General features: G+C 58.6%; 4 protein-coding genes across 12 annotated transcripts; 3 read left to right on the top strand and 1 right to left on the bottom strand.

Annotated features, from left to right (window-relative positions):
* The first annotated feature begins 23,318 nt into the window (after positions 1–23,318).
* Positions 23,319–122,452, top strand: RYR1 (ryanodine receptor 1). Of its 4 annotated transcripts, XM_054010207.1 has the most exons (106): positions 23,319–23,400; positions 30,850–30,969; positions 31,302–31,406; positions 32,110–32,130; positions 35,156–35,230; positions 36,736–36,814; positions 37,914–38,026; positions 38,504–38,597; positions 38,983–39,079; positions 39,590–39,664; positions 40,385–40,541; positions 41,177–41,341; positions 41,746–41,867; positions 42,890–43,076; positions 43,498–43,633; positions 43,897–43,992; positions 45,201–45,319; positions 46,291–46,424; positions 46,874–47,115; positions 48,516–48,708; positions 49,112–49,328; positions 49,847–49,951; positions 50,776–50,879; positions 51,284–51,367; positions 52,191–52,350; positions 53,057–53,204; positions 53,928–54,133; positions 54,507–54,681; positions 56,450–56,658; positions 57,688–58,055; positions 58,506–58,635; positions 59,116–59,276; positions 59,592–59,757; positions 59,904–59,990; positions 60,689–60,915; positions 61,448–62,240; positions 62,521–62,721; positions 63,451–63,562; positions 64,796–64,945; positions 65,660–65,933; positions 67,030–67,144; positions 68,303–68,435; positions 68,715–68,809; positions 69,069–69,204; positions 69,698–69,884; positions 70,601–70,712; positions 70,792–70,912; positions 71,443–71,612; positions 72,599–72,819; positions 73,457–73,547; positions 74,236–74,376; positions 74,616–74,779; positions 75,196–75,274; positions 75,719–75,808; positions 76,092–76,232; positions 76,918–76,995; positions 77,174–77,249; positions 77,346–77,469; positions 77,786–77,901; positions 78,288–78,355; positions 80,633–80,754; positions 81,212–81,261; positions 81,630–81,690; positions 82,189–82,427; positions 82,777–82,858; positions 83,881–84,011; positions 84,376–84,690; positions 84,917–85,157; positions 85,497–85,584; positions 86,267–86,359; positions 87,029–87,043; positions 88,376–88,546; positions 88,946–89,005; positions 89,628–89,765; positions 90,092–90,204; positions 90,905–91,001; positions 91,487–91,593; positions 91,892–91,943; positions 93,254–93,325; positions 93,402–93,501; positions 93,618–93,697; positions 94,270–94,346; positions 94,790–94,863; positions 96,176–96,193; positions 102,088–102,168; positions 102,709–102,797; positions 103,021–103,149; positions 105,925–106,029; positions 108,801–108,830; positions 112,604–112,685; positions 113,065–114,377; positions 114,814–114,890; positions 115,204–115,381; positions 115,475–115,561; positions 115,801–116,040; positions 116,448–116,578; positions 116,957–116,999; positions 117,939–118,069; positions 118,466–118,526; positions 118,847–118,993; positions 119,779–119,913; positions 120,120–120,276; positions 120,741–120,805; positions 121,105–121,205; positions 121,491–121,542; positions 121,879–122,452. In XM_054010207.1, exons 1-106 carry the CDS (start codon positions 23,353–23,355, stop codon positions 121,972–121,974), a joined length of 15,039 nt encoding a protein of 5,012 aa, XP_053866182.1. In that variant the 5' UTR covers positions 23,319–23,352; the 3' UTR covers positions 121,975–122,452. The 4 variants fall into 4 exon arrangements, with proteins under 4 accessions (XP_053866182.1, XP_053866183.1, XP_053866185.1 ...); XM_054010208.1 differs by lacking the exon at positions 32,110–32,130; XM_054010210.1 differs by lacking the exons at positions 32,110–32,130; positions 108,801–108,830.
* Positions 122,453–122,941: 489 nt separating this feature from the next.
* On the bottom strand, positions 122,942–156,418 carry MAP4K1 (mitogen-activated protein kinase kinase kinase kinase 1). Of its 4 annotated transcripts, XM_054010224.1 has the most exons (32): positions 156,248–156,418; positions 146,323–146,380; positions 144,744–144,834; positions 143,912–143,976; positions 141,843–141,898; positions 141,572–141,619; positions 140,198–140,240; positions 139,841–139,913; positions 138,589–138,720; positions 137,690–137,752; positions 137,141–137,222; positions 136,897–137,013; positions 136,715–136,793; positions 135,313–135,368; positions 134,917–134,981; positions 134,306–134,350; positions 133,210–133,233; positions 132,715–132,763; positions 130,619–130,808; positions 130,132–130,208; positions 128,879–128,963; positions 128,321–128,397; positions 127,914–127,974; positions 126,901–127,006; positions 126,597–126,655; positions 126,132–126,235; positions 125,496–125,673; positions 124,988–125,056; positions 124,739–124,828; positions 124,173–124,243; positions 123,749–123,804; positions 123,129–123,277 (listed from the first exon to the last, which is right to left on the bottom strand). In XM_054010224.1, exons 1-32 carry the CDS (start codon positions 156,353–156,355, stop codon positions 123,214–123,216), a joined length of 2,541 nt encoding a protein of 846 aa, XP_053866199.1. In that variant the 5' UTR covers positions 156,356–156,418; the 3' UTR covers positions 123,129–123,213. The 4 variants fall into 4 exon arrangements, with proteins under 4 accessions (XP_053866198.1, XP_053866199.1, XP_053866201.1 ...); XM_054010223.1 differs by lacking the exon at positions 125,496–125,673 and having other exon boundaries at positions 122,942–123,277; positions 125,031–125,056; XM_054010225.1 differs by lacking the exons at positions 123,129–123,277; positions 123,749–123,804; positions 124,173–124,243 and having other exon boundaries at positions 124,758–124,828; positions 125,031–125,056.
* Positions 156,419–158,263: 1,845 nt separating this feature from the next.
* Positions 158,264–163,124, top strand: EIF3K (eukaryotic translation initiation factor 3 subunit K). Its single transcript, XM_054010277.1, has 8 exons — positions 158,264–158,350; positions 159,431–159,529; positions 160,169–160,289; positions 160,995–161,069; positions 161,564–161,630; positions 161,963–162,040; positions 162,663–162,788; positions 162,977–163,124. The coding sequence occupies exons 1-8, from the start codon at positions 158,292–158,294 to the stop codon at positions 163,006–163,008; spliced, it is 657 nt and encodes a 218-aa protein (XP_053866252.1). The 5' UTR covers positions 158,264–158,291; the 3' UTR covers positions 163,009–163,124.
* Positions 163,125–173,433: 10,309 nt separating this feature from the next.
* On the top strand, positions 173,434–252,132 carry ACTN4 (actinin alpha 4). Of its 3 annotated transcripts, none has more exons than XM_054010221.1 (21): positions 173,438–173,643; positions 216,366–216,480; positions 217,519–217,638; positions 222,720–222,806; positions 223,664–223,751; positions 224,283–224,361; positions 224,810–224,891; positions 226,467–226,552; positions 232,362–232,454; positions 232,690–232,920; positions 234,499–234,646; positions 238,858–239,008; positions 241,211–241,319; positions 241,464–241,604; positions 242,053–242,235; positions 243,083–243,217; positions 244,342–244,521; positions 245,030–245,176; positions 246,401–246,481; positions 248,174–248,332; positions 249,400–252,132. In XM_054010221.1, the coding sequence occupies exons 1-21, from the start codon at positions 173,494–173,496 to the stop codon at positions 249,556–249,558; spliced, it is 2,724 nt and encodes a 907-aa protein (XP_053866196.1). In that variant the 5' UTR covers positions 173,438–173,493; the 3' UTR covers positions 249,559–252,132. The 3 variants fall into 3 exon arrangements, with proteins under 3 accessions (XP_053866197.1, XP_053866196.1, XP_053866195.1); XM_054010220.1 differs by lacking the exon at positions 226,467–226,552 and adding an exon at positions 225,832–225,917 and having other exon boundaries at positions 173,439–173,643; XM_054010222.1 differs by lacking the exons at positions 246,401–246,481; positions 248,174–248,332; positions 249,400–252,132 and adding an exon at positions 246,815–248,156 and having other exon boundaries at positions 173,434–173,643.
* Positions 252,133–264,674: the final 12,542 nt, after the last annotated feature.

Raw genomic sequence — 264,674 nt, 5'->3', positions numbered from 1 at the left:
ATGGACAGGGTGTATTGGGAAGGAGGGATGGATGGACAGGGTGTATGGGGATGGAGGGATGGATGGACAGGGTGTATGGGGATGGAGGGATGGATGGACAGAGTGTATTGGGAAGGAGGGATGGATGGACAGGGTGTATTGGGATGGAGGGATGGATGGACAGGGTGTATTGGGAAGGAGGGATGGATGGACAGGGTGTATTGGGAAAGAGGGATGGATAGATGGCCCAAGGGTCATAGACAGGCAGAGGGTTCCTGGTGGAGAATCAGCTCCCGGTGCGACGCTGCAGCCAGAAGCGCGACCCCCATCCTGGGCGGCATAAACGGGCATCTCCCGTCGGAGCAGAGAGGTTTATTTTCCCCCTGTGTCAGGCCCTGGTGCGACCGCTGCTGGGACCCTGTGTCCAGTTCTGGTGCCCACCACTCAAGACGGAGTTTGATCAGTGGGAGAGGGGTCGAAGAAGAGCTGTGAGAATGATCGAAGGGTTAGAAAACCTGCCTTGGAGTGACAGACTCTCGGAGCTCGGCCTGTTGAGTTTAGCAGAGGGACGGCTCGGGGGTGGCTTGGGCAGTGTCAGTAAGGAGCTGCCCAGGGAACAAATATTTAATAACGGGTTCGTCATTCTAGCGGCGGCAGGTGGAACCCGAGCCAGTGCTGGGAGTTGAGGCCAGACACACTCGGACCGGAAAGGAGACGAGCAGATCTGCTCTGGGCATCGTTTCAGTGCGGTTCTGCGGCCTGGGCCGCCCGGGGGTCAGCCCCGAGCATCACAGTGGGCCCGTCTTTGCTTGGAATCTAGGAATTTGACACCTAGATTTCTGCTGTCGCGTTGGTTCCTTCCCCATCCCCGATCGGCGGTGCAGGGGGCCCACGCAGCTCTGCCATCTCTGCCCCAGCGGTGCCCTCTGCCAGCGGGTCTGGCCCAGCTGGGCCGCAGCTCTGGGAGAGGTGCCCCCGCCCCAGGCCCAGTGGAGTCAGGGTGGGGACGATGGGGATTTTCTAGGTTTCAGGGCAGGGCAGGAGTCCGGGGCCAGCCCTGCTTCTCTCTCCATGTGCCGGGGGCAGGACCACGGTGGTTGCAACCACGTCTGGAGCCGCGCACATGCCATGGGGGGTGGGGGGCGAACACCCGCCAGCCACATTCACATAGGTGGCCAGGCCAGGTGACCGCCCCGGAGCAGCGGAGAGCGCGCAGTAACCAGACAGGCCCATCTGCTTGTGAAGCAATGCACCATGGGATACCAGTGGGAGGCTAACAGTATTACAAATTATGACGGTGAATGCCATAATTCATTCTTTGTATTGTGGTCGCCTCAGGCCCCCATTGCGCCAGGCGCTGCACATTTTAATTGTACATTTCAATTGTGATTAGGTGTATTATGATAGCCCTGGAGCCATGGACCAGGCCACACTGCGCCAGGTGCTGTACATTTTAATTTTACATTTCAGTTGCTATTAGGTGTATTATGGTACCACCCAAGCCATGGACCAGGCCCACATTGTGCCAGGCGCTGTATATTTTAATTGCTATTAGGGTATTACAGTAGCTCCTAGGTTGCGCCAGGCGCTGTACAAACACAGACCAGAAAGCCAGCTCCTGCCCCCCAGGGCTAAGCCCAGATCCTCGAAGATATTGAGATGCCTATGGGAGTTAAGTGCTCGCTACCGTAGGATCTAACCGCAGCGCTGGCAGCTCGTGTGCGATCCGGGGCTTTTCTTAAAGCCCCAGCTCCCGGATTCAGGTGATGATGGGATTTCAGCTGACTGTCCAGGAAGAATTTTCTGAATCTCCTAGAGGCAAAGAGATGTTTGAAACCATGAGCCCCCCTCCTGCGGGAAATCAGAAGGCCGATAGAAAGGCCCACGATTGTATTGCTTTCAAACAAATCCCATGGTTGTAAGCCGCTCTGCTGATTTTTGGTGGGGCCTGACTCGGGCGTTCGGAACGGCACTCGGTCCAGTTAGGTCGGTGTGGGGACGTCCCCACCTGGCCCTTTGGCCGATACAAACCCCATCGAAGCGCCGAGTGTCCCGAGGCAGGAGATAAACCAACACGCCCAAAACCGAGCAGCTTTGGCTGGGAAAAAAGCAACGTGCTTCCTGGGCGCCTTCCCCGGGGGGCCCAAAGCCCCTGCCCCAGTCACTAGCACGGCCCAGATCCTCACAGCTACGCCCGTGCCAAGCCCCTTGGAGGCTGCGCCCAGGCCCGAGCCAGAGAGACCGCAGAGAAGGGGCCAGTCGGGGCTGGGACGGGCAATTTAACCCCAGTTTGCGGGATCCACCCCCCCAATTACCCAGCACCATCGCCGGACGGCTGCAGGGGAGGGGGGTGTAATTGTCTTTTGGAAAAAAAACCCTAGAGGTGGGACAATAGAGGGGTCTTGAAGTGCGTTACGGATCCCCTCAGAGCTGGGGCCGATAATTGGTTAATTCCAATCCTCTGCTCTTAATTAGCACTGACCGGTGGGGGTTCAGCTTTAACGACCGAAGTGCCTGGAAAGGGTTAATTGCAGGCCGGGGAGTGGGGGGGGGAATTGATCTGTCTGTCTGGGGAGGGAGTATTTTGACGCGCTGCTGCAAATTCAAAGGGGGAAGGGTCCCCAGACAAATTGGCTCGTTAGGGAATCAGCCAGTGCCTGGAAAAGGGCGGCTAATGAGCACCACCTCGCCCCCACCAATGGGGGAATTTATAAATAGATCAAAGGGTGGCTCCTTTCCTCTCTTCAGTGGGTCCCCCATGGGCTGCAGGTGGGGGGAGCACCTGGGACTAGCTGATGTTTTCCCTGCTTCTTTGGGAAGGGGGAGGTACAGATTAGAGGGGGTGACAGGGTAGGATTGGGGGCACCCAAACCTGGAGGGGTCTAGGAGGAAATGAATGGCCAGGATTCGGGGTGGGGACTGGCTGGTGAGGGGACAGGCTGAGATTGAGGGGCAGAGTAAAGGGGATTGTGCCTGCTAGCCAGGCATCTTGCAAAGCTGTAGTTGGGTGAACACAAAGGCGGGTGTCTCCATTTAAAAATGAAACAGGGAGGCTGCGTTGGGTGCTGGGGAGGTGCTGGGACAGAGCCGCCCCTCCCCAGGCTAAGTTGTTCCCTCTCCTCCTTGCCCAGTTGCGGCGTGTCCCTTGGGCCCGTGCTGGGGGCCGCTGGGGCCGCGTGATGTGATGCCTCGGCCGTGAGCCCGGAGCCATGCCGAGCCCGGAGAGAAGGGAGTTGGCAGAGGCTGTTGTCCGCCACCTGCGCCGCGCCGGCGTGAGGCTCAAGCGCTGGAAGCCTACCCTGAGCGACTCGCCCGTAAGTGGGGGAGGAGTGGGCCCCCTCTGGGCTCCAGGCCGCTGCGGCTGGGGTAGACCCCGTTGTAGACCCGGCCAGCCCTGCGATGGAGCCGGGCGGTTTCATTAACAGGGGAGGCGTGTGTATGATCTGATTGTCGGGACTCTTGGGTTTCCCCTCCTAGCTTGGGAAGAGGGAGTGGGGCCTAGTAGTTGGAACCGGAGGGGCGGGGGAGCCAGGACTCCTGGGTTTCATTCCCAGCTCTGGTTGGGCAAAGTGGGTGCACCTTCATGCCTCAGTTTCCCCACCTGCCATAGAAATGGGGGGCCCCCCTTTTGCGAAGTGCTTTGCCAAGCTGCCCCCCCCACCCCTGAACCAGCCGGGCTCTGCTGCCGTGCGCCCCCCCTCCCCCCCCGGTAACCAGGTCACGCTGGCAGTGGTTCCCTTATTGTGGGCGCCGAGTGCGCGAAACAGGATGTCGCTCTGCACTTCAAACAGCAGCGTCTCTGACCCTATTTCTCCCCTTGTAAGCCCTGCCCCGCTGCCTAGCCCCACAGGCATGGAGCCCCACCCCCCGCCGGGCGCTCTGCCCCGGCTTTTCCCAGAGAGGGCAGATATTGGTGGGAGGACCGGGAGTGAGGGACCCCCTTTTATCTTCAGCTCTGCGTGAGGTTTCGCTGTGGGGCGTTGGGATGAACCGAGCTGCCTTCTGCTGACTCCAATCAGACCGGCTCCTCTGTGTGTCATACGCCCTCTACTGCCTGCAGCTTGGGGGGGGGGAACTCTTCTTGAGGCCAGGGTAATGGGGCAGCTGGCAGGGAGCCTGCTGCTCTTGGCCACAGCTCTTCCACGCTGGCCGCGTGGGCACCAACCCCATCCTCTGCCCTGCAGTCTGATGCCCAGAGGCTGTGGTGATGGTGTGACGAACTGGGCCTGTTCTCACGGTGGTCTGTGAATGCTGACAGGGGAGTGTGCTGGGATAGTCTGCATTGCAGGATGGGATCTGCCCGAGGGCGCATACCTGAGTGTGTAACATGAGAACCCAGGAAGGGGTTGAAGGTGAGGTGACTCCTTAGCCCGGGAAACTGAACAAAGGCTGTGGGAGGGGTCGCAAAAGGAGAGTGTGGGAAGCAGGCTAGAAGGAGGCTGGAGAGATGGCTGGGGGGCAGAGATGGCTCTGACCCCCCAAAGGGGGGTGGGCTGGCATGCCCTGGGACCCCAAGCTGGACCTAACTGAGGGGGGCCCTGTTGTCTGTGCCTGCAAGACCTGTCTTGGACTGTATTCCTGTCATCCAAATAAACCTTCTGCTTTACTGGCTGGCTGAGAGTCATGGTGAATCGCAGGAAGCCGGGGGTGCAGGGCCCTGAGTCCCCCAATACTCCGCAACAGATGGGCACCGGGGGGGCAAGCCAGACAGCTCAGAGCTGCGGCCCAGTGCCAAGTCCTGTCTCTTCTCTCTCTCCTCTCAGTGCCAGGAGAAATCTCCCCTGGCATCACCCGCCGGCCTGTTCGGGACCCCGCTGCACGCGCTGCCCCTCTCGGAGAGTGTGGAGGGAGTACCGCGGTGAGTGGGGGGGCTGGATCTGCGGGGGGGCCAAGGGAGAGCTCAGCACTGGTATTTGATCCAGATCTCAGGAAACGCACCTCCAATAACTTCATGGCTGGGCTGGAGGGAAGGGGGGGTACAGACCCCCCCGCCCTGCTCGCAATGGCCCTGCCCCTGTGTTTGGTAGCCCTGGCCCCACCTCGTTTGAAGCATCAGGGACAGCTACACAGGGTGTGGTTGATTGGGCGGGGGGGCTCCTCCTCAGACCACCCCCACCTCTTGGGGGGCGACATCCCTCCCTGGAGCAGAGCTGTGGTGGGGTCCAGCCCCTTGCTCACATCGACCCCCGCTGTGGGGGTGTCGGTAGAGAGCCCCCGCGGAGCAGTGGGTTTCAGAGAGGGGTAATGGGGCAGTCCCCTCCCCCCAGGGCAATTGTCTCAGGCTCTCGGCAGACTCAGGCCGACGTGCTGGGGGACGCTGGCCAGGAGAGGTTCGGCCACAAGACCCCCAAAGGGTTAAGGGGGGGAGGGGCTGATGCAGACTGAGAACCACCCCCCCCACACACTGCTGCCTCCTTAGTGCCCCCCCCCCGGGTCTGCCCCCAGGTTCCTGGTGCAGATCTGCGAGGCCCTGCGGCGACATCTGCACACGGAGGGGCTGTTCCGGAAATCCGGCTCCGTGACCCGCATCAAGGCCTTAAAGGTACGTGGCCCCCTCCCCCACTCAGGGTCAGGGCCTTGGGGGCAGGGTCCCCCCCCGCCCCGCTCATCCGTGGTAACGAGCCCCCTCCCCCACCCCGTCGCAGGCTGACTCTGCACGTACATCTCAGCTGCGAGAAGGCCCCGGCGCGCGGCTGATGGTGGTTAGTGATTGTGCTCCAGGCAGGGCAAGATCCGGCGCCTGCGCGGGGGGATGGGAGCCCTCCCCATGAACCCTCCACCCCTGGGGCGTGAGGAGACGCTCTGGGCTGGTAGCAGTAGTAGGCTGTTCAGCTCGGTCTGGGCCAGACGCAGGAGGATGCGCTTGGAAAGCATGTTGAACTCGCAGTGGCTGGGATTATCATCCCCCGTGTCCCCCCGATACAGACATGCATCCTGCTCTAACCACCAGACCCCACTTCCCTCCCAGAGCCGGGGAGAGAACCCAGGAGTCCTGACTCCCAGCCCCCCTGCTCTAACCACTAGCCCCCGCTCCCCTCTGAGAACTGCGGAGAGACCCCTGGAGTCTTGGCTTCGCGCCCCCCCCCCCACATGCACACAGGTCAACCTCTCCCTTCCTCAGTTTCACTTCCAAAGCTCTCTTCTCTCCCAGCGTCTGCTCTGTGCAGGGGGCACGGGGGGGTCTGTATGGTGGGGGGCGGCGACATGGCTGTACACTGGGGGTTGGGGGGACTCTTTGCGGGGGCTGGGGGACAGCAGCATCCCTGTGCTCCGGGTTTCCTGCTGCCATAGGCTGATGAAATCCAAGGGATGTTGCCACAGACCGAGGCTGGAGTCTTAGGCTTGGAGCAGGGATGTTGCCCATCCCCGTCCCCGAGCCTGGGGTCTTCACTCAGCCCCTCCCCCAGGCTCCATCCCCCCAGGGGGCAGGCAGGAGAGAGCATGGAGAGCCAAAGGGGAACCCACCCTCATGCTCCAGGGCTGGAGGGGTCAGGCAGGGGGATTTGGTCATGCCCGGTGAGGCCTGGCTGGCTGATCCACGGGCTTCCTATGGGCAGCTCAGCGGGGAGCAGGTGAGAGAGCCGGCTGGGCTGGTCCGGGCTCTGCACTTGAACCTTCTGCCTGTCCCTAGCGCCCGGAATGACACCACTGGGTGGGTGGGGAAACTGAGGCACGGGGCGGGGCGTGATCTGCCCCCTCCCCCGCCACGCTCCTCGGGGCCCTGTCGTTGCAGGCCCAGCTGGAGGCCGGGGAGAGCTGCCTGGACTCGGCTGCCCCCTGCGACCTGGCGGCGCTGCTCAAACAATTCCTGCGGCACTTGCCCGAGCCCCTGATCCCGGCCGAGCTGCAGGAGCCCTTGTGCCGCGCCCAGCAGCACCCAGCCGAGGGCGAGCGGGGCCCCCTCACCCTGCTGCTGAGCTGTCTGCTGCCCCGCCACAGCGCCCGCGCCCTCCGCTACTTCTGCACCTTCCTGCGCGACGTGGCGGCCAGGTGGGTGTAGCCGGTGCCCCTCACTCCCGACCCGCAGCCCTTGTTAACCCAGCCCTGCCCCCCCAGCTCTGCCGGTGCCCCTCACTCCCGACCCGCAGCCCCTGCAAGCCCAGCCCTGCCCCCCCAGCTCTGCCGGTGCCCCTCACTCCTGACCCGCAGCCCCTGCCAGCCCGGCCCTGGGCTCCCCCCAGCTCTGCCGGTGCCCCTCACTCCTGACCCGCAGCCCCTGCTAGCCTGGCCCTGGGCTCCCCCCAGCTCTGCCGGTGCCCCTCACTCCCGACCCGCAGCCCCTGGTACCCCGGCCCTGCCCCCCCCCAGCTCTGCCGGTGCCCCTCACTCCCAACCCACAGCCCCTGCCAGCCCGGCCCTGGGTCCCCCCAGCTCTGCCAGTGCCCCTCACTCCCGACCCACAGCCCCTGCCAGCCCAGCCCCAGGCCTCTCCAGAGACTGCTATCCCTGCTGGGCTGTGCAGTGATATTCAGATGGGGCTGAGACTGGAGGAACTCGGGTCCTGGCTGGGTTTGAACGCCCAGCGGGATGGGTCTGCTCCTGGCCATGCCCTCGCGTCTGGCTCAGCTCACCTTCCCCTGCCCACAGGTGCCAGGAGAACAAGATGGACGAGGCCAACCTGGCCGTGATCTTCGCCCCCAACCTCTTCCCCAGCTGTGCGCTGAGTGACGCGCCGGGCGCCGAGCGGCGGCTGCTGCTCCAGGCGGGTGCTGTGCAAGCCCTGATCAGCCACGCGCCCCACATTGGTGAGCGGCGGGGAGGAGCTGGAACTGCTCTGCCAGTGGGTGCACGGACGACCCTTCCGAGAGTGAGACGGAGCAGCATGTCTGTGTCCTATGCCCTGTACTGCTAATGGGGATTCCCCCAGAGCCCTGGGCTGGTTGTCAGTGTCCTGGGGGAAGCTGTGAAATAGCTGCAATCCCTGCTGACATGTCTCTAGCGCTTTGCATCCAGAAGTATGTTGCAAGCGGTTTACACGGGTCAATGCAGCCACCTCTGGGGTGGGGCACAGGGCTGTTTATGGAGGGACCCCCTCGCCCGGTGCTGGGATGCAGCCACCTCTGGGGTGGGGCGTGGGGCTGTTTATGGAGGGACCCCTCGCCCGGTGCTGGGATGCAGCCACCTCTGGGGTGGGGCACAGGGCTGTTTATGGAGGGACCCCCTCGCCCGGTGCTGGGATGCAGCCACCTCTGGGGTGGGGCACGGGGCTGTTTATGTAGGGACCCCCTCGCCCGGTGCTGGGATGCAGCCACCTCTGGGGTGGGGCGTGGGGCTGTTTATGGAGGGACCCCTCGCCCGGTGCTGGGATGCAGCCACCTCTGGGGTGGGGCGCGGGGCTGTTTATGGAGGGACCCCTCGCCCGGTGCTGGGATGCAGCCGCCTCTGGGGTGGGGCGCGGGGCTGTTTATGGAGGGACCCCTCGCCCGGTGCTGGGATGCAGCCGCCTCTGGGGTGGGGCGCGGGGCTGTTTATGGAGGGACCCCTCGCCCGGTGCTGGGATGCAGCCGCCTCTGGGGTGGGGCGCAGGGCTGTTTATGGAGGGACCCCTCGCCCGGTGCTGGGATGCAGCCACCTCTGGGGTGGGGCACGGGGGCTGCTCTCTGGCAGCAGGGCGCTGCTCTAGGACAGGAAGTGAAGGAGGCTGCGTCCCAGTGTCAGTGCAAAGGGCGTCCAGAGGAGGCGGTAGCCCAGGGCACTGGGGTCAGGGCCTCCCAGCTGTGTCCTATCCCATAATCCCCTGCTCTGCTGAATGCCCCATGTCCAGTGGACAGGTCAGACCCTCCCCCCCAGCTCTTCAGTGCATGGCAGGGCACTGGGGCTGCTGGGGGCTCTGCCCCCTTGCTATGCTGGTCCTTCCCCCCCACCCCCGCTTTAGGGGCTGGGTAGCAGCAAAGAGGCACCTGACAGATGGGGGTGTCCGGGGGCTGCAGGCAGGTGGCTCTGGGGTGACGGGAAGGGGATTCTCAGTCCTGGGGTGTCTTGGCTCCAACCCCCCCCGTGTCTCCCCTCTAGGCAGAGTCCCCCAGTTCCTCCTGGACAAACTCCCAGCTCCTGCCCCTGAGCCAGACAGCAGCTGCCAGAGCCAGGCGGGGCCCGGGGAGGCCGGAGACGGGCTGGCGGAGCGGAACCAGAGACTTCGCCGGAGGAGCGTTGGCGGTGAGCGTTGGTTCTGTCCCCCGCTCGCTGCCGAGCACAGGCAGAGAACCCAGGAGTCCTGGTTCCCAGTCCCCTGTTCTGACCACTAGTCCCCACTCCCCTCCCGGAGTGGGGGATAGAACCCAGGAGTCCTGACCCCCTACCCACAGAACAAGCCCCCTACCCTGCCAGTATGCCCCATGCCCCATCCCCAAGGGGTGTTCAGGAAGTTCAGCCCTGGGGAGGGGGGTGTTGGCCCCAGGGGGTGGGGATGTGCTGGGGGGGCACTATGGGGTTAAATCTGCCCTGTTTTCTGTCTTGCAGACATTGTGAACGGGGCCCTGACCAAACTGAGAGTGGGGCGTGGCGCTGTGGGGCTGGGAGTGGGTGAGTGCAGGGCTGCTGGGCGGGAGCATGGGGGTGGGGGCTGGCTCAAGGGGGGCAGCTGGGTACCGTGGGGCTTGGATGAGTATAAGGCCACTTGCAGCCCCCCCACCACATATATTGGGTGTCCCCAGATCCTCATCTGAGCAGCTGTGGAAAGGGCTTTACGCTGCATGCGTAGAGACCCTTCGCCTGGCGCTGGGATGCGGCCACCTCTGGGGTGGGGCACAGGGGCTGGTTCACAGCCATGCAGCAGTTTAGGACTGAAAGCCAAGAGCAACCCTGGGCCTGAGGGGGGTAGCTACGAAAAGCCATGCTGGGCTCGCACCTTGTCTGAGTGTGGCACCTCCTGCAACACCGTCCCCGGGGCCATCCGGGCCAGCCCTGCTGGCCAGGGGAGAGCGCCCCCTGCTGCCCCCCACGGGGTCTCTTCCATGCAGCGATGGGGTGCAGGAGTCGGGGGGGGGGGGGAATGCCCTGCTGGGTCGGGGAGAGGCTGGGGCAAACCTGGGGGACCTCCCCAAGCCTGTGTGGACCCCAGCGCCCCCTCCTCTCCCTAGACTCCCCGAGCGGCTCCAGCCTGGTGCCCCAGACGACCCCCTTCAGCGCCAAGCGCAAGGCCTTGGAGGAGCTGGTCCAGGAGGCCCTGCTGGGCACCAAGAAGCGGTAGGCAGTTCCGTGCCGTTCCCCTGGGGGGGCACCGGGGAGCTCGGGGGGTGGGGGAGGGACTGGGGAATTTGGGGTGGGACTGGGGAGCGTGGTGTGGGTGGAGCAGGGGGATGCCAGATGAGGGGAGGACTCAATCATTGGGGGGCACCCAGTTTCCCAGGCATGTCCTATAAGGCGTGCTGGGAACTCTGGGCGGGTGCACCAGTTCTGGCCCCCGCTAACGCTGCCCACACGTGCCCCTTGCAGGAGACCCGCCGTGGGGCCGGCTGGCTCGGATCTGTCCACGGACGAGGCCGGGGACCCCTTGGATCAGCCCCCGGATGATGGTACGGCTGGGGGGTGCCGTGCCCTCACGGCAGCACCGGGTGTTAAGATATAGATATTCAGGCAGGTCTGTAAAGGCCTAGACTTTAAGAATTGAGGTATTTGTATCATTTCGCTGGTTACAGGGGTATCAAAACCCGAGTCCGCCTGCGTCTGTCACTGGGATAGTCTGAGGCCTGGTCTTCTGGCCAAGCAGCAGGGGCAGCCGTAAGCCAGGAAGCGAACGGCCACATCCCACCCCTGTCTCACTGCAATAAGGTGGCGTTGGGCTGTTAGGAAGACGATCGTGTCCTGATAGTGCCCAGCCCCACCCGATAAAGAACCCGATCGTCGGATGGTTAAAGAGAACTTGGTTTGATAGCATCCGGTCTGGCAAGAAATCCCAAATCAATGGGGGTGGTTGGGAACCCCTCGTTTCTGTCTGTTTTAATCTTTATGGCCCCCACTCGTCTATTGCTAATCTGCCTGGGTCTCTGTCTGTCTGCCGCTTCCCCTGACCCCACATTCCCCAAAAGTGGAGCTCCGGCCGGCGGGCGGAACAGGGCCGCGGGCTGGCTGGCTCCCGGCGCTCCCGCCGGGACTCGGGCCCTGAGAGCATTGCCGGGGGTCTCGGTGCCCCGGACAGCGCTCTGGATGGGGAAGCGGGGCGGCCACAGGGCCGGCTCCAGGCACCAGCTTAACAAGCAGGTGCTTGGGGCGGCCAAGGGAGAGGGGCGGCACCTGCAGCAATTCGGGGGTGGCAGGTCCCTCGCTCCCTCTAGGAGCGAAGGACCTGCCGCCGATCGCACATGCGCCGTTCCATCTTTCGGCAGCATTTCGGCGCATGCGCAGGGCCGCCGAAATGCCACCAAAGGACCGGCGCCTTTTTTCGCTGCCGCTCCACCTCGGCTGCAACCCTGGCTACGCCACTGGGAGTGGGATGTAATTGGTTAGAGAGTGATGTTACAGTAGGTTAGGATTGGTTAGATTTCAGTAGAAGGATTGGTTAAGGTGTAGCTGAGAATATTACTATAGAAATTAGGGGCAAACAGGAAGTAAGTTGGGATTTGAAAAGGGAACTTGGATTAAAGGTTGCTGGACGTTCACCCCAATGAACATCCAATGGTTTGCACCTTTGGGCTTTGGGTATTGTTGCTCTGTTCATGCGAGAAGGACCAGGGAAGTGGGAGGGTGAAGGAAGAAGCCCCTTAACAAGGGGCCCCAGCCAGGATTGGGGCCCCCGTCCCTGCACGGCCCCAGTGAGCTCTGACCCCAACAGGATTTCAAACCCCGTGTTAGAGGGGGAAGGGTCTTACTCAAGCCATGCCAGGAGTCTGTGGCAGAGCTGGGGAGAGAACCCAGGAGTCCTGGCTCCCAGCCCAGCCCCTGCTCTAACCACTAGACCCCCCTCCCCTTCCAGAGCTGGGAAGAGAACCCAGGAGTCCTGGCTCCCAGCCCACCCCCTGCTGTAATCACACCCCTCTCACTTATCTCTTCCCCCCCATAATAGACAAGCATCTATTCTCCCCCCCCAAATACCAGCCCCCTCCCCTGCTCCTTGGCTGACCCCTCTGCCTCCCCTCCCCCAGCTCCTGCCAGCCCCCCCGAGGTCTTCACCGACAGCCCCCCAGAGCTGCCCCCCGCTGCGGGGACTCTGCCCCCCAGTGCCGGCCTGCACCGAAGGAAGAGCAGCTGCAAGAGGCATCCTCAGAGGTAAGGGGGGGGGCATCGCCCCACTGGTAACTGCACCATGGGGCGTCTGCTTCTGGCCCACAGGCGTGTCCCGGGGCAATGGCTGGAAATGCGGGTTCCTGAGTTGGGGGGCCTCTGAGGAGCCAGATGCAGTTCAGACCCCCCCAGACTGAGATCGGGGTGCCTCTGTGGGGCCGGGTGGTGTGCAACCCCCCCACTGAGATTGGGGCTGCCCATTGTGCCTGGCACTGCAGACCCCCCACACACACACAACAGCTGGGGAAACTGAGGCCCAGGTGATGCAGGGATTTGCCCAGGGAGGTGGTGGCAGAGTCTGGAATTGAACCTTGATCCCCTGGGTCCCAGCCCGATGCCTGACGCACACCCCCCCCCCCCCTGGCCATCAGTGTATGGCTCCCAACTCCAGCGCCCCCTAGTGTTGGGGGGTGTGTGGCATCGGCTCATCCCTGCTCTGTTCCACGGGCAGCATTTGAGGCCCGGTGGCCGTCTCTGGCGGTGCCTTGGGCAGAGCCTGGCTCTGGGGGTTCCCCTGGTGCCCAACCCGCCCCGTCCTGGGCAGCTCTCCTGATGCTGTATTGCTTCCCGTCCAGGAAGCTCTCTGCCCGATCCGCCCGCAGCTCCCCAGACCCCTTCGAGCGGCAGGATGCGGGGCGCAAATCCTTGCGTGTTTGCGCCCGTAGCGGGAAGGAGCTGGTAAGTAACTCCGGACGCGCGGGCCCCTTTTGGGCCTAGAGGTGAATCCCCGTTAGCAGTATAGGGCCTAAGATGAGTGACGCTGCAGCGCAGGGTCCATCCAGCAGGGGGCAGCAGTTACACATACCGAGGCCAGCTCAGTGCAAGTTCATTGCTTGGGTTGTGGAAGAGAACTCAGGCATTGGGGGGGGGGGGAGTTTAAAGGGACACACGTGGGGACACCTGGGTTCTCCCTCTACTTTAAAGGGGCCGGCCTCCTTGTGCCACATGCCAGCTCGGAGGCCTCCCCTGGCACCCGGTCCCGGGCCCCTCCAGGCGCTTTCTAGCTGTGGCTCCGGCCCCGGGCTAGCAAAGCCCCAGCCCTTCTCCCTTTCTGCCCCCTGCAGCCTCCCCCGGACCTCGCCAAGCAGGACACCAAGGCCCCCGAGCCCAGCAGCTGGCACCTGATGAAGAGGGTGGTGGCAGACGCCCTGGAGGGGCACCGAGCCCCACAGAGCTGGGTCCCGCTGCCCTTGTCCAGGCCCACGGAGCCGGATGATGGTACAGCCCATGCCCTGGGAGCCGTGGGATGCAAAGGGCCCCCATCTTCTAGGACTGCGTGGGGGGGCTAGATAAAGGGAGTGGGGTTTGGATCAGAGATGGTGATGGGCTTGAGGGGGGTGCAGCAGGGGGTTCCTCTGTTCTCCTCAGCGGGGCCCCCATCAGCATCCTCGGCTGGTCCCCGCCCTGCCTGCTCCGCCCTCGACCCGGCTTCTCCTTTCCAGTCTGCAGCACTGACGGGCGGGTGGGTTGAACCCCGTAACCTCAGACAGCCCCTCCCCCCCGCAGCAGCCGTGCTGCATCTCAGCCCAATGGCGAAATAGCTTCCCGGCCCCATCGCCCGTGTTGTAATCGGCTGGTTTCAACAGAGACGGGCGGGGGTTTAGTGGCTTGGCTCATCTTCGCCCCGCCCCCTTCCCGGGGCCTGAGAGCCTCGGCGCTGTGGGTCTGTTCACAAGGTGCCGCCGCAGCCAATGGGTCGAAGATCCCAACCGCTTAGGGGGCAGGGTTTGCCCATATCCATCTGTCAGCGCATTAACTGCTGTGCCTCACCCCAGAGGGGGCTGCATCACAGTGCCGGGTGAGGGGTCCCTGTATAACCAGCCCCCCCACCCCACCCCAGAGGTGGCTGCATCTCCGTGCTGGGTGAGGGGTCCCTCACAAACAGTCCTCGTGCCCTGCCCCAGAGTGAGGGAACCCTGTACAAACAGCTGCCACACTGCCCCCCCGAAGTGGCTGCATTTCATTGCTGCGTCTGATTCTGCCTCTCATGATGCGGGTGGGCGCTGGACCCCATGTTGGCTGGGGCCGTGACGGGGCCATGTCTGTGTTCTAGGGACACCTGCTGTGGAAGACCCCGCTGCCGGGCACAGCAAGCGAGACCCTGTGTCCTGGGTGGGATCTGCGGACGCCGGCAAGAAGCCGTGCACCAAGGAGCTGGACCTGGAGGCCTGGTTCGGAAGCTGCCCTGGGGTTCCCCGCAGGCAGCAGCGGGCCCTGCGCAGGTCCCTGAGCTGGCCGGAGGGCCTGTCGGGGGCAGAGGGCAGCGTCAACGACCCCCCAGGAGCAGCCGGGTCGGGCAGCTCCCCATCCCGCCCTGGAGGAGGTGAGATGGAGCCATTGGATGACACCCCGGGGAGCCGACCTGGCCTGGAGCCGCTGGGCACGCCCATGCTGTGCATCACACTGGCCCCTGGCGGTACTGTGCCCGGCTGCCTGGGGGCTGGGGAGGGTGGCCCAGAGGAGGAGGAGGAGCGTCCGGTTCCTGGCTCTCTTGCCCAGCGTCTTCCCAGCCCTGACGGTGCCCCCAGGCGCCATGTGAAGCGACTGACCCTGGCCTTCCCGCGCTCCCCCGCCCAGCCCGCCGGAGCCGGCACCCCCAAGCGGGTGGCCCGGGGCCGGCGCTTCGGGCGCTCGCTCAGCCATGAGAGTGCCCTGCCCAGCGGGGTCCAGGCCCAGGCCTCGGGGCGCGGCGACTCCGGCCTGCAGCCCCCCAAGAGTCCACTGAGCTACTTCCGGGCCTGCGGGCGGCAGATCTTGGTCAGCCACAAGCACCTCACCCTGGCCTTCGCGGGGCTGCGGGGCCGGAGGGAGACAGGCAGGGCCGTGCCCACCGCCAGCCCCCAGGACGTGGCCCCCGCCGGCCCCTCCTGCGACCCCCAGCTCCAGCAGCTGCTGGGGGCCGATCGGCACCACTCCCCAAAATCCCCCCTGCCAGCTACTAAACTCACTGCCAGCCAGGGCTCCCTGGATCTGTGAAGGGGGCGGGGGGCCCAGTCTGTCTGGTTGGGCTGGTGCGCCTCCCCCCCCCCCCCCCGATTGTGCAGCATTCCCCTGCCTTCGGGGGAGCAAACTGGGCCCGGAAGTTTGGAATCCCCTGGGCTGCGACCGAGAGATCCCCTCGCCCTCCGGACCTGCGTGTGACCCAAACCAGATGGGGCTGACGGCCGTGCACCCCTGGGCACCACAGCTGCCTCCCCTTAGCAGCCACGTCCTCACCTGGTCCCTTGGGCAGAATTCTCTTTGTGCATTTCAGCCCCCGGGCGGCAATTCCCGAGCCGCTCTGCGCCCTCGCCCGCTGGCCTCTGGGAAGCTGGCTCGTCCTGGGGTCGAATTCCCGGCAGAGAAATCGGCCTCGGGGTTTTTACCCTGTTATCGCCTGGTACCAGCTCCTCGCGCCTGCCAGCTCTTTCACGCCTCGGGCTGCAGGTTCTGCATTTCGCTGTGGGGTGGAGGGGGGGTGAGAGCACATCGCTTGTTTCTGGAGACGGACCGTGATACGGATACAAGGTGTAGGGACTGGGGTGTCTTTTTCCCAAGCCGGGGGCGTGCGGGGTCTCCCCTCGGGGCAGCACTCAATACTTCTGAAAGCCAGAAGGCCCCTGGGGTCGATGTTTCTTTCCTTTCAAATGTTTAAATTTCTTCCAGAATAAACGTGTTTTAAAACTTTCTTTCCCCTCCTTTTTCCACCCCAAGAAGCAGCGAACAGTTGGCACAGACTGGAGCCGCCAGGGTGTTTGCTGCGTTTCCTGCACAGGGTAGGATCCGCGCTGCTGCTGGATCGAGGGGGCTGGGGGGGATCCCCAGCTCTGGGAGGGGTGGGGGGTGAGCTGGGAATAGATTCCAGGAGTCCTGGCTCCCTACCCACCCCCATTAGACCCCCTCTCCCCTCCCCAAGCTGGGGGAGAACCCAGGGGTCTTTGGTGTCTCGCCCCTTGAATGTGGGGAGGTGTGTGGGGCTGTAGGGCGGGGCTGGGGCCCCCCATCTCATCCAGACCCGGGGTTGGCCCCAGGGCCAGGCCGGTGGGGTCTATCCTGGGCTGTCCCGCTGGGGCTGGAGCCCGGCGGCTCTGGGGTCGGGCTGTGCACTGAGATCTCTGCAGCAGACGGATGCCTGGGCGCGTTCCCCAGCTGCCCCTGCTCCTAGCATGCTGGGGCTGGCGATGTCTCTCCCCCCCCACACACACCCCGAGGGGAGAGGGGGTGTTTCTCCCTTGTGACGAACTGGGCCTGTTCTTACTGTAGTGTGTGAATGCTGACAGGGGAGTGTGGCTGGATAGTCTGCATTGGGGGATGAGAGTCTGAGTCTGCCCGAGGGCGAATACCTGGGCGTGTAGCATGGGAGCCCAGGAAGGGGTTGGAGGCCAGGTGACTCCTTGGCCGGGGAAACTGAACAAAGGCTGTGGGAGGGGTCGCTGAAGGCAGAGTGCTGGAAGCGGGCTGGAGAGATGGCTGGGAGGCAGGGATTGCTCTGACCTCCCAAGGGGGGCTGGGATGCCTGGGACCCCCAGATGGACCTAACTGAGGGGGGCCCTGTTGTCTGTGCCTGCAAGACCTGTCTTGGACTGTATTCCTGTCATCCAAATAAACCTTCTGCTTTACTGGCTGGCTGAGAGTCATGGTGAATCGCAGGAAGCCGGGGATGCAGGGCCCAGAGTCCCCCGATACTCCGCGACAACTGGTGGCAGCGGTGGGATCTACTGCACCCCGTGGACGGCGCTTCCTGCAGTAAGTGACTGGGGAGCAGTAAAACGAAGGGGGATTGACGGGGACCAGGCGTGCTGAAGAGTGAGAGAGAGACGGTTATTACCCCTGGGAGTGTGTGACCAGCGAGAAGGCCTTTTGCAGTAACAGGGTCCCCCGGGGGATCGCAGCGGGTGGTCCCAGGGGCGGAGGAGTCTGCAGCTCGACCCTGGCAGAGAGGTGGTGACCTCGAGAAGGGCTGGCACACTAGGGGTCCCCCTGGGAACTGTGGGGAGCTGTGAGCACACAGGCCGGTGAGTGGCCAGCAGGAAGATGTATGCCAAGCGGCTTAAGAGCGACCTGGTGGAGCTGTGCAAGCAGAGGGGGCTGTGCATTGGGAGGCTCACCAAAGAACAGCTCATTGCCCGGCTGGAGGCGGAAAATCGCGCGAATGAACTGATCCCTGTGTCTCAGGGAAGCAGCCTGGCAAATGCAGCGCAGGCACCAGTGTCTGTCCCAGCTGGGAGTGGTCAGCCGGCTGCTGAGGGCGTCCCGAGACCCCTCCTTCCTATGCCTAGGGGAAGGGTGGGGAGGAGCCCAGCAAATACCGAAGGCGCCGTGGCCCCCCCGGCCAGCAGGGGACCCTCCCGGCGAAGCTCGCCGGCCAGCAGAGGATCCTCCCGGCGACGTTCGGCATCCGTGGAGCGGAATTGGCTGGAATGGGAGAAAGAGCTAAAACTGAGAGAGCTGGAGGATCGTGAACAACAGCGTCAGCATGAACGGGAGGAGAATGAGAGACAGCGTCAGCATGAAGAGAGACAGACAGGAGAATGAGAGACAGCGTCAGCATGACCTGGAACTGGCGAGATTGAAGGGCAGCGAACCCCCGGCTGCGGTGAGTGAGGGGGGACCCAGGACTGCATGGAGCTTTGATAAGTGCATCCTGGCCCCATACAAGGAGGGGGAGGACATGGATGACTTCCTGGAGGCCTTTGAGACGGCCTGCGAGCTGCACCGGGTTGATCCCGCGGACAGACTCCGGGTCCTTACCCCCTTACTGGACCCCAAAGCCATGGCATTGTACCGCCAACTGGAAGAGGCAGAGAAAGGGGACTACGAACTATTCAAAAAGGCCCTGCTACGTGAGTTTGGGCTGACTCCTGAGATGTACCGGGAAAGGTTCCGGAGTCAAGATAAAACCCCTGAGATCTCATATCTGCAACTAGCCGCCCGCATGGAAGGATACGCCAGCAAGTGGGCTGATGGGGCCCAGACGAAGGAGGACCTGGTCAAACTGCTGGTACTGGAGCAACTGTATGAGCGGTGCCCATCCGACCTGAGGCTGTGGTTGGTGGACAGAAAGCCAGAGAACCCGCGACAGGCAGGCCGGCTGGCCGATGAGTTTGTAAAGAGCCGGTCAGGAGATAAAAGGGAGGAGTCCCAAAGGAACAGTCCCACCACAACGCAGAGAGGGAGTCACCATGGGACCTCCCCGTGGGAAAATACAGAAAAAACCCATCAGAGGGGAGCTGCTGGCATCAGGACCATCCGACCTACTCAAGGGGACCCATGGGACATGGGCTGCTACCACTGTGGCCAAAAGGGCCACATACGGGCCCAGTGCCCTAGGCTCAGGGACAGACTGAGCAGACCGAACCCACAGAGGGTTGACTGGGTAGAGACCCAGCCCGGCGAAAGGCAGCATTCCCAGGGAAGGGGGGCTGGCAGAGTACCACCTGCTAAGGAGGGAGGAGAGCTCCAGGCCAGCTCCTTTAGGGGGCTGGATGCTCCAGACTCAGGGTTTTTGGTTTATACGGTAGGCGCGGGGCTGTCCCTCTGGAGAGAGTACCTTGTTCCCCTGGAGGTGGATGGGAGGAAGGTCAATGCATACTGGGATACGGGCGCAGAGGTGACACTGGCCCGGCCCGAGGTGGTGGCCCCAGATCAGGTGGTGCCCAACACCTACCTGACCCTGACGGGGGTGGGCGGAACACCAGTCAAAGTGCCCGTGGCAAGGGTACACCTGAAGTGGGGGGCCAAGGAGGGCCCCAAGGATGTGGGGGTACACCCGTATTTGCCCACTGAGGTATTGATGGGGGGGGACCTGGAGAACTGGCCAAGCAACCCCCAAAAGGCACTGGTTGTGACCCGCAGTCAGAGCCGGCGAGGGGCCCTGCCCCCTGGCCTTGGGGGGGGTGCCTTGCCTGAGGCGCAGGACCCTAACCAGGTGGGGAGGGAACGCCCAGGGACACGGCTCAGGGAGGCTGCAGCTTCGGACCCAGCGGGCGAGAAAGAGCAGGTGGCCATCCCTGTCCCAGCTGCTGAGTTCCAGGCCGAGTTACAGAGAGATCCCTCCTTGCGGAAGATAAGGGACCTAGCCGACCTCAATGCGGTACAAACCATGGGACAAGGTGGCTGGAAAAGGTTCCTGTGGGAGAAGGGGTTCCTGTACCAAGAATGGGCTCCCCCAGGGGAAATGGAGTCAGGGGGGATCAGGAGGCAGCTGGTGGTACCCCAGAAGTATCGCCACCAGCTGCTGGGCCGGGCCCATGACGTTCCTCTCTCAGGACACCAGGGAACCTGGCGTACCCAGCAGAGGCTGCTACGGAGCTTTTACTGGCCTGGGGTCTTTGTTACTGTCCGACAGTACTGCGGATCCTGTGACCCCTGTCAGAGGGGGAGGAAGGCCTGGGACAAGGGGAAAACAGCTTTAGGACCCTTGCCCAGCATAGAGGAGCCTTTTCGGAGGGTGGCCAAGGTAAAAAGGGCGGCTCTGAACCAAGAGAGCCCAAAGCACAGACCTCCAGACTGGAGCGCTGGGAGAAGACCACAGCCCAGTTGGAGCCCCAGAGGTATGGGGGTGGGAAAAGGGCACAGGCCGCATAAACCTTCCCACATGCGAACTGCGAGTGCCATCAAGCACCCCCGACCTAAGGGGGGGGCGTGAAACTGAAGGGGCCTGGTGTAATTCTCACCAAGGAATGGGAGGGATGCGGGGGCATCCATGGGAACGGGGGTAGGTTCGAACTTCCCCGGGTCACTGGCTAAAGTGACCCTGCTCAGTTCAGTCTCGAAGGGGGGAGATGTGACGAACTGGGCCTGTTCTTACTGTGGTCTGTGAATGCTGACAGGGGAGTGTGGCTGGATAGTCTGCATTGGGGGATGGGAGTCTGAGTCTGCCCGAGGGCGAATACCTGGGGTGTAGCATGGGAGCCCAGGAAGGGGTTGGAGGCCAGGGGACTCCTTGGCCGGGGAAACTGAACAAAGGCTGTGGGAGGGGTTGCTGAAGGCAGAGTGCGGGAAGCGGGCTGGAGAGATGGCTGGGAGGCAGGGATTGCTCTGACCTCCCAAGGGGGGCTGGGATGCCTGGGACCCCAAGCTGGACCTAACTGAGGGGGGCCCTGTTGTCTGTGCCTGCAAGACCTGTCTTGGACTGTATTCCTGTCATCCAAATAAACCTTCTGCTTTACTGGCTGGCTGAGAGTCATGGTGAATCGCAGGAAGCTGGGGATGCAGGGCCCAGAGTCCCCCGATACTCCGCAACACTCTCCCCCCCACACACCCCGAGGGGAGAGGGGGTGTTTCTCCCTGCCCCATGGCCAGGGCCCAGGGCAGCTTTGCAGCAAGCCACGAAAAAGCCCCACGAGCTGGGTTGTACTAAAGGGCTGATGAGGGGGACACCATAAATCCCGCTTTCCAATACCCCGTCTTCCTGCCCCGGCGCTGGGAGAGGAATGGGCCTAGGGACGATGGGGAGGCCTCGATCCCAGCTGAGGGGCGGGTGTTTCTGGGCAGCGCCTGGCATGCTGGGGGCCCTGATCCCGGCCGCTGGGCGTTAGCCCCAGGTCTTCCTGCCAGGCAAGCTGATGGGCAGCCCGGAGCTGGGGGCCAGGCCGGATTTATTTGATTTCGGCTGCTGATTTGCAGCGTCACCCACTTAGCGCCTGGTGCCCCACGACTGTCCTTGGCTCCCTTTTCCTAGGCCACTAATTAATGACACAGCCTGATTAATTTCCACCCCGGCGCCCTCTAGTGGCCTCCCCAAAGAGCGACCTGCCCTGCAAAGCAGCATGAATCGAGGGGCAGGACCTGAAGCCCGGCTCTGCATTCGGGCCGGAGTTTCGTAGGTGGTTGGGGCACTGGCCAGCCCCACGGGAACCGGTTTAATGTTGAGTGGGGCACAAGCGTATTTTTTCCCCCTGTGACTTTTCTCTGATGTTGCCAGGTTAAGACAATATTTTTGTATTTCTGGCTCCCTCTCGGTCTTACTGGAGCCCCGTGGCGCCAAGCGCTGGACACACACAGAACAAAACCACGCTCCCGTTCCCTGAGCCCTTCCTGTTGAAGTCTCCACCAAGGGCCAATAGCTGGGTGCAGGCGGCCAGCTGGGAAACTGAGGCAATGATGAATTTCAGGTCTGCCTCTCCAGCGTGCGGCAAAAAGCAAAGCAGCCTTGGGGGCTGACCAGGGGTGGGATCTGGGTTCAAACCCCAGCCCGCTCTCAGCCGCCCTTCTCTGCTGCATCGTTGTATTGTGCCTCAGTTTCCACATCCCCACAAGGGGGATCATAGAACAGTGTTGTGAGGGAGCAGGGAGCAGGGCAGATTTGACCTGGGAATGTTGCAGGGGGGTTGCAGTGGGGATGTGGGACTTCCCTTGAAGGAAGCTACCTGAGCTGTAACCTGAGCCAGGAACGGGGGTGGGGAGAATTAACACCTTCTGCCCGGGAGACTGGACAAAGGAGAGGAGCAGCGGGAGGGGCTGGGAGTTTAGTTTCGGTTGGGGCTGGGTGGTGCAACGCAGGGAACCCCAAGCTGGGGTCTAAGCTCCCTGAACCTCCCAGAGGGACCTAATTGAGGGGGTCTGGTCGTACCTACACGCTCTGCTTGAGACTGTGTTCCTGTCCTTAAATAAACCTTCTACTTTACTGGCTGGTTGAGAGTCGCAGTGAATCTCAGGAAGAGGGGTGCAGGGCCCTGACTCCCCCACACTCCGCGACAAGTGTCAGTTGGAGACTGATTTTTAACAGAGTTTCTCTCTACCCCCTACCCCCCCCCCCCCACACACACACACTACAGCCGCAGCTGGACGGGCATAAAGGGACATGTGTTTATTTCCCCTTCCCAGGTGGGAAGAAGCCCTTATCATAGCTCCCCAGGTCCAGTGTGCTGGGACAGCCCCTGGGGGGACCCCTTCTATCTGTCAACCCCCCTCTGGGTCACTGGGGTCAGCCCCTTGGTTTCAGCGCCTCCTAGTACTGAAGCTTGGAGCCTCCAGCCCCCCTGCGCCACACCGTGAGCTCCCTTCAGAGCTGCACCCCGAGCTGGGCCGGGAGCACCTCTTGGCCAGGGGTGTGAAAACGGATGAGGAGCCGGGACGTGATGTGGGGAGCTCTGAGCTTGGCAGAGGGAAGGGGGTGCTACAGCCACTCCAGCAGAGCGCGGGGTTGCCTCTGCCCCCTGCCCAGCAGTGCCCCTAATTCCAGATGCCTAACCCTCCCTCCCCGTCCTCAGTCCTTCGTTCCTCTTCCTAGAGACAGAACGATCCCCTGGCCCAGCTCTTTGTTCTGCCAGGGGTTGGCCTGGTGACGGGGGGGGGAGGGGCCGTGGTCCGAGCTGGCTGGGGGCCCCAGCAGCCAGCCCTCAATCCCACCTAGTCCTCTGGGTCCCTGCAGCGATTAAATCACCTCTTCCCCTTACCTAGTTAAACATTCAGTATAGTGGGGAAACTGAGGCACCCACGAAGGGCCCGGTGGGGTCCGTGCAGCATGGAGACACCTGCGACGGGAGCCAGGGAGCTGCTGGCCAGGTGAGGCCTAAACCAGTGGGAGAGCTGAGAATAGAACCCAGGAGTCCTGGCTCCTACACCGCGCCACCCCCTCCCAGCTTTCTTTCCCAGAGCGGGGGAGAGAACCCAGGAGTCCTGGCTCCCAGCCTTGCCCTGGGCTCTCAGAGGGGATTTCCTGGAGTCCCACTAGATTAGGGCAGCCTGGAGGGGGGGGGGCAGAGGAGCCGCGCACACACACATCTCACCCCCTTCCCTCTCCCCACACTGGGGGCCAGGGGCCCCTCTCCCCTCCCCTCCCCTCCAGTCACTGGTTTTCTCCTTCCCTCCTTCTGCACCCGCTTTCTGGCCGCCTGTCCCCCCTTGCTTGGGCTTGTTTCCCCCTCCTGCCCCACCCCTTCCCCCTGCCCCCCATCTCTTCCCCACCCTTTCCATCTCCCCTTCCCCACTCCCCCCCTTCCCCAGCCCCCCTTCCTCCTCCCCCACTCCCTCCTTCCCCAGCCCCCCCCCCTCATCCCGTCTCTCAGCCTTGCCCCCCCCGCCGGCTCCCCCCCTCCAATCGGCGGCGGCCGGGGGCGGATCCAGGGCCGCCCCCCCGCCCGCTGCGGGCAGCCCAGCCCGGCCCGCCCGGCCCCTCACTCCCGGCTCTCCCCGCTGGACGGCCGGCCCGAGCCCGCAGCCCCCGCAGCCATGGCCGAGGGCGGGGAGGGGGAGGATGATGTGCAGTTCCTGCGCACCGTGAGTGGGGCCGGGGTGCGGGGGGGGGGGAGCAGGGGGGAAAGGGTGAGGGGGGGCAAAGGGGAGAAGGGGGAGGTAGGGGAAGGGGTGAGGGAGGGGGAGCGGTGGGGAAGGGGCAAGGGGGGAAGGGGCGAGGGAAGGGGAGTGGGGGGGAAGGGGGAGGGAGGGGGAGCGGGGGAAAGGGGCGAGGGAGGGGGAGCGGTGGGGAAGGGGCAAAGAAGGGAAGGGGTGAGGGAGGAGGAGCGTCGGGGAAGGGGCAAAGGGGGGAAGGAGGAGGGAGGGAGAGCGATGGGGAAGGGGCAAAGAGGGGAAGGGGCGAGGGAGGGGGAGCGGTGGGGAAGGGGCAAAGGGGGGGAGGGACGGGGAGTGGCAGGGAAGGGGCGAGGGAGGGGGAGCGGTGGGGAAGGGGCAAAGGAGGGAAGGGGCGAGGGAGGAGGAGCGGCGGGGAAGGGGCAAAGGGGGGAAGGAGGAGGGAGGGAGAGCGGTGGGGAAGGGGCAAAGAGGGGAAGGGGCGAGGGAGGGGGAGCCGTGGGGAAGGGGCAAGGAGGGAAGGGTGAGAGAGGAGGAGCAGTGGGGAAGGGGCAAAGGGGGGGAGGGAGGGGGAGCGGTGGGGAAGGGGCAAAGGGGGGAAGGGGCAAGCAAGGGGGAGGGGCAGAGAGGGAGCGGGGTGAAGGGGCAGAGAGGGCAGTGGGGGAGGGGCAGAGGGGGAGCAGAGGGGAGGGGAGCACTTGGGACAGGGCGCAAGCGGGAGAATGGCCAGAGGAGATGAGGGCAGGGCGAGCCCCGCGTATCCTTGGGGTCCCTCTCTGCCTAGTGGTGGGGGGGGGGGTGAGGCACATGGGGCGGGGAGAAGAGACAGGGTAGCGGGGTGGGGGGTATAGGGAGTGTATGGGGGTGAGGGGAAGGAGCCTGGGGGGCAGAGATGGGGGAAGGGACAGACGGGGGAGTTGCCTGGAGCTCTGTGCTAACCCCTGTTTCTAACCAGCCCCCCCCCATGGTGACATGGGATAATTAGCTGACTTTAGCGGGGGGGGGGGGGGGGGGGGCAGAGGCAGCGTAAATACCATGGGAGTGTGGAGAAAGCAGCCCCCGGGGGGGCCAGGGTTGGGCTCAGCCTCTCCCCTCCGTTCTCGCTGCCCCGTTCTGCCCCCCACCCCAGGTCCTCTCCCTCTGGGCCTGGGAAGCCAACGAGCCAGTGGCTGCCAACAGGTGTCACTGGGGGCGAGGGGGGGGAGGCAGCTGGTTCCCACCCATCCCCCTGTTTGGCTCCCACCCACCCAGGGGCCTTCCAGAGCCGAGCTGTGTTCCTGGGAGAGCTGTGGGGTGTCTTGCACCCTGGCTGTGCAGCGCCTGGCACAACGGGGCCTGATCTCTGTCCGGGCCTCTGGGTGCTACCGTAAAACACCTAATAATAGGCTGTCCAATCCCTTGAGCCGCTCTGGGTGGATACTTTAGGCACCTGGTGTCACTTCTCCTCATGTTGTGCTATTTGGTGTGTGCAAGGAAGGAGGAGTGGGCGAAGCAGGGTGCGTGTGCAAGGAAGGAGGGGTGCGCGAAGCGGGGTGCGTGTGCAAGGAAGGAGGGGTGGGCGAAGCGTGTGCGTGTGCAAGGAAGGAGGGGTGCGTGAAGCGGGGTGCGTGTGCAAGGAAGGAGGGGTGGGCGAAGCGGGGTGCGTGTGCAAGGAAGGAGGGGTGGGCGAAGCGGGGTGCGTGTGCAAGGAAGGAGGAGTGCGCGAAGCGGGGTGCGTGTGCAAGGACCCTCGGCCGCCCGGGGTTAACGCTGACTCCAGCTCCCCGAGCGCTCAGGTTTCTGGAACTTTATATAACGGGGCTGACAGCTGGCTCCGTTCATCAGGATGGCTGGAATCCGGGGGGGAGGGTCACTCGTTCACCCAGCCGGGGGGAAGGGAGCTCTGGGGGGCAGCCCCATGGAAGCGTTAAAGGGCCTGCGGGTGTTGGATCCCTGAGGAGCCCCGCTCTGGGTCGTGGCCCGTCGGGGGGGCGCCTGGACTGGTGCTGGAACTGTCTGGCCCCCGGGCCCCGGCTCGGGCAATGTCTGTCCCTGGTTGCGCCCTGGGGCAGGGACGGGGGCTGTACCGATGAATAACAAATCTAAAGTGAAATGAAGCCGATGGGGGGTGTGTGTGTGTGGAGCATATGGAGGGGTGGAGCTTGAGTCATGGGGGCGGAACTTGGGACAGGGTGCGGCATGTGGGGGTGGAGCTTGGGACTTGGGGGTGAGATGTGGTGTGGGAGGCGCACAGGGCTTGGGGTGGCAGGGAATGGGGGCATGTTGGGAGTGGAATAAGGGGCGTGTGGGTGGGGCTTGCCCCATGGAGGCAGGAGGTGGGGAAGGGGTGAAGAAAGGAGCGGGGTGGGGGGGGCATTGACCAGTTGGAGGGGAGGGGAGAGGGGTGAGGCCCCCTGCGCTGGCAGGGGAGGGGAATCCCCAGTGGCTGCCCTCTGGTTTTGGTAGCCGGCCTTTGTTTGTTTTGGGAATGGTTTTCCTAGGACGCAGTGCGGTGGGGAGGGGATGCAGTGGAGAGAGCAGGGCTAGCTGGGATGCAGTGTAGTGGGGAGTGGGGCTGGAATGCATTGCGGTAGAGGGGGTGCAGTGGAGGAGTGGGGTTGGTTGGGATGCAGTGTGGTGGGGGAGGGGATGCAGTGGAGGAGTGGGGCTGGGATGCTGTGAGGTGGGGATGAGATGCAGTGGAGGAGCCGGGCTGGTTGGGATGCAGTGTGGTGGGGGAGGGGATGCAGTGTGGTGGAGGAGGGATGCAGTGGAGGAGTGGGGCTGGGATTCAGTGTGGTGGGGGAGGGGATGCAGTGGAGGGAGTGGGGCTAGGGTGCATTGCAGTAGAGGGGATGCAGTGGGGAGTAGGGCTGGCTGGGCTGCAGTGTGATTGGGGATGCAGTGGAGGAGCAGGGCTGGGATGCAGTGTGGTGGGGAGGGGATGCAGTGGAGGAGCGGGGTTGGTTGGGATGCAGTGTGGTGGGGGAGGGGATGCAGTGTTGTAGAGGAGGGATGCAGTGGAGGCGTGGGGCTGGGATGCTGTGAGGTGGGGAGGGGATGCGGGGTGGGGGGGGAGGGGGTTCAGCATGGGGTGTGGTCCCATACCCAGCCCCCAAGCAGACACACTGCCTCCTCCAGCGCCCGATGGTACCAAGCAGCCCCGATCCCCCGGCCATTCCCCATGGCCTAGTGCGCTCTGCCCCCACGATAACGCTGATGCCCCTTTGGCCTGGCACCCTGTCTGCCCCTGCCCCATGGCACGCCCCCGGTGCCAGCCCTCAGCTCCACCCCAGCCCCTGGGTCACTCCCTGCTCCGGCCAGTTCCCCAGCCCTGCGCTACGACCACTAGGCCAGGCTGCCGGGGAGCGGGTGGGACGCAGGGCCACGGCAGGGGTTGGGCCCCCCCTGACCCTGGGGTCACTGCGAGCGGCTCCTGGGCCCAGAGAAATTCCCATGGGGGGACAAGGCTGCGGCTAAACTCACAGAGCCCAGGAAATAACCCGGACGGAGCTGGGAGCCAAGATTCCTGGGTTCTCTCCCCGGCTCTGGGAGGGGAGTGGGGTCTAGTGGTTAGAGCAGGGGGGGCTGGGAGCCAGGACTCCTGGGTTCTGTCCCAGCTCTGGGAGGGGACGGGAGGGGGGTCTAGTGGTTAGAGCAGGGGGGCTGGGACGGAAGTGGTGTCCACACCATATTCTCACAGCTCGCATTCAGTCGGTGCAGGTCTCCGGCTGGACGCCTGCTGCCCTGGCGCTGGGTGCCCCCAGCAGGAGATACGAGTACTTTGATTCATGCTCTGAAAAAAGACAGGGCCGGCGTGTGTGTGTGTGTGTGTGGGGGGGGGGGGGGGCTGTGTCCTAAATTCAGCTCAGCTGTTCGGGGGGGGGGGCAGCAGGGAGAGGAGGAATCTGCTGCTGCCTAGATTTTCCTACCAGTTTGTGCATGAAACCAAATATCCCGCCTGCCGCCCGCCCATGTGACACTGCCACACAACCCGGGGGGCAGCCACAGCTGGGGGGAGGGGAGTGGGGACCAGTGGTCAGAGCAGGGGGGCTGGGAGCCAGGACTCCTGGGTTCTCTCTCCAGCTCTGGGAGGGGAGTGGGGTCTAGTGGTTAGAGCAAGGGGCTGGGAGCCAGGACTCCTGGGTTCTCTCCCCGGCTCTGGGAGGGGAGTGGGGTCTAGCAGGAGCCAGGACTGCGTGAGTGTCAGTGGGGAGGGCTGGGGGGGGCTCTGTGGGGGTCCCCCCCCATAGGCACAGACCGCACCAGCAGCAATGCGCGTAGCTGTGTTTGCAGGAATGTGTCTGACAGGTGCAGACTCCAAAAATAAGCTCCCGGCCTGAGCTGGGGGGATGGGAGCGATCGGGGGGGGGTCCCATTTCCTCCCAGAAACCCCCCCAAACGCCTCTGCCCTTAAAAGCCCGGCACGCCCCTTATTTCTCAAGGGCGTGGGGAGGGCGCAGCCACTTCTCCATTTCCTTCCATCTTGTCCTCAAAACCCGTTCCCTGGCGGTGCCGCCCCTGGGGGCCTGCGGGGGGGCCAGGCTGGGGCTCGGTAATTGCTTTGCGGCGCTGATCATCGCTGCTCCCCCTCCCCGGAGGGGAGCCGTCTATTTTGAGCCGCCTGCGTCTCTTTCAAAGCCGCCGTGGGTGGGAACCGGGCAGCCTTTCCCAGGCCGGGGATCTGCCCTCGCTTGGGCATTTTCCGGGCGGTGCAGGGGCAGGAACGGCCCCACCTTGGCCCCCTACTTCCGTGCCACCTGCTTGGTCCTTCTGGCCCGGAGCCGGGTTCTCCCCCGGCTCCCGCATCATGGCTGGAGTCTAGCTGCCGAGGGACCTGGGGGGCAGGGCAGTCTGGAGCCCTGGCGCTAGGCAGATCTGTCTGCTGGGGCTCAGGCCAGGGTGGGGGGCACCCGCTGTTCCTGGGGGGCTGAGGAGGGCTCGGTCCCCCATTCCCCCATGCCAGGGGCTCTGTGTGCCCCTCCTGCCCGGGGTTCTGTGCTGAGAGGGGAGGTGGCCTGGGGGTTACAGCATCAGACTGGGGCCAAGGGATCTCAGTTCAATCCCGGCTCTGCCACTAACTCCCTGGCTGACCTTGGCTAAGTCACTTGGCCGTCACGGGCCTCAGTTTCTCCATCTATAAAATGGGGATGATCATCTTTCCTCCGGCTGCCAGAGCTCTGTAGATGTGGGGCAGGGTCTGTCTCTTGGTTGGGGTCTGGGCAGCGCCCGGCGCAACAGGGCCCTGATCTCGGTGGGGGTCTGGGCAGCACCCGGCGCTACGGGGCCCTGATCTTGGTAGAGGTCTGGGCAGCGCCCAGCGCGATGGGGCCCTGATCTTGGTTGGGGTCTGGGCAGCACCCGGCGCGACAGGGCCCTGATCTCAGTGGGGGTCTGGGCAGCACCTGGCGCTACGGGGCCCTGATCTTGATGGGGGACTCGGGGTGTTACCGTCATACACACAACATCCACCCCCGGAGTATGTGCCATTGGCCTGGCATATTGAGGACCCGGAGGCCTGGTTCCTGGGGGCAGGGGCGGTGGGTGCAGACGCCGGGTGACACAGCCTGCGTGGCGTGGGTAGGGCTCTGGAAACGCAGGAGCCAGCAGTGCCACCCCTTTCCCTAGGCCAGGGGGCAGGGGACGGGCCCCCCATTGCTGTGCCCTGGCTCGGTGGGTCCGGGTGGGGCTGAGCTCCCCCCAGGGGGAGGAATGGTAGCACAGCGGGTGCTGACCCAGCACATTCCCCTGTGGAAATAGCACCTGTCTTGTAACCCGAGTTGGCCTGGGCAGAGCAGTGGAGTTGGGGGGGGCAGTTGGGGGGTGGGGATACGCCTCGATGGGTCCCTGGAGGGAGGTGGGGAGGGGAGCAGAGCAGTGGGGATGGGCTGTCAGGGGCCGGGGGGCAGTCACGTCTGGGGGTGGCCGTGGGGCCTGGCTGGGACATGTGGAGGGAGCTGCATCTACCTGGCCGTCATGAGAGCCCCAGGGCGCTGGCGGGGCCCTGAGTTCTGCCCCCCAATGCCGGGGATGGCAGGGGGCTCCCCACCCCCAATGCAACACCCCCCACCCCCATCCTCAGCGTTGTGTCTTCAGCTGCTCTGCCTGCCTTGCAGTTTTAAGAGGATGCTGTATCCCGTCACTTCCTGTCTTAAAATGCAGGGCAGCTGCTCACCAGCCCCTGCGCCCCACCCCAGAGGTGGCTGCATCCCAGTGCCAGATGAGGGTTCCCGGTATAAACAGGCCCCGCACTTCATCCCAGGGGTGAAGTTGGGGTGGGGAATGGGAAGAACCCAGGAGTCCCCTGCACTAACCACTACACCTCACTCCCCTCCCAGAGCTGGGAAGAGAACCCAGGAGTCCTGGCTCCCAGCCCCCGCCCCTGCTCTAATCACTAGACCCCACTCCCCTCCCCGAGCCTGTGAGAGAACCCAGGAGTCCTGGCTCCCAGCTCCCCCACCACCTCTAACTCCCAGCGTGTGCGGCTAATGAGCGCCTGTAGGCAGGAGGTGGGCGGGTGCCCCGGGCAATGAATTCTGCTCCCTGAGTCGTTCTCCGACACCTGGGCTGGCACCGCTCACACCTGGGCTGGCACCGCTCGGCCTGATGCTGCATCTCAGTTGAATGTGCCCCCCCCTCGCCCCTCCACAGGGTCTCTCTTGTGTCTGAGCCTTCGCCGGCCCCCACAGCCCCAGGGGGCTAATTAGCTGAACGCAGCGGGGCCTGCCCCTGCCAGCGCTAGGGTAGATCCAGAGTGACTCCGGTTTGACTCTGCTGGAGCGGCCGGCTGGCTCTCTGAGTGCAGTGTGTAGGGGAAAGCCAGCGTGCGGGGGGGGGATCCCCCCACTGATGGGCAGGGCCAGGTGCCCGCGGGCCCTGGAGCCTGGGCACCGGTGGCTGCTCTCAGAGACTTGTTTACCCCTGGCCTGAGGGGCGGAGGGGAGGGGGCATTTTGGGGGGACTTGCAGGGGCTGTTCACTTTGTTGTATGGTGTGTGGGGGGGGCTGTGTCTCTGCAGCCCCTTGCTCAACCCCCTTCCCCGCCAGCACCGAAGGGGAGCGGGGTCTAGGGGGTTGAGCAAGGGGCTGCAAGTCAGGACTCCTGGGGTCGATTCCTGACGATAGCACAGTCAAGAGTGGGGGGAGATCCATACTCCACCCCCAGCTGTCAGCCCCCCCCCCCCCCCCCCCCCGCGGCCCTGTAACCCACCCCCAGCCCCTGTCATACACACCCCCGTCGAGGCCCTTCCCATGTTACAGGGTGGGGGACAGGGGCACGGAGGGGTTCGTCCCAGTGGCAGAATCTGGGATAGAACCCAGGCGTCCTGGCTCCCAACCTCTCCCCTGCTCTAATCACTAGTCCCCTCCTCCCCTCCTTGAGCCTGGAATAGAACCCAGGAGTCCTGAGCCGCCCCCCCCCCCCCTTGTCTCCCTGCCCCAGGAGGACGAAGTCGTCCTGCAGTGCTCTGCCACCATCCTCAAGGAGCAACTCAAGCTGTGCCTGGCGGCCGAGGGCTTCGGCAACCGCCTCTGCTTCCTGGAGTCGACCTCCAACGCCCAGGTGAGCCCCCGGTGCCTCGTCCCCCCCGTCCTCATTGGGCCCCAGGCCAGGGGGGGGAGCGAACCTGCAGCCTGAACCCCTCCCCATCTCCCACCCCCCTTTACAGCCAGAATCCCAGCTCCCTCAGCCCCTTCCTCTGCCCCAAGCGTCAGCCCCTGTGGGTAGAATCCCCCTGGGCTGTTGCAGTGCGGGGGCTATGACACACACATCACCTCCAGTCCTCCCTGGCTTCCCCCACAGCTCCCCGTGGGGCCGTGGCTCCAGGGCCGCGTGTCTGGTCCCCCATGGGGGATGGCAGAACCCTCTCGGACCCTGTTCCCCTCTCCCCGCAGAATGTCCCCCCGGACCTGGCTATCTGCTGCTTCATCCTGGAGCAGTCGCTCTCCGTCCGCGCCCTGCAGGAGATGCTGGCGAACACCATGGAGGTGGGCAGCGAGGTGAGCACAGGGAGACGTCGGGGGGGCATTGCCGGGGGTGAAAGAGGAGGCCCTCGCCCCATCCCATGGCCGTGCCCGTCGGCCCCGCAGGTGTCTGGGTCTCCCTGGGGTATACGGTGGATGCTGGAGGGCAGTGGGGGAGATGGGGGGGTAGTGGGGGGCTGGGGAAGGGGAACGAAGCGATCAGGGAAGGGAAATGCAGGGCGAGGCTCGGGGCTGGGTAGAACGAGCTGGAGCAGAACCAGGGGCCCATCCAGCCCAGGGTCCCGTCATCGGCTGCTTCTGAGGAATGGCCCAGAACCCCTGCCCTGTGGGACGTTCCCTCCTGACCCCCATGACGAGCAGCCCTCCGAGGCCCCCTGGCTCCTCTGGGCCCCCTCTCCATTCTCTCTGTCTGGCTGGGCCCCGCCTTTCCGGTAACCCTGCCGAGCATGGGAATGTCTAGTGGTGGGGAGTTCCCCAGGCCGCCGGCGAGTTGGGAGGAAAAGGCCTGGCCCAAGCAGCTCTGTTGACTGTCCTCCCTTGTCCCCTCACCCTCGGCCCGGTGGTTATCCTGTGCCCTTTGCTCATGCAGAGGTGGAACTGGGAGGGGGGTCTGCAGTGCCCTGGATGGGGGTCCCAGCCAGCCCCCCCCAGGCAGGCGGTCGGTTCATCTCTTCTCTTCTCCCTTTCTCTCTCCTTTGCTTCTCTGCCGACGCTCTAGGGTGTCGACTTGGACAAGTGGGTATGTGCTGATTTCACTGCAGTGACCCCCCCCCTTCCTAAACACCCCCCCACCCGTCTCCCACGTGCATCTGCTGGGGTTCCCACCTGCCCCCCCCCCCGGCAGCCGCTCTGGAGAACAGAGTGCCCCCTTGGGAGCTAGGGTGGCCAAACGGGACCCCCGCTGTCTCGGCTAGAGCCCCCCAGGGGAGTTCCTATGGGGGCAGGGCAGACACTGTCTCCTGAAGCTCCCACAAGCCCCCTTGATTTGCATCCCGGAGGACGATGCTGATCATGCCCCTTTGCCCAGCTGCCGGAGGGTGCCCGAGTGCTTTGCCAATTGGATGCTGCCCCACGGCCTCTGTGTGTCCGCACACTGCGTACGTGGCAAAGCTAGAAAGGGGACCCAGGAGTCCTGACTCTCAGTCCTCCTGCTCTAAGCACTAACTCCCAGTCCCTGTATAACTAGCCCCTGCGCCCCACCCCAGAGCTGGGTGCATCTCAGCAGTGGGTGAGGGGTCCCTGTATAACTAGCCCCTGCACCCCACCCCAGAGCTGGGGTGCATCTCAGCAGTGGGCGAGGGGTTACTTTATAACCAACCCTTATGCCCCACCCCAGAGCTGGGTGCATCTCAGCAGTGGGCGAGGGGTCCCTGTATAACCAACCCCTCTGCCCCACCACAGAGGCAGCTGCATCTCAGAGCCGGGCACAGGGTCCCTGTATAAACAGCCCCCATTCCCCACCCCAAAGGCTGTTGTATCTCCGCACTGGGTGAAGGGTCCCTGTATAAATGGCCCCCACGCCTCACCCCAGAGGCAGCTGCATCCCAGTGCCAGGCGAGGGGTCCCTCACATACCATGCAGCGCAGTGGACGGGTTTGGGCCGGGCTTCGGGATTCCTGGGTGGACTTAGGTGGTGGGAACAAAGGAGCCTCCATGATTCCCCTTTGACCCCAATTCAGACAAGGTGGAAACCCCAGCACCTCCCCTGAGTAACCCTTTCCTTCCTGGCAGCCCCCCGACACCCCTTCCATCCTTCGCTCCGTCGCCTCCCTCACTAGCCCCTTCCATTCCCAGTTGCGGTGCTGTTTTGATCCCATCCTCCACCATCCCTCCCTTCACCGCATGGTCCCTAAATGCCAACAGGCCGAGCCTCCCGGCGTGGGGCACTGTGCAGCGCTGGGGGGTGGGCTGAGGCATCTTGTCTGCCCCATGGCCTCGCTCGGCATGCTGGGAGTGGAGGTTTCTGACGCAGGGTCTCTCTGAGCCTCTTTACCCCACTAGCCGTGGGTGGAGACGGCGCATGGCAGAGGGGGCAGGAGCGCTCACAGAACAGAGCGGTACCATGCCCATATACAACAATATGGCCCTTGCGACCAGCAACTTATTATAGTGCCTGTGAAATAAGGAGCGTGCCAGGCCCACGTAATACTGATCATATTACTTCAATACGGCCCGGGCAATATTGACTGTATGAGATGGTTCACGTAACACTGACCATATACAGCAATATGGCCCAGGCAATATTGACTATATGAGATGGCCTGTGTAACACTGACCATATACAGCAATACGGCCCGGGCAATATTGACTATATGAGATGGCCTGTGTAACACTGACCATATACAGCGATACGGCCCGGGCAATATTGATTATATGAGATGGCCTGTGTAACACTGACCATATACAGCAATACGGCCCGGGCAATATTGACTATATGAGATGGCCTGTGTAACACTGACCATATACAGCAATACGGCCCGGGCAATATTGACTATATGAGATGGCCTGTGTAACACTGACCATATACAGCAATACGGCCCGGGCAATATTGACTGTATGAGATGGCCTGTGTAACACTGACCATATACAGCAATACGGCCCGGGCAATAACGTGGGCATAACACAGTCCTCGTATATGGTAATATTCCTGTTTAATAATCATATAATAATTATATGATTATACATGGTAATAGGGCCCATGTAGTGACCATGTGACATGGCCCATGTTATCATGATCATACATAGTGGGATGGCCCTATAACTGGTGCTTGCAATAATCACCATCTATACACTAGTAATAAGGCCTGTACAATAATGACCATGGACAGTCGAGTAATATGGCCCATGCAATAGGGACCACATATGCGCTAACAATATGGCCTGCCCAGTAGTGACCTTATATATTCTAGTAATATGATCCGTAAAATAATGACTGTATGTACTCTGGTAATCTGGCCTTTGGACTGTAGAACCGGAGCCGTTATTATTCATGGTGCTGATAGATACTGTTGGGTTGGCAGGTGCCATGTAATAACAGTAATCGCATGCGGCCCAGGTGGGCCCGTGGGCGTAGGGGGGTGTCACCTGGTATCCAGCATTTCCCATGCCAGACTAGATCCGTACCTGGACTCCAGCCTGCAGGGCGTGGCACTGGCTCTCATGGGGGGGCGGGGGGAGGGATGCCCCCCCGTTCCCAGAGCAGGGTGGGGGGTTCCCAGTTGCCGGGCTGTGCCGCCATGGGGTGAGTCCCAGCCATGGGACCTTTGCCGCAGTAGGGCCAGGTTCCTGCCCTGGTGCCCTGGGCTGGCGGGAGGGTCCAGGGCAGGGTGGTCCCCACGTTCCAGCCTTCGCGGTGCCCAAGGGGTGCAGCAGGTGAGGGGGGACTGCGAATCGGGAGGAGGCCAGGGCTGCCGGCTGCACTCCTCGGTGCCTGGGGAGAGAGACAAGTGCTCGATGCCACGGCAGGTCAGCCGGGTCGCGCACTGTCCTGGCCTGTTAAACCGGGGCTGGGTTCGAGGGTGGGTGGGTGCTATGGGCAGGGGGGCGGCGGCGCTCATGGGCTGTGGCACCCGGGAGCCCTGAGTCGCTGGTCTGAATCCAGCTCAGGTCAGCGGTAAGTTGGTCCCCAGTGAGATGAGTTGAGCAGGTCTCAATGCTGGAATTAGCCCCTCTGGCAGCTCCCCGGGTCGTTGGTCTCACCCGTCCTTTGGCGGGCGCCGAGTTCCCTCGCTGACGGCCACCACCTTTTGTCTGCTTCCCCCCAGTCTTCACAGGGCGGTGGGCACAGGACCCTGCTCTACGGCCACGCCATCCTGCTCCGCCATTCTCACAGCGCCATGGTGAGTGAGGGGGGGTGGGGGCAGAGCGGGAGCAGTGCAAAGCAGGGCGGGACGCCGGGGTGATGGGCCCAGCGGCTGGGGTGCAGTGCAGGGTGGGTATGCGTGTTGGGTGGGACGCTGGGGTGATGGGCCCAGCGGCTGGGGTGCCGTGCTGGGCGGGACGCCGGGGTGGTGGGCCCAGCGGCTGGGGTCACTCCTTTCCCTGGGCCAGCACGGCAGACCCCGCTCCTTTCTGCAGCTCCCCCGGGCGCCCAAGGCACTGGGCACTCGCCCGGCGCAGGGGGTGGTGCCGTTGGGCCGTTTTCCGGTGCTGCTCCTCCAGCAGCTCCGGCCTTTCGCCGCCTCATTTTCCTCCACTGGCTTCTTTCTGTGCCCAAAGGCTCTGTTGGCACCGCCCCAAATGCCCTTCTGCCCTTTCGCCCTCCAGAATCCTGCCGACAGCTGGGGCTGTTTTGCTTCACAGGCTTCCAGGCCGGGCGGCTCTATTTTAAACACCCGCGTCATGCGCTCCATGCCCGGGGAATGCCAAGGGGCGACGGGGCGCAGCACGGATCTGCCAGGAGCAAATGCCGGATGTGAGCCGTCCCGGGGCAGCTCTCCGGCCCCGTTCCGCAGCCCCGTGTCTCTCCGCAGCGTGTCCGGCTGAGCCTGGAGGCCTGTCGAGAGCCCCTTCCGCGCACGGACTCCCGAGCCCCGGGCGCTCTCGGCTCCGTACGGCCCCTGGGAGGAGCTCCCTTAGTGACGCTCTTCTCGGGGGTTCACTCTGTCTGGGACCGCACCTCTGAGTCTCCAGCTGGCCTCTCTTTCCCGTGGGCCCCCTCAGGGAGTCCCCTCGCTCTGGGCCCCTGGATCCCCACCCCCAGAGGGAGCAACACCCCACCCCCAATCTCCAGACTGCAGTGACTCTCCGCCAGGTTTATTGAACATCTGGACACAGCCCGGGCAGTTCTCAGGGCCCTCGGGCCTGGCCAGTCTCAGCCCCGACCAGCTGGGTCTGGCCCAGCTCAGGTGGGCTCCCGGCTGCTCCTTGTCCCCCCTATGTCCCCTCCTCCAACAGCTCCTCCTCCGTTCTTTGTCTTAGGTCCCAGGTAAACAGGCCAGGGGGCCTTTGTTCCCCTGCTGGCTAGACCCGGCTGCGCTGAGCAGGTCACGGGGTCCTCTCCCCTCAGCCTGTTTTCAGCCCACTGGCCAGACCCGGCTGGCTCCCAATCTGGGGGGGGGCGGGGCTCCCGGGCACTAGTTGCTGGGTACCCAATTTCCAGGCTGTTGTCAGGGTCCTGCTGCCAGGTGAGGTCACACCTGGTCCAGCGCAACAACAAACCCCCTCGTTACACGCGCAGCACACAGGGAAACTGAGGCGCGCACAGTGTTCGTGCAAGCCTGTACGAAAATCCCCCGAAAGACGGGGATGGAACCCGGGAGTCCTGGCGCCCACTCCAACGTCCTCACCGCCCGGCGGTGCCAGCTCCACTCCCTACTAACCCTACTGCCTCCTGCCCTGACAGTATCTGAGCTGCCTGACCACGTCCCGCTCCCTGACGGACAAACTGGCCTTTGATGTGGGCCTGCAGGAGGACGCCTCAGGTAGGGGAGGCACGGCCGACAATGCAGAGGTTGTTGTTTAGGTGTATTACGGTAGCACCTGGGAGCCCCAGCCATGGACCAGAACCCATTGCAATACTGGACATTTTCATTGCTCTTAATTAAATGTATTATGGTAGTACCTGGATGCCACGCCCATGGACTGGGATTTGATTGTGCATGGTGCTGCACAGACACTGCTGTTGGGGAAACTGAGGCATATACCGGGGCAGTGACTTGTCCAAGCTCACCCAGCAAGCCAGGGGGAATAGAACCCTGGAGTTCTGGCTCCCAGTCCCCCTGCTGTAACCCCTAGATCCCACCCCCCACAGCAGGGGATAGAACCCAGGACTCCTGGCTCCCAGTCCCTCCGCTCTAACCACTAGATCCCACTCCCCTCCCAGAGCTGGGAAAAGAACCCAGGAGTCCTGGCTCCCAGCCCCCCCACTCTAACCACTAGACCCCACTCCCGGCCCAGAGCTGGGGGTAGAACTCAGGAGTCCTTGCTCCCAGCAGTAGGCCCCACCCCTTCTCAGACCCAGATCACCATGTGACCTGGGGCAAGTCCCGGCTCCGCTTTGTGCCTCAGTTTCCCCACCTGCCCAGCATGCAGCGCTGTGTAGCCACTGTGCCAGCTGCGGACGCCTGCCACCTTCCTGCTGGGTTGGCAACGCCTCCCTGCTCCTGCTCGGATGCCCCTTAAGCCCTGACTCCCTGACCCCATGGTCAGCTGGCAAACCCTCAAGGGGGCTCGGCCGGCGCCTGGCTGTGATCAGACTAAAGAGAGGAGGAGGAGTGGGGCACCGCGTCCCCACAGTTCCCGGAGCGGGGTGGGGGGTTCCCAGCTGCCGGGCTGTGCCCCCATGGGGGGAATTCCAGCCCTGTCGCAGTAGGGCCAGGTTCCTGCCCTGGTGCCCTGGGCTGGCGGGAGGGTCCAGGGCAGGGTGGTCCCCACGTTCCAGCCTTCGCGGTGCCCAAGGGGGCGCAGCAAGTGAGGGGGGACTGCGAATCGGGAGGGGGGCCAGGGCTGTCCCTGGGCCTATCCCCTCCCTGCCCCCCGGCTGCCGGCTGCACCCATGCCCTGTCTGTGTCCTGACCCCAGGGGAAGCCTGCTGGTGGATCATCCACCCCGCCTCCAAGCAGCGGTCGGAGGGTGAAAAGGTTCGAGTCGGGGATGACCTGATCTTGGTCAGCGTCTCCTCTGAGCGCTACCTGGTGAGTAGGGCTGTGCACATGGGTGTCCATATGTGTGTGCGCGCCTGGGTGTACATGTGCATGTGTGTGTACATGTGTGTTGTGTGCGTGCACACATGTGGGGCATGGATGTGTTTGCACATGTGCAAGGGGTTGTGTGTGTGGATGTGTGCAAGGGAGCATGCATGTGTGTACCAGAGTGGGTGTGCAAGTCCTCTGTGCATGTGTGTGGCTACATCCGTGTGTGTGTGTGCGCGCATGGGTGTGCAAGCCCCCCATGCGTGTGTGTGGCTACATCCGTGTGTGTGCGCATGGGTGTGCAAGCCCCCCGTGCGTGTGTCTGCTGACCCAATGAGGAGACCCCAGCTACAAGTATGTGGGAGAGGCAGGTGGTTCTGGGCCCGGACTCCTGGGTTCGCGCTGGTGCGGGCAGCTGTCTCTCCTGGCCCTCCGCCGACCCCCCCCCCTCCGCCTTTCTGTCTCTCTCCCCCCTCCCAGCACCTCTCCACGGCCAGCGGGGACCTGCAGGCCGACGCCTCCTTCATGCAGACGCTCTGGAACATGAACCCCATCTGCTCGGGCTGCGAGGAAGGTCAGTTTCCCCCTGCCCTGCTCCCGGGATCCCCTGCCCCATGCCAGCCCTGTGGGCAGCCCCTGAGCCCGCGGCCATGACATTAGCAGCTGGGGGGGCTGCAAGTCCCTGGGTGGAGGCAACTCTCTGCCCCTCTGATAAGAGAGAGAAGGGAGAGGGGCCAGGACTCCTGGGTTCTATCCCAGCTCTGGGTGGGGAGTGGGGTCTGGTGGCTAGAGCAGGGGGGGCTGGGAGCCAGGACTCCTGGGTCTATCCCGGCTCTGGGAGGGGAGTGGGGTCTGGTGGTTACAGCGGGAGGGTGGGAGCCAGGACTCCTGGGTTCCCTGCGTCATTGGCCCTCCCCCGTCCCTGCACTGACATTCGCTGGTTTCTCCTCTCCTGCCAGGGTACGTGACGGGGGGTCATGTCATGCGTCTCTTCCACGGGCACATGGACGAATGCCTCACCATCTCCTCCAGCGAGCAGGGCGAGGAGGAGCGCAGGTACGGCCCGGAGAACGATTCGACACCCACTCCAGCGGGGCGCGAACCTGTGGCCTTGGGCGCTGGGAGCGCGAGCTAAGGGTGTGGCCTGGGTGTCCCTGCCTGGGCTGGGGGATGGAGAGTGACGTGGTCGTATGACCCAGGGGAGGGGCAGCACTGGACGGGGGTGGCCAGGCTCCTGGGTTCTGTTCCTGGCTCTGCTGGGCAGCCTCAGGCAAGTCACAGCCCTCTCTGTGCCTCAGTTTCCCCTCCCACCCTTTGCAAGCTTTTCGGGGCAGGGACCGTCTCTCATTATGTGTCTGTGCAGTGCCCGGCCCAATGGGGGAAACCCCAGTTTCCGTCGGCGCCTTTAGGGCCTGTCTCCGCTGGGGCCCGACTGGGTCTCTAGGGAGATCGGCCTGTTCCGTGGTGAGCCGGGGTGGCCGGATCTGGCCTGCGCTCCCACGGATGCGGGGGGGCCTGGCTCGGTTCCCCCCCACACCCCTAACGCTCCCCCTCTCTCGTTGGCAGGGTGGTGAACTACGAGGGTGGCGCCGTTTGCACCCACGCCCGCTCCCTCTGGAGGCTGGAGCCCTTGCGCATCAGGTAGGGGAATCGCAGGTTCTGCTCCCCCCTCCTGCCCCCCCCGGAGAAAGGGGGCGCCGGCCTGGGACGATGGCGTCACGCTCGGATGATGGTGCTGGATGATGTGGGGTGGGGGCAGGGACTGTATGGACAGGGAAGTCAGCGACTGCGGGGGGGACTGCATGGACTGTAGGATCGGGGACTGTATGGACCAAGGGGACTGTGTGGCAGGGAAGTGAGTGACTGTATACGCCGAGGGGGATTGTATTGACCAGGGGGTTGGGGAATGTATGGACTGGGGGGACTGTACGGACCAGAGGGTCGGGGACTCTATGGACCTGGGGGACTGTACGGACCAGAGGGTCAGGGACTCTATGGACCTGGGGGACTGTACGGACCAGAGGGTCGGGGACTCTATGGACCTGGGGGACTGTACGGACCAGAGGGTCGGGGACTCTATGGACCTGGGGGACTGTACGGACCAGAGGGTCGGGGACTCTATGGACGAGGGAGGAATTATGGACTGGGGGAGGTTGGGGACTGTACGGATTGGGAGGGGACTGTGCAGATGGGGAGGTTGGGGACTGGACGGATGGGGACGGGGGGCGGGTTCGAATCCAGCCACAATCCTTGCATCCAGTGGGCGGGAAGGGGGGGTCTGGGCTGACGCAGCGTCCCGTGGAGCTGGGGGCCCGGAGCCGATGTGCGGCGCTAGCGCTGGGTTTCTCTGCCCCCCGGCAGCTGGAGCGGGAGCTACATGCGATGGGGGCAGCAGTTCCGGGTGCGGCACGTCACCACCGGGCGCTACCTGGGCCTGACCGAGGAGAAGGGGCTGGTCGTGATGGACGCCGAGAAAGCCAACACCAAGGCCACGGCCTTCTGCTTCCGCGCCTCCAAGGTGAGAGCGGGGCTGGGGGGGGAGCCATGCTGTGGGGGGCGGGGCCAGGGTCAAACCCTAACATTTGTCTTGAAGTTGGGATTTTCCTTCACTTCCCCTCCCGTAGCGTTGAGTGTGGGAGTACAAACGACCCCCACGCCCCACCCCAGAGGCAGCCGCATCTCAGCGCCGGGTGGACTGTCTGTCTGGGGGGCTGACGGCTGGATGCCCCCTCGCCTGCCCCCAGGTGCCAGGACAAGCAGCGCTGACTCCCCAGGGGCAGTGTGTGGGGCGACCCCCAGAGACAGCTGAGCCGAGAGTTGGGGGCTGCGGCTCGTCCTTTTATAGCCGGGGGGGGGGCGGCACTGGGCCTGAGCCGAGGCCCTTCCCTCCTTCCCACCCCATTCCCCCAATGGCAGCATTCCCCCCATTCCCTGCGTTCCCAGCCCCATCCCCTCCCCCCTGTTCACCCCATATTCACAGCCTGCTTTGTGCCAGCCCTCCTGCCCCCACCATCCCCCATGTTTTCATTACCCCCCCACACACACACATTCATGGCCCCTCACATTCCCAGCATCCCCATCCCCCACCCCACATTCCTCATGCCCTCCATCTCCTCACGGCGCCCCCTCTCCCCATTCTCGCCCCCCCCGCAGGAGAAGCTGGACGTGGCGCCCAAGCGGGACGTGGAGGGCATGGGGGCCGCAGAGATCAAGTACGGCGAGACCATGTGCTTCGTGCAGCACGCGGCCAGCGGCCTGTGGCTGACGTACGCCGCGCCTGACGCCAAGGCCCTGCGCCTCGGGCTGCTCAAGAGGAAGGTGGGTGTGGGGTGGGACACAGCGGGACGGGGTTCCCTGGGGCTGCCCAGAGGGAGGTGGAGGGCAGGATGCACCAGGGGGTGTCCCTGGGGCTGCCCAGAGGAAGGTGGAGGGCAGGACGCGCCGGGGGGTGTCCCTGGGGCTGCCCAGAGGAAGGGGGCGGCCGGGTTGGGGGGTGTCCCTGGGGCTGCCCAGAGGAAGGGGGGTGGCCAGGATGGGGGGGTGTCCCTGGGGCTGCCCAGAGGGAGGGGGGTGGCCGGGTTGGGGAGTGTCCCTGGGGCTGCCCAGAGGGAGGGGGGTGGCCGGGTTGGGGAGTGTCCCTGGGGCTGCCCAGAGGAAGGGGGGTGGCCGGGTTGGGGGGGTTCCTGTTCCCCGCTCACCCCACGGCTCTGCCCGCCCCCCAGGCCATCCTGCACCAGGAGGGGCACATGGACGACGCCCTGTCCCTGACCCGCTGCCAGCACGAGGAATCGCAGGCCGCCCGCATCATCTACAGCACCAGCGGCCTCTACAGCCACTTCGTCCGGTGGGCCGGGGGGAGGGGGCCGAACCTGGGGGCACTGGGGGGCTGGGGGTTGAACCCTGGCGGCTCTGGGGGGAGGGGGCCGAACCTGGGGGCACCGGAGGGCCCAGGGGTTGAACCCTGGGGGCACTGAGGGGAGGGGGCAGAACCTGGGGGCATCAGGGGGGCCAGGGGTTGAACTCAGGGGAACTCGGGGGACTGGGGGTTGAACCCTAGGGCACCGGGGGGAGGGGGCCGAATCTGGGGACACCAGGGGGGGCTGGGGCCCGGGGATTGAACCCTGGGGTACTGGGGGACCGGACCCTGGGGGAAGGTCAAGGGGAGGAGGCTGTGTCCCATGGGGGGCCTGGGAAATGGGGGGATGAACCCTGGGGGGCATTGGAGATTGGGGGGTGCAGAACCTAGGGAGAGGTTGGAGATGGGGGGCTTGACCTGGCTGGGAGGGGGCTGATCTCTCCAGTGACCATGTACCCCCTAGTTGGCTGGGTGGATGCTCTGGTGTCCCCCCCCATCTTTGCCCCCCCAGCGTGCTGAGCAGCCTGGCTGGTGCCCCCAGTCCCCAGGGGGCGGGTGACGGGTCTGGGTGTCTGCAGGGAGGTGCAGGAGCAGGTCGTGGCTCTGGGGACCCCTGAGCTGGGGAGGGGGTGGGCGCGGTCTCTCCCCTGCCCCTGAGCAGGCCCCCTTCCTAGGCACCCTCTCGCCACTGCCCCTAGCGCCCTCCCCCTGCTCCCACAACTCCCTCTTGCCCCCCTCGTTGACTCCTCTCCTTCCCCAGCAAAGCCCCTGGGCCCCCTCAGCTCCCCTTCTCTCTGCCTCCCACCCTGGCCCCGTCCCACTGCTCTGCTGCCCTCCCCTGCTGGGCCCGCTCCCGATTGGTCTCCTGCCTCCCTCAGCTCCCCCAAATCTGTCCCCCGCCCTGCTGGGGGGCTCTGGCCCTCTGCCTGCTGGTGGCAGCGGTGGGATCCGCCCTGAGCAGGGTTGGGCAGCGGGGCTAGGCTGACCCCCTCCCTCCGCGGTGCTGGCAGGGGCCTGGACAGCCTGAGCGGGAAGGGCAAGGCGGGCGCCGGGGCCGCGCTGCCCATCGACGGGATGATTCTGAGCCTGCGGGACCTGATCATCTACTTCCAGCATCCGGAGGAGGAGCTGCGGCACGAGGAGAAGCAGGGCCGGCTGCGCTCACTCAAGAGCCGCCAGAACCTCTTCCAGGAGGAGGTCGGTGGGAAGGGGGGGGCACGGGGCCAGCGCAAAGGGTGAGGGAGGGGGTGGGGTCACTGCAGGCGCTCTCCCCTGGCAGTCTAGGGCTGTGCGGGGCTGTGCTATGGGGAGCTGGTGTGGGGCTCAGGAGGGGGTGCTCTCCCTTCGCAGTCAGTGCCAGCTCCAAGGCGGTGCCAGGGGGCGCTGTGCACCAGGAAGCAACCTTCCGCCATGGGCGAGGGATCCCTGTATAAACAGCTGCCCTGCCCCACCCCAGAGGTGGCTGCATCTCAGTGGCAGGGTAAGTGATCCCCTGCTTTGGGATGGGCAGGAAGGGACAGTTGCTGGCTGTGGGGGGCCTGGAGGGGGGGGTTACTGCTGGTGCGGGGAGGTCAGGCTGGTGCCCTGGGGTGTGACGGCTGCGCTCGGCTCCCCGCAGGGCATGATCACGCTGGTGCTGGACTGCATCGACCGCCTCAACCTGTACAGCACGGCCGCCCACTTCGCCGAGTTCGCGGGCGAGGAGGCGGCCGAGTCCTGGAAGGAGATCGTCAACCTCCTGTACGAGCTGCTGGGTGCGTGGGGCCCCAGGACAGGAGCGGGACCTAGTGCAGATTCTCGCCCCCTCCCCACCGTTTCGGGGCCGCGGAGCTGGGGGCGGCCGGGGACTGCGATGGGGCTTGTCCTGCAGAGAGCGGCTGGCTCGGGCAGGGCAGAAATTAGTCGCAGCTGCTGAGCTGTGGGCCCGCCCGCTGGACAGAGGGGTGGGAGGGAGGGTCCTGCTCTGGGGTGGGGGAGGTGGCACCCCCCGGCTGACGGCCCGTCTCTCGCCCCGCAGCCTCGCTGATCCGGGGCAACCGCTCCAACTGCGCCCTCTTCTCCAACAACCTGGACTGGCTGGTCAGCAAGCTCGACCGGCTGGAGGCCTCCTCCGGTGAGACTGGGCAGGAGGGGTGAGGGGCGCTGGGTGGGGTGACGGGTCTCATGGGCCGTGTCCAGGGGCGGCGAGGCGAGCGGCTGGGACCTCCCCAGGGCCTTGAGAATGTCCACAGCCTGGCCAAGGCGTGGGCGGAGGCAAGCAGAGGCACGCGTGCGCTCCCCACAGATCCGTGCTGTGCGCATGTGGACACGCCCTGCGGTACGTGTACATACATGAGCAGATACATGAATCCACACGTGTGCTCATGGCAGCTGCAGATCCAGGGGCATGTTCGTCCGTGCGGTGCACACGGCCCACCCCAGGTGTGTGTGTTACACCTTGTCACGGACTCATGGGTCGTGCCCACTCTTGGCCCCGTGCGGTCCCTGAGGGAACTCCTTTCAGTGAGAGCCCTTCTCGGGGGTCCACTCTCTCTCAGGGTCAGGCCCCTCCACCTCCTGGAGCCGCACCTCTCGGAGCCTTAGCACATCTATCTCTGCCGTGGGCCCCCCAGGGAGTCTACTTGCTCTGGACCCCCGGGGCCTCCACCCCCCGAAGAGGACGATGCAGCCCTGTTCTCTAGCCCGGAGCGACTCTCAGCCAGCATAACAGGAGTGTTTATTGAGTGACTGAACACAGCACAGGAAACTCTCCAGGCCTCAGGCCTGGCCTCCCTCAGCCCAGCACATCCCAGTCTCCCTGCATCCAGGTGGGCTCTGCCTGCTCCCCCTCTCCAGCCCCGAGCCCCCCTGCTTCCCAGCTGGATATCTGAGATCACCTCCCCCAAGCCCCGCCTCTGTCCATTGTCCTCTATCCAGGTAAACAGGGTCATGAGCCTCCTCTCCCCTCTTCTGTCCTCTGGCCCCTCTGGCTGGAACCGGCTGGTCAGGTCACCAGGGTCCCCTCCCCGCAGCCCATTGTCCCCCCCACTGGCCAGAACCGGCTGCGACTCCTGAGTTGGGCCTGCGGGTCCCCAGGTCACTGGGGTATCCGTCCTCCAGGCCATCGGCTGGGGTCCCAAGTTCCCTCTCCGGTCCTCTGTAACCACAAAGAACTCCCTCTCCCATCACCTCGTTAAACCAGCAACACCCAGGGACACTGAGTCCCACCCCCTCTGCATGCAACCCACTGGAAAACAAGGGAAAAACAAGAAACTCCCCCACTTCGTCACCCGCTTGCACGGTCACGCACGCACTCACTCATGGCCTGGTGCCCCCCGCCAGGGATCCTGGAGGTGCTGTACTGCGTCCTCATCGAGAGCCCCGAGGTGCTGAACATCATCGAGGAGAACCACATCAAATCCATCATCTCCCTGCTGGACAAGCACGGCCGCAACCACAAGGTGAGGGAGTCGTCCGCAGCCCCGGGGCTGAATCCTCGGCTCTCCCGGCCCTGCCTTGGGGGCAGGGACAGGCTGGGGATGGGTGGTAAGGCCCCATTGTGGTTCCACGCTGGGGGCCCTGTCTGCTCCCTGCTGTCAGAGCAACCCCCGGGCTGCTGTAACTCACGCTGCCCCCCCCTACGGGCCCTGGGGGGAAGGGACTAGCCACAGCGCAGTGCGCTCCGACCACACCCCGATCCGCCCCCTATGGGCCCTGGGGGGCAGGGACTAGCCACAGCGCAGTGCGCTCCGACCACACCCCGATCCGCCCCCTATGGGCCCTGGGGGGCAGGTACTAGCCACAGCGCAGTGCGCTCCGACCACACCCCGATCCGCCCCCTATGGGCCCTGGGGGGCAGGGACTAGCCACAGCGCAGTGCGCTCCGACCACACCCCGATCCGCCCCCTATGGGCCCTGGGGGGCAGGGACTAGCCACAGCGCAGTGCGCTCTGACCACACCCCGATCCGCCCCCTGTGGGCCCTGGGGGGCAGGGACTAGCCACAACGCAGTGCGCTCTGACCACACCCCGATCCGCCCCCTATGGGCCCTGGGGGGCAGGGACTAGCCACATTGCAGTGCGCTCTGACCACACCCCGATCCGCCCTCTATGGGCCCTGGGGGGCAGGGACTAGCCACAGGGCAGTGCGCTCCGACCACACCCCGATCTGCCCCCTATGGGCCCTGGGGGGCAGGGACTAGCCACAGGGCAGTGCGCTCCGACCACACCCCGATCCGCCCCCTATGGGCCCTGGGGGGCAGGGACAAGCCACAGCTCAGTGCGCTCTGACCACACCCCGAACTGCCCCCCTCTGTTCTGACATGGCACTCGATCCCTCCCCTGGGGCATCCAGCAGTTGGCTGGCAGGGCCGGGCTGGGGTCCCGTATCCCAGGGGAAACCCCAGCGTTGTCTCCTCTCCTCGTCCCGGTAGGTCCTCGACGTGCTCTGCTCTCTGTGCGTCTGCAACGGGGTGGCCGTGCGCTCCAACCAGAACCTCATCACCGAGAATCTGCTCCCGCGCCGCGACCTGCTCCTGCAGACCAGCCTCATTAACTACGTCACCAGGTGAGGGCGGGGCTCACTCACTCCCTGCCCTGTACAGCTGTTAAACCGTCCTCCTGCCCCACCCCAGAGGTGGCTGCATCCCAGCGCCGGGCGAGGGGTCCCTGTACAAACAGCCCCCACGCCCCACCCCAGAGGTGGCTGCATCCCAGCGCCAGGCGAGGGGTCCCTGTACAAACAGCCCCCGCGCCCCACCCCAGAGGTGGCTGCATCCCAGCGCCAGGCGAGGGGTCCCTGTACAAACAGCCCCTGTGCTCCACCCCAGAGGTGGCCGCATCCCAGCACTGGGCGAGGGGTCCCTGTACAAACAGCCCCCGCGCCCCACCCCGGAGGTGGTAGTACCTTGTAGTTTGCAAGGTGCGTAACGTGCGCTGGGGGAGTGGGGGGTTCCTTCCTGCCCCCCCAACCCCTCCCTCCCCAGTGCTGACCCCCCCCTTCTCTCTGCTCTGCAGCATGCGCCCCAACATCTTCCTGGGCACGCACGAGGGCTCGACGCAGTACAAGAAGTGGTACTACGAGCTGATTGTGGATTACGTGGAGCCCTTCGTCACGGCGCAGGCCACCCACCTGCGCGTGGGCTGGGCCATGACCGAGGGCTACAGCCCCTACCCCGGGGGCGGGGAGGGCTGGGGCGGCAACGGCGTGGGGGACGACCTGTACTCCTTTGGCTTCGACGGCCTGCACCTCTGGTCAGGTACGAGCCCCAGCTCTGCCCAGGGCCTGCCTGCTTGGCCGCTCTGGCGGGCGTGCAAAGGAGCAGGCATGCGGGTGCTGCAGAGGGAGGCCCCCTCTTGCACACTCATGTGCTCTCTTTGGCATGTGATTTTGCACCCCCTCCTGCATGCACCTATGCACGCCCTTGCACGCGTTGTCTTGTGCATGCTCTTTTCACACTCAGGTTCTTGCACACTCTTTGCACACGAACACACCCTTATGCATGCACATTATCTCGTGTGCACTGCCTTGCACGCTTATTGCATGCTCGCTCGTGCATGCTCTTATGCGCACCCTATTTCTCTTTTGCACACTTCTGTGCACATTGACATCCACTTGCTTGGTCTTGCACACATGTTCAGTGCACACTCACTCATCCACTCTTGTGCACACATTCTGTTGTGTGTTCTCTTTTGCACACTTGCTCACGCACACATTCTCTCATGTGCTGACACACTGTCTCGCACACTTGTTGCACACTGAGCCATGCACACTTATGCCCACACTATTTCTCTCACACGTTCTTTTGCACTCTGATGTGCACACGGATGCTCTTCCACGGCCTCCTGCACATTCATTACTCAGGTCCTCACACAAACGGACACTCTCTTGTGCATTCTCTCTGGCACTCTTCTGCCTACCCTTTGCACCCTGTGGGAAACTGCACCGTCTGTTGCTTGACCTCGCTTTGGCTCGGTATGAAATAGATTCAGGGGCCGAAATCGCCAGTGTCAGTCCGGGGGATTGCGAAAAGTCAGTGAGGAGCTAGCGGAGGAACAGAGGCTCGGTACGATCCCAGCAGCCGGGAAGCCGTGCCGTGCAGCGTCGTTACGTTCACCGTGCGCAGAAGGTTTGCTCCCTGGATGACGCCCCTAAAGTCACCTGTTTATACCTAACCTGTGGACGAGTCCAGGGGCTGCAACTACATTTACCCAGCCAGGTTCCCGGCTCGACTCTCTGGCGTCCCGGTGCACCCCTTCTCTCCGTCGCTGGTTCCAACGGGCGCGAAGGCAGCTCCTCACCTTGTGCCAGGCCAGAGCAGTCCTACGTCTTGTCTTTCTCCTTTGGGACATGCCAGGGCGAATGGGCGAACACCCGCGTGCCCCGAGCCGGCCCTGGGCTCAGCCCAGGCATGCCGGGATCCCTGGCGTCGGAGAAGAGCCAGGTTCGGCTCTGGAGCGGCTGCTTGTGCCGAATGCAGACGTGTGGCCGCGGGGCGCGGAGGTTACTAGCCAGCATGCCTCGGTCAGCACCCGCCGCCCCCTCCTTGCACCCGCGTTTCTCTCCCCCTCGGCCTTTCGCCCTTTCTTTTTGCACCCGCGCTCCGCCCCGCCCCTTGCGCCCGCCACTCAGCCCGGCCTCTCGTCTCCGCCCGCGCAGGTCGCGTGGCCCGCGCCGTGGCCTCGCCCGGCCAGCACACGCTGGCGGCCGACGACGTGGTGAGCTGCTGTCTGGACCTGAGCGTGCCCAGCATGTCCTTCCGCATCAACGGCTTCCCCGTGCAGGGCATGTTCGAGAACTTCAACGTGGACGGGCTCTTCTTCCCCGTGGTCAGCTTCTCCGCGGGCATCAAGTGAGCCGGGACCCCGGGCTGGGAGGGGGGGTAGGGAGCAGGGGTGAGAAGGGGGATTGGGGGTGGGGAGGAGGAATTGGGGAAGGCGAGGGCGAAGAGGGGCTGACCAGGATGGGGAAGGGGCTGGCGGGAGGGAGTTGATGGGGTTGCGGGAGGGGTGGAGGAATAGGGGGCTGCCGGGGAGGAGAGGGCGGTTGTGGGAGAATTGGTGGGGGGAGGAGCGGGGGGACAGAAGCGGGGGTGGGGGCCAGCAGGGAGGGGGAATCCAGGGAGGGGGGCTGTGGGGGAGGAGAAGGCTGTTGGGGGGCTGGGGGGAGAATTGGTGGGGGGAGGAGTGGGGAGGGGGAATCCAGAAAAGCGGGCTGTGGGGGAGGGGTCCAGCCTTCACCGTCCCCCCCCACAGGGTCCGTTTCCTCCTGGGGGGCCGCCACGGCGACTTCAAGTTCCTGCCCCCCCCGGGCTACACGCCCAGCTTCGAGGCCCTGCTGCCCCGCGAGCGGATGCGGGTGGAGCCCATCAAGGAGTACAGGCAGGATGTGGGCAACGTCCACAGTCTGCTGGGGCCCACCCAGGCCCTGTCCCACACGGCCTTCACCCCCTGCCCCGTCGACACCCAGCAGGTAGTGCCCCCGGGGCCCCGGCCTGAGCAGGAGGGGCCCCGCCTGGCTCTGGGGGTGGGCTTGGGGGAGGGGCCCCACCTGGCTCTGGGGGTGCGCTTGGGGAGGGGACCCTGCCTGGCTCCGGGGGCAGGGTTCAGGGAAGGGGCCCCACCTGGCTTTCGGGATTTGGGGGAGGGGACCCTGCCTGGCTCTGGGGAGTGGGGCCCTGCCTGGCTTTGGGGGGGGGATTCGGGGGAGGGGCCTCACCTGGCCTGGGGGGTTCAGTGGAGGGGACCCTGCCTGACTTGGGGGGGGGTTGGGGGAAGAGACCCCCACCTAGTCTGGGGGCGGGGGTTGGGAGGCTGTGGGGGGGCGGGGGATGGGTCCAGCCTGGCCTCAGGGCTGTGGGGAGCCGCCCAGTGCACATTGCCCCCAGGCGCTGACCCCCCGCTTGCCGGGGGGGCCGGGACCCGCTCGGGGGTGTCCCCCAAGGCAGGGCTGGCCAGGCTGGGGGGCCCGTCTAACCCCTGTCCCCACAGATCGTCCTCCCCCCACACCTGGAGAGGATCCGTGAGAAGCTGGCGGAGAATATCCACGAGCTGTGGGCGCTGACCCGGATCGAGCAGGGCTGGACCTATGGGCCTGTGAGTGCCCCACTGCACCCCCCGTGGGCCTGCGAGTGCCCCCCATAGCTCCCTACAGGGCCATGAGTGCCCCACTGCACCCCCGTGGGCCTGCAAGTGCCCCACATAGCTCCCTACAGGGCATGAGTGCCCCCCCACTCCCCTATGGGCCCATGAGTGCCCCCCCTGTGCCCCCGTGGGCCTGCGAGTGCCCCCGTACCCCCTACAGGCCCCTGCCTACCCCCCATCCGTCCCTACTGCTTCCCACCGGGGAACACCTCTGCTCCTGCTCCGACCTCTCCCCCCTGTGACTGGCAGCTGCCCCCCGGCGGGAAGGGGGGTGTCGCTGAGGGGTGGGCACCAGCTACCCCACCAGCTGCCAGCCCTTGGGTCCTGCTTCTCAGATGGATTACCTGGCAGCCAGCCCAGCCCCGGACCCCCCCAGACCCTGCCCCCCCAGAACCACCCAGCCCAGACTCTGCCCCCCAGAACCGTGTAGCCCAACCCCTGCCCCATAGAACAACCCAGCCTGGCCCACCCCCTGCCCCCCAGAGCTCCCCAGCCTGGCCCAGACCCTGCCCCCTATGCACCCCCCTGTCTGGCCTGTGCCCAGGACCCCCAGAACTGCCCAGCCTGGCCTAGCCCATGCCCCCCAGAACCACCAAGCCCAGCCTGTGCCCCAAAAACTTCCAGCCTGTACCCCCAGAATCGCCCAGCCCCGTGCCCCCCGAATACCCCAGCTCAGCCCCTTTCCCAGAACCCACTGCTGGTGCTGGCTGAGTGGGGGTTGGGAGGGACTCGGGTCGGGGTGTCAGTGGGTCACTGACCCCTCGTCCCCCCGTCAGATCCGGGACGACAACAAGCGGCTTCACCCCTGCCTGCTGGATTTCTACAGCCTGCCCGAGCCGGAGAGGAACTACAACTTGCAGATGTCGGGGGAGACCTTGAAGTGAGCGGGGGGACGGGGGGAGATGGGGGGTAACGTCAGCAGGGACTCGGAAACATGGGGGAGGAGAGGCTGAGCACGTGGGGGGCTGAGACCCCTCTCCATGCTAGGGGGTGGGTGAGGGAGGTCCAGCTGGGATGGGGGGAGGATTGGGATGGGGGAGAGGGGGTGGCAGCTGAGCAGGGGGACAGGATGGGGGTCTTATCTCTTGGGGGGGGCAGTGGAGGGAGGGGGGACTTGTCCATTGAGGGTGGGGGGGGTCTCATCTCTTGCGGGGGTGACAGTGGAGGGTAGGGGTGCCGGACTCGTCTCTTGGGGGCAGGGGGATGCGGTGGGGGCTCGTTTCTGGGGGCCGGAGGCTCTGTCGGGGAGCTGACACCCCCCTCATTGCTGTCTCCCCCCCGCAGGACGCTGCTGGCGCTGGGCTGTCACGTGGGCATGGCCGACGAGAAGGCCGAGGAGAACCTCAAGAAGACCAAGCTGCCCAAAACGTGGGTGTGCTGGGGGGAAGGGGGAGCCCCGGGGGGGAGGGGGAGCCTGGGGGGACGTGGACGTGACCCCCATGGAGCCGGCCAAGGCTCCACCGGCCCCAGGACGTCGCCCCCGGGCAGTGCTTGGCCTGGGCCTGTTGAACCTTTGAGCCCCGGGGTGACCAAATAAATCGGGGGGGGGGGCAGGCTGGAGATCTGGGGCATGGGTGTGACGGAGCCGCGGGGACCCCGTCAGTGTGCCAGACCTCCGCAGGGTCACGCGCTGTCCCTGGGGCGAGCCACATGGTCTCCCCGCCTCCTAGGACCGGCCCTCGGGGCCCCCAGCCCCCCCTGCTTCATGCCAGGAGCGCCCTGCAACCAGGCCCAGATTCATGCCCCCCCACTCCCCCGCCCCGTTCCCGGCTCCGGAGCAACTCGCAGCCGTCTGGGTCAGTCCGAGCCCCTGAGTCTCAGTCCAGGCGCCTCTCCCCTGTCTCCAGCCGTCCCCACTTAACAACCCCCCTGGCCCCCCTCAGGCCTTCGTCCCCCCTGGCTCTGTAAGGCAGGTGGGGCCGTCCAGGTGTTCTAGGTGCCAAAGGTCTGGGCAGTTGGAGTGGCCAGTGTCATCTGGGACTTTCCATGGGCCCCAGGCGTGGGTCTCTGCCCACTGCCTCCTTAACCAGGCACCACATAGGGGAAACCGAGGCACGCACAATGGAAATTTCCCGCTCCGTCACTGGGGGTGGGGATACTAGGCTCGATCAGCTGGGGAGGGGGAGATACTGGGCTAGATGGAGATGGAGGTTGATTGGCAGGTCCTAGCGCAAAGCCCCTCCCCCGGCAGGTACATGATGTCCAATGGCTACAAGCCGGCCCCGCTGGACCTGGCCCACGTCAAGCTGACCCCGGCCCAGAACACGCTGGTGGACAAGCTGGCCGAGAACGGCCACAACGTGTGGGCCCGGGACCGCGTCAGCCAGGGCTGGACCTACAGCATCGTGCAGGTAGGGGGCTGGGGCTGGGGCTGGGGGAGGGGACTGCTGGGGGGCCAGGGTATGGGGGGCTGGGGAGGTTCCTGGGGTGGGCTGGAGGATCGTTACCGCCTGCTCTGTGCCAGGGTGAGCGGGCGTTGGGTCGTCTTCTGTTTCATGATGGAACCAGGCATTGCATCCAGTGGTTAGATCGGATGGGGGGCTGGGAGCCAGGACTCCTGGGTTCTCTCCCTGGCTCTGGGAGGGGAGTGGGGTCTAGTGGTGAGAACAGGGAGCTGGGAGCCAGGACTCCTGGGTTCTCTCCCCGGCTCTGGGAGGGGAGTGGGGTCTAGTGGTTAGAACAGGGGAGGGCTGGGAGCCAGGACTCCTGGGTTCTCTCCCCGGCTCTGGGAGGGGAGTGGGGTCTAGTGGTGAGAACAGGGGCCTGGGAGCCAGGACTCCAGGGTTTTCCCCCTGCCTCATTCCCCATCAGTGACCCAGGACCGTGGTCCATCCCTGCTTGGCAAGTGGCTGTGTGGGGGCGGGGTGGGAGCGACATGAGGTTGGTGCTTTGAGATCCGCAGGGGGACGGGCAGCAGCCGGAGCAGCTCCTCCCAGCCGGGCCCGGGCCATCGGCTGGGTTTGGACTGGCTCGAGAGCAGCTCCTCTTGGTTTCCCCCCGTCCCGTGTGTGCCCGTGGCGTGTGCGTGGCGTGTGCGTGGCGTGTGCGTGTCACCAGGACATCAAGAACAAGCGGAACCCGCGCCTGGTGCCCTACAACCTGCTGGACGAACGGACCAAAAAAACGAACCGCAACAGCCTGTGCGAGGCCGTGCGAACGCTAATCGGCTACGGCTACAACATCGAACCCCCCGACCAGGAGACCTGTGAGTGCCCCCGGGGCCCCTCCCCCGGGGCCCCTCCCGCCCTCTCCTGGGGCCCCCCTTCTTTCCTCCTTCTGGGGCCCCTCCCACTCGGACCCCTTCTCTCCTCTTCCTGGGGCCCAGGGGAGGGTGGGAGGGGCCCCTCCTGCTCCTGGGGCCCCCCTTCTCTCCTCCCTCTGGGGCCCCTCCCCCAGACCGCTCCTGCCCTCACCTGGGCAGCCCCCCCTTCACCGCTCCCCCTGAAGCCCCCTCCTGCCCCCTCATCTCCCCTCCCCCTGGGGCCCCCTCTTGCCCTCTACCAGGCCCCCCTCCTGCCCTCCCCTGCGGCCCCTCCCTCTTCCCCCTCCCTCTGCCCTCCCCTGGGTCCCCTCCCCTGGACCCCTCTTGCCCTCCCCCAGGCCCTCCTTGTCTCCTCCACTCCCCTGACCCCCCGCCGTGGAGAGGGGGTAGTGGGGAGGGTGGTTGAGTGGTGGAGGGGCACAGGGCTGGTAGGGAAGGCAGGGAGGGGGTGTTGAGATGCGGGGGAGGGCAGTGATGCGTGAGGGTGGGGATGGGGTGGAGGGAGGGGGGGCAGGGAGGGGATGGGGAAGGGACAGGTGAGGGGTGGTGAGGTGTGGGGGCGGGGAGCGATGTGTGAGGGTGGGGATGGGGCGGGGGTGTGTGTGATGGAGGCCCAGGGGGCAGGCAGGCCTTGGGGCGCGGGCTGACCCTGCCCTCGCCCCGCAGCGGCCCAGGGAGTGCCCACGGTGCGCTCGGAGCGGGTACGGGTTTTCCGGGCAGAGCAGTGCTACGCCGTGCGGGCCGGGAGGTGGTACTTCGAGTTCGAGGCGGTGACCACGGGCGAGATGCGCGTGGGCTGGGCCCGGCCGGACGTGCGCCCCGACGTGGAGCTGGGGGCCGACGAGCTCGCCTACGTTTTCAACGGCCACCGGGTGAGTGGTGGAGGGACTGGACCCGCCCCCAATCGTTCCCCCCCAGCCTGGTATCCGCCCGCCCTCCGGGTCACCCAATGAGCTCCCCAGATCAGCCCAACAGGACCCCCCAGCCTGTTGTCCCCCTGGATCAAACTAATAACCTGCCCTAGCCCTGTATCCCCCCCGCCACTACAGGCCAGGCCCCCCCATGGGCCCATCTAGCCCAGCGTCCTGTCCCCTCCTGGGGTCCTGCTCTTTGGTGCATTACCCTCTGGCCGTGCTGGGCCAGCGCCTCCCGCCCGCCCTGGCCATCGCGCCCCATGTCACCAGCCTGGGCCCCGGCGCCTTTCCCGGCTGCTGACCCCCCCACTCCCACTCCCACCCCCACCAGGGCCAGCGCTGGCACGTCGGCAGTGAGCCCTTCGGCCGCTCCTGGCAGCCAGGCGATGTGGTCGGCTGCATGATCGACCTGACCGAGAACCACATCATGTTCACGCTCAACGGGGAGATGCTGATCAGCGACTCGGGCTCCGAGCTGGCCTTCAAGGACATCGAAATCGGAGAAGGTGAGGGGCTGGCTGCCCGGACGCCTGGGTTCTCCCTGCCTCTGAGAGGGGAGTCGGGGCTAGTGGTTAGAGTGGGGGGGGGCTGGGTGCCAGGACTCCTGGGTTCTGTCCCTGCCTCTGGGGGGGGGGGAGTGGGGGATAGTGGTTAGAGCAGGGGGCTGGGAGCCGGGATGCCTGGGTTCTCCCCAGCTCTGGGATGGGAGTGGTGGCTTTTGGCTGGAGTTGGGGGGACTGGGTTTTGTTCCTGGCGTGGGCACGGACATGTCTGATGTCCCCTCTCTGCACCCTCCTTCCCCCGTGTGGGGGGTGTGACGGTGCTGCCCGTGGGCACCAGCTGAGGTCACTCAATCAGGGTGAAATGCAGAAGGAACAGGGCAGACAAACCCCAGAAGCTGGTGGTTATTCCAATGGTTAGATTTACCAACCAGCTTCTGTAGGACCTCACTGGTTACTCAGAAACCCAAACAACGCAGTTCCCTTAAAGTGCCCAGCCTCAGGCCTCCATCCAGACACACACGTCAGATATGATGATGATTACTGAAAATCTTATCTCATCATATAAAAGACAAGGTTCTTCCAACCCCAAAGGATCAGCCACACACCCAGGTCCAATTATAACTTAGATCTTACCCAACATACACGCTATAGTCAATTCTTGTTAACTAAACTAAAAGTTATTATAAAAGAAAAGAGAGAGTGTGTTGGTTAAAAGATCAATCTACAGACAGACTTGAATTCAATTCTTGAGGTCCAGATACACTGCCGAGATGAGCTTGTTTGTGGTTGCCAAAAGTCCTTTTAGAAATAGTCCCATAGGCACCAACTTTCTCCGGTGTCGGTGGGTGCCCGCGCCCCCCTTCCCCTTTCCCCTCCCGTGGCCCCGCCCCCATTTCAACCCCATCCCAAAAGTCCCTGCCCTAACTCCGCCCCCTCCCTGCCCCTATTGGATCCCTTCCCCAAATCCCCGCCCCGGCCTCGCCTCTTCACCCAGCACGCCACGTTCCCCCTCCTCCCTCCCTGCCCTGCAAATCAGCTGTTTCGTGGCACAAGCGCTAGGAGGGAGGGGGGAGAAGCAGGACGCGGCGGCGCGCTCGTGGAGGAAGCAGAGTTAACTGGAGTGGGGGGGGGGAGCACCCACGGAGTCGGCACCTATGAATAGTCCATAGGTTATAGTCCAATGTGCATATTCAGGGTGGCTCCAGTCAGTGACTGGGGATCTCAATCCTTGTGGCTTAAGGTTTCCCCGTCTTGAACCCAAAGCAGATCTGAGATGAAGCAGGATCATGTCACAGGGTTTTTATACATTTCCAGTGGCCTTTCGGCCTGAGAAAACAATAGGCCTAACTCTCCTTCTTCCAAACATCCTGACAATGAGCCCAGGGGAATTTATCCAGTACACAGTTCAGATCCAGGTTACCACAACCTTCAAAGAGCCAGAGAGACCATGTGTCTTCCTACATCTTAATACTGTTCTCCTTTTTTCATCTCAATCGACAAGACTTGTTTGCTTACATCGCAAGCCCTGAGCAAACCGCTCCCCTTCCATCTCTGCCAGTGCGGCGGCATGTCCCAGCCCTGGTCCTTTACAGATCTTCCTAGCCAGTCTCTAAGGTCCAGGTCAGTCTGGGAGGGAATTAACTCTTTCTGGCCCTGTCACCTTTCAATGATAATTGTATTACACTCCTAACGTCACAGGGGGGCATGCCGATCTTGGAGGGGAGGGGTGCTAGGCCGTGCTGACCCTGCTGGGCCCTGCCCTGTCTTGCAGGCTTCCTCCCGGTGTGTAGCCTGGGCCTGGGCCAGGTGGGACGGCTGAACCTAGGCCAGGAGGTCAGCAGCCTGCGGTACTTCCCCATCTGCGGGCTGCAGGAGGGCTTCGAGCCCTTCGCCATCAACATGAAACGCGACATCAGCATGTGGTTCAGCAAGAGCCTGCCGCAGTTCTCCCCCATCCCCCCCGAGCACCCCCACTACGAGGTGAGCGGCCCGCCGCGGGGGGGGGGGGGGCGAGCCCCATGGGGGGGGGGAGCCACCAGGGGGCTCAGTCCAGTGCCCCGTGGGGAGGGGGGAGCCAAGGGGGGCTCAGCCCAGAGCCCAGTGGGGAGAGAGGAGCCATGGGGGGGGCTTGGCCCAGTGCCCCGTGGGGAGGGGGGAGCCACCAGGGAGCTCGGCCCAGTGCCCCGTGGGGAGGGGGGAGCCACCAGGGAGCTCGGCCCAGTGCCCCGTGGGGAGGGGGGAGTCACCGGGGGGCTCGGTCCAGTGCCCCATGAGGAGGGGGGAGCCAAGGGGGGCTTGGCCTGGGGCCCCGTGGGGAGGGGGGAGCCACCAGGGAGCTCGACCCACTGCCCCGTGGGGCGGGGGGAGCCACCGGGGACTTGGTCCAGTGCCCCGTGGGGAGGGGGGAGCCGTAGGGGGGCTCGGCCTGGAGCCCAGTGGGGAGAGCGGAGCCGTGGGGGGGCTCGGCCTGGAGCCCAGTGGGGAGAGCGGAACTGTGGGGGAGCTCCCTGCCCCAGGGCCGAGGGGGCAGCTGCCGGGAAGCCGGGCGCTTGCTGCCTCCGTCAGTAGTCCCCTTCGGTGTGCAGACCTCACGGGACGCCCGGGGGTGAACCGTAGAGCCGATATCTGCTGCAGGGGATCCCTGTGAACGCCAGTGCCCCCTGTTGTCCGTCCCCCCCCCATGCCAGCTGGCACCAACGGCTCCCTGGCTTACAGCCTGGGCTCCACTCCGGGGAGCCCCTCTCTCTTGAGACCCGACAGGGGCCAGGTTGTGGGCTGCTCCGGGACTCCTGCCCCCCCTGTTCCAAGCCAGCCCCCCACCCTGCACCGTCTCTCCCAGATTGCACCCAGCCCGGACGTGCAGCCGCGCCCAGGCGGGGTTTAGCGTCCCCCTGGCTCAGGACGTCCTTAGGGTGGCGCAGAGCCCGGCGGGTTCACGTTGATCTGGGCTCCGCCTCTGTGCATGCCCCCCGAGCCGGGCCGTCCCCTCCTGACTCCGCTCCCCCGCAGGTGTTGCGCATCGACGGCACGGTGGACAACCCGCCCTGCCTGAAGTTGACGCACCGGACCTTCGGCTCGCAGAACGCGGTGAGCGAGTTGCTCTTCCTCCGGCTCAGCATGCCCGTGGAGTTCCACGAGAAGTTCAAGTGCACAGCGGGGGCCACGCCCCTCACCCGCGCCCTCACCATCCCCGAGGAGGACGTCAAGGACGTGGACCTCGACTCCGAGTTCGAGGTGCTCCGGAAGTCGGCCGGGCGTAAGGAGGCCGAGGAGGCCGAGAAGGAGAAGCAGGGGGGGCCCCTGGCCTCCCCCAAGGAGCCCCCCAGGGCGGAGAACGAGAAGGACGCGGCATCGGAGAAGAGCAAAATCAAGAGGGGGTGAGAGCCTCTAGGAGACGGGAGGGGCGGGGAATGGGATATGGGGCCTTTCTCTCCGGGGGCACTGGCCCCGATCCAGCCCCAGGACAGGGATCAGGGGGGCAGGGAATGGGATATGGGGCCTTTCCCCTCCGGGGGCACTGGCCCGGATCCAGCCCCAGGACAGGGATCAGGGGGCAGGGAACGGGGCACGGGGCCTTTCCCCTGCGGGGGCACTGGCCCCGATCCAGCCCCAGGACGGGGATCGGGGGGGCAGGGAATGGGGCACGAGGCCTTTCCCCTCTGTCTCTAACGAGCGGAGCCCATCCCCCTAGTTCCCAGTGACCGGGCCTCCCGCGGCGCCCGCCTGCCCCCCACTGGCACAGGCTCTTTCCCTGGCTGGGCCAGGCTGAGCGGTGTCGGGGGGGTGGGCATTCACCCCTGGCTCCCCACATCTTTGCCCCCCCCCAGCTTCCTGTTCAAGGCGAAGAAGGCCGCGTTCATCACCCCGCCCCCGGCGGTGCCCTCTGTGCAGCGCCTGGAGGAAGACGTGGTGCCCGACGACCGCGACGACCCCGAGATCATCATGAACACCACCACGGTACTGGGCCGGGCGGGCTGGGGCGGCGCTAGGGGGCGCTGTGCGGCAGGGAGTGGGGGGCTCGGCAGGGGGCGCTGTGCTGCAGGGAGCGGGGGGCTCAGCAGGGGGCGCTCTGCCCCGTCCGTGCTGACCCTGATGCAATGCTAGGGGGCGCTGTGTTGCAGGGAGCGGGGGGCTCAGCAGGGGGCGCTGTGGGGTAGGGAGTGGGGGGCACAGCAGGGGGCGCTCTGCCCCGTCCGTGCTGACCCTGATGCAACGCTAGGGGGCGCTGTGATGCAGGGAGCGGGGGGCTCAGCAGGGGGCGCTGTGGGGTAGGGAGTGGGGGGCACAGCAGGGAGCGCTCTGCCCCTTCCGTGCTGACCCCAATGCGGCTCTGGGACGGCTGCTGCGAGGGGCGGGCATGGACTCTCCTCTCTCAGGCTGTGGGGTTGGTGCCAGCCGGGCTGACGGCCCCTTCTCCTGGCGCCCCCCCGCCCCCAGTACTACCACTCGGTGCGGATCTTCGCGGGCCAGGAGCCCACCTGCGTCTGGGTGGGCTGGGTCACCCCCGACTACCATCAGCACGACATGACCTTCGACCTGAGCAAGGTGCGCACCGTCACCGTCACCATGGGCGACGACCAGGGCCACATCCACGACAGGTGAGGGGGGCCGGCCGCGGCCAGCATCCACTGCTCAGCACCGTGGGGCTCGGGGGGGGGGCAGATTGGGGAGCAGGGGGTGATCCTCAGGGGGTGCTGGGTGGATGCCAAGGAGGGGGTGTGTCACGGGGATGTGGGGCAGAAGGCCCTGGCATGGGAGGCCATGGGGCAGAAGGGCAAGAGGTCACGGGGTGGAGTTCATGGGCCAGGGAGACAAAAGGCCACAGGGGTAGGAGGCCTTGGGGGCGTGGAGTAGGTGGCTGTGGGTGGGGGGGGGTGGATCAGTTACCCCTGGGCCAACCCCTCTCCCAACAGCATCAAGCGCAGCAATTGCTACCTGGTGTGGGGCGGGGAGTTCGTGAGCAGCGGGCAGCAGACCCGGGTCAGCACCGTCGACCTGGTGCTCGGCTGCCTGGTCGACCTGGCCACGGGGCTCATGACCTTCACGGCCAACGGCAAGGAGATCAACACCTTCTACCAGGTGAGCTGCACAGCTGGGGTCCCCCCACCCCCGCAGCCAGCGGGTCCACGCCCTGGCCCGGCCTGGGAGCCAGCGCCCCTTAGAGGGGACAGGCCCCGCAGACCCGCTGGCTCCGGGCCGTCTCTCACTCCCTGCGTTTGGGCCAGGTGGAGCCGAACACCAAACTCTTCCCGGCCGTCTTCGTCCTTCCCACGAGCCAGAATGTCATCCAGTTCGAGCTGGGCAAGATGAAGGTAGGGGCGGCCCTGGGGTGCCCCCTCACCACCCTCCCGCACAGCTGGGCTCCCTCCAACCTGCCCTGCCCCCGCCCCCTGGCATAGCTGGGCTCCCCCGCCCCATGGCACAGCTGGGCTCCCTCCAACCTGCCCCGCCCCCGCCCCCTGGCACAGCTGGGCTCCCTCCAACCTGCCCCGCCCCCGCCCCCTGGCACAGCTGGGCTCCCTCCAACCTGCCCCGCCCCCGCCCCCTGGCACAGCTGGGCTCCCCCGCCCCATGGCACAGCTGGGGTCCTTCACCCTGCCCCCTGGCACAGCTGGGCAGGTTGTGCCAATGAGTGCCTGGAAGGGATTTGCTTTGAGATTTAAGCGCAATCACTCTGCCTGTTCTGTGTGGGGACTAGTGGGTCGGAAAAAGGGACTGGGTCTCAGACTCCTGGGTTCTCTCCCGGCTTTGGGCGGGGAGTGGGGTCTAGTGGCTAGAGCATGGGGGGGCTGGGAGCCAGGACTCCTGGGTTCTATCCCGGCTTTGGGAGGGGAGTGGGGTCTAGTGGCTAGAGCAGGGGGGGGCTGGGAGCCAGGACTCCTGGGTTCTATCCCGGCTTTGGGAGGGGAGTGGGGTCTAGTGGCTAGAGCATGGGGGGGCTGGGAGCCAGGACTGCTGGGTTCTCTCCCAGCTCAGACAGTGATTCTTGGCCTCTCTCTGCCCCTGGCAGAACATCATGCCCCTCTCAGCCGCCATGTTCCACAGCGAGCGGAAGAACCCCGAGCCACAGTGCCCGCCGCGCCTCGTCATCCAGATGCTGACACCGGTGACATGGAGCCGTGTGCCGAATGAGTTCCTGGCCGTGGAGACAGCCCGCATCAGCGATCGGCACGGCTGGATGGTGGAGTGTGGTGACCCCCTGGTCATGATGGCCTTGCACATCCCCGAGGAGAGCCGGTGAGCGCCCCCTCCGGGCACAGGCCCCCGGGGAGAACCCTGTCACTTCCATCACTGTGCTTGTACTAAAGCCCTGGAGCTGAGGGACCGACTCCATGAGCTGGCAGCAGTAGTAGGCTATTAACCTCTTGTCTCACTTCCCAGTGGCCGGTCCACTTTGGGAGCTATCTCGGTGCAAGCTAGGGAATGGCCCAACCCCCCCTCCAGGGACTGTTCTGTCCCCCGCACCTGGCTCCCTGCCAGAAGTGTGCTGCCTGGCTGACAAACAGCTGCTGTGTCCCAGCTCAGAGGTGGATGCATCTCAGTGGTGGAGGAAGTGATAAACTGAAGCACGGAGAGGGGGGAAAATTACTTTCTCCAAGGATGATTCATTGTCTCACTGTCAGACCCTGGTTAGAACCCAGGAGTCCTGGCTCCCAGCCCCCCTGCTCTAACCATTAGACCCCACTCCTCTCCCAGAGCTGGGGATAGAACCCAGGAGTCCTGGCTCCCAGCCCCCCCTGCTCTAACCAGTGGGCCCCACTCCCGGCAGGTGCATCGACATCCTGGAGCTGTCGGAGCAGCTGGCCCTGCTGACGTTCCAGCACCACTCGCTGCAGCTGTACTGCGCCGTGTGCGCCCTGGGCAACAACCGAGTGGCGCACGCCCTGTGCAGCCACGTGGACGAGTCCCAGCTGCTGTATGCCATCGAGAGCCCCCACCTGCCCGGCCCGCTGCGCAGCGGCTACTACGACCTCCTCATGAGCATGCACCTGGAGTCGGCCAAGCGGGCCCGGCTCACCATGAACAGCGAGTTCATCGTGCCCATGACGGACGCCACCAAGAGCATCCGGCTCTTCCCCGAGAACAGCCGGAAGCCCGGCCTGCCCGGCGTGGGCATCAGCACCTGCCTGCGCCCGCCCCTGCACTTCGCCCCGCCTTGCTTCGTCAGCACCAGCCCCGAGCGCTACCAGCTGAGCCCCGAGCTGCCGCTGGAGGCGCTGAAGCTGAAGGCGCTGGCCATGCTGACGGAGGCGGTGCAGGACGGCGGGCAGCACAGCCGGGACCCGGTGGGCGGCAGCGTCCAGTTCCACTTCGTGCCCGTCCTCAAGCTGGTCTCCACCCTGCTGGTCATGGGCGTCTTCGGGGACGAGGACGTGCGGCACATCCTGCGCATGATCGAGCCGGCCGTCTTCGGGGAGCCCGCCGAGGAGGAGCGGGGCGAGGCGGAGAAGCCGGAGGAGGAGGAGGGGGAGAAGGCCGGGGTGAAGGCTGGCGAGGAGGAGGCCGAGGAGCTGGAGGAGGGGCTGCTGCAGATGAAGCTGCCCGAGTCGGTCAAGCTGCAGGTAAGAGACCCGCGGAGCGGGGGAGCCCTGATCCTGCCCCCCTTCTTCTCACGCGCAGAGCGGGGGGGTCCCTGCCCCTGTCCCCCATCTCCCCATAGCAGAGTGGGGGACCCTGCCCCCGTCCCCCGTCTCCCCATAGCAGAGTGGGGGGTCCCTGCCCCGTCTCCCTGTGACACGAAGTGGGGGGTCCCCATCTCTCCACAGCATAGATGGCCTGTCCTTCCCTGCCATATCCCTGCCCCCCACCTCCCCCGGCGCTGACAGCCCATCCTCCCCGCAGATGTGCAACCTGCTGCAGTACTTCTGTGACCGGGAGCTGCAGCACCGGGTGGAGGCGATCATCGCCTTCTCGGAGCGCTACATGGACCGGCTCCAGAGCAACCAGCGCCAGCGCTATGGACTTCTCATGCAGGCGTTCACCATGTCGGCCGCCGAGACCGCCCGGCGCACGCGCGAGTTCCGCTCACCCCCGCAGGAGCAGGTACGGCGCCCGGCCCCGGCACACTGCCTGGCACCTCACTGGCCCCTGTGCACCGCCTGGCCCTGGCACACTGCCTGGCACCTCACTGGCCCCTGTGCACCGCCCGGCCCCGGCACACTGCCTGGCACCTCACTGGCCCCTGTGCACCGCCTGGCCCCGGCACACTGCCTGGCACCTCACTGGCCCCTGTGCACCGCCCAGTCCTGGCACATCGCCCGGCACCTCACCGGCCCCGGCACACCGCCCGGCCCCAGCACACAACCCGGCACCTCACCGGCCCCGGCACACCGCCCGGCCATGGCTCACCGCCTGGCACCTCACCGGCCCCGGCACACCGCCCAGCCACGGCTCACCGCCTGGCACCTCACCGGCCCCGGCACACCGCCCGGCCACGGCACACCATCCGGCCCCGGCACAGCACCTGACACCTCACCGGCTCCGGCACACCACCCGGTCCCAGCACACTGCCCGGCACACCGCCCAGCCCCGGCACACCGCCTGGCACCTCACCGGCCCTGGCACACCGCCCAGCCCCTGGCCAGCCCTGGGACGTCCGTGCGGCAGGGACGTGGGGGGGAATTGGGAGGGGGGCAGGGACTGGACCAGCCCGTGGGGCAAAGGGCCCAGGTGCTGGAGCAGCAGCAGGTCGAGCCCCGGCCCCTGCCTGCTCGTCCTCCCCTTCCCCCCGTGGTCCCCGCGCCTCACCATCTCACCCCGCCCCCCCCCCAGATCAACATGCTGCTGCACTTCAAGCAAGGGGCGGACGAGGAGGAGTGCCCGGTGCCCGAGGACATCCGTGACGAGCTGCTGGATTTCCACACCGACCTGCTGAGCCACTGCGGTGAGGGGCCCCCGCCCCGTCCCGCTGGGTGTCTCCCCACCCCACCCCCAGTGCCCAGGGCCCCGTCCCGCTGGGTGTCCCGTCCCCCCCACCCCTGCTGCCCAGGGCCCCGTCCCGCTGGGTGTCTCCCCACCCCACCCCCACTGCCCACGGCCCCGTCCCGCTGGGTGTCCCGTCCTCCCCACCCCCAGTGCCCAGGGCCCCGTCCCGTCCCCTCCACCCCCACTGCCCAGGGCCCCGTCCCGCTGGGTGTCCCGTCCCCTCCACCCCCACTGCCCAGGGCCCCGTCCCGCCTGGTGTCCCGTCCCCCCCACCCCCACTGCCAGGGCCCCGTCCCACTGGGTGTCCCGTCCCCTCCACCCCCACTGCCCAGGGCCCCGTCCCGCTGGGTGTCCCCCCCACCCCACTGCCCAGGGCCCCGTCCCGCTGGATGTCCCGTCCCCCCCACCCCCAGTGCCCAGGGCCCCGTCCCGCCAGGTGTCCCCGTCACGGAGTCCCCGGGCGATGCTCTGGAACTGCTCCCCACAAAGCCAGTCAGGACTTTGGGGAGCCTCCTCTCCCTCGGAGCAGACTGTCTCCAGGGCAAGAAGCTTACACGGCTTCACCTCCTGGGTCTCTCCTGGGAGCATTCAGCATATGCCCCTCCGTGCGCTTCCCACAGCGAGTCCGCCCCGGCGGGGTCCTGGGGAAGCCAAAGGGTCCTGCACCCCCACTTCGCAGTCAGACGGGACTCTCAGCCAGCCAGTAAAACAGAGGTTTATTAGATGACAGGAACAGGGTCTAAAACAGAGCTTGTAGGTACAGCGAACGGGATCCCTCGGCCGGCTCCATTCTGGGGGGCAGCGAGCCAGACACCCCCATCTGCCCTCACTCCTAGTCCCCAGCCAGCTCCAAACTCAACCCCCTCCAGCCCCTCCCCCTCTGGGCATTGTCACCTGATCTCTTTGTTCTCCAACACCTTCAGCTGGCACCTTGCAGGGGGGAAGGCCCCGGCCATCAGTTGCCAGGAGACAGAGTGTCAGCCATTATGTGCACTGGCCCTTTGCTCTGCAGCAGTCACACCCCCTAGAGACTTAAGAAATGCATAGGGGAAACTGAGGCACCCACACAGTATTCAGAGGAAACATTAAGAACAGTCCCACTTCGTCACACACCCCCACCCCCAGTGCCCAGGGCCCCATCCCGCCTGGTGTCCCCCCACCCCCGGGGCCCACTCGTGCCGTGTCCCCCCAGGCATCGAGGCCGAAGGGGGGGAGGAGGAGGAGGAGGAAGACACGTCCCTGCGACACCGGCTCAGGACCCTGGTGCAGAAGGTGCTGAGCTTCCGGAAGAAGAAGAAGGAGCAGGAGGAGGAGCTGCCCCCCGAGGAGGAGCCGGCGCCCAGTAAGCCGGGCGGGAGCGGGGGGGTGGGGGGGGGGCTGGCTGGGGGAGGGGGGGGGCTGGGGGGGCTGGCTGGGATGGGGAACTGGGGGCTGGCTGGGGGAGGGGCGGTGGCCGGGGGGCTGGCTGGGATGGGGAACTGGGGGCTGGCTGGGGGAGGGGAGGTGGCCGGGGTTGGCTGGGATGGGGAACTGGGGGGCTGGCTGGGGGAAAGCCGGGGGGCTGGTTAGGGGAGGTGCGGTGGCCGGGGGGCTGGCTGGGATGGGGAACCGGGGGGCTGGTACCTATCCCTTCTGTGGGTGGTGCCAGGCATGCACTGCCCCCCATGCAGGGGTGTCACGCTGGGGGGAAGGGACCCCCAGTGACCTCCAAGCCTCCTGTTTTAGGCCCCCCATTGCAGAGGGCCCCTGAGCTCTGGGTCCCAGGGTGCCCCAGTCTTGGTGTGCAGGCGCCATGGTGCTGCTGCTGCCCCCGGCACTGCCCCATGTGCCCCAGCTACCCGGCACTGCCCCCCCTGTGACCTGGCGCTGCCCCCTGCCCCCCGTGGCCTGGCGCTGCCCCCTGCCCCCCTGTGACCTGGCGCTGCCCCCCTGGGCCCCCCATGACCTGGCGCTGCCCCCTGCCCCCCGTGGCCTGGCGCTGCCCCCTGCCCCCCTGTGACCTGGCGCTGCCCCCCTGCCCCCCCCATGACCTGGCGCTGACCCCTGCCCCCCCCAGGCACGCTGCAGGAGCTGATCTCCCACACCATGGTGCACTGGGCACAGGAGTCCTTCATCCAGAGCCCGGCGCTGGTGCGTGTCATGTTCAGCTTGCTGCACCGGCAGTACGACGCCATCGGGGAGCTGCTCCGCGCCCTGCCCCGGGCCTACACCATCAACGCCGTCTCCGTGGGCGACGCCATGAGCCTGCTCGAGAGCCTGGGCCAGATCCGCTCCCTGCTCATCGTGCAGATGGGCCCGGAGGAGGAGACCCTCATGATTCAGAGCATCGGGTATCCCCTCGCCGCCTCCCCCCCGGCCCTGGGGTCCCCTCGCTGCCTGTGTCCTGCCCCTCCGGCCCTGGGATCCCCTGGCCGCCTCCCCCCCCAGCCCTGGGGTCCCCTCGCTGCCTGTCCCCCCGGCCCTGGGGTCCCCTCGCCGCCTGTGTCCCGCCCCCCCGGCCCTGGGGTCCCCTCGCCGCCCACGCCCCACCCCCCTGGCCCTGGGGTCCCCTCGCTGCCTGTGTCCTGCCCCTCCGGCCCTGGGGTCCCCTCGCTGCCTGTGTCCTGCCCCCATGTCCCTGGGGTCCCCTCGCTGCCCACGCCTCCCCCCCCAGCCCTGGGGTCCCCTAGCTGCCTGCCCCTCTGGCCCTGGGGTCCCCTCGCTGCCCATGCCCCGCACCCCGATCCACAGCCCCCTGCTCTCCCAGCGCTGGAGTCCCCATCCCCATCTCTGCCATAGGGCCTGCCCCACTGTCACGGAGTGTGGGGGACGCAAGGCCCTGAACCCCCGGCTTCCTGCGATTCACCATGGCTCTCAGCCAGCCAGTAAAGCAGAAGGTTTATTTAGACGACAGGAATACAGTCCAACACAGGTCTTGCAGGCCCAGACAACAGGACCCCCTCAGTTAGGTCCATCTGGGGGTCCCAGGGCATCTCAGCCCCCTTGGGAGGTCAGAGTCCCGTCTGCCTCCCAGCCATTCCACCAGCCAGCTCCTCCAAACTCCCCTTCAGTGACCCCTCCCACTGCCTTTGTTCAGTTTCCCGGGCACAGGTGTCACCTGGCCTCTAACCCCTTCCTGGGTTCTCACGTTACACGCTCAGGTATTCTCCTCTGTCAGTCTCCCATCCCCCAATGCAGACTATCCTAGCCACACTCCCCTGTCAGCATTCACAGACCACAGCAAGAACAGTCCCAGTTCGTCACACCTACACTTCCCTGCTCCAGATTGTGAGAGGCCAGTGGAGGACCACCCCCCCCTCACACACACACACACACACACACACACTCCCTTCACCGGCAACTCAGCCCCCAGCGTGGCTAAAGCCCAGCCCGGTGCCGCCCGCTCCGCAGGGTCCATATCCCCCCCATCCCCTTCTCCCTCTGCAGAAACATCATGAACAACAAAGTCTTCTACCAGCACCCCAACCTGATGCGAGCGCTGGGCATGCACGAGACGGTCATGGAGGTGATGGTCAACGTGCTGGGAGGGGGCGAGTCCAAGGTGAGTGGAGGGTTCACGCAGCCTGACGTCAGGCCAGGTCCTCGTGGGACCCCCTGGATAACCCAGGCCAGAGTCCTGCCCCCAAACAATTCCTAGAGCAGATCCTTTCAGAGAACAGCCAGCCCTGGCCTTGGGGTCCCCCTGCTCTGCTGGTGCCCCACACCCCACTGGCCGAGCCCTGGGGTTCCCAGGCTCTGCCGGTGCCCCGCGCCCTGCACCCCCCAGCCCTGGGACCCCCTGCCTCACTGCTGGCGCCCCATGCCCCCTGGCCCTGGGGTCCCCATGCTCTGCCGGTGCCCCATGCCCTGCATCCCCTGACCCTGGGGTCCCCTCACCACTGGCATCCCCTGGTCCTGGGGTCCCCCTGCCTTGCTGCCAGCACCCCCACCCCCGATCCACAGCCCCCTGCTTTCCCAGCCCTGGGCTCCCCACCCCCAGCTCTGCCATAGGGCCTGCCCCACACCTCCCTGCTCCCTCTGAGCAGTGTCCGATTGTGGGGGGGGGGGAGGGAAGTGTGTGTCGGGGTTGGATGTCCCCTTGAATGCCCAGGCCGTGTGGGGCGTAGCTCAGAAACCGCTGAGCCGAGCATGGCAAAGAACTGAGACCCGGAGCAGAAAACCCCCAGCCTGAAAGAAATGCAACAAATGGGAGTTATTCGACCACCCCAGCTGCAGGACAGGGACTGCACACAATGCACCAAGTTGTATTCAGTAACCAAAGACAGCCCCCTCTGGGGCGGAGCGCGGGGGCTGTTTATACACGGCCCCCACACTTGGTGCTGAGATACAGCCGCCTCTGGGGCGGAGCGCGGGGGCTGTTTATACATGGCCCCCTCACTTGGTGCTGAGATGCAGCCACCTCTGGGGTGGGGCACGGGGGAGGAGGCTCATAGGGAGGAGGCTCTTGTGCCCCCATTGTGGGGTGTGGCAGGGCGGCTTGGAGATGGGGCTGCTGCTGCAGGGTCAGGGGGGCAGGGAGGAGAGAGACTCCCCCTCCCCCCGGCTGTGAGAGCTGCAGAGGGGCGGGTGGAAATAGGGGGAGGGTGGGGGAAGGGCCTGTTGCCCCAGAGCAGGGGGGGAGGTGGGGGCTGGCTGAGCAGGGATGGGGGGGAGGGATTTACTGGCATCTCCAACGCCCTGTTCCCCCTTCTCCCCCCAGGAGATTCGCTTCCCGAAGATGGTCACCAACTGCTGCCGCTTCCTCTGCTACTTCTGCCGCATCAGCCGCCAGAACCAGCGCTCCATGTTCGACCACCTCAGCTACCTGCTGGAGAACAGCGGCATCGGGCTGGGTGAGCTCCCCACAGCCCCTGGCAGTACGGGGCGCAGGACACAGAGCTGGTGGGGTGCGATCTCCGCCAGCAGGGGGCAGCAGGGACACACCCACCCAGAGCAGGGCTCAGCCCCTCCAGCAGGGGGCAGCGTGACACATACACACTCACACACACACGTACGGGTGCCAACGCCAGGCAGCTCTTCGCACGCTGCCCTGCTCACGCCCGGCCCCCTTCCTGAGCCCCCGGGCGCTAATCCCGCTGCCCTCCCCCGGGCGGGCCCCTCTTCTCCCCTAGGCATGCGGGGATCCACGCCCCTGGACGTGGCTGCTGCCTCCGTCATCGACAACAACGAGCTGGCGCTGGCGCTGCAGGAGCAGGACCTGGAGAAGGTGGGGGGCCTGTGGGGATGGGGGGCGAGAGGTTTGCAGGGTAGGGGACAGAGCGCAACTGACCAGGGTGGGAGGCTGAAACTGACCAGGGAGGGAGGCTGAAACTGACCAGGCTGGTGGGGATGAGGGGGATGGGGGCATCGTTTCAGCAAGCACCGTCAGCCCGCTGGCCCTTTCCCTGCGACCCCCGCTCCTTGGCTGCTTGGGGAGGACAAGTACCCCCCGCCCCACGGTCTGCATGCTCCTGCCCCCCCCCCAGGTGGTGATGTACCTGGCGAGTTGCGGCCTGCAGAGCTGCCCCATGCTGCTGGCCAAGGGCTACCCCGACATCGGCTGGAACCCCTGCGGGGGGGAGCGCTACCTGGACTTCCTGCGCTTCGCCGTCTTCGTCAACGGTGAGCCACTGGGCACGGCGGGGATGGGGGGCATCCCTGTATGCGGAGCCCCCTGGCTCGGGGCAGGGTGGGCCATGGGGCAAAGACCCCCCCCCGGCTCAGGGCAGAGCGGGTCATGGGGCAAAGACCCCCCCCCCCAGCTTGGGGCAGGGCGGGTCATGGTGCAAAGACACCCCCCAGCTCGGGGCAGGGCAGGTCGTGGTGCAAAGACAGCCCCCCCCCCACGGCTCGGGGCAGGGCGGGTCGTGGGGCAAAGACACCCCCCCCCACCCCGGCTCGGGACAGGCCAGGAACGTGTCTCTTGCTAGGTGAGCCTGGCTTGGATTGAAGAGCCCCGGGAGGTGCCAGCCCTCCTGCCCCCCGTTACCTGTCCCCCTCCCTTGGCACCAAGGGGTCCCAGCCAGGTCTCCCCCCCCTGCCAGGGCTCCCCTTTCCTGCACCCACCAGTGAGGCAGGCAGCCGGTCTGAGCGCGGTGCCCTCCCGCCCCTGCAGGCGAGAGCGTGGAGGAGAACGCCAATGTGGTGGTGCGGCTGCTGATCCGCCGGCCCGAGTGCTTCGGGCCTGCCCTGCGCGGCGAGGGCGGCAGCGGGCTGCTGGCCGCCATCGAAGAGGCCATCAAGATCTCGGAGGACCCGGCCCGGGACGGGCCCACCGTGAAGAAGGACCGTCGGCGGGAGCTGTGCGTGCAGGCGCGGATTTGCACGGGCAGTGTCGAGTGTGCGCGTGCGTGTGCACCCGGGCCGTGCCGTGGGCACAGAGCTGTGTGCTGTGCCGCGGGGGTGCACAGACCGTGGTGGACACTGTGTGTTCTGGGTGTGCAGCTGGTTGTGTGTGTTTGCACGGTTGATGCGCGGTGCACGTTTGCACCAACCCTGTGTGTGTGCGCATGCAGGTGCGTAGCTGTGAGCACATGGGCAGTGTGTGTGTGCGTGGCGTGGTGTGTACCTCGCACTCTGCGTGTGCACAGGGTGTCTGTGTGTGCCCTCCCCGTGTCCCCCACCAGCTACACACATCAGGGCAAACGCTGCCTTCCAGAGCGCCACTCCACGGGGGCTGCCCTGCGTGTCGTCCCGCTCAGCCCCCCATGGTGAGATCCAACCATCCCTTCCCCGGTCACACCGCCAGCCCTGCATGCTCCCCTCTCCTTGCGCCCCCCTCGGTCTTACCCCCCCTCCCTTCCCCGGGCCCCACACACACCGACCCACGTGTGTGTCCTCCAGCATTTGTGTCTTCTCTGCCCGCCCCCCGGATCCCCACCCACACCCTCAACCCTGCCCACGCCAACACCCCAAGCCCCCGTGTGCCCAGCCCAGAGACATGCCCTTCCTCCCTGGCCGGGGCTGGCGGGAAACAGGATCCCGCCGCCCCTCACTCTCGCTCTCTGCGCCCCGACAGGTTCGGGGGGGAGGAGACGCATGAGGAGAACCGGGTGCACCTGGGCAACGCCATCATGTCCTTCTACGCGGCGCTGATCGACCTGCTGGGGCGCTGCGCCCCCGAGATGCATGTAAGCACCCGGGCGGGGGCGGGGGAGGGCTGGGGGCGCAGGGTGCCAGCTGGGTGACACCTGCGCTCTCTGCCCACAGCTGATTCAGGCCGGGAAGGGCGAGGCGCTGCGGATCCGGGCCATCCTGCGCTCCCTGGTGCCCCTGGACGACCTTGTCGGCATCATCAGCCTTCCGCTTCAGATCCCTGCCTTTGGCAAGGGTACGGGCCTAGGGCCTTTCCCCTCTGGGGGGCGGCGTCCATCGGCCCTGGGCGGGGGGCTGGCTGGTCTGGGGAGACCCGGGGTCTTTCCCCTCTAGGGTACGGCTCCCATCGGCCCTGGGCGGTGGGCTGGCTGGTTCGGGGGGACCCAGGGCCTTTCCTCTCTAGGGTGCAGCTCCCATCGGCCCTGGACAGGGACTGGCTGGTTTGGGGGGCCCTGGGGCCTTTCCCCTCTGGGAGGCGGCTCCCATCGACCTGGGATGGGGGGCTGGCTGGCTTAGGGGGGTGGGGAATGGCCCTTGGGGGCTGGCTCTGGTCTGGCCCCGGGGCGAGGTTGGGACTGGCTGGCTCAGGGGGCGGGAATGGGGAACAGGGCACAGGGCAGGGAAGCCCAGGACCAGCTGTCTGGGGGTGAGGGGCTGATATTCGGGGACCCTGGAGACTCCCATTTTTGGGGGGCCAGGAGGGGCAGGGCAGCGGGACTGAGACGGTGTCCCCCCCCCCCCCCCCCCCCGTGTGTCTGCCCCCAGACGGGAACGTGGTGGAGCCCCGGATGTCGGCCAGCTTCGTGCCAGATCACAAGGCGCCCATGGTGCTGTTCCTGGACCGCGTCTACGGCATCGAGAGCCAGGACTTCCTGCTGCATGTGCTGGAGGTCGGCTTCCTGCCCGACATGCGGGCCGCCGCCTCGCTCGACACCGTGAGTGGGGCAGGGCCGTAGGGCAGCCAGCTGGGATCCCCCCACCACCACCTGGGGGCAGGGCCGTGGGGCAGCCGACCGGGATTCCCCTGTCACGGACTCACAGGTCGTGCCCACTCTTGGCCCCGTGAGGTCCATGGGGGGTGCCCCTTTCAGTGAGACCGCCATTCCCGGGGGTCCACTCTCTCTCTGGGGTCAGGCCCCTCCACCTCCTGGAGTCGCACCTCTCTGAGCCTTAGCACGTCTGTCTCTCGCCGTGGCCCCCTCAGGGAGTCCCCTCGCTCTGGACCCCGGGGCCTCCACCCCCCGAAGGGGACGATGCCCCCTGTTCTCTAGCCCAGAGCGACTCTCAGCCAGCGTAACACAGGAGGGTTTATTGAGCGTTGAACACAGCACAGGAAACTCTCAATGCTTTAGGCCTGGCCTCCCTCAGCCCAGCACATCCCAGTCTCCCCTGCATCTAGGTGGGCTCTGCCTGCTCCCCGTCTCCAGCCCCAAGCCCCTCTGCTCCCAGCTGGATATCTGAGATCACTTCCCCCAAACCCCGCCTCTGTCCATTGTCTTCTCTCCAGGGAAACAGGGTCGCCTGGGCCACCTCTCCCCTCTTCTGACCTCTGGCTGGAACTGGCTGGTCAGGTCACCGGGGTCCCCTCGCCGCAGCCCATTGTCCTCCCACTGGCCAGAACCGGCTGTGACTTCCGAGCTGGGCCTGCGGGTCACCCGGTCACCAGTCGCTGGGGTATCCGTCCTCCAGGCCATCGCTGGGGTCCCAAGTTCCCTCTCCGGTCCTCTGTAACCACGAACTCCCTCTCCCATCACCTCGTTAAACCAGTAGCACCCAGGGACACTGAGTCCCACCCCCTCTGCATGTAAACCCTAGGGAAAACAAGAAAATCCCCCATAGGAAACAAGGAAAAACAAGAAACTCCCCCACTTCGTCACATCCCCCCATGCCCCTCCTCTGCTGTAACCTGCCTCCCCCCCAGGCCGCCTTCAGCACGACGGAGATGGCGCTGGCCCTGAACCGGTACCTGTGCTGCGCCGTGCTGCCCCTCGTCACCAAGTGCGCGCCCCTCTTCGCGGGCACCGAGCACCGCGCCATCATGGTGGACTCCATGCTGCACACCATCTACCGGCTGTCCCGTGGACGCTCCCTCACCAAGGCCCAGCGCGACGTCATCGAGGAGTGTCTTATGGCCCTGTGCCGGTACGGCCCGGCGAGCTCTGGGGCTGGGGCCTGGCCCCTTGGGACATAGGGCCTGGCCGCTTGGACCTCTGGCCTGACCCCCATTGGGACACGGCGCCTGGCCCCTTGGACCCCCAGCCTGATCCCAATCGGGGCACTGGACACATGGTTTGGCCCCTCAGACCTCAGGGCTGAGCCCCCTTGGGACACAGGGCCTGGCCCCTCGGACTCCATCAGGGCATGAGACCTGGCCCCTCTAGGGTGCCCTGTCCTGGTTTTGCTGGACCCAGCTGGGGCAGTGGGACACGAGGCCTTTCCTCGCTAGGGGCCACTGGCTGTGAGTGGAACCAGCTAGGTCTGTGGCACTGCGGCCCCAGCTCCGACCGATGCCAGGTGTTGAGACCCCCATCCACGGCGGAGGCTGTACCGGGCTGCCAGCCCTACTCGGGGCGTCCCCAGCTGTCCCGGCAGGGAGGGCCTTCCTGACCCCCAGCCGCTAGTCAGCTCCCGCCCTGAAGCCTGAGGACTGAGACGTGCCAAGCAGGCACTGCCATTTGCCTTGGGGATACCCTGCAGCGGGAGGTTCCGCAGGTTCATTCACTCCCCTCCAGTGTCTCGGGCAGCATGTCCCGCTGTGAGAGTGGCTCTCTCCCCCCAGGTACATCCGGCCCTCCATGCTACAGCACCTGCTGCGCCGGCTGGTCTTCGACGTGCCCATCCTCAATGAGTTTGCCAAGATGCCCCTGAAGGTGAGGGGTTGGGGGGGGGACACACGCGGGGCTGCTGCGCAGGCCGTGCGCCGGCTTGCTGCTCGGTGGTAGAGAACACCGGGTGGGGGGCACGGCCACAGCTGGGGGGGTGGGACCGGGCACAGTGGAACAGCTGCTGTCTGGTGGGCAGGGCTGGGCTGTCCTGACACATGCCGGGCCGGAGGGGGCGGGGCTGAGATGCTGCCAGGAATGCAACGCAGGGGGGGGCTGCGCTAGCGTGTGCCATGCAATGCGCTGGGTGGGGACGGCTGTCCAGGCCGTGGGGCCCTGGAACGTGCCTTTGTGGGGCCGGCCGGGTCGTGGGGCCCTGGAATGCGCCTTTGCGGGGCCGCGGGGCCCTGGAACACGCCTTTGCGTGGCCGTGGGGCCCTGGAACGCGCCTTTGCGGGGCGGGCCGGGCCGTGGGGCCCTGGAACGTGCCTTTGTGGGGCCGGCCGGGCCATGGGGCCCTGGAACGCACCTGGGCGCGGCCGATGAGCTCGCAGTGCAGCAGAGAGCGGGGCGCTACCCAACGACGGCTGCTGTGGGGTCCCCCAGCTTGGGGGGCTGCCCCAGTGCCCAGCGCGCCAGGGAAGGGCGGTGCCCATGGCCGCGATGCCCCCCCCTGGGCTGTGTACGGTCTGCGACCCAGCGGGCGCCCCCAGGAACTGTATCCATCCGCCCCCAGCTCCTGAACAACCACTACGAGCGGTGCTGGAAGTATTACTGTCTGCCCACCGGCTGGGCCAGCTATGGGGTGAGCTCCGAGGAGGAGCTGCACCTCACCCGCAAGCTCTTCTGGGGCATCTTCGACTCCCTGGCCCACAAGGTGCGGGGGGAGGGGGGGAGTGGGGGGAGTGGGGTACTATTGTGTGATTAGGGGAGACAGGGGCTGGGGATTGGGGGGGCAAGATGGGGGAGGGGTGATAGGGGAGGGGGCTGGAAGGCAGAATGGGAGAGGGAGGATGGGGGAGGAGAGGGAGGTCTGGGGGGCAGAACGGGGGAGGGAATGGGGGGGCTGGGGGCAGGGTGCCGGCTGGGCCCCCCTGACCCCGCCCCCCCCTGCAGAAGTTCAAGGCGGAGCTGTACAAGCTGGCCATGCCCTGCCTGTGCGCCATCGCCGGCGCCCTGCCCCCCGACTACGTGGATGCCAGCTACTCCTCCAAGATGGAGAAGAAGGCCTCCGTGGACGCCGAGGGCAACTTCGACCCCAAGCCCGTTGAGACCCTCAAGTGAGGAGCTCCCGGACTGGGGTCATGGGGGGGCCTTGGGTGGCGTAGATCCTCCCGCCCCCTGGGAGTGCCCCTCACTCCCGACCCACAGCCCCCTGCCCCCCCGGCTCTGCCGGTGCCCCTCACTCCCGACCCACAGCCCCCTGCCCCCCCGGCTCTGCCGGTGCCTCTCACTCCCAACCCGCAGCCCCCTGCCCCCCTGGCTCTGCCGGTGCCTCTCACTCCCAACCCGCAGTCCCCTGCTGTTCCCGTCCCAGAGCTCTGTGGGGCAGGCACCCCCATTGGGAGTGCTGGGCTGTGGGGCAGCATTCCTTTGGGATGGAGTTTGCGCCCCCCCTACCCTGCCCCCCCAAAGCCACGTGTGCCCAGGCCCAGCTTGGAAGCTCCCCCCTGAGCACTGCTTCCCCCCCCCACAGCGTCATCATCCCCGAGAAGCTGGACACGTTTATCAACAAATACGCCGAGCACACGCACGAGAAGTGGGCCTTTGACAAGGTACAGGGCCCGCGGCCCACAATGCACTGCTTCCTCCACCGGCCCACAATGCACTGCTTCCCCTGCCAGCCCACAATGCACTGCTTCCTCCACTTGCCCACAATGCACTGCTTCCCCTGCCCCTGCCAGCCCACAATGCACTGCTTCCCCTGCCCCTGCCAACCCACAATGCACTGCTTCCCCTGCAAGCCCACAGTGCACTGCTTCTCCTGCCCCTGCTAGACCACAATGCACTGCTTCCCCAATGTGACCTCCCCATGACCCCCTGTGACTCTACCCTTGCTGTGAACCCTCAGGACCTCCTGACCTCAGTGTGACCTCCCCATGACCCCCAGGTCCACCCCGTGACCTTTGTCCTCTGTGTGACTTCCCTTGTTACCCCCCAACCCCACCCCCTCTGGGCATGACCCCTGGGGCCAACACCTGGGACCTTTCCTCCGACAGATACAGAACAACTGGACCTTCGGGGAGACGATCGATGAGGAGGCCAAGACCCACCCCATGCTGCGTCCCTACAAGACCTTCTCTGAAAAGGTACCCGCCCTTCCCCCTCCTGGCCCCAGCCCATTGGCCCCCCACCTGCACCCCCACACACACTCCAGCCGCCCCCCCGCCAGCCAGACTCCCACAATGCACCTGCCAGGCTGCACAGATTGGGGACGGAGACCCTGGTTTCCCCCCCCCCCATCCCCCTCCGTCTTCCCGGCGGTGCGGTTCTCAGCCCTCAGTCCAAGGGGGGTGTCCTCCCGTCCTGCTACCCGCCTCCACCCCCTGCCCCTGACCAAGCCCTGAGCCAGCACCCGGCTTGGCCCCGCAGGACAAGGAGATCTACCGCTGGCCCATCAAGGAGTCGCTCAAAGCCATGATTGCCTGGGAGTGGACGGTGGAGAAGCCCCACGAGGGCGAGGAGGAGAAGACAGAGAAGAAGAAGACACGGAAGATCTCGCAGTCGGCCCAGGTGAGGGCAGTGCGGCTCGTGGGGGGCTCAGGACTCCTGGATTCTGTCCCGGCTCTAGGAGAGGAGTGGGGTCTAGTGGTTAGAGCAGGGGAAGGGGTTTTTGGGGATCTGGACTCCCCAGCTCTGGGAGGGGAGTTGGGTCCAGTGGTCAGAGCAGGGGGCTGAGAGCCAGGACTCCTGGGTTCTCTCCCCAGCTCTGGGAGGGGAGTTGGGTCCAGTGGTCAGAGCAGGGGGCTGAGAGCCAGGACTCTTGGGTTCTCTCCCCAGTTGTGCCGTTGGGAACAGACTCCATGGGGGGAGGGGAGCACTGAGCTGCCCATCCAGTGAAGCGAGCCCCGCCTAGGGTGGGTTTGTAGGGGGGCGGCTTGGCCTCTATGGCCAACCTGACACTCTGAGGGCCACCCCCACCCCCTGGAATGAACCTGCAGCCCTCTAGCCCCGTGGGTGCCCGGATGCCACATAGTGGGCATGCGGAGCTGGGTGGGCGAGAGCACCAGCCTGTGAACCACAGAGGATCCCCACCAGCCGGGAGCAGTAGAGGGCCCATGACACACAGAGGGAGACGCTCCAGATCCAGCCAGCATGGAGGTGCGATTGGGGGAGGGGAAACGTGGGGCAGTGATGGTACGACCTGCGGGGGGGGGGAGGGAAACAGCCCCTCTGAACTCTAATCCCTCCCCCACAGGCGACCTACGACCCCAGTCATGGCTACAACCCCCAGCCCATCGACCTGTTGGGGGTGACGCTCTCCCGGGAGCTGCAGGTGAGACACGTCCGCCCCGGGCCAGTGGAGGTCAGGTGGGGGAGGGATGGGCCGTGGTGGGATTGGTACATCTGGGTGTGCTCCATGGAGTGAAATAGGTCACACTCCCTGGCTGGGTGGGCCCCATAGTGCCCCACGAGGGGGTGAATAGCTCACAACCCCCCCTGCCCCCCCACAGGCCATGGCGGAGCAGCTGGCTGAGAACTATCACAACACCTGGGGGCGTAAAAAGAAGCAGGAGCTGGAGGCCAAAGGTGAGTGTCTCCGTCCGTCCGTCCCCCCCGGGGAGCGTCTCTGTCTGCGCCTTCCCCAGCCCAGAGTCTGCCCCCGGCTGACGTCTCTCTCCGCAGGGGGCGGCTCCCACCCGCTGCTGGTGCCCTACGACACGCTGACGGCCAAGGAGAAGGCCCGGGACCGCGAGAAGGCCCAGGAGCTGCTCAAATTCCTACAGATGAACGGCTACGCCGTGACCAGGTAGGGGCGGGGCCCCGCTGGGGGGGAGAATGACCACGACACCTCTCCATGGCTCACCGTGCTTCTGGGATCCCTGGGCCCCCTTCCCCCCCGATCCCATGGGCTGCACGTCAGGCCTCATCCCCATCTGGGGGTGGGGGTCACCCCATCGAGTCCATTGCCCCTGGGGGGGCAGACTGCCCCCTCACCTGTTCCCCCCCTAAGGGCGGGATTGTCCCCGCCAGTCTGTTCCCTTCCCCAGGAGTGGGTCTGTCACTGTCTGTTCCCCCCGGGCTGTGGCTGGAGACGCCAGTGCCCTGACCCTGCTCTCCCACAGGGGGCTGAAGGACATGGAGCTCGACTCCTCTTCCATCGAGAAGCGATTTGCCTATGGCTTCCTGCAGCAGCTGCTCAAGTGGATGGACATCTCACAAGAGTTCATCGCCCACCTGGGTAGGGCGCACACCCCCCGCCATGCGCCCCTGGCTGCCCCCTCCCAGAACCATTAGGACCCACAGCGGCTCGGCTGCACCCTGTGTCTCTGGTGCGGGCAGTAAATCCGGGGATTGGAGGAGGGGCTGGGAGCCAGGACTCCGGGGTTCTGTGCCCAGCTCTGGGAGGGGAGTGGTGTCTAGGGGTTAGAGCGGGGGAATTGGGAGCCAGGACTCCTGGGTTCTCCTGGGTGCCAGCTGCTCCCCAGGGGCTTGGAGGCATCTGCAAAAATATGGAAAAGTTGCCTGAACGTATTAAAGCTTGAATCTACCCAGAGTCCCGGGGTCGGGAAGGAGGAAAAATCCCCACAGTCCCCCAGGTGCTCACAGCATCTTGTCTCCTTGCAGAGGCCGTAGTGAGCAGCGGGCGGGTGGAGAAATCGCCCCACGAGCAGGAGATCAAGTTCTTTGCCAAGGTAAGTTTGTCCAGACTGGTCCATCCCCCCTGCAGTCAAAGGGGGGCTCTTCCAGTGGGGAGTGGGTGCCTGAGCCATGGGAGTGTGGAGGAGGGGTTTTTGAGCCATGGGGGAGTATTAAGTGCTGGAGGCTGGGATATTGTTGCTTTGTAACGCAGTTCAGGTGGCCTGATGCTTGTGTCCTTGGAGCTCTGGTGTTATCGGCACTAGCAGGTAGCGCAGGCTGCCCGGTGGGTCTGTCCTCGGAGCTCCGGTGTTATCAGCACTAGCAGGTACCGCAGGTTGCCCGCTGTGTTTGTCCATAAATTGTTGGGCAAAAGTCAACATGGTTTCTGTAAAGGGAAATCATGTCTTACTAATCTATGGGCACGTCTTCACTACCCGTCGGATCGGCGGGTAGCAATCGATCTATTGGGGATCGACTTATCGCGTCTAGTGAAGACGCAATAAAATCGATCCCCGATGGCTCTGCCGTCGACTCTGGAAATCCACCACGGCAAGAGGCGGAAGCGGAGTCGACGGCGGCGCGGCAGCGGTCGACTCGCCGCCGTCCTCACAGCCAGGTAAGTCGACCTAAAATACGTATCTTAGGTCGACTCCCCCCCTCCCTCCCCCGTAGTGTAGACCTAGCCTATTAGAGTTCCTTGAAGGGGTCAACAAACATGTGGACAAGGGGAATCCAGTGGACATAGTGTACGTAGATTTCCAGAAAGCCTTTGACAAGGTCCCTCACCAAAGGCTCTTATGTAAATTAAATTGTCATGGATAAGAAGGAAGGTCCTTTCATGGATTGAGAACTGGTTAAAAAATAGGGAACAAAGGGTAGGAATAAATGGTAAATTTTCAGGATGGAGAGGGGTAACTAGTCGTGTTCCCCAAGGGTCAGTCCTAGGACCAATCCTATTCAACTTATTCATAAATGATCTGGAGAAAGGGGTAAACAGTGAGGTGGCAAAGTTTGCAGATGATACTAAACTGCTCAAGATAGTTAAGACCAAAGCTGACTGTGAAGAACTTCAAAAAGATCTCATAAAACTAAGTGATTGGGCAACAAAATGGCAAATGAAATTTAATGTGTATAAATGTAAATTAATGCACATTGGGGAAAAATAACCCCAACTATACATACAATATGGTGGGGGCTAATTTAGCAACAACTAATCAGGAAAGAGATCTTGGAGTCATTGTGGATAGTTCTCTAAAGACGTCCATGCAGTATGCAGCGGCAGTCAAAAAAGCAAACAGGATATTAGGAATCATTAAAAAAGGAATAGAGAATAAGACAGAGAATATCTTATTACCCTTATATAAATCCATGGTACGCCCACATCTTGAATACTGTGTACAGATGTGGTCTCCTCATCTCAAAAAAGATATGCTGGCATTTGAAAAGTTTCAGAGAAGGGCAACTAAAATGATTAGGGGTTTGGAACGGGTCCCATATGAGGAGATATTAAAGAGGCTAGGACTTTTCAGCTTGGAAAAGAGGAGACTAAGGGGGCATATGATAGAGATCTATAAAATCATGAGTGGTGTGGTGAAAGTGAATAAGGAAAAATTATGTACTTGTTCCCATAATATAAGAACTAGGGGCCATCAAATGAAATTAATGGGCAGCACGTTTAAATCAAATAAAAGGAAGTTCTTCTTCACACAGCGCACAGTCAACCTGTGGAACTCCTTGCCTGAGGAGGTTGTGAAGGCTAGGACTATAACAGTGTTTAAAAGAGAACTAGATAAATTCATGGTGGTTAAGTCCATTAATGGCTATTAGCCAGGACGGGTAAGGAATGGTGTCCGTAGCCTCTGTTTGTCCGAGGGTGGAGATGGATGGCAGGAGAGAGATCACTTGATCATTACCTGTTAGGTTCACTCTCTCTAGGGCACCTGTCTTTGGCCACTGTCGGCAGACAGAATACTGGGTTAGATGGACCTTTGGTCTGACCCAGTATGTCCGTTCTTACGTTCTTATGTCCTTGGAGCTCCGGTGTTATCGGCACTGGCAGGTAGTGGGGGAAAAGGAGCGAAACCAGGCTGAGCTAACACCACTGTTACTCTGACTCCCCATCGTCCCCACTCACCCTCCGTCTCCTGGGTGTGGTGCCCGGCTTGGGGTGTGTGTGGGGTGTCTGTGCCATGTGTGGGGAGGAGGTCACATTTTCTCCCTATGGGGGCCCTGACATTCACCCCAGCCCATAAGGGGGGTGGGCAGCGGTTAAGGGGTGCTGCCAGCCATGGTGATGTCTCCCCCCTCCACTGAACCACCTCCCCCCCCAGATCCTGCTGCCTCTCATCAACCAGTACTTCCACAACCACTGCCTCTACTTCCTGTCCACACCTGCCAAGGTGCTGGGCAGCGGGGGCCATGCCTCCAACAAGGAGAAGGAGATGATCACCAGGTAAGTGGGGGGGGGGCCCTGGACAGGGGAAGGGGGGCATACCCGGGTGTCACTCTCAGTGCTGCCTGGTCCCCAGTGTGCATTGGACCAGATGCCCCCATCCAGCCACGTGGTAGCCAGAGGCTTAACCCCCTCCCCCACTGCTCTCCCCCGCATGGTGACTCAGAGCTCCAGGTATGGGGCTTTGCTGGTGCCCCTCACTTCTGACCTGCAGCCCTGCTATCCCAGTCCTGGGCTCCCCGCACCCCAGCTCTGCCAGTGCCCCTCACTCCCAACCTGCAGCCCCTGCTATCCCACCCTGGGCTCCCTACCCCCAAGTGCTGTTAATGAGGGAGTGATGAGAGCCCCATTGACCCTTCACCCTTCTCTGCCTCCTATCTCTGCCCTGTGTGCACTCGTCCTCTGCAGTGTCTCTCTCTTTCACTCTCTCTTTTCCTCTCTCCCACTCTCCCTTCAGCCTTTTCTGCAAGCTTGCAGCCCTGGTCAGGCACCGGGTCTCTCTGTTCGGTAAGCGCCCCTCGCCGTGGGGCTGGGCTCTCTGGGGGAGGAGGGGGGGCACCTGGCCTTCCCATCGCCCAGCCCTGAGGGACGGGGGCTGGCCTGGGCTGAGCCAAACCCCAGAGGGAGCAGTTGTGACCCATCCCAGATTGCCCTGGGCTCGTCGGGGGCTGTCCTGCCCCCCAATCCCAACCCCTTTCTCCTCCCCCTTGTATCCCTGCCCCCCACGCTGCGGCCCTTCTTCTCTCCGAGTCTGTGCAGGGCCCAGGCTTGTAGCTAAACAGGTGTCTCTTGGCCCCTCTGCCTGGATCCCCCTGCCCCAGAGGCCTGGATGCCCCCTGCCCCAGTGAGTGCCTGAGCAGGGTCTCTCCCCCCAGGCACGGACGCTGCCGCCGTGGTGAATTGTCTGCACATCCTGGCTCGCTCCTTGGATGCCAGGTGAGTCCCTGGGGCTGGGTCCCCTCCCCGGAGCGTCTGGTGGGGGCAGGATTGGGGCCAGCCAGAGCCATGGGGTGGGGAGAAACTGAGACCGAGAGGCGGGAGCTAAAGAAATAGGAGAGATTTCACTACCCAGAGACAGTGCTCAGAACTAGGGACCCCTCGCCTGGCATGGAGATGCGTCCCCTCTGATGTGGGGCATGGGGCAGGTTATAGAGGGACCCCTCGCCTGGCACGGAGTTGCGTCCCCTTTGGGGTGGGGCGGGGGCTGGTTGCACAGTGACCCCTAGCCAACGTGGAGATGCGTCCCCTCTGGAGTGGGGCGTGGGGCTGGTTATACAGGGACCCCTCGCCAACGTGGAGATGCGTCCCCTCTGGGGTGGGGCGCGGGGCAGGTTACACAGGGACCCCTCGCCCGGTGCGGAGATGCGTCCCCTCTGGGGCGGGGCGCAGGGCAGGTTACACAGGGACCCCGTGGTTGAGCCACTCTTGCGGCAGGACGGTGATGAAGTCAGGGCCAGAGATCGTCAAGGCCGGGCTGCGCTCGTTCTTCGAGAGCGCCTCGGAGGACATCGAGAAGATGGTGGAGAACCTCAAGCTGGGCAAGGTGTCGCAGTCCCGCACCCAGGTGAAGGGCGTGGCGCAGAACATCAACTACACCACGGTGGTGCTGCTGCCCGTGCTCACCTCCCTCTTCGAACACATCGCCCAGCACCAGTTCGGGGACGACGTCATCCGTAAGGGGGAGCTGGGGCCTCAGGGAGGGGGGAGCCATAGGGGCGGGGGGGTGGGAGCACCAGGGAGTGGGGGGTGCTAGTGGGCACCAGGGGCAGAGGGAGGGACTGGGGATTGGGGACGGGGGGTGCGAGGGAGGGGTGCCAGGGGTGGGGCCGGACCCCCATGGCCCAGCAGGACCTGGCAGCCCAGGGCCCATAGAGTCCACGTAACCGGCACCAAGTGGCAGCGCTAGGTGCCTCGCCACCCCACACAGGGGCCCCCCCAGCCGCAGGGCCGCCGTTTCCATGGTGAATCACCGCCAAGAGCTAGGCAATGCCCCCCCCTCTGATCTGCCCCCTCTCCGCCCAGTGGACGACGTCCAAGTCTCCTGCTACCGGACCCTGTGTAGCATCTACTCCTTGGGCACCACCAGGAACCCCTACGTGGAGCGGTGAGTTGGGGGGCTGGGGCGTGGAGGATCGGAGGGGAGGGCGCAGGGGCGATGGAGCCAGGGAAGTCAGATGGGAGGGTGCAGGGGCGATGGAGCCGGGGAAGTCAGAGGGGAGGGCACAGGGGCCATGGAGCCGGGGGCGGGGTCGGAGGGGAGGGTGCCGGGGGGGGTCGGAGGGGAGGGGGCAGGTCCGATGGAGCCGGGGAGGGTCGGAGGGGAGCACGCAGGGGCCATGGAGCCGGGGGGGTCAGAGGGGAGGGCGCAGGGGCTGTGGAGCTGGGGGTGGGGTCGGAGGGGAGGGCGCCGGGGGGGGGTCGGAGGGGAGGGGGCAGGTCCGATGGAGCCGGGGTGGGTCGGAGGGGAGCACGCAGGGGCCATGGAGCCGGGGGGGTCAGAGGGGAGGGCGCAGGGGCTGTGGAGCTGGGGGTGGGGTCGGAGGGGAGGGCACAGGGGCAATGGAGCCGGGGGGGTTGGAGGGGAGCACGCAGGTCCGATGGAGCCGGGGAAGTCAGAGGGGAGGGCACAGGGGCCATGGAGCCGGGGGGGGGGGTCAGAGGGGAGGGCGCTGGGGGCGTGGAGCTGGGGGTGGGGTCGGAGGGGAGGGCACCGGGGGGGGGGTCGGAGGGCAGGGCGCAGGGGCGATGGAGCCAGGGGGCAGGGGGTCAGAGGGGAGCGCGCAGGTCCGATGGAGCCGGGGAAGTCAGAGGGGAGGGCACAGGGGCCATGGAGCCGGGGGCGGGGTCGGAGGGGAGGGCGCCGGGGGGGGGTCGGAGGGGAGGTCGCAGGTCCGATGGAGCCGGGGAGGGTCGGAGGGGAGGGCGCAGGGCCGATGGAGCCGGGGGGGGTCGGAGGGGAGGGCGCAGGTCCAATGGAGCCGGGGAGGGTCGGAGGGGAGGGCGCAGGTCCGATGGAGCCAGGGAGGGTCGGAGTGGAGGGCGCAGGGCCGATGGAGCCGGGGAGGGGGACGGAGCCAGGCCGGGGCTGAGTATCCAGCTGAAGGGTCTCTGATTCCCCCTCCCCAGGCAGCGCCCCGCCCTGGGCGAGTGCCTGGCCCGGTTGGCAGCCGCGATGCCCGTGGCCTTCCTGGAGCCGCATCTGAACATGCACAACCCATGCTCCGTCTACACCACCAAGTCGCCGCGGGAGCGTGCCAGTGAGTGCCCCCCCGCCCCGTCGGCCCCCCATGCCTGTCAGCCCCCAACGCCCCCGTGGGCTCCCCACACCCCGTCAGCTCCCACACACCCCATCGGCCCCCCACGCCCGTCGGCCCACCACAGACACAGGGGTAGCCCCACCTGTGTCTGCTGTTCTCCTTGGGACGGGCCCCAGAGCCCAAAGGGCCCCGCGCTCTGTGGCTCTATCCCCCCTTGGGGATGTCACTGGGTCCCAGGAATTCCCAGGGGACCCCCCCCCATAGGGTTTCCCCTGTAACTCCGCCCGCTCCGTGGGATCCCCGGGTAACGCTCCCTGCCCACGGGGCGTCCCTGGGGCTGCCCCCTCACGCCTGCCCCCTACAGTCCTCGGGCTGCCCAGCTGCGTGGAGGAGATGTGTCCCGACATCCCGGAGCTGGAGCGGCTCATGAAGGAGATCAGCGGGCTGGCGGAGTCGGGCGCCCGCTACACCGAGATGCCGCACGTCATCGAGGTCACGCTGCCCATGCTCTGCAACTACCTGCCCCGCTGGTGGGAGCGGGGCCCCGAGACCGTCCCTCAGGGGCCCTGGTGCACCCAGGTGACCTCCGAGCACCTCAACACCCTGCTGGGCAACATCCTCCGCATCATCGTCAACAACCTGGGCATTGACGAGGCCTCCTGGATGAAGAGGCTGGCAGGTACTGGGGGAGGGGCAGGGGCTCGGGGGGGGCACCAGATCAGACCCAGGGGACTGGCTGGCTCGGGGGTGAGGAATGGGACATGGGGCCTTTCCCCTCTAGGGGGCACCAGCTCCAATCCAGCCCTGCAGGGGGGCAGGGAATGGGGCGCAGGACCTTTCCCCTCTGATCCAGCCCCGGGGGGAAACCGGCTGACTGGCTCACCCCCACCCCGCTTCCCACCCAGTCTTCGCCCAGCCCATCGTGAGCAAGGCGCGGCCCGAGCTGCTGCGCTCGCATTTCATCCCCACCATGGACAAGCTGAAGAAGCGCTCGGGGAAGGTGGTGGCCGAGGAGGAGCAGCTGCGGCTGGAGGCCAAGACCGAGTCGGAGGACGCGGAGCTGCTGATCCGGGACGAGTTCTCGGTGCTGTGCCGGGACCTGTACGCCCTCTACCCGCTGCTCATCCGCTACGTGGACAACAACAGGTGGGCGGGGCCTGGGCGGGAAAGCCACGGCAGGGGGCGGGGCCTGGACGGGAAAGCCACGGCAGGGGGCGGGGCCTGCTGTGTCTGCCACAGGAAGGGGCGGGGCCTGGCCAGGCATGCCATGGAAGGGGGCAGGGCCTGCTTCAGGGGCCATGTGAGGAGGCGGGGCCCAGCCTGAGGGAGCCACGCCCCCTCAGAACTCCAGCAGCTCCAGCCTTGTATAGCAGGGTCCCTGGTTCAAATCCTGCCAGAGCTCGGAAAGCCCCCCCGGGCCCAGGGGGCCCTGTCAGTGCCAGGCGGAGGTCGGGCATCAGCTGATGGTGCCCTGTGTGTCCCCAGGGCCAAGTGGCTGATGGAGCCCAACTCGGACGCCGAGGAGCTGTTCCGCATGGTGGGCGAGGTGTTCATCTACTGGTCCAAGTCGCATGTAAGTGGGGGCAGGTGGGAGGTGCCAGGAGCCAGCAGCAGGGATGGGCGGGGAAGTGCCGAGGGCGCCGAGCTGCGGGGAGTGGGGCAGAGCTCAGCAGGGGACGCTGGGCTGGGGGGAGTGGGGTGGGGGTTTGGCGGGGGCCACCGGGGATTGGGGTGGGGGGCACCGGTCTGAGGGGAGCAGGGCGGGGGCTTGGCGGGGGACGCCGGGCTGGGGGAAGTGGGGCGGGGGCTCGGTGGGGGGCACTGTGCTGGGGAGCGGAGTGGGAGCTCGGTGCGGGGCGCCGGGCTACCAGGAGCGGGGCGGGGGCTCGGTAGGGGGCGCTGGGCTGCGGGGAGCCGGGTAGGGGGCGTCGGGCTGCAGGGAGTGGGGCGGGGGGCTCGGCGGGGGGCACTGGGCTCCGGGGAGCGGGGCGGGGGTTCGGCGGGGGGCGCTGGGTTGTGGGGGGTGGGGCGGGGGTTCGGCGGGGGGCGCTGGGCTGTGGGGGGCGGGGCGGGGGCCCGGCGGGGGGCGCTGGGCTGCGGGGAGCGGGGCGGAGGCTCGGTGGGGGGCGCTGGGCTGCGGGGAGCGGGGCGGAGGCTCGGTGGGGGGCGCTGGGCTGTGGGGAGCAGGGCAGGGGCTCAGCAGGGGGCGCTGGACTCCGGGAGGACAACTCTGTCCCCCTGTCCCGCTCCCCCAGAATTTCAAGCGGGAGGAGCAGAACTTCGTGGTGCAGAACGAAATTAACAACATGTCCTTCCTGACGGCCGACAGCAAAAGCAAAATGTCCAAGGTGAGGCCATGTGGGGCGCAAGGGAGCCCTGCCCCAGAGGCCTGTGGGGCAGGGCGATCACAGGGGATTCACGCTGGGAAGGCCACCTGGACGCTGCCCGACCCAGCTCCCCTGCAGCTCCTGCTCCAGACGTGCAAACGCTCGTGTGACTCCAGGCGCTGATGTTCGGTGCCAAATCTCGTCCCGAGGGCTCTCGGGTCCTCGGGTGGGCAGAGGGGGCGGCCCTGCTGTATGGTCATCTGCACACTGGGCCCGGGGAGCCCAGAGCTCACAGCGCCGGCGGAGAAGGGGGCCGAGGGGCCCGGATTGATCGAGCCATAGTTCCCGTGTGTGGGGCTGGCGGGGGGCTTCCTGGTGACTCCGTGATCCACTCTGATTCGGGCTATGGGTGCCTGAGGGTGGTCCCATGAGCCCCCCGAACCAGTCTACAGGGTGCTGTCCTGCCACCCCCGATCTAACCACTGGGGGCGCCATTCTGCCATCCTCCCCCCCGTGTAACCTCCAGGGCACTGTCTTATGAGTCCCCCCCGGATTGCACTGGGGGCACCGTGCCCCGGGTGGCCCCGCTCTCATCCCGGGCGTGCACTGCAGCCGCCGTGGGGGCTCGTGGCCCGACTAACATGTCTCTTCTGTCTTGTCTCCCCTTCTCTCCCGCCCGGGTGCCTTTAGTCTGGAGAAGGCCAGGTAGCGTCTCACGGAGACCGCATGGCGCCTTGTGTCTGTGTCTGATCTGCCAGCCCCCCGCCCACCCCCCCACAGTGCTGGGGTCCTCCCCAGCCCGCTCCCCGTGTGCCCACGGTACCCTGCGTCGCACGGCCCAGGAGCCAGAGGTTGGGTGAGCGACGGTGCCCGCTGCACCTGGCCCATGGGCTCTGTAGGCACCGGCCGGTCGGCTATCGGCTCACCCAGCCCTCCGGCCCCTGGTGTACTTGGCCCGCGGCCGTGCGGTAGGCCTGCTGGTGGGGCCCATTCCCTCTGCCAGGGCTTTTCCCCGGTGACGTGGGGCCCAGCACGGGGGATCTCTGCCCCCCCCCCCAGCGTTTGCTCCTTGCCCCCAGCTGTCTCTCAGCCCCGAAGCCGCATGTGCCAGGCCAGCTCTCTCCGGCTCCTGAACCGAACCGGTTTGGTTCTTCTGGGCTCTCGCTGTGCAAAGCTGGGGAGTGGGGGGCGGGGTGGGTTCTGCCCCCCCCCGGATCACGGAGTTCATAATCACCCCTCGTGACATCCCAGCCGGAGGGGGGGAGGTGGTGCACAGGGATGTCGCAGGCAGATTATGCTGACCTGCCTGCCTGCCAGATTGTGTGTGCCGTGGGGTGGGGTGCAGGGGAGCTGTCTGCGCTGGCCCCTCCCTGGTTTGTACCCCCTCCAGGGGTCCCGCTCTCCCCTTTCTAAACTTGGCAGGGGCCGCCCCGGTCTCTGCCCCCCGCCCCCCGCCCCCCGCCCGGGATACCCCTGAGCGGCCCATGACACGCGGCGGGAGCCCCTTCCCCACCATCCTCCGCCCGGTCAGTTCCCTCGGACCCTGTGTTTCCACCGCCCCCCGCTGAGGTGACCCTGGGTTCCCGTGGCCCGAGCTCACTGGCCGTTCCCAGCACTGTGCCTCCCGCTGTACCAGAGTGGGGGGTGACACGGCCCTCCCCTCACGCAGCGGAGCTGGGCCGGGCGGCCGGTTCAGAACTGGAGATTCCTGAATTGTCAGCGTCCGTGACTGAGCGATCGTGTCCGCCCGAGTCCCCCAGGGGTTACCCAGCCATCTTTGCCCTTTCACCCTTTTCAAGTGGCCCTGCTCCTCCCCTCCCCCCATGGAGGTGGGAAGCCCCGCCCCTCGTGGGAAGCCCCACCCCTCCAGTTTGGTGGGGGTGGGGCTAGCCAGGTACCCTTCTCAGGGCGGGAGGGGCGCTGCTGTGGCCGGACGCTTCTGCCTTGGCATGTTGGCTGGAGGCAGAGGATCGGGGGGTGGGGTGGGGGGGTCACTGCCGGGGGCCCGCCCTGACACACACACCCCGTACCCCCCAGGCGGGCAGCTCAGAGCAGGAGCGGACCAAGAAGAAGCGGCGGGGGGATCGCTACTCCGTGCAGACCTCACTCATCGTGGCCACGCTGAAGAAGATGCTGCCCATCGGCCTCAACATGTGTTCGCCCACCGACCAGGAGCTCATCACCCTGGCCAAGGGCCGCTACGCCCTGGTGAGCTGGGGGAGGAGCCAGGGAGAGCAGGGGCGGAGCCAGGGAGAGCAGGAGGCGAAGCCAGGGAGAACAGGGGCGGAGCCAGGGAGAGCAGGGGGAGGGGCCTGGGAAAGCCAAGGGGAGCAGGGGGAGGAGCAGGGGTGAGCAGGGGCGGAGCCAGGGAGAGCAGAGGAGGAGCTGGGTGAGCAGGAGGCGGAGCCAGGGAGAGTGGGGGAGGAGCCGGGGTGAGCAGCGGGAGGAGCCAGTGGTGGAACCAGGTGGGGCTGATGCCCTTGGGGGTGCAGTGAGTTGGGGGTGTTTTGGGGGGGGGGAGCTGGGCCGGAGGGGTGGCGATGAGCTGCTGGGGTGGGAGCGGCTTCTCACCCTGGGTGACGAACTCTGCACCCCCCACCCCCACAGAAAGACACCGATGAGGAGGTGCGGGATGTTCTCAACAACAATCTGCACCTGCAGGGCAAGGTGAGTGTCCCCCCCAGGCCGGCACCCCATTTCCCCTCCCCCGTGCAGCACGGGCCAGCCCCCATTTCCCCTCCCCTGGCTGCCATGGACCAGCCCCCCCTTTTCCTCTCTGGTGCCATGGGCTGGCCCCACCTTCTCCCCCCTCTGGGTGCCACAGGCCAGCCGCTCCTTCTCCCCTGGGTCCCATGGGCTGGTCCCCCTTTCTCAGCCCCCATGGGCGCCATGGGCCGGTCCCCCTTTCTCAGCCCCCATGGGCCGGTCCCCCTTTCTCAGCCTCCCCTGGGCACCATGGGCCGGTCCCCCTTTCTCAGCCCCCATGGGCGCCATGGGCCGGTCCCCCTTTCTCAGCCTCCCCTGGGCACCATGGGCCGGTCCCCCTTTCTCAGCCTCCCCTGGGCGCCATGGGCCGGTCCCCCTTTCTCAGCCCCCATGGGCGCCATGGGCCGGTCCCCCTTTTCTCAGCCCCCCGGGCGCCATGGGCCCGCTCTCATTTTGCTCCCCCAGCGCCACGCCCTAGCCCAGGACACCCAGGCTCTGGCCTGCCCCCCCTCGCCCTATGGACCGATTTACGTTCCCGCCCCCGCCCCAAGGCGCCGTGTCTGACAGTCCCTCCCCCCGGCAGTGCGAGAACCCCGCCTCCATGCGCTGGCAGATGGCTCTGTACCGCGAGATGTCGGGCAAGGCCGAGGACGCCAACCGGCCTGAGAAGATCGTGCGACGGGTGCAGGAGGTGTCGGCTGTGCTCTTCCACCTGGAGCAGGTGAGGGGCTGCAGGGTGGGGGGCATAGCGTGGGGGAGGGGCTATGGGGAGGGGGAGGGGCTGCAGGGCAGGGGGCATAGCGCGGGATAGGGGCTGTGGGGCAGGGGGCATAGTGCAGGGGAGGGGCTGTGGGGCGGGGCGGGATAGTGCAGGGGAGGGGCTGTGGGGCGGTGGAAGGGCTGTGGGGCAGGGGGCATAGTGCAGGGGAGGGGCTGTGGGGTGGGGGAGGAGCTGTGGGGCAGGGGAGGGGCTGTGCGGCAGGGGGCATAGCGCGGGGGAGGGGCTGTGCTATGGGCCCCCCGGCTCTAACCCCCCCGGCCCCGCAGACCGAGCACCCCTACAAGTCGAAGAAGGCCGTGTGGCACAAGCTGCTGTCCAAGCAGCGCCGTCGCGCCGTGGTCGCCTGCTTCCGCATGACGCCGCTCTACAACATGCCCAGGTCAGCGTCGGATCTGCCCCGGCCAGGGGATCCGGGCCCCCCAACTTCCTCCCGGCCAGGGGATCCGGGCCCCCCAACCTCCTCCCGGCCAGGGGATCCGGGCCCCCCAACCTCCTCCCGGCCAGGGGAACTGGGCCCCCCAACCTCCCCCCGGCCAGGGGAACTGGGCCTCCCAACCTCCCTCCGGCCAGGGGTTCTGGGCCCCCCAACCTGGGGATCTGGGCCCCCCAGCCTCCCCCCGGCCAGGGAATCTGGGCCCCCCCAACCTGGGGATCTGGGCCCCCCAACCTCCCCCCGTCCAGGGGATCTGGGCCCCGCAACCTACCCCCGACCAGGGGATCCACACACCCCAACTTCCCCCAGCGAGGGGATCCATGCCCCCCAACTTTCCCCTGCTGGGGGACCCATGCCCCCTGCCTTGTGACCCATGCCCCCCCACCCTTCCATTGTATGGGATCCAGCTCCCTGTACAACCCACCCCCCCGATCCATAGTGTCCCCCACCCCCACCCTGCAGGATCCGTGCCCTCCACGGAATGGGGGTGCAATCTCAGCTCTGCCAGGCCCTTTGCAGCCCCCCCCCCCCCGGCTCTGGGCTCCAGGCGGGACGCTGGCTGCTCAGTGGGTGCGGCTGGGGGGTGAGTCTGGGTCAATCCCTGCCCCCCACCCCTGCCAGGCCTCTGATCTGCCCCTTCCCCCAGGCACCGGGCCTGTAACATGTTCCTGGAGAGCTACAAGCTGGCCTGGATCGTCACGGAGGAGCACGCCTTCGAGGACAGGATGATCGACGACCTGGCCGTGAGCTGGGGGCATTGGGGGGGTCGGGGACTCGGGGGAGGTCTGAGCTTTCCATATCCCACAGCCAGGACGCCTGGGTCCCATCCCTGCCCGGGTCCCAGGATGCCTGGGTCCTCTCCCTGCCCGGGTCCCAAGATGCCTGGGTCCTCTCCCTGCACTGGTCCCAGGATGCCTGGGTCCTGTCCCTGCCTGGGTCCCATCCACACCCAGGCACCGGGCTCCATTCCCTCCTGCTCCCTGCTCTCTCGCCATCGTCCCGGAGGCTTGGGGGCAGCAGGACGTCAGCGGTGGGGGGCCGTGGGGGAAGGAGTGACGGAGGAAAGGCTGGAAGTGGGGCAGGGGCAGGCTCCTGGGCCCATGGGCTGGGCGTGGGAAAAGCTGGGCGCACCAGGCTCTCTCTGGCGGGGACGCGGGGGGGCCCCAGCGCTGCCGGGCCGGGCGGGTTCACAGCTGCTGACTCTCCGCTGTCCTGCTGGGGGGAGTAGAAACCGGGCGAGGAGGAGGAGGAGGAGGAAGAGCAGATGGAGAAGAATCCCGACCCCCTGCACCAGCTCATCCTGCACTTCAGCCGCACGGCGCTGACGGAGAAGAGGTGGGTGCCAGGGGCGGGGGCAGCATCCACATCTAGCCACTCAGCCTGGGGAGTGAATCGCCTGCTGGGCCCCAGAGTGGGGGGAGGGGCTGGGAGCCAGGACTCCTGGGTTCTCTCCCCGGCTCTGGGAGGGGAGTGGGGTCTAGTGGTTAGAGCAGGGGGGGCTGGGAGCCAGGACTCCTGGGTTCTCTCCCTGGCTCTGGGAGGGGGGGTCCAGGCTCTGTTGTAGAACTGTTCAGCTGGCCTCTCTGGCGCGTGTGGTCTTGGATCTGACTCTGGCCCATGCGCTGCCTTTCAGCAAACTGGACGAGGACTATCTGTACATGGCCTACGCCGACATCATGGCGAAGGTGAGTGACCCCAAGTCCACACCAGGTTCTCTCAGCACGTCTCATCCCCCAGCCCCTCCCAGCGCACGTCCCACCCAGCGCCCCCTTTCCTTCCCAGTGTGTCCTCCCATTTCCCCTCCCCATCATTTACTGAGGTTGGTTTGAGCATTAAATAAATAAGTAATTAATTAATTAATGGAGATTTCCCATCTCCTAGAGCTGGAAGGGACCTTGAAAGGTCATTGAGTCCAGCCCCCTGCCTTCACTAGCAGGACCAAGTACTGATTTTGCCCCAGATCCCCAAGTGGCCCCCTCAAGGATTGAACTCATAACCCTGGGTTTAGCAGGCCAATGCTCAAACCACTGAGCTATCCCTCCCCCCCATTCTCAGGAGAGCCCATCGCACTTGTGAGCAAAGTCGGATTCGAATCCGGCTCTCTGGGTATTCAAGCAGCAGAGGATTTGAATCCTTCCCTCCCTGGACTCTCCCCTCACACCAGCTTTGCAGTAAGGGGCAGTTTACCCTTCCCCCCACACCTTCACGAACTTCTGCTCCTGCTACTCTGGAGTGGCCGGAGGAAACCCCCAGGTCACAGCCCTGTGGGCAGCAGTAACAATATAGTAACTTGAGAATAATGGCAAAATATCTTTGGAGTAGCAATGGCGTAGCAGCTGTATAATATTTTTGGAATAACTGTGTGGTATCTTTGGAGCAGCGATGTAGCAACAGTGTAGTAGCTTTGGGGTAACTAGGTAGTGTCGCTTTGTAATATTGTAGTATCTCTGTAGCAATGATGGAGTAACAGCTTCGTATCTCTGGAGTAGTAGCATGTGTCTTTGGAGTACATAGTACTAATGTAGTGTTGCTGGAGTAACAAAATACTAACAAGTATAGTGTTTCTGGAGTAACGGTGTCATATCCCTGGAGTAACAACAGAGTAACAGCATAATGTCTTTGAAGTAACAATGTGCTAATGGCACAGTATCTCTGGAGTAACATTATAATGTCTCTGGAGTAATGATGTACTAACTTTGTAGTATCTCTGGAGTAGTGGGGTAGTATATCTGGAATAACAATGTACTGACAGTTTGGTATCTCCAGAGTAATGGTATAGTATCTTCAGAGTAATAATGTAGTATCTCCCAAATAATGGTGTTGTGTCTCTAGAGTAACAGTGTACTGACAGTGTGGTATCTCCAGAGTGACGATGTAGTATCTCCAGAGTACCGGTGTAGTATCACTGGAGTAATGGCATAGTATCTGGATTGGAGGGGGGAGGGTGGTATTTGGCTCCCACGCACCCCTCACTCTGGCTTCCTCTCACTTCCAGAGCTGTCACATTGAAGAAGGTGAAGAGGAAGGTGGTGAGAAAGACGAGGAGGAGACCGAAGGCTCATTTGAGGTAGGTGATCCCCTCCCTATCTCCGGTCCTGGCTCCAGCCCCTGCCTGCGCTGACCCTTGTGTGTCCACCCCGCAGGAGAAGGAGATGGAGAAGCAGAAGCTGCTCTACCAGCAGTCACGGCTGCACAATCGTGGGGCGGCCGAGATGGTGCTGCAGATGATCAGTGCCTGCAAAGGTGAGATCGGACCCTCGCAGGGGGAGGGACAGCGGGGCGGCTTGACGGGGGGCTGGCAGGTTGCGGGGTGAGCCATAGGCCAGGCTGGTAACCAGCGTTTCCTTGGTTGTCGGCAGGGGAGCCAGGCGCCATGGTGTCCTCCACCCTCAAGCTGGGCATCTCCATCCTGAACGGAGGCAACGTGGAAGTGCAGCAGGTACGGCCGGGCCGGCGTTGCTCCCAGGGCCAGGTCCCCAGCACTTCACTCAGTCCTTACACAGGCCAAGTTCCGGCTGAGCCTCGGAGTAACGGCTGAGTCACGGCCGAGGAGCTCGGCCACCTGCTGAGTAACCAGCCAGTCATGTCCAAGTAACACATCAGTAACCACTGAGTACCAGGTGAAGGAGTGTGGGGTAAAGAGGGCTTATGCCCTGAGTAACAAGGGGAGTATGCAGTGAGTAACGGCTCAGTAATGAGTGAATGTGCACTGAGTAATGATGGAGAACATGCTGTGTAATGGCTGAGTAACAATGGAGTAAGTGCTGAGTAACTAATGGGTACACACGGAGTAATGAGGGAGGATGTGCTGAGTAGCTAACAGGCATGCAGAGTAACAAGGGAGGATGGGCTGAGTAACGAGGGAGGACAGGCTGAGTAATGGGCTGAGTAACGGGCTGAGTAACGAGGGAGGACAGGCTGAGTAACAGGCTGAGTAACTAACGAGTATGCCAAGTAACGAGGGAGTAGTTGCTGAGTAGCCACTCAGGGCCGCTGCCTTTGTCCCCGCAGAAAATGCTGGATTACCTGAAGGAGAAGCGGGAGGTGGGTTTCTTCCAGAGCGTGCAGGCCCTGATGCAGACCTGCAGGTGAGCGGGACCATCCGTCGTGTGTCCCCGTCCGTCTGTCCGTCCCGGCCTGCATCCCTTCCTCCCGCCCCGCAGGCCGAGCTGGTCCCTGCCGGCCTCCTTTTCCTCCCTGCGTCCAGCCCGTCTCCATCTCTCCTTTTACCCCCTTTTGGTGCCAGCTGTTCCCCCTCCCTGCCCTGTTCCCACAGGGAGCCAGCCGTTGGGGGGACTCCCAGGGGAATCGATCCCCTTTGCCCAGAGTAGCATTGCACGGCCCTGCTCCCCATCCCCCAGCGGGCTGGAGCGAGTGCCCAGCGGCCCCCTGCTCCGTACCCCCAGGGTGGGGCTGAGCTGTGTTAGGCTGTGGGCCCCTCCGTCGTGGGGGGTGGAGGGTTGATGTTGATGGCAGGGTCACCCCACTCCCCTCCCCCCCGGCCTCTCCTGACCCCCATTTCTCCCTGCAGCGTCCTGGACCTCAACGCCTTCGAGCGGCAGAACAAGGCCGAGGGGCTGGGCATGGTGACGGAGGAAGGAACAAGTGAGTCCGTGCTGCCCCCAGACCCTGCAGATCTCTGCTCCCCATTCCTCACCGACCCAGGCCCCCTCCTCCCCACATCTCAGCCCCAGACCCTGCAGATCTCTGCCCCCCATCCCTCCCCGGCCCAGCCCCCCCCCCCCACATCTCAGCCCCAGACCCTGCAGATCTCTGCCCCCCATCCCTCCCCGGCCCAGGCCCCCCCACATCTCAGCCCCAGACCCTGCAGATCTCTGCCCCCCATCCCTCCCCGGCCCAGGCCCCCCCCCCACATCTCAGCCCCAGACCCTGCAGATCTCTGCCCCCCATTCCTCACCGGCCCAGGCCCCCTCCCACATCTCAGCCCCAGACCGTGCAGATCTCTGCCCCCCATCCCTCCCCGGCCCAGCCCCCCCCCCCCACATCTCAGCCCCAGACCCTGCAGATCTCTGCCCCCCATCCCTCCCCGGCCCAGGCCCCCTCCCACATCTCAGCCCCAGACCCTGCAGATCTCTGCCCCCCATCCCTCCCCGGCCCAGCCCACCCCACATCTCAGCCCCAGACCGTGCAGATCTCTGCCCCACCCCGCAACCTATTGGCCAGGGGTGCTGGGGGTGGTGGGGTAGTGTCAGGCCCCAATCGCAGCAGTCCCTGGGGCGGGGTCACTCACGCTAATGAGGCGCCTAGCGGCTGGTGGCTGCTGGAGCCTCTAAGCTAACGGGCCTGACTCTGAGCAGGGACGTTTGGATCCGCAGGTCCCAGGTTCGATCCCCTCTCGGGGCGGGCGGCGGGGTCTGGGAGGGCAGGCTCTGGGGGCACCGCCCAGCAAAGGGGGACGTCTAGGGCAGGTTATGGGGGGCACAGTGAGATGAGTCGGGGCCGCCCTGCCCCCAGGGGAAGTCCGGGGGGGTGCTAATCCTGCAATGGCTGCTGGGAAGGGCTGGATCAGCCGCTCTCACGGGGCTGGGCCCATCTAGCCTGGCCTCCCGTCTCCGCTGGGGGAACCCTGCGACTAGAGCTGATGGGGCACCAGGGCCCCCTCCCCCTCCTTCCACTGCGCCCCCTCCCTGCCCTCGGTTTGTGTTCACAGCTGCCGTGTGGTTGCAGGCTCCCCCCCAGAGTGAGGCGCTGCTATTAATCCGGATTGTAATAACGCCCCTCCCCCCCCCCCCCCGTCCCACCTGGGGCGGCTCCGACTCCACATTAATGGCGTTAATCTGGTTTTAATCATCTCCTTTTCCTTTGTGCTGTGACGTGTTGCGCTCACCTCCTCTCTCCTCCCCTTCTCTTCCTCTTCCCCCCGTTCCCCCCATCCCCCTCTCACCGGCGCCCCCAGTCATCCGTCGGGAAACTGGTAAATAACCCACAGCTGTGGTGGTTTATTTTTCCGGGCATTTTCTTGCTCTGTTTTCTAACCCGGCGGGCTTGTCCCGATGCCAATGGCTGATCAGAACCCCCTGCCCCCCCACATGGGCCCTGCCCATCCATCGCGGGGGAGGGGCAGCTCCGTCTTTGTTATCGTAGGGTTGCTAGTGAGCGTCAGCCTGCCTGTGCTGATGTGTTTATTGGAGGGAGCTGATTCCGGCCTCGTTGGTTTGGTATCATAGGGTTGCTGGGCTGGTGGAGGAAGCACAAGCTAAGCATGCCGGTTTGTTATTCTAGGGTCTCTCAAGCACGGAGCGGTGCTCACGGGTTGTTGTGTTGCACGTGGGTGCGAGGCTGCTGTGTTACCGCACGTACGCTCGGGGTTACTTGGCCGCACACGCTCACTTGTTATCATTGCAGGGGCCTGTGCGCTGCCGGGTTGTGTACGTCGGCTTGTTATGGTAGGGTTGCCCCTTGCCAAGCCTGTGTTGCTCTCAGTCTGAGAGAGCAGCAGGAAACGCCAATTTCGATCAGTGCTGTGAATCAGGTTTTACACTTGTACTTTTTAGTTATTTCCCTGCCAAGGGCTCGATTCCCATCAGCCTTTCACGGCATTCAGGACTTCTTCTGCCAGTTAGGACAATACACCCCAGTTACAGGTGTTGGTTGACGATTCGTGCAGCTTAACTTGCCCGGAGTCAGAGTCTGCCATTCTACGGTTGTGATTTTTTCAGAGAAGGGCGAACGGTGCCTCTCTCGTTTGCTGGATGACGACTCTGTTTCTACAGGTGATTTGCGTCAAGCCCCGTTTGGATGGAAATGTTCAACTCAGTGACAATTGCGCAAAACCAGCGTTTGAATGAAAGCAAACGGGCTGGAAACATTAAAAATTAAAAAGTTTATCGGGCGGCGTTTTGCAGTGAAAACTAGCTGATCTATTCAGCAAAGGAAGTGTCTTTGGCTAGTGAAATGTAGTGGCCATTTCTGGTTACTATGGCTTTCAGGATTATAGAACTAGTAGATCTCGTCCTCTCCGAGACTGGGGAAGGAAACAGTCTCCCAGTCGGTCACTGAACTTTGGGTGGCCTGGCCAATTAATTGAACTAGTTGGATAAACTGAAAAGGCTAAAATATTCTCTCTGCCCTGCCTGAAGCCGGCTTAGCCCATCGGCAAACTCCGGCTCCCGGGGCTCATCCGGGGACTTGCTCCACTTCAATGCTGCGACTTGCTGGGAAATTTGGCAGCAAATATGGACGGGCTGAATCTTCGTTTCTGTAGTTGGGTTAAAATGGTTTAATGGTTTATAAATTTAGGTTGTGATGTTGATTATCAGTTTCCAATTTAATTTTAAATAGGTTTATTGTTAAAAAATAAACCTCTATTTCATTTAAATTTTTTAAAAATCTGATTTAAATTTAAAATACCCTTTCATTTTTATTTTTTTTAACAATCAAGGTTATTCACTCTGTTGCACATGCTGGTTTGTTATGGTAGGGTCTCCCTGGAGGGGTCGGGGGGGGGGATGCATTGTTTATGGTGGACAGACCCAGCCAGGGTTGCTGGTTTGTTATGGTAGGGTCTCTACGGGGAGGCTGGTTTGTTATGATAGGGTCTCCACGGGGAGGCTGGTTTGTTATGGTGGGCAAACCCAGCCGGGGAGCTGCGGTGACCGCTGTCCCGTGCCATCTCCCCCTCCCTGGTGTGCGTCAGGCTTGGGGGTTCTGATCAGCCTTGCAGGGGAGGGGGAGAGTGTTTCCGTGGCTCCACGTGGCATGTCCTGCAGCTTAGGGCCCGCCCCCAGCGTGCCCCCGGCAGCCTGGAACCAGTGCCTGCTGGGCGTGGCCTCTCCCGATCTGCACTGAGTACTAACCGCACCCCTTGCCCCCGGACCCCGCGCTGGAACCAGGGCACTCTGGTGCCCTCGCCATGAGCCATGTTCCCTGTTCTCCTCAGGGACTCGCCCGCCCCATCTGATACCCCGTCATGGACCCCTCCTCCTCCCCCAGCCCTCTCCGGTCTCTTGGGGCTACGGGCGTGGGCAGGGCTGAGCGACCCTCTTGTTGACCAGATTCCAGCCAGCTCGACAGCAGACTGTATCCCTGGGTAGGCACAACGGGGCGTCTTTGTGTTACCAATGTGGCGTCTTTGTAGCCTCTGAACTGGAGAGGAGCAATGTGCCGTCTCTGTAGTAACACTGGTGTCTTTCTTCTTCGGGTGCTTGTTCATGTCCAATGCAATCAGGCGTGCGCGACAGCCGGAAGATTTCCCCCCTAGCAGTGTTCATAGGGTCGGCCTGGGCGCTCCCGGGAGTCGCACCTTCATGGCGCCCAATATGGGACCCTGCCGACCCGCCGCCCGCTCAGTTCCTTCTTACCGCCTGCTTTGCAGTGTCTATCCTAGTGTACAGCGTTAGCCCAGTAGTTATAGTTAGTGTAGATTTCTCAGAGGTTTCCTTTGCGGGGTCTTCCCCCGACGTCTTCCCCCAGCACTGGCAGATGCCTCGGTCCCTGGGTTTCTGCCAAGACGCGACCTGCACTCATAGTGCCTTAAGTGTCTGGGCAAAGGGCATCTCCGAGACCGCTGCAAGATCGGTAAAGGGTTTTGCCCAAGGACCCTTAAGGACAGCAGTGCCTCCGGGCATTACTTATGGAGGTGGCTTTTCAGTCCCCGTTGGAGCCCGCCGTGCCTGACGCAGCCCTGAGCGCCGCGTCCTTGGTGCGCAGCACACCGGTGCTGTCGCTGCGCGAACCGGTGCCGAGGAAGGACTCAGTCAGAGACCCTCGGCGCCACCACGGCTCCGCCCACGGGCCGGCGTCGGCGAGGCCGTTCTTCCCGGCCATCTCCGGCACCCGAAGCTTGAGTTGTTGCACCTCACGGCGTGCAAGCTCCGCGGCTGAACCCGTAAGGACACGGTGCCGCTCAGGCCTCACCCAGCTTTTCTCCCGAAAGTCGTCTCCCATTTTCACATCAACCAGGACATCTTCCTCCCGGTGTTCTATCCTAAGCCGCACTCGAGCGGCAGGGAGCAGAGGCTTCACTTGTTGGACGTCTACATCGAGAGAACAAAGCCGTTCCGAAAGTCCATTCAACTATTCCTGGCTGTGGCGGACAGAATGAAAGGTCTTCCTGTCTCCTCTCAGTGGATTTTGTCGTGGATCATGTCGTGCATACGTGAGTGCTACAACCTGCTCCTTCGATCACTGCGCACTCCACCACACTTTCACCACGCACTATGCGATCACCCAGCAGGCCCAAGACGAGGCGGCCTTTGGTAGAGCGGTGCTCCAATCAGAGGACATCTAAACTTGGGCTTGTGAGTCACCTGATTGGAATGGACAGGAACAAGCACTCGAAGAAGAAAAAACGGTTACTCAGCTTCTCGTAACTGTTGTTCTTCGAGATGTGTTGTTCATATCCAGTCCAATACCCACCCTCCAACCCCTCTGTCGGGGTAGCCGGCAAGAAGGAACTGAGGGGATGGTGGGTCAGCAGGGTCCCATATTGGGCGCCACAAAGGCTTGATTCCAGGGGGCACCCATGCCGACCCTATGGACGCTGCTAGGGGGGAAATCTTCCGGCTGGCGTGCACACAGCGTGCGCACATCTGATTGCAATGGACATGAACAACACATCTCGAAGAACAACAGTTACAAGAAGACGAGTAACCGTTCCTTGTAGCAGCACCATAGTAGTGATGTATCCTCATAGAAACTTTGTGGTCGCTTTCTAGTAAAGCTGTGGCATCTTTGGGGTGTCAATGAGATCGAATGTTCACAATATTGCGGTGTCTTTCTAGAAATTATATGGCGTCTCTGTAGTATCTTTGTAGTAACAATGTGGTGTCCTGTAGTAACAATGCAGTAGTATCTTCATAGAACCTTCATGGTAGTTTTGTAATAGCTATATGGTGCTTTTGTAGTCTGGAGTATCAGTGTGGTGTCCTTGGAGTAACAATGTAAAAGTATTTTCATAGTATCTTTGTAGTCGTATCTTCAGAGCATCTGTGTAGTAACAATATAGTAACAATCCTTGCTGCATCTCTGTACTAATATTGTAATAGTAACTTTGTAGTATCTTTCTGTTAACAGTGGGGTTGTGGCTTTGTAGAATCTGTGTGGACACAGTGTGGTAGTATCTGGGTAGTAACAATGTAGTTTTTTTGCACTGTCTCTGTTCTAATATTGTGGTAGTATCTGTGTGGTAACCATGTGCAAGTATCCGTGTAGTAACAATGTCGTAGCATCTTTGCAGTATCTGTGTAGTAACAATGTAGTAGCATCTTTGCAGTATCTCTGTTCTAATATTGTGATAGTATCTGTGTGGTAACTTCAGTAAGTGGTGGTTTGGGGATTGTAACTGTCACGCACACACACACACACACACATACACTAGCATCTCTCTAAACAGCGCAGCAGCAGACACAATTGGGGGCAAATCTCCCTAGCTACCTAGACCTGGGTGAGACGAACTTTGGCGACCTATTCCTGCTCCCTGCCCTTCTCCCTGCCCCCCAGCACCGTGATTCCCCAGTGATCAAGGGAGAGGAAGGGGGAGTCAGCAGTGGGGAGAATCCCAGCTGCGAAGGGGAGGAAGTGACTTCATGAACGGTGGAAAAAGGCTGGTCATTAACGCTGCGTGGGGCAATATGAATCAGTCCGGGGTCCAGGCACACAGCCCCTGCCCCCAATGGGATTAACGCCCAGTGCTGCAGTATGGCTGGTGTGACTGACCCTCTGCCCTTTGCCACTAATCGTGTTAATTAGCTGGGTCCAGATGTGACAGATGTTACTCAGACAAGCCCCAGTATTAATCCTGTGTTACTCTGTCTCGACTCTTACGATATTCCTGTGTTTATTCCTACATTACTCAGGCATTACTCCTACATTACTGGACTGCTCCTGCCTTATTCCAGCAGTACCCTGATTTTACTCCTAGTTACTCTAGTTACTCTGATTTTACTCTGATTTTACTGCTAGTTACTCTGACTTTACTCCTAGTTACCCTGACTTTACTCTGACTTTACTCCTCATTATCCTGACTTTGTGTCTACATTACTCAGACTTTACTCTTGCAAAACTCCCACCTGCTTCTTTGCCTGAGTTCAGATGTCAGGATTTGGCCCCGACAGAATTTTTTAAATGAATGCCACAGGGCTCCCCACTAAACCAGCCAGTAGCGTTAATAATGGTCCCTTTCCCCCAATACCGTCCCCTCCTCCCTCTGAATTCTCTTTATCCCCCCACCCAACTGCCCGCTGCACCGGCCAGGCAGGGACCCTGCCGGGACCAGCTCTGCTGGCACCAGGATGTCGGGGGTGACGATATTGTTCTCCAGCTGGTAAAAAGAAACAATATCCCGCCCGCCTCATCCGCCACTGGCGACAACTCAGAGGAGCCCTGCGGGTCCCTAATGAGATGCATGCTGCCTGAACCCACTAACCTGAGCTGAATCCTGCAGGCCTTGCTTGGGCTCAACTCCCATGGGAACCAATGGGCCAATCCTGAGCTCCTTACTCGGGGATTACTCCCTACTTACTCATGGTGGGAGATACTCACTCCTTACTCAGGGTTTACTCCATCCTTACTCAGGGTGGAGATTACTCGCTCCTTATTCAGGGTGGGGGGTTACTCACTTCTTACTCGGGGTTTACTCCGTCCTTACTCAGGGTGGTGGTTACTCCCTCTTATGACCTCAGAGTGTTGAGCACTGAGCAAGGTCTTCCGGGTGGTGCCCCCGTGTGCTGTGTCCCAGAGTGTGGGCCCCTCTCCCCATGCCCCCTGCGCGCGCTAACCCGGGTGGCGCTGCACCCAGGCCCCCTCGCCCGGTCGCGGCTGCTAACGTTGGCCAGTTCTGTCTCTCCCCGTCCCCTTGCCCTGCTCTAGGAGAGAAGGTGATGGCGGACGACGAGTTCACGCAGGATCTCTTCCGGTTCCTGCAGCTCCTGTGTGAGGGCCACAACAACGGTACGGCCGGCTGGCTCGGCTTGGGGGCCGCACGGAGCCCAGAGACCGAGGGGGAGGGCAATGGAGGGGCGTGAAGGGAGTGTGGGGGGGTGCAGCTGGCTGGCTGGATACTCTGTGGGCAGCGGGGCAGGAGGGTGGGTGCTGGGAGTGCCCGGGGTGGGCTCCCGGGTGGGCGCATGGACAGGTAGGGCAGGTAGATGGGGGATGGGAAGCCAGGGATGGATGAAGAGGCAGGCGGAGGGGGGGCCCTGCAGATGGGTATGTGGATGGGGGGTGGATTGTGGGTGGGTACCTGGGTCGATGGGTGCCCGGGGGGCAGAGGGCGGGTGGGTGGGGGGGAGGGCGCTGCGGGTGGTCAGAGGCAGAGTCCCACGCGTGACCAAGACGTTGTGGGTGGGGAGCAAAGCCCCCAGCCACTGCCCGCGCGCCCCCCGGCACAGCCCCTCCTGCCCGTCCCGGCGCCCCCGTGCCGCGGTGTCTGGGCAGCGCTTGGCAGCGGGTCGCTGAGGGGGCCTGACCCGGCGTCTCCCCCCCCTGCAGATTTCCAGAACTACCTGCGCACGCAGACGGGGAACACGACCACCGTTAACATCATCATCTGCACCGTGGACTATCTGCTGCGACTGCAGGTCAGCGCCCCAGCCCCACTGGCTGTCCCCTGCCAGGGGGCACCTGCCCCCGGAGACCCCCCTGTGAGCACCGGCTCCCAGAGACCCCTCACTGCCAGGCAGCCGTCCCCTGCAGCCTTCCCCCTAGCTGGCCTGTGGCACAGACTGCTTGGGGGGGTGGGACTGTACCTGCCGGCCCTGCAGCCAATGGGGGTGTCAGCACTAACCCCCCTGCCCTCCCCAGGAGTCCATCAGCGATTTCTACTGGTACTACTCGGGCAAGGACATCATCGACGAGCAGGGCAAGCGCAACTTCTCCAAGGCCATGGCCGTGGCTAAGCAGGTCTTCAACAGCCTGACAGAGTACATCCAGGTACGGCCCGGGCACTGCCCCCTGGTACTGCCCCCTCGTACTGCCCCCGGCACAGCCAGGTATGGCCCGGGCACTGTTCCCTGGTACTGCCCCCGGCACAGCCAGGTACGGCCCGGTCACTGTTCCCTGGTACTGCCCCCAGTACATCCAGGTACAGCCCGGGCACTGCCCCCTGGTACTGCCCCCGGCACTGTCCCTGGCACAGCCAGGTACGGCCTGGGCACTGCTCCCTGGTACTGCCCCCGGCACAGCCAGGTACAGCCCGGGCACTGCCCCCTGGTACTGCCCCCTCGTACTGCCCCCGGCACAGCCAGGTACAGCCCGGGCACTGCCCCCTGGTACTGCCCCCTCGTACTGCCCCCGGCACAGCCAGGTACGGCCTGGGCACTGCTCCCTGGTACTGCCCCCGGCACAGCCAGGTACGGCCCGGGCACTGCCCCCTGGTAATGCCCCCGGCACTGTCCCCAGTACATCCAGAACGGCCCGGGCACTGCCCCCTGGTATTGCCCCTGGCACAGTCAGGTACGGCCCGGGCACTGCCCCCTCGTACTGCCCCCGGCACAGCCAGGTATGGCCCGGGCACTGTTCCCTGGTACTGCCCCCGGCACAGCCAGGTACAGCCTGGGCACTGCCCCCTGGTACTGCCCCCTCGTACTGCCCCCGGCACAGCCAGGTACGGCCCGGGCACTGTTCCCTGGTACTGCCCCCGGCACAGCCAGGTACAGCCCGGGCACTGCCCCCTGGTACTGCCCCCTCGTACTGCCCCCGGCACAGCCAGGTACGGCCCGGGCACTGTTCCCTGGTACTGCCCCCGGCACAGCCAGGTACAACCCGGGCACTGCCCCCTGGTACTGCCCCCGGCACTGTCCCTGGCACAGCCAGGTACGGCTGCATCTGCACCCTGCCCGCTCCCATTCTCTGCACCAGCAAGGAAGGAAATAGATGCGGCTGTGACCCTGGGAGTGGAGATGATCCCTATATAACCAGCCCCGCGCGCCACCCCAGAGGTGGCTGCGTCTCCGCCCTGGGTGAGGGGTTCCTGTATAACCAGCCCCGCGCCCCACCCCAGAGGTGGCTGCGTCTCCGCCCTGGGTGAGGGGTTCCTGTATAACCAGCCCTGCGCCCCACCCCAGAGGTGGCTGCGTCTCCGCCCTGGGTGAGGGGTTCCTGTATAACCAGCCCCGCGCCCCACCCCAGAGGTGGCTGCGTCTCCGCCCTGGGTGAGGGGTTCCTGCATAACCAGCCCCGCGCCCCACCCCAGAGGTGGCTGCGTCTCCGCCCTGGGTGAGGGGTTCCTGCATAACCAGCCCCGCACCCCACCCCAGAGGTGGCTGCGTCTCCGCCCTGGGTGAGGGGTTCCTGCATAACCAGCCCCGCGCCCCACCCCAGAGGTGGCTGCGTCTCCGCCCTGGGTGAGGGGTTCCTGCATAACCAGCCCCGCGCCCCACCCCAGAGGTGGCTGCGTCTCCGCCCTGGGTGAGGGGTTCCTGTATAACCAGCCCCGCGCCCCACCCCAGAGGTGGCTGCGTCTCCGCCCTGGGTGAGGGGTTCCTGAATAACCAGCCCCGCGCCCCACCCCAGAGGTGGCTGCGTCTCCGCCCTGGGTGAGGGGTTCCTGTATAACCAGCCCCGCGCCCCACCCCAGAGGTGGCTGCGTCTCCGCCCTGGGTGAGGGGTTCCTGTATAACCAGCCCCGCGCCCCACCCCAGAGGTGGCTGCGTCTCCGGGCTGGGCGAGGGGTTCCTGTATAACCAGCCCCGCGCCCCACCCCAGAGGTGGCTGTGTCTCCGCCCTGGGTGAGGGGTTCCTGTATAACCAGCCCCGCGCCCCACCCCAGAGGTGGCTGCGTCTCCGGGCCGGGCGAGGGGTTCCTGTATATCCAGCCCCGCGCCCCACCCCAGAGGTGGCTGCGTCTCCGGGCTGGGCGAGGGGTTCCTGTATAACCAGCCCCGCGCCCCACCCCAGAGGTGGCTGCGTCTCCGGGCTGGGCGAGGGGTTCCTGTATAACCAGCCCCGCGCCCCACCCCAGAGGTGGCTGCGTCTCCGCCCTGGGTGAGGGGTTCCTGCATAACCAGCCCCGCGCCCCACCCCAGAGGTGGCTGCGTCTCCGCCCTGGGTGAGGGGTTCCTGTATAACCAGCCCCGCGCCCCACCCCAGAGGTGGCTGCGTCTCCGGGCTGGGCGAGGGGTTCCTGTATAACCAGCCCCGCGCCCCACCCCAGAGGTGGCTGCGTCTCCGGGCCGGGCGAGGGGTTCCTGTATAACCAGCCCCGCGCCCCACCCCAGAGGTGGCTGCGTCTCCGGGCCGGGTGAGGGGTTCCTGCATAACCAGCCCCGCGCCCCACCCCAGAGGTGGCTGCGTCTCCGGGCCGGGCGAGGGGTTCCTGTATAACCAGCCCCGCGCCCCACCCCAGAGGTGGCTGCGTCTCCGGGCCGGGCGAGGGGTTCCTGTATAACCAGCCCCGTGCCCCACCCCAGAGGTGGCTGCGTCTCCGCCCTGGGTGAGGGGTTCCTGTATAACCAGCCCCGCGCCCCACCCCAGAGGTGGCTGCGTCTCCGCCCTGGGTGAGGGGTTCCTGTATAACCAGCCCCGCGCCCCACCCCAGAGGTGGCTGCGTCTCCGCCCTGGGTGAGGGGTTCCTGTATAACCAGCCCCGCGCCCCACCCTAGAGGTGGCTGCGTCTCCGGGCCGGGCGAGGGTCCCCGTGGGCGGTTAGTGCAGGTTTGGGTTCTGCGGGGGGTCCTTGGTGCTGCTAACTCCGTCTCTCTCCCGCAGGGCCCGTGCACGGGGAACCAGCAGAGCCTGGCGCACAGCAGGCTCTGGGACGCCGTGGTCGGCTTCCTCCACGTCTTTGCCCACATGATGATGAAACTGGCTCAGGTAACCACAGCTGCCAGTGCGGCGCGGGGGGGTCGCAGCCTGGGTGGGGGCGTCTGTCTGCCCCGCAAGGGGTCGCCTGGCTCTTCAGGGCTCGGGAGCTGGGGCAAGCGTTCAGTGGTCAGCCGCCGACGCGCCATCGCCAGTCTCTGAGGACGTCGGTAGCCACCCTGACCCGTTCGGTAGCCAGCTGGTCCAGGTCAATATCCGCAGCCTGGGGCAGCTCCCGCGAGCGCTCGTGTCTAGTGGGCATGTCTGCTGGGGCTGGGCCGCCCACATGGGTCCCGATCCGGGGCTGGGGCCCCCCCCGCCTGTTCTCATCCAAGGCTTCCCTCCCCCGATCGCTGGTTCTGAGCTGGGGCCCCCCCGCTTGTTCCCATCCGGCTGGGGCGGGGGCGGGAATGGAGACCAGAGAGAAGGATTTGGAGTTCACCTGAAGTGCCCCCCAATCTTAACCCCTCCCCCCCACAGTAGGTCTCATGTTGCCGTGTTGGGGGGAGTTCGGGGGAGTGTCTTTGACCCCTTTAATGGCCGCACTAACCCAGATCGCTCTGTGACCTGCCTGTCCTCCCCTCCCCCGATCCGTGGCAGCAGCTTTGGGTGTTCTCTGACCGACCCGTTTTTGTATTTCCCCGTCTCGCCTTCCTTTATGAGCCGCACCCCGCTCAGCGCCCCACGACGCCCGGCAGAGCAGAGCTCCCAGGGCTGGCACCCCTACTCCCCCTCCGGGCCGGGCAGCAGGGCAGAGGTAGGGCCCCACCCATGCAGCCCTGGTGGGGAGCCACCAGGGCAGAATCAAGCCGTGGGGACGGGGGCCTGGCCCCCCAGATGCCCACTCTGCAGATGGCCAAGGGAGGGCCCAGGCCCAGCGCTGCTTCAGGCAAAGTGTGACAACGAATGCGGGAAAGTGGGGGAAGGATCCAGGGATGGGGGCGGTGAGCAAGCAGGACTCTTGTCCGCCCGTCTGTCCGTCCACCCAGCCCTTCATCCATCCATCAATCCATCCATCCATCCATCCATCCATCCATCCATCCTCTTATACCCCCATCAATCCTCCTACACCCTCATCCATCCATCTCTCCATCAACCCAGCCCTTCTTCCATCCATCCATCCATCCTCTTATACCCCCATCAATCCTCCTACACCCTCATCCATCCATCTCTCCATCAACCCAGCCCTTCTTCCATCCATCCATCCATCCTCTTATACCCCCATCAATCCTCCTACACCCTCATCCATCCATCTCTCCATCAACCCAGCCCTTCATCCATCCATCCATCCTCTTATACCCCCATCAATCCTCCTACACCCTCATCCATCCATCTCTCCATCAACCCAGCCCTTCTTCCATCCATCCATCCTCTTATACCCCCATCAATCCTCCTACACCCTCATCCATCCATCTCTCCATCAACCCAGCCCTTCATCCATCCATCCATCCATCCTCTTATACCCCCATCCATCCATCCATCCATCCATCCATCCACCCAGCCCTTATTCACCTGTCATGGAGTCACTGGGTCAGTGCTCTGGAACTGCTCCGTATGAAGCCAGTCAGGACTCTGGGGGAGTCTCCTGTCTCTGAGCATACCGTCTCCAGGGCAAGACGCTAACACAGCTTCGACCTTCCTGGGTCTGACCTCAGATCATTTAGCATCCCCTTCCAAATCCGTGCACTTTCCGCAGCGAGTCCGCCCATGCGGGACTCCGGGGGAAGCCAGAGGGCCCTGCACCCCAACTCTGCAGTCAGATGTGACTCTCAGCCAGCCGGTAAAACAGGTTTATTAGTTGACAGGACCACAGTGTAGGGCAGAACTTGCTATCACAGAAACCAGTGACTTTCAGGCAAGTCCATCTTGCGGGGAGAGGAGCCCAGAGCCAGGTCTCTGCCTCCCCCTGAGCCCCAGGCCAGCCAGACTGACTCCTTCCAGCTGCCTGACCCCTGCCCGGCCTGTTGCTCCTCCTCCGGCCTTTGTCTCGCTTCCCGGGCCAAGAGTCACCTGGTCGTATCCCTCTGCTGGGTCTCAGGTTCCGAAGGGGCGGCCACAGCATCCCTGCAGGCAGCTGCAGCAACCCCCACAAAGCTCACACACCCCTATTCCCACCACCTAGACAGTGGTGCAATACATGGGGAAACTGAGGCACACACAGCCTTCATGCAAAACAGACTCACATAGACTCACATACAACATAACAAGGGACAATCCTCACTTGGTCACACCACCCACCCAGCCTTCCCTTCACCCTTCATCCATCTTCCCGCCCAGCTCTCCATCCTTCCTTCCATCCGGCTTGTCCTCACATTCATGAGACCAGACTCTCTACCCCTCATGGAAAATAGAGTCACATATAATTTTGAGTGATACATTCCAGTGGTTAGAGCAGGGGGCCAGGAGCCAGGACTCCTGGGTTCTATCTTTGGCTCTGGAAGGGGAGTGGGGTCTAGTGGTTAGAGCAGGGGGGGGCTGGGAGCCAGGACTCCTGGGTTCTATCCCTGGCTCTGGGAGGGGAGTGGGGCTGGTGGTTAGAGCAGGGGGCCGGGAGCCAGGACTCCTGCTTGTAGACGTGTCCTTAGCTCAGTCCTTTCCCTGCTGCGCTGTAGACTCCGTTAGGTCTGGAAACCCCAGCCCCTGTTGCTGCCCGTTCTGGCAGGCCCAGCTCGGGGGTTGTGGAGCAGCGCCCTGCCAGCCCAGGCAATAAAGGAAGGGGCCGGACATACAAAAATGCTCTTAAAAATGTTGCTGAATAACATTTTTATTCTGATGTGTGACAGATGAGCCAGCCGGCCGGACTCCGAAATGGCGTAAGAACCTATGTGTGGCACGCGCCATCTCACGCCCGCGCTCACCCCGCTCCGCCGCCCACCCTGTCTGCTCCCCGCCTCTCCTCTGGCTCCCGCTCTGTGCCCAGTCTGGTCCTCCGGCCTTTTCCCTGGCCCCGTCCGTCCTTGTTTTCCCTTCCTTCCTCCCACTCCCACCCAGGCCAGACCAAACTAACAGCACCAGCAGTGCCACAGGCAGCCCCCAGCTTGATACCCACCACACCTGCAAGCTCCCCCCCGCTCCCCAGGCCCGAGCCCCCGTAGCTAGGGCCCTAGGAAATCCAGCGGATTAGTGGGGATTTGAGGATTTATTATTTTCTGATTTCGTTTTTTTTCCATTTTTGTAAAAAAATTAATTCCGTTTTTATGGGGTTTTTAATCAGAATAGCTGGATCCATTGACAAGAGTTAAGTAGCCTTACTATAAAGGCGTAAAAATGGTCAGAATTGGAGGGCAATGGGAAAGCCAGATTTCACAAAAACGAAATCCTACAATTGAAACGCGCCCCCCTGCCGCGCCGCAGCGCACGGTAACCAGGACCCGGTCCAGGCCACGTGTTACAGGAGCACTCGAGAATACAGCCACACGGATGTCGCTGAATAGTAACTGTGTGTGTGTGTGTTGGGGGGGGGGGTGAGAGAGCAGGGGACACCCCGACATCAGCCTCTCCCTCCCCGGCTCTGTGCGGCACAACAAATCCGGGGGCCCCGATCCGGAGCAGTTAAGCGTGGCTGCAGGTAGTTCTGTCCTGGGGGTCCCAGCACCAGGGGGAGCTGGGGTCTGCGATTCCATGGGATTTTCTCGGGCCCCACCCAAGTCCCAGGTGGCCCCTCCCCCACCCAGTGCGGGCAGAGGGATCTGAACCCCGTGGGTTATCCCACCCCGAGTCCATGATCTAGGGCGGGTGGCTGAATGGGGGGGAGGGTGTCCCCTGGTCACACCCCTGCAGCTGAGGGGGCGGGGCATAGCTCATGGGAGTTCCCTGGTGGGGCAAGGGCGAGGCCACGGGGGGGTGTACTGTAATCCCTCTAGGAGAGCAAGGGGGGCAGATGGAGCCCTTCACAGAGTTGGGGGAGACAGGGCCCTGCACCCCTGGCTTCCCGCGATTCGCCGCGACTCTCAGCCAGCCAGTAAAGCAGGTTTATTTAGACAACAGGAACACAGTCCAAGACAGGTCGTGCAGGTACAGACAACAGGACCCCTCCAGTCAGGTCCAGCTTGGGGGGCCAGGGAGGCCAGAGCCCCGTCTGGGCTCCCCTCCATTTTCCCAGCCAGTTCCAAACTGAAAACTCTCCAGCCCCTCCTCTCCCCCACCCCGGGCCAGGAGGTCACCTGAGCTCTTTGTTCTTCAACACCTTTAGCTATCACCTTTGCAGGGGAGAAGCCCAGGCCATCAGTTGCCAGGAGACGGGGCGTGGGCCATTCTCTGTGCAGACACCATCACACTGGCCCCCCAGGGCTTCGCAACAATCACCTCCCCCCCCCCCCCCGACACTTGAGAAATGCATAGGGGAAACTGAGGCACCCACATAGCACCCTGGGGAAACCCTAAGAACATTTCCACCTCATCACGGGGGGGGTGCCCGGGTGCCTCCCAGGAAAGTGCAGGGGGTTGGTCTGGCCTGGATCCCCACATCTGGCACGTCTTCCACCCCCCATGTAACAATCTCCCCCTCGTCCTCCATCTCCCCCACCCCACCCCCGGTATCTCAGGGGAGCTGGGCGAGCAGGCTGGCGCCGTGCTTGGCTGGTGCTTCTGTTTGCTCTGAGCGCTGGGGGAGGTTCCGGGTTCTGGTCTCTAGCAGGTGCTGATGGGGGACGACGGCTGGTTCTGCCCCCCCCCTTCCCCCTCCCAAGTGCACCAGGAAAAGGACTTCGACTCCTTGAGCGTGTGGCTGGTGGGGGGATGGGAACGCCACCCCCTCTGAGCGGCCGTATGCGCCTCACCAGGCCTGTGCGTGCCATCGCACGTGCGTGTGCATGCCGGCCCGTGCTCGCCAACGTGGAACATGATTCTACATGGCCACGCATGGCGCAGGCCCACGAGCTCTTATGCACACGCACACCTGGGCTCACACCTGCACCTACACACAAGATCTTGTGCGCACGCCTCAGATCACATGCACAAGAGCGCGTGTGCAAGATCTTGTTCACACGCAAGGACGCGCCGCACAAGATCGCATGCCCACGCGATCACACCCCTGAGAGCTTGCACGCACACATGAGCTCTCGCACACCCATACGTGCACACGCACGAGGGGGACATGCATGCAATCACATGCACGAGGGCTTGTGCACATGTTCCACCCTGGGGATTTCCCCTGCCTGGAACTGTGCTGTAGTTTTTGCTTGGGGGGGTGGATCTCTGCGCCCTGTCTTGGCTCTCCACCCTAGAACAAGCTGTGGGGAGGCTGGGGACACATTTGGGGGTGTTTTTCTGCACCCAAACTCTCTCTTTGTTGCGCTGCCCGTGAGGACCATTTCCGGAGCAGGCAGTACCCCGAGGTAAGAGGGGGAGGGGTGCGGCTCCCCCTCCCCTGCGTGGTCCCCGTGCAGCCCCAGCCCGTGGCTCTCCCTGCACCGGGGCTCACCCCGCAGGGGAGGACTCGGGGGGAGCTGATGGGGCGTCTCTATCTGCAGTGCCAGGCCCTGGGGAAGCGGCGACCCTGCCCAGGGATGGGGTCGAAGGGGGTCCCCCCCAATGTGCGGTGTTGTCCAGACCAAGCATCGGGTCACAGCCCCAGCTGGCACGGGGCAAGGTTGCTTCAGCTGGGGCCGGCCCGGCCCGCCCAGGCGCATCGTAGCAGCCGGGGGTTCGGCGACTCGGCGCTCGGGCCTGGGGAGCGTGAGGCTGGGCAGCCCTGCCAGGCATGCCCGGGGGGTTGTGGGCACAGACCCCGGGCGAGGCTCACGGTGCCCAGGCTGGGGTCTGAGTTCGGGGCATATCCCTGGTCTCCCCTCGGCCCATAGCACAGGGGGGCTGGGAACCCAGATCCTGCTGAGTCCGGGAGCGCAGCTTGCAGCTTCCAGCCAGAGACGCCGGGTGAGGGCAGGGGTGTGCTATGTGCAGGGAGGCCGTGCAAGGGCAGGGGTGTGCATATATGTGGGGGGGCTTGTGAGGTCAAGAGCGTGCATATGTGCAGGGGGGAGCCATGCGAGGGCAGGGGCATGTGCAGGGAGGGCATGCGAGGGCAGGGGCATGCATATGTGCAGTGGGTGTGTGCGAGGACAGGAGTGTGTGTATGTGCGGGGGAACCATGCAAGAGAAGGGGCATGTGTATGTGGGAGGGGGCGTGCAAGGGCAGGAGTGTGCAGATGTGCAGGGGAGCCGTGCGAGGGCAGTGACGTGCGTATGTGCGGGGGAGCTGTGCGAGGGCAGCGACGTGTGTATGTGCAGGGGAGCCGTGCGAGGGCAGGAGCGTGCATATGTGCAGGGGAGCCGTGCGAGGGCAGCAACATGCATATGTGCGGGGGAGCCGTGCGAGGGCAGCGACATGTGTATGTGCGGGGGAGCCGTGCGAGGGCAGGAGCTTGCGTATGTGCGGGGGAGCCGTGCGAGGGCAGGAGCGTGCGTATGTGCGGGGGAGCCGTGCAAGGGCGGCGACGTGCGTATGTGCGGGGGAGCCATGCGAGGGCAGTGACGGGCGTATGTGCGGGGGAGCCGTGCGAGGGCAGGAGCGTGCGTATGTGCGGGGGAGCCGTGCTGGCACAGCGGGAATCTCGCCCGTCTCACGTCGCTCCCTGTGTCTCCTCAGGACTCCAGCCAGATCGGGCTGCTGAAGGAGTTGCTGGATCTGCAGAAGGACATGGTGGTGATGCTGCTGTCCCTGCTGGAGGGTGAGGGGCACTGGGCGGGGGCTCGAGACCCCCCCGTGTGAGCTGTTTCCCCCACCCCGGCCGGGCAGGTGGCAGCTCCTCTCGCCTGGCACATGTGGGCGCGGTTCAGGGCACCGCAACCCCTGTCACTTGTCCTGGTCCCCCCTCTCTCTCCATCCTCCCCCCCCCCGGTTACCCCCATCTGTTCGTCCATCCCCATGCCTGTCCGTCGGTCTGCCTGCAAACCCCTTTGTCAGGCCGTCCCCGTGCACACCCTCCTGTCTGGCCATCGGCACGCATGCCCTTCTGGCTGGCTGTCCGTCCGTCCCTCCCGCCTCCCCCCTGCCTGTCCGTCCGTCCGTCCATCTGTCTAACCCTCTCTCCTCCTGCCCCGGCCCAGGGAACGTGGTGAATGGCACCATTGCACGGCAGATGGTGGACATGCTGGTGGAGTCGTCCAGCAACGTGGAGATGATCCTCAAGTTCTTCGACATGTTCCTGAAGCTGAAGGACATTGTGGCGTCGGACGCCTTCCTGGACTACATCACCGACCCGCGGGGGCTTATCTCCAAGAAGGACTTCCAGAAGGCCATGGACAGCCAGAAGCAATACACGCCCTCCGAGATCCAGTTCCTGCTCTCCTGCTCCGAGGCGGACGAGAACGAGATGATTAACTACGAGGAGTTCGCCAACCGCTTCCAAGAGCCGGCCAAGGACATCGGCTTCAACGTGGCCGTGCTGCTCACCAACCTCTCGGAGCACGTGCCCCACGACAGCCGGCTCAAGACCTTCCTGGAGCTGGCGGACAGCATCCTCAACTACTTCCGGCCCTACCTGGGCCGCATTGAGATCATGGGGGCCAGCAAGCGCATCGAACGCATCTACTTCGAGATCAGCGAGACCAACAAGGCCCAGTGGGAGATGCCCCAGGTCAAGGAGTCCAAGCGGCAGTTCATCTTCGACGTGGTCAACGAGGGCGGCGAGTCGGAGAAGATGGAGCTCTTTGTCAACTTCTGCGAGGACACCATCTTCGAGATGCAGATCGCGTCGCAGATCTCGGAGGAGGAAGCGGGGAAGGAAGAGGAGGAGGAGGAAGAGGGCGAAGGCGGGGAGGGGACCGAGGCGGAGAAAGCGGCCGGGGCTTCTCCGGAGGCGACCTCAGCTTTCGGGGAGTTCCTGGCTGGGGTGCTGGACTTCTTCCACATGTTCACCTACCGCAACGTGCGCCGCCAACTCCGCCGGCTGAAGAAGATGACGGTCAAGGAGCTGGCGGTGGGCGTGAGCTCCTGCGTCTACGCCGTCTTCCTGGGCACGCTGCTCTTCTTCTCCGGCGTCCTCAAGGGCCTTTTGCTCCTCCTCTGGAACGTGCTCTTTGGCGGCGGGCTGGTGGAAAGCGCCAAGAAGCTCACGGTGACCGAGCTGCTGGCCAGCATGCCCGACCCCACGCAGGACGAGGTCCACGGGGACCTGGGGCCGGCCGAGGACGGGCAGGAGGCGGCCGAGGGCGGGGAGGCGGCCCAGTTCGTGGAGGCCGGCAAGGAGGAGGCCCCTGACGAAGCGGGGGACGTCTTCAGTCTGGAGATGAAGAAGGACGCTGGGCATTACCGAGCGACCGCCCCCGATGCCCCCGGGGGGCTGGGGGATATGGGGGACACCACGGCGGTGGAACCGCCCACCCCCGAGGGGACTCCCATCCTTAAGAGGAAGCTGGGGGTACGTTGGGGGTTGGGGTGGGGCTGGCCTTTTGACAGCAGTCAGGACTCCTGGGTTCTCTCCCCGGCTCCGGGGGCTGGGGGGGTGTCTAGTGGTTAGAACAGGGGGGCTGGGAACCAGGACTCCTGGGTTCTATCCCCAGCTCTGAGAGGGGGGTGGGGTCCAGTGGTTAGAACGGGCGGGCTGGAAGCCAGGACTCCTGGGTTCTCTCCCCGGCTCCGGGGGCAGGGGGGGTGTCTAGTGGTTAGAGCAGGGGGGCTGGGAGCCAGGACTCCTGGGTTCGATCCTGTTGTGTGGCATTACAGACAGGTTCCCAGCCCAGCTAGGCCAGCGCTCAGGCCTGGTATCGGGTCTCCTGTCTCAGCCCGGGGGCTGCTTCCCACGTCCCAGGGACCCCCTCTCCCCCTGACGCTGGGTCTCTTGTGTCGCTCCGCAGCTGGAAGGGGAGGAGGAGGAGGCCCAGCCGGAGCCGGAGAAGATCGAAGAACCGCCTGCAGAGGCCGAGAAGGCCGAGTGAGTGGGGCTGGGGGGAGCTGCAGGGAGTGGGTCCCCTGGGCGGGGGTGATGGGGCCTGGGGGGGGCAGGACCACGGGGGGGTGATGGGCCCTGCGGGGGGCGGTTCTCCTCAGAGCTCTTGGGGGGGAAGCTTAGGCCATGAGGGGAACGGCGGGGAAGCCTGCCCCACCCGTGGAGGGGGCTGCTACGCACCCTGGGGGGCAGTTTTGGGCAAGCGAAGGGGCTTGGCATAGGGGGAGGGGTTGGATACGTGAGGGTGGGGGGTGCATACCCCGCCTTGCCCACCCACCACTCCCCCCCCCCCCCGCAGCACGGAGAACGGGGAGAAGGCGGGGCCGGAGGAGCCGGAGGCCCCCCAGGAACCGGCGGCCGAGGCCCCGAGAAAGCACCGGAGGAAGTCGGCCACCCCGCGGGAGCGCAAGGAGGAGCCGGCCGACGGCAGCTTGGAGTTCTGGGCCGAGCTGGAGATCCAAAGGGTCAAGTTCCTGGTACTGTGGGGAGGGGGGAGTCGGGCTGTGGGGCAGGGAGGGGGAGGGGAGGGCCCCCCGCCACCCAGTCGCTGACCCGCTCTGTCCTTCCAGAACTACCTGTCCCGGAACTTCTACAACCTGCGCTTCCTGGCTCTCTTCCTGGCCTTCGCCATCAACTTCATCCTCCTCTTCTACAAGGTCGGGCGCCTGGGCCCTCGCCCGGCTCGGGGAGGGGAGCGGGGTCTAGTGGATAGAGTGGGGGGGGCAGAGCCAGGACTCCTGGGTTCCACCCCCGGCTCTGGGAGGGGAGTGGTTAGAGCGGGGGGGCTGGGAGCTGGGACGCCTGGGTTCTCACTTGGGTCTAGGGGGGTTCGTGGTGGGGGTTGGAGGGGGGTGGCTCCCCTTGGCCCCGCCCCCACGCTGTCCCTGCCGTGCAGGTGTCGGACTCCCCGCCGGGCGAGGAGGAGCTGGAGGACTCCGGCTTGCTGGAGGAGCTGGCGGGGGGCTCGGGCTTCGGGGCCAGCGGCGACGGGGCCGGGGAGGACGAGGAGGAGGACAGCGTGGTCTATTTCTTCCTGGAGGAGAGCACGGGCTACATGCAGCCCACGCTGCAGTTCCTGTCCATCACCCACACGCTGGTCGCCTTCCTCTGCATCATTGGCTACAATTGCCTCAAGGTGAGCGTCGGGGCCACGCCCACCCCTCACGGGGCCCCGCCCACCCACTGTGTGGCCCCGCCCACCCACCACGGTGCCATGCCCTCCGGCCCCAGGGCCATGCCCAGCTGCCTGCCATGGGGCCACGCCCACCACAGGCTATGGGCATATCCCTTGGCCACGCCCCCCCCATTATAGAGCCAAGTCCCCTTCCCCCCCCAGACCAAGGGGCTGTTGGGCTGGGAGGCTGAGGGGCCAGCGTGTCCCCTCCTCAGCCAGGACCCCCACACACCCCATCTCCCCCTCAGCCAGAAGCCCCGCCCTCAGCTGGGAGCCCCCCACGATTCCCTGACCCCCATTGAGCCAGGATCCCCCCCCCCGCAATGCCGGGACCCCCCCGCGACGCCCTGACCCCCCTCTCCCGGCAGGTCCCGCTGGTGATTTTCAAGCGGGAGAAGGAGCTGGCCCGAAAGCTGGAGTTTGACGGGCTCTACATCACCGACCAGCCCGAGGACGACGACATCAAGGGCCAGTGGGACCGGCTGGTGCTGAACACCCCGTGCGTGGGGGACTGGGCCGTGGGGGGGGGGGGGGGGGGGGCTGGGCCTGCGTGTGTGGGGCGGGGGGGTCTTTGGGTCTGGGATCTGGATCTCCTGGCACTGGAGAAGCCCCTTGCCTGCGTCAGTGCCCGGCCCCCCCCGAGCACCCCCATACATCCCAGCTGCACTCTGCCACTCTGGGGGGGGAGGGCGGAGACGCTTGCCGGTGTCCATCCCACCCCCACCAGCATCTCCCCACTGGGCCCTTTGCGATGGCCCTCTCGCCTACCCCTGCACCCCACCCACCCCCAGGCCTGCAGGGGGAGCAGAACCCGACCCCAAGGAGCACTGCCCCCTCCCAGGGCCCCCCCTGATGCTGGCTCTCACCCCCGCACCAGGTCCTTCCCGAGCAACTACTGGGATAAATTCGTCAAGAGAAAGGTGAGTCTCTCACTGACCCGGTCACGGGGCCTTTCCCCCAGGGGGCACCAGTCCCATATGGCCCAGGGGGCGCTGGCTCCCATACGGCCCAGGGCGGAGCACAGGGCCTTTCTTCCAGGGGACGCCGGTCCCATACGGCCCAGGGCGGGGCACAGGGCCTTTCCCCCAGGGTGCACCGGCTCCCATCCGGCCCAGGGGGCACCGGCTCCCATACGGCCCAGGGCGTGGCACGGGGTCTTTCCTCCAGGGGACGCCGGTCCCATACGGCCCAGGGCGGGGCACAGGGCCTTTCCTCCAGGGGACGCCGGTCCCATACGGCCCAGGGCGGGGCACAGGGCCTTTCCTCCAGGGGACGCCGGTCCCTTCCTCCAGGGGACGCCGGTCCCATACGGCCCAGGGCGGGGCACAGGGCCTTTCCTCCAGGGGACGCCGGTCCCATACGGCCCAGGGCGGGGCACAGGGCCTTTCCCCCAGGGTGCACCAGCTCCCATACAGCCCAGGGCGGGGCACAGGGCCTTTCCCCCAGGGGGCGCCGGCTCCCATCTGGCCCGGGGGCGCCAGTCCCATACGGCCCAGGGGGCACCGGCTCCCATATGGCCCAGGCGGGGCACGGGGTCTTTCCCCCAAGGGGGCGCCGGTCCCATACGACCCAGGGGGCGCCAGTCCCATACAGCCCAGGGCAGGGCACAGGGCCTTTCCCTCAAGGGGCGCCGTTCCCATACGGCCCAGGGAGCGCCAGTCCCATAAGGCCCCAGGGCGGGGCACCGGGGCTTTCCCCCAGGGGTGCTGGTCCCACATGGTCCCTGCGTGAGGAAGGGGAACACGGGGCTGTTCCCCGAGGGGGTGCCAGGGCAGGGACCTGGCTGGCTGGGGGGGTATCCAGGCCTTTCTCCCTTTGCATTGGCCCTGGGGGTTCCCTCTGCCCCCCGCCCGCCACAGGTGCTGGAGAAATACGGCGACATCTACGGGCGGGAGCGGATCGCGGAGCTGCTGGGCATGGACCTGGCCAGCCTGGAGATCAGCGCCCAGAGCGAGAGGAAACCGCAGCCCGACAAGTCCCTGCTGACGTGGTGAGGAGGCTGGGGGGGGGGCGGGAAGCTCGGGTGGGAGGCACTGGGGGGGTCTAGGGGGTGGGAGGCTCAGGGGGCAGTGGGGGGGATCCAGGGGACTGGGAGGTGGGACGCTCGGGGGGCGGCGGTGAAGGTCTCGTGAGGCCTGGAGGATCAGGGGGCGGAGAGGATCTGGGGGGCAGGCGGCTCAAAGCGGGGCTCAGGGGGTGGGGGTATCTGGGTGTGCGGGAAGATCAGGGGGTGGGGGGGATTCAGGGGGTGGGGGGTTCTGGGGGGAGGGAAGCTCCGGGGGGCTCAGGGAGCGGGGCGGATCAGGGGGGCAGGCGGCTCGAGGTGGGGCTCAGGGGACGGGGGGCGGGGGGGGCTGTGGCCCAGCTCACCCTGCCGCTCCCACAGGATCACATCCATCGACATCAAGTATCAGCTCTGGAAGTTCGGCGTCATCTTCACCAACAACGTGAGTGCAGGGCCCGGGGTGGGGGGTCGTGGAACCTGGGGGGTGGGGTCATGGGGCCCAGTGAGGGGGCTTCATGGGCCCCGGGGAGGAAGAGGGGGCGGGGGCGGGAGCCGGGGGGCAGAGTGTGCCTGTCCTGCGCTCGGCTGCAGCGGGGGTGGAGAAGGCCGGGACCAGATGCCCGGGTGAGGGGCACAGCGGTGCCGGGGGAAGGGCTGACCCGTCCCTGCCCTGAGCTGGGGGAGACCCGGTCTGTCATTCCCCTCCCCCACCCCCCCGTGTGGAGGTGCCCCAGTCCCAGCCCCTGTCCCCCTCCCCGACAGTCCTTCCTCTACCTGGTCTGGTACATGGTCATGTCCCTGCTCGGCCACTACAACAACTTCTTCTTCGCCGCCCACCTGCTGGACATCGCCATGGGCGTCAAGACGCTGCGCACCATCCTCTCCTCCGTCACCCACAACGGCAAGCAGGTGGGGCCGGGATGGGCCGGGGGGGGGGGTCACGCTGCGGGGAGCGGGGCAGGGTCTACGCTGGAGGGGTGGGGAAACCTTGGTGCCCGCCCCCAGGTGGCGATGAGGGTGGGGGAGGCAGGGGCCCAGCTGGTGTTCTCTGGCGGTGGTACCAGCCCTCAATGCCCCCCATCTGGTGATGACCATGGGGGGCTGCGCTGGGGGGCAGGACAGGGGCTGCACTGGAGGGGTGGAGGGACCCTGGGTGCCCATCCCCAGCTGGCGATGATGGTGGGGGGGCAGACCGGGCTCTCTCCAGCGGCAATACCAGCCCCCCATGCCCCCCCAGCTGGCAATGATGGTGGGGGGGCAGGCCGGGCTCTCTCCATTGGCAGTACCAGCCCCCCTGTGCCCCCCCAGCTGGCGATGATGGTGGGGGTGGGGTGGGGGGGCAGGCCGGGCTCTCTCCGGCTGCAATACCAGCCCCCCGTGCCCCCCCAGCTGGCGATGATGGGGGGGGGGCAGACCAGGCTCTCTCCAGCGGCAATACCAGCCCCGCGTGCCCCCCCAGCTGGCGATGATGGTGGGGGGGCAGGCCGGGTTCTTTCCGGTGGCAGTACCAGCCCCCCTGTGCCCCCCCAGCTGGTGATGATGGTGGGGGTGGGGTGGGGGGGCAGGCCAGGCTCTCTCCGGTGGCAGTACCAGCCCCCCCGTGCCCGCCCAGCTGGCGATGATGGTGGGGGTGGGGTGGGGGAGCAGGCCAGGCTCTCTCCGGTGGCAGTACCAGCCCCCCTGTGCCCGCCCAGCTGGCGATGACGGTGGGGCTGCTGGCCGTGGTCGTCTACCTCTACACCGTGGTGGCCTTTAACTTCTTCCGCAAGTTCTACAACAAGAGCGAGGACGAGGACGAGCCGGATATGAAATGTGACGACATGATGACAGTGAGCGGGGGGGGTTACTCCGGGGGGGGGGACGGACACCTTGTCCCACCAGTGGCTGTGGCTGTGGAGGAGGCCTGGGGCACAAGGGGATCCCTGGGCCCCGATGGGTGTGTGTGGGGGGGTTGCTCTGATGGCTCCAGGGGTGGCGTCCAGGTCCCCCATCTCTGACCCATCAGGCACCCCTCACCCACCGTGTCTCCCCCCAGTGCTACCTGTTCCACATGTACGTGGGGGTGCGGGCGGGCGGGGGCATCGGGGACGAGATCGAGGACCCGGCCGGCGACGAGTACGAGCTTTACCGCGTGGTGTTCGACATCACCTTCTTCTTCTTCGTCATCGTCATCCTGCTGGCCATCATCCAGGGTGAGCGGGGGGCTGGGGAGGGGGGCTGCATGAGGGTGAGTGGGGCGGGTGCACCGGGCTGGGCGGTGAGCGGGGAGGGGGTGCTGGGGTGGGGGCTGCATGGGGGGTGAATGGGGTGGGGATGTTGGGCTGGGGGGTGAACAGGGAGGGTGTGCTGGGCTGGGGGTTGCTTGGGGGATGAGTGGGCTGGGGGGTGAACAGGGAGCGGGTGCCAGGCTGGGGGATGAGCGGGGGGTTGCCGGGCTGGGGGGTGAATGGGGGTGAACGGGGTGGGGGTGCCGGGCTGGGGGGTGAACGGGACGGGACGCTGTGCCTGGGGAACCCTGCCAGCTGTCGGCGCTGAGGTGGGGGGCCCGGCCATGCTCCTGTGTGGGAGAGGAGTGGGGGCTGGGTAGGCTGGCCCCCGGGCGCTGCCCCCAGGGTGACTTGGGGGGGGCCCCCCTCGCCCCCCTCTCTCTGCCTAGGCCTGATCATCGACGCCTTCGGGGAGCTGCGCGACCAGCAGGAGCAGGTGAAGGAGGACATGGAGGTGAGTGACCCCCCCCCCCCCACAGGCCCTCCCAGGTGTGACACCCCCCACCCCCACCCCCACCCCACCCCACCCGCGCTGGGTCTGTGGGAGCGGCCGGCTCAGCCCCCGGGCGGGTTCCCGGCCGCACCCATGTCTGGGCCCTGGAATGGGGGTGGGGGGTAACCCGGCTCTGTACTGCGCAGGGGGAGGGTGGCCCCGGGCTGGGCAGCCAATCCCCACTCTGCCCCTTAGAGGGGGGAGGGGGAGCCAGGACACCTGGGTTCTCATCCCTGCGCCCCCCCCCCTCCGCCCCCCAGACCAAGTGCTTCATCTGCGGCATCGGCAGCGACTATTTCGACACGACGCCGCACGGCTTCGAGAGCCACACGCTGGAAGAGCACAACCTGGCCAACTACATGTGAGTCGGGGGCGGGGCCAGGGGTGGAATCAGGGGCGGGGCTACATTCATGGGGGCGGGGACAAGACCGAGGGTGGAGCTTGGGGCGGGGCCAGCTGCATGTGATTGACAGGGAGTGGGGCCAATGTGTGGGGCGTGGGGCTACTCCGTGTGAATGCGGGGCCCTGCCCTGCAGCTCCCAAGTCATTGCCGTGTGTGATGCTCATGGGGTTAAATTGGGGGGGGCTGTGCCCTGACCCCCCGGCTCTGACCCCCCCCGGCTCTGACCCCCCCTCGCTCGCCCAGGTTCTTCCTGATGTACCTGATCAACAAGGACGAGACGGAGCACACGGGCCAGGTGAGCCCCCGCCCCCCTGCACCAGGCAGCCGGGGGTACCGGGCCCATGGTTGGCCCCACGGGGGAGGGGGATACGGGGCTGGAGGATCCCATGGGTCGGCCCCACGGGGGAGGGGGATACGGGGCTGGAGGATCCCATGGGTCGGCCCCACGGGGGATATGGGGCTGGAGGATCCCATGGGTCGGCCCCACGGGGGAGGGGGATACGGCCTGGAGGATCCCATGGGTCTGACCCCCAGGCTCTGAGAGGGGCCATCTGCCCCAGGTAAGGATGGGGGTCCGGACGAGGGTGCTGCCCTCCCCAGCCCCCTAACCTCCCCACCCCCCCCCACGCAGGAGTCCTACGTCTGGAAGATGTACCAGGAGCGCTGCTGGGATTTCTTCCCCGCCGGCGACTGCTTCCGCAAGCAATACGAAGACCAGTTGGGCTAGAGCCGGCTGCGACCCCCCCCCCCAGCACGGACCCCCCAGTGCCCCCTTGGGGGGGGCGCCAGGGCTAGGAGGCGGCTGGTCCTTGGGGGGGCACCGCTGCTGCTAATCTCCCCCTGTGACCCCTCCCCCCAGCAGGGCCAGACACTGACACTCACCAGCGGGTGGGGGGGCAGAGTGGGGGGCAGAGGCCATGTGGGGGTTGGGCTGTCACTGACCCACCCCCCCCGGGCCCACCTTAATCCCCCCCGGTCTCTGCCCGTGGGTGTTCCTGGGGGTGGGGCTGATCCCAAGTGCCTTTTTATAGCTCCCCCCAGTGCTGGGGGGGGACTCGCTGTTGCCCCATGAGGGGCCCGTGCACGGAGGCTGCCGGATGCCCCCAAACACGGGGGGGGGAGAGACGGGCCAGGGCCTGCAGGGGGCAGCGCCGTGCCCAACCCCCGCTTCCTGGTCAATAAACGAGAGGTGATTGATGACTGCACCCGTCTGAGCCGCCTCCTTCCTGCAGCTGTGGGGGGCGGCACGGCCCCCCCCCTGCACAGCCACCGCGCCCGGACGCCTGGGTTCCATCGCTGGAGCGGGATGGGCGCCCGGACGCCTGGGTTCCATCGCTGGAGCGGGATGGGCGCCCGGACGCCTGGGTTCCGTCGCTGGAGGGGGATGGGAGTCCGGACGCCTGGGTTCTCTTGTTGATCCCCTGGAGCAGGATGGGAGCTGGACGCCTGGCTTCTGTTGCAGAAGCGGCCTGGACGCCTGGGTTCTGGCTCTGGCCAGCCCCCCTCCCCCACTCCCAGACACACATGGCGCAGGGCTGGGGGGGTGCAGTACTGGGGAACCACCCAGCAGCGTAGGGGGGGTGCACACAGGTTGGGGGTGTCTCCTGCACTGAGGGGGCCCTGATTTCACTGCAGCGGGGGAGGGGTGGGGGGCTGCCCCCCTTTATCAGGAGGGGGAGAAAACAGCCAGGTCGGGATTTTCCTACTTTTTTGGGGCTGAATAATTACAAACACAGTATGGAAAAGGGGGTGAAACGGTGACACCCCTGGGGCGTGCTCAGCCCCCCCCAGTCCGTGCAGCGTGGGGACACAGCCCCCCCTAGTCCATGCAGTGTGGGGACACCGGGGGCCGATTCTCCGTCCTGGCCCACATGGCTGGGTGGGTCCTTGGCCCCGGGGGGGGGGCACTCTCTGGGGAAGAGCAGCTTCTCGGGGGGTGAGTCCGACCCCCCCACGGGTGGTGCTGTCACTCCTGGACGTAGAGGTTGCTGTGGGTGTCGTCCATGGGGCGCGTTTCCAAGACGACGGTGCTGGGGGGGAGGGGGGAGAGTGGAGTCAGGCAGCAGATGGCACCTCACAGCCCCTGATACCCCCCACAGCCCCCTGTTCTCATGCACCAGGGCCCAGAGGGTCGTGACCATTGGATTTGTTCCCCCCCAAAACCTGGCTAGTTAGGGGACCCCTGCCAATGGGTGCCAGGTGGGAGGGGGCTGACCCCTATCTGTGGGTGCCCGGGGGGGCTGACCCCTACCTGTGGGTGCCCAGGGGGAGGGGAGAGATCCTGCCTGGGGGGGCTGACCCCTACCTGTGGGTGCCCAGGGTGTGTGTGACCCCTACCTGTGGGTGCCCGGGGGTAAAGTGGGGGGCTGACCCCTACCTGTGGGTGCCCAGGGGGAGGGGAGAGATCCTGCCTGCGGGGGCTGACCCCTACCTGTGGGTGCCCGGGGTGGGTGTGATCTCAACCTGTGGGTGCCTGGGGGGAAAGGGGGGCTGACCCCTACCTGTGGGTGCCCAGCAGGCGGAAGGTGCAGTGTTGGTCCCGCAGCTCCTTGATCAGCTACAAGAGACGGCAGGGCATGGGGGGGGCACTGCAGGGAGGGGCCGTTGCAATGACCCCCCCACCGACACCCCCCCTTCTCCCACCCGCTGCCACGGCCCCAGGAGCTGGATCACCGCCCAACCTCCCTGGTCCTGTCCGGCCAGGCGACCCCCCCAACTGGGGGTGGGGGCTGGCATGAGGAGTGTTCCCGGGGGACGGGGGGAGAGGCCTCAGCACGGAGTGGGGGGCTGGGTTGGGGGGGAGCCGAATCCATGGGCCAGGCAGGGCTGGGGGGGCTCGGAGGGGCTGGGTTGTGGGGCAGCCGAGTCCATGGGCCAGGCAGGGCTAAGGGGGCAGGGGGTGACACGGGGGGCAGGGTGTCGTACCTGTGCGGATGCGAAGTCCCAAACCTGCACGCCGTGGCGCCAGAAAGCCTGCATGCAGTTCTGCCCCAGCGCTGCAGGAGAGGGGAGTCGGGTCAGCCCGCATGCCCCCCCCGGTGCCCAGAACCCACCCCCCGCCCACGCACCCCCCAGCCCACCCCCAATGCAGCGTCCAGAGGGCAGAGCACGGAGCCGCGGCCGAGATGCAGCCACCTCTGGGGTGTGGGGCTGGTTACCCAAGGCCCCCGCACCCGACACTGAAATGCAGCCACCTCTGGGGTGTGGGGCTGGTTACCCAGGGCCCCCGCACCCGACACTGAAATGCAGCCGGCTCTGGGGTGTGGGGCTGGTTACCCAGGGCCCCCGCACCCGACACTGAAATGCAGCTGGCTCTGGGGTGTGGACTGATTAGATGGGGCCCCTCGCACTGAGACGCAGCCCTTGGGAGGCAGCACTGTCCGACAGCCCCCCAGAGCCGCTGCCCGGCCGGCGGGGACAGGAAGTGGGGGACGTGCCCCCTGGGGAGCCGGGGGGGGGAAGCATCCCCTCCTGCGCCCGCCCCCACCCACCTATGGTCTCCACGGCGACGTCGAAGGTGATGTCGGGGGCCAGCAGCTTCCGCACCAGGGTGCCCTGCAGGGTGACGATCTTCACGCTCCCTGGGGGGACAGAGCGTGGGGGGGGGGTCAAGGTCTGGACCTGGTGCCCCTCCCTCCCCAGCCAGACCCGCCCCCAACCCCACCCATACACGACCAATGACCCCCGCCCCCAATGTGCACGGCCTCCCCCCCCCACGCGCTCCGCTCCCCCCCACTCACTGTCCAGCAGCACCAGCACCGTATCGCTGTCCATCTGGCTCACCTGGACCGGGCCGGGGCAGGACACGTCTGCGGAGAGACCAGGCCGGGCTGAGCCGAGCCGGGGGCTGGCCCGAGGGGAGGGGGCTGCACATGTGGCAGCCCCCCGTGTCCCCCACACATGGCACACGGCACCTGCAGCCCCCACACAGCCCCCCCACCTAACACAACCCCACCCCACACAGCTCCTGCCCCCCATCAGCCCCCCACACAGCCCCCCCACCCGACACAGCCCACCCACACAGCCCCCCCCACCCCCATCAGCCCCCCCCAGGCTGACACACAGCCCCACTCCACACAGCCCAGCCCAGCCCCCCCCCCCCCCAGGCTGACACACAGTCCCCCCATCCGACACAGCCCCCACCCCCCCATCAGCCTCCCCCAGCCCAGCCCCCACCCAGGCTGGCACAGAGCCCCCCACCACACACAGCCCGATCCCCCCAGCCCAGCCCCCGTGGCGCCCCCTTACCGGCGCCGGTGTGGGTGAACCAGGAGGTGAGGGAGTTGAGGTTGATGGTGTGGAAATGGATGGGCTGGGCGGGCGAGGGGCCCGGGCTCACCCCGATGCACACGGCCGGGTACTCGTCGCCGGGCGCCACCAGCATCTCGAAGACGGGTAGGGGGGTGGGCAGCGGGAAGTCGAAGTGCTGGGGGGGACGGGTGCCCGGGTGAGAGGGGGCTGGGCCAGGAGTAGGCGGGGCAGAGCGTGGCCCCCCTGGGGACATGAAAGCTGGAGGGCCAAGGGGAGGGCTGGGAGCACGGGGGGAGGCGAGGGCCCGAGCAGTGACAGCCCCTGGCCTCCACTCCCCCTTATCCGTCACCCCCAGCCTCCCACCTCACCCCCACCCCCTATCCGCCACCCACCCAGTCCCTCACCTCTCCCCTACCCCCTTACCCGCCACCCCCAGCCTCCACCGCTCCTCACCTCACCCCCCCACCTCCTTACCCACCCCCCAGCCCTCATACCTCACCCCACCGTCCCTCTCCTCCCCTCCCCACCCACTTACCCACTACACCCCAGCCGCCACCGCCACCGCCCCTCCCCTCACCCCCCACCCCCTTACCCACTCTCCAGCCCCTCACCTCACCCCCCGGGGGTCCCTACCTTCACCAGCATGAACTTCTGCATGGGCTCGTACCACTGGAGCAGGACTACGCTGGCCTCCAGCGCCCCGCACAGGTAGTGGCAGCCGCTCCGCGCATGCCGGGCTGTGGGGAGCAGGGGTGGCGTCAGGGGGGGCGGGAGGCCCGTGCTGTGGGGAGAGGGGATCTGGGGGTGCAGGGGGGTCGGTGGCTGCGGGTTGCGGGGGTCCAGGCGGTACAGGGAGGTCTGGGGGCCCCATGCTGTGGGGAGCGAGTGTCCGGGGAGGAGCAGGTGTCCAGGGAGGCATAGGGGGCACAGGGGAGTCTAGGGAGTGCAGGCAGTTTGGGGGGCACATGCAAGTCTGGGGGCTTTGCGGGGCACAGGGAGGTCTGGGGCAGTGCAGGGAGGCCTGGGGGCCACAGGGGGTCTGGGCAATTTGGAGGTGTCCGGGGGGGTGCAGGAGGCCCCGAGGGGGGGTTTACTCACCCACACAGCAGGCCCGGCAGCCCTTGGTGTCAGGGATCTTCGTGGAGGTGGCGTTTTTCCTGTGGAGCAGAGCGCAGCCGGCTGAGGGGGTGGGAGCCTGAGGGGCCCTCGGGGGGCACCAGCCGCTGGGCACCGGGGGCACCGGGGATCTCGCCCGCTGTAGGACGAGGCGGGGCTGGGAGCTGGCCATGCAGGGATGTGGGTCCAGGGGTCTGCCCATAGCCCCCCCCCCCGATCCTAGCCCAGCCGCCCCCAGAAGGGAGGGGTTTGTCCCCCCCAGTCCTGCCCCGGGGCGCGGCGGTACCTGGGCAGCAGACGGTGGGGGGCGATGTGGACGCCGGGGCGCTGCTCCCTCTTGCTCTGCTCGTACAGGCTGGTCAGGCTGTGGGAGTATAGCTGGGGGGTCTTCCCTGCGAGGGGGGGGGTCAGCCGGGGCTCAGCCCTCTGGGAGAGACTGGGATCCCCCCAGCTGTGCCGGTGCCCTCACTCCTGACCCGCAGCCCCCTGGTACCCCAGCCCTGCCCCCCCCAACTCTGCCGGTGCCCCTCACTCCCGACCCGCACCCCCCTGGTACCCCAGCCCTGCCCCCCCAGCTCTGCCGGTGCCCCTCACTCCCGACCCGCAGCCCCTGCTAGCCCAGCCCTGCCCCCCCAGCTCTGCCGGTGCCCCTCACTCCCGACCCGCAGCCCCCTGGTACCCCAGCCCTGCCCCCCCAGCTCTGCCGGTGCCCCTCACTCCCGACCCGCAGCCCCTGCTAGCCCAGCCCTGTCCCCCCACTAGCTCTGCCGGTGCCCCTCAATCCCGACCCGCAGCCCCCTGGTACCCCAGCCCTGCCCCCCCAGCTCTGCCGGTGCCCCTCACTCCCGACCCGCAGCCCCTGCTAGCCCAGCCCTGTCCCCCCACTAGCTCTGCCGGTGCCCCTCACTCCCGACCCGCAGCCCCCTGGTACCCCAGCCCTGCCCCCCCAGCTCTGCCGGTGCCCCTCACTCCCGACCCGCAGCCCCTGCTAGCCCAGCCCTGTCCCCCCACTAGCTCTGCCGGTGCCCCTCACTCCCGACCCGCACCCCCCTGGTACCCCAGCCCTGGGCTCCCCCCAGCTCTGCTGGTGCCCCTCACTCCCGACCCGCACCCCCCTGGTACCCCAGCCCTGGGCTCCCCCCAGCTCTGCCGGTGCCCCTCACTCCCGACCCGCAGCCCCTGCTAGCCCGCCCCGGGTCCCCTCTCTTGCCGTCCCTGTCGTCCCCCCCCCGCCGTGTCCGAGCCACCCCAGCATAGTGCAGATGGCCCCGCTGGCCGGGCTCGGTCCCCCCAGCTCACCCGAGATGGACATGAGCACGTTGCCGATGGAATAGACCCACGAGGTCCGGCTGTGGTAGAGCTGCCAGAGAGGAGACGGGGTCAGCGGGTTTGGCCGGCCCCCGCCAGGGGGCGCCAGTAAGTGCCTGCCCCCCCCCCGCCCCATGGGCCGCACAGCCCCCTGCCCCTCCCCCCTTCCTACCCCATGGGCCAATACTGCCCCTTGCCCCACCCTGCCCCATAGACCGTACTGCCCCTCCCCCTTCCCCACCCCAGAGACCGTACTGCCCCCTGCCCCTCCCCGTTCCTACCCCATGGGCCAATACTGCCCCTTCCCTTCCTCCCCTCCCCTCCCCTAGGTTGTACTGCCCCCTCTAACCACCCCTTCCCAGGTGAGTGGGTACCGGACCCCCCCCCCCGGCTCTCACCAGCTCCAGCGTGGCCTCCGGCTCGCTGCGGTTCAGGGTGAAGATCCCCTCCTCGGCCCCCAGGATCAGGTGTGGGTCTGGAAGAGAGGGGGAGGGAATTGGGGCAGCGGGGCAGGGGGGATTTGAACCTTGCACTGCCCGGACCTCGGTGGGGGACAGGGCGCTGGAGTCCGGTCACAAGTCCAGGCCTGTCCATTCATGCGGGGGGGAGGGGAACCATGCAGAGGGGCCCCCCTCCCACGGGTGCTGGGCCCCCCATGCTCTCCCCCTATCTTGGGGCCTCCTGCACCCTGCCCACCCCCCACCTTGGTCCCTCCCACTGCCTGCCCCCCCCAGAGCTCCCGCCTCCCCCCCCGGTGCCCCCATCCCCCGCCTCCTCCCTGGCAACCCCATCCCCCCCCGGTGCCCCCATCCCCCGCCTCCTCCCCGGCACCTCCATCCCCCCATGCCATCCCGGGGTCCCCATCACCCGCCTCCCCCCCAGCACCTCCATTCTCCCTGGTGCCCCCATTCCCCCACTGACCCCTCTGGCCCTCCCATCCCCCCCATACCCCCTACCTTGGGTGGTGGGGTGCGTCCAGGTGGCCGTGGCCGCGATGTGCAGGGGGCAGCCGTTAAAGACCTTCTTGAAGAGGGATCCGTCCTGGGGGGACGAGCAGCGACGGGGGCTGAGAGGCTCCAGGCCCTGGCCCCATCCCCCACAACCGCCCCCCCAACAACCTCCGCCCCCCGCCACCTCTCACTCCCAGGCTGCTGGGGCTGGTGCAAGGTGTAACGAAGTGGGGGGGGGGGGTTCTTGTTTTCGGTGGGGTTTCAATGGTTTGCATGCGGAGGGGGTGGGACTCAGTTTCCCTGGGTGTTACTGGTTTAACGAGGTGAGGGGAGAGGGAGTGTGTTTTGCAGAGGGCCGGAGAGAGGACGTGGGGACCCAGCCGATGGCCGGGAGGATGGATACCCCAGCGACTGGTGACCTGGGGACCCGCAGGCCCAGCTGAGGAGACGCAGCCGGTTCTGGCCAGTGGGCAGACAATGGGCTGCAGAGTGAGGACCCAGTGACCTGACCAGCCGGTTCCAGCCAGAGGGAGAAGCAGGAGAGGAGGCCCCAGTTTACGACCCTGTTTACCTGGAGAGAAGACAATGGACAGAGGCGGGGCCTGGGGCCGGTGATCTCAGATGCCCAGCTGGGAGCAGGGGGGCTCTGGGCTGGAGAGGGGGAGCAGGCAGAGCCCACCTGGATGCAGGGGAGACCGGGATGTGCTGGGCTGAGGGAGGCCCGGCCTGAGGCCCTGAGAGTTTCCTGTGCTGTGTTCAACTCTCAATAAACCCTCCTGTTTTACGCTGGCTGAGAGTCACTCCAGGCTAGAGAACAGGGGGCATCGTCCCCTTCGGGGGTGGAGGCCCCGGGGGTCTAGAGCGAGTGGACTCCCTGAGGGGGCTCACAGCAGAGACAGACGTGCTAAGGCTCCGAGAGGTGCGGCTCCAGGAGGTGGAGGGGCCTAACCCCAAGAGAGAGTGGACCCCCGAGAAGGGCTGTCGCACTGAAAGGGGCACCCCCCATGGACCGCACGGGGCCAAGAGTGGGCATGATCTGTGAGTCCATGACACATGGTCAGGAGACGGAGCCAAGCTGGAACCAGGGGGTACAGAGAGTCTGAGACATGGACATGGGGCAGCAGGCCGGTCCCACCCCTGGCCCACGGGGCAGCAGGGCCGGTCCCACACCCGGGCACTCACAGCCTACGGGAAAACAGCAGGGCCAGTCCCACACCCGGGCGCTGTCTATAGCCGAGGGCTGTGCTGGGGGGTCTCACCTGTCTCCGTTTCTTCTCTGTCTTGGGGGGCAGGACGGGGGGCTCCTCGCTCCGGGGTCCGGGCCACAGGGTGGGATCTGGGGATGGGGCGAGGATCAAAGGGTGCCTGTGTCGCTCTGGCCTGGCTCCCCGAGCCCCCAGACCCAAACACCCACCCCACGGAGAGGTGCCACAAGGGCTGCGCTCAGCCTCAGTGACTCCTGCGCCCCACTGGGGGGGTTCAGACCCCCACCCTGGCCTGGGAGTCCCTCACTCCCAATCCGCAGCCCCCTGCTAGCCCAGTCCTGCCCCCCCAGCTCTGCCGGTGCCCCTCACTCCCGACCTGCAGCCCCGTGCTAGCCCAGCCCTGCCCCCTCCCCAAGCTCTGGCAGTGCCCCTCACTCCTGACCCGTAGCCCTCTGCTAGCCCAGTCCTAGGCTCCCTCCCAGCCCTGCCAGTGCCCCTCACTCCCGACCCGCAGCCCTGTTCAGCCCCCCCCCCAACTCACCTGAGCTGGCCGAGAGGTGGGAGCGGCGGGGGTCGGCGTGCTGGGTGGGGTGTGGGGTCCGGCTCCCCACAGGCCCGCTGGAGCACCGCACCAGGGAGACCGGGGTGCCGGGGCGCTGCAGGAGCTGCCCCCCGGGCTGGGGCCGCGTCTCCTCGGCGGGTGTCTCGTCAGACCGGCTCCGGAACTTGGGCTGCAGACGGGGGAGGGGGCGTCAGATGGAGACTGCAGGAAAATGGGGGGGGGGCCCCCAAGGGAGGATAGCAGGCTGGCTGGGCGGGTGGGTCTGACAGAGGGGGTTACGGGCTGCTTGGAGGGATGTGGGTGATGGGGCCGGGTGACACATGGCCAGAAAGGGTTAAACATCCTGCAAAATAAATACCCCTCAAAAGCCACGTTTGTGTTTTTGTGTATTTACACACGTAGGCGTAGGGTCGCCCATGTCACCACCTGTTCCTGTCTAGGCTGGACTCTGATCGTTCAGCGCCCACACAGCATCCTGGCGTTGAAATGAATTGTAAACACGGGCTAGCTCAGTATTCATCTCGCCTTGAAACGTTCCGGGAATGGCGGAGGAACCAGCTAACTAAGGCCCGGTGATGGACCCCTGCAAAGTCAGCCTGGTTCCCTTCCGTCCCCGAGGGAATCCCAACTTGTCCAAGGACGTGACATTGTATCAAAGACTCTTGGGGCCTGTCACGGAGTCCCCGGGCGATGCTCTGGAACTGCTCCCCACAAAGCCAGTCAGGACTTTGGGGAGCCTCCTCTCCCTCGGAGCAGACCGTCTTCAGGGCAAGAAGCTCACACGGCTTCACCTCCTGGGTCTGACCGTGGAGCATTCAGCATCTGCCCCTCCGTGCGCTTCCCACAGCGAGTCCGCCCAGGCGGGGTCCTGGGGAAGCCAGAGGGTCCTGCACCCCCACTTCGCAGTCAGACGTGACTCTCGGCCAGCCAGTAACACAGAGGTTTATTAGATGACAGGAACACGGTCTAAAACAGAGCTTGTAGGTACAGCGAACAGGACCCCTCAGCCGGGTCCATCCTAGGGCAGACCCCCCGTCTGCCCTTCCTTCCAGTCCCTAGCCAGCTCCAAACTCCAACCCCCGTCCAGCCCCTCCTTCTCTGGGCTTTGTCTCTTTCCCCGGCCAGGAGGTCACCTGATCCCTTTGTCTCCAACACCTTCAGTTGGCACCTTTGCAGAGGAGGGGCCCAGGCCATCAGTTGCTAGGAGACAGAGTGTCTGGCATTTAGGTACCCTGGCCCTTTGCTCTGCAGCAACCAGACACCCTTATCCCACCCCCTAGATACTTAAGAACTGCATAGGGGAAACTGAGGGAAACATTAAGAACCGTCCCACTTCGTCACAGGGCCTGATTCTGTCAGCTCAGATCTGCTGAGGCTTAGTCAGGGGACGTTCGAGCCGCATGACCGAGGTCCCAGTGATGCGGGTACGCCCCGAGTGTGAGATCTGGCCGTTGGACTAGGACCGAGGAACGCTTTCTGAACGAACTCTTTGCAGCTACAAAGTTCAGCATCTCTGCACCTCAATGGATTGAACTCGTCCGTAGGGATACTGATTTTTTAACCAATACTCTCTGTGGGTTGTTTTTGAATGAAGGTTAGTTTAGTTAAGAAGAACTGGCTGTAGCGTGGATTTGGGTAACCTGGGAGGGGATGTGTCCGATCCCTTGGGACTGGCAGAACTTTCTCTTTTATATGATGAATAAGATTTTCCCATAAATCATCACGTCTGACGTACCTGGATGGAGGTCTGAGGCTGGGTCACTTTGAGGGAACTGTGTTGTTTGCACTGCCGAGTAACCAGGAAGCTAATAAAGAAGCTACGGGCTGGCTGGGGGGTGGATCTGATGGGGGGGGCTATGAACTGGCTGCAGGGGGGCTAGGGGCTGGCTGGGCCCATGGGTCTGACGGGGGGGAGCACCGGACTGGCTGCGGGGTGGGTTTGACACAGGAACTACAGGCTGGCTGGGGGGTGGGTCTAACGGGGGGTGGGGGGGGACTGGACAAGTTTCCCATTGCTTCAGCCCTGGCATATCCTACGCAGCCTCCCCCCTCAGCGCCCCCCAGTGGGCACTCACCTTGGGGGGCAGTGGGGGCGGCACGTCAGCGTCGGCTGGCAGCGTGGGCCTGGGGGCAGAGCACAGCGGTCAGCACAGGTCTCCCTGGGAACCCCCCCATGCCGCAGCCCAGACGATCGACCCGAGGCTGCCCCCCACGCCTGGCACAGGGAGCCCTCAGATCCCCAGCCCCCCGGGGACTCTGGGCCCCACGCCCTGGCCAGGAGCCCACTGTGCTGGGGGGCCAGGCCCCGGCTGCCGGGGTCCTCCGCACCCTCCTAGGAGCCCCCCAGCCCCCCGGGACTTGGCATGACCCCCGGGTCCCCCACTACCCACAGGCCCCCCAGCCCCCATGGCCTGGCCCAGATCACGTCTCTGGCAGCGGCTTGCGGGGCATCGGGCAGTACCAGCCCGGGGGCACTCGGCCCAGGCCACCCGCCACCCTGTGAGCTGGGACAGGCGATGGAGCCCCCAGCCCCACTCCCAGAGCCTGGTGCCGGGTGTGGGGGCACGTACCTGGCCGGGTCACAGCTGCTGGGGCTGCATGGCAGGACCGAGGGGGAAAGAGAGAGATCATGAACCACTGACCTGACCCCACGTGGGATCCTGTGGGGGGGGGGGGGCAAAGCCACCAGCTGCAGGGGAGACGGGGGGCAGGGCAGGGCCGCGGGGAGTCAGGGACAATGGAGGGACAGGGCTGAGCCGCCGGCTGTGGAGGGGCAGACGCCCAGCCCCATGGTAACCAAAGCTACACACGAATCTATCTTAAACCTGGTGCTTTTCCATTTAGAAGGAGGGGTGTGGACCCAGACAGACAAAACTATAAAAGGGGGTGGAGCAGAACAAAGGGGAGCCAGTCATGAGAAAACCCCTATTACCACCTGAGCTGGAACTAACAAGGACGGTACCAGGGGACAGGATTGGGCCCAGGCTAGGGGGAGTGTAGTCTGTGAAAGAAGCTTATTGGACCATCTCTGGGGGTGAGATTTACCTGTATTCGGTTTCTTAATGTATTAGGCTCAGACTTGCGTGTTTTGTTTTATTTTGCTTGGTAACTTACTTTGTTCTGTCTGTTATTACTTGGAACCACTTCAATCCTACTTTTTATAAGTAGTGAAATCACTTTTGTTTATTAATTAACCCAGAGTAAGTGATTAACACCTGGGGGAGCAAACAGCTGTGTATATCTCTCTCAGTGTGAAAGAGGGCGGACAATTTATGAATTTTCCCTGTGTAAGCTTTATCCAGAGTAAAACGGATCTATTTGGGGCTTGGATCCCATTGGGAGCTGGGTGTCTGGGGGCTGGAGACAGCTAACCTGCTGAGTGGTTTTCAGTTAAAGTCTGCAGCTTTGGGGGCATGGGTCAGACCCTGGGTCTGTGTTGCAGCAGGCTGGCGTGTCTGGCTCAACCAGGCAGGGTTCTGGAGTCCCAAGCCGGCAGGGGAAACGGGCTCAGAGGTAATTCCAGCACGTCAGGTGACAGTCCCAAGGGGGTCTCTGTGACCCAACCCGTCACAGTTCTGTCCTCCCCGTGCCGTGACCAAGCTGAGCCCCCTTTGGGGGGGGGGTCCCTGCAGCTGGATGAGCCCCAGGGGTGGGGGAGGCACCTACATGTCCACGTCGTCATAGTCGTTGTCTGAGTCCGACGCGTTGACCCTGCGAAGGAGCCGGAGCCTGAGTCTGAGTCTGGCCAAGGGCTGGCGCCGGGACAGGCCCCAGGGCCAGCTGGAGCAGCAGCCGGGAACGGGATCCTGGGCCAGGCCGGCCCGTCTCCTCCCCCCTCCCCCAGCGGGGCCCCTGGGCCCGCCCATTTCCCCCCTCCGCCAGGGGGCCCCTGGGCCAGCCCGTCTCTTTCCCCCCACCCCCAAGCGGGGCCCATGGGCTGGCCCGTCTCCCCCCTCCCCCAGCGGGGCCCCTGGGCCGGCCCGTCTCCCCTCTCCCCCAGCAGAACCCCTGGGCCCGCCCATTTCCCCCCTCCGCCAGGGGGCCCATGGGCCGACCCATCTCCCCGTCCCCCAGCGGGGCCCCTGGACCAGCCTGTCTCCCCCCTCCCTCTAGTGGGGCCCCTGAGCCAGCCTGTCCCCCTCCTCCCCTCTACGGGGGCTCCTGAGCCGTCCCTTCTTACTCCCCGCCCTGCAGCAAGGTTCCCTTGGTCCAACACCCGGCCCCCAGCGAGGCCCCAGGGCTGCCCATCCCCCCCCCATGGGGCCCGGGGCTGTTACCTGGCACTGCCCATGGAGCTGGGGGCGCTGCCGCTGGTGCCGTAGCTGAGGTCTAGGCAGATCTCCTGGGCGTGGGGAGAAGCAGGGTGAGGGCCGGGATTCACGCCGGCTCCGCTTGCCAGCCCGGCCCCCTGGCAGGTGTAACCCCCCCGCCCACGCTGAGCCATTCAGCTCAGACCCCAGCGCGCCCCCGGCGCCATGTTCCCAGCCACGCCACGCCCCAGGGGCTGGCGAGTCAGGGCGTGGGGAGAAAGCGGGGCTGGCGTGGGGACCCCGCAACGGACGCCCTGGCAGAAGAGAACAGCCACTCTGCCAGGGCCGGGGAGTGGAGCTGCCCCTGGAGTGCCCGCTGGAGGGGCTGGCGCGTGGGGGGCTGGGGACATGGGCAGCACCTACCACGTGGCACGGAGGTGTCGGCTCCTTCCAGCGGGTCCTGATCTTGATGGGCTGCACTGGAATGAGAGGCGGCTGAGACCGGACGCGCGGTGCCAGCTCGTGACACCGAGCCACGGGCCTCCGGGGAAGCAGGGGCAGCTCCCGGCATCCAGCTCCCCACCCCCCACCCCCCGTGCGCCTGCCAGCGGGACTGGAGGGACCCCACACCACTGGCACAAGGTGGGGGGACGTGGGGGTTCCACCGGAGGGGCGGGGCAGGGGTCCCAGCAGGGGGAACAGACGGGGGGCACAGTGGGGTCTTGGCGGGGTGGGGCATGGCAGGGGGGTCCCAGGAGGGGGGGCACAGTGGGGGAAAAGTGTACAGAGGAGGGGAAGGGCAGGGGTCCCAGCAGGGGGAACAGACGGGGGGCACAGTGGGGTCTGGGCAGGGGGGTGAATGGCAGGGGGGTCCCAGGACGGGGGGCACAGTGGGGGAAAAGTGTACAGAGGAGGGGAAGGGCAGGGGTCCCAGCAGGGGGAGTCCCACAGTGGGAAGGACACGGCGGGGTTCCCAGCGGGGGACGGGGGTCCCAGTGTGGAGGGGGTCACGGCGGGGTTCCCAGCGGAGGGCGGAGTCCAGTGGGGGAACATGTGGGGGGCACAGTGGGGTCCAGGAAGGGGGGGTGCATGGCAGAGGTCTCATCAGGGAGGTCCTGGCAGGGGGAGGGGCACGGTGGGGTTCCCAGTGTGGGGGGGGTCACGGCGGGGTTCCCAGCGGGGGATGGGGTTTGCAGTGGGGGGGGTCACGCCGGGGTTCCCAGCGGGGGGGGTCACGGCAGGGGGTCACGGTGGGGTTCCCAGCGGATGACGGGGGTCCCAGCGAGGGGGGGTCATGGCAGGGTTCCCAGCGGGGGATGGGGTTTGCAGTTGTGGGGGGGTCCCGGCAGGGTTCCCAGCGGGGGAAGGGGTTCCCAGTGGGGGCAGGGGGTCCCGGCGGGGTTCCCAGCGGGGAACGGGGTTTGCAGTGGGGGGGGGTCCCAGCGGGGGTGGGGGTCACGGCGGGGTTCCCAGCGGGGGAAGAGGTTCCCAGTGGGGGCAGGGGGTCCCGGCGGGGTTCCCAGTGGGGGACGGGGTTTGCAGTGGGGGGGGTCTCAGCGGGGGGGGTCACGACGGGGTTCCCAGCAGGGGAAGGGGTTCCCAGTGGGGGCAGGGGGTCCCGGCGGGGTTCCCAGCGGGGGACGGGGTTTGCAGTGGGGGGGGTCCCAGCGGGGGTGGGGGTCACGGCGGGGTTCCCAGCAGGGGAAGGGGTTCCCAGTGGGGGCAGGGGGTCACAGCAGGGTTCCCAGCAGGGTTCCCAGCAGGGGGGGTCACGGCGGGGTTCCCAGCGGGGGGTGAGGTCCCAGCGAGCTCCGGGGGAACGTACGGTTGATGTCGGAGTTGCTGCGCTCGGCCGGCGCGTGCCGGTGCGTGGAGTGGATCCGCTGGGGCACCGGGGGTGGCAGCTGGGAAGACAGGGTGGGGTTAAGTGGGGGGGGTCCCACCAACACGGCCCCACCCCACCCCTGGTCTGTGAGCATGGCCCCCCCAGCCCCCGGCCCGTCTCACCTCGGCCTCTTCCTCCTCCGGCTCGCAGCAGCGCGGCAGCTTGTCCGGGTTCCGCAGCTTCTCCAGCAGCTCCAGCGTCAGGCTCCGGCTCAGGCCGGGCTGGGCCACAAACTGGTGCTGGGGAGGGAGGGACGGGGGGAGGTTGAGGGGCAGCCGGCTTCTCCCACCCCCGCCCCCCGGGGGGACCGGCTGCCGGCCCACGCCGAGATGGGCCACCCCCTGCCCCCACCCGCTCCCTACTCACGCTCAACATCTTGGCAGCACTCGGCCGCTTCTTGGGGTTCTTGGTCAGCGTCACCTTCACGAAGTTGTGGAAGGCCGGAGTCCTGGGGGGACACAACCGGGAAGCCGAAGGGCCTTGGGCAGGGAGGCCAGGCCCAGGGATGGGGCCAGCCCCCACCTTTACCGAGGGGAAACTGAGGCACAGAGAGGGGTCCCAACCTGACCCAGGTCACACAGCACGGCCGTGGCAGAGCCAGGGAGAGAACCCAGGAGTCCTGGCTCCCACACCACCCTCACTTTAACCACTAGACCCCACTCCCCTCCCAGAGCTAGGATAGAACCCAGGAGTCCTGGCTCCCAGCCCCCCGCAGCCCACCAAGCTCCAGCAGAACCTGATCCCAGGACCCTGGAACCGGGATCAGCCCAGCAGCTCCCACCCTTGGCAGGGGACTGCCCCTCCCCGGGGGCTCCCCCCCACACCGGCCCAGCCTCAGCCGCATCTGGCCTCCGGGGGTCACAAAGGGCAGCAGGCAATGGGGCTCGGATCAGTCCTGTGACCAGCGCCACTCACCACTTTGCCTTGTCTTTTAGCTTCGGCGGCTGGTAGCCGCTCTTGGACATCAGGAACAGCACCCTGCGGGGACACAAGGGGGCGCCGGACCCAGGCGCGGGGGCGGGAGGTTCATTAACCGGCGGGACTCCCTGCTGCAGGGCAGGGGCCAGCCATTCGCGGGCTCCAGATCCCCAGCTCTTGGCCGGGTCAGGAAGGGCGAGGGGGGTGCTGCAGGCTGCGAGGGGCGGGAGAAGCAACCAGCGTTGGAGCCGGGAGGCCGGGTAGATGGGCCCGTCCCAGTGCGCTGGGGCCCCGGGCGGATCAGGAACCGGAGCTGGATCAGGGACGGACAGATGGACGCAGTGCGCCCTTCCCCCCACCCACGCCCCAGAAGCTCCACCCCAGGCCGGTTTCTGGCTCGGATTCGGCCCCCGCACTCCCCAGCCTGGGCCTTGCGGGCAGGGAGAGCCCTTGGTGGGGGCAGGATCAGATGCCGCATGAAAGGGCGGCCTGTGGGCACCGCGCCACGTGAGGGCACCGAGTGACTGTCGCGCTCTGATCTTATCTGGGCTTCCTAGACACACACACCCCCCCAGCAGCTGTGCAGAGTGAGGGGGAAACCGCGCGGCCGCCTGGCTCTGCGGGGTGGGGGCCGGCTCGCTCCCTCCGGCAGCCTCCTGGCTTCGCTCTCTGCAAGCCCAACTCCTGGCCGCCTGGACTCCTGGGTTCTGCAGCTCTGCCCAGCCGGGGCTCTGATCCTCCCCCGTGCCAGCTGCCCCGCTCTTCCCCCCGACCTGCCAGTCCCTCCCTGCGCCCCGCAGCCTGTGTGACGCCCTGGGAGCTGGTCCAGGGGGGCGGGTTCGGACCTGGGAAGGGGTGGGGCTCCCCCGTGGCAGGCCCCGCCCCCTGGCACTCACCGCAGGGGGTGGACGTCGAACATGGGGGGCTGCAGCTCGGCCAGCTCCACCGCTGTGATGCCCACGGACCAGATGTCGCATAGCTCGTTGTAGCCGCCTTTGAGCTCCACCGCCGCCACCTCGGGTGCCATCCTGGCACGGGAGAGAGCGCAGGGAAGTGGGGGAGGTGGGCAGGCTGGCTGGGGGCGGGGGGCTGAGATGGGCAGCCTGATGGAGGCACTGGGGGCCGGGGGACATTTCTATCGTCTCCCCCCCACCTTAGCCCAGAGCCGCCCCCAAACTGGCCCTGCCAGCTGATCTCGCGCCGCCCAGCGTGCACACGGAAAACGCCAGACAGGCCCTGCATGTGCTCACACACACACACACAGAACACACCTGGGACACACACACACACACACAGAGCACACATCTGGGACATACAGAGCATACAACCCTCCCCCACACACACACACACCTGGGACACACACACACACAGCACACACCTGGGACACACACACACACAGAGCACACACCTGGGACATACAGAGCATACAACCCTCCCACACACACACACACACACCTGGGACACACACGCACACTGTGCCCCACCCACACCCACACACCTGGGACACACACCCACACACACACTGTGCCCCTCCCCCCACACACAAACCGGGGACACAAACCCTGTAGCCCTGCACACGCACCTGGGACACACACACTGTGCCCCCCCACACACACACCTGGGACACACACCCTGTGATACACACACACACACAAACACACCTGGGACACACACCATGCCCCCCCCACACACACACACCCTGTGTTACACACACACACACACACCTGGGACACACACACACACCCTGTGATACACACACATACACACACACACCCCTGGGATACACACACACCTCTGGGACACACACACACACACCATGCCCCCCCACACACACCTGGGACACACACCCTGTGATACACACACACACACACACACACACCTGGGATACACACACACCCCTGGGACACACACCATGCCCCCCCACACACACACACCTGGGACACACACCCTGTGATATACACACATACACACACACACACCTGGGATACACACACACACACACACCTGGGACACACACCCTGCCCCCCCCCCGACAATCCGTGCCCGTCACTCTGGCGTGGCAGACACACGCGGCCGGAGATCGGCCCCTGGGTGGCACCATGAGTCCCCCTGCCCCCCCCGCAGGCCGGGGCTGAGCCGCGCCGGTACCAGTAGGGGGTGCCGATGAAGGACATCCTGCGGGCAAAGGTGGCGCTGATCTGGGCTGAGATCCCAAAATCCGCTGGGGGGAGGAAAGGAAAAGCTTCGATTGGCCTTGGGTGGGTATCGGACACTGCCCCCCCCCAAACCCAGCCCCTGCCCCCCACCCCGCTCCCATCAGCCTGTTCCAACGCACCCCCAGACACCCCCGGGACCCTCAGCCCCATACCCCAGCGCAACCCACCTGCATCCCCCCAACTGCCCCTAACCATGCCCCATAGATCTCCCACCTGCCCCACAGCCACGCCCCAGAGGCCTCCCACCCCGGGGAAGAGCCGGTAAGGCCAAGCTGGGACTGACACTCACCGAGTTTCACTTCTCCATTGTCGTTGATGAGGATGTTGGCTCCCTGTGTGGGAAGGAACAGAGGAGGCTGAAGGGGGCTGGGGCCGTGGGCAGAGGCTGGGGCCGCGCCTGGGGAAGGTCCCCAGGGGCTGCAGAAATGGTTTAACCTCCTTGGAGGAGGCAGGTTCGGCCCTGACTGGGTCAGACTCGACCAGGCTACGATTTCCAGGGGGGCCGGACACCCTCGTGGTGCTGAATGCCCCCGGGGGGCAAATCACAGCCGGACCCAGCTCAGTGCTGGGAACACGCTACGGCCACACGCCTCAGCCCTGTTTACATGCGAAGATGTTACAGCCACACACCCCAGCCCCAGTGATGTGCAGTAACACGCTATTGCCACATGCTCCAGCCCCAGTGACATGCAGTAACACGCTATTGCCACACGCCTCAGCCCTGTTTACATGCTAATATGCTATGGCCACACGCTCCAGCCCCAGTGACATGTGGTAACACGCTACAGCAACATGCCCCAGGCCTGGAGACGTGTTAACACGCTACAGCAACACGCCCCAACCCCGGAGACATGTGGTAACACGCTACAGCAACATGCCCCAGCCCCGGAGACATGTGGTAACACGCTAAAGCAACATGCCCCAGCCCCGGAGACATGTGGTAACACGCTACGACCGACATTATCAGTATATTGGTTTTAATCCAAGCTTCCGGGGGCGTTGAAGGGACAGAATTTGAGCGATCCCAGGTCCTGTCTCTAGCTGCTCTTTTTTGCACCTGTCTCTCCAGCGTGGGAGTCTGCCAGCTGCCTGGTCAATTTCACTTTCTGTTTATAGTCAGTTTCACTCTGGGCTCAGCCCTCCCTACTGGGGGGGGCGTCCCCCCATGAATAACCCAGAAGGGCACCAGTTTCCTATTTATTTGGTTTGAAACACTGGGCGTAGGCGAAGCCGAGCACGTCCCCACAGCCTGGTTCCCCCCCACGCTCCTGGTGGATTTTCACCTGTGGGAGGTCTGGCACTCCCAGGCCGGGCGGCGGGACAAACCACGCTCTAGATCCCTGGCCCACACTCGGCTCCTTCGGTTGCGACTCGATGCCCATCTCTTGGTATCGCCAAGCGGGCCCCTGCATCTCTGCCACTTCACCCAGCCACAGCTCTCTCGCCAACAGCCACTGGTCCAATACAAGGCACTGACTGCCCAGCCTTGCCTCTCTCATGTCCTGGGACCGACACGGCTACCCCAGCGCTGCAGCGTCTATCGACCTCCCCCAAATCCATCCTTCCGGCCAGCGGACCCAGCCAGTCCTTTTCCGGCCCCGGCTTTCTCCTGTCTCCATCCCAGAGACCGTGAGCCAGCCCCAGCCCCCTCTGCCCTCCTTACCTTGATGTCTCTGTGGATCTTGCCTTGGCTGTGAAGATAAGACAGACCCTAAAAGCACAAATGAGAAGGGGGGGTTTAGCTCCAGGGTGTTTAGCCCGGCCCGAGTGGCCCCCGCCCGGCCTCCATTCAGTCACTGTTGTTAGATGGTTAAAGACAGGGTTAATGTTCGAATCCCAGCGGGGGCCACCCCATGGGAAGGCCTCTGAGACGGCCCCGGAAAGCTGAGCTGCCCCAGGGTTGAGGCCAGCGTGAGGGGGCTTCCCGCACTCACCTGCAACGTTTCTCTGCAGACGTAGGCGATTTGCTGCTCTGACAGGGGGCCAGTGACTGTAATGGAAAATGGATGTGGTTTATTATTAGGTGTAGTATGGTAGCGCCCCACTAAAGCCCATCATCACACTGAACGCTGGCCAGACCCCGACCGAGATCAGGGCCCCGTGGGGCCGGGCGCTGCCCAGACCCCGGCCGAGATCAGGGCCCCGTGGGGCCGGGCGCTGCCCAGACCCCGACCGAGATCAGGGCCCCGTCGCGCCAGGCGCTGCCCAGACCCCGGCCGAGATCGGGGCCCCGTCACGCCGGGCACTGCCCAGACCCCGACCGAGATCGGGGCCTCGTCGTGCCGGGCGCTGCCCAGACCCCAGCCGAGATCGGGGCCCCGTCGCGCCAGGCGCTGCCCAGACCCCGGCCGAGATCGGGGCCTTGTCGTGCCGGGCGCTGCCCAGACCCCGGCCGAGATCGGGGCCCCGTCGCGCCAGGCGCTGCCCAGACCCCGGCCGAGATCGGGGCCCCGTCGCGCCGGGCACTGCCCAGACCCCGGCCGAGATCGGGGCCCCGTCGCGCCGGGCGCCGCCCAGACCCTGACAGAGATCAGGGCCCCGTCGCGCCGGGCGCTGCACAGACCCCGGCCGAGATTGGGGCCCCGTCGCGCCGGGCGCCGCCCAGACCCCAACCGAGATCAGGGCCCCGTCATGCCAGGCGCTGCCCAGACCCTGACAGAGATCGGGGCCCCGTCGCGCCGGGCGCCGCCCAGACCCCGACCGAGATCAGGGCCCCGTCGCGCCGGGCGCTGCACAGACCATGGCGTTGCCCCTCCCGCCATGCACAACAGCAATCTCAGCTGCTTTTGGTTCTGCATTTTGGAGCAGCTGGTGACCCCCGCACAGGAGGCTGCTGCCACAGCGCGGGGCTCACTTCCTTTTCCACGCGGCCCAGAGCACAAGCCGCAGGCTTTGAGAGCAGCCGTTCACCTGAGAGCACAGGCCGGGTTCAGGGGTTAGAGCACAGGGCTGGGCGTTGGGGAGGCAGGACTGCTGGCCTATCACTGGCTCTGGGAGGGGAGTGGGGTCTAACGGGTTAGTGTGACGAAGTGAGACTGTTCTTAATGTTTCCTCTGACTACTGTGTGGGTGCCTCAGTTTCCCCTATGCGTTTCTTAAGTCTCCAGTTTGCATAAATGGCCGTCACCCTGTATCCTGGCAACAAATGGCTGGGGCCCTTCCCCCCCAGCAAGGAAATAGCTAAAGGTGAACAAAGAGATCAGGTGACCTCCTGGCCCTGGAAAGAGTCAAAGGCCAGAGAGGAGGGGCTGGAGGGGGTTTCAGTTTGGGGCTGGCTGGGGATGGGAAGTGAGGGCAGATGGGGGTGTCTGGCTCACTGGGCCCCAGAATGGATCTGGCTGAGGGGTCCCGTTTGCTGTACCTACAAGCTCTGTTTTAGACCCTGTTCCTGTCATCTAATAAACCTCTGTTTTACTGGCTGGCTGAGAGTCCCGTCTGACTGCGAAGTGGGGGTGCAGGACCCTCTGGCTTCCCCAGGACCCCGCCTGGACGGACTCGCTGTAGGAAGCACACGGAGGGGCATATGCTGAATGCTCCAAGGTCAGACCCAGGAGGTGAAGCCGTGTGAGCTTCTTGCCCTGAAGACAGTCTGCTCCGAGGAAGAGGAGGCTCCCCAAAGTCCTGACTGGCTTTGTGGGGAGCAGTTCCAGAGCATCGCCCGGGGACTCCGTGACAGTTCGACCGGGGGGCTGGGAGTCAGGACTCCTGGGTTCTATTCCTAAGTCTGCCATGACTCACTGTGGGAGCTGGGTAAGACCTGTCCCATTTCTGTGCCTCAGTTTCCCCTTCTGTGCAACAGGGGTAATTGTACTGTTCTAGCCGGCAGGATGCTGGCAGGGCGCAGACGGGGCTATTGATGGGCACGGGGCTTCCTGCGGCCTGGCTGGGCAGGGGATGAGGCTTTGGGGCCCAGTTCTCCCACCAGCGCTGCGCTGGGGGCGCACGGGGAGCGGTTTGCCGGTCCCGTGAGGGTGTGGCGCGGTGCCCGCCCGGTGCCACCTTACCGTGGTAAATGTCCTGCAGAGATCCGGCCCCGCAGAACTCCATGCAGATCCACAACTTGTTCAACCTACCGGGCCACAGAGATGGAGGGTTAATGGGGCAGGGCCTTCATGTCCTGGGCCAAGGGGCTCCCGCGACCCACCCCAGGGCCTGGGGGTGGGGACTATGCACCTGCCCCAGGACCCACCTGGCCACACAGGCAGGATGGGCAGAAAAGGAGGGGAAGCCGTGGGGGGAGGGGGCTCCAGATGGGAAGAGGGAGGGAGTGAGGGCGGGGAGGAGGGAGCCAGGGAGAGATGGTGGAGGGGAAGCTGTGGGGGGTAGTGGGGAGGATGGGGCAGCAGGGGGCAATGAGGAGAGATGGGGGAGGGGAAGCTGGGGGGGATGGGGCAGTGTGGGGCAGTGGGGAGAGATAGGGGAGGGGAAGTCGGGGGGGATGGGGCAGTGGGGAGAGATGGGGGAGGGAAAGCCGGGCGGGATGGGGAAGCGGGGAGAGATGGGGGAGGGGAAGCCAGGGAGGATGGGGTAGCGGGGGGCAGTGGGGAGAGATGGGGGAGGGGAAGCCGGGGAGGATGGGGCAGCGGGGGGCAGTGGGGAGAGATGGGGGAGGGGAAGCCAGGGGGGATGGGGCAGCGGGGGGCAGTGGGGAGAGATGGGGGAGGGGAAGCCGGGGGGGGGATGGGGCAGTGTGGGGCAGTGGGGAGAGATGGGGGAGGGGAAGCCGGGGGGGATGGGGCAGTGGGGGGCAGTGGGGAGAGATGGGGGAGGGGAAGCCGGGGGGGATGGGGCAGTGGGGGGCAGTGGGGAGAGGAGAGATGGGGCAGGATCTCTTACCGTATGTAGCTCCCGTAATAGGCCACGATATTATGGTGCTTGCAGGTCTTCACGATGAGGATCTCCTGCTGGATCGCAGCGCAGTCGTCATCTGGGGAGTGACAGCAGCTGTTAGCACCTGGAGTGCGGCACTAGGGGGCGCTGTGCTGAAGGGAGCAGGGCGGGGCGCTCAGCAGGGGGTGCTGGGCTGCAGGGAGTGGGGTGGGGGCTCGGCGGGGAGCGCCAGACTGGGGGCAGCAGGGCGGGGGGGCTCAGCGGGGGGCGCCGAGCTGGGGTGAGTGTGGCGGGGGGAGCTCGGTGAGGGGCGCTGAGCTGGGGGTAGCGAGGCGGGGGGGCTCGGCAGGGGGCGCTGAGCTGGGGGGGCTCGGCGGGGGGCGCCAGGCTGGGGGTAGAGAGGCGGGGGGGCTCGGCAGGGGGCGCTGAGCTGGGGGGAGCAGGGCATGGGGGGCTCGGCAGGGGGTGCTGGGCTGCGGGGAGTGGGGCAAGGGGGCTCGCCGGGGGGTGCCGGGCGTGGGGGTCGGGGTGGGGGGGTTGGCAGGGGGCACTGGGCTGGGGGGAGTGTGGCGGGGGGGGCTCGGCGTGGGGCGCCGGGCTGGGGGGGCAGGGCATGGGGGGCTCGGCGGGGGGCGCCGGGCTGGGAGGAGTGGGGTGGGGGGGCTCGGCGGGGGTCGCTCTTCCCTGGCAGTCAGTGCTGACCCCAATGCCTAGCCGGCCTGGGCTGCTGGAGATGCCCTGTTTGCCCCACCCCCGGCCATGATCCCCAGCAAACACCCTCCCCCACAGCCCTTGGGGCGTTAAAGCTCCCGAGCCCCCCAAGGTCCCGCGGCAGGCGACACTTGCCCCAGATGCACAGGTTGCCCCCCGGGGGCAGAGGGGAGCACGGGCCGACGCGCCAGTCCCCCCTCGTGCCCCGCGCTGGGGAGCCGTGTGTGACAGCCGCGGGGGGAGGAGGGGCGGGGGGAGGAAGCCGGGAAGGATGTTGCCGGCTGCTGTTACGGTAACTTGCCTGCCAGCAGCCCCCTTCCCGCCAGCTGCAGCCGCTGCGTGCCAGGAGCTCCTCATCGGGGCAGTACCAGGGGGGCAGGGCTCGGTGTGGGGCATCCGTGAGTGGTGGCCCCAACAGCTCCCTGATCCCGGCCTTGCCAAGGGGCGTTCGCCCCCCTCCCTGCCATGGGGGATTCGAGGTGCAGGGCCTCAGGCCTGCCAGGCCGCCCTGTGCCAGCCCCCGGCCCCACGGGAGGCAGAACATCCGCCCCACGCCACCAGGAGCAGCTTGGGGGCAGCTCCGCTGCTACTGAACTCTCAGGGCCAGAGAACGGATCTGAAAGGGTGTCGTGCTCAGGAGACCACAGACAGAGACACACAGACAGGCTGGGATCTAGGGGACAGACAGACGAGACTCCAGGGGGTCAGACGGACGAGGCTCTAGAGGGTCCCACAGATGAGGCTCTAGGGGATCAGACAGACACACAGACGAGGCTCCAGGGGGTCAGACAGATCTCTGGTTACAGCCGGCCCGGGGAAGCGGTCGGCTGGAGTCCCTCTCCCCTCTCCCGCAGTGGAACCCGCCTTCCCTCACCTGACTCCATCTTCACAATCTTTATGGCAGCCAGATCGCCGTTGCCTTTGTTCTTCGCCTGCAGCGACACAAAGGGAGAGAACGATCAAGGGGAAAACGCCCATCTCAACGGGGATTTGCCTGTCCAGCGGAGGGTCCTGAACTGTCGTGCTGTGCGGCCGTTAACCAGCCCCTGCACCCCACCCCAGAGGTGGCTGCATCTCAGCGCTGGGCGAGCGGCTCGCTGTGTATAAGGTACGTAGCTGTAAAGCACTTTGGGATCCTTCTGGAGGAGCGGCACTATGGAGATAGCAGATACCAGCACATGCCTGAGAACAACCCTACAGTGTAACCCTACCGTAATACACCTAATAGCAATAAAAACGTACAGCGCCTAACGCTATGTGGTCCTTGCCCGTGGCTGAGGCTCCTAGGTGCTACTGTCATACAAACCATATACAATAATGTACAGCCTTAACTCTGCCCTTTGGGTATTTGCAGCACAACACAGGCTCTGTGGCTGAAGCCCTGGGCTGGGACCCAGGAGATCTAGGTTCTATTCCTGGCTCTGCCACGGACTCCCCGCAGAAGCTGGGGCAGGTGACATCATTGTGGTGTGCCTCAGTTTCCCCCATCTGTGACATGGGGAGGATCATCTTCCCCTGGCTCCCAGGGGTGGGGGGGAGGTGTTTGTGCAGCGCCCTGACACTATGGGGATGGGGGCCATAGGATGCACCTACCCATAAATCCACACCATAGTGGCTGGTGCCAGCTACCACTGATGCCCTCCCCTCGCTCGTGCAGGAGGGGTTGTACTTACGGTCCGGGGGTCCCTCCCCACCACTGACTCTGGTATGTCAGTAAGAAAATCACAAGCTATTTCTTGAATACAACCCCCTATTTTCTCCCCGACAGCCACAGAGAAACGGGTGCATCTAATTTAATCTAGGAGGGAACTACAGGCAGGACTCCTGGGTTCCCAGGAATGAGAGGGGTCTAGCGGTTAGATCAGGGAGTCGGAGTTCAACTCCTGATTTGGGGGAAGGAATATAGCATGATGATTAGTGAAGAAGGTCGAGAACCAGGACTCCTGGATTCTATCCTGGCTCTGGGAGGGGAGCAGAGTCTAGTGGTTGGGGGCGGGAGCCAGGACTCCTGGGTTCTATCCCCAGCTCTGGGAGGGGAGTGGAGTCTAGTGGTTAGAGTGGGGGGGGGAGGGAGGCAGGAGCCAGGACTCCTGGGTTCTATCCCCAGTTCTGCCACTGATATGCTGTGCAGCCTTGCTTGAGTCCTTTCCCTGGTCCTTGCCTCAGTTTCCCCAGCTGTACAACAGGGATGGAAAGCAGCAGCTGAAGGACAGAATCCTCCTCCTCCCTTAGGAGATGGGACCAAGTCTGGCAGCCTCCCTACAAGGGACTGGGAGGCCAAAGCAAACCCTAGACCCAGTTGCGGCCTCAGGCCTGTCGTGGGCCCCGTGGCAGCCCATGGTGCCATGCCACTGAGCCCAAAGGCGGCAGGAGGCTGCCAAGCACCGGGCCAGACCCTCCCCTGGCGTGGGGCCTGGCCCAATGCCCCCTCCTCAAGTCACCCCTGCCCCACCTGTACCTGTGGGGACCAGCACAAAGGGGCGCTCTGAGCAGGGAGGGGGCCATAGCTGAGTGGCGGTGAGATCCCGCTAGGTCCCAAGGCCACTCGGTCAAACTCTGCCCATGTCACGCCAGCCTGGGAGGGGTCTGACGTGATGCCCCCCCCCACTGTTTCTAGTGCCCGTGGGAGGGGGGGGCACCCCAGGGCTGAGCCCCTAGCAGGCCAGGCAGCTGCTCCCAGACCCCTCCCGCACCCGCCATCCGAAACCAAGCCCCTGAGAGCGCAGCAAACGGCCATGGGCTCTCAGCCGGGGCAAGGTCCTGTCAGGGCACAGCAGCGTCAGCCCCCAGTGCTGCCATCACACGGAGGCGGGGGTATTTCTGGGGACACAGTCAGGCGAGTGCCGCCGCGCCCCACGCCAGCCGGCAGAGCTCGCCAGAAGCCGGGAATCTCATGGCTGGGCCCAATCCTGACTGTAGTACCCCCCCACCCCCACTGCCCGGCAGGGCCCCGGCTATTCCCCCCCCACCCCCCAGGAGGGGGCTGCCACCTCTCCTCGCTCAGAGCAAACAACTCGCCACTTCTGCTTTTTATTTTTACGGAGCCGTTGACGAGGTGGGGAGGAGAACGGGGGCCCAGGGGGGGTCTATCGAGGGATTGGTCACGGAGCCCGTCACCGCGAGGCAGCGGTTCAAAGCCAACGCGTCTTGGCAGCCGGCCCAGCCTAAGGCCCACGGGCAGAACGAGGCCAGTGGGTCTTGTGTCCTCTTGGCCGCTCCTACGGGGCATCCCCCTCAGCAGGGGTATCCGTCAGAGGGACAGTCCCCTGGGTGCCAAGCCGCCCTTCCTTCCGTGGGACGCCCACATGCCAGCGCCCTGCTCCTCACCCGGCCGACACAGACGCAGTGGCCCTGCCGGCTGGGGCCCAGGTGGGGAGCTCCTCGGAGCAGGGCCTGGGCCCCGTTGTGCCAGGCACTGCACATTCCCAGCAGACACGGGCCCAGCCTCGCAGGACCTAGGGCCCATCTACACTAGAAAGCCGCATGGCATTAACACCCCTGCCCATCCCTGTGGCCGGCATAAAGGGGCCGGGGCTACCCTAGGAGCGCAGTATCCATACAGCCACCCTGGCATTCACACCCCACCAGTGCGGACGCAGCTCTCTCGGTGCAACGGGGCAGCTGTTCCCGTCCGGCGCTACACGACCCTCGCCAGGCCTGGCTCAGCGCTCCCAGTGCGGACGCAGCTCTCCCGGTGCAACGGGGCAGCTGTTCCCGTCCGGCGCTACACGACCCTCGCCAGGCCTGGCCCAGCGCTCCCAGTGCAGACGCAGCTCTCCCGATGCAACGGGGCAGCTGTTCCCGTCCGGCGCTACACGACCCTCGCCAGGCCTGGCCCTGCGCTCCCAGTGCAGACGCAGCTCTCCCGATGCAACGGGGCAGCTGTTCCCGTCCGGCGCTACACGACCCTCGCCAGGCCTGGCCCAGCGCTCCCAGTGCGGACGCAGCTCTCCCGGTGCAACGGGGCAGCTGTTCCCGTCCGGCGCTACACGACCCTCGCCAGGCCTGGCCCAGCGCTCCCAGTGCGGACGCAGCTCTCCCGATGCAACGGGGCAGCTGTTCCCGTCCGGCGCTACACGACCCTCGCCAGGCCTGGCCCTGCGCTCCCAGTGCGGACGCAGCTCTCCCGATGCAACGGGGCAGCTGTTCCCGTCCGGCGCTACACGACCCTCGCCAGGCCTGGCCCAGCGCTCCCAGTGCGGACGCAGCTCTCCCGGTGCAACGGGGCAGCTGTTCCCGTCCGGCGCTACACGACCCTCGCCAGGCCTGGCCCAGTGCTCCCAGTGCGGACGCAGCTCTCCCGCTGTAACGGGGCAGCTGTTCCCGTCCGGCGCTACACGACCCTCGCCAGGCCTGGCCCTGCGCTCCCAGTGCAGACGCAGCTCTCCCTCACCCCACCGCAGCTGCTCCCGTAGGGGAATATGCTATAAACAGAGCTAATCAATAATATTAATAACGTAACTGCAATAGGGGCATTCACGGCTTCTTCCCACCCGTGACGGGCAGAGTTGTGCCTGCAGAAGTGAGCAGCGCAGCCCCGGCCTACGCCAGTCTGTCACCCTTACCCCAGTCTAGCCGCATCCCCTCTCCGGCTCGGGCTGGGAGAGCTCTCTCCTCCCCACCCCACCCCAACCTGGTTCTACTCGGCGGACGTTTCCGGGCAGGCCAGGCTAGGGATGCCAGGCGGATGCAGTAGCCAGGGAGGCCCGAGGGAGCAGCCAGACGCTGCTGCTCAGTGGCTGGGTCTCAGTTGACGTGCGCCCGCTTGCAGCGAGCGGGTGTGTTGTGGGTGTGCCTGAGCGCTGATCCTCACCAGCCCCCATGAGGCAGGGCTGTTATCCCCACAGGGCAGATGGGGGAAACCGAGGCACGGGGCGGCTAAGTGACTCGCCCAGGGTCACACAGGGCGCCTGTGGCAGAGCAGAGAACTGAACCAGGGTCTCCTGAGAACTGGGCCAACCTTCCTCCACCCCTTTCCTCCTCCCCCGCCAGGGGCTGGCGCCCGGCTGTGTGCTGAATCCTGTGTGGGTGTGAACAGGACAGGGAGAGTGCGAGCTAAGGTGTGAAGGGAGGTGTGGAAACGAGCGTGTCAGTGGGTTGGAGAGGGGGTGGGTGTTGGGGGTGAACTCATGTCTTGCCTGGCTTGTGAGTCTGTCTGTCTGCTGGCTCTCATGTGTGCCTCTCTCTCTGCCGGATTGTGTGCGTCTGTGGGTGTGTCTAGACAACCCGCAGGGGAAACACTCTGCCTGTCTGTGTGTGTGTGTATGCGCAACCACCCAGCCTGGTGGTCTGTGGGGGAAGGGCTCTGGGCCTGTGTGTGTGTGCGCGCCTGGCTCATGCAGAGTGTGTGCAAATGTCCCATAGTACGTGCATGTGTGTGTCTGTATGTCTATGGGTGCGTGTCCATGGTCCATGCAGTCTGTGTTTGTGTGTGTGCGAAGGGACCATCCAGCGTGTGTCCCCGTGTGTGTGTGTCTATATGTCTGTGAGTGTGCACGGCCCATGCAATGTGTGTGTGTCTGTATGTCTGTGCGTGTGCACGGCCCATGCAGTGTGTGTGTCTGTATGTCTGTGTGTGTGTGCGTGACCCATGCAGTGTGTGTGTGTGTGTGTCTGTATGTCTGTGCGTGTGCACTGCCCATGCAGTGTGTGTGTGTGTGTGTGTGTGCACGGCCCATGCAGTGTGTGTGTGTGTCTGTATGTCTGTACGTGTGCGTGGCCCATGCAGTGTGTGTGTGTCTGTATGTCTGTGTGTGTGCGTGACCCGTGCAGTGTGTGTGTGTGTGTGTCTGTATGTCTGTGCGTGTGCGTGGTCCATGCAGTGTGTGTGTGTGTCTGTATGTCTGTGCGTGTGCGTGGTCCATGCAGTGTGTGTGTGTCTGTATGCCTGTGCGTGTGCATGGCCTATGTGGTGTGTGTGAGTCTGTATGTCTGTGCGTTAGCACGGCCCATGCAGTGTGTGTGTGTCTGTATGTCTGTGTGTGTGCGTGGCCCATGCAGTGTGTGTGGGTCTGTATGTCTGTGCGTTAGCACGGCCCATGCAGTGTGTGTGGGTCTGTATGTCTGTGCGTGCGCGTGGCCCATGCAGTGTGTGTGGGTCTGTATGTCTGTGCGTTAGCACGGCCCATGAAGTGTGTGTGGGTCTGTATGTCTGTGCGTGCGCGTGGCCCATGCAGTGTGTTTGTGTGTCTGTATGTCTGTGTGTGTGTGCGTGGCCCGTGCAGTGTGTGTGTGTGTGTGTCTGTATGTCTGTGCGTGTGCACTGCCCATGCAGTGGGTGTGGGTGTGTGTGTGCACGGCCCATGCAGTGTGTGTGTGTGTCTGTATGTCTGTACGTGTGCACGGCCCATGCAGTGTGTGTGTGTGTCTGTATGTCTGTGCGTGTGCGTGGTCCATGCAGTGTGTGTGTGTCTGTATGCCTGTGCGTGTGCATGGCCTATGTGGTGTGTGTGAGTCTGTATGTCTGTGCATGTGCGTGGCCCATGCAGTGTGCGTGGGTCTGTATGTCTGTGCGTTAGCACGGCCCATGCAGTGTGTGTGGGTCTGTATGTCTGTGCGTGCGCGTGGCCCATGCAGTGTGTGTGTGTCTGTATGTCTGTGCGTGCACGTGGCCCATGTAGTGTGTGTGTGTGTCTGTATGTCTGTGCATGCGTGTGGCCCGTGCAGTGTGTGTGTGTCTGTATGTCTGTGCGTGCGCGTGGCCCATGCAGTGTGTGTGTGTGTCTGTATGTCTGTGCGTTAGCATGGCCCATGCAGTGTGTGTGGGTCTGTATGTCTGTGCATGCGCGTGGCCCATGCAGTGTGTGTGTGTGTCTGTATGTCTGTGCGTTAGCATGGCCCATGCAGTGTGTGTGGGTCTGTATGTCTGTGCATGCGCGTGGCCCATGCAGTGTGTGTGGGTCTGTATGTCTGTGCGTGTGCATGGCCCTCTCAGTGTCTCTCTCTCTGCACACACCCCGGGCGGGTGGGCGGGCGGCCAGCGGGGGAAGGGCTCCTCCGGCCCTGTCACTCTCTGGGCAGCAGCCGGGTTTCCTGCAGGAAACTTCTCAGGAGCAGGAGGGCAGCTGCTGCCCCGATCCCCCGGAGGCCAGTGTCGGGCGGGCGAGATCTGGGCATGGCCACGCCCTGAACCACCCAGCCTGGCTGGCCCTGCCCTCCCTCCCACACAGCGAGCTTGTCAAAGCCCATGGCTGAATCGCAAACCCGGGAGCCCAGCCATGTCGGGGCCTCGCTCCTGCCCACGTGCGAACGACCCGTGCCAGCCACCCAAGGACAAGACATCCAGCACCCAGGAGGGCAGCCCAGGGGTCCCCGGGGCACTTGTGCGACCCCAGGCAGGAGCGGCTCAGCGGGATCTCCCCATACTGCACTGGCGCAGGGGGCATCCTGCCACTAGCTGCCGAGAGACCCCAGGCACCCACGATCCCCCCCCAACAGCCTCACGCCCTCAGCACCGGCCCTGTCCCCTCCCGCCGCTGTCTAAGGCCCAGCACGCCCCCACCTCAGCCCCCCCACCCTGGGGCCTGGCCCCAGCTGTCACCTCCTGGGCATGCCCTGTAGTCCAAGTGGGCAGAGGCAAGGTACTCTGCCCAGGCACCCACCCGGGGGCGGGGGGGGGGGGTTGTGTCTCCATGGCCCATCCTATCCCTGGCTTCTCGGCCCAGGTGGGGGCTGGCCAGTGGGGGCGCAGATATGGCCAAGCACGCCGAGACCCAGCAAACTCGCTGCACGCCAGGCCGTTGGGCAGGAATGCAACCGGCCCCTCTGCGCCATGAGTTGGGTGGATCCCAGCCAGGGACCAACCCAGCCCCCACCACTGACCACCCCCTCCGCTGGCAGAGGCTGCTGGGCCCTGGAGGCTGAAATCCCCCCCCTGCCTGTGAAGGGAGCATTCCAGCACTGAAGGGGGGGAACCTGCGACCTGCTCTGGGGAGGAATAGGGTCGGGGGCTGCAGAACAGGCCCCCAGAGCTCCCCTAAAGGGCCTGGTCCTGAGCCAGGGCTGTGCACAGCCCTGAGCTGCCGCTCGCTCGCACCGCCAGGAAAGGTGGCCGGGAGTTCCCCGGCTGCTAACAGCCGCTGCAGGGCCCTGCAAGTTCACCCTGAGGAGCGTGGTGGCTGCAGGAAGGCTCAGTGCAGTAACGCAAACTGGCATACTGGGGGCGGGGGCTGCGGGGCGGGAGTGAGGGGCACCGGCAGAGCTGTGGCGAGGGGAGCCCGGGGCTGGGCTAGCAGGGGCTGCGGGGCGGGAGTGAGGGCCACCGGCAGAGCTGTGGCGAGGGGAGCCCGGGGCTGGGCTAGCAGGGGCTGCGGGGCGGGAGTGAGGGGCACCGGCAGAGCTGTGGCGAGGGGAGCCCGGGGCTGGGCTAGCAGGGGCTGCGGGTCGGGAGTGAGGGGCACCGGCAGAGCTGTGGCGGGGGGAGCCCGGGGCTGGGCTAGCAGGGGCTGCGGGGTGGGAGTGAGGGCCACCGGCAGAGCTGTGGCGAGGGGAGCCCGGGGCTGGGCTAGCAGGGGCTGCGGGTCGGGAGTGAGGGCCACCGGCAGAGCTGTGGCGGGGGGAGCCCGGGGCTGGGCTAGCAGGGGCTGCGGGTCGGGAGTGAGGGCCACCGGCAGAGCTGTGGCGGGGGGAGCCCGGGGCTGGGCTAGCAGGGGCTGCGGGTCGGGAGTGAGGGGCACTGGCAGAGCTGTCATGGGGAGAGCTCTTTGCCCTAATAGCCAGGCTCCGGGGAGCCGACCCCCAGCCCAGCCCTACACCTACTGGGGGGGAGTTGATTTGCTGAGTCCTGCCAGGCGGGGCTAGCTGCAGGAGGCAGCCCCACGGCGTGGGCACAGCAGCAGTGCCTGGCTATGCCCAGGCACGGTAGCCCCGCAGGGGCTGGGGAGGTGACCCACGGAATGAGACACAAACGAGGCCCCCTGAGAGCACCCGGCTGCCCAGCCTGGCTCCACCTGCCTGGTGCCCCGTTTTGCCCCTGCCCATCCAGGACAGCCTCCCAAGCACCGCCGGCTGCTGCCCTCTGCCACCCCCCAGCCCAGCCGTGCAGCAGGCTGCGCTGGGAGCAGGGCTTGTTCCTGCCAGGGCAGGCCCCGGGGCTGGCTAGGTGCCTGGGTCTGCTCCGGCTGCACGGGGCTGCTGTCACACGGGAGGTGCAGGCCGCCCTGTGCTGGCCCTGCTCGCCCGCCTCCACCCGCCTGCTGCTCAAAGCAGCTTCCGGGCCTCGCTCGCCTCTGGCCTGGGCTAGTGACAGCGGCTGTCTGCCTGGCCCATTCCGGCTCACCCTAGGCTGGGACTGTTCCCTCTCCTCCCTGAACCCGAGAGCCCCAGCTCCATCCCACCCCCCCAGGCTGGGCTGGGGCTGCCGTCCCCGCTGACACACAGCAGCCTGGCCGCACCACCCTCCCCACTGCGCCCCTGGGCTCCTGACTCATTTCGGGGCCCAGGCCGCTCCTGCCCCTTTATGTCTTTCCCCGCCCTATGGCTTTGCTCCAGCCGAGCCCAGCAGCCCTGCAGCTCTCTGCTCCCGTCCCCCCACATCGTCCAGGCAGGTGCCTTCCGTGGGGCAGCTCTGACGCTGCCTCCCTGTATCTCTGCCTTAGTGACCACCCAGCACCGGGTGAGCAATCCCTGTACACGCCGCGGCTCTGCTCCACCCCAGAGGTGGCTGCATTTCAGTGCTGGGTGAGCAACGCCTGTATGAGCTGCTGCCATGCCCTTCCGCAGAGGTAGCTGCATTTTTTTTTGAACTGGGTGAGCAATCCCTATATAAACAGCTGCCACGTTCCACCCCAGAGGTGGCTGCATTTCAGTGGTGCATGAGGGATCCCTGTAGGAAACAGCTGCCACGTTCCACCCCAGAGGTGGCTGCATTTCAGTGGTGCATGAGGGATCCCTGTAGGAAACAGCTGCCACGTCCCACCCCAGAGGTGCCCACGTTTTAGCTTACTTTCATATTTGAAAATCACGCCCCCGCCAGCCATTGTTCTGTCGAATGTGGTTAAATTTTAAACCAAATCCACGTTTTCTACTTTGCAGCCCCCGGGCCTGGTTCTGACCTCCCTGCCACCAGGGCTGTGCCCTGGGAGCCTGCCCCATCATGCTGAACCCTAGGGCAGATGGAGGGGTGCAAACTGCCCCCTGCTCAGCTAACGGCGTTTCACACCCACCCTGCATTGGTGTCAATGACTGTGCCAAGTGCAGGGAAACAGGGAATCCAGGTCAAGGGATAACGCAGGGGTCGGTCGACTAACTCCCCCAGACCTGCCTCAAACTCCTGGCCGCCGAGAACAACCGTAGCAAAAAGCTGCTGCAGCAAGCGAACAAACAAACAAACAAACCAGGCTTGGCTCTTCGGAGCTGGGTGCAAAACCGCCTTGATCTCCTTGTGCTATCGGCCGCATCGCCCACTGTCATGGCGACACTTTCATTCTAGCAGGTGCAGCTCCTAAATCTTCTTTGCTCTTCCCCCGCCCCAGATCAAGGCTTTCGCCCTGCCAGGTCTCAGAGCACGAAGCTCACCACGAAGCTATCGCAAATACCACGCGGCCCCCCTCCCCGTAATCACCGTCAGGGTCCTGCACAAGGGGCCTGACTCTCCCCACTGCCCTACACTGAGCATTATGCCAGGGGCTGGAAAATGCTACTGATCTTATTTAGTGGCATGCTGCTGCCACTCATCACGAGAGCACCTGATGAGAGTGTTATTGACCAGGTGCAGGGCAGGGAGGTTCTGACCCAAGCCCTACAACGTACAGCAGAGCGGGGTCTACAGGAAAGCGATTGCAACGGGTCCGAAAAATTACCTTATAAACTTCCCCGTAGGTCCCTCCGCCAACTCTCTGCAGCAGCTCAAAGTCGTCCTGAGGATTTCGGGTGGAAATATCCAATGCCAACCTCTCTTGGACATCCATACCTCGGCGTTTGCCCGCAGACCGACGCTGCAGTGCTCAGCGCCGGGCGAGGGTGTGTGTGTGTGTGCGCGCAGCGAAGCAGTGTGTGATCTGGGGAACGATAACGTTCTCTAGCTTTTATTTCCTGACTTGAACCGTCAGCGCGTCGTGTGAGCCCAGAGGGCCCCCTAGACAGAATGTAGGATCCGCGCAGCACAAGGCAACCCAGGCAGGTCACTGCTTAGCAGGCCAGAGTCACAAAGGCTCAGAGGGCGGGAACTGATACCTATACAAAGCAACTAATGACCATATTCCTGGCGACTCAGGGTCACGGGTGGATTTTGGAGAGTGCCAGGGTCCATCCAGTTGATCTGTAAGCAAATAAATCAGGAAAGTGCTTTGAGATCTGCTGACAGCTCACTCGACTGGTCCGTCAAGAGAGATTATTAGTTATTCCAAGAGGAGTGATAATAAATAACTCTTTGCACAAGTCCCCCAGAAATCGCCAAGCACTTTGACAAAGTCGGGCTGGTATCACTGTTCCTGGTCTATGGAGGGGGAAACTGAGGCACAGTGAGGGGCTGTGACTTGCCTAAAGCAGCAATAGCAGAGCTGGGAGTAGAACTCATTTGACTCCCAAAAGCCCCACCATGCTCTAGCCACTAGGCCCCACTCCCCTCCCAGAGCTGGGGAGAGAACTCAGGAGTCCTGGCTCCCAGCCCCCCCCCCCCCCCGCTCTAACCACTAGACCCCACTCCCCTCCCAGAGCTGGGGAGAGAACCCAGGAGTCCTGGCTCCCAGCCCCCCTGCTCTAACCACTAGCCCCCACTCCTCTCCCAGAGCTGGGGAGAGAACCCAGGTGTCCTGGCTCCCAGCCCAGTGCCCTGCCCACGGCAGCATGCTGCTCGCCTGGGGCCCTCAGTCCCGTCCGTGCCCAGCGCAGGGAAAGGCCGTGGGCCGTGTAGGGTGACCAGACAGCAAGTGTGAAAAATCAGAACAGGGGGTGGGGAGTAATAGGCGCTTATACAAGACAAAGCCCCAAATATCGGGACTGTCCCTATAAAATCGGGACGTCTGGGGTGTACCTGGGTCTGGGATCAGAGGATCAGAGGGTGAGAAGCGGGGAGGGTGGTGCTGGGGAGGGGGCCTAGGGGGGCAGAGGGGAGGGGGGCAGGAGGCCAGGCAGGGAGGGGCTGGGGGGTAGAGGGGGAGGTGGCAGATGGGGGGACTGGGGAGCCACAGTGGGGGGCAGGGTAGGATATGGGGGTGTGTGTCCGAGGGTGGGCGTGGCTGCAGGGTGGGGGCGGGGCCACAGTGCGGGGGGGTATAGGGTAGGGTAGGATATGGGGGGCGGGGCGTGTCCCATGGTGGGCGTGGCCACAGTGTGGGGGGGTATAGGGCAGGGTAGGATATGGGGGCGGGGCGTGTCCCATGGTGGGCGTGGCCACAGTGTGGGGGGGTATAGGGCAGGGTAGGATATGGGGGGCGGGGCGTGTCCCATGGTGGGCGTGGCCACAGTGTGGGGGGGTATAGGGCAGGGTAGGTTATGGGGGGCGGGGCGTGTCCCATGGTGGGCGTGGCCACAGTGTGGGGGGGTATAGGGCAGGATAGGATATGGGGGGCGGGGCGTGTCCCATGGTGGGCGTGGCCACAGTGTGGGGGGGTATAGGGCAGGGTAGGTTATGGGGGCGGGGCGTGGCCGCAGGGTGGGGGCGGGGCCGCAGTGCGGGGGGGGAGGGAAGCGCAGGGTAGCCTATGGGGGCGGGGCCTCCGCGCAGGGGCGGGGCCAGAGGGCGGATATGGGGGGCGGGGGGCGCCGCCTCAGCGCTCGCTCCCCGGCGCCTGCGCCCTTCCCATCATGCCTCGCGAGGGCGGCCGGCGGAAGCGGAAGTCGACGGCGTCCCGGCCGCCCGTGCCCCTGGCCCCGCCCCCCCCTCCGGCCCCGCCCCCCCGCGCCATGGCGCTGTTCGAGCAGATGCGGGCCAACGTGGGCAAACTGCTCAAGGGCATCGACCGGTACCGCGGGGCGGGCAGCGGGGGGGCTGGTGGTGAGGGGGGATGGGTAGCGGTGGGGCTGGGGATAGCATGGGGGCTGGCTGGGGGGGGTTGGCTGGTGGTGAGGGGGGATGGGGCTGGGGATAGCATGGGGGCTGGCTGGGGGGGGTTGGCTGGTGGTGAGGGGGGAGGGGGCTGGGGATAGCATGGGGGCTGGCTGGGGGGGGGTTGGCTGGTGGTGAGGGGGGATGGGTAGCGGTGGGGCTGGGGCTGGCTGGGGGGATGGGGATAGTGTGGGGGTGAGGGAGAGCTGGGGCTGGCGGTGGGGGTCGCCTGATACAGGTTGGGTGCTCTCGGGGCACGTGCCTGGGATGGGGGGGCAGAGGAAAGGGCTGGGGGGGGGGTTGAGGGGGGATGGGGATAGCGTGGCGGGGGATGGGGCTGGCTAGGGGGATGGGGATAGTTGGGGTTGGCTGGTAGGGGGATGGGTACGGGGGGACTGGCTGGTGGGGATGGGGCAGTGGGGGATGAGGGGGGACAACGGGGGGGTGGCTGGCACTGGGGGGTGCTCTCAGGGCCTTGGGGTAGGTGCCTGGGATGCGGGGGCAGAGGAGAGGGCTGGGGCTGGCGGGGGGGTGGGGATGGGGATAGTGTGGGGACTGGCTGGTGGTGAGGGGGGATGGGTACTGGGGGGGCTGGGGCTGGCTGAGGGGCGTGGGTGGGGTGGGCTGGCAGTGGGAGGGTTCCCAATACAGGTTGGGTGCTCTTGGGGCAGGTGCCTGGGATGGGGAGCAGAGGAAAGGGCTGGGTTTTGAGGTGGGGGGGCTGGGGTGTAGGCATTATCTGGAGGGGGTGTCTAGTATGGGCAGAGGAAGGGCCTGGGAGCTAGTGGCTGGGTGGGCAGGAACAGGGGGTCTTATGGGGGTGGAGGGGAAGCAGGGCTTGGTGGATGTGGGGGTGGCTGGAGGTGGGGGTCTGGTGTGGGGCAGAGGCTCTCGTGCGGATGGCAAGCTGGGGGTGGCAGGGGATCTGTTGAACGCTGGCCCCCTCCTACCTCCCATGGGCTTTGCTGAGTGTCTCACCGACCCCTCTGCATTTCAGGTACAACCCCGAGAACCTGGCCACACTGGAACGCTACGTGGAGACGCAGGCCAAGGAGAATGCTTACGACCTGGAGGCCAACCTGGCCGTGCTCAAGCTGTGAGTGGAGGGGGCACCCCTCATCTCTGCTTCATGCCAGGGGGCAAGACCTGTGCATGATCATGCAGAGCTGGGCTGGTGACGTGGGCATGTTTGAGGGTTCCTGGCTAAGGCTGGGCCCCACCAGTTACAGGGAGACGACGCCCCTGTGCAAGTGCCCGTCTCTGGGGCAGCACAGAGTTGCTGTGATCATTAGTCCTTATGTGGCTACGAGCCCCGTGGAGCCAGCCCCAGCACTAGCTGGTCAGAGACGTGGTTAAAGCTCAGGGCAGTTATCAGAGCTGGGCAGTTGACTAGCCACCACCAAGGGCTGCGAGTTGAAGCTCACCAGGTTGAGACTGGAAATGGACACTTTTAACGGGGGGGGTAATTAGCCATTGGAACAGCTTACCGCAGGCTGTCGCGGACTCTCCATTGCCGGCAGGTTTGAAATTGGGACTGGCTGCTTTTGTAAAAGCTTCTCTAGGCCAGGGAGGAATTGACTTCAGGCAGTCCTGCGCTCTGGGCTATACGGGGGGCAGATGATCACAGCCTTAGGCTCTATGAATGATGTGCAGCATTTCCTGATGTCTGCGTGACGATAAACCTGGGTTTGATGGGCGCCCCGGGGCTGCTGACCTCTTCTCTCTCCGTCCTCAGGTACCAGTTCAATCCTGCTTTCTTCCAAACCACCGTCACGGCTCAGATCCTGCTCAAAGCCCTGACCAACCTGCCGCACACGGACTTCACCCTCTGCAAGTGTATGATCGACCAGGCTCATGTATCCTTCCTGGGGCACTCAGCCTCTTCCTGGCATGCCCCCCTTGCACCCAGCGGCCTGTCCAACTGCCCTGGTCTCAGAAGGGCTCTCCTCACAGATTGGGGTGGCACAGGCAGTGATGGGGTGCACACCCTTGCTCTGGCCTCGGGGACCCCCCAGCAGTGGGAAATAAGTTCCTGCTCCACCCGCTCTTGGCTTCTGAGGGTGACCAGGAGCGAGTGGTGGTGGCTTTAGGTGATGTGAACAGGGAGCTCCTTCGAGACGAGCCAATGAACGGTGGTCGACTGAGGACGCTCAATACTGACTTGGATCAGAACCAGCGCCCTAGAGGGGGAGGAGCCTCATCTCCCAGTCCCCTGAGCCGGCCGCTCTGCCTGTGTGTCGTTCTGTTGCGTCTGTTTCAGTTCCCCAGTGGGTGCTTGGTTGGTGCCGAGGAACAGGTTACCACTCGCTCTTCTCCTTCCCTCCCAGCTGGGCCCGACCCCAGGGAGCTTTAAGCGTCTTCCTGACAGCAGGGCATGGAGAGGGAAATGTCTGCTCTTCCTGGAGGCACTGGGCTGCTGCACTCATCCCCCTGGCCTCGTTCCCAGGAGTGAGCAGTAACGAGCGTCAGGGACAAGAGCGACTTGCTCTTGTGCTCCAGTTCTGCTGGCTCGGTTTCCTTCCCCTCCCCCGTGCATGTTTCCCTTGACCCCGGCACCTCAGCAAGAAGAGAGGCCGATCAGGCAGATCCTCTACCTGGGAGAGCTACTGGAGACCTGCCACTTCCAGGCCTTCTGGGTGAGTGTCCCCTCCCCTGAATCTTATTGGGCTTCACCAGCCTGAGTGACTTGAGCTCAGAATCTGTGCAGAGCTGGGGATAAAACCCAGGAGTCCTGGCTCCCAGCCCCTGCTCTAACCACTTGGCATCATCCCTCCCAGAGCTGGGGCTAGAACCAGGAGTCCTGGTGCCTGTCGCTGCTCTAACCACTCGTGCACACTCCTTTAACGAAGCAGAGGTTTGCAGCTGGGCTCCCTAGGACACGAACCCAAGGGCTTCTACATTACGGCATAGACTGATCACTGGATGGGCTCAGGAGGGAATTAACACCTGGATGTCCACGGGTCACCTTTAGAACAAAATGGGCAGACTCCTTTCTCTGCAGCATTTGCCACTGGCCACTGAACTAGTCGGCCCGTTGCCTTGTCCCCCGTGGCCCTTGCTGCACCCTGTAGTTCCTGCAGCTCCCTGGCTGGTGACTGTCCCATGCTAACGCCGAGTCCTTCCTCTGCAGCAAGCCCTGGATGAGAACATGGAGCTTCTGGATGGGATCACGGGGTTTGAAGACTCCGTTAGGAAGTGTAAGTCTGGCTAATAACGTCACTGTCTGCCCCGGTGCGCCCCGTTCCCTGATTGCAGTGTCCCCTTCCCGGTGGGGATCAGGGACCGGTCACCAAACCCTTCCGGTGGCCGGCGTGTCGGCTGGTAAGCCGGGGCCGTGGAGTTTGGGGCTGGATGTTCCTACGTTGTCCCCATGGGAGCCGGGTGCTGAACCCGGGCTTGATCCACCTGGGGCTAAAACCTCACTCTATCCAGCAGGTGGGTCAGGTTCAGCCCCAGCCTTGCTGTGGTGGGGAGGGGCGTTGGGTCATGTGCGAATAGCAACATCTGTCTCTTCTGTATCTTCACGTAGTCATCTGCCACGTGGTCGGGATCACGTACCAGCACATCGACCGGTGGCTGCTTGCTGAGGTGCTGGGTGACCTCTCGGGTAAGGCCCTTCAGTCCTCCAGCACCCACCGTGGGCTCATGGGTGCCACCTGCGCTTGCCGTTTCCTTGGCAGGTCTCCCATCCCTGCTCTGAACTAGCTCCACAATGACCGGGCTCCTCCTGCCCCAGGATATTGCCCCATGTACAGATCAGGGCTGTGCCACTGCAGGCCGGGAGCAGACAGTCCCTGGGGGGGAGAGGGGAGGTTAACTGACCTGGAGGCTCATGTGTTGAGAGGAGAAGCTGTGGGATGAGTGGGCCCAGTTAAACCCAGGCCTGAGCTCAGCTGTGCTGTAGCAAAGAACAGAATCCCTTCCTGTGTCCCCTTGGCCGGGGGCTCCTGCCAGCCAGCCCCGCGATCTCAGCTGGCAGGTTAAGAGGAAGAACCAAGGTAGCAGACGCGTGGGGCTAGAGGATCAGAGTTGGAGCAGCGCCCCAGCCTGCCTGGGGCTGGGTTCCTGTGTCGCCCGAGCGCAGCCGCCTTGCCTGAGACTGGCCTGGCCTGCAGGCTCTAGCATCCACCGCTTCCCCTTGAGGGTCCTTTCTTAGACGCGATCCTGTCCGGCGTTAACCGGGGGGCAAAGGCTCCGTCTGCTCAGCCTCCCAGCCCCTCTCTCTGCAGACAACCAGCTGAAGGTCTGGATGAGCAAATATGGCTGGACAGAAACGGAGTCAGGCAAGATCTTCATCTGCAACCAGGAGGAGAGTATCAAACCCAAGAACATAGTGGAGAAGATCGACTTTGACAGTGAGTGCCGTGCGCCCGCCTGGGCTCTGTCAGGCCCCTCGCTGGGGTCACCCAGCTCTTACTGGCCCTAGCGGGGGCCTTGCTGGAGTCAGGACTGCATGTGGGATCCGGCAGTGGCTGTTAAACAGTGGGTGGGGGGAATGGATCCATTGAGCGGGGGTTAATTTCCATCCTTCCTCTGTTCGCAGGTGTCTCCAGCATCATGGCTTCCTCCCAGTGATGGGGCCACACCGCCCTCCTCGCTGCTCCATGTGAACTTGCTTGGGGGTTCTGTTGTTCGGTTCCCTTTTTAACGCCAGTGCAACCTCGGCCAATAAAAGCGCGTCGTTGACCTTGCCTCTGGCCCGTCTCCTTTCTTCTCCGTGCAGCCTTGGACCTGGGGCTGCTGATTGGCGCTAGGAGTGGGCGGGGAGCTTGTCGGCCAGGTGGCTCCAAGCAGCAGGGTAGGAGGGCAGGGAACAAGGGAGGCCACTTTGGGGCTGAGAAAAGGGCTCTGCCCCATCTGCGCTACCCTTGTCCTGTCTGCCTGGAGAGACCCCACTGAGAGCAGAACTCAGTCTGAGGCCGTTTGGGCCTTTGTCCCCGTGTGAACACAAGGGGGCCATTAGTGGCAGGGGTGGTGAGGTGGACACAGCGGCTGCCCATCACTGCCCACTAGCACTCGGGAGGGGAGAACTGAATGTGGGGGTGGGAAGTGAAGGCTGGTAGCTTCCTACAGCCAGCACTGGGCTACAGGGGGTGCCTACTGTCCGTCTTCAGGCAGAGACGGTCTGTTCTGCGTTGCATGGTAGCCTTAGGCGCTGTGTGACACACCTAATATCAATGCTCCTTACCGCCCTACGCTGCAAACGAGAGTGAATAGAGAAGTGGGTGGTGAGGGCTGCGCAGCTGGGAAGAGAACCCAGCAGTCCTGCTCCCCTTCTCGGGCAGGGCTCACGCCGTCAGCAGGGGTTTCACGCTGTATCCAGGGCCTGGGGTGAACAGCCTGTGGAAGGAAGCGGGCGGAGCCATTTCCAGTGAGGGGTAAAGGGGAGGCAGTGTCTGGTGCTGCTCCCACCTGCCCGCTGGGCTGAGTGCCAGTGGGGTTCTGCCTTCCGGTCCACCCCTGCCGCGGTGGTCGCCTCCTGACTGCGAGGTGGTACCGACCATCCACCGAATACAGGACAAGCTGGGGACAGCTGGAGCATCGTCTCCTTGGGGAGCTGGGGCAGCGCTGCAGCCAGCCTGACGGCAGCCTGGAGTGGGCAGGAGCTGACTTCACTGGGGGGGGGCGGGAGTTGCAGTCGGGGGCTGAGGGTGGCAGGAGGTGCTTTGAGGGCTCCTGGGTTCTGTTCCTGGCTCCGGCAGGGGCGTGTGGCCTGAGGGCTGGAGTCAGGGCACTTGTTACTCTATTCCCAGGGCTAGGAGCAGTTTCCCCAGTGGTGCCACTTCTAGGGTTACCATACGTCCGCATTTTCCCGGACATGTCCGGCTTTTTGGGACTCAAATCCCCGGCCGGGGGGAAATCCCCAAAAGCCAAACATGTCCGGGGAAAATAGGGAGGTGCCGGGCGTGGGCCAGCAGTGCTGGGCTGGGGTGCAGGGCCAGGGCGGGCGGTGCCCGGCGGTGCGGGGCTGGGGCCGGGGGAGCCGCTCAGTGGGGCCGCGCCTCCTTCCCCCACCCCGCTGCTTACCTGCTGCCTGCTTCAGGCTTCCCGCGAATCAAATGTTCATGGGAAGCAGGGGAGGGAGCGGAGTTGGGGCAGGGACTTTGGGGTGGAGGTGGGGTGGGGCTGGGGCCCTGTGAAGTGTCTTCTTTTTGGACACTCAAAATATGGTAACCCTAGCCCCTTCGCCTTTTCTTAGTGAAGCTGGTCCTGGGCAGGGGGTGTTGGCTTGTGGCCACAATGCTGCTGCTTCAGGCCCTGAGGCTGCCTGCCTGCTGTGCCCACTGCAATCCAGGGGGGGGCAGCAGTGCTCCGCATCTGGCCAACGCAGGATGCATGCGGCTTGTTCACGCTCGCCCTGCCCGTGGGCTCATACTGGGCCTTGGGTTGGAGGCTGGTTTCTGGGTTGTGGCTGGAAGTCAGGAGGTACTTGGTCTCTCTCGGCTCGCGGGGAGGTGTCTCCTCTCAGACCGGGCCGGGGAATTGTCTCAGATCCTCCGTGGGAATTGTTCACTGGATCATGTCTCAGCAGCAGGGCAGGGGTGTCTCTGCCCCACGCTGCCGGGTCCCTGCCAGCAAATCCCTGCCTTGGCCAGGCGCGTACCTAGCAGGGGCGGAGACGTCCCCTAGCGACCCTCGTGCTGCAGGCGATGAGGCTGCCAGACTGCACTGCGGAAGAGCCCCTGACCTTGGGGTGGGGGGGACCCCAGCCACGCAGCAAGGCAGTGAAGAACCAAAGCTGACCAAGGTCATGCGGGGCGGTGCAGGACCGGTTGCTGACTGCAGCCCAGTCAGTGGCCCCAGCTCCTGCCTGGATCCAGCGTGTGGAGCTGAGACCCCCACCTGGGCAAGGCTGTAGTGTGCGTGAGGGAGATGCTGACAGGGTTGTGCCGCTCCCCAGGCTGGAAGAGGGGCCCTGGCTTTGCCGCAGACACGCTGGGCTGACACACAAGCTTTGTCCAGCTCTGCGGCACAAAGGTCTGTTGTCTGCTGCTTTTCATAGCTGGCACGATCCGGATTTGCCAGGAGCATTCGTGTCCTGTTGCAATGTCGAATCTTCCTCCTGTTGTTTCCCTCTTCCCGCCCCGCGTTAGGGTGAAGCTGTCTGGGATCCAGGAGAGCTGACTGGCTCTGGCCCAGGGCTTACCTCCTTGTGGTCATCTCCACACAGCACTGTCCCCATTTCGCCCCATAGCTGAGGCAATGGGGACAAAGGCAGCACCTTGATTCTGCAAGGTGAGGGCACCAGGAGGTGTCCGTTGTGGGGGTGGAGTCCCACTGGCTTAGAGCACGCGGCTTATGGGGGTGAGGGGCTAGCCCAGCCCACAGGGTCCTGTCTCTGCCATCAGCTGGTACGAGCCTTCCTCCAGCAAGAATGCGGAGCGCTCCGGAGGGGTAACGGGAACGAGCTGCTGGGATTTGTCTTCCTGAGGCTGGAGAGATGTTGGCAAATGGCACGTGGACTGGGAGAGCCTGGGTGTGTTGTGGGGGGACGGGACAAGGATCCTTCGCACTTACAGCATGAAACTGAGGGCTTGATCCCGACCCGTCTGCACCCTGTGGGCATAGCATGTGTGGAGGACAGCAGGATCAGGCCTAGACATGGACAGACGGAGACCTGTCTCATGGTACTTAGTGTGGTGTCGCGGGGGCTCATACTGACATGAGGGCTCCACACCAGCCCAGGTGCTCCACTGCTGGCAGGGGCCCATGGGATCTTTAATGACCAGGAGAGGTCTGGCCCTCCAGTGATTCCAGTCCTGCTCCTCTTGCAGGGCTGTCCCTGGCCAGGGCTGTGTAAGGGTGCCCCTGCTTGGGGTGTCCGTGGGCAGTGAACTTTGGGACCTGAGCTAAAATGACAGCCCTGTTTTTGGGGAGGCAGTAGCTGACTCTCAAGCCTCTATATGTGGTGTAGCCACTAGTGGGAGACATAGAGGTAGGGTGTGTTAGCAGGGGCCACACTGTGCCTGTGAATGGGGGGGGTGTATGTACACCGGGCTGAGAGTTTATATGAATGTGTGTGCCTGGATGCGAGCTGTGCGGGTAGCTTCATTTACCAGGCCTGTTTCTCTCACTTTCCCTGTCCTCCCAGCTCCCATCATCCTCTCCGTCCCATTCACTCCCTCTCACTGGACCACGAGATGCTGCCAATCTTTTTGTGAATGGGGGCTCGGGCTCTGGGAACACGGGGTAGGTGAACCCAAGTGGGAGCCGAAGGCAGCGGGGAGGCATGATCTGGGCCAGCCCTGCGTGCGTCTCAGCCCGCCAATTATTCCTCCTTTAGTGGAGTATTTCTCAACCTGGGGCTCCCCACCCAAAAGGGGGTTGCAAGACTATGGTAGAGGGATCGTGAGAACAGCTACTGTTGGCCAGGCCCCCAGCTCTGAAGGCAGCATCGCCACCAGCAGCAGCGCAGAAGTAAGGATGGCGTGGTATGTGGGGGAGGGTGTCGTCACAACCCAAATATTTTCAAAGGGGGTCCCAGCAAAAAAAAATTGGAGAACCTCATGACTAGCATTTACTGCAGACCATTCCATCCGGCCTGCCCCATTAACAGCGTGGGGTGGGGTGGGAGGGAAGTGAAGATGATTGTTGCATGCTGGTGAGTCACGCAAACCCCTCCCCCCCCCTTTCTCCCCGCATTGAGAGCAAGCTCCCTCTTATGATAAATAGAGGATTTCAAGCCAGCGTCTAAATATACACGTCGCAGGAATGTTCAGCATCTCGCCACGCAGGAAATGGGAGGGCATAACCCTTGCTTCATATTTGCGGAGCTAAGAAATAAAACAAAAATGTGTGTGGGGGGGAAATGTTGATAGAATTTCAAAATGGAGAGGGGGGGAAAAAGCAACAACCACATCTGCGGGTCTGGTTCGTGGCCAATTCCCAGCTATATTGGGGGACTTTGCATCCAAAAAGAGCTTTATATGGCAGCTTTCTGGACTACATCCCCCTTCTCTCCTTGTCAGCTATGATCTCACCGCACAGCACCTATGTTTACAGGCTGACCCCTTGTGCAAGGTTAAATATCCAGTGGGAAAATGATTGCAGCTGCTCTTTGGTTATCGAGGACAGAAGGGCTGCTGCACATAGGAGTTGCGCTGGACATCAAGGTGAGAGCAGCACGAGAACTCAGATCCGCCTGCTCCAAAAGCCTAAGCCTTGCACTGAAGAAGAATCTCACCTAGGGGTTAGCAGTATAGGGCTTATGACACGCTGTTTGGATTCCATTCACTAGAAGGCAAGGGTGTGTACATATACACACAGACACACACTCTCCAGCTGGTTTATGACATACTCCCCTAGACAGCGCTCGCAAAGATAAGGCTAGATCTGATCCTTGAGTCGCGGGGTGCCCAGGAGATCTGACCCCACTCCTGACTTCAGTGTAAGCAATCTGGGGCTCCCAAGAGGACAGATCCCACCGCTGACACCAGTGTAAGGATCCACTGGCATCTCATGGGATGTTTCCCTTAAACCGGAATGCAATTGGCTCTGCGTGGTCTATTTTCCTCCTGCTTGAACGTGAACGCGCCATCACCTTTGGCCCTCGAGCACTATTGGCTGTGATGGTTCTGGTGCCCTTTTCTCAGGACTGAATGAAAATAAATCTCCTTAGAGTTGGTTTTCGGCCCAATTCAGCCTCCGAGACGGACTGTGAATGGGGTCAAAGAAATGCGAAGTCTGGCGCTGAGCTATCGAAAGTGACAAATGAAATGAAATTTTATAAACGCCATTACGTTGGAGCAGCTGCTTCACGTGCGGCAGAGGCTAACTGCACTGGTTAGGGGAGGCCCTGGGGCTCCGCTCATTCCTTGCATGTTCCTCACGTCTGCCCAGGTAGTTCCGGCTCACAAGGAACAGTGTTGACTTTGTTCCCGATCCCAGAGGCCTTCCTGAAGCTTCGGCCCACGTTCCGTGGGTGCCGTAAGAGAAGTGGGAGCAGCCAAAGCGGCTTGCTCTGTTAGCTTTCCAGATGGAAAGAAAGAAAGGCTGTAAATGTTTTTCCATTCCTGACGAACTGTTTTTCATTATGTCTAGCCCTGGCTCCACGGCCTTCCTAGCCCAGTGCACAGATCTCATCCCAAGCAGGCTGGAGCTTTGGGTTTGGTTTCACACCTGAATCGGGGCTCAGATCTGGGTCTAGGCCGTATTTGGTTTGTTTTCTGAGATACCAACTCCACGTAGCAGAAATGTCCCGTCATTTGTTGTTCCTCCAGGGCACCAGCCACATCCCAGTCGGAACCAGCAATGGGTCCCTCTTTGTTGTGTAGCCAACCCAGGACCGGCCCCTAGGGGCGGAGCTGGCTCCCTTGCTCCACACTTTGTAACAGGAAGGTGCTGGTTCATCCCCTCCAATTGTTTCCAGCCATGGCTTTTCCATACTGCTTGGCAGAGAATTGCTCTCCTGGGAGTTCGGACTCCCCCGTTTGCTCTCCGCTCCACTGCCTAGCTCACTGAGCTGCCCGCTTGAATCGCAGCTGTCTCCAGTGGGGCCGCGGCTGACAAACAAGGCGGGCTCTCGAAGTGACATCTGTGCCTGTGCTGGGTGTCGAGGATCCTCTCACGATGGAGGATGACTCAAAGTGCCTTCCCTACCCCACTGCACGGTCTTTAGAGCAGAAGAAGGCGGGAGACTCTGTCACAATCTGGGGTGCAATCCAGACCAGTGAGAGATTAGTCACCACTTCTCCTGTAATCCTGACTGCCTTAAGCCCTAGCTCCTTGTCTGGGTGCTCCCAGCCAGCATGCACTCAGTGTCTGTGTGTCTGCTTGTTACACCCCTGCCATGCTCTGAACGCCACCAGCCTTGGTGGCTACTGGCCAAGTGACCCTAACCCACCCCCAGTCCCGAATTTCCCCAACACCATCTGCCCTGCAATGTCCAGCCCTTTCCTGAATATGTTCAGGTCCGTTGCGCCTTTAAAGAGACAAAACCACAGCGGCTTGTTGCCTTAACTGGAGTTAACAACCGCCTCAATTCAAACGCAACACTGGGTTGGTTTAGATTGAAAGTTCGTTAACAGAAGACCTCGGATTAAGTGGTACCAAGTAGAAGGGATAAAGGTAGAGATGGTTACAACCAAATAAAGGGAAAACTCACAGCTAAAAGACTGAAACTTAACCCAGCAAGGTAGATTTCTTCCCAATTTTTCTTTTCTCCAGCCATGGCTGACTTCCTTTCAGTCAGTCAGGGCCTTCCATAGCATTACAAGGTGCTGGTTTCCCTTGTCTTCCTCGGTGAAAGATCTTTGTCAAAGCAGGTTTCTCACCTGCATTCACTTCCCAGAGACTTCAACCCCCTTGGCTGAAGGGCCCGTCTTTCTCGGCTTGCCACGATGGCGTCTCCTTTCTCCTTATCTCTTCCCAAACTCACTGTTTTGTCCCCAGACTCAGGATGACCTCATTCCCCTGCTGATTTGTAGGTAAACGGGGCCTGTCTCTGCCTGATGACCAGCCGGTCAGACACACAAATATACACTCCTTTGTCTAGGGCACACTGGGTTGATGCATTGCTTGCCAAACACATTTTAGGAACGACCAAGTTGGATGAGGTAATTTCTTTTATTGGAAGAAGTCAACCACCGATGGGCCTCTGTGTCCCACCCAGCTAATGCATCATGAAGCCTTCAGGTATTATACACCTGGCAAAAATGTCTTACCTGGCGCTGCTGCTCCATCCCTGCTGGGAGGCAACAGAGGAACCTCTGCCTTGTTTTTATGACTTGAAAACAATGACATTAAATCTAAGGGAGGAGCATTTCTGTAGCTGATGCTCGATACGGCCCTTGCAAGCCCTTGGCCGTAAAGCAGAAGTATGGGCTGAATGCCTCATGCTTCCCAAAGCACATGAGCATGTATCAGTGAAGTGAGCAGATGCTTGTGAATGGGTGTACGCCCACACGCGTGAAGTGTGACTGTGCGTGTGATGGGACTCTCTTTTTGAATGCGTGTGAGAGAGAAGGGTGTACGAGAAACATGATTGTATTTATGAATCTGCCTATGGGCCTCATACGAAACCTGTTACCGCAGCATCACAATCATCTTCACCAAACCCCTGTGAGGTAGGGCAAGGCTCCTATCCCCATTGTACAATGGGGCAACTGAGGCACAGAGAGGCTAAGTGACTTACTGAGGTCACACGGTGCCTCCGTTTCTCCATCAGTGGGGAATTGAATGAGGGCTTCCCCAGTGCCAAGCCGGTGCTCTAACTACTAGGCAGTCCTTCCTCTCAGCATGTGTCTGAATCTGTGTGTGCACGCATGAGAAATAGACTGTGCGTGTTTGTGAATCTGTGTGTGTATGTGCAGGGTGCACAGATGTGTGCGCACGCAAAGGGCCATAACTATGTCAGAGACATGACAATGTATTTATGACTACGTGTGGGTAACAATATGGCGCTTTGGGTGGAGATTTGCATGCGCCTTGTTAATGCTTATGACATACACATCACGGTATAAACCTATTCCAAGGGGCGACCTCGGAGTAAAACCCACCTCCCCTCCCAGCCACTCGCCACCACGCCTCCACTTATTGTCATGCCACAAACTTGCCCACCCGCATGGGTCCTGAATGCAGCCATTCAGAGTTTGCCCTGAACCCCAATGAACCCCAAGGGAGCGGTAAGAGCTTCATTCCTGGGCCAGCAGCCTCAGGGTAACTGTTGTGACAGAGGGCAAAGACGACTGCTCAGTCACGAAGCCTGATCACGGGAAAACCGCTTCCTTTCTAAGTGCAAACTGCGGTTACAAATTAGGGAACCTGTGGGCAGACCAAGGTTTTTTATATTAAGAAAGTTTCCCTCTCATCACGGCTTGGAACCAGGCGTGAGCTTGGGTAGGCTACTCGGGGGCAGGGTTATTTCTATTTATAAGGCTGATGGCTGCTTCCGCCCATTGTTCCAGAAGAAGGCAGCTCCCGGGATTCATGCTGGGGCTGGAGGGCAGGAATCAGTCAAAACAGCAAGTGGAATTTTAATGACAATTTTCCATCCAGTCATTTTTTCTTTGCTCTCCATGGGAGGCCTATCCACAAGAATGACATGGTAAGAATTAATAGTAAATACCACAAAGTGCCTGTACTCACCATTGAACTTGCTGAATGGAACCAGAACTGTCCAGCTGTGCGTCATAGGGCCTATACTGACAATTGCTCATGGAGACTCCCCTTCTGCGCAAAAGGCTGGGCACTGGGCTTTCAGAGCACAAGTTTCTGAGTTCTGTTCTTGCCTTTAGCTCTGGCTTGAGACAATCTAGATTAATGCGCTCTGTAGCCAAGAGCGCAGCTGGGCTTCGTCCATCCTCCGGATAGTCCCAACTTTTCTCTGGTCCAAATACTTCTCTGCTTTCTTGCTGCAGCATGCACGCAGCCGTGCCAACATGGGGCTGAGCTGTTCCATTTGTGCGCATTCTTGCCACCAGTCTCTTCTCGCACATATTGTGGTAGGACTTTCTGCAGAAGCAGTGGATCGATCGCTTAGCGGGGAGCCAGGACTCGCTATTCCAACTTCTGCCACTGCCACACGTCACCTTGTGTAAGGCACTTGCCTGCTCCGTGCCTCGGTTTCCCCATCTGTCCAATGGGGTTCCTGGTACTTGGCCTCCTTTGCAAAGTGCTTGGAGATGAAACACTCTAGAGCAGAGCTCAGGGTCATTACGGAGCCTGCTGACCCCTGCCCAGAAATGGTTCGGAAGGGGCCTCGAGGTAGTGGCCATTCCACCGACAGGATGGCGGGTGACGGGCCACCCGCAGACAGCTGCTCTTCACGCTGGCTCCCCGGCCAGGTAGGCCCCCCTTTCCAAGGGGCTGGCTGCGATGCCCCCAGGCGGGCCGAGGGCGGCTTTGTTGGCTGGATGATGGAGCTGGGACACCCCCCCGCCATGTGGGGCAGGAGGCTGGCACAGGAGGGGCGCTCACCACCCCGGGGCCCCCACATGGGGCAATCTCTGTATCCTGCCCCCACGCACACCAAGGGGTGGAGGGGCACAAACTCCGCCCACAACATGAATATTCATGAGGATGAGAAAGTAGACACCCTGCCATCATGAATATGCATAATGCAACAGAACCACCACCCACCTTATAAATATTTATGAGGGAGGTCACCCTCTCCTTCCCCCATTATTTGAATGTCCACGAGGGGGTGGAAACACTATTATGAATATTCATAAGATTTAAACTCCACCCACAATATGAATATTAATCAGATGTCACCCCCCCATATAAATATTAACAAGAGGTTAAACGGCACATACAATATAAATATTTGTGAGGGAGGCGGGTCTGACTACAATATGAATATTCATGAGAAGGCAACACCACGTGCAACCCGTAACCAGGATATAAATATTCATGAGACAGCATCGTTGTCACGCCCACAATATGAATATTCATAAGGTGTCACAACAACCCCATCTCTTATATGAATATTCATGAGGAAGAGCAAGGCGCCATGAATATGAATATTCATGAGAGGGAGGCAACACCCCAGACCACGCATACAGAGGGCCATTGTCCCCCCCTCCCAAGGGGAGAAGCAGGCGCGTGTCAATCAGTAGCCGTTGCGAGGAGATGCGCATGCGCAATAAGGAGGCGTTAGGGGGGAGCGGGAAAGATGGACGCAGGCGCACCGCCGTACACGTACAGTCAGACCCCGAGAGGGCGGGAGAGGCAAAGGGAGGGGAGAGCGCAGGCGCAGGGGAGGCCGACGAAGTGGCCGGCGCAGGCAGTGACGTCCCGCGGGGCGGGGCGGGGAAAAAAAAAAAAAAAAGGCGTATTCAGCGCCTGCGCAATGAGATTTGGAGCCTGGCTGACTGGGTGAGGTCACCTTTCGCGCCGGCCGGGCGGACGGCGCAGGCGCCGTGAATCTCCCCGTCTCGAGGGAAGGGGGCGGGGCCCGGACTCCGCGCTCAGGAAGGAGGGAGGGGGCGGGGCCTGGTCAGGCGCCGCGCGCTGGCCCCTCCCCGGGGCGGGGCGGGGCGGGGCGGCCCCTCCCCCTGAGGCGGAGCGGTGGGTCGCGGCGCGGCGCTGCGCTGGGCCGGGCCGGGCGGCGCGCGGAACATGGTGGATTATCACGCAGCGGGGCAGCCCTATCAGTACGGCGGCAACGGGCCCAGCTCGCTCGGCGGCATCGGCGACTACATGGCGCAGGAGGACGACTGGGACCGGGACCTGCTGCTCGACCCCGCCTGGGAGAAGCAGCAGCGCAAGGTGGGGCGGGGGCTGGGCTCGGGGGGCTGAGGGGGTCTGCGGTTGGGTGGGGCTGAGGTTTGGGGGAGGGGAAGGGGGGTTGGGGTCGGGGGGGCTGAGGTTTGGGGGAGGGGAAGGGGGGTTGGGGTCGGGGGGGCTGAGGTTTGGGGGAGGGGAAGGGGGGGCTGAGGAGAGAGGGGGGTGAGGGGGAAGGGGGGCTGGGCTGAAGGAGTTGAGAAAGGAGGTCTGGGGTCGGGTGGGGCTGAGGTTGGGGGAGGGGAAGGGGGGGTTGAGGAGAGAGGGGGGTGAGGGGGAAGGGGGGCTGGGCTGGGGGTGGGCTGAAGGAGTTGAGGAGAAAGGGGGTCTGGGGTCGGGGGGGGCTGGGGTTGGGGGGAGGGGAAGGGAGGGCTGAGGGGGTTGAGGAGAGAGGGGGTTTGGGGAGGAGGGACTCAGACAGGGGGGGGTGGGTGGGGAGGCCTGCTTGGGGGTGGGTGGGGAGTGTTCTGGGTTTGCAGGGGGTGCCCTGGATTGAGGGGGCTCTGGAGCTGAAGGGAGGGGGCTGTAGGGAAATAGGGGACTTGGGGGGCTCAAGGGGGAGGCCTGGTCTGAGATGACTGGGGGGTGTGTATGCTGGAGGGGGAGGGAGCCCTGGGCTAAGCAGAGGCGCGAGGTGAGGGAGGGTGTCTGGGGTGAGGAGACAGGGAGGGTCTGTGGGTCTGAGGGAAGCAGTGGTGTGAAAGGGGGTGCCCTAAAGGGTGGGGAGGGAGTGGCTCTAGGCTTTAGGGGCTCCAGGGAGGGGTGGGTGTGTCTGGGGTGTGAGCGCTGGGACTCAGTCTGGGAGATGTCTCAGCACAAGGGGAGGGGTGGGCACTTATAAGTTTGGGTTGTGGGTCCTGACTAGGGAGTCTCTAGGTGGGGATTGAGGGTTAGGGACCTGCTACTGGACCCTGCCTTGGGAGGCATCAGGCACGTGAAGAGAGAGCTTGGTCTTGGGGGGAGGGTGCTTGTTGCTGACTTTGAGGGCCTGTGACCTGGGAGAAGCAACGGTGCTGAGTAGGAGGGAGATTCAGGAGGGGTGGGGTAGGAAAGGGGTCTCTGCTGTGGATTAGCACAGTGTGACGGGGGTTGGAGAGGCACAAAGGGGAAATGATCTTTGGTCCTGGGTGGTGGTGCAGAATATAATGGAGAGCCTGGGTGCTTGTGAGAGAGAATGGAAGGGGACGGGACGGGATGGGCCAGGGTGTCAGCAGGTGTTGGTTGCAGGAGGAAACAGGAGTCATGGGGGTTGGGTGGGGCAGGTTGAAATGTATGTGATGTTGGGTGGAGAACAAATTCCTAGTCACGGTTTTGAGGTGCTCCCCTTTGAGTAATCTACCATGGGTGGGGAATGCTGAGAGCCCTGGAAGGGAAGTGCCTGTTTCCCAAACCCCTTCCCTGGAATCTCCTTGGGGAAAAGCTTCCTAATTACGGAGATCTCACTGCAGAGCCACTGGGAGCTGTTGACCTATGGAATTAGTGGCTCTGTTTAGAGCTTCTGTAATATATCCCTGCTGCACAGTTGCTCTCAACTGCCTCTTTGAAGCAATCTTCCCCACTGGCTGAGTTTCCTTCCTTGCTCTTGTCTAGTCAGCTGAGAGAGCCAGGAATGGAGTGACATGGAGGCGAAAGCTCCACTCTATATGCTTTCCTTGTATGTCTAAATAGTTGTGTAAAAATTGACTGGCCACTGAGCCAAGGTCTTGGCTGCTGCACCAGCTATCTATACTAATATATAAAAATGCACCTATTGTGATCTCTAGCTGCATGTACAAAAACGCTACAATGCACAGGCATTCATTAATAGGCACATAGTCAACCATGGACAGCCATAAAAATGTCGAGGCTCGGTTACCCTGCCTCTTATAATCACTCCTGAGGGCAGCTGTATGTCTGCTAGCAATAACTGATGTGGTTCTGTGAACCCTGCTGGGTTGCAGGAATCCTTCCTTCCATTTCTGTGGCCTGTGATTTGGAAATATTTGCTTGGGTGGACTAAATTTGCTGTGATGGCATCAAAATCCTCTCTGGTTTGTTCCGTGTTAGAGGTATATTGGGGTAATTGTCGTCAGATTCACACATGGCTGAGCTCTGGGCTTCAGGCACTTTTTTGTGCCCGATGCGTCTAAAACTCTGCACCCATTTTAATGTGTGTGTGTCACTTGCAATTCATGGAGCTTTTGCATTCCTCAGGATGAGAGGATATATTTGAATGAGAACCCATTTTACAAAACTACACCCTTAAATTTAGCAGGTCCTATCTTGAAATGTCTGCAACTGTGAATTCAGTCAACTGAAGCCAGGAACTATTAGGACTGCAGCAGTATTAACACCTGAGTTCTTACATAAATCTGATCTCCCTCCCCCAATCTCATCTAATTTTCTATTGGGAGTTTCACAAAGCTGGGTAGGGCACATCTCTTTTCCTCTCTTCCTTCAAGCCATAGAGGACTCTGGTAATTACAAAATCCTATCATTGCAACAGGCAACAACACCTTGCTTGCAAGACTCGATTGATTGTGAAGAATGTGCCATTTTCTCTGCCAGTTTTTCCAGAACTCTGGAAATGTTGTAATACATACATTGAGCGCTCTGACCTATAGCTGATTTTGCATTCATGTTGGTTAATAATTTGAAGATTATTTGCGTTGTGTTTCAGATTTGTTTGTTTAGGCAGGCAGTGGAGAATTCAAGGTGGCCATCTGCTATTTTGCTTAATTATCTTAATTGCATGCTATTTAAGACAGAGCTAAGACTATGAGAGCAAAATTCAAGGAGGTGGAGGAATTTTTAGACTCCATGCTGGCAAGGGAAGAAACTTTCAAAGGGAGTATTTTGTTCTAAATGTAACAAGTATGTGTTTGTCAAAACTATGTAACAAGTCTGTGCTTTCAAGCTTTGTGAGTTTAGGCTGAAATCAGCCCAAAGACATTTTTAAAATAGCCAGTGTGTAAAAGCGGACTCCCATTGGTAATGCTTTTTCCATATTTTGTGGTGCAAATGGCTCACTTTTAAATCATGCTGATGCATTACTATTAAGAAAAGGTTCTGCCCTCTCTCAAACATTGAACAATAGCTTTGTTCCACTTAGAACACCTGGCTAAAGGTTTTAGTATCACTGTGACGTGGCACCTTAGCCGCTTTTCTCGGGGGAGAATACTATGAATGCTGACTGTTTCTGGGTGTGTGTTTTCCATGATGTAGAATCGCATGAAGCCCGTCCCGTATTCTCTCCCCCTGGATTCATTTGTCCTTCACACATCACTGAAACGATTTTACTATGATATGAAACAAGCAGAATCACCTTTTGAAATAGGGCTACAGCTCTGCAATCAACTGGAAATTGTTTTCAATGCATCTCAATTCCTCCAAGAATTGTGTGATAAAAAAACTTGATCCTTCAAGGCCTTGTTGATACTGGGCTTTGAACCACCATTCCAGCTAAACTGGCTTGAAATATGGATTGACTGGTGTGGGTAGGACCAGACTCTCAAATCAGTTCTCCAAAAGTCATGTTTCCAGTCAAACATTTTTTGACAGCTATCTTAGAGCAAATCTACACTAGAAAGAATTGTTGATTTTAGTAACGCTGGCATAGTTAAGCTGGCAAAATCCTCCTAATGTAGATGTAGTTATATAGGTATGAAATTGCTTATACCAGCTCAGAGAACCAATATAAGCCATACTATTGTAAGCAGTCTTACACCTGTATAACTGCGCGTGTAGTAGGGCTTGTGAGTAAAACTTTACTGGACACCAGGCCTTAGACACTGTGGCTCCATCTGCGCAGCTCAGATCATGTTTGGGACCCTGTTTAAACCAGATCCAGGGGGAGACTTGACCAAGCAGGATGATTGTTATAACATGATAGAGCCTTGATCATGAGATGACCCAGTTTGGCCCTGTTCATACAGGCAATATCAGGGCACCGGTAGCTTGTTTTAGGTAGTAGAAGATGAGAAGACATTGAATGACTGACTTGGCCTTATGCGGCTGTTTTTTAGGTTTTTTTTAAAAGTCTGTCTGTCTCTCTCTCTCTCTATCTATCTATCTAATGGTCCTAATTGAATTAAGCATTATATGTATGTGTGTGTGTGTGTGTGTGTATATGTGTATGTATATATATGATGCTTAATTCAATTAGGACCGTGTTAAGAGAATGTCCTGAGAGAACTATGGTGATGGATGGGAAATGTCAGAGCACAGTCTAGACCATTGGCTCTTAACCTTTCCAGACTACTGTACCCCTTTCAGGAGGCCGATTTGTTTTGTATACCCCCAAGTTTCACCTCACTTAAAAACGACTGGCTTACAAAATCAGACCTAAAAATACAGAAGTGTCTCAGCACGCTATGACTCTGAAATTGCTTACTTTCTCATTTTATAATTATAATAAATCAATTGGAATATAAATATTGTACTTGCGTTTCCTTATATAGATCAGTATAAACAAGCCATTGTCTGAAATTTTAGTGTGTACTGACTTTGCTAATGCTTTTTATGTAGCCTGTTGTAAAACTAGCCAAGTATCTAGGCGGATTGATGTACCCTCTGGAAGACCTGTGTGTACCCCCAGGGGTACATGAACCCTCGGTTGAGAACCATTGATCTCTAGACTGATATAAGCCCAAGAAATGGGGAGGGGAGGTTGACACTTCATATTTTAGTGAGCACTGCGATCTTGATATTTGAACAGTTCCGTTTAGTGTTTCATTTTCACACCTTAGAGCTAATGAGAATACAGATGTATACATAGCATTGCATGCTATTTTGACTGTTGTACTGACTTTTGAAAGTTTAGTGCATTGCCTAAAGGTATCTAATCCTTCCCCCTTTAGATATCTCATCTCATTTCGCCAAATTTCAATGCGAGTTGCTGCAGGTTTCACTCAAACTTTGAGGAGATAACAAAATGTAGTTAATACTTCCTTTCACAAAAATAGTTGGCACTTCGAAAATAGGTGGCATGTTTGTGCTTGGAAATCACAAACAAGCGTTAAGCTAGTGTTTGAGAGCTGAGCTTTCTGGCAGCAGTGGAAGGGCAGGGAATCCTGGAGAAAAACTACATTTACTTTTGCTTTGAGCTTGTGCTTGGAGATCTGGTGTCACCGTTGATTAAAATGAGGTGGAACAAGTCTTGGGGCCTAACTTTGGTGGATATTTGTCCACTATCACACAGTGCACTTGTGCCTAGGACTGAAAAAACGGGGATATACGGCTTGAGCTGCCTCATTAGAGCTGTTTGGTGTTAGGGACAGAATCAGAATATTAGGAAGGTTGAGAGGAAATAGCAGGTTAGGAATAAAGTGTGTGCACGTGGATTTGTGGGGATTGGGGGCATTATAAGAATAATAGGGAGCACTGAAAATCAAGGATGAGGTGAATTGGAAGAAATTAGGGAATAGTGTCAGGACCAAAATAAAGAGCTTTGACAGTGCAGCAGTTCTGAATTATGTGCATGGGCAGAGCTCTGTGTGGAGAAACTTAAATAGTATAGTACCTGCTAAAAACTTAAAACTCGCTACATTTACTCAGAGGCCTGTTCTCAGGGATTTTCTTACAAGTTTTTCATTGTCTTCTGTTAACCAATTTTAAACCTGAAAACCATGCACTTTTGCTGCATGTGAAAATCTCTAGCAAGTGGTCAGATTCAGGAGTGGTAACTGAAATGTTTGACCTATTCATCTGAACTGGTGGAGAGTCAGATTCTTATTCTTGTAGATGGTGCTGAACCTTGTAATCTGTGGAGGTTTGAAGAAGGTATGTATAACAGGCAGGATTGAATTAATGTTAAGCTTTTTCAGCTCTATCTGTTCCATATATATACACACACACGTCATATTTAGACAGCATCTAGGCATTTGTATGCTTCATTATAATCATAATGAAACTGCTTAATCTTAATGTTAGAGTCAAGGTGGGTGAGGTGATATCTTTTATTAGCGTTTACGCAGAGCTCTTCTGGGCTTTCTTCAGGTGACTTGAAGACGAGCTCTGTATAAGCTTGAAAGTTTGTCTCTCTCACCAACAGAAGTTGTTCCAGTAAAAGATATTACCTTGTTTCTCTAATATTCTGGGACCAGCATGGCTACACCACCACTGGATAGTCTTAATGTTAACATGTGCCTGGGCAGTGCTTGTATTTCAGCAACCTAATGTAACTTACCAAGATGCACAAAGGAAAACTGTCTGTCTGATCTTCACTTGAGGTGGCCAGGTTTGCTCAGTAAAGAAACGCTGAATGTTCTTGCAGGTTATGTTTAAATTGGCATGCTAGTGGAAGTACAGGGTTCACTGATTTCAGAGTAGAAGCAGCAGTTTTAAATTCCAGTCTGCTCAAATGTTAATCTAGTTTAAAAAAAAAAAATCCCTTCACCCTCCCAAAAATAGTTCCTGCTTCTTTCTCAAAGAAATCTTTGCTGTATTTAACTGCATCAGTACAGAATAAGCTTCTTAACCAGTGGTTTCATCAAGACCATAAAACTGAGAACTCAGCATCTAATGTACTGAAATACTTTTGCTGTGTGCCTGCCCTTTTAGGTTTTTTTTCTTGCAACACAATGCTTGGAACAACTGACTGTACAGAGAAGCAGAGAAATTAGCTCCGCTGAATGTTAATGCTTAGCACTTGTATAGCAGTTTACTTCAAAGTGCTGTACAAAAATTAGAGGCAGTTCGGTCTAGTGGATTGAGCTCAGGACTGGGAGCCAAGAATGGGTTCTGCCACTGGCTCACCTTGTGGCCTTAATTACCTGTCCTTAAAAAGGCAATAATACCGAAGTTCCTTGTGTGGGGTGGGGACTAATGCCTACAGAGCACCTGCACAATATGCATTAGAACAGTTAGGTTGTTTTAACTTCTCAGTGAAGCTTAAATAGCATGCCAGAATACCCACACAACAAACTCCCTTTCATTTGACTGGTGTCTGAGCAAAAGGCAAAGACGACTTTGCCAAAAACTTCTCTCTATTCTTGGATAGTCCCCTTAGCTACTTGGTCACATTTATTTGAAGAGAGCCACAGAATCAATAGCATGAAGCAGAAACATGCTTTCCTTTCTAGGATGCTTTCAGCTATTATTGGTTCGTTGGTAATGTTCATAGAATCCTAGAATATCAGGGTTGGAAGGGACCTCAGGAGGTATCTAGTCCAACCCCCTGTTCAAAGCAGGACCAATCCCCAGACAGATTTTTGCCCCAGATCCCTAAATGGCCCCCTCAAGGATTGAGCTCACAACCCTGGGTTTAGCAGGCCAATGCTCAAACCACTGAGCTATCCCTCCTCCATTCAACCATCTTGCATTAATGTCAATTCTTATACTATTAGTTTACTTCATGCCATTTCTACACCTGTAGTTAGTAGTGGCCCTGAGAGTTCAAATTTGTCTGGAGTAGTAGATCAGTGTGAAGTGCTTCAATCATTTCTTTAAATTGCTCATTCTGTGCTGCATTGACAGTGATTTTTAGTGTCAAAGAAGGTTGCAACTTACAAAGTTCAAGACCTTCCCTTTCAGTTTTATGGCATAATCACGGACTTGATTTTTGACAATTCGGGGGTGTCAAAGATGAGCATAGACTATTCCTAGGTGAAGCTGATATTGAAGAGTTTCCGGAAGGTTTGGAACAGAGATACGAATTGTCATGGCTCTGTTTTGATGCTGTTGTCATCAAAAGTCTCATTTCCAGGTTGATGAGTCATCACTCTTCCATTTCAGTGGACCAAGTTTAATTCAGTAGCAAATTTGAGCTTGAAAAGTGCAAATAAACTGATTTTTCTGCTGCTTTTGAGACTTTGACTTCCTATTGAACTTGTGATGTTTCTACTTTACTGTAAAAGAATGATCTAGTTCCATTATTTCAATTCCTTCTGCTGTTTGTTCCCCATTATTTTAGCTCTAGCACCTTGAGTCAGATAAATTCAGCACTGGTGTGTGATCACTGAATACTAATCACCAACTTGCACTATTGATCAGCAGGTTTCATATTTCCTATATTTGAAGTGAAAACCACCACCTATATTCTGTCTGCATCAAATTTAACACCACATTAATTAAACCCATCTACAATGGAACTCCCACGGGTGCCATCACTGGTGCTGCTGGGAAACGTTCTGTAAAATTCCCTAGTGTAGATAAGGCTCCAGTGAATTCAACCGTGAAAACTGAAAAACAAGATGAGCTAGGCAACTATATACATATCCACAGGATCGAGTGTTTTGTCCACCTGCTAGAATTTGCTAGACCCTAGCAAACCAAGTCCTCTAGCAGTTCACTACTCCACCCACTCCCCTTTCTTCAACACCTAAAGGCTGAGCAACATTCAGAGTGACAGAATAGCACTTGATGACTCTTGTGCTTTTAAGGAGCCGTGGTCATTGTTTCTGTTGATTCATCGCTAGGAACAGGCTTCTCCCATGTCTTTTCTGATGCATCAGTAACAATTGAATGGCTTTGAGCTCCTGGCTGACCTGATGTACGTTGGACTTCTAGTTTATTTCCTGCCAGTTAGGACACTTACAGCGATTTGGTGGCCGAGACTTTCCTCTTCAGAAGTCACTTTTCTTTTTGAAAGAGGAAAAAGCTGCAAGTCTCATCTACCGAGCAAAGAATTTTGACTAAAAAGCATCTGTTATGGTGAAATGCAGGTTATCAAGGCTCTCTGGTCCTGAGAGGGAAAACTCTAATACAAAAAATATATAGGGAAGGTAAAATTGAAACTCCATATTTGGTAGTAAGGACGGTGAGGGATGTAGTAAAGGTAGCAGTCAGTGATTGTGATACCTGCCTCATGTCTTAATTGCTCTGTTGAGCGGCTATGGAAGATTCACTTTGTGTTGCAGCTCCCTGCTTCTGAGTCCTTTGTAATGTGCAGCCCCGCGGTTGAAACACATCTCATCTGTTTTTGTTTGAGGGGTGGGTTGCACTAATGAATTCCTTGTAAACTTAAAAAGACATCACCCTCCTGGTACCATGCTTGACCGATCTCGGTCATGTGTCTGAACTAGAAGGAGAAGCAGAAATGGCAGTGGCAGGCCTCAGGGCTACTTAGATTCCAGCAAACACTGCAACACCACAGGGAGTCCCTGACATTTAAACACTTCAGCATGCTATAGAAATAAAACTGTCCTGTTAGAGGGTTTACAGTGGATTAATACATTGCTCAGTGTGAATATTGACTCCTGTAGTGAAAGGGCAAGGGATGTTACAGTTCAGCAAAAGACTACATAAGGCCATTTCACTGGTATTGAATAGGTGTATATCTGTGTGCGTACACAAGCCATCCAAACAGTTGCGGTTTTACTGCTGGTATGTGTCCAGTCTCTGGGGTTTCTGTGCTGGAATCTCAACTATGTGACATTAACAGCAGGGCAGAATCTGTCTGCATCCTCTGCATCGTTTTCCAAACACGAGCAAACAAAGCAAATGAGTGCCAGTATTCAGCCTTAATGGAAATGTACATCATAGCCATATGTTCCACACACTTATTTCCTGTTGTGTTGATGTTGGACAGATCACTATTTTCACAAGAAGAAGATATCTTTGAGTGAGTTGGTGGAAGCCATCTTCTTTGCTGTGCTAGAGAGCAAAGTTGGAAAACACTGAGGCTTGTTTTATAAGTTAACTTGGTTTTCTTGTTCTTCCACGAGCTTGGACTGTAAATCCAAATTGTGTAACATTGGATTTAGCTTCCGAGGTTTTAGGCTTGGATACATACCATTTTTGTACAAAAGCTACCTGTGTCCTTGAGCTGGTTTGAAGGGCATGCAAATGATTCAGTCTTTATTAGGTTGTCTTGTAACCATGATTTAAACTTCGTTTGGACCAAATCCAGAACATAAACATCCCCTTTATTCTGAAGGTGGTTACATTTTTGTATTGTCTCAATTTAGATGCCAAGTTACAAACGACACATTATTTAGTCTACAGTATGATGCTGTGCTATGTACGAGAGAATGTTTGTGAAGGATTACAGTTAGGTAAGGTAGTTACTAACTGTGCCTTCTCACTCTGCATCGATAGGGCATTTGCCAGATTGAAACAAGTGCATATGCATAACTTCTGAAGAGAGGATTAAATTGAAATAAACAAAAACTGTACTCCAAACAAAGAACCTAGGATTTGCATGAAGAGTGAAGAGATTGTGAACTCCCTTATCCATTAGCAATCATAGAATAGCAGGGATTTGTTTCTTCTGCTCCTTGCCTCACCAGGTCTATTTCATAATGGTTTTATGAGCGTATGAATATGATGTAGGAGTGGCTACTTGTTCAGCTGTTAAAGATTCTCAATCTTTCTCTAAAAACATTCAGCTATAAGAGTTCTGGGTGGTGGAAAATCTTGCAGTTTGTTGAGCACCCTCAACTCCCATTGGCTTTGGTGGGATCTAGGGGTGCTTAGCACCTCAAAGAATCAGGCCATAGGAAAACTTAATGCCTGGAGGAGTGACCTTTGAACCATTCTCTGGAAGAAGTTACACACTGCCTGTTTTAAATGGTGGATAATCCTCATTGTACTGTCTTCACATATCTTCATCTGTCACCAGTAAAACAGGTCCTTGTGTCAGAGGTATGCTGGACACCTAATAGCAGTTTGGCAAGACGATTGCAAACATAAGTCTTGTGAAAGAACGTTGAATTGTGCTCGTACAATGACTGCATTTTTGCTTTGAGCCTCAATGTCCCATACATCTTGCTGACCAAGTGTAATAGTAGTGATCCATACAAATGGTGGTTTGATGTAACCGTCAACTATGATATTGGTGCCCGAGAGGGTACACAAGATGTAAAAGGTTTCACTAGGCGTACCCTTCTCTCAGGGCATTACAGCAGTTCATATTTAGCTAGAAGAACTACTTAAACCTTAAACTGTATAATGATTTACTTTCTAAATGCATAAGAGAGGACTGCAGAATATTAAAGCAACAACTTAATTATACCACCACACATGAGGCATCTACTTTATTAGAGGAGTTGGCAAGTATTGGGTTTAATAGCTAGCTTTATTATGCTGGCTGATCTGCTGAATGCTTTGTGGTATGACTACGTACCTAGTAGAAAACTAATGCCATTTTACTCCACATGGCACCTGTCTATATACTAGGACTTATAACAAGGATATCTGATTCCCACTTGGCTCAAATTCCTTTTGCCTCACTTCATAGCTACAGTGGGAACACATGCTTCTTATTGCAATGCCAGTGTTAAAAGGAATTCCTCAGTCTTGCTCAATTCGCGTTATAGGCCTTGCTGTAAGATGTGACTTACCAAGTACCATCTGTGTGTGGGGTTTTTGGGGGCGGGAAAGTTCATAGCTTAAAGCATGACTCAAGTCTGAAAAGATTGAAAATGGCCTGATGGAGTTCCATGTTTGTCACAATGTTTCCAAATCAGATGTGTTTTGTTCACAAGTAAAAAGTATTTTCTAATTTCCTGCCCTGCTAACAGGGATCTGAGAGTCAAGCTGGATTCTTCCCTCTGGATATGTAGTAAAGCTTCTGCAGGCCAAATCAGACGGTTGACACCTGTGTAACGTTATTGTCTTCAATAGGCATGTACAAGTGTAACAGATTGGAACGTAATAAACTTCTCTCAACAAAGATTTAGGGAGGCAAGTCAGGGCTGGTCTCTACTAGGTTGACATAACTACATTGGTTGGAGTGTGAAAAATCCGCATTCCTAATTGTCGTAGCTATGCTGCCGTAATCCCCAGTGTAGATGCAGCTATGTTGATGGAAGAATACTTCTGTCAAGCTACTTACCGTCGTTCAGGAAGGTGGGTGACTTAGACTCAGTAGTGTAGGCATACTGTCGGCTGAAAGCTTTTCAGTCTTCTGGCAGAAATACATTTCCTGCACAAACAAATATCAAATTAGACTTTGAACGCATGCAGGTGCCACTTTTTTACACAGTTGTTCTTGAGCCTTTGCTGAAGATGTAGCCAAGTAAGCAAAATGACCATTTCTGACAACTGCACTAGGGATCTAATCTCTTGACTGTCGGGGGTGAAGAGAGTTGTAAGACCTTTTTCAGTGGGCAGGAAAAGTGGGAGCAGTATAACTTAAATACGGTCTGTCAACCTAATTCCCTTTTTTCTTAGAAAAATAACTTCACTCAATGAGCATTTCCCTTTTTGTTTGGAGAATAAGAATATTCAGTTAGTAGTGAACTAGGAAGGAGAATAGGTGTATACTAGTACTCTTTTGTAGATCTAAAGAGTTAAATCAAATGGTTTATTTAAAAGATGCAGTAAGTAACTGTTCTGGTAGTGGTCCAGCAACAGGAAGATATAAAACAGATCCAAAATTCATGTTACATTAGCATCATTAACTTGAAACTTGTCACATGCTTTCTGTGACAGAGGATGGGAAAGGGTTATGAAATTGTAGGCTGAAATTTTCAAAGTTACCTAGGGAATAATTGGGCATCCAGATTCTTTCTAGATAGCCTTGAAAATCTTTAGCTATAATCTTAGTGAGTTTTCTCCAAGTTCTGCCTACATTGCGGTAAAAAAATAACACCCCAAAAGGCTGTCTTTTATACAGCATCTAGCAGTGTGACCCTGGCCTCTAGGATGCTACCATAATACAAAAAATAGAAGGCTGTAGAATTGAAAATAGATATTCATATGAGCTGTGGTGTCTGTTACTTATGTAAACAAAACTTCAGTCAATTCAGGAGTGAATTCCTGCACATGATCATCTTACTTTAAAGTCTTAAGTCTCCATCTGTTTTTCTTGGTTTCCTTTCCTTATAAGTGGAGTGAGTTTGAAGAAAATGAGGGTAACGCGTTCTGTCAAGATAACTGGGATGGGCCACTTGTCATGGTCAAGGTGCATAGCAAACCTGAAATTACAAGTTTCACAGTGATTAATTAAACATTATCCCACTGCATTGCTAAGCAAGCTATTGGAGAAACTGATGTATGCACGTCACTACAAATGAATCTGAATTCTTTGTGGCTACAACAGAAGGGCCATAAATTTGTCTCCTTCCTTTGACTTTGTCACCAGTCTGAGCCTCTTTACCATGTAAGGACATGATAGCAACAGCAACAGACTTTAAGAGCAGCATCAGTTCACAGGACAGGTAGAACAACTTTTTAGAAGGATCGGGTTTGAATACTCCCAGAGCTGTCTTTTTTGTTTTGTTTTTGATGAAGGTTCTCATCTTCTGCAATGTTAGCTGCTATGCAATAGTTTGTTGCAGTGGAAGAAGCAAAATCTCACCATTGAATTGGGGAAGAAAACTGCCAGCAAATCAAGTGACCGATCAGCCTACTTCTCCCCTTGTGGGAACTGAATCTAAACTTGCTTATTAGTACATCTAGTCCTGTAGTTCAGCTTTAATAGCAATCTCACTTACAGAGGAACTACTTCTAAAATTCCCTGAAGGACAACTTTGACCTACTGTTCAAGCAAAAGTCATCAGAATGGGTCTCATGAGGTCTCAGCTGAAAAACTTGAGACAGTCACAAAAATTTTCTTTAAAAATCCTACTTTTATGGACTATCCAGTACACCAGAGCAATAGTGAGCAACAAAATTCACAGTAAAATAAAACCAGAGAAGAACTAAGAACAGGAGCTAGGAAAGGGGGGGAAGGAATTGAGTAAAAGTATGTGGAGTGGAATGGTATGTCCGCTAAGTAGTGATGTAAAATTAGTTGCAAGGCTTAAATGTTGAAGTCATTGGTTAAGTCTGGAGTAACTTTGACCATGGGAGAGCCAAACAGTAATAAATGGGATTAGAAGAATCCTGCATGACATTGGTGGGACACATCTTAAGTGTGACTTTGGGGTTTTTAGAATACGCTTCTCCAACTCATTTGAGTCAGGATCATGTACATATCTGTTTCAATCAAATAGACTGGATACCAAGCGGAAGGAATTATAATGGGAGCTATTATAATCATGTTCTTGTGGCAAAAGCACAATCGGATCTAGATTCTATTCCCAGCTCCGCCAATAATTGCTCTGATCTTGGGGAGTTACTTATCCTTTCTGTACCTTGCTTTCTCTCTGGAAAAGGGGATTATTCATGGATTCTAAGACCAGAAAGGACCATCGTGATCTTGTCTGACCTCTAGTACAACACAGACTACAGAATTTCCCCAGGATAATTCCTATGGACTAGAGCAGACCTAGAAAAACAATCGGTTGGCTGCAGGCCAGGGGATTAATCTGATGGTGTCCATAAAATGCGTATAATGTGTACTATACCTTCTTGATTTTAAGATGTACATTTAGCTGTAAACAGAATTGTTCCACCTGGGAAATGCTTTGAAGAGATGAAATGCTGCTTTTGCCTGTCTTGTTCAGTACTATGCAGCTAAATACAATAACTTCAGGATTTCATGTTGACCTTTCATTTAAGGCTCGATGTTCTCTGCTTGTCAAACACAGTAAAACCTTTCTTGTACACAAAATGGCAGTTTCCCCACTTCACAGCCAAGATCTAGAATAGCAGAGTCACTGTAGTTAAGTCTTGGATTACTGGCACTTCATTTTTTACTGCGTGTACTAAAGCATTTACTAATATATTGCCAGGTAAGATCAGCAGTGTGAATGAGTCAAAATAGTGAACAGTGTATCTTGTATTGCAAATTATCATTTAAGGGAACAAAATCCACCAATTTGCAGTGAGTCGACCAACAGTGTGAATTAGTAAAGTGCTAATATATCATCAGTTCCGTGCTTTCTGGGGAAAACTCCAATAGACTAACGCCTATTCTACTAAATCTTTCATAGCTTTGAATTAAACATCCAGCTATCTTTCCATAGTGCTTTGTAGCATAAATTTGGATGTAGTTTATTTCAGAACCCAAGATTGCTAAGGCTTAAATTGCTGTCTTATGCTGATTTTAACACTTCTGGCTTTTTTGGGGAGAAAATTTCCTTAATTTCCCATGACATAAATGGGGCAAACTTGTATTTAGATCTAGAAATCTGCCACTGGAAAAAACATCTTGAGGAAGGTTGGACATGCTGAGAATTTGGAAGCACAGAAATAAACTTTTAACAGCTCTGAATGTCTGCTTCTATGCCTCTAACTGGTAATTAAGCCATCAAATGACAAAGCAAACATACCAAGGTTTGAAGGAGGTGTGTTGGTTCAGACATCTGTTCATCCCTAACTGGAATATACAGTACATATTACCTCTACTAGACTATATAGTATGAGTCATCTTCAGTGGTATCTTCATATGTTTTGTATGGCTTCTCCTTTGGATGAAAAACATACCCATTGCAAGAGCCTGCAATACCAAAATCCACCGCTGCCTTGCAATAATGGATCCTCAGGCATTTAGCCAGAAGTAAAGTGACTATAAATGTGCTTTCCCCCAACCTTCATGGATCTTGTAAAATCTTCCCCTTCAAATATTCATATTTTAATTTTTTAAAGAGAGCAGCGTTAAACCTGTGAGAATTAAGTTGAGAACCTGTAACTTAAATCTCAGCCCTTTTGCCTCCGAAGACTTTGCTCTCAAACCCCAAATTGTATCTCTTCTTCGCTACATCTCTACTCATAGGCTAGGGAAGTGGAATCTGCAACACTGTAATGAGTGCCACTTAAATGCTAGATACAAGAATAAACATGCCAAGTGACTTGGCCAGCAGCACTAAGTGCTACCCACGTGGGCATGTCTGAGCTCACAAGTGCCTGTGGATTCAAGCTTCCTAGGCTAAAGACTTTGCAAAGAGTCTTCTTGTGAGGAAGAATAGCAAATGGCCACGAACCAGTGACTGCAGATGCAATCAGGCTGTGCATAAAAATGTGTATCAACTGTAGAGAGGGGGAAAGGTTTCAAAAAGCTTGAAGAAGTGAGATATAGCCTCATAGGGAAGTCTCTGAAAACATCAGCCCACCTCAGCCCTAGCCCATGTCACTTATGCCACACAGCCTGTTGTAGATCCTGTATATTTATGGTGAAGCATCCTTGCTAATGGAATAGCCCTACTGCCTAATTGACTGTCCCTCATGGAATCTTAGAGATGTAGGTCTGGAAGGGACCTCAAGAGGTCATCTAGTCCATGCCCTGTGCAGAGGCAGGATTAGGCATACCTAGACCATCCCTGGCAGGTGTATGCTTAACAAGTTCTTAACTGCCAGTGACTGGGATTCTACAACTTCCTTAGGTAATCTGTTCAGTGCTTAAGAAAACCTTTAATTTTAAGGATAGTTAATATCTAATCTGAATCTTCCTAGCTGCAAACTAAGCTGATTGTGAGTTCTCAAAACTCAGCCTGTTCAAATAATACAGCTTCATTATTTTAAAATCCTCATCATCAATCCAGATACTACATGGGTTAATTTCTTCTTCCCAGCTAAGTGTGAGACTTGACATTAGCGCTGCAGGGTACATAATTGCGCCATTTTCCAGCAACTTGAAAGTTACTCTTTACTAAGGTGCCCTTTGAATGACACTTTCATTCGTAGGCTTGGATGATTTAAAATAGTTATTCAGCAATGCAAAAGCTTTGAAGCTTTCCGTTAAAGCTTCTACAGCATGTATGAGAGGTTAGGTTTGTCTATCAAATTTAGTTACTACATAACCACTGTGGGCTCTCAAAAACAAATCTGAAGAGAAAATTGTAAAATTATTGGTATCTCAGTCTATCTTGTGATCAGGCTGGTTTATGGCTGCCTCAAACTGTTCAGAACTGTTCTTTCCCTGTGTGGGGAGAATTGGTTTTGTTTAAGCAGGCAGGTTACCTAAACTATCAGAACTGAAAATGCTATGCCCAGGCAATCTTACATCGAACCTGATCTGAGCTGTCACAAGGATCTGTTATAAAGATGTCAAGTATCAGGGGGTAGCCGTGATAGTCTGCATCTACAAAAACAACAAGGAGTTTGGTGGCACCTTAAAGACTAACAGATATGTGTTAGTCTTTAAGGTGCCACCAGACTCCTTGTTGTTTTTGTTATAAAGATGGAAGACTGAAGTCATTCTGAGAAGTGGAGCACGAAAACAGCAGCAGCATTTGTTTAGGTGCTCCCTGTCCTAGACTCCATCCCCCCCCACTCCCTTCGCTTCCCCAAAGGCCATTTCCTGCTGTCATTCCTCCTCCAAGTTAGCTTCAGTCTCACCAAACAAAATCAAATCAACAGCCTAATAAGGAAAAAGAATGATGAGAATCTCCCCAGCCAGGCCTTTTCCTAGTTTTTCTATGTGGCAGCAAATGAGGAGAATCTTACCAGAGAGTGACAAGTGACTCAGACCAATATGTAAAGCCTCCATTCACTGCCCCAGGAAATTACTAACCAACCTCTGATGGCTTTGGGCAGCAAAACCCAGCTGACACTAAACTGCTTAAATCAGAATCAACAGAGCCATGGTCTCCAAAACTGGCTGCTACTTCAGTTTCTTTATACCCTGTATTGAAAGCCCCAGGCCGGTTAAATGGGCTGAGTACTAATTTGTATACTAGGGGCGAAGAGCTTGAAAGGGACTGGTCATTAACATAAGTTCAAGGAAGGGGACATCAATCACAACTGGAAAGCCACAAATCACAACACTTCTCATAATTTTGCCTGTTCCCTTTGCCTAGGTGAGTGTCTAAATAACTTGAAAGCTCATTAAACCTTGTCCTCAACACTGGAACTAAAGCATAGGGAAATGGTCACACACACTTCATCTGATTCTAATTAAGCCAGTGTAACACACCACGACTTCTATAGCACCTTTCAGCCAAAGGTCTCAAAGCACTTTACAAACATTAGTTAATCTTCACAACACCCTCTGAGGTGGTATTGCAGATAGGACGTGTGAGGTAGAGAGGAGAAAGACCTGACCAACATCACACAGTAAGTCAGTAGTAAAGTTGCAAGTAGAGACTGGTGTTCTCTTCCTAGGCTACTGTTCTAACTACTAAACATCACTTTCTCAACAACCCGAGATAAACCTTGGGTCTCCTGACTCCCCATCCTATTCTTTAGTCACAAGATCCTCCTTCCTCAAACATGAGGATAAACCGTTCTCAGGAGTCCAGTTCCGCTTAAGCCAACTTGCAGAAGTTGGTACATTGTGCATTTTCCAATTGGTTGCAAAGTTGTAAGAAAACTATGATGCCCAATAGCATGAAACTGATGCCCTAAATTAATCTCCTTATCCAAGTAGTGTTTCTCTCAGCTACCTGTTTATCTGGAAGGCCATGTCTTGTAATAACGGTCTTGGTGGGACAGTTATGTAAATTAATTGCTAATTATCAGTGAAGAGTGAGGTAATGTGTAACTTGATTTTTCAGCTGTGCAATTAAGGAATATGTTGAAAAATGTCTTACGCTTATTTTAAGGCCTCTGATTGAATATTGCTGAGACATCTACAAACAGGCTGATAACTTGAAGCACCGGAGCAGTTTCCTGTCTTAAGAGCTTGCACAGGAAGTTTAATATAATGTCGGTGACCCTGCCAAAGGGGAGGAGATTTCATTTTTTGAAGCAGCAGCTGTAGCACTAGTATGTTAGACCAAGAGCTTGGCTACAGGGTTTGTAAAGCCTGTTTGGTAATCCAGTTTTACCATTAATCACTTTGGCTAACCTTCCATTAATTATGATCTTAAATTGTCTCGTGAACGGGTAACCCATCCTCTCAAATCTTGCCTCTGAATGTATCACTGATTCCTAATCATGTCACTTGCACTCCTTACTGCACTGGGTGGGTTTCTGATCTATAATCAGACTACATGGAAAATCCTCTTTATCCCCTCCTGATCTCTCCCAAACGGAGAGATCTTAAAGCACAGAAATCATGGCTTCTGCCTGACTGCAAGGCCATCACCGAGCTGGAATCCAAAGATATTTAAAACATGTTTCACTTGATAAGATTTAGTGGTCAAACTAGTAGTCTGTCATGGATTAAAAACCTGGTGACAGTGTTCTGACCCCACAATGAGCTGCCTACTGTTTACATTGGGTCTTTTAAAATACCGTAGTGGATAATGTGTCACGCAGTCAAAGGGCACTCGACTACTACAGTGAATGTGGTATAGGTGCCTAGACAGGTCTTTTGATGTTGTAGAGCATTGGTTCTCCAACTCTTTGTTCCATGGACCACTTTGTAAGAGACCTTTCAATGGGACACATCCGTACGGCTTTGTCAGTGTCCCTGTTCTAATGACTATAGGCCAGTTTAAGAGCTTTAGAGAATTCTTGCTTGCTGTCAGTGCAAAAAACAAACAAACTGGAGGTGTCAGACTTTAGATATTGTCAGATGGTTCTATTGGTATCTGGGGAAGGGTTTTTAAAGGCACAAATGAGTTGTGTCCAACTCCCATTGACTTTCACTCAGTCCACCCAGTTGCCCTTTGTGCCTTTGAAAATTTCCCACAGCTCAGTTTTTGGAATGAGTTGGCTAAAGGAAAAGCACAGACAAAACATTAGCTGATCTTGATGAAGTGAGACCCATGAGGAGGTGAGATTCTGAAGAGAGATCAATAAACTAATATAAAAGAGGGATACAGCTTTGGGAGGGAATGTGGGTGAGGTACTGTCACTGCCCCTCTTCCACACATTCTCTGGTATTGGCTGGAACCCTACAATAATCACAGCACGCTTGTGTAGCATCTTCTCTACCTCCAGGCTCTGCCTGTTGAAAATTTCACAAGAATGAAATGTTTGAAGCAAAATTCTTATAACTGTCCGTTTCCTGCCACGGTAGAAGAACGGGGCATACAGGCATCATGGGTGGGGATGTCATTATGTGCCTGTGCTGCAGATGTAGTAAGAAGGTTGAGGATGTTCTTAACAGCTCACTCAGCCTGTGTTTGTGACAGACAAGAAATTGGTGGCACTTTCATACCAGACCGATCTTGGCACTTCTCAAAGCAGGAATTGTCTCAAATACAGCATGGTCATCGTCCTGCCTCAGTGAGTTCAGTGTGGCCTACCAGTTTGACTTCACCTTAGGTGCGTGTTTACTTGCACTCTTACTATTACTTGACAGAACTTTAGGTATAATTAGTTAGAATATTTCAGCTAAAAGGGTGCTTTGCTCAGTCAGATGGAGATGATGGGGAAACAGAGGAAATACTGGTATAGCAGGGTTATACATTTGCATTGTTCATAGGAGCCACTCTGGAAGAACACCCATATGACAACATTCATCAGAGCCTGCTTATCCCTCAGTTTCCCATCTGCTTCCCAAAGCTTGTAAGGACTTGTCTACATCAGGAAATTGATCAGCAGACCTATACCACCATAGATGTACCACTGTAGAATTTCCCATGTTGACACTGTTTTGGAATAAAAGATTTTTTTTTATATGTTGAAGTAATTTATTATAGAGTAGTGTCTCTACACAGGGAGTTGTATGGTTTGGCTGTAACAGTATAATTATTCAGCAGCTGGTCAGTTTCTCAGTGTAGACAGGCTCAGCCTTTAAGTATATAAATGGATCTTGGTTTGCATGAATTCTTCTGTCTTCAAGAAGTCAGCATAAAGTCTGCTCTCTGACACACTTGCCTTAAAAGGAAGGTTACAAAAATATGAAAAAAAAAAAAAAACTATTCATGTCTTGTGTCCACATAAAATAAGCAAAACTGATGCACTGTGGTATGCGTACAATCAATAGCTAAACAAATTCAAATTCCCTCTAAACAAACTCCATGGAAAATGATTTCTTTTCATCTGCATATCAGCTCTGTCTACATTTTATGCCAAGAGTTGTTAGTATGCATACAGACTTGATCCAAATCACTAGATTTTACAAGCAAGCGGCATGATCAGAGTTCAAGACTAGAAGCCAAGAACTCTTGAGAGCTAATCCCTCTTCTAACTGCGTCCCTCTATGACTTTGGGTGGTAAGTACCTTATGGTTTGACTCTTAATGAAAGCTACCTAGTATCCACAATTTACATTGAAAACAATGTCAGTTGAGGTCGCTGAGCAACCCGCATATCAGACACTTAACTTCTGACTCGATTTGCCCATGTGAAAAATGGGGATAAAGTCTGTTGCAAAGCAGTGTTGGCATCCCTGACTCTGTGGCCTTTGATGTATCCACACGCTGCAAACTTTTCATGGGCCTCCCCAACACACCATAAAGTTTTCCCTAAACATAATTGGCTGTCCGGCAAATACTTGGCTATCAGTGTCTTCTTTCAAAGCTCAAATTTAGAGCTCTGGATTGCCAGGTGGAGTATTCCACTGCATAGGAGACACCCTGAAAACCTGTAAAAAGCAGATACAACTTGACTCAAATTTAAAACCTTTTTAATTTGGAAGAGAACAAAGTTTTTTTTTTTTTTATTTATTTTAAAAAGGTTCCTTTGAAGTCTCTCATAAACCAAAAGGTGCAGTTTATAAATGGATCCATGTTTCCATCTCCTGCATATTTGAATGGTCTCTAAATTTCACAGCTGTCTTTATAGCACTTTCTGGAGTTCAAACAACATTGAGTTTCTGCATGTCACTTGCACTGTCTCCAAAACCAAACTCAGTGCCAGTTTTGTGTCTTCTGGTTTTTGTTGCTACCTTTAAACCTTGGATGTCCTCTTGTGTCACTGGACAAAGAGAAATGTGTGTCAAATAGCTGTGACACAACTGCCACTGCCACATCAATTCACTGTGGGGCCAAGACTTGTTTTGTGTTAACTCAGCCAATGTTTGTTGTAGCACCTCTGTTTTAGATCAGATTAGGTTATAAGCCCTTCTAGCATCCATGGGAATGCTTCCAGTGTTTCTCAACCTCTTAATACTGTGACTATGCTACAACAGAAGAGTTGTGGGACTGCCTTCCATCTAGCTATAAAGAGGGCGATTATGAATCCTTGAAACCTGGTAACTCCTCAGGTTGAAAACCTGTGATTTAGTGTACTCAGTTCACACTGCACAAACTACTGTTAATTCCATAGCCACCTCCTGCCCCAGAACAAAGGCACCTTTGATACAATGCCTGGAAAGCACTTCTCCAGGGCCTCAGCGGGAGGGAAATTCTAGGAGCACATGTAGACTCTGCAGTTCCACTAACGTTTAGTCACAACATAGCGTTCGTGTAGCAGCTCTTTTGTCCACAAAATGCTGCTCTGTGAATTTAGATATTTTATTAAATCTTACTGTGCATGCTCAGTAGTGTCTGGCCACCTTCAATATTGGTAATTTGAATATTGTTGCAACTGGCAGAAACATATAGTTACTTTGAGGTTGGTGTTTTCAAATTATTTTAATGGTTACTGGCTAGTTCACACCTTTAGGAACTCTACCAAATTCCAAATACTTGCCCAGTTTGCCGCTGTTTGTAAAGCGATCAATGGTGTCTTGAACCTTGTTTACGTTAGGGTACCTAATGAAACCTTAATTCCTTAGTGACAGAACACTCTAACCCTAAATGCCCCAGCTACACCCCCGAACTGTGAAGGAGCATATTTGTATGTTGATCTCTGTTGAAACCCTGACAGGGAAAATAGTGTTTACTCACTACATATATTTAGCGATAGGTACCGCCTTGTGGGTGTTCCTAACTACACTCCTCTTCAGACAAGCAAGAACAAGAAGTTGAGTTATTAATGTCTGAATAGAAAGTACTTCCCTAGATCCTCAACCTGTGCTGAGGTGTCCTGGTTTTGTTGGTTTCAGGACTTGAAAAAAATCGGAAGCAGTAATAAATACATTGATGAGCATGCTTGTGGCTTCTGCTTCTCAGTGGTTTATCTGTCTGTGTCTGGAACTTCTCACAGCATGAGGACTGGAATTCATATTGCTATCATATGTCTACTGTAATAAAGTGGCTAACGCCTTAGTTCTCAGCCACACATTTCTGTTGAAGGTCTTCACTCTTCACACAAAGCACATACAGCACATGCAGACGTTTCACACGTCACATGCATGTTACTGTTAAAACGTCTCATGTGGACAAGTCAGTGATATTCTACACATTCTAGTGGTGCTAGAACATTCATGAAGATGACTAACTTTGGGGAGAAGTTGTCTCCAAACTTCATGGACGTTGCAGCACCTTACCCTCGGTGTTGCTACCTTTCTGCTCTGGTTCGAAAACATTTTGGGTTTAAATAGAGAATCTTGCATGGTCCCTGTCTACGCTGGAGCTTCTAAAACTCATTTTATGCACAGTTGGGCCCCATCAAATCACTTAGGCCAAATGTCCAAACCAGATTAGCCTGAATTGGGTTTTAAATCAGTCTGGCAAACTTTGGTTGAATCCCGTTTTAGCTGGAAGCTTGTCACTTTGATTTACAGCAGTGATATGGTAATTGAATCTGGCCCTTTAATTTGAAACTTAATTTAATTCATTGCCTAGATTAAAATTTAAAGGTACCTTAACACATTATAACACTTTGTAAAAGTCTAGCGAGGGCAAGGCAGTATGTTTAAAACCTGATGAGCTGGTCAAGTTGGCTTGAATTCATTCAGCCTTGTACACGTTAAAGCAGACACTGCTTTGTCTACATTAGAGATTTAAAATATATTTGCTAACATGTTCTAACACACTTGTTCTCCTCCTCAAAACAAACAAACCCTATTAACTGTTCTTTGGCTACATGTTGTGACAATGTTAAGTTTAACATTAACTACACATCAAAGTCAGTGTGCCCATTAAGCTGCATGAAAAGAGCTGGTGCCGTTTTTGAGAGTAAAGGTTACCTTCTGTCAGAATGCGGGGAATGTAACACAGTGAATGCTAAACTTTGAATAGTGTAGTAGGAAAATGCTAATCTTGAAGAAAGCAGACCTTTGGGGTTCTGGGTATGCCAACAGTGACTGAGCAGGGAATTCCTGTTTAGAGAAACTGGTGTGGTGAAAACTTCTGTTGATTGCAGATTGTGACTATAAATATCTTTCAAAACTAGTATCCTAGCTCATTACAAAAGTATTTCAGACTGGTAGCAGATTGTACTGCAGTATATATAAAGTAAACAGTTTTTGTCCTGTGCCATTACTGACCCTGGAAGTGCTACAGTTGTGGCCCCTTTCATCTTGGAAGACTTAATGGCCTCACTGTTTCCTATGAAATGACTGTTACTTGAAAGCTTTGTCGCCAGACTGACTTAGATGTAGAATGACCTGGCTCCCCTGCTCCTAAGAAAGGCTTGAGCCAATTGGAAAGGCCACAGTGCAACTCTTTGAAGATCCAAAACAGTTGCCTGCAAGATACTGGCTTGCTGTTAACCATGTTTACTGTTACTTGTGCAAACTGAACTTCCAGCTTATCTTGTATTAGTTGTGAGGACACATGCAGCCTTGAACCGAGGTGTCAGGAAATCTATATTTCGGTAACCATAAACCAATAACCGAAGCTAAGCAGCGTCCTGTGTAGTTTAAAGGGTTGGCTTATATTGGGTTAGGCCTCAGGATTCGTTTCTCATACAATACATCTCCCCGTACACCCACTAACACATCCCCTAATGCTCCTGTGAAGCAAGTGTTACCTTCATTACCTGTGTCCATTTCTTCATCTGTGATTTGCCCCAGGTCATAAAGGGAGTGGATGTTAAAACTAATATTAGAACTAGGGGTTCCTGTCTTTGAGTTGTTTCCATGTATCGTGCCTGCGTTGTTGCTAAGACTGGTCTTCCCTTTTTTCCTCAGCCTTAATGTGATTCTGTTTGTACTTGGATTCTGCATGGCTGTCTTCTCTCGCTTGTCTGTGCTGGAGCAGGATTTTGGCCTGCTTCGCTGACGAAGCACATCTGGCGATGGATTGAATCAGTGACTTGAATAGAAGCAGTTGGCTGGCTGGCTGATTTGGATGTCGCTGGTTTGGATAGTGAATCTGCGTTGTCTAGTGATGGTGAAGGAAGGGTTAAACAAACGCCTCTACTTTTAGATTCTGTAACTCCAGCTTGCGTTTGGATGTAGCAGAGCTTGTTTTTGAAGCAAAAGCTCTTAGTGAATGGCATTAGTGATACATTGGATAACTGGCTACCATCCCAGTTCATGTGTCCGCACAGCCTCTGCACAAGCCAGCCCTAACCCAAAAGGCCTGCTCTCCTCTGGAGGCAAAAATAGACACAATTAGAGGCCTTTTCCTTTCAAATGCAGCCTTGTTAATGTTGTTGCATGTGTGGTTTTGGGGTGGGAAGAGGGAAACACAACTTGTTCAACAGAGGCAGCAGAGACCCACTAGCAGTGCAATCAGGAGCCTTTTAAGACATCACATTTGTTCTAACAGCCTTTAACGGGTAAGAGAAGAAGGTAACAATAACTGAGTGAAGAAGTAAACAGAGTTCAGGGTCAGGGGATTGAAATGGAAAACTCTTGATTACCTTAGAGCAGTATAGGTGGTGGCAGCTGCCTCCTTTTGCACCACACCAGCACTAAAGGACCTTGAGGGCTACATGCTGCAAATAGACATAAGTTACCAAAGGCACTTTAACCTTCAGCAGCAATTGGCAGAAGGAACGCTAGGGCTGAGAGTAGGAGAGGCATGGGCTTTTGGTATAAAGGACGCACCCGTGCATCTTAATGTGCCTCCGATACTTTGAGTGGGGTTTAGGGCCTTGACTGTACTGATTAAATGGAAGCTGGGAATCTAACTGCCGTTAGGTTTCAGAATCAGGGGGTAGCCGTGTTAGTCTGTATCTACAAAAACAACAAGGAGTCTGGTGGCACCTTAAAGACTAACAGATTTATTTGGGCATGAGCTTTCGTGAGTAGGTTTCAGAGTGGTAGCCGTATTTGTCTGTATCAGCAAAAACAATGAGGAGTCCTTGTGGCACCTTAGAGAGTAACAAATTTATTTGGGCATAAGCAGTGATGAGCTCCCAAAATCTTAAGAACTGGTTCCCTACTGGGGGTGGAGTGTGTGTCTTCACTCGCCCTGGGTTTTCCGTGGCATTTCGGCGGCAAGTACTTCACCCGGAGCGAGTGAAGACCCCTCCCTCCCCACGCCGCCGAAGACCTGGTAGGGAACCACACGGTGAGTACAAGCCCCACGTGCCCGTTTTCCCCCACACACACACCTGACCCCAACCCACATCCTGCCCCCGACTGCCCCCCTCAGAACCTGCAACCCATCAAAAAACCCCCACTCCTTGTCCCCTGACCACCCCCTTCCGAGACCCTCCCCCGCACCCTAACTGCCCCCCAGGACTTCACTCCCCACCCAACTCACCCCGCTCCCTGTCCCCTGACTGCCCTGACCCCATCCACTACCACCCTGACAGACCCCCAGAACTCCCACGCCTACCCAACCCCCTGTCCCCTGACCGCTCCCCCCAGAGCCTCTGCCCCCTCCAATCGCTCCCTGCCCCTTATCCAACCCCTCCTCCCGGCCCAGCCCCCTTACCATGCTGCTGTGTAAGGATGCTGCTTGGCTGCTGGAGCTCGCAGCCCCACCCCCTTACCATGCCGCTCAAAGCGGCAGGAGCTGCAGAGCGCTGGTGCCGGCAGTGCGGCGCGCTGGGGCTCTGCAAGGGGGCGGGAAGCGGGGAAGGGGTCGGGAGAGCCTCCCCAGCTAGGAGCTCGGGCAGGACGGTCCCGCGGGCCGGAGTTTGCTCACCCGCCCTCCCCTTTAGGAACCGGTTCTACACCAGCTTCTAAATTTAACAACCGGTTCTTGCGATCCAGGTCACCACTGGGCATAAGCTTTCGTGGGCTAAAACTCATTTCATCAGATGCATGGAGTGAAAAATACAGTAAGCAGTATATATATTACAGCACATGAAAAGATGGGAGTTGCCTTTAGTCATGCACCATATCTCTCTACCGTCACTGCTAATTATCAGGCTAACTGTCTAAATGGCTTTCTCCACTTATCTCTCTGATCCAGTCAGTAACTGTCAGAAGGTGGTGTTCTTGGCATCAGTCACTCCCCTGTTAACTGACTGTAATGTCAGGCCTTGGTACATTTCCACACAGAAGAAACTGGCCGCTGGGCTGTGATCCAAAGTCAGAGACTTTATCAGCCTTTGCCTGCTCCCCTCCCTTCAGAGGGCTGGCTCAGTACCTGCTTGGCTGGTTTTCTGTCTAAAAGTGGCTGATGGTCTGACCAGCCAGCTCACGTGGAAGGAGGGAGGGCAGCCGCTCAACAGTAGTGTGCTTAGAAAAGGGAGTGCTTCTGTTAAGAGATCTTGGTAATCGGCAAGATTGAAAAAGGAAATGAAGCATGCGCTACGTGTAATGGAGTTTCGGTAAATGTATCTGAAGTGCTATGCTCTCACCACCACAGCCTCCGCTCCACTTGTGGATAGCTTGCTTCCTCTTGCTATGTAGTAGGTGGCACAGGGAGCTAGGATCCAGGAGCTAGGCAGCAAGGATTTTCACCTCATAGCTATTCTCCCTTCTCCCTCCTCCTGCTTCTGCCGTGGGCCGTCTGGAATACAATTAGGACTGGGTTAAGGGCCCGACACAGTTATTACAGTAAAAATCATAGTGTAGATGGGATCTAACCATGGACCGACAAAGGCTTTAACCCATGTAAGAGGACTCTTGAGTAAATTTTACGTGGGTCAGGGTCTACACCTAATAACCGGTCCCATGACTTGGTATAACATCGTGTTAAGGAGTATCTGTGGGTTTCTCTCAAGCCTGCCTGGTGGCAGCAGGGAAAACGATCCCAAACGGCTTAGAACAGAGCTGGTGTCTCTGGAGGAAATAAGCTTATAGTGGAGTTCTCTTTCAGAGAACTCTTAGGGTTTTAATTACTCAGCTCCTGCTCTTTATAACAATTTCTAAATCTTGCTGGCCGTTTTCATAGTATTTCTATAATGAGCACTGGGTGAGTCCTGCCAGAGGGTAAGTCTAGCTTGTCAGCCTATTGCAGTAAGTGTGGGCTTCCTCTGAAGGCAGTTAAAATATTGCTCAAAAGGTATGGCCAAGCTCGCTGGCTCTTGTACATCTACTTTGGTAATCAGCAGCCTTAAAAGCATGAAGGGAACAAAGACTATAGTGAGGACAACTGAAGCTGCTCAGAGAGCCTTTTCTGTACAGCAGTTTGACAGTTACTTGGAGCAGAAAGCCAGTCTAATGTGTAACACAGCAGTTGGAGAAGTAGCCACTCTGAGAACTAATATCCTACATGGAATAGTCTTTGCAGTGTTGTGTGTTTGGTAAAACGGTAACAAGACAAACTATCATTGTAGTGAACCCGAGTAATAAGACGAACCCTCGAGTTGGGCAGCAGGGCTAGAATTCTGAAGTCCCAAGTGTATTTTAACCCATGTGCCAAATATAGCTTGAATTAGTCAGAATATTGCATTTTGAATCTTACTCCTTTCTTGTACTTTTCGTAGAGGTTTTTGATGGGCAGTGGTTCCCTGTCTTCTCAGGTCTGATTCAGATTTTGACTCTCCTTTTCCATGGGCTCGGAATAATTTAACTGGAGATGTCTTGGTGAGAGCACTTAGGGTTTTTTGATGGCCACACGTACTATGACTTGGCAGGCTCTGGTGCAAGACTGCTTTTAGTTCCCACCTTGTTTGGTGATGAAATTTTAGGAAAGCGTGGAATGGTATTTCTAGCAAACTTCAGGCAGCTTTCTCTAGTGGAGCTCGGAATAGAAAATATTTTACTTCCTGCATGAATCTCCAAGGCTTGGCTGTAGCTCAAGTTTAGCCTGAAAGTTGTCTGTATCATGAAATGGAATTTATGATGGGCAGTAACCTATATCCTCCCATAGGCAGTCCGAATCGGGTTATCGGATGACTTTCGCACAGTACTGGAATAGCTTATTCCACCTTTGTAATTGACTCTCTTGAAATCCGTCATCCTGTCCATATAAGGTAATCTCTGAGTTCCTTTCTGTTGGCACAGTGGCAGGAATGTCAAGGTAATGCAACTGCCTCAACGTAGCCCATTCTCCTCCTCCTCAAAACAGGAGCTAGTCACGTGGCTTAGAAATGTTTCAGCATGTTGACAGATCAGCTACAGTTTCACTCTCCACCTTACCCTTAGGAATTTTGGGCTTGATCCTGCAAATGCTGAGCAATTCAGGAATGTGTTCCTCTCCCTGACTTCAATGGAAGTAGAGGGTGCGCAGCACCTTTGAGGAGGCGCTCTGCATCTCATTGCATTGGGGCAATGGTTAGCAGGTTGCTGCTTTGGTGTGGACACACATCACAAGTTCATTTTTCTCAGCGTATATGCTAGGAGTGTCCTGGATCCACAGAATCGGTGCTACATCCCGACTTGTAAACAGTCTCTTGGAGGAACCCCTGCTCCAGACCACCGGAAGGGGTCTTGCTCTTCTTTCAGGGTGGGCCACACAGTCTCACCTCCTCCGAGCCTGATCCTCTGGACTCTAGCACTCATGCGTCACACTGTGAACTCTGCCTAGCAAGTCCAGTTGAAATAGACTCCTCGTTAGCGACTTGTACACTCTTCAGTGACTAATGCACCTCAGCAAGTTTGTGTTTGCAGTGACACCAAGCAACAGTTTCAAAACAGTGATTCATTAGTCACGGGGGGTGGGGGGGGAGATAGCTCAGTGGTTTGAGCATTGGCCTGCTAAACCCAGGGTTGTGAGTTCAATCCTTGAGGGGGCCACTTAGGGATATGGGGCAAAATCAGTACTTGGTCCTGCTAGTGAAGGCAGGGGACTGGACTCTATGACCTTTCAAAGTCCCTTCCAGTTCTAGGAGATAGGATATCGCCATTTTAAAAAATAAAAAACTGGAACGCAGCATTGTTAGTCCTTACGTTCGCATAGAGAATGAAGATTCAAACACAGTCCATCTGATCAAGCCAAAGGAATCCATCAGCCACGTTGTAGCGGATTCCATGTTATGCCCTTTCTCTCTGACTCCTTAGTCCTGGCTGAGAGCAGCCAACTTCTTCCAAAAGCCAACTCTATCCCCTGAGCTCACCGCCCCACCTGCTGGAGCTACCCGCTCTTAAGTATCAAGTGTTCAGTTGTTACAGCTTCCATTGTCTCTCTAGACCAGGGGTTCCCACACTTCAACAACCTGTGAACCCCTTTCACTAAAATCTCAAGTCTCGGGAACCCCCTCCTAAAAATGGATATTTCCAGGGGTTTTCTTCTTTATCTGAGTATAAATGATAAAAGCCGTGATCTGGGAAATATAAAATTTGTTTTTGACATGCATATTACACACTATTTGTTATTTATTATTTATCATGACAGTATTTTTATTACATTATGAAAATGGCAACACTCTTCCAAGATCTCACTTTCGTAGCTTGTATCACTTGGAATAAGCCTGTTATAAGACAAGGCTCCTAGGTTTCATCAAGGAGTATCAGATGTGAAACATCAGGAAGGTATTTAAGAAGCCAACTCAGAGTTCCTCCTACACAAGCATTCAGGTCTTGAGCAGTCCAGGCAAACAATGCACATTACAACAAAGCTTAAACTTGTTCTTCATAATAATTAAAAAAAAAAAAAAAAAACTAGCTGCCTATTTAATTTTAAAAACAGCAAAAAGTATCCACCTCCCTTTCCGTTTCTTATAAGGAGTCTTGAAGTTTAAATCTCCTCAGTGTGATAGAGATGCTTGCTTTGATCTGCATAGCTCTTGGAAGTCCAGGGGCTCCGGGCTGCTGGCCCCGTGCTGCCTGGGGTTCCTAGGGACAGCTCCGTCCTCCATTAGGGATTTTTTTTCCCGAGAACCCCCTGTAACATTTCACGAACCCCAGTTTGGGAACCATTGCTCTAGACCCTCTGTTTTGAATCGGTTCCTTAACGAGCCTATTCATTGCAGCCCAGACAGCAAGGTGATCACCCACACCTCATGGCCTGCACTGCCCCCAAGAGCAGACTTCACTCTTTTTTGCTTCCACTGGGTAGCAATGGAAAGTACAGAGAAACTGAGGCACAGGATTCATAAAAAATACTACAGAAAATTCCCACTTTGTCCCGATGAGCTAATTTAGTTCAGTAAAAGTCTTGTATTAACTGCCATAAAATAAGGCATATTGTTTTGTAGTGTTTAGTTCTTTATTAAGAACTAAATAGATACCAATCACTGTCTTTCTCTGCGATTCAATACCTTTATGAAATTTGCATACATGGCATAACATTTTTTTTAAAAAGAGATTGTGATCAGACCACGACTGGCACTCATTGACCCCCTTGCGGGCAGAGACACCAAGGTTTGACTGTGCCTGGAGATGGAACTGCCCCTGCAAGCCCAGAGTCCTTCCAGGTCAGGTTTTGAGGTGCACTGGCGAGGGGTTTACCGTATGGAGGAAGCTTGTTCTGTGACTGCCTTCCCTGTTCTGGGCCTTCACTCTCCAGGGCTGACAACTTGGCACTTCTCAGCAGCATTACAATTCAGATTTTTTGTGTGGTTTTTGGTGGAGGGAGGCAGAGAATTGAAAAGCTTCACTCTAAAGTCTTGCAGCTTTCTGATTGCATCAGTTTTGGAATACCAGTAACAGGCCATCGTTTGCTGGCTACGAAAGGTGCAGTTATAACTCTCTGCCCCCACACATCCTGTGTTGCAGTTGCTCTTCAGATTGAAAATTTTAATGTGAATGTGTAAAATTAAAACTTCCTGAATCTCGCTCTTCCAGGTTTTTTGCATGCATTGGCTTGATCCCATGTTGAAGGAGAACACCCAACCTTTACAGCTGCTTGTATGGCTTGGCAAGAGGCTAGTGCAAAAAAAGGTAGAGCTAATCCAAGTGGCACGGCACACCTGTTCCTGTGCCAGACCAAGCCCTTGTGGAGCGATTGAGTCAGACATTCCAGTCCTCTTGCTCCTCCCATCCTATAATTACACCAAGCAATGTTGCAGGAGGGAGGAGGACTTAAGAGTTTCCTTAATATTGTCCCCCTCTTGAGTACACAGGACTTGTATTTGTTTAGTGTTACACCTTAATTTGATACTAAGGACCAAAGAATCCGAAAATGGATTCTAGTTTACTGGCATTCTGTACTGCAGATAATCTTAAAGGTGTGTGAGGTTGCTGGGAAACCTGAGCTGATTATCTTCAAGCTCCTGTTCTGACCCATCAGGTTAATGACACTTGAATAACGTCAGCACTAAGTAGCGTAGGCTTCACTGTCTGGGTTTTCTTTCTTCTTCATAGCTGCTGCTCGAAATTCTGTTCTTAAACCAGGCAGGGTAGTGCCATACTGCACATCCTCGCTGGGACTTCATCCAGCAAGCTTCCGGGCAGAGAGAGTGTGTGAGTAATGGCAGCAGGAAAGGGCTGAGATTAATGTGTTGCTGCTCTTGTTCTGGTTCAGCGTAGGAGTGAAGACAGTGTGGATAACTAAATCTACTGCACAAACCTCTCTCAATCTTCCCCAGTTCAGTGGGTAACAGTGTTTCTGTGAGGCTTAACATAAGAACAGCCGCATTGGGTCAGACCAAAGTCCATCTAGCCCAGTATCTTGTCTACCGACAGTGGCCAATGCCAGGTGCCCCAGAGGGAGTGAACCTAACAGGTAATGATCAAGTGATCTCTCTCCTGCCATCCATCTCCACCCTCAGACAGACAGGCTAGGGACACCATTCCTTACCCATCCTGGCTAATAGCCATTAATAGACTTAACCTCCATGAATTTATCTAGTTCTTTTAAACACTGTTATAGTCCTAGCCTTCACAACCTCCTCAGGCAAGGAGTTCCACAAGTTCACTGTGCGCTCTGTGAAGAACAACTTCCTTTTATTTGTTTAAACCTGTTGCCCATTAATTTCATTTGGTGGCCCCTAGTTCTTGTATTAAGGGAATAAGTAAATAACTTTTCCTTATCTACTTTCTCCACACCACTCATGATTTTTATATACCTCTATCATATCCCCCCTTAGTCTCCTCTTTTCCAAGCTGAAAAGTACTAGCCTCTTTAATCTCTCCTCATATGGGACCCATTCCAAACCCCTAATCATTTTAGTTGCCCTTCTCTGAACCTTTTCTAGTGCCAGTATATCTTTTTTTGAGATGAGGAGACCACATCTGTACGCAGTATTTGGGATGTGGGCGTACCATCGATTTATATAAGGGCAATAATATATTCTCCGTCTTCTTCTCTAGCCGCTTTTTAATGATTCCTAACATCCTGTTTGCTTTTTTGACTGCCACTGAACACTGCGTGGATGTCTTCAGAGAACTATCCACGATGACTCCAAGATCTTTTTCCTGACTTGTTGTAGCTAAATTAGCCCCCATCATATTGTATGTATAGTTGGGGTTATTTTTTCAAATGTGCATTACTTTACATTTATCCACATTACATTTCATTTGCCATTTTGTTGCCCAATCACTTAGTTTTGTGAGGCTTCATCGCTAGGACAGTGTAGCACATGGTGGCTTACAGGGTTTAATTCTGTTGAGTATTTTTTTGTTCTGAGAACTTCAGGTGTTTAACCTGTTAAACTAGAGCCAAACACGGACAAGTTACCTACTGTATAAAAACTGAACTGAGACGCTCATGCAAATACTGATTGCCTGTGAGGTACTAGGTAAAACTTAAAGTACAGAAGTTAAATGCCACCCATCTCCATAACCTATAGGATAAATTCCTTTGTTTTATTACCAGTTTAGGGTTGAAATGTGGGCATAGAACGTAAGCATTTAGCAGGGTTGGGAGAACGATGGTAACAAAGCAAGGCGAGAGCTACTTTGTCTAGAGTCCCAAGTCTACTCTAGTTAAGTTTATATTACACTTGGCACTCAGTCAAGTTCTTAACTGTTACAAGGCAATTCCAAACCAGCAGCCTGCAGGATTAGTATTGGGGTAGCATGGCTGTTTGTAAACAGCAACAGATGAGGCAGGTCTTTCACAAATTCTGTGGAGGGCCTCCCTAGCTTATCTGCAGGCTTCACTCACATGGTGCTGGGGAGCCCATGTTACTTGTGACCCTGTCATTCCGCAGTCTCCAGTCTTTACCCGCTCTCTCTCCTCAAGGAGACTGACTCGTTAGACTCCCAGTGTAAATGGTACTCGGACACGTCACCTTTCGAAGGTGACCCAGCTAGATTCCCGTTTAAGGTCAGCCCTGGCTTATTTGTGTTTCTGCAGTGAAAATGGCATGTGGCACATGCCAAGAGCAGCAAATGGTGAGCTTCCTACTCGCTGCTGGGAGGAAGGTAGCAGCGTTCGTGTGCAGGAAGAAAGGGATGTTGTTTCCCACTTCAGAAGTTAGCTAATGGAGTGATCCTGCCTCCACTGTAGAGCCTGGGAGCACTAGTCATGGGCCAGAACCGCACCGCGCTAAGCGTGCACGAAACGCGCTCCCTGCCCCAAAGAGTTTACAGTCTAAGCACAAGAGCCAACAGATGGGGAGTACACCTCTACCCCAATATATCGTGACATGAATGCGAATATAACGCGATAAAGCAGCGCTCCGGGGGGCGGGGCTGCGCACTCCGGCGGATCAAAGCAAGTTCGATATAACGCAGTTTCACCTATAACGTGGTAAGATTTTTTGGCTCCCGAGGACAGCGTTCTGTTGGGGTAGAGGTGTATAAGGAAACAGACCGTACTTGTCAGCATGATAGGCAGTGGTCTCAGCCTGTCAGCGGCCTAGCCAGTGTCAAGGATGCTGATGAAATCGCTTTGAAGATGTTTATGGGGAGCTCCTCCCAAGGGCCGAGGTCAGCATGGGAGAAAGCAGGAAGGTGCTTGTTTGAAAATGTAACCAGTGGCCAATGGAGACCGGTGTCACTGCCCGTTGGATATGTAACTGTAGTTATATGTAATTATGGGGCACTATGACCAATCAGGGCCCTTGTGTCTCTTAGCTTCAGATTCATTGGTAGCATTAAGCAAATACAGGTGCAAAGGCTCTTTACAGGGTTCCACTACAACTTGAGTCAATGCGCCACTGAAACAGACTTTATGCACATCAACGAAACTGATTAAATCTGAGTTATAAGAAAAATCTCCATTGGTAGATTCCACTAACTCAGCACTTTTCTGGGCAGTGGTCTGAATCCAGGCATTACCAAAGTAAAACCTGAAAGCTCAAAGGGTTACTGCTCATGGGAGATTAAGAAGGCCAGGCATAAGTAACGGTTAGGATAGGCTTCAGGGTCTCTTGACATAAGCATATTGAGTGAGGTTTTAGCTCCTGAGGCCGAGAGCAATTTATTCTCCAGGGTGTCGTGGAACATTGACTAGAGACCCACGATGCAGCAACAACTCAATGACACCTGGATTCTACACTTCTAGTTGAATTGGCTTGACTCACTAGACAAAGCAAAGAAAAATGTGCCCTACAAGAGACCCAGTGACTCTCACTGCAGGTTAATTACTATAACAGTGCATATTAGTCTCAAAAATCCCAACTTGATTCACATACATTAAGACTTAATATCAATAGGGAGTTGCTTTCTTCTGTTCTCCTCCCTTTTCCTCCCACTCCAGTCATGTTGTGAATTAGTAAACTGAGGCACAGAAAAGGGAAGCAATTGACCCTAATCCCCTACACTGGATTGGCAGCAGAGTTGTGAACAGAACTCAGACTATTCCCAGTCCTCTGCTCTAACCACTAGATAACACTTTCTCTTGTTGATTTTTAGTCCCTAGTCTTGGCATAATTTAGCGTGATTCACTCAAACTGCTCCCAAATTCTAGAATCTAGTAGAAGAATCCTGTTTTCTTACTCCGTCATTCCTACACACAAGGAAAAGCTCGGGTGTTTGGGTAGGTAAAAGGCAAATAACTTGAAAGGCACAGTGGTGTAGATTTCAGTTGTGTTGCATCTGGAAAGCCTCCAGTTTGCACTCCAAACATTTTTGTTTCACTCAATTAACCTCTAATTTCCACAAAGTTACTTTCATGATAGTGTTTTAGGTAATAATCCTGCTGTGAAAATATAAAATGTTACTGAAGCTACCAGTCCAAGGAATAGTGGATATTCCATATATATTTAGAAGGTAATGAGTTATGGCCACCACTGCATTTATGCAGAATCCCCAGCTAAAGGAGATTAGATAGGTTTAAAGTATCTTCATTCCCCATCTAATGCTTTAAGATCCTTTCAGTTTCTTGTACTGCAAGTTTCTCATGTGCTGTGCTGTCAGTCTGCATAGTGATGTATTTATTCTGGATATGGACAAAAGATGGAGAAAGCCAAATGCCTCCTATATGCCCAAGTTCCTCAAGAAGAAGTTTTCAGGAAGAAATGAAGACAGGCGTGGCTTGGTCTGCATCAAATATGCAGTTCTTCACATTTCTGTGTTTGGTAGCACAGGCCAAGCACCAAGAGCTTCTTTTATTGAACACTTGCCCTTACTCGACTCCCCCACTGTATTTGGTTTTGTCTGTTCAATGTATTTTGTCACACCCCTGTCAGTGCTTTTAGCTGGACCTGTACAAGCCACCCCTTGTGGCCTATACCTTTTTGGGGACAGGTTAAGGACTGGTTTAAACTTTAATCCTTAAGAATAGTCAAACTAGGACCAACGTTAGAGGCTAGTTTGTTCCAAGCAAACAGTGTTGTAAAGTCAAGCTGTAGAATTGCATCATTTCCCATTAGGAACCCAACTCCACACACAAACGAGTGTATTTGGCATTTACGAAAGTGAGGGAACGAGTTAAGCAGCACTGGTTACAGCCAGACCTAGTCTGAGCAAGTACCATGCAAAACTTTCCACAGCACTGCGAGGGAACCGGACGCCTTGCTATTTCAGTCCTAGCACTGCCTAGCTGAGGATTGAGTCATAAGTAGTTTTGTACTATGGACAAAAATGACCATTAGGGAAAATGCAAATTCCCAACAGACTCCATGCTCAGGCATGAGGTGGTGGTATCCTAAGAGAGGCTGTATCATGCCTTTTGTACAGCACCTAGCCAAGTCCTGATGGACTGCACTCTACAATATTTTTCACAGCTGACCTCACAATACACTCAGTGCTGTTGAGACCCCATCTACACAACAACTGTAAGTGATTAGAAGTAACGGTTGGTGGAACAACAACTACCCAAAGTTTTCTGTAACCAATTTTAACACGCATAGTTACTTGCAGTAGTTCTGTTATACTGTACTTGGTGCCATGATTTCCAAGGAGCTGTGAATGGTGGTGCTCTGCCCTCGAGTCAAAATTGAATTAATGCCCTGTGATTGTGCCATGAGGATGTTCTACTGTGGGAACTCCTGTCTGGTCTCATGGCACTCCTTGGAAGTCTACTTACTAGACTAAGCTGTCATTTCACATCAAGAAATCCAGCTTGTATTCTTGGCCACTTTTAGGACAAAGCATGTTAATTATTCATCCATTGTTGCCAGAACAGTATGCATTAGTGAGGATAGCCAGATCCACTTCCCTCCATGCAGAGTATTTTGGCTGACCCTATCAGAGGTTGTCCTTGACGACATTATCCATAGGCTCTTGTGACTTGGTTGGCACTAATTAGTTTATAGTTATTACTGAAGAAATTCTGACATCAGTTTGTCTCCACCTGTTGGCAGGAAAGGGTAAATCAGTCCCGTGGTTGGTAGAGGAATGTCAAAGAATGGAAACATCCCCTCTCCTGCCGATCCCAAGGTTACAAAATGTGGGAGGAGGAAGCTTGAATGGAACACAGATTGGCTAAAGTTTGTCTATTCAGATAATCATGTGAAGACCAGATGGTTCTGAAGCTGGCTTTCATATCCTCCTTTTCGTTGCTATAACAGGAAATGCAATTTAGTGATTAGGAGCAAGGGACTGAGTCAGAATCACGGGTGCTGTTCCAGGCTGTACAGCGGACGTGCTGTGCTCTCCTGTTAATCACCTGTGTGCAGAGCGGGGTTCTGTTCACCCCCCGGGAAAACTGGCAATATGTACATTAGAAGGGTTGTGTGGCTTGGTGTTTATAAATAGCTTAGTCAGCGGTTCTCAAACTGGGTCAGGGCCCCAAAGTGGGTCACAGCCCCATTTTACACTTGCTGGGACCCAGGGCGGAAGCTGAAGCCCAAGCTCCACCCCCACTCAGGGCAGCGGGGCTCGGCCTGCAGCCCCCTCTTCCCCCCACCCAGGGCAGCGGGGCTTGGGCTCTGACTCCCCCCCCCCCCCCCAGCTGCAGTCAATGGGAGTTGCAGGGGCCGTGCCTGCAGACAGGGCAGCGTGCAGAGCCGCCTGGCCACGCTTTCACGTAGGAGACGGAGAGGGACATGCCGCTGCTTCCAGGAGCCACTTGTGGTAAGCGCCGCCCACAGCCTGCACCCCTGAGCCTCTCCCCGTGCCCCACCCCCTGCTCCAGCCCTCCGAACCCCTCAATCCCAGCCCAAAGCACCCTCCTATCCCCAGCCCCACCCCAGAGCCCACAGCTGGAGCCTACACCCCTTCCCTTCCCCCACTCCCCTGCCCCAGCCGGGAGCCCCCTCCTGCACCCTGGACTCCTCATTTCTGGCCCCACGCCAGAGCCCACACCCCCAACCAGAGCCCTCCCTCCCTCCTGCACCCCAACCCCAATTTTGTGAACATTCATGGCCTGCCATACAATGTCTATTCCCAGACGTGGCCCTTGGGCCAAAAAGTTTGCTCACCCCTGCCCTAGACTCTAACATTGAATTAAACATGGATTCCCCTGAACATGGAAGTAGTATAGTAATTGTTTACTTGTCTGTCCTCAGTGGCCATGCTAAAATCTCTAGAAATTCAGTACAAAACCAAATGGCTCTGTACCTTTACTGTGTGGCATAAAGTGTCCCTCTTCAATGCAGTCCTGTGTAACTTCCCTTGAGACTTGCAGTGTTTTGGGAATACTTTTAAAAAAACCAAAAACCACTAGCTTTGGGTCTACCTTTCTGCGTGTGCAGCATCACAATCTGCATCAGTGAACTTGGCTTGCTTACCATTTCCTTATTGTCCCCAAATTCAAAGTGTAGCTTTAGTTACACAGCCGGGGAGACCCCTCTCAGACACTGTTAATGCTTTCAGAGCTGCAGCTGTGGTGCAGTGGCTTTGAAGGTCTGGACTCTCCTACCTGAATTGGAGCACACTCTGTTCTCAGACGCTGTCCCCCTGCTGTTTGGTGAAATAAACTTCCATTGTTGAGAGCTTAGTTACAGGATTGCTTCCTCATGACGTAGCGCAACCTTTGATTTCTGTCTTTGAAAGTCCTTTCCTCCCTTCACCTCCCCCCATCGCTTTGAAGACGTAAGATCCTTATGAGATGCTGGTTTACCTTCCTCTCCTCCTTTGAGGTCATTAAGCACATGTTTCACAAGAGTAAGGTGTGTGTGTGGGGCAAAGGCACTTAACCTGTAAAATTCTTGATAAACTGTATTTCAGTGAGTGGCAATGTTTGAAATCTGGTGCCAATTGATCAAGTGGGAAAACAGCGCTAATATAGTTCTGGGAGTTCTTTTAAAAGCTTATCCTCTAATTCTCTCATTGAAGTGTGTGTGTGTGGAGGGGGGGGGGGGGACATTTTTCCTCTCAACCTTATCAGATGAATGGCTCATTAAAAACTGTCATTGAAACATTCCCCAGCAGTGAGCTCACCAAAGCCACCAAGGATTGGCCAGCAATGTTTGGGGTGGAACAATACTCTCCGTTCATTCATTCTGCTTCCTGGCTCTACTGAGGTGCCACACAGCAGTTTTAGGAAGGCCTGTGCTGTGACACACATGGATGGATTTTGATCCTCATCCCTTCCCAGCAGCCATGGACTCTGCCTTGGTCTGAGAGCACAGATGTGTGTGGTTGTGAAAGTTAATCATAAAAAGAAGAACAGGAGTACTTGTGGCACCTTAGAGACTAACAAATTTATTAGAGCATAAGCTTTCGTGGACTACAGCCCACTTCTTCGGATGCATAAGAAGTGGGCTGTAGTCCACGAAAGCTTATGCTCTAATAAATTTGTTAGTCTCTAAGGTGCCACAAGTACTCCTGTTCTTCTTTTTGCGGATACAGACTAACACGGCTGTTACTCTGAAATTAATCATAAAAGACACAGCTGCCCATAGCTGGAACAAGAGGTTCAATTGCTTGTGAATGCAACAGGTCTTTGAAAGGTGATTCTACCATGTAACTTGCCCTCCCTTCCAGGACAATGTGTGTGGAAGAAAGGTGGTAGGCTTGTCTCCAGCCACCAGGAGGTCTGTTATGACTCATGGTTTTTTTTTTTTTAAACCTTGTCCTTGAATGCAGGTTTAAGCGCTAGGGTTAAGGAAAGGGTATGGGGGAGTTATAATTGATCTGCAGGGAGGCAGAATAGAATGTCCCTTGAAGGAAACAAGTGATCAGCCCTCTTAACTTTTCCACTTTGGAAGTAACTCTCTCCAAACCAGCATAACTAGTGGGTTATTCTGAAAAGTCTTGAGGGCATCACTTTTCAACTGCTCTGAATAAGTACTGTGCTACTCACTTCCTGAGATGGCAGAGCAGTTTGTGTAATTTCTGTATTACAACTAAAATGATATTTGCCGTTAAATCAGAGAGCAAACTTCCTGGAGGACAGGGAGGGCTTTTTATGGCATCAAACACAGTGGAGTTCAACAAATATTAATAAACTACAATGCGACAGCGGCTTCCTGTGACTACAGCTCATCACCCCAGCTGAGGAGGCAGGCTGGGGGTGGGTGTAGTTGCATGACACAATATTTGCCACTTGTTTAATTGCCTTTCCTTAGTGTTCCAGGAAGTGTAGCCCATGTGCCTTACCCTGGCCTTTAGCAGCCTTGACTACTAGGAACAGAGTCTGAAGTTAGTTTCTTACACTTGTAATAAAAACTGTAAGTTCAGACCATAATTCGTTTGGGTAAAAGGCAGCACTAATGAGTTTAGACTAAGCAGCAGGAAATATGTTTCTTACATCAGACATGGGCTGGGTATTTAGACGAGCTGGGAGTTGGGCTGCAGAGGCCAAGGTTCAGACTAAAACCCATGGCAAGGGGTCTAAATTGTAGGCCACACTGTAGTAACATGGGACATGGCTGCAGAAATTACATCTCAAGCATTAGAGCTTCCTGTGTCTCAGTTCGTGATATGTGCGGATCTTTCCTGCACTAATTCTCTAGAACTACAGCTTTCAGCTATGATCGGAATGTTGTGTATCTAAACTAAAAATACTTGATGCTTGTGAAACTGCGTGGAGTCTGTCTAACTGCTGGTAAAGCGGAGTCTTTTTCTATTCAGTTACCTGGTTGCTTCAGGAAATGCACACTTGTATCTAAAGCACGTAGCTGATACCTAAAGCTACGAGAATGTGAAACACGCTCCATGTTCAGTGTTTCACGTAGTTTTCATTTTACCCTCTGAAGAATGTTTCATGATGCTGAGTATCTAATTCCTGGACAAAGAATGACGTATGGCCAACAATCTTGCATAGACAGTGGGGAGGAATGGAACATTCGTTTTACTTTGACTGTGCGAGTGCGCAAAATGACCAAATCCTTCCCTTCCCCCCCAATAGACTCTACTAATTCCGAATTCATCATCTTCTGTCCTGCCCTATGCATTGGGCATGCTGTCCTCTGGATGAATGGAGGAGGGCTGTTAAGAGTGAATTGCCATTTCTAGATTGGTGTAAATTTCTACCACTGGTGCCATTACACTATTGTTTCCAAGCACACACATGCGCGCGCGCGCACACACACTCAAAATCAAGACAGATGGCGATTTTAGTTCTCAGACTTGCCAAAGATCATTCTTCATCCTTGCAGTCTCACTTCCTTTGCTGTATAGTCTTGTCACTGTCCTCTTTCCAAGTGCTCTTCATAAATAAAGAGGGTAAATCTGTGGCAGCTCTTGAAATGGGCACATCTAGTGTTTCACGTTTTAACCGTCCCAGATTTGCTCTCTGAAGGCAATGTGTAGGGTAGAGTACCAGTTCAGCAGCTACTGTCTAGGAGTTTTTGAATGAGCAGGGTTAGTAACTGTTGCCAAAACAAATGGTGTCTGGCTTGAACGCACTTTTCCATACTGCTTCCGACTTTGCAGCTGTTCAGTGTGTGCGTCTGGTGGCACTAATCTTGTGTTTTTTTGGATGTGTGGAATTGTTAATATAGTGTTTCTGGAGTGACAGATCGTAACGTCTTCACTCCAGAGTGTCTCCCATCTGAACGACAGCTTGCAATATTGCATGTGTTTAATATTGTTCCCCGTAGCAAGGGTCCTTCTGATGTTTGTGTGGGGGCTGCTTAAATTGACGCTAAATTGGAGGGCTCGAACTCCTACAGCCCAGGAGCTAAGCCACGCTGTGCCATTTAGTGCGTGGTGGTTTTCACATCGGAGTTTTGGTATGTTACACAAATAAGCTTGTGCAATTTTAAGCTCCGTAGCTCAGTGTTTAATTGTTTGCCATAGCGAGGAGGCCACAGGAAGCCAAGAATAGACCGAAGGCGTCCGGCTAGAGCCAGAATGATCTTTGTCGCTCAGAGCAAGAATTGCTTGGGCGCTCTGCAGCAGTTTTTTTTTTGTCCCTGTTAACCACATACCTCTGCAGCATAACGAGGACCTGTTCGTGTGTAGTTAAAAATGCTCACCATATTTAGCAATGTCCGCTAAATGCTTGAAAGCCGCTTGAGCTCCCTCTGGTTCTACAAACCCCATATTGGGATTTGGTCAAGTCTAAAAGGTTGGGTCAGGCTGCATTGTTCTCCTGCAGCCAGTTAGTCTTGCCACAAAACAGAATAAAGCGGTGGTTCTTGGAATAAGTTTCGGGAAATGATAGCAGAGCTAAAATCTCTGTAAGATGGTTCTGATACTGTAAGGGGGTGAGCTGACCTAGAGAGGAGTGAGCACAATGAATATAATCACCAAAGAGTGAATTAATGTACATGTGCATTGATGAGAACTGCACCATGTTTCGGTGTATTGGATCCAAATAAGTTAGTTCGTGTAAATCTGGATGGCCTAGTTCATTTCTAGACTGAACGCTGCAATATCACACCCTCCTTATCTTATTCCTCCAGACTTTTACGGCGTGGTGCAATTCTCACCTGCGGAAAGCTGGCACGCAGATCGAGAACATAGATGAAGATTTCCGCGATGGGCTCAAACTCATGTTGCTCTTGGAGGTCATTTCAGGTGCGTCCCTGTCTCTCTATAGGGCAGGGGTAGGCAAACTTTTTGACCCGAGGGCCACATCTGGGTATGGAAATTGTATGTTGGGCCATGAATGCTCACAAAATTGGGGGCGAGGGGTCTAGCTGGGGGAGCCAGAAATGAGGAGTTCAGGGTGTGGGAGGGGGCTCCGGGCTGAGGCAGGGTGTTGGGGTGCAGGGGGGTGGGTGGTGGTGAGGGCTCTGGGGTGGGGTTGGGGATGAGGGGTTTGGAGTGCAGGAGGGTGATCTGCACTGGGAGAGAGGGGAATCAGGGCTGGGGTGGGGGGTTGGGGCACAGGAGGGGTGCAGGCTCCGGGCAGTGCTTACCTCAAGCAGCTCCCGAAAGCAGGAGCATATCCTCCTTCCGGCTCCTAAGTGGAGGTGCGGCCAGGTGGCTCTGTGCTGCCCTGTCCGCAGGTGCTGCTCCCACAGTTCCCTTTGGCAGTGGTTCCTGGACAATGGGAGTTGTGGGGGCAGCGCTTGGGACGGGCAACGTGTGGAGGCCCCTGGCTGCCCCTACGCGTAGCAACTGGAGCGGGGACATGCCACTGCTTCCAGGAGCCACGCAAAGCCACGGCACGCGCAAGCCCTCGACCCCATTCCCCGGCTGGACCGCCAGAGCGGGACATGCCCCAGACCCTGTTCCCCGGCAGGAGCTCAAGGGCCGGATTAAAACGTCTGGAGGGCCGAATGCAGCCCCTGGGCTGTAGTTTCCCCACCCCTGCTGTAGGGCCTAGGAGCTTTAGTAATGGAATCAGGACCCCTTTGTGCCAGGCATTGTACAAAGACAGAACAAAGAGACAGTCCCTTCCCCAATAGTTGGATTCATAATGCATGTTTTAACAAATTATTCAAGTATGAGTAACCTTTGCAGCTATCTAGAAACAGATCTTCTGCCCTTGACATCATGGTAAAGGGACTTGTTTCGTATTAAACTTCTTCACTTGTCTTTGCAACCAGTGATTTTAGCTCTCACCCGAGACTGTAAAGAAAAACTGTAACTTTTCTGTTTCCTCTTTAGGAGAGCGATTACCCAAACCAGAGCGAGGAAAAATGAGAGTGCATAAAATCAACAATGTGAATAAAGCTCTAGACTTCATCGCTAGCAAAGGAGTTAAGCTGGTCTCTATAGGAGCTGAAGGTATGTAATTTAGGCTTCTGAATGTATCAACAGCCAGCCTCAACTCGTGACTACAGTAGAACCTCCGGTACAACACCTCGGAAATGGAGGTGGTTCGTAACTCTAAAGTATTCGTAACTCTGAACAAAATGTTAGGATTGTTCTTTCAAAAGTTTACAACTGAACATTGACTTACAGCTTTGAAACTTGACTATGCTGAAGTAAATACGCTCCTTTTAAGCACCTTAATTTAAATGCAACAAGCACAGAAACAGTTTCCTTACCTTGTCAAATCTTTTTTTAAAGGGAAAGGGTTTTTAGTAGCTTATGTTTAACACAGAACGGTACTGCATTTGCCTTTTTTTTTTGTTTGCTGCTGCCTGATTGTGTAATCCCGGTTCCAAATGAGGTGTATGGTTTATCGGTCAGTTCGTAACTCTGAGGTTCTACTGTATTAGGAGTCATAGGTCATACCATCCAATTGGAAGAGTTATTTTCTCTATACAGTAAGGTGTTGGATCATTTCAGCCCTCCTCTCCGTCAGGCACTAAGAGGAGACTGGATTGTGCAAATAACTTGAACGACACCAAATGCCTATAATTCAGTCAATAGAGAGAAATTGGGCCAGAGGTTCGTATTACTGGGAGCCTCGCTGCATTCAAACAACAATAGTTGGTTGCAATTGCTGTAGTTGTGCTAACATGCAGGGTAAACACTTTAATAGAACTCGTTCATTTCTGAAATGTAACTTTATACTCACCGTGCCTGTTTCTTAGATGGCAAGAATAACACTTGGAGAGTAAGAGTTATAGACAGCCATGGTCAATTCCGAAGTCTGGGTGTCCAGACCTTTAGTAGCCAAATCACCAGTGAATGTCAATTCTGGCATGGGCTCATCCCTCTCATCAGTGACGGAGTTACTTCTCTCCTCCCTCTATTGTGGATTAATGGATTAAGCTAAAAGTCACCCCCTAGTTAAAATATCTATCCTTCTGTTGTCTGTACAAGAGCATATTTGGTGAGGGAGGGGACATTTATCAGGAGTTATTACAAGAGTTGGAAGTAGATGCTGCTCTTTAATAGATGAATGCAGCGTGCCTGGGGCTTTACAGACAGCCATGGCCACAAGTCGGGCTTATCCTTGACATGATCATCATAAATATACCTGCCATAGAAACACTGAAGAGACACTGGATCCCACTTTACTGTTGTCTGAATGCTAAGGGGGTGGGAAAGGAAAAAACCATAAACCTCTGGCTCATCCTGGGAACTGTTAAGTCAAGTGTCAGTGGAATCCGCAGCAATGTTGGCGTAGAGTATCTGAGCGTAATGCACGTGGTCTGGGCCCTGTGTGAAGAATGTCTTGTTCTGAACAAGGCTTGTAAGTATCTCCTCTTCTCCACCATTAGCTACATCCAAGGGAAGCCAAGTATGCTTAAGGCAATTTAAAAGCTTTTGGGGAGCTTGGAAATGAATATTGAACCGCGGTGACTGCCTATAAAGCCGTTTGAACAGTTAGTTCAAGGCAGGATTCTTTCTCCATGGTCAGTTGGATGGTGGCATGCAGCTGTTTTTTTAAAAACTAATTGCCATTAGTGCTTGGATCAAAGAATGTGTCCAGAAAAGCAAAATATTTGTATTTGTATTTGCATTGTTCCAAGTCTCCAGGCCTGGTATTTCTTTGAGCTTTGCCAAACACATATGCTGGCAGTCAACTTGTTATGATTTAAAAAGCAAAATTCCTGCTCTCTGATCAGAACCTCAGATTTTCTTTAGTAGTTCTTTACAGCTGGACCCAGGGCCGGCTCCAGGCACCAGCGTAGGAAGCAATTGCTTAGGGCGGCCAATTCAAAGGGGCGGCACTCCGTTCGGTATTGGGGTGGCATGTCTGGGTCTTTGGTGGCAATTCGGTGGCGGGTCCCTCATTCCCTCTCTTCCTCTTTGAGCTGACGCCAAATTTCCGCTGAAGAGGAAGAGAGGGGGCGTTGTGGCTGAAGAAGCAGCGCGATTGAGCTGCTGCCTAAGTGCTGCCGCTCGTCTTTTTTTATTTTTTTATTTTTTGGCTGCTTGGGGCGGCAGAAAAGCTGGAGCCGGCCCTGGCTGGACCCACTCCTGGCTCTGCCTCTCCTAGCTGCATTTATTTAATCTGTCCAAAGAAAACCACCCTGGTTAAACAGACCCCAGAGGACCGTCACAGAATTGCAGAATAGTGAGAATATCCAGATAGCTGGTCCATTAAAATGCTATTAATGGTGAGTTCACTTTGGAAAACTATTTCTCCATTTACACAGATAGCGGAGTTTTTTGGATATTTCCATAATGAAACTTTACAATAAAGCCTAATAGCATGAAAAACAAAATAGTTTTTATCCTGATTTTTTTAACATTGCGTCTGTCTCTCTGGGGTTCCTAACTGAGAAGTTGATGTGAGCAGGGGCAGCTCCAGGCACCAGCGCACCAAGCGCGTGCCTGAGGTGGCAAGCTGCGGCGGCGGCCTGCTGGTCGCCGTGAGGGCAGCAGTCAGGGAGCCTTCGGCGGCATGTCTGCGGGAGGTCCGCCGGTCCCGCGGCTTTGGCGGCAATTCGGTGGCGGGTACGCCGAAGGCGTGGGACCTCCCGCAGGCGTGCCGCCGAATCCGAGTTACCAGCGGACCTCCCGCAGGCGTGCCGCCGAATCCGAGTTACCAGCGGACCTCCCGCAGGCGTGCCGCCGAATCCGAGTTACCAGCGGACCTCCCGCAGGCGTGCCGCCGAATCCGAGTTACCAGCGGACCTCCCGCAGGCGTGCCGCCGAAGGCTGCCTCACTGCCGTGCTTGGGGTGGCAAAATACATAGAGCCGCCCCTGGATGTGAGGGAGAAGTACTTACTATATTTTCTCTCACTATTGCAAATAACTTAATCTTGCTGTTTAAGATAACTAGTTTGAATGCAAAGTATTTCTCCTCTCTTCCTTCCCAAGGAGGATAGTCTAGAAGAGAACTAAATTCTTCCGTCTCCTTATTGGTGATTTCTGTATGTGCATCAGTACTCGTCTAGTTATAGTTCTCTACCCTTAGATTGTCCAGGCTACTGTATTTTTAATCACATTTTTTTCCTTGATGTTTTTGTTGGAGTTTAGAATGTGGGAATACGTTTGGTTAAATTACCCACCCAGGAATATAGTTACCTTAGACAGAAATATTTTATTAGCGTATTTGAATCCCTTATGCCTCAGGGCATAAGCAAACCACTGAGTGGTGGGGGTTCGGAAGAAACTTCCCTTGGAGCAAGAAACCTCTGTCTATTTCCTCCCTCTAAAGCATCTAGCACTGGCCACTGTTGGATAGGATGTTGATCTGATCTGGCAGTTTGTTCCCCAGAAATACAAGCTGCAGCAACCGTTTCTTCATAGCACCTGTCCTTGCTCACAAGAACCATGACCTGTTCCTTGGACTTGTGAAACTCTCACTGTTGCTTAGACACCGAGGGCTATTGCTAGGACGTCACTTGGCTCTAGGCTACCTTGCAAAGCCAGTTTGAATTAATCAAGTAACATGGCTTGCACTGAGGTTGCATCTCTAAATCTAGTGACTGGTGTCTTTTCTCCTGACTATACCTGAAACCAGTGCCCGTTCCAACTAGTGCCACATTACAATTCAGGATGCAGGGATGGGGTATGTGATTTACAAAAGCCAATTTATCCACTGAGCTCTCCTCCTAGATATCAGCTGGTGCTGTGAGTGTTCAACAGCCCTCTTGGTACCCAGACTTAATTCTTCATGTTTCCAAGGGTTTATTTGGTTTGGAAGAGGCTTTTAGCTGCTCAAGAGACGTTGGAAATTCCATGTCTAGTTGTTCAAAGAAATCTTCTTGCTATCACGGTTTAACTAAGATAGGGTCCCTTAATCTCCGTAATCACACAAGTTTCCCACTCTCCTTTATTTCATACAATTGAAACCAATAGATGCAAACTCATCATTTTGAGGGGGATTGAAAGAGGCTTTCTTGCTGTTTCTAGATCAGGGGTTCTCAAACTGGGGGTCGGGACTCCTCAGGGGGTCGCGAGGTTATAACATGAGGGGGTCGCGAGCTGTCCGCCTCCACCCCAAACCCCGCTTCACCTCCAGCATTTATAATGGTGTTAAATATATAAAAAGGTGTTTTGAATTGGTAAGGGGGGTCCCACTCAGGCTTGCTGTGTGAAAGCGTCACCAGTACAAATGTTTGAGAGCCACTGATCTAGATGGCTCCTGCACTGTGACTGACTAACATTGTCACAGGCTGAGTGCAGATGTAGTTGGCTTTGTCCACATGGCAGTGGGTGTTGCAGCCTATTACTCTAGAGAACTGGGTTTAAATATAAGTTTGCAGTGAGGTCATTAATGAAATGTCATGTGTTCTTACATGATGATGCCCAGTTGTCAGTTTTGTAGCCATTAGTCTTGTCCGCTCATGGGATCTGGGAGTGGAATTTGGATAGAGGGGATTGGGGATGAACTATGTGTGGGAAGTTTGTGCCGTCGGGCTGTTCCAGTGCTATCCGACTCTTTCAAAATTGCCAAATGTACCCGGGTATACTAGAGAGAGACAGTGTAAAGTCTGGATTCCAGAAACTCCACGAGTGTTGCTAGTGAAACTTCAAGCACTGGTCTGGTACCTCTGCTTCACTGTCTAGTATCAGAATGCAAACTGGAGGCGTTCTCTCATTGCTCCTTACTTGTCCTTCAGAGATTTGAGTCCTCAGATGTGAGCTCCTACTTGGAATGAAAAAATTAGCCTCCATATATCCTTTATTGAAGTGTTATCCCTTTGTCCTCTATAGAGTAAAATGTAAACTGGTTAAGGACACACCAGAACTTAAAATCCTGAAGTGTTTGAGTCAGAAAGCAATAAACTCTTTCTGGATGTGCAGACAGTGCAATCGGCCTAGTATTTGGCTTTCAACTGGACCCCAGGAAAATTCTAGGTGTTAATGGCTATTTACTGTAGTGCCTCTTGAAATCTTTCTCCTAGCTTGCTTGCACCTGGAAGTTGTTTGCTGATGTCTGTATTAAGAAAACGAGGTTTTCCTCCATCCCTGGTGAGTTTCATGTCAATGTTCTTCTCTCCTCTATTGCTTTCAGAGATTGTAGATGGCAATGCAAAGATGACATTGGGCATGATCTGGACAATTATCCTTCGATTTGCCATTCAGGACATTTCGGTGGAAGGTAAGAGCCAGGCGTGTGCAAGCTGTGTCCTTACCTTCTGCTTCATTGCTCTCCAGCACATTAGAGGGATCTGTGTAACTACAGCACAAAGAATGTACGATGGGGAAGATAAAACTGGTGCAGTGAATTGATGCAGTTTTATGGTAATCCAGGACAGCTCATGCATCTGCAAGTCACGTTTCCAATGCACACTTTTTGCATAGCTGTCTGTTTCAGTAAATCACTTACTGTGCTTCTACCTCACTTGCTCTGTTGGCCGTAAGTGCTAAATACCTGATCCATGTGCATCTGGAATTGCGTGGTGGGTGGTGGGTGTTCTTTTCTACACTGTTCTTCCCCTGTGCTGATCCAGATTTGGGGGTAATCCCTCCAACCACCTAGTGGTAATAGAAGGAAGATGAGCTTTTTTACCCCATACTTGCAGCTGTCCTGACTCAACACACCAACTGGAGACTGTCCTTCCTAGTTGGAGACAGCCACGATGGAAAATAAACTACCCTGAGATCACCCTGAATATGAATTGCAGTACTTGACTTGCATGTTTTTGACCAGGTTGGCTTGTGACTCAGACACATCCGAAGAAGTGGGCTGTAGCCACGAAAGCTTATGCTCAAATAAATTTTAGTCTCTAAGGTGCCACAAGTACTCCTGTTCTTTTTGGGGATACAGACTAACACGGCTGCTACTCTGAGACACATACTGCAACACTAACATTAAACAGGGGGCAGGTTGCACCCTTTACTGTCTGTGGATAAGTCTGTCATCGGTTGCACTCTTCTCATGTTCTTGGTTTAAAACTCTACCAGGAGAGAGACGCTCCTGGGCACAGTCCCTTAATTGCCCTGTGCCTTTTGCAGAGACCTCTGCCAAGGAAGGCCTGCTGCTGTGGTGTCAGAGGAAGACGGCGCCCTACAAGAACGTCAATGTACAAAATTTCCACATCAGGTAACTGCTTGTCAGACCCCCTCTTAGCGAGTGCTCAACTGTCTGCTCCTTTACTCGCTTCAGAAAGAGCTCTCCGTGTTGGCAGGCAGTGCTGCGTGTCTTGAAGACAGCAAGAAATAGCCCAGTCCCTCGGCCTCAGAGGCATCTCCATGAAATATTCAATGGGCCTGCCATTAGGGAAGTGATGCTTTTAGCGCAGCTTGGCCGGAACAAAACCCCCAAATTCATGCATGTTTTGCTCTCGTTTAATCTGCAATTCCAGCCATTGCTGCCTCTTATCTGGGCTGTTATTCTCAGGAGGGCCCAGCGGGGGTGGGAGAACCTGAAATGCCCGATCTAAAGGAAGCATGCAGTTAACTGTGCATAGTACTTAGTCCTGCTACTTCTAGAGGTATTAAATCAAGGTGAATTGGAAAAAAAATCTGTTGGACTCTAGTATGTATTGGTGATCATTTTCTGTAGTGTATTATCCAGATACATGTATTTAACCCCACACACCAAAGCCATCTAACTCGCTGATCTCTTTTGTAGCTGGAAGGACGGTCTTGCTTTCAATGCCTTGATCCACAGACACAGACCAGAGCTCATTGAATACGACAAGCTCAGAAAGGTACATCTCTGCAGTGGCCATGTTATGCTCTCTTCAGAAGCTAAGTTCTGTGCTGCTGAATGCGCCCCAGGGAAACACGCGTCCCACTTAAACTCCGACCCCCATTATAGCTGCTAGCTGTGTGTCTTATTAGAAGGTGAATTCAATGCTAGAAGGCAGGATATGAAGAGCTCTTCCTGTTACATGTTAGTCTCTGTTCCGTTCAGTGAGACAGGAATTGGAGTCTGGCCGGGAATTGCTGGCTAATGGGAGCAGGTGACTGAGGAACATTTGGGTCGTTGGTGAAAAAGGTTAGACATGAAGGCAGACTTGCTGTAGCGTTCAAGAGGAAATGGGGGGATGTTAGACAGCTGCTGAGCAGCTCTTGGGGCCGCAGTGCCATCTGTGTTCGAGGGAGCTTTCAGCAACTCGGGTTCATAACCCCTTTTTACACCTGTCCTTTTCCCAGGACGATCCTGTGACGAACCTGAACAACGCCTTTGAGGTGGCCGAGAAATACCTGGACATCCCCAAGATGTTGGATGCCGAGGGTAAGCTTTCTAGACACTCGCTGCAGTAACCACTTGGGTCAGTGGAAGTTCCTGCCATTGCAGTGGAGATAACCCAGTCCCATGAACAACTTGCTTGTCAAGGCAAGAGGAAAGTGCATTTCCTCCATTGCTGCGTCACATAGGACTGGGCCTCGGGTGGTCTGACCTGAGCTTGTGTTTAAAAGCCAGACTTGGCCTTCCACACAGCATTCACATCTCCCACCCTTTCCATGACTAGGCGTGTCTTTGAAAGGCCACAGAAGACTAATCCTGCAGCTTTGTAAGCACATGACGGATCAGAAATTTGTTGTCAAATGCAGCTTGCCATACTCTGTTTGCACTAGTAGTGAAGCTGTCCCACCTGGAACGAATTGTCCTCTGATACCTGGGCCGTCTCCAGCTACTCATTCCCCTTTGTAAATGTAATGCTCGCAGAACGTAGTGACCGTTCCTGGGTAGGGCCATGGTGTGTACTGAACGAGAAGTGAGACCGGAATTGAGGAACCACGTGTTGATTACTTTGGGTAAAAGTGCACCCCACTTCCTGTTTTGTGTGGTGGTAATCTCACTAGACTGTCTCCACCACTAAATTCTGGGGCCAACATTCCCTTTTTAAAACAGTCGCAGAAGCCGTAGCAGCTGCCCTAGGTAAAATGATTCATTCAGTACCAGTAGCTGCAAATGGCTTGTGTTCAGTCTTGGTTGACAAGCTTATCTTTCCCGATCTGTAGTATATCCAGGAGAGTTTTGATGGCCTCTTCTGCCCACCCAGATATTCTGGCACTTATTTTTTAGAGAGCTGCTTATCTACAGGACTACCGAATGGTGAAGAGCGGGTTTCTTGAGATGATGCGCAGGACGTGCCTTGGCGATCACGTCTGACTCAGTGTGAAACCAGGCCCTCCCCGTGAGGGCATTAACACTTATTGTTCGCTTGCAGACATTGTCAACACAGCTCGCCCTGATGAGAAGGCCATCATGACCTATGTATCCAGCTTCTACCATGCATTTTCTGGCGCGCAGAAGGTACCGGAGGCAGCTGTGTCCATCTCGCTATAACTCTTGGATCTGTGGCATCCTACGCTGACCCAGTTTTTCTTGCAGATGGCAGTGGTCTCTTGCTGACTGGAAAGCAAACCTCAGCTAGGTCATACACGCTCTATGGCTCCAGCTATTATGTAACACTAGAGGGACCAGAAAAATCATCTTTATAGAGTAGGTGACTGGGGTATATCAGTAGTGAGGGGGAAACTAGGTAGCAATAAACAGTAGGCGAAATCAACTTTTCAACCTAGAGGGTTGTGAAGCTGAATCCCAAGACTCCCAGCCAGTGTCTCAAACCAAGGGCTGCTAGCGGAGTCGTCTTGGGAGAGCCTCAGACTTTAAGGGACAGGAACTCTGAACGGAGTGGAAAAGATTTAAAGCAGCAAACCAGCCCGTTTGGCTGAGGCACGCTCCAGCTTAGGTTTGGATTCCAGTCTGAAGCAAGCGCTTGTTCCCTCTCAGCTGCATGCCAGAGGGGCTGGGAGGTTCTCATGCTGCTCTCTTCACTCTCCTCCCTTTCTTTCTGCGCAGATATTGTAGGCACTCTCAGGCCCGATGAGAAGGCGATCATGACATATGTTTCCTGCTTCTACCATGCTTTCTCGGGGGCTCAAAAGGTGAGCTTTTGGCAGGTGGAATTGCTTCTGCGTCTACGCATGTCTTGTCTGGTTCAGCTGCCACTAATCTTGCACACTAAGCAACTCACTGAGGCTTGTTACACTGGCATTAAGGGCTTATGAGAAATGTGATGAGTGGAAAATGGCTGGAATGATCGCTGGCCACTGAGATTGGTGGAGAAACAAACACATCGCCCCCGGCAATAATAAAAATCTGGGGTGGTTGGTACGTAGCGCTGTCTGCTGAAGGGTCACTACTTCCAGCAGCCCGTGGGGGTGAGAGAGAAGTAATCACTCAGTTTTTAATTGATCTTTTCACTGTCCTCCAAACACTGGTGTTAGATGGGAGATCTTCACGGTGACGTCTGATGGAGCTGGAGAGGAGTAAGCTAACTTACATTATGACAAGCCGTTCTCTGCTTGCCATGATCCCCTGGCTGAGGCTCGTTTAACACGCTTGATACAAAGATGTCTAAACTCATTGCTGGCCCAATCGAAACTAAAAACATTATTCCAGCTGGGGATGTGGGGAAGAGGCATAATTAAGTGCCCAAATAACTGCCCCCAGTGGCTGTTACGGTGCAGGAAGGTAGCTGACAGAGTGCTCAGCTGAAATTAGCACGCAAGTATTTACGATCGCAGCGGGACTCTCGGATCTCAAGCGTAATGAGCACAAATCTGGATGACTCCGCTGACTTAATCAAATTTGATTCTGCATTAGGCTTTTCATTTCCCATGAAAATGCCATGTCTGTGCAAATGGCACTGCTGTCAGTTGATTGGCACGTAGGATAACAGCAGCAGCAAAACCATTGGAAAGTCTTGGTGATGACAGTTTAACCTTGTGTATATCCTGTTTGCTTTCTCGTCCCCCTCCTGAGCTCTATGATGTGCGATTACAATTCTTATCCAGAACCCTTATCGCTGCTCTTAATATGCCTCTCATACTAGGCTCTGCAGCAAAAGTAGTGCCAAATGAGATTGGCATCAGCATTTCTAGTAAGTGCTGGTTTCCCTCGTTTAGCTAGAATATCCGTCTCAGCCCCATTTCATCCTAAATATTGCCATTTTGGGGTGGTTCTGTTTCTTTGGCAGTGGAGAATATCACTAGGAAGACTGGGTTTAGGAAAACAGACTTGTTAGAGTTCTGTCCATCAGACATTGCTTAAACACTCAGCTCTTTGAAGAGCGTACCTGACAATGCCCAAATCTGTAATAGGTTAGCCTTGCTGTTACCCTCTGCTATCGTCGGGGAAAGGACAGGTATTCTCTGAAACCAATATGGCTCTTTATGTAGACAAGTGATTGGGAAGAACATCCTTCAATGGCAGCTTGATACTGCCACTAGATGACTTTTACTATCATACCATTTTCAAGAGCGTCTAAGTCCCATTTTCAAAAGTGACTTGGTTCTGAGGCCACGACGCGCCTATTAACTTTCAAACAGACTGTCTCCCAAGTGCCTGAGTCGTTTTTGGAAATGGGACTTGTGCTTTCTGGAAAATCTTTACCTTAGACTCTAGCATTGCCCTGACTCACTCTGATCTCGATTGGGGTAAGTCATTACACCTCTGGTTCTTGGAATCAAGCCCCCTCTGTTAATATCAAATCTACTATGGTTACAGTCTTGCTGGGACTCTGCTGACTAAAATCTGAAACTAGATTACAAGCAGGAATTTCTGTGCTGCTTCCGCTCTTCGTGGTGGTCTTAAACTGTGGTTTTCCCTTCCTTCCCTTACCACACTAAATGCTTGCATCTTTTGTTTGCATTTAGAACGCAAATCCAGGTCAGTCGGATTGTCTTGAATTGCTTGTGTAGCTGCTGTAGTTTGGAAGTTTGAGATACATCTTTAATTGCTGATTTACTGTAAATGCCATTTTAGTGCTAACTGGGCTTCAGGGGATAAATGAGCCATTTATATGCCTTGCTGCAGACCAAGGGTGTCTGTCCGGCTTTGATTTTTAAGGAGAACTGTTGAGTAAACTCTTTGGGGCAGGGACCATGATTGCCCTATAGGCTTGTACAGGAGCCAGCACCACTGGGGCCTTCTGATGCTACTGAACCAAGTTGTACTGTAGCATCTGGATTACTTGTTAAAGCAGTATTGGAGCAAGGCTGAAACTAGTCTCCGATCGGACATCAGTAACTGAGGCCATTATGCCCAGGTAAAATGGCACTATTCTAGCTGGGTAGTGTTTCCTCCCCCCTTTTCCCTGGTGTGAATGATTCCATGCAGTGCAGGGGAACAGAGCATCAGGCTTGGAGGGTCCAACCGGGGCTCAGGCAGAACTAGGAGCATTCCATTTCAAATGCGAGGCAACGGACGTGCTACGCCTGCCCAAAGTTCTTGGACCAAAGATGGGGAGTAGCTTCCTTTATTGCTTGTTACCCTAGTTCGGAAGAGCCCCATTGTGCTGGGCACTGTACAGACACAGAACAAAAATGAAAGGCTGCTCCCCGAAGAGCTTACGGCCTGAGACAATGGCTGAATACAGACACCTGGCGGAGTGCAAGGAAACAACGACAGTATTAGACAGTGGGATAGGCAGTGGGTCAAAGCTCACGAGTAGCCTAACCGTTCTCGAGTTTTGTAGGCATCGTGGCTTCCTTGAAATGCATTCTGGATTTGAATGGCTGTTCCCTTTGTGAGGAATTGAGTTGCCCATAGTAGCAGATATTGGTCTAATCTGTTGTATAGTCTAGGGATGAGCTGGGGGTGCTTCCAAGGGCTATTTTATGCAAAGAGGAGTAGCCTGCATCTTGACTGCCTATGAGTTTTGAAGCAGTTTTACTCAGCTGAAGGCAGAATGGCCTAGCTGTACCTAATCAGTAAATTACCTCAGCCACAGGCACTCCGCTCATAGATTCTGAGGCCAGAAGGGACCTTTGTGACCATCTCGTCTGACCTGTGTAACACAGGCCATAGGACAGGGATGGGCAAACTACAGCCTGGGGGCAGTATCTGGCCCTTCAAACATTTTAATCTGGCCCTCAAGCTCCCGCCAGGGAGCAGGGTCCGGAGCTTGTCCTGCTCTGGCGCTCCAGCCAGGGAGTGGGGTCAGGGGCCCCACTCTGCACGGCTCCTGGAAGCAGTGGCATGCCCCCGCTCCGGCTCGTACGCATAAGGGCAGCCAGGGGGCTCCATATGCTGCCCCCGCCCCAAGCACCGCCCCTGCAGCACCCATTGGCCAGGAACCACGGTAAGCACTGCCTGGAGCCTGATCCCCCTCCTGCCCTCTGAACCCCTCCAATGCAGAGCACCCTCCTGCACCCCAACACCCTGCCCCAGTCTGGAGCCCCCTCCCACACCCTGAACTCATCATTTCTGGCCCCACCCCAGAACCCCCTCCCCCCGCTCCCACACCCCAACCCCCAATTTTGTGAGCATTCATGGCCCACGTACAATTTCCATACCCAGATATGGCCCTCTGGCCAAAAAGTTTGCCCACCCCTGCCCTAGAACTTCCCTATAATAATTCCTAGAGCTGATCTAGGATTCTGGCCTAACATTTTTCACATGCTGCATACTTTTGTCAACGCTAGATCCTGTTCAGCTATAGGATGTGATTATTAAAGATCAGGATTAACTTGTTTAGTAAAGTGTAAACTTTTATAGGCTGGAAGCATTAACCTTGTTTGTTAGCCAATGTTTGAAAACCCACACATACTGGATACGTATTCCATCTGGACTGAAATATTTCTATTAAAGTCTGAACTTGCGTGGATTAGCTAGCACTTCTCCCAGGCGCTCCCTGGGTGGATGTAATGTGTGAAATTCTGGCCTGGCCAGTGTGTTTTATTGTTCTTTGTCTGATCCCCGTCTTTAGCAGCACAGCTGGCATGTTCTCTGCATCAGCTGGTATTTATTAGCTTCTCGTAGCATGCGGTGGTTTTTCCAGTGTTCTTGTGTGTCGTGCTCTAATTCCAGTCCCAAGTCTGAGGTGGCAACGGCTGTGTGCTGCATGTGAGCATGTCTAATATGTTTAAGTGGTACCCAGCAGTGTGAGGAGGAGAATACAGCCTAGAATCCAGACTGCTTGTCGCTTGTTTTGTTGTTAAAGGGAATCAAACTTCTGCTGTCTAGTCTTTTTGGCAATTCGTTTCCCCAGCTCTGTTTTCCTCTCCCCATCCTCCTATAGACCCTCTTCACTATTTCTGTTGATGTCTGGCTTTCAACTCCTCCTCTTGGACTTTCTGTGCTGCCTACAAGGTACCTGATCTCTTGACTTTCCTTCTTTGCATCCATGTATCCCACTCTCCTATCTGATCCACAGAGGAATTTCACCTTTCCCCACCTGCCTCGCAGAAGGAAGGCATGTGTACAGTACTGAAGGCTGCCATGAAATCCCAGTCAGGGAGCAGGGGCTTGTTCTCATTGTCAGTGAGAACTGATTGATGATGAATGCTTATGGCTTCAGTGCTGTAGTTCTGGGAAGACAGTAACCCAGAATGCAGCGGCTGAAATGCTGAGTGCCTTGACAAACAGCAAATTCTGGAGCTAAATCCTGAGTTCGTTAAGCATGAGGAGTCAACGGGTGTTGAATAAGGAGTGGAATACACAAAGTGGAGAGATTCTGACACTACCACAAACACACTTGGTAAAATACTAGTTTACGAACTCTGTTAGTCCAGCCAGTTAACACTCCAGGTGAGAATGTAGCAATCTGGCCTTGTACCGTTGTAGGGCTCAACTGACCATGTGCTCCATTCTTCTAAACCAGAGAGCCCGGTGCGGTGCCTAGGGGAAGATATGGGAGTCTCAGATGTTGGGGAGGGGATCTGGGTGCAACAGTGGGAAGGTGCCATGTCAGAGACTCTTTCAGAATTGGTGTAGGCTGGCGGTGATGGGCAGATCCTCATTCCAGGAGCTAGCAAGCTGGGCTTTCGCAAGGCCCTGGAGATGGGTGGCCTTGGAGATATGGGCACATGAGGAGCAGCCCTGAGATCTAGGTCTTACTCCTTGCTTTGCCCCAGGCTCAGTGGCATGTCGCTTCTGTTTCCCAGTCTGTAAAATGGGCACATGCCTACCTGACTGGGGTGCTGTGCAGTGCTCAGGTGCACATGAACATGCAGAGGGCTTAATCTTCCCCTCAAGGCAGCGGAGAGGCTCTGGCCGATAGCCATTCAGACATCACCTGCTTATGCTGGGCTTGGGAAAAAGCTTTGATCCGTTGGATCCATCCGAGCCCGAATTCCCAAGCGCCGTTGGAGGCTCCCTGCTCTGTGGAGCAGACGTTCGGCAGCCACGAGCCTCAGCCGCTGGAGGAAAGATCTGGTGTTGGCAAAACACACCGGGGCAGCTCAGGAAGCAGGGGCACACCTACTTCCCAATTAGTCCCACTAGCACAGGCAGCGCCGGTCTGGGCTTTGGGAGCCGGAGCTACGGGGGCCTCCCTGTTGTCAAGTATCAGGGGGTAGCCGTGTTAGTCTGTATCTACAAAAACAACAAAGAGTCTGGTGGCACCTTAAAGACTAACAGATTTATTTGGGCATAAGCTTTCGTGAGTAAAAACCTCACTTCTTCGGGCCTCCCTGGTGGGTGAGGTGCACTGTCATGGCGAGTTATGCAAGGGGCATCTTCTAGCTGATGAGGCCTCAGGGTAAATCTTCCATATGAAATGGCAAGTGCTGATTAAACCCGTCAGCAAGTCCCTCTGAGGGACTGGTCTAGCTTCAGAGTGGCTTTCCTTTCCTCTGGGTGGGGCTGGATGGATCGTAACATTGCTGGCTTCTCCTTTCATGCGTTGTCCTTGCTGCTGTGCTGAAAATGGCTCTAAAATCCCCCCCTTCCCCTCTTGCCTCCCCCCAGGCTGAGACAGCAGCTAACCGGATTTGCAAAGTGCTGGCTGTGAACCAGGAGAACGAGCACCTGATGGAGGACTACGAGAAACTGGCGTCTGATGTGAGTCCCCCTGCCTTCCGGCCCCGCTCCTGCATGGAGGGGAGCTCTGAGCTGGAAGCCGACAGGGAGCCTGGCGGTTTATTGGGGAGGGTGGCCTACCCTTTTGGGATGTGAGAGATCAGGGATGTCAAAACATTCCCCAACCTGACTGCGACTTCCCCCTTGAAGGGCCAATGACCGGTATATTGCTGCTGCTCCTCGTGCTCCACTTAACCTGAGTCTGCTCACCCCGCAGCTGCTGGAGTGGATTAAACGCACTATCCCCTGGCTGGAGGACCGTGACCCACAGAAGACCATTCAAGAGATGCAGCAAAAACTGGAAGATTTCCGTGACTACAGGCGCGTCCATAAGCCTCCCAAAGTGCAGGAGAAGTGTCAGCTGGAGATAAACTTCAACACCTTGCAGACTAAACTCCGGCTGAGCAACAGGCCTGCCTTCATGCCCTCGGAGGGCAAGATGGTCTCAGTGAGTAACTGTGTTTGTCTGAAGCAATGAGGCACTGAGGGCGGGAAGACGCTTGAGGGGTAAGGGCAAAGCAGAGTGAGGCCGTTAGCGCAGCGGAGTGAGCAGAACTGAATTTGGCAGAGATGAGGAGGGAGCGGTCTGTACCGAAAGCTGACTTGAGTCCGCTTACTAGCTCCTATTAACAGTCCAGAAGCAACTTCCTCTTGGGTGACCTGCTTGCGGGGTACTGCAGCCAAGTGTTGGACTCCTTGTGGGTGGTCCCTCCGTAGTCTGCACGCTTCCTGGCAGTGCTAACACGAGTGCCTGGAGGGGGAGGACTTGTGTGCTCATGCTGGAAGATTGAGGGCCAAATCCAAATCTCGCTCACACCCACAAAACCCTTCATGGGCATGCATGGATGTAAGTGAGGTCCCTCAGCAGTCAGCGTCTCCCTTCGTGTGCGTCCGCTACTATTTCAGAGCCTAGTGTCTCCTCAAGGCCTGCAGCCTAACCGACCTTACTGCATGCTCCTTGCCTGTACCTGGGTAACGAAGGGTACGTCGGCACAGCAAGAACAGTGTGTGGATGGGTTAGCCCACCCGAGCTAGTGTGAATCCTGCTAGTGTGGCTAACAGCCGTGAAGACAGCACGGGTAGAACAATCCCAGCATATGTCCTGAGTGCAGACTCTGCTCGCTCTGAAACCTGCACGGCTCTGGCCTCCCTCTCCTCGTTATCTCTGCTAGTCGGATTCAGGCGAGCTCGAGTGGGCTGGCACTGCTGTCACCATGTAGTCGTACCCTAAGCCAGTGGTTCTCAACCACGGGTCCGGGGCCCCGTGGAGTCCGTGAGCAGGTTTCGGGGGAGCCGCCAAGCAGGGCCGGTGTTAACTCGCTGGACCCAGGGCAGAAAGCCAAAGCCCCACCGCCTGGGACTGAAACCCCTGGGGCTGCAGCTGAAGCCTGGGAAAGAGAAAGGTTGAGAACCCTGGCCCTAAGCATTGAGGGCTCAGCCCCATTTCTCAGCTGTATGTGCCAGAGATGCATAGGCTCCTTTGTTCCTGGTAGCAAATATTTTGTGGCATTTAACTTCCCCCAGTGGCTAGTGGTGTTGCTGGGGTTAGTTATTACATATACACATGCATATGGCATGGAAACGCGAATATTGTAACGGAGAGGGTGTTAACATCCAGTATGGGAAAGGGAAAACCTGATGCAGTCACCCTGGAAGTGTGGGCCATTCATAGATTCTAAGGCCAGATGGAACCATTGTGATCACCTAGTCGGACCCCTTGTATAGCACACAGAGAACGGCCCCAGAAGAATTCCTAGCGCAGAGCTTTTAGAAAAACATCCCATCTTGACTTAAAAATTCAGTGCTGGTTAATTACTTGTACGGTTAAAAGTGTACATCTTCTTTCCAGGCTGAACTCGTCCGGCTTCAGCTTCCAGCCATTGGACTGTTAGAGCCCATTAAATATTTGTTCCCCAAATACGTTCCCCATCGTTGAGATTCCCCTTAGGTGCTTCATAATCTTGCTGGCAGTCTGACACAGCCCTTTGTTGCTCTAAATGCCTTATTTCCTATGCTCACCCCCCAGGACATTAATAATGGCTGGCAGCACTTGGAACAGGCGGAGAAAGGCTATGAAGAATGGCTGCTGAACGAGATCAGGAGGCTAGAGCGACTGGACCACTTGGCTGAGAAGTTCAGACAGAAAGCCTCCATCCACGAGTCCTGGACTGAAGGTAGTCGCCTCTTTCCGAGGCCCGGGAATGGGTGAGGGAGGACGAGCTAGATCTGGCAGAGGAAAGCTAGAGTAACCTTTTAAAGCAGGTGGAATGGCTGGAAACTGTTGCTCCCCTGGCTCTGATAGCATTGCTCAGGAGACAGAGGCCTGAACCCCAGCAGGGGTTGGGAGATGTGAATTCTGATTCTGTGCCACTGACTCTGCATGTCGCTCCCTGGGCAAGTCCCTTGGCACTCAACCCACCGCTTCTAGACTGGGGAAATGGATCCTTGGCTACCTTTTGAGGTCTGGAGATGAAGTGGCCCTAGGAATGGTACTAGCTGCATTAGCAAGTCACTTTGTGCCTTCCAGCTGCCAGCGTTATGGAGCCATTGTACTGTACTGCAGCTTGGCCGTGTTTCCAAACTCCTCTCTGGGCACTGGGTGTGTGCGCGTGGGAGGAGGTTAAGAATAGAAGCTACTGCTCTGTACTCAATTCCTCACCACAGGCAAGGCCAGGAAAACATTTGTCCTGTGTTTTGAACTCTGAATGAGCCCTGCAGGTGTGGCTGGACCCTAGATTAAAGCTGACAGGTCCCCAAATGCATAGGCAGTGCTATTCTTGACAGCTTTGTGGTTTTGTGTAGGCGTTGTCAGATGGGACTGGCAGAAGCTGTGTCTGTTTAAATGGTCCCCTAGCCAGTCCCGTAAGCGAATGCAATCAGGTTAGCTCTCGTCGTCCTCCTCAGAGGCTGTGCCCTTTGACGCAGTCACTGTGGCTTGTTTACGGTTTGCTCAGGCGTTTGTCTCCCCTCTCTAGCCAGATGGCTAAACGTGACGGCTAACCCTCCGAGCCTTCCAATATGGCAGCTGCATGTGATTCCATAGAAAATACAGTAATCCCCTCTCCGTATGAGAAGGAATGTTCTCATCGCCCAGGCTGGGAGAATACCACACGGAGCATTAAGGGGAGAAAGGGGCTTGCTCTGTCTTTGGGAGCGGTGCTTGCAGCTAGTCAATCTGGTTTTGCTTTTCCCTTCTTAAAACCAATAAGTGAATTCGTAGAACGGATCCATGTGGTGCTGAGGTCCCTATGGGCAGAGACGGGGGGACCCTGGGGTGGTGAGGAACAGGACTGATGCATCAGGCAGGGGGTCTGCTTTTTGGAGAGGTGCTGACGGGAGGGTGCAGGACAGCTGAAATGCTGCTTTAAGGGGGTGGTGGTTAAACGGCAGTGTTGTGCCAAAGTGGTATCTGACTGGCACCGAAGCTTCCTGTAAGTTGCTATTAAACTCCACCTCCCCTGGAGAAGCTGGCATGGGTGGGGGCAGACAAGCGGCTAGCTGATTTGAGCTCTGTTCCTGTGGAGGAACTGGCCTCCATGCTGACTAACGTGCCCCTTGGTCCTCAGCACTGTGAAGTGGATTTTCTGTTACTACAGTAACTTTCCTTATTGTGACCGAGCTGTGTCCTGCCAGTTTATAGGAGCTCAAGTACACCAGCCTTCCCCCCACACTAGTCCTCGACTGCTTGGACAACGGAGACCCTAGTGCCTAGCGGTCCCTCGTCCTAAAACAGCTTTGCATGCTATGCACAGCACTGCTGAAATGCAGCCAGCTCTGGGGTTGAGGGCAGCAGCAGCGAGGTGCTCCGCGTGCTGCAGACCCCTTCTAGTAGCTGGTAGATCTGTGGTTTAAAACAGCCGTTCTTCTCTGTGGATTGGGGAGAGGGCTCAAGTGGGCTGGCAGTTTGGGTGGGGAGGCGCACATGGAAAAAGTTCTGATTCTGTTTCCCTCACTTTGTCATCTTGTGGGGGATGGGTGGGGGCGGATGTGAGCCAGGAGAAAACTTAGGTTCCTCTCTTCTGCCAGTCAAATGTAGACAGCTGGGGCTACTGCAAGTCTCCAAAACCTGGCTGAGAAGGCACATGCTGTGCGTCAGTGTGTCTGATGGCTCAAGCTTCCAACGAGCCGTCTGTCTCCTTCACAGCTGGGCTTCTGTTTGGTCTTGTGCTTTGTCACCGTCCGGGGTGAGGGCCCAGGAGGTGTTTGTCAGCCTCACTGCAGATTCTGGGTCAGCAGCTGGGTAGCCTGTTTTGCTGCAGCAAAAAGGATAGGGGGCTAGTCAATTACCAGCCACACCCTGCTACCTCATCCATCAAAGTGGAGACCCAGGAGCTAAGTTACCATGAGGTACTGAGTCCTCGAATGGCAGCTCTAAGGGGGATGGTTCTTTGAAGTCCACAAGCAGTGGGGCTTGGTGCTAGAGATCTCACCTTGACTCCAGAATAAAGCTGTCCGTGCTCAGTAGTGTTTGGGGAGCTCAGAATGTAATCCCATTCATGTCACCGGACTCCACCTAAAGTCCTTGTTCCCTGTTGTAAAGATCCTTGCAGGATCCCATAGATCATTTGTCCCCTTCCTTAATGCAGTGTTGTATGCTGGGAGCATGAGAAGTAACCTGTCCCTTTGGAAGACAGGAGACCTAGATGCCTTCTCTCATGGACTAGGGCTTGATATGTGCTCTCCAGAAAGCAGTCAAGCTCTGAAAATGGGGCACTGTTTGGAGGGTAGGCGCCCCTCCTTCAGGGATCAGAGGAGGACAGTAACTAAATTATAATTACATTAGTGTTCTCTGGAAGCCTCATCGAAGACCAGGACCCCATTGTGCGCAGTGCTGTACGTGCACATAGTGAGATAATCCCTACCCCTCAGAGCTTAGTTTAAATAGGCGAGATGGACAGATGGTGTTGGGGGAAACTGAGGCACAGAGGGTCTTGATTTGGTCCTGGGCACCCAGAAAGTCAGTGGCAGAGCCAAGAATCAAACTCAGGACTCAAGTCCCCGTTGTGCCCTCGCCATTGGAGGCACTGCCTCTCCTGCAGGTGCTGGTTACGCTAATAAGCAGTTCTGTGCAGCAACTTCCTGCCTGCCTCTGCAGAGAGCAGTCTGGGAGCCATTAGCAGAACGCAGACCCCGGCCACTGCCAGAGGGCCCAGGCCGGCTGCTGGCAGCACCTCCCAAGCAGAACATCTTGGGGAACAGCTGACTGGAACCAAAAGGCATTTCAAGCTGAACAGACTCGGCACTCCCAACTCAAATAGCTTTTAGATTAACACAAAAACACCAATTATGTGGTAGGTTGCCAACAAACGTGGCTTGCTAGCCAGACCCTGATGCTGGGGGTGGGGGGGGGTGGATGGAAGCTTGCCTTCCAGGGCAGGCTCTCTCTCCAGCTCCAAAATGTGCCAGGAGGAATAGAGCATTAAGAATATGTAATCAGCTCCATTGTCTTAGTTCATGGCACTTTAATTACACCCCAGTCTGATTCGTCCTTGTGCAGGCAGGCAATTTGGAGCACACTTCCGGCGTCTGGCTTCATGCCACAGGCTTCTCTTTGACAGGGGCTATGGAAGGAGAAACTGGGGGTTTCAGCTCCTTCTACTGGCCATGGGTGTCTTACCCTAAGCACTGAACTGCAGTGTCCCCGTGAGCACTAACCAAAGTGAGGCAGGGTCCCATGTTAGTGACCCTTCATCTTCACTCCCTCGCCTCGCAGTCGCTGTGCTGCAGAACTCCTTCGGTGGGGGCAGGCCTGCACTTCGCTGACTTCCTGGCCAGTCTCCCCGTCGTCTGTACATCACTTGTTATCCTGGGTTGCATCTGTCAAAGCTGTAAACTTTTCAGGGCAGGGGCCGCAACGCTGCGTGGCTGCGTCCGCTCCGTTAATATCCTGCAGCGGCCCTGCCCTAAAATGGGTGAGCGCTTCGTGGTGAAATGCGAGTGGGTGCGGCTAGAGTGCGTAGGGACAAAATCTGTTCAGGCAAAGGTGGTGCAGATCGGTGTCAGGGCCAGCTGAACCAGGGAAGAGCAGGGTGGGGTGGGAAACTACTGCCCATCTCCCAGCCTCTTCTGCAAGCTCCTCGTCCTGAAGATGGAAGGGGGAGGGGTCAGGACCGCAAGGCAGAATTATTCCTCCTCCTAGTGTCTGACCACGGGCTGCTCCACGTCTCATTAAAATGATGCAATGCGTCTGGGCAGCAGACCTGCCTCTGAAACCCTGCTGCATCCCTCCCTCCCCCACGCTCGTGATGTCTTTTGAACAGCATGTGCTGCTGCGTGTTTAGTACCTACCCTGTTCCCGGTGTGTCTGGTGCTTGTCCGGCCGCCACGCCCTGCTTCTGTGCTGTGGATCCGGGGTGTAACGGGCTGTGCTCCTCTCCACCCCCAGGGAAAGAAGCCATGCTGAGGCAGAAGGACTACGAAACCGCCACCCTGTCAGACATCAAAGCCCTGATCAGGAAGCACGAGGCCTTCGAGAGCGACCTGGCAGCTCACCAGGACCGCGTGGAGCAGATCGCTGCCATTGCACAGGAGCTCAAGTACGCCAGCCTTTCTCCTCTGGTATTCCACGGCGGGGACGCCAGAGACCCTGCCCCCTTCGGCCCAATCCTCAGGGTGGTACAGCTCCTAACTTCCACCGATTCCACCTCTGAGGATCTGGGCCTTAGCACATAGCCTTCCTTACTCCTAAAACAGTGTCCGCACAGCACCATCAAACTCCAGTGTAGCCATCTCGGGGTGGAAGACAACAGTACCCTGCAGACAGCGCACAAAGACAAACCCCAGCTCTTGGTGTCCTGTGGGGGGTTTGTCCAGATAGAGCTGTCAGGAGCTGTCACCTCGATCTCCCCACAAAAACCCCCACACAGTCCAGTGCACAGATCTTGTTCTGCCTGTCCCACCCTGATTTAGTCTGCTCCACTTCCCCCTTTGTTGATCCTAGAGTGTGATCTTACTTAGCCCAGGCAGTGTTGCCCTGAGAGCCTTTGTGCTCCGAACAGGCCGCCTGTACCCCATCTGCAGCCACTCTGGCTCAGGCTTTCAAGCCCTCTTGGTTGTTTGCTGTGTACCCATCTTGCACTGGCACAACATTGACACGAGCAGTACCCTCCTCCAGCGAGGGGCCGGGACAAAGAAACACTGTACGATATTTTTGGCGGAGTTAAAATAGTTTTTATAGCTTATGTCATGATCTTTTTTTCCCAAGAGGACCTGGCTTTCCAACTGGACTGTTGGGAGCACATCTGTTTGAATGGGGTTCTAATAGGGTTGTTCTCCCCAAAATACACACAGTACCCCCATTGTTCTGTCCCCGTCCCCTCCCCCTCTGTAAGAATGCAGTTATTGTAAGAGATTCCAGCGAGCTGCGGTCTCTTTTTCCAGCCAGATAAACTTGCACACAATTAGTACACAGAGTCGAAGGCAGGGCGAAGCCATGAATGGAGCCCTTATTCCAGTGGCCCGAGTGGCAGAGAACCTGGAAACGGAGATGTGTGGCTTGGAGCATTACTTAATGGAGAGAGCCCCCCCAGTGCAGAGCCCGCGGAGGGGGGAGAGAGCAGAGGCGGCTGTGTGTCCTGGAGCACAGTCTATTCCCATGCATGTTGGGCTCCTTGGACAAGCCACTGGGCCGCTTTCTGTAACGTGCGGCTCGTCGGAAAGTGGGAGCGCTCTGGAGTGACTTGCCTGTCCTCCCCTTTCAGCTGGCCTTTAGTCACTCTCTCAGGGCTGCTTTTAAAAACAAAGCTCTCCCTGCTAGCTCTGCCACCATCCCTCCGTCTCCAGGACGTTCCACTCCCCCTGTTTCTCACGCAGCTTTAATCTCTCCTCCGGCCCTGCCTTTGAAGCATCCTGGACATGCAGCAACTTGTAGCCTTCCAGCGGCGCTTTTCTAACTTAATGTATGGGCAGGTTGAGTCTGTACCATCGTGGGGGCAGGGCACGGCCCTGGCTAACTCCTCTGTGGGGAGTTGGGGGACTTTGAACCAGCAAAGCTGCTAGGTTGTCTGCAGCTTAACCTCCCGTTGACTAACTGGCCATGCTGAAAGCGGCTGCGGTGCAGCCTGCCTCCAAAGAGCAGTCGCTGGGTACATCTACACCGCACCGCCACCCGCTCATGGCAGGGCATAGAACACATGCACTGCGTGCTCCCAGCACGGGTATAAATAGCCGCGTCATGTTCCCAATGGGGCGCTCTCTCCCATCTACACTGCTGTTTTTAGCAATGTCCCACGGCTTCCCTGCCAGAGAGAGGCTCCAGCAGAAAGACAGCGGAGAAAGGCTTCGGCAGCTCTCCGCTGCTGCCTCCCCGGCCAGAGCCTTCACTGCTGCGTGTAGCTGGACGTGGCAGTGTGGACGCAGCCTGCTCGTCACCGTGGTGTGTGGCTACTCGTATCCTATGTGCTGTTGCCAGTGTAGACAAGGCTGCTGCAGTGGGATCTCTTTGCGAGAGGAAGGTGGTGGTAGCTGGTGGGGGTTGCTGCCTGCCATCCTTAGACACATCCCTGTAACCTTCCCCCAGATTCCCCAGCCAACTAGGTTTTGCAGTGCCCTGACTAAGAGGCTGGAGTTGGAGAGGAGCCAAGCCATACAAAGGTCTATGAAGGAATGAGCCACTGGGGAATGTCAAACTATTTTAGCATGCAAATTACTGCACTTTATGCAGCCCCACATCAATTCTGATCCGTACTTGGCCGTGTCCAGAGTCACTTAATACCTGTGTCCTTCCCCCTCCACCCCAGTGAGCTGGATTACTACGACTCCCCCAGCGTGAACGCTCGGTGCCAGAAGATCTGTGACCAGTGGGATGCTCTGGGGTCCCTGACCCACAGTAGGAGAGAAGCCCTTGAGGTAAGCAAATGTCTGCCACGTGCTGGCTCTGTGCTGGACATCCCAGAGGCAGAGAGGAGGAAATGGTGCTGCTGAGACCTCCTGGGGGGAAATTCATCCGTATCTGTTCCTAACTTAGCTGTGCCCTGCGTGTCACCCCTGCAGAAAACAGAGAAACAGCTGGAGACCATCGACCAGCTGCACCTGGAATACGCCAAGAGGGCAGCGCCGTTCAACAACTGGATGGAGAGTGCCATGGAAGATCTCCAGGACATGTTCATCGTGCACACCATAGAGGAGATCGAGGTAGGAGAGGCCAGGCTTGCCATAGATGAGCTGGTGGTCCAGGTGAAAGCAGAGATGCTGTACTCTGCAGTTTTCTCCCCAGGTCTAGAAGGCTGGTCTGTCTGGCTGAGAAGAGCACTTGCTGCTTTTTGGAGAGGCACTTTGGGGTTTTGTTGCTACTCGGTTTCACTGCCAGGTTCTCGGGCATTAGCCTCATGCTGCTGCAGTTAGGCTGGGTCGCTGGAATCCGAAGCATCTGTTTTCATGGAAAAGAGATTCAGACGTTTGAGCTTGGGTAAAATCTTCTTGCCCAAAGCTTGTGTTGGTCCCAAACTCCCAGACACGTGTGAATGCAAGCTCAGCGCTTTGCCAGGCGGCAGGGGCTCACCACACCAGGTGGGGTTGGGCTCACAAAAATTCTCTCTCCATCTTCTTGGTTTTCAGCCCTTTGTCTAACTGTGTCTTCCAGGGCCTGATTGCAGCTCACGATCAGTTCAAATCCACCCTGCCGGATGCAGACAAGGAGCGCGAGGCCATCCTGGGCATCCAGAACGAGGCTCAGCGGATTGCGGACTACAACAACATCAAGCTGTCTGGGAACAACCCGTACACTTCGGTTACCCCGCAGATCATCAACTCCAAGTGGGAAAGGGTGGGTGCATGCTTCGGGGCGATAACTGCCAGGCTCGCCTGGAAATGCCCAGATTTACAATCCCCTCTTGACATACATGGGTCATTATTGACTGTGTTTGTAAGAGGCTGCAGTTGTCCCAGGCTGCCCCCGCCCCCCAGCTTGATCTTTCTCACATGGGGAGTGCTTTGGACGTTCATCCTCGAATGGTTCTTCTAAAACTTCCTGTCCCACTCGATGGCAGCCATGTTTCCAGCTAGGGGCGCCTGAGCACGGTTCGGCGCTTAGCGTGGCTGATTTAGAAGCAGCAATACCCTGGCTGTGGAGCAGCAGTTTTCCAACGGTGGTCTGAGGATCACCGCGCTGGGGTGACTCTCACTGCTGGCTCTGCCGCCTCGTGGCTAGCAGCTGCACTGCCTTTGAGCCCCCCGACGTGTCTCTAACGCTACTGTGCCATGCGCACAATGGCTGTTGTGGCCAATGGATCACGGCCGCGAACGGGAAGGTAGGTGTGACCGGGAACAGCAGAGGTGCCCATGAAGCTTTGCTGTAGAGCAGTGGGCAGGTTGGGAGCAGGTGCTTGGTCAGGATTTTGCTGCACAGTTCAAACAGTTGCCCTGTGAGCGGCATTTCACATGCTTCACGTGGTGACTGCCTGGGCCTGGCCTTCAGCGGCTGTTACAGCTGAACTTCTCCCTGCTGACAATCAGTCTGCTCTTCTGCAATTGAAACTTGGATCCACAGGGCTGGGAAGAGGCCATGGCCTGGGCACATCCCTAGGCCAGGCGGGCACTTGGCAAATGCTGCTTCTCCAGCACGGACCAGTGCAGAGATGATTGGTTTCATGGGCGTTCCTTGTTCCTCACAGGTTCAGCAGCTGGTGCCCAAGAGGGACCATGCTCTGCAGGATGAGCAGAGCAAGCAGCAGTCCAATGAGCACTTGCGTCGGCAGTTTGCCAGCCAGGCCAACATCGTTGGGCCCTGGATACAGACCAAAATGGAGGTAAGAGCTCAGTTCGCAAGAACTGCTTCCAACTGCGGGGCAACCAGAAACTCCAACCTCGGATCCCTGAGTGCGGGCTTTAGGAGAATGACCCAGCTGATCATCGATTTGCATCCTCTCAACATTAGAGTTAAAGTGCCACCTAGTGTCCAAACAGCAGCATTCAGAACCATTGTCATCCCGCTGGAGCAAACCATACTGACCTTGTCCACCTGCCTCTGGCAGGATCCTGCTGCAGAGAAAGCTAAAACTTCCTCTTCACTGCAGATAGCCAGTTCTGTGCTGCCTCTTCCCAACTGTGCTAGGAAGAAATTTCCCCGCTTGCGATCGCACAGCCGCTTTCCCTTATCCAGCGCATTTAGGGCACCCCTATTCCAATATAAAATAGGGGGTGTATTTACAGCACTATAGCTATTCCAGAATGAGAGTCCACCCTGGGGTTATTTCATGATAGCTGTTCTGGTCGATTTCCCCATATAGCGAAGCCCTAAACCTGACCTGGGTTAGCTCTTTTTATACTTCAGTCCCCTAAACTTCTGGTAGTGTCTTGAGGTGCCATATAAATGCAAGTTATTTCCTGGCCTTACAGTGCTCTGAGAAGGGACAGTATGTGCAACTGGCATCTTACTCGATAATCAGCTCCCTGTAGTCAGTGTTCGTACAAACAAGTTCATATTCCCATGAGTCCTGCAGAGCCAGCCCATCTACGACTCAACTGGATTTTCTTCCTGTTCCCTCAGCTGGATTGCTTCCTGATTTCCAGTCAGCTACACCTCTGTGTGCTCCTTAGAACCATAGAATCTCAGGGTTAGGAGAGACCTCAGGAGGTATCTAGTCCAACCCCCTGCTCAAAGCAGGACCAACCCCAACTAAATCATCCCAGCCAGGGCTTTGTCAGGGCTCGAAGGCAGAAGGGCTGCACAGGTGCCACAGAGGGCAGAATTAGGCTTGCAAGCCCTTTGTTACTGGTACAAGAGCAGGAAGGAACCCAGCTTGGTTCTTGGAGGGCGCCAGGCTGAGTCTGCAGGGCTGGCCCAAAAAGGGCATGATGAGTACACCGTGGTGCGAAGCTCAGAGATGTCCCATCATGGAAAATGACCAGCTGTTTTCCTTCCCCTCCCCAGGAAATAGGGCGCATCTCCATCGAGATGAATGGCACGCTGGAGGACCAACTGAATCACCTCAAGCAGTACGAGCAGAGCATTGTGGACTACAAGCCCAACATCGACCTGCTAGAGCAGCAGCACCAGCTCATCCAGGAGGCACTGATCTTCGATAACAAGCACACCAACTACACCATGGAGGTAGGGTCGGTGCTCAGCCTGCAGCCAGACCACCCTGCACAGCTAGCCTTTGCCAGGACCACGGGAGTGGTTTGTTAGCTAGCATGCAGTGCTAGGCGCTGTTCTGCCACAGTAACCATCACAGCAGTCTGCTTTAAAGATCAGGGTGTTAAGCCAGATCCAGTGCGGGTGACTGCCTTCTGCCGGCAGTTTTGCATCGATCCAATATTCTCCTTCCCGTCTGTGTGATCTTTATATGTTGCATATAAGTTTAAGTGTAAAAAGCTCCATATAGAGGCAAAGTATCTGCGTTAACCTGGCACATCAGGTGCTCTTAGCTAGAGGGGGGAATCTCTCTTTAGGCATTGGAGCCAGTGTGTAACGTGCTTCCATCACTGCCAGCATGAATCGGCCCTTTTAGAGCTGTGTAACTGGGGCCCCTTTGAAGAGGCTCCCAACTTCTCTGGGGTATTGTCAAGTCTCCTGGAGCTCGGTACCCTATTAACTGCCTCTCTCCTGGTGACCTCAGCATATTCGTGTTGGCTGGGAGCAGCTCCTCACCACCATCGCCCGCACCATCAACGAAGTGGAGAACCAGATCCTAACCCGCGATGCCAAGGGAATCAGCCAGGAGCAGATGCAGGAATTCCGGGCCTCCTTTAACCACTTCGACAAGGTAGCCAAGGGCCCCTCAGACGTGACTCCCAGCTGGGTGTGGGGCCAAAGGCAACTAGGGTGCTAATGCTGTTGATAGCTGCAGGGTTTGGTGTCACCTCCTCCCCTCTTACGTGCTAGCCTAGTGCTTGCTTTTTTCCCCGTTGTCCCAGGAAAAAGAACAGACCCCTCCCACTTCCTGCTGAAGTACTAGAGGTGGTCAGTGAGTAAGGAAGGTTAGATTGGGGGTTTTGTTTATATGAGAAAAAAAAAAGTGGAAAAAAATTAACTGCTTTCTCGCAGAGGGGGAGTCCCAGCTGTGCAGGAGAGATGGAGCCATGGGCAGCTGTTCTTCCATGAAAGAGAGAAGTGGGAGGTGCCACTGGCTTGGAAGAGAGGCCAGGCAAAGAACTGTCCCACTGAAAATCCCCTTTGTCCTCTCTAAACAGAGTCACGGAGCTAGCTTTAATTCCTCCAGCAGCTGACTCAGCCCCTACCTGCCCGGGTACAAGTGAAGGAGACTTGTTCATAAGGAAGTGGCTTTAGAGCTTTCCTCCCCAGGAGCCGGGCGTATTACGAGAGCTCCAATTGTCAAACTAGAGAGCAAGGGTCAATGTTGCAAAAGCGCCTAAATCCGCTTTCCAAGAGTAACTTTGAGCATGAGCACAACTGAGTTTCAATGAGACTTAGGTTCCTAAGCCACCTCGGCACCTTTGAAACCATTCTCCCAAATGCCATGGCTGCTGGATCCGTCTCAGCACTGCTACCGTCTCCTGAGGGTTTTGCTCTCGTTGGGCCCCGTCAGTGCATTGCAGAGCCAAAAGGGGCGAGGCTCTCAGGAGGAGAGCGTGCATTGGAGCTCATTGAGCATTTTATCCATTGCTTTCGTAGCTGAAGTTCCTTGATGAAGTGCTAGCTGTTGGCATGTGGCTGCCCCCTCCTGGGGTAGGCCTGTCTTGGGCATAATGCCTAAGGATGTAGCACGCTCCTTCTGCACGAGGCAGGCTGCATCCGGGGTTACAAATTAGAAACAAGCTCGGTCTTAAACCCCTTCCCTTCTGAAGCAGAGAGTTGATTTCAATTCAACTAACGGCGTATTTTTTCCCTTCTCCCTGCCCCTCTCATGTGCATGTTGTTCCTCTCCACCCCAATGTGCATGCCATCGTCTCTGTGAATCCCGGTGCGGCCACCTCGCCACGCTCTGACCCCCCTTCATCCTGCATGTTGTGTGGTTCCCCGACGGCAGGACCATGGCGGTACCCTGGGACCTGAGGAGTTCAAAGCCTGCCTCATCAGCTTGGGATACGATGTGGAAAATGACAGACAGGTACCGAGCGTCATTACTGCACAGCCTGCCACTGATAACTCAATTAACATGCTCTCTTTCTCTCTTCCTTCACCACATTCTTCGCTCCTCTCCTCTGCTCCTCCAACCATTTGTGTGTGTTCAATTCTGACGTTCAATCTCCATTCCTCCATCGCCTGGTCACGTGCGGCAATTTCCACAATGCCTTCTTAAACTAAACTTCTCTCTGCCTCTCTCTCCCTCCATGGGGCCCTTTCCTCTCTCCCCACCCCCTGCCTTCATGTCTTTGCATGCACTGTCCATCTGCCCCTCTCGGGGCTGGCCCTCTCCTCCTCTGTCATGCCCTCGGAATAGAAGCGCACAGGAAGCATGGACACAGATGACTTCCGAGCTCTCCTTATCTCCACAGGATACAGCCTGGTATGCTATCCACTAACTTGTTCCCTTCTTTCTCTCTGATCTTCTCTTATGGCATGAACCTCAAGCTGTGCTCTTGCCGAAGTGCGGCGCTGATACACTCAGCGGTGACAGACTTGCTTCCGGGGGCATTGTCCGTTAAAAGGCAGTTCTGCTGAGAGGTGACCAAAGGCCCTGCTCCCTGGGTCTCCCAGTTTCACCCGCTGAAATAAGTCTTCACTGCTCTGCAACTACTGTAGAGCCAATGTGGAGCCTCCCGCTGCCTTGTGCAGCACGATGCTCAGCGGCGAAGTCTCCTGTTGAGAGATCTGTGTCTCCTAGTGATGGACGAGGAGAGCCCAGGTGGAGCTGGCAGCATCCCCAAGTTAGGAAAATCCTCTCGTAAACTGTGCTGCTTTGCTCAGGGAATCAACACGAGAGCCCACGCTGCAGCTTAGTCACGCTCTGATCTAGCTGGGTTTAAGGTCTCTCTGCTGGGTGGAGTTGATACTCCCATCTTCCCATGCATTGAGGATAGGCACTTGAATAGAACTGCTCCTCCCAGTTGTGTGTGCTGTGCAGCAGGTCCTGGCCAGACTTCTGCCGTCTCATTAGATGGGTGGTAGAGTCCTGGTCCCTGGGGTGCAAGCCCAGCTGAGCCCCTCTGCCAAGGTGGGACTGGCTCACTGCCAGCTGTTCCTTGCCTAAGATCTCCTGCGTACAGATCTGCCCCTGGCAAGCTGTGCAACACATGTATAAACTGCCAACCATTTTCCTAGCCCCGAGGACTCTAGTCTTGACAGTGGTGGTCAGAGCGGGTGTGAGAACAGAGCACGCACCCCGTGATGAGTTCAAAGCAGACTCCCATGAAGGCACTGCTTCTGCCTCTGTCAGCCAGTGCACGCTAGCGTGCAGCAGAGAATGGCAGTGGCATTTAAGCGCCTCTGTGTGAAGAAGGGGGTCTCGCCAGAGAAAGCTGTGAGGCCTGTAAAAGCAGATAACAGACGGGCATGTGCTTCCCATTGCTAGTCGGGGAGTGGAGGCCAAATGATTCCAGCTGGAAAAGGAGCCGGGGTGCAGATAGCGACTCTCCGGTCTTTCTATGCCTGGAAAGATGAATGCCGTTGGAGCTGGTCTTGCTGCCCAGGCGTCCGCGCTCTGGGGGCTGCGGGAGGCTCAAAGATTTCCATCCTTGAGGGTCTGCTGCTTTCGCCCCCACCGGGTGTGTTCGGCTTCACCCTTTCAAGCCCCCCTCCTGCAGCTGTGCCTGATCTGGTCTCAGAATGTCCATTAAAGCTCCTCCTCCCGCCTGTGTAGGGAGACGCCGAGTTCAACCGGATAATGAGTGTTGTGGATCCCAACAACAGCGGGATTGTGACCTTCCAGGCCTTCATCGACTTCATGTCCCGAGAGACAACTGACACAGACACAGCTGACCAGGTCATTGCCTCCTTCAAGGTCCTGGCCGGAGACAAGGTGAGCTGTGGCCACGGGAGACAGCTGGGGGTGTGCGCTCCGGGCGTGTGCTCCAAGCCATGGCCTTCCTGCTGCTGTCCTGAGGCCGGCGCTGGTGTGGGAGAGTGGAGGGATGGGGACGGTTGTATCCTTGAGAGGGTACAGAAGCTAAGGTGGGGGCAGGGAAGACCTCTGGCAGCTCCTAAACCCTCTCCTTGGTAGCAAAACTGAGTGCCTAGTTACGAGCTTCTCGCTGCCATCCCCAAGCATAGCTTAAGGCATCAGGTGTTGGGAGAGACCAGTGTGCTCACACACGCAGTCCACCGGGAATTCCCACGAGCCTGGGCGGATTTCCAAATCTAGCGTCTGCTGTGCTAATTTACCCACACACTTCAATGCAGCCCTCTCCATCCCAGCACGGGCATTTAGGCGGGGACAGAGGAGCAATGTGTCTGGGAAGGGTCTGTGGAGAGATGGTCATTTAGCCGAAGATCTGTGTCTATCCTGGGGAGTGGGAAGCTGCTCAGAGTGGTGGCTGTTACAGCCTGTTAAAATAAACCCTGTAAGCAGTTCCAATGATCCTTTCTCTGCTGTCGCTGGGGCTGTCGTTAAATTGAGTGCCGCTTTGTATTGCTCAGACTTTCTTACCGACGCTGAGACGTTAAATGGAGGGAGAAAATGGAAGGGAGTAAAGACGGTTAATCTGAGCTCTGACCTGGAAATTTATCAGGAAGGCTCTTCCGGAGAACAGGAGAGGCTAGTGCCAAGTGAGCCCATAGCCAGAGCAGTGAGCACATTTAAAAACCAGGCAGGCGGCCTTGGATCCAGAGCCAGAGGAGCCGGTTGAGGATCAAGGTGACTTGATTGTGCTGTTTGGAAATGCATTTCAATGCCAGTTTGAGGACATCGGCAGGGACTAGCTTCAGCCTTCTCTTTCCTGGAGAGCCTGTGCCCAGGGTGGGTTGGCAAAGCAGCAGCCCCTGCACTACATCACTACCTGGGGCTTCTGGCTCAGCCTAGACTGAGAGCAGCTGTCAGTCTGGGAAGAGCACAGGCGTTCAAGGGCTATTTATCTCCTTCCACCCCAGAACTACATCACAGCGGAGGAGCTGAGGCGAGAGCTGCCCCCAGACCAAGCGGAGTACTGCATCGCTCGCATGGCACCATACCAGGGTCCCGACGCCGTCTCCGGAGCCCTGGACTACAAGTCCTTCTCCACGGCACTGTACGGCGAGAGCGACCTGTGAGCTGGCGGCGGCGGCAGCAAGCGCTGGCGCTTTGACGGCAGGAGCGAAGGCCTGATTCTCTGCTCTGCATTTACACACACAAACTGTCCTGCAGTGGTAGGATCGCCCCTCCTCGCCTCCAGAGGATGGAAAGCCTCGTTCGCACTGGGGGAGCCTGGGAGTTAGCCTACATTCCGGTTATTATTGCATATTATATGAACCATGTACCTATGCAATGATTTTTTTTTTCTCACTTTGCTCTGTTAAACATGTTGGGAGGGCGGGCTTGAAATGTTTTTTTTTTTTTTCTCACATTTAATTGCTTTGGGATTTCTTGGCAAGGGGGGGAAAAGGGAGAGTCTGAAAACATGCGAGTGGCTCTGGTTCAGATGGTTATTTTTGTTAAATATATCCCGGTCTATTTTTTCAACTGAGCTTAAAAAAAAAAAAAAAAATCTGTCAACTGGTATGTTTTTGAAATTGAACCTTTTCCCTTTGTCTCTGTCTCTCTACCCTTTTAATTTATGCCACTGTGTAGCAGAAATCCGAAGAGGTTTGTCTGTGTCAATCACCCCAGCAAAATCCATCAAGGTTTCCTTTTCTTAAACCTGCCTCAATCCAGATCTCATGCACCTCAATCCAGTCTCTTCCTCTTCCCCTTAGTTTCAATAGCAGTGATGGTATCTAGCAAATCTCCAGTTACCTGGGCTAGGCAGTATGTGGGATGGGGTGACATGATGTAGCATCCCTTTAACGTAGGTATCGGCAATGCCTTCCCTCCACTCCCAGACAGTGTGCATGCATGAAAAGCAGCTCTCTGCTGCTTCTTCATGGTTATTTCCTTTGTAAAACTAACTAGACTCCCAAGGGACTTCAGTTCCGTCTGAGTGCTGATGTTGCGCCATTGATCCAGCCTGCAGAGGTGTCTGTGTTGGCGGCTAACACAGTACTAGTTGTCTAGTAGCCTCGGGCTTTTTGTGGTTTAATCTTTGCTACTCACAAAATTGTAACGTTCCCTTTTTAAAAAATTCGGTGCTACCGTTTTTTGGACTTTGTGGGGAAGCGTTTTGAATTGCTGTTACACAGACCAAATTCTCTGAGATCTGGAGGCAGAGAACTCTGTGCCTTTCCTAGGAAATCTTGTGCGGTGGCTTTTAATTAACCGGCAACATTTAGCAAGAACAAAGCAATAAGGTATAGAGACAACCTACTTTATCACTGAACTGTAATCCTGTTTGCATTGTACATACTCAAGTGACCTCTGGCTGTCAGGTAGGCAGACCCTCAAGGGTTGGGGTTTTACATTCTGAACAAGCATGTGTGTGGGGGAGGGGGTTGGGGTGGTCCAAGTGGAGTCATTTTGTATTCACGTCACTCAACACTTGTCACAAATCCACTGCAGTCAACTTCATACCAAGCCATAAAACTTCACTGTTATCGCAGCCATGTTGACCCAACTCTATTGAAGGCTACTGCGACTTAGTGGAGGTTTTCCCATTAGGGTGAGGCACAGAGCTGGTGTGGGCTTGCCAGTAGCTATATTTACACATAATGGAAAGTGCTTTTCCCCTTCCCGCGGTTTTCTGGCTCTTCGGGATCCTTTAGCACACTGGAGTGAGCTGGAGACTTTGGGCAGAGGAGGAAATGATGACAGCATTAGTTTTCAAAGCCGTTTATAGATCTACACACCCCTGCTGCTGTCTGCTAGCCCTTGGATCTCAGCCACCCTCAGCCACGGAGTCAGTTGCTGCCGTCGGATCCCCATTGCACATATTAGCAAGAGGATCCTGGGAAAAGGCAGCTAAGCACACTTGGCTGCATGCATGTCAGACACAGGCCTGCTAAACTAACCACGCTCTCAGTTCGCAGGGCTGGGACCCTCTCTGCCCCCTGTACACCAGCAGCCTTACCCGCCAAGTCGGAGGCCAGAGCTTTCCAGTCAGAGGGAGGGAAGCCAGGAACTCAAAGCATATAGGAAATAAGGGTTTCAAAGGCTCTTAGCATCGTCTTTGAAGAGCAGGAATGCTAGCACCCCCAGTCTGTTCGGCTATCAGAGCAAGCGCCCTCGCCAGTTCACTACTGGGGCATCTCCTGACACGCTTTTTCACAACTATCTTGGAGCAGGATTTTCTGAGGACCAAAAAAATCAACCTTTTTTTTAAAATTAAAAAAAATTCATAGGGTTCCTATTTACTTTATTAACTTACGGATTTATTATATAAATATATATTCACCTAGCATCGTATATTACAGTTTTTCTTTGTCATGTAATTAAAATATTGCTGATTATTGTAACAATGGAAACTGTAACATTCCATGCCTTTGTCATTCATCCTCTCTCTCCCTCTCTCCCCCCCCCCCCCCCCCCCCCCTTGGCATCGGAGAACGGTAGTCATGGAAGCATTTTATTGTGTTCGCTACTGAATGTCCTTCAACGGCTGGGGGGGGATGCAAATGTCCGCAGGTAGGAAGACAGCAATAGGCAGTAGTCAGCTTTTATCTGCCTCTGTTATGTTCTAAAAAAGCTTTGAGGTTTCTGGGAAACCAGCCCTCCTCCCTCTTGGGACAGGACAATAAAATGTGTAATATTTTTAAGGATGATCATATGTATCCTTTCTCCTCTTCCTCCTAAGTCCACTTTACACTCCCTGTTGGTCACTCTGTTCAAAGCCATAGGAGAATTGCAAGTATTGACACGGATTGAATCTTCTAACCAGTGATAATCACTTTGAGTCTTCAAAGCGTCTTTCAAACACTGCTCTCCCCTCCCCCTGCATGGGGGCTGGAACAGTGTTCTCCCTGTGTTGCAGGCGGGGAAACTGAGGTGCGGAAGGGAAGTCCATGCAGTGAGTTGGGAGCAGAACCAGATTCCTGATTTTGCCAAAAGCTAGGAATGGGTGACAGGATGGATCACTTGATGATCACCTGTTCTGGTCATCCCCTGGCAGTGGCCACTGTCAGAAGACAGGATACTGGGCTAGATGGAACTTTGGTCTGACCCAGTATGGCCGTTATGTCCTGTACTCGGGTCTGTATATCACACCTCTCCCTGGTGCAAGTCTGATCCAGTTTCACATTGACTCTAAGCTGCTCCATCATCTCATGGGTATTCAATGTCTTCTAAGTGAGATTAATTCGTTCCCATGTATTGGATCCATCACATCTAGAGTCCTTTGCATGAGGCTAGGGGACCTCTCAGAGCTGGGAACTTTAAATGCTTTGTGAAAAACCAGACACAAGAGCCTTGTTTCCAGTGTCTGCCTGGCCCTCTGGAAGAAGTGACTGGAATGGGATTGTGTTGGAGGGTTCATGTTAGAAGAGAGAGAGCTGGAGAAAATCTAGTTTGATTCAATGGTGCCAAAATCTCATTGGCGTACTGCCCACATGGTGGGACATTTAATTTCATTTCCCCTCGTAAATTTGGGCAGAATCCAAACTTGAATGAGGGACAGGAAACCAGGCTCCTGCTAAGTCTGGAGCGGCTCTAGCACTGTGGGCAGGTTCTGACGCGGGGAGTCAGATCTGACTGCTCTGAAATTGGAAGTAGTTTTATGTCCATGGGTTTTTTTTTTCTATGAACTTGTATCTGGATTTAGGTCATCCCTATTCTGAAGGCGACTCATTTCTCCACCGAGGAGTGTGTGCTGCTGCAAAATCCCTTCAAAGGCTAAACTGCAGGCAGGACAGGAATGAGGCACCCTAATACTCCACTTGTGTGGTCTGTGCTCAGTAATACGACAGCTGGCATCACCGTGCTAACAACTGATTCTTCAGAGACCAACAATCGGAAAACATGCTAGGTCAGGAAACATTTGCTACCGGTGCTAAGCACGGGGCAGCAGACAAGCCCCTGCAAGCCCTATAAAAGTGCCATCTTTTAGCCCACTTGGAACCAGGCAAAATGGATTTTTGGGCACAATCCCAAGCTAGTCTCCAGCTTTTCAAGGTGGCTACCTGTTATCTACTGTGCTCCAAATGATTTCTGAATCGCTGGGATCCCAAATCCAATCTGCATTGCGCGATTAGGCTTCAATCACAGATTGTAACTGAAGCTGTGGTAGTGACTGTTCACAGCCTCCCCGTGGCTCTCAGCCTCTTCAGCCCAGTTTCCTTCTGAGGGGCCTGTCATGGAGTCTTGATGCTCCAGGGGGTTGGTATGAGTCAAACCCAGGTTGGCCAAGTGACTCTTCTAATGCAATTACAGCTCCTCAGCGAGGAGGCCCTGAATGGGCCGTGGAGCCCGAGAGAAGAGGGTCCCTCTGGGACAGGGTTGAAAGTACTGGTGGAGTGAGTGTAGGAAGCGTACTCTGCTGCCTCCTGGGCTTAACTCGCTCCAGATCACAAAGGCTTCAGACTCCAGGGCTGTCAAGGCCAAGACTAGATCCATGGGTTCCATGATTTGAAATTGGAGCTACTGCATATATCCACTGTGATCTCAACACCCCGTCCTGAACATTCTGCCCTGGTGCAAGTGCAAACTAGAGCAGTGCAATGGTCAAAACAAGCTATTTTCACAAAGAATCGGTGCGGACTAAACATCCAGGGGCGCTCTTACGGCGCCGTCCCTGCTCTTCGCTCTGATTCCGTGCCGTAGGGCTGGATTGGTGTGTGCTCTATGCATCAGGCCTCGCTCTGGGGACGATGCGGCTTCCTCCCGTTAAGTGGCGGTGATGAGTTCCAGCCACTGAAAAGCAAAGAGTTAACCAGGTCAGTGGGTGGCCAGTGCTTTGGGCCAGGCTGCTCCGGTCCCAGTGTAACTCCACTGCCTGCGGCGGGGTCGCTCCCTCCTCACAGTGTAACTGGCAGCAGCAGAGTCCGACCCGCTGAAGCGAGAGCGCAAGTTGTCCTCAGTGGAGGGAGTTTCCTACTTGTGGCTGGAGCTGGGGCTTTAGAGCAGCGCTAGGGTGACCAGACAGCAAGTGTGAAAAGTCGGGACGGCGTGGGGGGTAACAGGAGCCTAGATAAGAGAGACCCAAAAATCGGCGCTGTCCCTATAAAATCAGGACATCTGGTCACCCTAAGCAGCATTCTCAGGGGGAGAAACGAATCCCATTGCTCATCTCCTTATGGGTCATGTTTACGATCCCATCGTTGTTTCAATGACTGCACAGACCTGTCAGAGTCAAACAGTCTGAGGTGGTCAAAGGAGGGGTCCATCCTGCGCCTTTTACAGTCCAGGTCAGCTCAACTCCAAGGTAAGAAATGCCCAAGGAGCTCAGCACCCACAGTCAGGAAAAGCTCAGCATGTTGAGTGCATCCCGGGTGCTGAGCTCGTGACGGTTGTGGCCCCAAATGTCCTATTATCTATCCCTTTCCTAACGCTTCCCAATGTTGTTGGCTTTTTTGAGAGGCGGAGGAAGCTGTGATTCACCGCCTCTCTCCCATCCCATAGCAGTCAGCCTTTCAGCTGTGGTTTACTCGTTTCGTCTAGCTGGACAGTCACACCCTCTGCATTGGATCTGAACTTCCCTAACGTTCCGATCCGGTGTTCTGCTTTGGGCCACCCTTTACTTTCAGCAACCGTGTTCTGTTCTTGGCTCTTCTACTCTGCTGTGATCCCTGGCTGTCAAACGGGGATGACGGTAACACCGCTCCACCTTTGTAACATGCTTTGAGAACCTTGACTAACAGGTGCGATAAGTGCTCCCTGGATTAAAGTCCTCTCCTGTTTCAAGAGGATTGCGTGGCCTAGGGCGTGTCCCTTTGCTCCACTGTCATTCACACAGGCTGTAGCAGGCGGAATTGCAGCCTGACGTGGTTGTAGAATGAATATGGCGGCTTCTTGGCTTCTGGGGCATTCAAGTGTTTGTCTCCTCCAGTAGCAGGAGTCTATTTTGCTAAGGCATCAGTTCTAAAATTAAATAGCCTTCATTTAAAATCTCATTCTACGCCCATGCACTCCCCGCCTCTTACCTGCAGCGTCTACAGCCTGGCACAGTTTGTAGGCATTCATCATTCCCGGAAGCTTGTGTGTCATACTCTGAAAATACAGCCTGTAAACATCAACAGGACAGTCTGATCAGATTCAACAGGGCTGTAGCAGCAGCTCCCAGACAGCCTTGGGAGTTGGAAGCTGTTTGCGGGAGAGGAGGGTTACTTGCTAAAACCCTGGGATTATCTCGGTTCTTATGCTGCTGCTCTTGTGTTTTTTAATTCACACCTGCACGGTGACAGAAGGGACCTGGATTTCACATTTCACCAGGAATGGCTCCTCCTGTAGTCTGAGCTATTCAGCTTGGCTTCTGAGCCAGTGGTCAGGGCTGCTGGCCTACAGCTATCTGCTTCGGTCCAATATGTAACTGCATAGCACCTGTCTGCCCTTAAGATCTGGACCAGACTTCCAAGGGAGATTTGTGCAATCCGTCTCATTGGAGGTTTTTAAGAACAGGTTGGACAAACACCTGTCAGGGATGGTCTAGATCAGAGGTGGGCAAACTACGGCCCACGGGCCACAACTGGCCTGTGGGACTGTCCTGCCCAGCTCCTGGCCCCTCCCCTGCAGCCACGCCGCCACACGGGCAGTGCTCTGGCCCACGCTCCTGCCAGGCAGCGTAGCTTGTGCCTGCCCACCTCTCAGGCTTTCCAATAAGCCAGTTCTGCTGTTCTGAGCGGCATGGTAAGGGGGGGAGGGTTGGATAAGGGGCAGGGGATCCCGGGAGGCAGTCAGGAGACAGGGAGCAGGGGATGTTCGGATGGGGCGGAGGTTCTGGGGGGGCGGTCAGGGGAGTGGGGGTTGGATAGGTGTGGAAGTCCCAGGGGGCCTGTCGGGGGCGGGGGTGTGGATAGGGGGCGGGGCAGTCAGGGGACAAGGAGTGGGGCGGGCAGGGGCTCTGAGGGGAGTTTAGGGGGTGGGAAATGGGAGGGGATGGATAGGAGGCAGGGCCAGGCTGTTTGGGGAGGCACAGCCTTCCCTAACCGGTCCTCCATATAGTTTTGCAACCCTGATGTGGCCCTCGGGCCAAAAAGTTTGCCCATTCCTGGTCTAGATACTGTTTGAGTTCCTTCAGACAGTATTCACCCAAGAGTTCTGGAGGAACTCAAATATGAAATTGCAGAACTACTATGGTATGTAACCAATTCCTTAAATCAGCCTCTGTACCAGATGACTCGAGGATACGGGGCTAGATGGACTATTGGTCTGACTCAGTATGGCCATTGTTACGTTCTTGTGCCTCAGCAGACGGGCTGGACGTGGTGACTTCTCCAAGTCCCTTCCAGGCCTATGTTTGTCATTCTGTGAACTTTGCTATCAGCACTAGGTACAAATGCACCCAGCTTCCCACCCCTGTTATTTCCTGCCTGATCCATACCTACCTTCCATTGTTCAATCCTCTTCCAAAGCGGCTTGAATTCCTGCAGGGACAGCTGCCCGTTCTTAGTTTCCTGATCCTCAGCGTGAAGGGAAAACAAAAACTTGGTGCATATAGAGGAGACAAAGTTGCCTTTTTTCTTTCCCATGTCAGGCACAAATACTGTCCTGTCCTCATCATATCTCCCTCTGTCTGCCTGGGCAAGCACAGCAGGTGCCCCCTACAGCCTGGGACTAATTGCACCTGGAGCATGCAATGAACACTACCATTGCTATCTCCTAGCTCTGTCAAATGGAGGTAGCCGGGATGTCTCTTGACTCCTCTGGTATTTCAGCACCCGTGTGCAATGGGTATCCAACTGACATTTGGCGTCACAGACCGGGAAGGTGGGGTTGCATAAGGGAGTTTGTGAGAACATATTTGCCACCTCGCTGTTTTATCCTGGCATCCTATGAAAAGCCAATTTCAGCTCTGGTTCAGGAAGGCTGGCTGCAGTCCCCATGCTTTCTGGGCCTGTGTAAGTGAGGTTGGAGACTGGGGAGGATGGCCTTGTGTGTTAAGCACTGGTCTGGGACTTGGATCCAGGTGCACTTCCTGCCTCGGCTAGACTCCCTCTGATCTTGAGAAGATGCTGTTTTGCTAAGGCAGGTTTTAAACATGGCTAAGTCAGACCAGCATCGACAGGACATGAGCCACGTTTAAACGGCTTGTCTCAATTGTTCCTTTGCACTCCAAGTTCTTAGATCCAGATTCAAATCCAAACTTTCTCAAAGTTCAGGGATATTCAGAACCAGGGTTTCAGTTTGAGCCTATGTCCACACAGTAGGGACAACATCTGGAATGTGACTTCAGAACAGTCAACACAGTGTGGCCTCTAACGCCATCCAGACAAAACACAGAACCCAGGTTAGCTAGAACACTTTTCCTAACTTTTATTTGGAACTCAGTGTGGACTTGACCCAAAGACAACTTTGGCAGGTGGGCAGCAGAAGGCAATTTCAAACTCTCCTCGTTGTGTCCCACTGTTCAGAGCAGCCCAAAGATCTTGTTTGTTGTTGCCCAGCATCCAGGTCTCTGCCATGTGATCTTAACATCTGTGCAACTTTCCTTTTCCAATGGACACGTCAAAAAGGCAGATCATTTGCTGACAGCTCTCCAGTCGAAATTCCTGTGTGTTTGAACCAGCTTCTGCAGCAAGACGTGGGAGTGGGGGTTATATACATTTATACCTGGCATTGTGGCTAACACAGATCTTATTAGCACACCAACAATCAGGAATAATTTCGCATTTGCTTGTTGCCTTGACGGTTGCTGGGCAGGACAAGACCAGATGGATCAGCCCCATATGCCTCTGCTTCTAAACTCGCTTAACCTCTGGATTTCTGCATATAGGAACTGACTTTATTTCCCATGGTGTCTGTAGGGCCCAGATTTGAAGAAATGATAGTTGTGGTTAACCTTCCCTCGCCCCTCTAGTGTTCCATGTCATATTTTGATGGGCATGTAGTTTCTTGATGTTTCGTGTCCCTTGTAAGGAGAAAAAAGGCCTAATTCTGCTCTTCATGCACCTTATGCTCCCATTCTCCTCTGAGGGATGGCTCTCTGGCTAGACTACATCTCCCATGATGCATCACTTTCTCTCCTCTTCATGAGGGGTGTCTGTGTCACAGGATTTCATGGCCATGGTGCATCACGGGGGAGAGAGACTGACCACTGAGCCTACAGTGGGAAATGGGACTATAAGATGCCTAAACTACAACACCCAGGCCCCACGGTGCTGCTGCTCTGTATTGAAATAGTTCGGTTTTGGACTGAAATATTTTGGGGTTTGGTGCTTTGGGTTATTTGACAAAATATCTGAATTTTCCATAGAAAGCAGACACTTCTCGTGAAACATATGGTTTTCCATCCCCTCAGTTCCAGTGGGAAATGTTGGACAAGCCCTACTTTGTTGGTACTCACAGTGTTTGAGCCCAGGCCTGTGTTGAAGTCAATGGAAATTCTACCAGCTAAAGAAATATGCGGTAGGGTGCTTTCAGCCTGATTTACCAGGGCCTGCATCTTGTGTCATCAGTTAGCCTGGGGCAAAGTGGATGTAATATGCTACCATTATGCTGAGAAGTACTGGTGCCGGCATCCATCACAGGCCTTCTTGAGACTTGGTGTGTAATATAACTGTCAGGATGAGCTAATCTGAAGCCTCCCACCTAAGACAAAAGCAGAATGTGAACATGTCCAGGAGATTTTGCTGAGTATTGTTTTGGGTTGGAGCGTGCACATGTGTGTGGGGAAGGCAGAACACAGAGGACCAGGGAGAAACGCACACAGCTTGAAGGAGCAGCTGAAAGCAGTGTCCGACCCTGGAGGAAATGAGATCAGGTTTTGGGCTCAAGGGTGCAGGCTGAATAGCTTTCTTGGTGCTGTAAGCAAAAGAAGCTGTTTCTTGTTGTTTGATTCCTTCTGCGTTCCGTGTGGATTCTTTGTAAATAAACAAAACTGCCTCAAAGCAATACCTGCTTATCACCCATTTTCCTCTCAGCTGCAACATCCCTGGGCCCTGAACTCTAATTACCTGCTAGAGTCGAAAAGAGGCAATGCTACCACTGACTCGCTGTGTTAAGGGCAGGACAAGTGAGAATTGGGCATTTCATTCATAAAGTTGTAACCTACAGCCGTTATCAGTTCAGCATCAGGGATCTTTGAAGTAACCTTGCTGCTGTTGGTAACCAGCAGTTGTGGAGTGGAGCTGGAATGTGTCAGAACAGCTTTCTAGCTCCACTCTGCCACTGCGTCACCCCTCCTAGCGGGGCGACAGGCAGAGGCTGAAGTTTAGGACTACAGTGCTGGTAACCAAAGCAAGAGGCAGCCTTATCCCAGCCAATTTCGTCTTGTTCACTGAATACTCGCCCCTTGCTAGGGTTGTGGTCGGTATCTTCTGGAGTTCAGCAGCATGGACTTGCTGATCCTGCAAACGTGCATAAATAGGGGATTGGATGAATATTATGACAGACTCCTGTTTTCCCCGTCCCCTGACAGGTTTTGGTTGGAAATGTTGTAGATATTTACTTGAGACACAAAGTGTCCGAGGGCAGCACTTCTCAAACCGGGGTCTGAGGCCCTCTGGGGGGGCTGTGAGCAGGTTTCAGGGGCTCCACCAATCTGCACCAGCATTAGATTCACTGGGGCCCAGGGCAGAAAGCTGAAGCCCTGCCAGCCCAAGCCCCACCACCTGGGGCTGAAGCTGAAGTCTGAGCACTTTAGCTTTGTGGTGCCCCTGTGGTGTGGGGCCCTAAGTAATTGCCCGGCTTGCTACCCCCCAACGCCGCCCTGGCTTTTATATGCAGAAAACCAGTTGTTGCAGCCGTGGAGTTTTTATTGGGTGTTGTGGGGGCCTTCGAAAGAAAAAGTTTGAGAACCCTTGCTCCAGAGAGCTACGTTTGTCCCTCATTAAAACACTAGAACTCACTTAAACCACGTGGGTGGAGCAAAGGAAGCAGAGATGGGCTGCATCCCCTGAGCGAAGGAATCCCTCAGGCTGAGGGAAGTCCCGGGGAGCCTGGTGTCTCACAGGTGGCTCCTAAGCCAGCTGTTTTAGGTGCTTCTCTGGTCCTATCGTATGTGAGCGCCTCAACGCCCATTGCTATCCCCCTAGTACAGGTGGGAACTGAGGCCCAGACACCTACCCAAGGTCACGTAGGGTTTTGTAGCAGAGCAGGGACTTGCACCATGGTCTCTCAAGTCCTAGGCTAATGCCTTGACTGCAAGGCCATCCTTTGTCTCTAGGCCGTCCTTCCTGCAGCCCCTGGCGCAGGGATGGGCAAACAGCCGTGTGATTAGAGCATGCAGCACCCTGCTGCTTGTCCCTTGGGACACAGGCAGGGGATAGGTCTATGGGCTGGCCCCACAAAGACCAGCATGGAAGACCACATTGGGTGAATATCTAGTAGCCTGTGCAGGCAGTGCAGATGGTCTGCAGATGCCCTTGGGGCAGCCTATATTAGGGCATGGTATAGGCCATAGTGCAGTCTGATTTTTGTCCCAGCTGTAATAAATTTAGCTACAAACAAATATTGTTTGTCCATCGTACATCATGGAGACCGTTCATCTGCCCTTGGTATTAGGAGGTGTGGTGGGGAAAGGGATTCAGTGAATCACCTTCTTCAAGGAGTCTCTTCCACTTACCCATCCTGCATACTTCATAAAGATCCTCTCCATTTCCTACTTCCACTCTGGGCCCCATCTGGAAAAGGAAGAATGGAGAGCAAGTTGCACTTTCAAGCCAATAGCCCAAAATGTTTCCATCCATCTCAAATCTTTTCACCCTCTCCCCCCCCCCCCCTTATGTGGAGCTTGCTACAGTATGGGGAGGAATGTGTATCCACAGCATAGTGGATCCAGTCCTGGTCAGCATCAGTGCAGAGCTAACGTTGGCTTGACTAGGGAAGCAGCCCTCTGCAGCAAATAGATACCAAGAGCTCTAAAAACATAAAAATGAAACACCTGAACTCCACTGGAATTCGGGATTGTGCCCCTGACTATAGTGGACTTTGCAGTGAAGAGTGTCAGGAATCTGACAGCTACAGATCGTAGGGAAGGATTTCTAGAAATCAGTGCTGGAGACCTATCAGCTCATCTAGACCATCTCTCCAACTGTGGCCAGTCCAGAGTTGTTCCCTAAGGCTGGTTCTCCAAAGCTTTGTCCTGTCTAGATGCACTGCCAGCTGCTCCCTTCCAAAGAGGGTGAAATAGACACTCCTACAATATACATTTGTTACAAAACTGTTACCTGAAGGGCTTCCAGATCTGCGCTGATTTCATTGTCAATTTCACTAGAAGAAGGAAATTTAGAGTAATTTTAAAAATGGACTATTCCTGGGGCATTCGGTCTACCCTTTCCTTTACCCTTAATTTCCACCCCCACACACCACCTTTATTTATCATTTCTCTTGTCAATTAAAAAAAATCAATTTCTGAAATAAGTTAGTTACAGAGATCCACAGTGTATCTGAGCATCTTAATTGGACATTGATGCTGATGCAGTTCCCTGGGTTTTTAGCAGATGGTGCTGTTGCATAGGGCAGTGTCTGCTTTCCACCTGCACAGACAGCAAGAGTGAAACTGGAAATGTTAAAATCTTTTACTGAACAAGAGAAGAGAAATGCAGCGAGAGGCACAAAAGTCACTAATAAGTTTACAGATGTTCAAGTTGTTGGAGTCTTAGGATTTAGGAGAGTGAGTTTGTTTGTTTTGTTTTCGTGGTTGGGTGGGGGGAAGAAGAGTCTGCTAGTGGTATTGTGTGGCTGGAAATCTGATGAATTACTGGATGGTTGTGGGATCGTTTTTAAATTAATGTGAGATGTGTAGAGTCTAGGATAGGCACCAGATGTAGCCAAGTATCTTATTTCATTTTAAATGAGAATTGGGGTGAACTTTATCCTGGCCACTTTCAAAATAAGGTACCAGAACCAGCTTTTGTCAGAAGCCTTCCCTGATAACCGAGGCTTAAAAGGAACTGGTATTGTTTCAAATGGACAGATAATGAAAAGGATGCAGCGAAGAAGTAAGAAGGGGAGAAGAACAAGAAAAGGAGAAACAAACTCTCTAAGTAACAATGGCCAAAGCAAGTTATAGAGGAGAGGAGACTCCTTTCTGGACACTTTCAGAGCAATTCTAGGCTTATATGTGGCACTAAAATAGACACACTAAAAATACCTCAGATAGACTAGAACAGATAAAGTTGTCTGAGCACCCGTGAGAAGCAAGAGGAGCAGGCTACATTTGCTTGCTACATTTTTTCAGATCCTCTGTGGCATTATGGGTGCCAGGGATTCACAAACTCACGAGGTGAGTTCAGGCCCAATGGGATCAATATTCAATCACAGCTGCTGGAACACTAAGTTCTTCTCCAGGCCTCAAATCCCTCTAAAAAAATCAACTAGGTCTGTACCTGCTAGTGAAGAAGAAGAATTACAGTGCATCCCACTGCTGAATGTGAGCTCTCAAGGCACTCGGCCACACCGGACTGACATCACAGAGAAGTAATCACAAGGCAGCATGCGAAAGCTCCGTGGCCCAAACTTCCAAACCATATTTAGGCATCAATAAAAGTGGCTTTTGAGAGGTGCTGAACACCCACAGATCAAACCAGGCCATTTTTATTTAGGTGCCTATATTTGGGGTTTAGGATCTGACCTTGAGATAGCTAAATTGGAAAATTTTAGCCTTTGGCTTGTAGTTTTTTAGGATTCAAGGATCAATTCCTGTTTGTAAAGCAATCTGGATCTATTTCAGAGGGCGATATACATGCTAATTATAGGAAAGCAGAACTCACTGAAAGGGGTGAGTCTTCTCTGTGAACACCCAGAGGATGAATTCAGCTTCTTCAGCCGGATGGTATGTGGTGAGAATGATGCGCTAGTCCCTGTGGAGTTTAAATCACTTTGTAATGTCCTTATTATTCTCATATTGGAAAGGGGCTACATGATGGAGAAGTGAGCCACCTCCTCCTCTGGGACACGTGCTTCTGCTCCAGGAACTGCAGAGAGATGAATCCAGCTCTGACTCAGGGTATGTCTACACTGCAAGTGAAGATGTGACTGTAGCACAGGTTGGCATGTAATCTCACTTGCACAGGTGACAGTAGCAGTGTAGACGTGGTGGCATAGGCTAGCAAATAGAGTATGGGCCTTGCTCCCCAAAAGGCTTGTACTCTGGTTGCTCGCCTGGGCTGACGCCCATGCTGCCATGTCTACACTACTGTTGTTACCAGCGCTAGCTAGATTGAAGCTAGCACAGGTACACCTACCCATGCTACAATCAAACCTTCACTTTAGTGTAGACATTCCCTCAGTGAGGGGTTTCTGCCTAAGGTATATTCCCAACCTCCCATAACCAGCTGCCAGGGGCCTGGCTAGAGCTTCCAGTGGGATTTTGGTTCCTAATATCTAAATCCCTTTTGAAAATGAGACTTAAGGCAGGTCTACACTTAGAATGCTACCTATGCTGATGGGAATCCTTCTCCCCTCAGCGTAGGTACTCCACCTCCACAAGAGATGAAAGCTATGTGGACGGGAGAAGCCCTCCCTCTGACATACCGTGTCTACACCGGGAGTTAGGTCAGTTTAACTCCATTGCTCAGTGGTGTGGATTTTTCACATTGCTGAGCAACGTAGTTGTAGAGACGTAATTTCTTGGGGTGGGCCTGGTCTCAGGCTTCTAAACTGTTTAAGTGGTGCAAAGCTGAGTGCAGCAACGCGTAGATACTTTTAAAAATCCGGGCCATGTTAATAATTCACTCATCCACACCCCGAGCACCTTTCACCCCAAGGACCTGGTACCACATGTTAACTCGACAGCAGAGACACTGCAGCTGGAGGCCCCTGAGATACAAGGCCAGAGCTCCCTGAAAGCAGGGGCCAGTAGGGTTTCCTCAGGGCATTGAACTGTCAGGCTCCACCCTGCATAGGGAGCCACAGCTCCACTCCTGCTGCAGCTCCTCTTGGACTGACGGGGAAGAAGATTCAGAACCAGGCAGCTCCTTCTCCCCTTGTAGCCCTTTGTCCGTCAGCTAGTTGGCTCTGAGGTGGGTGGAGTTACTATGCACTGTTGGAATCCCCACAAACCCTGTGGGTTTGACAGTCTGATGCTTGCCTGGGCTGTTGCACTGTCTGATCAATGCCCTGTTCCAACAGCTGGTGCTATGGAGCTCTCTATGGGACTTACAGGGCGCCCATCACTTTAGTCTCTGAGCCCTTTGCAATATTTAGTGCCTTTTTCCTCACAACCACCCTGGGAGGCGAGGCAGGGCAGGGCAGGGCTATCTTCCCC

Source organism: Malaclemys terrapin, chromosome 20 (assembly GCF_027887155.1).
Source record: "Malaclemys terrapin pileata isolate rMalTer1 chromosome 20, rMalTer1.hap1, whole genome shotgun sequence".
Lineage (NCBI taxonomy): Eukaryota > Metazoa > Chordata > Testudines > Emydidae > Malaclemys > Malaclemys terrapin.
This window is presented reverse-complemented; position numbering and strand designations above follow the sequence as displayed.

What these genes read in the sequence shown, in the direction of transcription:
- ACTN4 (XM_054010221.1), top strand. Translation starts at nt 173,494, where the DNA reads ATGGTGGATTATCACGCAGCGGGGCAGCCCTATCAGTACGGCGGCAAC. An exon ending in GGATACAGACCAAAATGGAG is followed by an intron (nt 243,218 to 244,341) that starts GTAAGAGCTCAG and finishes TCCCCTCCCCAG; the next exon opens with GAAATAGGGCGCATCTCCAT. An exon ending in ATGTGGAAAATGACAGACAG is followed by an intron (nt 246,482 to 248,173) that starts GTACCGAGCGTC and finishes CCGCCTGTGTAG; the next exon opens with GGAGACGCCGAGTTCAACCG.
- RYR1 (XM_054010207.1), top strand. Translation starts at nt 23,353, where the DNA reads ATGGCCGAGGGCGGGGAGGGGGAGGATGATGTGCAGTTCCTGCGCACC. An exon ending in ACCCCCCGACCAGGAGACCT is followed by an intron (nt 53,205 to 53,927) that starts GTGAGTGCCCCC and finishes CTCGCCCCGCAG; the next exon opens with CGGCCCAGGGAGTGCCCACG. An exon ending in CACATCCCCGAGGAGAGCCG is followed by an intron (nt 60,916 to 61,447) that starts GTGAGCGCCCCC and finishes CACTCCCGGCAG; the next exon opens with GTGCATCGACATCCTGGAGC.
- EIF3K (XM_054010277.1), top strand. Translation starts at nt 158,292, where the DNA reads ATGGCGCTGTTCGAGCAGATGCGGGCCAACGTGGGCAAACTGCTCAAG. An exon ending in AACCTGGCCGTGCTCAAGCT is followed by an intron (nt 159,530 to 160,168) that starts GTGAGTGGAGGG and finishes CTCCGTCCTCAG; the next exon opens with GTACCAGTTCAATCCTGCTT. An exon ending in GCCACTTCCAGGCCTTCTGG is followed by an intron (nt 161,070 to 161,563) that starts GTGAGTGTCCCC and finishes CTTCCTCTGCAG; the next exon opens with CAAGCCCTGGATGAGAACAT.
- MAP4K1 (XM_054010223.1), bottom strand. Translation starts at nt 156,355, where the DNA reads ATGGATGTCCAAGAGAGGTTGGCATTGGATATTTCCACCCGAAATCCT. An exon ending in CAGCAACTCCGACATCAACC is followed by an intron (nt 135,369 to 136,714) that starts GTACGTTCCCCC and finishes CTCTCATTCCAG; the next exon opens with TGCAGCCCATCAAGATCAGG. An exon ending in GGGACTTCGCATCCGCACAG is followed by an intron (nt 123,805 to 124,172) that starts GTACGACACCCT and finishes CGTCTCTTGTAG; the next exon opens with CTGATCAAGGAGCTGCGGGA.